The 288358-nt window shown below is 36.9% G+C and overlaps 2 pseudogenes; one reads left to right on the top strand and one right to left on the bottom strand.

The window, feature by feature from the left end:
• Positions 1-45836: 45836 nt before the first annotated feature.
• LOC123862403 (melanoma-associated antigen D1-like) lies at positions 45837-48025 on the bottom strand (annotated as a pseudogene).
• Positions 48026-63419: 15394 nt separating this feature from the next.
• LOC123843093 (elongation factor 1-alpha 1-like) lies at positions 63420-217059 on the top strand (annotated as a pseudogene).
• Positions 217060-288358: the final 71299 nt, after the last annotated feature.

The following is a 288358-nucleotide window of genomic DNA, read 5'->3' as shown; positions in this document are numbered from 1 at the left end:
TACCACCTCACACCAGTCAGAATGGTTAAATTAACAAGTCAGGAAACGACAGATGTTGGCAAGGATGTGGAGAAAGGGGAACCCTCGTACACTCTTGGTAGGAATGCAAGCTGGTGCAGCCACTCTGGAAAACAGTATGGAGGTTCCTCAAACCAAAGGGGCACATGCAGCACAATTTTTATTGCAGCAATGTCCACAACAGCCAAATTGTGGAAGGAGCCAAGATGCCCTTCAACAGATGAATGGATAAAAAAGACGTGGTTTATATATACAATGGAATATTACTCAGCCATCAGAAAGGATGAATGCATACCATTTATATTGACATAGATGGAACTGGAATGTATTATATTAAGTGAAATAAGTCAATCAGAGAAAGACAATTATCATATGGTTTCTCTCATATGTGGGATATAAGAAATAGCCCATAGGATCATAGGGGAAGGGAGGGAAAACCGAATGGGAAGAAATCAGAGAGGAAGACAAACCATGAGAGACCCTTGATTCTGGGAAAAAAACTGAGGGTTACAGAAGGGGGATGGGTTAGGGGGGCATGGGGTAACAGGGTGATGGGCATTAAGGAGGGCACATGATGTGATAAGCACTAGGTTTTATACAGAACTGATGAATCATTGAGCAGTACATCTAAAACTAGTGATTTACTACATGTTGGCTAATTGAATTTAAATTAAAAAAATAAGAATTGGGTAATTTTTTTTCTTTATCTGCTTTGTTTCATTTCTTTGTTGCTTTGATTTTCCTTTATTTTTGCTTTGGTAACTCTTCCTAACAACTGTTAGTACTTCTATCCTGTCAGATAGACTAGAAAGTGGATGTGTAGACACTCAAGCAGGGAGATTGGACCAAAATGTCCAGACCATTGTCTTATTAGAGGAGAGAACAATGGCCCCAGCTACCAGGAAAGTAGGTTCTAATTCTGCCTTTCCACAAGTCTCCTTGTGCTGTTATTTCCTCATCTGCAAAATGGACAAAATAATATTGGCCATATCATTATTGATATTGTGAGGTTTAACTGAGATGAAGGGTGTTGAAATGTTTTGCAACCTATAAAAATGTGTAAACAGTTTTGTCATCTTAGGAAAGAGAGAAGAAGGGGTAAAAGAGCCAAGGGTCTTGGCATTTTCCTTATTCTTATTGAGTTTAACAAAGGATAAAGGGAGTGAATGAAAGCAAGCATATCTATCATAAATAAAATTGTGAAATTTGGTTTAGTAGCAGCAAGTCACACATACACACACATTATTAAGGTACTTTTCCTAGAAATGTTGTCTCTCAGTAATTTGTTAACTAAGGACCTTTTGATTCAACTAGTTTTATAATATAAATAATAAAGGATACCACTCCTGGAGGTGCTTTTATTATGTTTAACCTTACATTTAAAACTTTCTGAATTTTTCTGGTTATAGACTCTGATTACTGATTCTTTTTAAAATACCTATAGTGAATGAACTGTTTCCAGAAGGCTTTTGTTTTTCCTCTAAATCTTTAAAACTTCATGTTTTAAAAAGTTCCACACATATAGATAACCAACCCAATCATCCCCAGACACAGAAAAACCCTCTTCCTAATGTTTCACATTTTGTCTTTGATATTTTATTCTTTTGATATTTCCAATGTAGTTCTCATTGGCATTATTTAAACCATATACTTGTTTTTCTTAAAGTATATACACATGCTTTCGCTCAAAATTCCAGACAACAGCATAAATGATCCTAGAATATAGACTCTGGAGACATACAGATTTAGGTTTCGTATACTAACTTCATCACACATTAACTGTGTGACCTTAGGCTAGTTACTTAACCTCTCTGAACTTCACTTTGGGTCGTAGTAATGCCTGCTTCACAGAGTTAATGAAAATCTTAAAAGATAAATATGTTAAATTTACACTGCAGGGTCTGACAACTAAAAGGTAACAGACAAATATTACTATTAGTATAATAATTATAGGCTGGATTAAACAATGAACATGTTCAATTGTTTGGCAGATATCCTTGGTAAGTCACTACATTTTAGGATTTAAAATCCATAGTTTCTATTGCTTATGTGCTTTCATGTTTATTTCTGTAGGTTCTATGACTACTAGTTTCCCACCCTTACAGTCCAATTCAACAGAATTTTTTTTCATTTAAATTCAATTAATTAATATATAATGTATTATTTATTTCAGGGGTACAGGTCTCTGATTCATCAGTTTAATATAGTACCCAGTGCTCATTACAACACATACCCTCCCCAATGTCCATCACACAGTTACCCCATTCCCCCACCCCGCCGCCCCTCCAGCAACCCTCAGTTTGTTTCCTAAGATTTAGTCTCTTATGATTTGTCTCCCTCTCCCATTTCATCTTCTTTCATTTTTTCCTCTCTTCCCCTATTATTCACTGCACTATTTCTTATATTCCTCATATTAGCGAGATCTTATGGTAATTTTCTTTCTCTGATTGACTTATTAGGCTTAGCATAATACACTCTTGTTCCACCCATGTCATTGCAAATGGCAAGATTTCATATTTTTTGGTGCTGCATAATATTCCATTGTATATATATACCACATCATCTCTATCCATTCATCTGTTGATGGACATCTAGGCTCTTTCTATAGTTTGGCTATTGTGGACATTGCTGCTATAAACATTGGGGTGCACGTGCCCCTTTGGTTCACTATATTTGTATCTACATTTGTATCTTTGGGGTAAATACCCAGTAGTCCAATTGCTGGGTCATAGGGTAGCTCTAGTTTTAACTTTTTTAGGAACCTCCATACTGTTTTCCAGAGTGGCTGCACCAGCTTGCATTCCTACCAAGAGTGTACGAGGGTTCCCCTTTCTCCACATCCTTGCCAACATCTGTTATTTCCTGACTTGTTAATTTTAGCCATTCATTGTATTTCCCTGATGCTGAGTGATATTGAGCAATTTTTCATGTGTCCGTTGGCCAATTGGGTGTCTTCTTTGCAAAAATGTCTGCTCATGTCTTCTGTCCATTTCCTGATTGGATTATGTTCTTTTTGTGTTGAGTTTGCTAAATTCTTTATAGATTTTGTATTCTAGCCCTTTATCTGATATGTCATTTGCAAATATCTTCTCCCATTCTGTCAGTTGCCTTCTAGTTTTTTTGACTGTTTTGCAGTGCAAAAGCTTTTTACCTTGATGAAGTCCCATCATTTTTGCCTTTGTTTCCCTTGCCTTTAGAGATGTGTCTTGCAAGAAGTTGCTGTGGCTGAGTTCAAAGAGATTATTGCCTGTGTTTTTATCTAGGATTTTGATGGACTCCTGTCTCACATTGAGGTCTTTCATCCACTTTCATCCATTTTGAGTTTATCTGTGTGTATGGTGTAAGACAATGGTCCAGTTTCATTCTTCTGCATGTGGCTTTCCATTATCCCAGCACCATTTATTGAAGAGACTGTCTTTTTTCCACTGGATGTTCTTTCCTGCTTGGTCAAAGATTAGTTGACCATAGAGTTCTGGGCTCTCTATTCTGTTCCATTGATCAATGTGTCTGTTTTTGTGCCAGTACCATACTGTCTTGATGATTACAGCTTTGTAATGTAGCTCAAAGTCAGATATTGTGATGCCCCCAGCTTTGGTTTGTTTTTCAACATTCCCCTGGCTATTTGGGGTCTTTTCTGGTTCCAAACAAATTTTAGGATTATTTGTTCCAGTTCTGTGAAAAAAGTTGATGGTATTTTGATAGGGATTGCATTGAACGTGTAAATTACTCTAGGTAGCATAGACATTTTAACAATATTTATTCTTCCAATCCATCACCATGGAACGTTTTTCCATTTCTTTGTATCTTCCTCAATTTCTTTCATGAGTATTCTATAGTTTTCTGACTACAGATACTTTACTTCTTTGGTTAGGTTTGTTTCTAGGTATCTTATTGTTTTGAGTGCAATTGTAAATTGTATTGACTCCTTAAGTTCTCTTTCTTCTGTCTCATTGTTGGTGTATAGAAATGCAACTGATTTCTGTGCATTGATTTTATATCCTACCACTTTACTGAATTGTTTTATGTGCTTTAGCAATTTTGGGGTGGCATCTTTTGGGTTTTCCACATAGAATATCATGTCATCTGCAAAGAGTGAGATGTTGACTTCTTCTTAGCTGAATCAGATGACTTTTATTTCTTTTTGCTTTCGATTACTGAGGTTAAGACATCTAGTACTATATTGAACAGCAGTGGTGATATTAGACATCCCTGCCATATTCCTGACCTTAGGAGAAAAGCTCTCAGTTTTTCCCCATAGAGAATGATATTCACTGTGAGTATTTCATAGATGGTTTTTATGATATTGAGGTATGGACCCTCTATCCTTACACTGTGAAGAGTTTTAATCAATAAAGGATTCTGTACATTGTCAAATGCTTTTTCTGCATCTATTCAGAGGATCATATGGTTCTTGCCCTTTCTTTTATTTATGTAGTGTATCACACTGATTGATTTGCAGATGTTGAACCAACCTTGCAGCCCAGGAATAAATCCTATTTGGTCGTTGTGAATAATCCTTTTAATGTACTGTTGGATCCTATTGGCTAGTATTTTGGTAAGAATTTTTGCCTCCAAGTTCATCAGGGATATAGGTCTGTAATTCTTTTTGGTGGGGTCTTTGTCTGGTTTTGGGATCAAAGTAATGCTGGCCTCATAAAAAGAGTTTGGAAGTTTTCCTTCCATTTCTATTTTTTGGAACATTTTCAGAATAATAGGTATTATTTCTTCTTTAAATGTTTGGTAGAATTCCCTTGGGAAACCATCTGGCCCTGGGCTCTTGTTTGTTGGGAGATTTTTGATTACCATTTCAATTTCCTTGCTGGTTATGGGTCTATTCAGGCTTTCTATTTCTTCCTGGTTCAGTTTTGCTAGTTTATATATCTCTAGGAATGTATCAATTTCTTCCAGATTGTCTAATTTGCTGGCATACAGTTCCTCATAATGTGTTCTTATAATTGTTTGTATTTCTTTGGTGTTGGTTGTAATTCTCCTCATTCATTATTTTATTTATTTGGGTCTTTTCTCTTTTCTTTTTGATAAGTTTGGCCAAGGGTTTATCAATCTTATTAATTTTTTCAGAAAACAGCTCCTAGTTTCTTTGATCTGTTCTATTGGTTTTTTGGTTTCTATTTCATTGATTTCTGTTCTAATTTTTATCATTTTTTTTTCTCCTGCTGAGTTTAGGCTCTATTTATTTTTCTTTCTCCAGCTCCTTTAAGTGTAGGGTTAGGTTGTGTATTTGAGACCTTTCTTGTTTTTTGAGAAAGGCTTGCAGTGCTATATATTTACCTCTTAAGACCACCTTTGCTGCATCCCAAAGATTTTGAACAGTTGTGTTTACATTTTCATTTGTTTCCATGAATTTTTTAAATTCTTCTTTAATTTCCTGGTTGACCCATTCATTGTTTAGTAAGATGCTCTTTAGCCTCCATGTATTTGAGTTCTTTCCAACTTTCCTCTTGTGATTAATTCCAGGTTCAAAGCACTGTCATCTGAAAATATGTAGAGAATGATCCCAATCTTTTGGTACCAGTTGAGACCTGATTTGTGACCCAGGATATGATCTATTCTGGAGAATGTTCCATGTGCACTCAAGAAGAATGTGTATTCTGTTGCTTTGGGATAGAATGCTCGGAATATATCTGTGAAGTCTGTCTGGTCCTGTGTGTCATTCAAAGCCATTTTTCCTTGTTGATCTTTTGCTTAGATGATCTGTCCATTGCAGTGAGCAGGGTGTTAAAGTCCCCTACTATTACTGTGTTATTTTCAATGTGTTTCTTTGATTTTGTTATTAATTGGCTTATATAATTGGCTGCTCCCCTGTTAGGGACATAAATATTTACAATTGTTAGATCTTCTTGTTGGATACACCCCTTAATTAAGATATAGTGTCCTTCCTCATCTCTTATTACAGTCTCTGGTTTAAAATCTAATTTGTCTGATGTAAGGATTGCCACCCCAGATTTCTTTTGATGTCCAGTAGCATGATAAATTGTTTTCCACCCCTTCACTTTAAATCTGGAGGTGTCTTTGGGTCTAAAATGAGTCTTTTGCAGACAGCATATCAATTGGTCTTGCTTATTTTATCCAACCTAATACCCTGTGTCTTTTGATTGGGGCATTTAGCTCATTTACATTCATGGTAACTTTTGAAACGTATGAATTTAGTTCCATTGTATTGCCTGTAAGGTGATTGTTACTGTATATTGTCTGTGTTTCTTCCCAGTCTATGTTATTTTTGGGCTCTCTCTTTGCTTAGAGTACCTCTTTCAATATTTCTCATAGGGTTGGTTTGGTGATTACAAATTCTTTTAGTTTGTTTGTCCCAGAAACTTTTTATCACTCCTTCTATTTTGAATGACATCCTAGCTGGATAAATTATTCTTGGCTCCATATTTTTTTTCTCATTTAGCACCCTGAACATACCATGCCAGTCCTTTCTGGCCTGCCAGGTCTCTGTGGTTAGGTCTGCTGCCAGTCTAATGTTTCTACCCTTGTAGGTTACAGCCCTCTTTTCCCGAGCTGCTGTCATGATTTTCTCTTTGTCTCTGATATTTGTCAGTTTCACTATGATATGTCAGGGTGTTGACCTATTTTTATTGATTTTGAGGAAGGTTCTCTGTACCTCCTGGATTTTGATGCCTATTTCCTTCCCCAGATTAGGGAAGTTATCTGCTGTAATTTGCTCCAATATACCTTCTGCCCCTCTCTCTATTTTGTCTCCTTCTGGGATCTTAATTATTCTAATATTGTTCATCTTTATGGTATCACTTATCTCTCGAATCCTACCCTTGTGATCCAGTAGTTGTTTATTTCTCTTTTTCTCAGCTTCTTTATTCTCCATCATTTGGTCTTCTATATCACTAATTCTCTCTTCTGCCTCATTTATCCTAGCAGTTAGAACCTCCATTTCTGATTGCATCTCATTAATAGCCTTTTTGATTTCGATTTGGTTAGATTTTAGTTCTTTTATTTCTCCAGAAAGTGATTCTTTAGTTTCTTCTGTTTTTTTCCAAGCCTCAACTAGTATGTTTATAATCATTATTCTGGACTTTAGTTCTGACATCTTATGTATATCCATACTGATTAGGTCCCTGACAGTCAGTACTGCCTCTTGTTCTCTTTTTTGTGGTAAGTTTTTCCTTCTTGTCATTCTGTTCAGGGAAGAATAGATGAATGACAGAGCAAAATACTAAAATGGCAACAAAGGCCCCAGAGAAATATACACTAAACAAATCAGAAGACACCTGAAACTGGAAAAAACAAAAAACAAGCAAAAAAAAAAAGAGAGAATATAATCAGATAGGTGAGCAGAATAGAGCAATACACTGAATTCTGTGTGTATTTTGGTCTGCTTTTTAGAAAACTAGGTACCAAATTTGTAATGAAAAAAAAACTTATATACGTACAAAAATAAAATTAAATGCAATGAAAGGATAGAATGTAACTGTAAAAATGGAAATTAGAAGACAAGAAAAAAAAAAAGAGGAAGAAAACAACAACAACAACCAAAAGGAAGGGATATAAACAGGTGAATAGAACAGAGCAATACATTACCTCCTGAATGTGTTTTGGTCAGTTTGTTATAGGAAACTATATCTCAAAATTGTAGAGGAAGAAAAACTTATATATACAAAAATAAAATTAAATACATTGAAAGGATATAAGGTAACTGTAAGATGAAAATTAAAAAAAAAAGACTTTAACAAAACCAAACAAAAAAAAAAAGGAAGAAGAAAAAAAGAGAGAGAGAGAATATGATCAGGGTTGTGAATAGAACAGAGCCATACACTAGATTTTCAGTGTATTTTGGTCTCTTAGAAGAAACTGCATTCTAAAATTTTAAACTAAGAAAGACTTATATATATGCAAAAACAAGATTAAATACAATGAAGGAATGGAATGTGACTGTAAAAATAAAAATTAAAAAAGATTTAAAAAAAATGTTGAAATAAGTTTCTTGAAAAAAGAAAAAAATAAAAATTAAATAAAATAAAGTTGAAAGAGTGAAGGATCATAGGAAAAAAGCCATGGGTTCCCGGTTTTATTCCCTAACCCTGGAGTTTTGCAGTTTTCACTGATTGGTAAACTTGGTCTTGGCTGGATGCTCTTGCTTATCTTCTAGGGTAGAGGCTTGTTGCATCCATTCTCAAATGTCTTTGCCCCAGGTGGAATTGCCCTGCCCTTGCAAGGGGACAGGCTAACTAATCTGCTCTGGTTTGCTCTATGTAGTTTTTGTGCCCTGAAGGCTTTCCTTGCCAATTTAGAGGATAAGAATGGAAATGGTGGCCTCCCAATCTCTGGCCACAGAGCTGAAAGCTCGGAGCCCCACTCCTCAGTAAGCCTTCAGAGAAAAGCAGTCAATCACTCCAGTCTCTCTGGTCTCCTAACCACACTCCATGCTCACCTGGCTTGTGACTGAGAGTTTCTGTCACACAACCCCATTTTGAGTCTCCAAACCTAGCAGATTCCTCCCCCAGGGAAAGTAGGGGGTTCTCCCTGGTTCTGCCTCTTGTTGGTTCCCTGTTCAAAGTGCAGTGGCCTGACTGTGCCTCGATTCACAGTTTACGGCAACCCAGAGCTGAAATCCCAGTCCTGGGCTCACTCTTTCCAGCCAGCTTTGCTGCTCTAATACTTGGGAGCACTGCTGCGCTCAGGGACCCCAGGTCTTCCTGTTACCCTGAGGATCCTGAGACCACACTGACCCAGCAAGAGTCCCCACCCCCCTACTTAGCTACCTGAGTGATGTCTCTCACCAGAGCAATCTTCTAAAAGTTCTGATTTTGTGCTCCACTGCTCTATCACTTGCTGGTAGCTGGCTGACGGAGGCTCCAATCCCCTGTGGTCTATCTTTCCATATATCACCTCAGATTCACTTCTCTGTACCTCCTACCTTGCAGAAACTGGTCACTTTTCTATTTGTAGTGTTGCAGCTATTCTTTTCTTCTATCTTGCATTGAGTTCACAGGTGTTCAGAATGGTTTGATAGTTATCTAGCTGAATTCTTGAGACCAAATGAAATTAAGATCTATTCCTCTGCCATCTTGGACTCCTCAATCTCAACAGAAAATTATTGAACACACACTGAGAGCCAGTCACTGCATTAAATGCTATATATTAAAAGATGAATAAGGCACAAATGTTGCATTTAAGGAGCTTTTTAGGATCTAGAAGTGAAGACACTCATTTTACCTATCTTAGCACTGAGGGAAAGTGAAAAATAGTGATGATTATCACCTAAATTATGTTTACATTTTGATAAATGGCATCTAAGATTCTTCTTTATTTGTTAAAGTATAGAAAAATGAAAAATGCCCATTTTTTGCTTCTCATTAATCTACTTGTGTGTGCAGACAATGAACATCAGAGAAACAAGGCACCCACCAACATTATATTATAAATTCTCTCAGCATTTCTTCTGTGTTTTTATTGTTTTTCTGTGTGTGTTGACATTTTCATGTGAATAAAATATAGCCCCACAGTCAAGTTGTTCTTAAGGTTTACAAAAGGAAAAGTCATTCAGTAGACATTTAAAAAAAAAAAAGGTAAAAGAAGGGCACCTGGGTGGCTCAGTCTATTAAATGTCTACCTTTGGCTCAGGTCATGATCCCAGGGTCCTGGGATCAAGCCTTGAGTCGGGGTCCCTGCTCAGCAGGGAGTCTGCTTCTCCCTCTCCCTCTGCCCCTCCCTCCACCCATGCTCTCTCCCTCCCTCTCAAATAAATAAATAAATAAATAATCTTATAAAAATGTTAAAAAAATGATAGAAACCAATCTACTTCCGATACACATTTGAGTGTTCTTTTCTCACTTTGATTAAAACTGCATGCAATAGTGCATTTGAGGAATATCATCTTCCTGTTATTATTGTCAAAAAAAAAAAAAAAAGGAGGTAGGCCAATTGAGTAACCACACATCATCCATCTGCCTTGGGTTACTAGAAAATTTTCTAAGGGATAAAAATATTGGTCTAAGTATATAGTAGCTGATCAGACCATAAATGTGTTCTGCTAGATTCATATTCTTAATGGAAAGAATCCAAATCCTTAGAGCATAGGATTAGTTGTATAAGCCATTTGGGTATCATCCCAACACCGGAGTTCTGAGCTGAGTGGGGACATTCCCTGGGTTCCTTCTGATACAGATCCTTATGACTTCAACTCCAGATTATGTCCAGTACTGGAAGAATCCCAGTGTAGCATAAAAACTAAGAATTCAGACTTTGAAGATGGACAGTTGGTATGAATTTTGGCCCTTGCCACTTTCTATCTGTATGAACTTGCACAAATTACCTTTCTATGCCTGTTTTTCCACCTTTGATAATAAGAGCACCTACTTCATAGGGTTATTGTGAATTTAAAAATGTTAATACATGTAACAAATTAGATATATGCTTAGCATGTAGGAAGTGTATTGGTCTTACCAGTAGCTTGAGTTGTTTAATTGAAAGTCTTGTCTGGATTTTTGATTTTTTTTTTTTCAAAAATCAAAAATATTTTTTTTTTATTTTTTTAAAACAATGTTTTTACATTTTTTATTAAAATTATTTATTTATTTATTTGAGAAAGAGAGAGCACAAGCAGGGGGAGCAACAGAAGGAGAAGGAGAACCAGACTCTCCCTGAGCAGGAAGCTAAACACAGGGCTTGATCCCAGGACCCTGGGATCACAACCCGAGCCAAAGGCAGATGTTTGACTGAGCCACCCAGGGCCCCTCAAAATAAGTTTTAATTAGTCAGTGATTAGTAACTACTAGGTTCTCACCCTGTGATCAGTACTGTTACCTGCTAAGAAAAAGCACAAAAACTCAAGTGCTGGAATGGTCATGGCAGGTATACGCATATTCTGATTTTGATGTAGGCTACTTTCTGAAAGTGAGGAGCAATGAGATGTTCCACATTTTACGAACTGTTCTAAAAAGGTGGATTTTTTTTCTTGCTTTCCCTCCCTTCTTCCTTCCCTCCCTCCCTTTCTTCCCTCCTTCCTTCCTCTTTCTTTCTTTTCTTTCTTTCTTTCTTTCTTTCTTTCTTTCTTTCTTTCTTTCTTTCTTTCTTTCTTTCTTTCTTTCTCTTTCTTTCTTCTTTCTTTCTCTCTCTTTCTTTCCCTTTCTTTCTTCTTTCTTTTCTTTCTTTCTTTCTTTCTTTCTTTCTTTCTTTCTTTCTTTCTTTCTTTCTTTCTTTCTTCTTTCTCTCTCTCTCTTTCTTTCTTTCCCTTTCTTTCTTTCTTCTTTCTTTTTTTCTTTCTTTCTTTTTTTTCTTTCTTTCTTTCTTCTTTCTTCCTCTATTATTAGTTAACTTTAGGGAAACCACATCACAGCATGGCTTTGCTCCATGTTTGCTCTCTTTCTGTCTCTCTCAATCTCTTTCTCTGTCTTTCCTTCTCCTTCTCCCTCTCCTTTTCTTTCTCCCTCCCATCCTCTTTTCACTCTTGTAAGTAGAGTTTTGTTAGATTTCCAGTCTGTTTAGAAATTCTGTGTCTTCAACAGTCACGCTCATTGAATATCTAAAGTTTGATATTATTTCCAAAGCCTTCAAGCAGCTTTCATTGTAGATATACTTACATTCACATGGATGACTTTCTATAACTCTTTTGACCCTATGTTTGAACGTTCTTCTTTAAAAATGCTGTACAAGCAGGCTAAGTATTAGAAGCTTCTGCACCCCTGTACTATGTTCTATTGCATTTTTTTCCTTAGTTTTGGGAGATACAGTTGTTTTTAATTTCCCTATTTAGGGGATTTTCTCCTATGTTCTCCAGGGTACTTACCACACCAGTGACTTCCATCTCAAAATGCTGACAAGACTTCGATGTGTTCACAATTTTGAGCATAGTCAGCCTCTGAGCTATTTCACATTTTATACCTGTTGTAGCCTGATGAAATTGATTGGCCTCTGAATGTAGATGCTCAGATTCTCCCTTTGATTTTTCAAGCCATATCAAGAATCTTTCTTGTTTTATCTCTGCTTGAATCTATCAACTGCCATGACCTGTCCTTAAATTCTGGCTTCAATTAAGGACTATTTTAGTTAGCATTGAAATTAAAATTTGTTCCAAAGATGAAGTGGGACAATGGGGTTCAATGAGAGCATCCCTCAGTATATTCCCCTACTGCACATAAATGAGAAGCACTTGCCTCACTTGTGACAAAGAAGGATATGACATTGTGAGGTTGTGGAGAGAAATGATTATCTTTTTCTCTGGTCTTCCTGAGCAAAATTATCTCATGATCTATTGAAAAAAAAATAAAATTCTGCCTTTCACTTACAGTCAGAAAGAAATATCTGACCTGAATATATTAAATTCCCATCTAAAACACTAAATATAATAAACTATTTTCTCAATGTCTATGTTATTGTCAGTACCATTTCTAATAAACAACACTTACTTATGGAATATTTGAATACTTATGTATTGAAAATGGGGAAGTATGATGCAGTTCCCTTCCCAGGGAAGCCTGGCAGAGATCCTTTGAGCCGTGACCTGCTTAAACTGCCAGGAAGTAGTATGTTTGTAGAGCCTTTAAAATGGAGATCCAGGGGCACCTGAGTGGCTCAGTCGGTTAAGCGGCTGCCTTTGGTTCAGGTCATGATCCCAGGGTCCTGGGATCGAGTCCCACATCGGGCTCCCTGCTCAGTGGGGAGCCTGCTTCTCCCTCTCCCTCTGCCTGCCTCTCTGCCTACTTATGCTATCTCTCTGTCAAATAAATAAATAAATAAAATCTTTAAAAAAATAAAATAAAATGGAGATCCAGAGTGAAGGACATGCATCAGAATGAGACCCTTCTCCTTTACAGTGAATGAAAAATACCAGGAAAAATATTTTTTTTTGTAGAAAAATATTTCACAACTTTCACCCTTTATCAGATCCTCTTAATAGAGAAAACTTATTTGTGAAATTACCATTTTTTTCCAGTAATTTTTTGGTATGCAAATTGTTCATCTTGAATCTTAGAATTCTGGCTGGCAGCAGCCAGATTTAAAGTCTGTGAACATATCAAGCCAAGTATCAGATCCTTCTGAAGACTATAAAAGTTGATGTAAGCTATTGGGTGAATAAAGTAGTGACTATAGAAGTAGTTTGGGTGCATTTGTACATGGAATTTTTTTAGGGATCCAAAACCATACATTTAAATAGTGGTTTGATGTTAAAAAAAAAAGGGAAGGGGGCAGGGAAAAGAATAACTGTTTTTGTTTGGGATAGTCTTTTAATTGTAAGATTCCTTTGACTTCTGTTATGTGTAAGGACAAAGAACTTCCTAAGCATGCTATCATAAGGAATAAATATGGTTCAGTTGTGATGACAAAAAGAAAAATTTGCATTTTCAAGGCATTCAATTCCTAAATATGTTCTTCCTCTTCTCTGGTGTTTTTCTTTTGTGGGAGCCACAGTGTCCCTCTACATTCCCAATGCCTCCTTACCTAGCTAATTTTTCATCCCTCAAATGTCTCAATGTAAATATTACTTCCTCTAGGAAGCCTTCTATAGCACACCAAATTAAGGTTATGCGACCTTCAGTGGCTTCTCTGGCACCTTTGACTTTTCTAGTTTAGCACATATCACACTGTGCTGTAATTACCTCTTTTCCCATCTTCCTCCCTGACTAATTATGAGTTCCCTCCACTACAAAAAATAATAACTACTATTTATTGTACTTATACTAAAGGTGAGGCACTATTCTAAGAACTTTACATATTTTATATTATATTTTGCTCATAATGATAACTCTTAACAATCCATTTTACAGAAGCAAACTGAGATATATAGAGATTAAATATCTTGCTGAAGGTTACCAACCCAATAAATAGTAGAGATAAAATTTAAATTTGACTCCACACTGTATGCATCCTCTTGGCTTTTTTTATTTTACTTTATTTTATTTATTTTATTTTATTATGTTATGTTAGTCACCATAACATTTGATGTAGTGTTCCATAATTCATTGTTTTCATATTATACTCACTGCTCCATGCAATATGTGCCCTCCTTAATACCTATCATGGGGCTAACCCATCCCCCCATGCCTCTCCCCTCTAAAACCCTCAGTTTGTTTCTCGGAGTCCATAATCTTTCATGGTTCAACTCCACCTCCGATTTCCCCCCTTCATTTTCTCTTCCTTCTCCTAATGTCCTCCATGCTATTCCTTATATTGCACAAATAAGTGAAACCATAGGATAATTGACTTTCTCTGCTTGAATTATTACACTTAGCATAATCTCCTCCAGGCCCATCCATGTTGATGTAAAAGTTGGACATCTTCCTTTCTGATGGCTGAGTAATATTCCATTGCATATATGGACCACATCTTCTTTATCCATTTGTCTGTTGAAGGGCATCTGGGCTCTTTCCACAGTTTGGCTATTGTGGACATTGCTGCTATGAACATTGAGGTGCATATGGCCCTTCTTTTCCCTACATCTGTGTTTTGGGGGTAAATACCCAGTAGAGCAAATCTGGGTCATAGGGTAGCTCTATTTTTAATTTTTTGAGGAACGTCCACACTTTTTTCCAAAGTGGCTGTACCAACTTGCATTCCCACCAACAGTGGAAGAGGGTTCCCCTTTCTCCACAACCTCTCTAACATTTGTTGTTTCTTGCCTTGTCAATTTTTGCCATTCTAACTTGTATAAGGGCTATCTCAATGTGGTTTTGATTTGAATTTCCCTGATGGCTAAAGATGATGAACATTTTTTCATATGTCTGTTAGCCATTTGTATATCTTCTATAGAGAAGTATCTGTTCATGACTTCTGCCCATTTTTTGACTTCATTATTTGTTTTTTGGGTGTTGAGTTTGAGCTCTTTATAGATTTTGGATATCAGCCCTTTGTCTGTAGTGTCATTTGCAAATATCTTCTCTCATTCTGTAGGTTGCCTCTTTGTTTGGTTGACTGTTTCCTTTGCTGTGCAGAAGCTTTTTATCTTGATGAAGTCCCAAAAATTCATTTTCCCTTTTTTTTCACTTACCTTTGGAGATGTATCATGAAAGAAGTTGCTGTGGCTGATGTCAAAAAGGTTATTGCTTGTATTCTCCTCTAGGATTTTGATGGATTCCTGTCTCACATTGAGGTCTTTCATCCATTATGAGTTTATCTTTGTATATGGTGTTAGAGAATGGTCGAGTTTCATTCTTCTGCATGTGGATGTCCAATTTTCCCAGCACCATTTATTGAAGAGACTGTCTTTTTTCCATCGCATATTTTTTACTACTGTGTGAAATATTATTTGACCATAGAGTTGAGGGTCCATATCTGGGCTCCCTATTCTGTTTCATTGGTCTATATGTCTGTTTTTGTGCCAGTACCATGCTGTCTTGTTGATCACGGCTTTGCAATATAGCTTGAAATTCAAAAATGGGATGCCCTCAGCTTTGTTTTTCTTTTTCAACATTTCCTTGGCAATTCGGGGTCTTTTCTGAGTCCATACAAATCTTAGGATTGTTTGTTCCAGCACTTTGAAAAATGTCATTGGAATTTTGACCAGGATGGCATTGAAGGTATAGATTGCTCTGGGTGGCATAGACATTCTAACAATGTTTATTCTTCCAATCCATGAGCATGGGATGCTTTTACATCTTTTTGTGTCTTCTCCAATTTCTTTCATGAGTGTTCTGTAGATCCTAGAGTATAGGTCATTTACCTCTTTGGTTAGGTTTATTCCAAGGTATCTTCTTGTTTTGGTGTTATTGTAAATGGAATCATTTCTCTAATTTCTCTTTCTACAGTTGCGTTGTTAGTGTATAAGAAAACAACTGATTTCTGTGCATTGATTTTGTATCCTGCCACATTACTGAATTGCTATATAAGTTCTAGTAATTTGGGGGTGGAGTCTTTTGGGTTTTCCACATAAAGTATCATGTTGTCTGTGAAGAGAGAGAGTTTGATTTCTTCTTTGCCAATTTGAATACCTTTTATTTCTTTTTGTTGTCTGATTGCTGTTGCTAAGACTTCTAGTACTATGTTGAACAACAGTGGCAAGAGTGGGCATCCTTGATGTGTTCCTGATCTTAAGGGAAAGGCTCTCAGCTTTTCCCCATTGAGGATAATACTCGCTGTGGGTTTTTCATAGATGGATTTTATGAACTTGAGGAATGTTCCCTCTATCCCTATACTCTGAAGAGTTTTAATCAGGAAAGGATGTTGTATTTTGTCAAATGCTTTTTCTGCATCAATTGAGAGGGCCACTTGGTTCTTCTCTCTCCTCTTATTAATGTGTTCTGTCACATTGATTGATTTGCGAATGCTGAACCACCCTTGCATCCTGGTGGTTAATCCCACTTGGTCGTGGTGGATGATCCTTTTAATGTATTGTTGGATCCTATTAGCTAGGATTTTGTTGAGGATTTTGGAATCCATATTCATTAGGGATATCGGTCTGAAATTCTCCTTTTTGATGGGGTCTTTGCCTGGTTTGGGGATTAAGGTAATGCTGGCTTCATAGAATGAGTCTGGAAGCTTTCCTTCTGTTTCTATTTTTTGAAACAGCTTTAGGAGAAGAGGTATAATTTCTTCTTTGAATGCTTGGTAGAATTCCCCAGGGAATCCATAAGGCCATGGACTCTTGTTTTTTGGGAGGTGTTTGATCACTGCTTCAATCTCGTTACTGGTTATTGGCCTATTCAGGTTGTCAATTTCTTCCTGTGTCAGTCTTGGTAACTTATAAGTTTCCAGGAAGGCATCCATTTCATCCAGATTGCTCAGTTTCTTGGCATATAGTTGCTGATAATAATTTCTAATAATTGTTTCTATTTCCTTAGTGTTAATTGTGATCTCTCCCCTTTCATTCATAACTTTATTAATTTGGGTCTTTTTTCTTTTGGATAAGTCTGGGCAGTGGTTTATCGATGTTATTAATTCTTTCAAAGAACCAACTTCTAGTTTTGTTGATATGATCTACTGTGTTTCTGGTTTCTAATTCATTGATCTCTGCTCTAATCTTAATTATTTTTCTTCTAATGCATGGCTTAGGCATCATTTGTTGCTTTTTCTCCAGTTCTTTAAGTTATAACATTAGTTGTTGAATTCGGGATTTTTCCATTTTTTTGAGTGAGGCTTGGATGGCTATGTCTTTCCCCCTTAGGACCGCCTTTGCAGTATCCCATAGGTTTTGGACCGATGTGTTTTCGTTCTCATTGGTTTCCATGAATTGTTTAAGTTCTTCTTTGATTTCTTGGTTGACCCTAATATGCTTGAGCAGAGTGGTCTTTAGCTTCCAAGTGTTTGAATTTCTTCCAAAGTTTTTCTTGTGATTGAGTTCCAGTTTTAAAGCACTGTGGTCTGAGAATATGCAGGAAATAATCTCAGTTTTTTTTATATTGGTTGAGACCTGATTTGTGACCTGGTATGTGGTCTCCTGTGGAGAAATTTCCATGTGCACTCGAGAAGGAGTATAGAAGGAGTATTCTGTCATTTTAGGGTGGAATGTTCTGTATATCTCTATGAGGCCCATCTGGTCCAGTGTGTCATTCAAAGCTCTTATTTTTTTTGTTGGTTTTCTGCTTAGATGATCTGTCCATTGCTGAGAGTGGAGTATTGAGGTCTCCTACAATTAACATATCAATATGACTTTATTTTTGTTAACAGTTGGCTTATGTAGATGGCTGCTCCCATGTTGGGGGTGTAGATATTTAAAATTGTAGATCTTCTTGTTGGATAGACCCTTAAGAATGTTATAGTGTCCTTTTGTTCTCTAACTACAGTCTTTAGTTTAAAATCTAATTTGTCTGATATAAGAATTGCTACCCCAGCTTTCTTTTGAGGTCCATTGGCATGGAAGATGGATCTCCATCCCTTCACTTTCAGGCTGGATGTATCTTAGGTTCAAAATGAGTCTCTTGTAGACAGCATATGGATGGGTCCTGTCTTTTTATCCAAACTGCAACCCTGTGTCGTTTAATGGGAGTAGTTAGGCCATTCATGTTGAGAGTGATTATTGAAACTAAGAATTTATTGTCATCATTTTACCTATGAAGACCTTGTTTTTATAGATTGTCCCTGTAAATTTCTGTTGTAGATCACTCTTGGGGTCTTTCTCCTTTTATAGAACCCCCCTTAATATTTCTTGCAGGGCCAGCTTAGTGGTCACAGAGTCTTTCAGTTTCTGCCAGTCTTGGAAACTGTGCATCTCTCCATCCATTCTAAATGGCAGTCTTGCCAGTAAAAGTATTCCCGGCTGCATGTTTTTCTCATTTAGTGCCCTGAATATGTCTTGCCAGGCCTTTCTGGCTTGCCAGATCTCTGTGGATAGGTCAGACATTATTCTGAAGTTCCTCCCTCTGTATGTGAGGAATCTCTTCCCCCTAAATGCCCTTAAGATTGTTTCCTTGGTTCTAAGATTTGTGAGTTTTACTATTGCATGCTGGGGTGTTGGCCTGTTTTCCTTGATTTTGGGGGGGGGGGTCCTCTCTTCCTCTAGGACATGAATATTTGTTTCATTCCCCAGTTTAGGGAAATTCTGTTATGATTTGCTCAAATATATCTTCTAGTCCTCTCTCTCTCTCCACCCCCTCAGGGATTCCAATAATTCTGACTTTAGAACGTGTCATGGTGTCACATTTCTTTGATTCTATTTTCATGGATTCTTAGTCCTTTTTCCCTGGCCTCCTCTTTTCCCTTCTTGTCTATTAATTGGTCTTCTGGATCACTAATTCTTTTTTCTGCCTCATTTACCCTAGCTGTTAGGTTACCTAGATTAGATTGCATCTCACTGATAGCATTTTTAAGTTCTGCCAATTCAGCTTTCATTTCTGCCCTTAGAGACTCTATGTTGCCATTAATTGGTTTCTCCATTCCAGCTACTGTCTTCACAATTGCTACCCTGAATTCCATCTCTCACATCTTGGTTATATCTGAATACATTTGTAAATCTGTGGCATAAGTCATAGTCTCTGAGTCTCTCCTATTTGGGGGGTTCCCCCTCCTAGTCATTCTGTTGAGGGGTGGTTGAGGGAATGTATAGAGTCCAAATTATTGACCAGAACCCAAGCAAGATGCACCTGTTTTCTTGGGACCTTAGGTTTGCTGGCCTCTTTTTTTCCCAGGCTGTCTTCTGGGGGAGGGACTTGTCCCAGTGTTACTCAGGCAACCCTGTTTGGGCAGAGTTGCCTTGCCCCCTGTGATGGGGGATAGGCTCAGTGAAAACCAGGTTTTTTGGGCTTCTGTTCTCTGTTGGCTTTCTCTGATGGGTTTCCATGTCTCTTCCGTGAGTCAGAGCAGAAGAGATCATTTCCAACCCTCTGCCTCAGAGCAGAGAGATTGCAGCCTGTTTTTCAGTGAGCTCTCCAAGCCACACTATCTCTGTTACTGTCTGTGCTGCTATAAACTGCAGTGTCCTGGGTTGTGTGCCCCCCAGCAGCACTCCCAGTCTTCACCTCCACGTCAGGGCACGTCTCTGTCCTTTGTGCTTTTAATATTGCCAGCCTCCCCCAGTTCACATATGCGGCCCTGCCACTCCAGGTTTCCACTGGGGGGCTGTCCTACAGTCCTTTCCCCGTTGCTACCGGTCTGTGAGTCTGTGCCCTGTCCCCAGCGTGGGAGGCTATTGCTCACCAGTGGTGTAGGATCCCCATGGCTCTGCTCCTCCCCCACCATTTATTCTCTGATATGTGCTCGCAGAATCACGGCTCCCCACTTCCTACCTCAAAACCAACTGCCTGCGATGTTCTGTTTGTAGGCATCCAGATCTATCTTCTTATATCTCAGGCTGATTTTGTGGGTATCCAGAGTGGTCTGGTAGATATCCAGCTCAATTCCAGGGACTGGCTGGAATAGGGTTCCCTACTCCTCCTTCATCTTTTCCCCCTCTAAACTAACATTTTAAATTAATGATAGAAAAACTTCAGTATATACTATAGATATATGCTGATTAATAAATTTCTGAATAAAGAGATATTAGAAGATTAATCAATAAATTAACCTGGCATTGCTTCTATATAAGTCACTTATAAGATATAGAAATCTATTTCACCAATTCAGGCAAGTGTATATTTATTTATAAAGAAATTAAAGCTGTAACATTGTACTTGTATAGCACTTCATTGATCATTAAAGTACAAAAACAAATAAATTAAGGAGACCTTCATGAACCGTAAGGTCTCTTAAACAGGTTTCACCTCCAACTTCCTTTTGAATTGTGAGATCTGAACAGCAAGAAATTTCTTCAGTGTGGCCTATAAGCTATAAGAAACACTATATGTAATGACAATTAAGTCTTGGATAATAAGCATTTTAATCCATAAGCTATGTTTACTAAGTACAGTTCAATTCAAATGTGTCAGTTAATTGTTTAGAGCAAATGGCAACTGGACATAGGAAAAAAAGTAATTGTAGTGAGTTGAAGGGGGGAAATTGAAAGCAGGGTGGATGGAAGCAACACTTAAATCACTCAATGAAATATATCCTTGAGCAATGAGATATAACTGTTCTGGCTGAAACTCCACTATAACTAACAAATCAGTTTTCCTGTAAGCTCTGAGATTTTTTTTTTTTTTTTGAGCAAAGCTCAACTATGCACCCAAGAAGCACAGTTGACACTGTCCTGGTCTTTAGTATAGCTGATAAAGTTGCTAATTAAGCATACTCAGTGTAAATCATGTCAGTTGTGCCAAGCACAAGCCTTAGAATCAATTGAGCCGTGAGAAGTATTTTAAGTCTCTCATTGTCTTTCTATGCACCATACATTTGTGGCAAATCCTGTCAGTTTCTTCTGCAAAGGAAGAAAAAACCCAAGAAAGAAAATGATCTTTTTAGATGACCCTTATGACCTACAATATCACGTGAAACAAAACAAAATTCTTGGTTTATAGATAAAAGAAATATAAACCTTGTGGGGAGGGGTGCAGAGGAGTAGGGGAGTATCATCATTTCTGTATTCAACTAATGATTTATCTGGTATTTGGCTGTTTCTGATAGACTCCCTTGTAATTTCAGCCCAGAACAAGCTCTAGACCAACTTAATGATATCTCTAATCCTTACAACAAGAATAAACCCAGTTTAATTCTTCTTCCAATGTCCTAGAGAGTTTGGAAGCACCGAATTTACTCTGGGCTTAATAGAAAATGAAGTATCTCTTCTCAGGGAAACCCAAACTAATTTATTTTTTTCTAGGTTTCAGCATCAGTTCATGTGTCAGACTAATAGATATGGTTCCTCTCAAATGAAAACTGATTTGACTTATACAAAAAACTAGCTGATAATTTTATCTCCATGCAGACAATAAATGCCTTCACTGTAGGAAAGAGCTTAACAAAAAAATCTTTTTGGTTGCAGACTGAACCCTTAGAAATGTTGAACTAGAAGAACACAGATAACAAATCATAAATTGAATAGAATGATATTAGACTGTGTCCATAATGAAGTGATCATAAAATGATGTCTAAAGAGCTATGTGTGAAGATGGATTAACTTAATTTTGCATTTACATGGTTTTTGTTACTAACACTAGAAATAATGTCAGAATTATAATTGTCATCCCTGTATAAGAATTTTAATAAATTATACTGAATTTAAGATTGTATTCAATTTAAAATTATACTTATATGGATTAGATTTAAAATTAATGTCAAGTTATCAAAAGAACAGATATGATAAATTGTGTATTTAAAGAAAAGAAAGGTCTTATGAATTTATCACCTCATTCTAATTTTGGTGTATTTCTTTCCAGTCTCCCTTTTCTCCCTTAACACATGTTGTTGTTGTTTTTTAACATAGCTGTAATTATACAGTATGTATACATGTGTATTATTTTCCCATTTAATACTATATTATGCATATGTTTTTAAGTCTTCAAAAACATTATTTCCAATGGCTGCACAATATTTCATTTTGTGGATGGCATCATAGATTACCAAACAATTCCTCCATCAGTTGCTTCTGATTTTTCACTATTATAAACTACACTCTGATGACCATCATCATGCATAAAATGTATTGTATTTAAGATGATTTCTAAGGTACTGTGTCTTAAAGGTGAACTTACTGAGTCATAGTAATATCATTTTTAAGAATCCTAATACTTATTTTCAAATTTATTTCCCAAAGTATTTTACCAAATTCACTTCCACTAACAATATATGAGGAAGTCTGTTTCCACACAACTTTGCTAGCATTGAGCATTTTTAGTATTGCAAATGATTGCTAATTTGCTAAAAGAAGATTCACACTTCATTGTTTTAATGTACATATTTTATATTACTTGTGAGCTCACACATTTTCTATAGATTTGTTGACAGACCCTTTGTAAGTTGCATCATGTTCAAATTTTTCTGAAAGTCCCCAAGGGATATCTCATATATGCTCTGGTTCACTAGTTGCTTTTCCTCTTTTGTGACTAAGAAGTAAACTTAACAAATATCTATATTTCTTGCATTTATTAATGCTGATTTGCTCTGAGGAAGGCAGACTTTAAAAAACAGAATAGTTTACTCTTTCTGACCAAAGCACTGATACTAAATGTGTACTTGAAAACCACTGGGGAAATTTGAGTTGAAAATTTCAGTAGGGAAAGACTACCTAGGTAAGAAGAGACCCTTTGGAATAGTTTAGTCTTCATGATTGCTTCCTCAAAAGGAATCTGGAGAATGCATGTGTGCAAGTTACTAGAAAGAGAAGCAAAGGCCAAAAAAAGGAGTGAATAATTTAATTATAGTTTTAACCCCTACCAATATTAAACCAGTGGTTTAGATAAAGCTTGAACTTATTATTTTACCCAATTTTTTTCACAGGTCTGAGTGTTTTTTTATGTGTATTATTGCTTTATATTATTCAAATTCATCACCTGGTATTTATTTATCTTCCACAATCACTGTAATATGCTGTTTAGTTTAGACTCTCTTCCTGTCTGAGTCACCTAGGTGTGAGTGATAACTAGTAGAGAAATAGGGATAGGAAACAGCAGAGTGAGGGACTGTTAAGACACTTAATTGACTATGACATGTATCCTAGACATGTGACAAGTAATAATTAAGACTGCTTAATTAGTTTCTGAATATTAGAATGAGAAGCAGTAGCAAAACTGAATACTACTAATGAAAGATTGAATTACTATAATCAAAACATTTTTTTTCTTTTCTTGAGGTAAAAGACTTTCACATACAATAAGTGTACTGTTTTTCTTTTTGCATAGGAGGAATAAGAGTTGAATCAGCACAGTGATTAAAACCAAAGTTTTGGTCTGATTTTTATAATTAAAAGTATTCTTTCATGTTGGAAAGTAATTTAAGAGATTAAAGCTGGAATCCCAAATAAATGGAAAGGTTGTATTGTGAGGCAAACATAGTACTTCAAGTATATTGTGGTGGATATTTAATAATTATATGTAAAGGGTTAACATCCAGTATATGAGGTAAAACAAGAAAAATATAAGAAATAAATCTTGAAAGCACACTGTTGTGTTTTATTTCTCTTTTCTGAAATTTTGAACAAGTTTCATTAGGACAAAAACCTATCCCCAGTTTAATCATTATCTCTTAAATCAAATTATAACTTAAGCACTTTGAGATCTTATTAAATAGACTATATACACCTCGTGTGGCTGGGTCTATGATTTATTTATCTTTGAATCTCTGGATTCTATTATTTACATAATATGTTTAACAAATATCTGTATAGTGAATTTTAAACAGCTATCTGAATGAACCAGCCCCTCCAAGAAATTTCCCAGTATCTTTTCTTTTTTTTTTTTTTTCCTGTTGCTTTTTTTTTTCTGTTGACTATGTGTGTGTGCAGTTTTCCTCTTTGGAGCCATACAGCTGGGGCTTCTCTCACTATTAAGAGCCATCAACTGCCAAACCCAAGTTTTGAAGATTGCAAAATAGATGGAATTCTCAGGGGTGCTTTGTCCCAGAGCATGTGGAATTTGAAAGCAAAAGCAGATGGAGTCCAGGAAAAAGACAGCTTGATGATGATGATTTTAATGATTAAATGGAAATCCAACCAGGGACCATTGAATGGTGGAGTGAGCTGGAAAGCTTTCAGAGGGTCACATAAAGAGAGGAAAGGAGAGTTTCAGAAATTTTCTGTGAACCAGCCCAGCTTCCTTAAGCAATAAGCCATAAGCATGAACCATAGTGCTCTAAGAGCCCTAAAGCTCAAGGACAATAGATGTGTGTACTGCCCTGATTAGTGATGGCAGGAGACACAGATGGCTGGTTAACAAGTTAGGTAGTTAGGAAGGGGAGCCACCAGGGAATATGTGGCAGCTTCGTGTAGCCAGACCCAAACAGGTGGCAGACAGCTTGAACTAACCCCTTTGTATTTTGTTTTTGACTTTATTTAAAATAACCGTAGTAAAATGCTTATTAGGCCCTAGCTTCACTTTTTTTTTTCTCTTGGCCAAGAGCTGGTGACTGGGAGGATGATGTCAGGAAACTCTGTTTCAATTTTGCTTTGATATTTTTATCTTCCGTATTTCTTGTGACTCTCACAGCTATGGTCTTTCTCTGAAAAATGCAATGGAAAATCTTTGATAGTGACCCAGTTAGTTCTTGCTTTAGGTACATTGACTGCTCAACCTCAAAACTTATCCAAGTCACCCCCATGCTAAACTGCACAGCAGCCTAGCTCTGTAAATGTGTAAAACTCAAAGGCAGCCATGTCGAAAGGAGATGTAACAACAAGTGAATTTTGTAGGCAAGCACACTTATTGTAATGTGTTTATTGTTTGAAATACATAAAAAAACCTTTATGGAAAATTATCTGTGAAAGGCAGAAACAAGAGAAGATGATGCATAAGGTAAGTTTATAATCTATGCATTACTCCAGGCATTCTTTGATTTGTGATTAATCCAATTTTTGTGGCTTGCTCAATTTTGCATTTCCGTGGAAACATTTTTAAATGCTGTAAAATAAAACAAGTTATTTTTGTTGTACCACTGCAAGTTACCAGATTTTCCATCTAAACATGCCTTTTATCAGGTGCCTGTGACACAATACTTAACTTGTTCAGGAGAATGTGGTATAACCTTTGCTCTCCTTATAATAGAAGAAGGGCAAAATGATCTAGAAAAAAATACCTTAAGTAATAGCTGACTAGGGCCAATTTCAGACCAGAAATTCTGTGGGGCTATTCTAAAATGATTATTTTTCCTAGGCCAGAAAGGTACTAAGAGGCAACACAGAAGAAAAGAAGGAAAGGTGGACTTTACCAGCCTTCCATTCAGCTTTTTGCATGTGGGTAAAGTAGGCTTCATTCATAGGAGTTCCTCCCAATAAATAAATTGAGAAAATGTTGGGTTAAACACAGTTGAAAAATTGTCTTTGCTATCAGACTTCTCAAAGTCTTTTATATGCTTAAACGTTTTGTAGAATTTCCAAAGTATATATATGCAAAGTTTCAATGTCTGCTAAACATTATTTGATTACATAAAATCCCTTTGCATCTTTTTTGGTTTGTTTTTGTTTTTTTATTGTTTTTTGTTGTTTTTGTTTTGTTACAGAGCATTTCATGAGATAGTGAGCTGAGACAGAAATGTTTTTCAGAACTGTGAAGCCAAACCATCTCATGTGTCATATGGAAACAGAAACTGCAGGAGTAGCAGTTGAAAGCCAGGTAAGGCACAAATCTAGTGAAGATGAGGGGACTATGATAACTTTACCTTAATAACTTTCAAATCAATGTGTCTTAATGTGTGTGGTGCAGATTTCTTGTTCTGAATGACATTATTAAATGTTGGGTAAAAATATGATTTTATGGTCAAATAAGTTTAGGCAAAGCCTGACTCAACAAAATTAAATAGATTTCTTTTTTTAAAAAAGCACCTCTTAGAATGTTTTTAAAAGCAGACACTTCTCAGAGTGGCTACTTGTTCACAAAAATTTCCCCTTCTCTTGGAACTGCCCCTATTCCTCAGAAATATGTCTTCTATAGTCACTTATGTTCTGATTCCCTGGCCATAGCTGATTGGTCAAGGAATAAAATATTTGAACCTTAAAACCTCAATAAGAATAATTGTCTTCATAGAATTTTGAGCTGAGAGATATAGAAGCTGACCATCATTGGTGTCTGTATCACTTAAGTGGTTTGAGAAGTGGTTTCCAAATCTGACTCTACTTCACAGACATGAAAGTTATGCAAAAACTCTGATTCCTGTGCTCCATCCAATATCTCCAAATCAGAATGTCTTATACCTGATTTAGGCAGAAAATGTTTAATAATGATAGCTAAGAATTTTGAAGACTCACCATGTATTCTCTAAATGCCAAGCACTATAGTTCTTAACAAGATTTCCAAGAGGATTTTATGCATCCTGTCCAGGACTGGTGTAAGGATATACATTTGGGAAGTTCTGTGAACTCTTGCTGCTGAGGTGTTTAGTAGTTACTCTTACTGAGGTTCAGTAGTTCAACTGTTCTTTTGATTTCTGTATATTACCACAGTATCCTTCCAATAAATTCCTTTTTAGGCTTATGCTAGCTAAAGTTGATTTTTGTTACTTGCAACTAAAATAACCTTAACTAATACAGTTTTGTGAATTTCCTAGAAGGGAATTATAGCATGTAATGCTTCACAAACTTCTTTGACCTTTGATTCCTTTTTTTTCCCCAAAGAGCTTCTTGTTATACCAGTGCTTTTGCTGCGCATGCTTTTGCCGCACATGCCACATATGCTTTTGCCACACTAGTTTAAGGTAATTGATTTAACAGTGCTGTGAATTTTCTACACGCTATATACACTGAATTTTGAGTTCTAAGCCCAGTTTCTGGGGGTTACATTAATTGCTTTAGTATATGTTCTAAAAATTAGGGACACTCAGTAGTGATATACACATTTAGATATAAATAAACAAAACCTTGATACTCAGTTTTAGGATCTCTCTGGGAAACAAGAAATCAGGGCTTTCCCTCAGTGATGCGGTGCTACTTACACATGATAAGCCTTTTCTACTTATCTATAGGTTTTACATAGAAGACATCTCATTCTGCAGTGCACCCAGAGACAAGATACAGATGGTTTATTCCATGGTTGGTCATTCTATAGCTGTAAGTAAAGAAAAAAAAATAAGGGTTATTAGTTGAATTGGCAAAAAGCAATAATCTGTCCGTCTAAAACCTAAAAGTTCATGGAAATTCAGAAAAATAGCAAGATGAAATGCAGTGGAATAGCAGCAGTTTCAGTTGAAATCCAAATTCTGTCATTTATTAGCTCTGTCTTTTTGAACAAGGTCCTTTACTTTTCTAAACTTATTTCCTGTTCTGTAAAATGGAGATAATAATTTCTCCTATATTTTCTGGTTAAGGCTAAATGAAACAATGGTCATTATAGTAGTAGTTACCATTTTTTAATACATTTCTTCTTTACAGACACTGTGTTAAGCCCTTTAAATCCATTGCCTCAATTAATTTTTAAAACAATCTTGTGAGATGATTACTACTCATTTACCCATTTTGTAGATGAGGGAACCTAATCTCAAAAATATTAAGAGAATTGCCTAAGGTTGCTCAGTAAACAGAAAAATCAGGATATAATCCTAGACAGTTGTACTTCAATGCCTACGTATTGAAAGCACTCAATATTTAAGTATTGTCTCCAGAAAGCTTTGTCTTTCCCTTTGACTAATCAACAATAAAGAAACATATCTTGGCAATATATTTATTTATATTGTGAAGGAAAAAAATAGAAATCTGTGTGGGTGACACTGTTAAATTCTGACTTCTATTCTTGGTCAAGTTAGGCATCTCTGGATGGATGATTTCAGTGGAGGTGGGGAGAGGCTGGAATCACCAAGAGAATCACAGTGAAATAAGGAAATTTGACTGGAGCACTTGCATTATAGAAAGAGAACTGAAGGAGTGGTAGAACTTGAGTGGGAACAGTGAAGGAATGCCATTTGAGGTAAGGGTTTTAACTAGAGTAGGAGTGTGGATTGGTGAAAAAGAATAACCTATGCCAAGCAGGGATAAAATATTCAGTCTGAGCAGTATAGAAGAGCAAACTGGTTTGTTTGGATGAAGGACAGGATTTTGATTAAAAAGTCTGAGGACAATTAGGTTAGCTAGATTGAGAAATGCCCAGAGATAAAGTGGCCTCCACATTTTCATGTAGAAACTAAGATTTAATGAATGGTTACTCTCTGTGAGGCATTATCATAATCATTTTATTTGCATGAAATCATCTAATGCTCATACCAACCCTGTGAAGTTGGCACAATTTTTAGATCTATTCTACTGTTGAGGAAAATGAGAAACATAGAAGTTTGATAACTTATAGAAAGTTACTAGGAAATGGAAGACCCAGGATTCAAATCCAGGAAACTGAACTTCAGACTCTAGATCTTTGCTAGCATGCTATACCACTATGTAGCCTGGATTGACTTTATTATGTTACTCCCTTTCTTATAAAACTAGTTTCTTATTACTTTTATTAGAAAAGTTATATCCGGGTGCCTGGGTGGCTCAGTTGGTTAAGCGACTGCCTTCAGCTCAGGTCATGATCCTGGAGTCCTGGGATCGAGTCCCACATCCGGCTCCCTGCTCAGCAGGGAGTCTGCTTCTCCCTCTGACCCTCCTCCCTCTCATGCTCTCTCTCATTCTCTCTCTCGCAAATAAATAAAATCTTAAAAAAAAAAAAATTAAAAGAAAAGTTATATCCCTCTGCCTGACCTTTAGGGATCTCTATCAATTTGCAACTTTTGATCACCAACATATTTTTTTATCACTTTCTCCAAATGGACCCTCCTCTCTTACATGTAAATTAATGTTTCCTTACTTGGAATGCCCTCCCTCTGTTGATTCGTTGTCTCTGAACTCCTTAAAATTCAGTTCAAAAAGTTTAGCTACTCCTCCAAGAAGACCTTTCTGACTTTTTTTCCATTGAATATCAATTCTAAATTAGTTTGTCTTCACAAAATGTATTGGCTTAGTAGATATTGATTATTTTGCCCTTAGTAACCTTAATTGATAAGCAATATTGAGTTTATGTGTTTTTGAGCATGTGTCTTTCTGCTAAATTGATTATCAGCTCTTTATGATCAAACAGTGTATCTGTATACAATATCCATTCATTTGATGTTGGCTACATAGAATAGGTGGGAATGGTAGAAAAACAACAGCAGAAATAGTAGGAAAAAAAGGTTTTTCCTTTCTCACATATGTCCAGAGAGAGATTTATTTAAAACCTCTATTTTTTTTTCTGATAGAATCTTAAGTTTGGACTATTAATATTATTTCCCAACCAGAAAGCAATACCTATGTTGTAAAGGTTGGGGCTTATTTTCTTACTTGTGAAAATCAGATCACCGATTTAAAAAACAACAAAATTTAGCTTTGAAATAAGTGTATATAAATTGTGTCTTTTTTTAAAACAAAGGTTTTAATTATACAGGTCCCTGCAGAGCTTATCTTATAATTACTAAAAAATGGCAAGTATCCTACATAATACCCTTTCCTTCTGAATATGAAAATGCACTTGCATAAGTGCAGATATTGGCGATCAGACAATGGAGAAGATTTCCATTTGTGCTTTGTGGAATGAAGTCAGTTGGTGCTCACTAATTCAGCCAAGATTTTCTCTGATAATGGCAAAACATGCATGTACATGTAGCTAAACAAACACTGGATTATTTATCTTCTTTCTGGCAAATACCAGAATGGAAATGCCCAGGATACTTGTTTATCATGTATGACTGTTGGGGGGGTGGGAATCCCATGGTAAAAGTGAAACTGTATAAGCCAAGAAAATAAGGATAAATTTAAATGCTGTAGAGTTCTTTCTGTGTGTGTGTGTGAGAGAGAGAGAGAGAGAGAGAGAGGCAGAGACAATGTGTATCCAAGCCTTTATGTGTGTGTGTTTTGTTTTTACTGAATATCCTTTTTCTGTGGAATCTTTCTTTTGTGGGGCTCCATGCTCATATAAAAAGAAGTAACATAAGTGACCCAGTGTTTGCTCAGTGTCCAGATAGCGTGTGGTTCTTTATTTTAAATCTTGAAAGTTACATAATAAAGACTACCCATGGTTTTTGTCCTCAAAAATCTTGTCCTTAAATAGATATACAGTCATCTAATTATCTGTGTGAAGTAGTAAATAAAAAGAATATGTAAAGTATATAGACAATAACAGGAGAGATTACTGAGATTTTATTTGAAATTACAGAAGTGTTATAACAGATTAAAACACACATAAATCTTTGTTTTCAATTAGCTCAATTGATTAAAGCAAGGTATTAATGAACAAACTGTAATGGAATTAGAAATTAAGAGTCCAAGGACCTGAGTTCTAGTTTCAGTGCTACAATTAACTGGCTGTTTGACATGAGCAAGGGGATCAATCTTGCCACCCTCAAAAACAGTAATATACATTTGTGAAAATGCAGTTCCAACTTTATTAGTAATATTCTTTTTCTAAAAACTTCACTGAAGTATGAGTGACATACAAAAAACAGTTTATATTTAATGTATACAACCTGATGAGTTTGGAGATAAGTATACACCACTGAAACTAACACCATATGCAATGCCATAACCATATCCATTACCTTCAAGAGTTTCCTTCTGCACTCTTTATTTTTTGTGATAAGAACACTTAAGATCTACACTCTTAGAAAAATTCAAGTATACAATACAGCATTGTTAACTATGCCCTAGAGTAAATGTCTAGGATTTGACTTGCATTACTGAAATTCTGTACCCTTTGACCAACACCTCCCTATTTCCCCCCACCCTCAGCCCCTGATAACCAACATTCTGCTCTCTGCTTCTGAGTTTGACTATTTTAGAGTCCTTATACATGTCGGATCATGCAGTATTTGTCCTTCTGTGACTGTCTTATTTCATTTAGTGTAATGTCCTCAAGGTTCATCTATGTTGTCAAAAATGGCAGGATTTTCTTCTTTTTTTTTTTTATGTCTGAATAACATTTCACTGAATGTAAAAACTACTTTTTTTTTTTAATCCACTCATTCACTGATGGGCATTTTGGTTGCTTCCATGTCTTGGCTCTTATGAATAATTCTGCAAAAACATGGGAGTACAGATCTCTCTTTGAGATTCTCATTTCATTTATTTTGTAGATATACCCAGAAATGGGATTGCTAGATCATGTGGTAGTTTTAGTTTTAATTTTTTGAGAACCTCTAATGTTTTCCATAGTGGCTATACCAATTTATATTCCCAGCAATATGCACAAAGGAGGCATTCTACAGAATGGGAAAAAAATAATTGTCAGGGTGCCCAGGTGGCTCAGTCAGTTAAGTGTTTGACAGTTGGTTTCAGCTCAGGACATGATTTCAGGGTCATGAGACCAAGCCCCAGAGGGAGCTCCACATTCAACACAGAGTCAGCTTGAGATTCTTTCCCGTTCCCTCTCCCACCCTCTTTGCTTCGTCCCCCATTCATATTCTCGTTCTCTCTAAAATAAATAAATAGATATAAATAAATAAAATCTTTAAAAAAGAAAATATTTATAAACCACATATCTGTTAAAGGCTTAATATCCAAAATCCATAAAGAAGTCCTACAACTCAATAGTGAAAAAAACAAATAACCCAAATAAAAAATAGACAAAAGTACCTGAATTGACATTTCTCCAAAGGAGACAAACAAATGGCCAACAGGCATATTAAAAAAGTGCTCAATTATCACTAATAATCAGAGAAATGAAAATTAAAACCACAGCAAGATATCACCTCACACTTATTAAATGGTTATTATCAAAAATGCAAACAAGTGTTGGCAAGGATGTGGGGAAAAAGAACCCTTGTTAATATTTTTAACAATGAAAAATATGGTTTCAGAAAAGGGATATCACAGGACCAGAGAATCAAGATGACTCATTACTCCCTTATTTATTTTCCAGAACATTTAAAAAAATTCACAGAAAGCATTTTTTTTAAGATTGTATTTATTTATTTGACAGAGGGAGAGACAGTGAGAGAGCAAACACAAGCAGGGGGAGTGGGAGAGGGAGAAGCAGGTTTCCCACCGAGCAGGGAGCCCAATGTGGGGCTCGATCCCAGGACCCTGAGATCATGACCTGAGCTGAAGGCAGATGCTTAATGACAGCCACCCAGGTGCCCCAGAAAATATTTTTTAAATGAAGAGTCAATTTTATAATTTTATTTATATATTTCATAAAAGATAACCCATTATTACCTGTGTGACTGGGGCAAATTACTTAACCTCTCTAAACTTCAAGTTCCTTCTCTGTAAAAATATGGATGAGGACTAAATGTAATTATGCACATAAAACTTACACAGTGCTTGGTACATAGTAAGTGCTCAAAAAATATACTCTAGAGGCACTAGAGTATTAAGAATAAGGCCACTAGAGTCAGACTGCTTGGGTTCAAATCCTAGATTTCCTATTTATTCACTGTGTGACCTTGAGCAACTTATTTAACCTTGCTAAACTTAAATTTTCTCTTCTGCAAAATAGAGGTGATGGACCTACTTTATGGGATTATTGTGAATATTAAAAACAATGAGATGAGTAAAACAAGCCCTGGCACATAAAGCTCAATTAATGTAATTCATTCATTCAATAAATGTTTATGGAGAATTTACCATATGCCTGTCATTGTTCTATGTTCTGGGATACAATGGTAAACCAAGACAGAAAAAATCCTTGCTGACAGAAAAAATCCTTGCTCTCATATATCACCTATTCTGATTGGGAAGATAAATAATACATAAGCAAACAAATAGTAACAGTGCCATGCAGAAATGAAAGCAGAATAAGGGATTGACTGTAAAGGTAGGAGACATGCTATTTTACTTAGGGTTTTTGAAAAGGCTTTTCTGTAAGGATGTGGCACTTGATTAGAGACCCAGAAGATGCCAAAGCACACAGTCATGTACAGATCTGTAGGAAGAACATTTCATACAGAGAGAGCAGCCAATGTAATAAGAAGAGTAATCTTAGTGTTCTCTAGAAAGAACAAAGACTTTAATGTGGCTGGAAAATAGTGAATGAGGAGGGAAAGAGAAGTAGAAGATGCAATCATATCAGTTAGGTGGCAGGGGACAGATCGCGTTGGGCTGTGTCAAATGTTAGCTATTATCACTGTTATCATTGTTAAGCTCAAGAGGTTTTGATTATTGAATTAATACTTTATCCCTTTATGTAATACCTTATAAGATCCCATGACGGAGAAACTTCTTATAATGATTATAATAGCAATAATGGTTGACTTTATCATTTGACCTTTTACAAAGTGATTTTCACATACATGATCTCATTTACTTTTTACAACAACCCTATAAGTTACATGATTATTAGTATCTTTTTTTTCTTTTTTTTTGATGAGACAGGCTTGCAGAGGATAAAATCCTTGTGTAGTAACACAGGGAATTATGTGGAAGATACAGAACTCAAAGTCTAACTAGATTATTGCTTTATTTATATCATGCCTCTCTATCTTATTGACCAGGTGTTAAAAGTGATCAACAAAAGAAGATCTGATTTAGCAAGGAAATATGGGTCAGTTCCAGAGCTACAAATACAACTCAGAATATTGATTTCTTTCCCTTATTATAATCAACATCTGAATTCAGAGTATTTACTCGCTATTGAAGAAATAATTATTTGTTCTTAGTACTTATCAATTTCATGAATAAAATTTAAGTGTACCTCAGTAACTTCAAAGAGTTGGTACAAATTCATAATAGTTGGACATTACCATTATTATGATAAAATTCTGTAAGAAGTGAGTATTGCTTACTCTCACCCTCTGGTGTTTTCCATTAGTTCAAGGATAAAGTAGACTTATGAGGGACAGCATCTGAATTTGATTGAACAAAAAGATAATCTCATTTAGAAATAATGATTCAAACCCAGAGATGCTGGAGCTTTGCACCAATCCACTCTATATATAACATTAAGATGTATCAAATGTTGTCCAAGGTTATTGTGAAACAGAAGACATAGAATCAGGCTGTTACTTTGGCTTTAGATATTTCTGAGGTGTCTTGTAAGTTAAAAAGTCAAATGATACACAGTGAATTGTAAAAGAGAGCAAAAATTAAAAATAAAAGCAAAGCCATATGTGCTACTCAAGAATCAGTCTTTCTTTTACTCATTTCTTTTGTTTATCTTTTGCTCCCTGACATTAGAGGAGCCAGTTTTGTTATGGTTGCCTTTGTCTGCTTTCTGCCCCCAGGTAAGAAATCTGATGAGAAATCTAAATCATATTAATGCTTTGATGATATTTTCCAAAAAGACCTAGTTTGCTACTGTGAATTATATTGCACTAAGCCAATTAGCCTGTTGACATACCTGTTAGTCTGGTCAATAACATTACTAATATGTATCATGTTAATGTATGTCTTAATCCATACATTAAAATATGTATAAAATTTATACATAGTTTCTATCCTCAAAGTGTATGCAATGCAGTTAGGAAGGCCAAGCATGCTTAAATAAAAGTTGACTAAAATACAAGAGGTTACACAATACATACCTGATTGGATACATAATTTTAAACTTCAGGCTCCTTATGAATTTCTAGAAACCCCTATTGCAAAAAGCCCCTGTCTTCAAAAGTTTTACAAAAAGCTTTTAATAATACAAGTGAATGATGAAAATTCTCTAACATTCTAAACAGGGTGAGTTATCTGCTTTTGGAATCCTAATCAGAGTGCTTGAATAGTAATTGATTTAGGAAGAGGTGATTCTTCTTATATATGAAAATGTACAGAGCTAGTAAGTTACTATTGTTTATTCAATACTATAGAAAGAATATTAGGACACTATTTTTTCTTTGAATAAAATTAGATATGGTGGCTAAGTGTCGCTGAAATATTACTATGTCCATGTATATTTGGAGATAAATAAACTTCTGTAGTCTGGTCTGAGGACCTAACCATCATTTATAGCATTATTTCTCAAAGCATTCTCTGTGGATCACTCTCATCAAAATCATGTGCAGTGTTTGTTAAATTGCAAAACCCTGAGCTCTAGTTAAATCAAAATATCTGGAGGCAAGTTTCAAGAATCTATATTTGTAACAAGCTTCCTGTCTCCATGTTTGGAACCATGTTTAAAGCTTAACCATTATTTTACAGAGCAATAAATAATATTCTTTTAAAAAATCACTGATATCAGATATATAGTTACTAATAATTGAGGGAGGCCCATTTCACCTTCCTGAAATAACTAGTAATGTTTCCATTACAAAGATTCTATTTCCATATGAGTTCACATTCACAGGCACCGGGATTTAGGACTTAGACATATATTTTGCAGCCATTATTCAATCCAGTAGGGCAACTATGGCAGCATTTGGAGATCCTTATCCCCTACAGTCATAGGGAAGACTGCTAAAAATTAAATTTAGGATTTAATTGTAAGAATAGCAGAGATACAAATGAAACCAAATTTGAAGCATGACAGCTCTCCTATGCTCAAATCAGGGTCCTGATAAGGATCAAATAGGACACTGAGACTTGTGATGTGGATGTGGAATTTTCTGTGGTTGCATTTGAGAAAAGGATGGAGCTGAATCAAAAGGACACCAGTCATATTGGATCAGGGCCTACCCTAATGACCTCATTTTAACTGGATTGCCTCTGTAAAGACCTTGTCTCCAAATAAGATCTGGGGATTAAGATTGCAGTGTACAAATTTTGAGGGGACATAATTTAAAATACAGAAATAATTTTACCAGAGTCCCAAGCAGACAAATGTCCTTGTTTTTATCCTGGCTACTTGTAGGATTGTTGGATCATAAGTTATGCAGATGTCTCATGTGTAATTCCTTGCTTTATCACAACCAACAACCACATCTTCCTCTGTGGGAGTGCTAAAACACAGCCATAGCATGAAAAATTACCCCTGTCTTTTATACTCAGGAATGTATTTTATATGTTTGCATGTAATGAAATTACATAAATTATATTTATTCTTCATTTCTATTATGTTTATAGGTAAAAAAGGCATTCTCCATTACCTCAGAACACTATGTTTTTGAAGCCAGCATTTTATTGATTTCATGTTATAAAGACAATATTAAGAGTTTGATGTATACTAGATAATATGCTAAGCATCAGTGACACAAAAGTTAATATTTCAAAGCCCCTCTCTCAATTTGCTCAAATACTAGTATAACAATCAAAACAATAGCTATGTAGTACTTGTTTGATTCTAACTAGTTAGCAACTCACTTGGCTTCATTAGTCTATCATTTGTTGGAAAGAGCCTTGTGTTCTGTCACAACTTCCAAGCACTTCTGTCTGAACTATAAAAATGCTAACAATGTACGATTCTTTTTTTTTTTAAGATTTTATTTATTTATTTGAGAGAGAGAGAGAGAGATAGAGATAGCGACAGAGAGCACAAGTGGGGAGGAGAGGGAGAAGCAGACTCCCCGTTAAGCAGGGAGCCTGATGTGGGGCTCAACCCCAGGACCCCAGGATCACGACCCCAGCCGAAGGCAGACGCTTAACCGACTGAACCACCCAGGCGCTCTAACAATGTACAATTCTTAATCACAAAACTTGTGTATGTTCTTTGGGCCATGGAGTCTGAAATTGCAGCCTTGGCCACACCAGCTAATATCACCAACTTCTATTTTCTAGTTATTTGTCTTTTTTTTTTTTCTCTGTAATTTAAACAACTCTTTTAATGCCACATAGTTATTTGCATTCATGACTGTCTGACTGCTTTAACTCTGGCAATGCTTTAGGTCCAACCATCTGCACAATGGGTCTAAGAAACATTTCAGTGAAGCATTATAATATGGCAAATTCAGAATTAAGGAAGTCAGTTTGGATGTAAATTAGGATCTTGAGTCAACAGACATACTCTAGATTTTCTGGCTTAGTGTCTTAGTATCTATTTTAGTTGAAACAATTCTGATTAAATCAGATGTTTTTTCCCTTTACAAATTTCATTATAGAGTTAAATGCCTTTTATATTGAAGCAGTGTTTCAAAGTATTAAAGGGCACAGATTTCTATTCCAGTTAGGCTCTTCTTAAAAGTTACCCTATTGGGCGCCTGGGTGGCTCAGTCGTTAAGCCTCTGCCTTCGGCTCAGGTCATGATCCCAGGGTCCTGGGATGGAGCCCCACATTGGGCTCCCTGCTCCGTGGGAAGCCTGCTCCTCCCTCTCCCACTCCTCCCGCTTGTGTTCCCTCTCTCGCTGTGTCTCTCTCTGTCAAATAGATAAATAAAATCTTAAAAAAAAAAAGTTACCCTATTAACTCTTAATATCTTCCTGCCTTAGAATATAAGTAAAACTTGTTCCTGTGGGTATAGTATAAAGTAATTTTAATTCATATTGAAACATTATTATTCACATCCTAAAATACACCATAAGACTTTGTTCCAATTCTCACCTTCTTATGAGGAAAAATTAAGAAAATCATTTGGACGACTAACAGACTCTCCTATGTCTAGATAGAACTTCTCCAGGAAAAAAAAAAAAGAATAAAGAAAGAAATTGTATGATGAGAGGAAAAACTATAAATGCTCATCTTAGGTTATATCCAGTTGTAGAGAAATATCATACTTTAGTTTGTATAATTTTTTTTTTAAATACATATATACTTTTTTGAAGTTAAAGATATATGTGAGATTCCTAATCATAGACCCATTTAAGTTGCCAAAGTATTCTTTTAGGAGTTTAGAGGTGCATTTCTCCAACATAGTTATGCTCCAGTTTTGACATTTGAATATTTCAACCAGATATAAAGATGCTATGTTGATCCTAAAACATGTCTGACTAGACCATTTAGACAGATGAATGGATGAAAAGTGGGTTTATTTTAATGATTTTGATAAACACCTTCAGTTAATCACAAAGACTAAATCAATTCAAACAAATTTCAGAGAAATAATCCACATGCCCCATGGCTAGGAATAGCCACAAAATTTAAACCAATGTTAACAAAGATCCTCCAATGAATTCTGAGAAGGCAGCCCAAAATACTATAAGAGCATAATAAGGGTACTAATAAAGTTAATGCAATGTTAGATTGCATTGAAAGAAGAATGGTGTTCTGAGCTAAGTAATTGATTTCAAAGTTTCCAGAACATCCACTTCGGCAAAAGTCAGTTTTGCTAATGATCCAATTATCCAATTGCATTTTGCCTAAAATTGAACTTCTTTTTGAGTGTTTTGGCATCCATTCAGGGATCTTAAATTATATTAAGATCTTAAATATAATTATATTAAAACTTTAAAGAAGGCATTTTGGACAGACTGTCAAAAAATTTCCTTGTAGACACAATAGAAAAAGCACTCATTAAAAAGACAAACCATCCTATCATTCATAATATGCATAATATGCAGCATACTTGAAAACTACAATTTTAGAATATAAAATTGTATCAGAAATACCCTTTTACATATTGGATTTAAAATACCTAAAATACCAAAAAGATAGTAAAAAAGAATACAGCATGATATGAATGCAAAAACACTCAGAAAAACATTGCAGTTTAGATGAAGTAATACATAACCTTAGTCTACATTAGCAAGATTACAGTCAGACCATTGTACTCAGTTCTGAATACCCATTAAGAAAATGCAAAACATTGACAGAGGAGAAAGAAGGATGACTGGAAAACTTGAAACTATATCATTCTAGGAACAGGTGAGGCAACTCCAGATGATTTAAATGGAAAAAAAAAAAAAAGAAGAAGACTCATGTTGGACATGATATCTGACTTTAATATGTGAAAATATTTATTACACTTATTCTGTAGTTCCAGTGACCCAGTCTAGACTTAATAAAACTGATGATACAAAGATTCAAATCAGGGCTGAAGATATGAAAGAAGGTTTGGCTAATTATAACTTAAAAAAATTTGAAATAGGTACCTTGGAATTATTCATTAAGATTGTTCTTGCAGGTTATTTGTTGTTTTAATGTTAAGATTTACATCATTAAGATTATTTATAAAGAAACCACAATTTAGAAAAAATTCTACTGAGGATTGAGACTCTGAATTTCTTTCTTAGGTTTGGCATTAAAATTTTTCTCTCTGAAAATTTTCTATCCATCTATGACTCTGTTTCTTTCATGATTGCTTTTTTTTTTTAATGAAGTACTGTGAACTGTAAGTGAGTTTTTATTTGGAGACTAGACATCTGCAGTTTTCAGGCAACCAGAATATTACCAAGAAGCTGACAAGAAACTGAAATATTTGTTATCAAGCCTGTGATACAATGTTCCATATCTATTGGTGTCAAATTATCACAGGCTTTTTTTTTTTTTTTAAGATATTATTTTTACTTGAGAGAGAGAGAGAGTGGGGTGAGGGGCAGAGAGAGAAGTAGACTGCCCGCCAAGCAGGGGGCCCGATATGGGACTTGATCCTGGGACTCTGGGATCATGACCTGAGCCAAAGGCAGATGCCTAACCGACTGAGCCACCCAGGTGCCCTATCACAGGCTTTGGTACTTCATGCCTTAATGCAAAATACAACAGCAACAGTAAATTAAAATGTGATGAAAAGAGAGGTGTACTATAGGCACATTGTAGACATATTGACCTCCTAAGAGATAGATAACTATAAATTTCAGGCTAAAGCATAAAGAATATGATTTTCCTGACCATTTGGACAAACAAACCTATAGTCTCCATAACATCTGAGAGTATCATTCTTTTTCAACACAAAATGATCATTATTTACAATAATCAAGAGTTATTAAAAATAATCCTATTATCTAATGGATATTTTCCTTAGGGAATTAGAGGAATATCTTAATTCATTTTAGACAATTTTTCTTAAACATAATTTAAATTTTAGGGGCACCTGGTGGCTCAGTCACTTAAGTATCTGCCTTTGGCTCAGGTCATGACCTCAGGGTCTGGGGATCCAGCCTGGTGGGGCTTCTTGCTGAACACTACTACTCCCTCTCCCTCTGCCCACCCCCCCACTCATGCTCTCTCTCTCTCAAATAAATAAAAATCTTTAAAAAAAACACAATTTAAATTTTAAAAATCAGGCCAATAGAAATTTGCATCAGTTATATGAAAAGTCACTTATGTAAAGTGCCCCCATTCCTAAAGATGTCAGATACGTTTTTCTGCACTTGATTCTGAATTTTACTCTTCGACATTGTTTAATTTGGATTTATATAGTTGCAATATTAGTTGAGTCTAGGAAATTGGACTTGTTTAACTTCCTATCCTAAGATTCTATACAATTGCTACTAATTAATATGATGGGGTGGGAGTTGGGAAGGTAAGAGTAACCTCATACTCCAATGTTAGCATTATAATATCACTGGAGATAAGGACATGAGATCTATATACTAAATGAATAAAATGTTTATTTTCCACCTGAACTATTTGAGGGGTGTTTACTTCTCCCCTTAACCATTTTATTAAATGCTCATAGTTTTTTAATTATTGTTGCCTTTCCATATTTAATCATTTAATTAGCAGCAGATCTCACCATATTTGGGCATTACTTGATTTAATTAATAGTCACCACCCAGAAAAAATGCTTGTAGAGCAGATATCTATAAAATAAATGATTTTTCCATTGAATGTAAGGAATGTGTTCCTGAATTATTATTTTTTTTTTCTGCTGTTCCTGCCTCTAGGTGGTTATAGCGCAAGAGGGGTATAGTTACTCCACTAACTCTGAACATCTGCCACCTGCCTGAAGCCATGGCTCAATTCAGGCATGGGATGCAGGAAGCCCTGCTCTTTCTACCTTGTTTTAGTTTCAAATGCTTTCTTCATGTAGGCAACTTCTTCTCCCTTACTGCCACAGCCTAGATTTGATGGCACATCCAAGATTAGGCTGTGGGAGATATGAGTAGCAGCTGGTCATATCATGCTGTTTCTGTGGCAAGGTACAGACAACTGGAGATCTCATTTTGTATATGCTCCTGGAAGTTGTCTGCTGGAAAATTTCTGTTCATGTGAGGTTTCTGGAAACATATATTGAATTTATTCCGTACTTTTCCATTATAGTGAATTTCTCATTGGTGAATCCTCATGTAATGGGGTACACCTGCACTATTGAATCAAGAAGCAGGGAAGCTGCACTGTAAAATTAACAGTTGGCAATTAGTGTTAGGACACATTACTGCATTTGCAAATCCACTAAATAAATCCACAGACTTTTTATATTCTTTGGTGTGTGCATGTGAGTGTGTGTACATTATATTCTCAGCTAAGAAATTATCACATCTCTTTATTGCTTCACACCATGATTCAGTGTTCAAGCAGCACTGATTCAGCAATTGTGAGGACACTGTTATTGGAAGCTTTGTCTTTTAGCTAAGATGTACAATTGAAGTCCTGATCACTTTGTACTCACTAATTATCCAATGCCACTTTTTTTAAGGATATGGACATTAATTAGCTCCAGTGTCCTAAGCCTACTCGAAATTAGGTAATTACATTGTATATCCTGCAGTTTCTGCTGGGAAATACGTTCTTTACTTCCTGTCTCTAACTGGTGGCCAGCTGGTAAATAGCTTCCAAATTTTCCCCAGAGATGGTTACACGTCAGAAATGATTCTTTTATAGGATGTTTTCAAAATGTTCAAGATGAAAGGAGCTATGTAAATGGTATTGTTATTGCTTATCATTATTATTATCAGTGACAATTCTCTTCACAGCATCATTGAGTTAGTAATTTGGATGCAAAGGACAATGTTATAAGATGTATCTCAGGGAAGTTTGTTAGAAAAAAATTGTTATGGACTGAATGCTTGTGTTCCTCCAAAATTCTGTGTTGAAATCCTAACCCACAATGTCATGATATTAGGAGGTGGGGCCTTTGGAAGATAATTAGGTCATGAGGGTGGAGCCCTCATGACTAGGCTTAATAGGATTATAAGAAGGACCCCAGAGAGTTCTCTCACCCTCTTTCTGACATGTGAATTAACAGTCCACAAACCAGACGACAACTTTCACAAGAACCACGCTATGCTGGCACCCCAATCTTGGACTTTCAACCTCTGAAAAATAAATAAAATTTTTGTTATTTATAAGCCATGCAGCTTATGGGATTTTATTATAGTAACCCAAACTGGCTAAGACAAAATTTTTCCTAAAGAAACAATTTATATAAGTCTAGTACTTCCAAATTCTTAAGAATGTGTTAGCAGAAAATAACTTAAAATCATCCTGATTTGAGATTTCACCAAGGGTAGGGGTAGTAAGGGGGAAAGGAGAAAAGTATTCTGAAGCTTATTTTGAAGAACAATGGAAATAATATTCAAAATCTTGAGTAGTCTAATGGATGAAATATTCATTAGTGATGAAAAGCAAAGATAATGTGGGAATTTGCCCCGTGAGCTACCAATGCCTTTTCACTCATGAAAATAAACCCTTTCAACAGATGTCTTCAATTAAATATCCTAAGGAGCTTCCATCTCCCCAAAAGTCCAAGTGTGAAAAGTCACACTTAATTAGAGACCAAATTTTATAACCACAGAACAGCACTGATCTATTATAACAACTTTTTTCTTTTTTTATTTAAATTCAATTAACCAACATATAGTACACCATTAGTTTTTGATATAATGTTCAACGATTCATTAGTTGTGAATAACACCCAGTGCTCATCACATCATGTGCCCTCCTTAATGCCCACCACCCAGTTACCCCATCCCCCCACCCACCTCCCTTTCCACAACCCTCAGTTTGTTTCCCAGAGTCAAGAGTCTCCTATGGTTTGCCTCCTTCTCTGATCTTTTCCCCTTCAGTTTTTCCTCCCATCCCTTATTGTCCTCTGCACTATTCCTTATGTTCCACATACGAGTGAAACCTTATAATAATTGTCTTTCTCTGCTTCACATATTTCACTTAGCCTAATCCCCTCCAGTTCCATCCTTGTCAATGCAAATTGTAGATATTGATCTTTTCTGATGGCTGAGTAATAATCCATTGTATATATGAACCACATCTTTATCCATTCATCTGTTGAAGGACATCTTGGCTCTTTCCACAGTTTGGCTATTGTGGACTTACTGTTATGAATATTGGGATTCAGGTGCCCCTTCTTTTCCCTACATCTGTATCTTTGGGGTAAATACCCAGCATGCAATTGCTGAGTCATAGGGTAGTTCTATTTTTAACTTCTTGAGGAACCTCCATATTGTTTTCCAGAGTGGCTATACCAGCTTGCATTCCCACTAACAGTGTAAGAAGGTTCCCCTTTCTCCACATCCTTGCCAACATGGCTAACAGACACATGAAAAAATGCTCCTCATCACTTGCCATCAGGGAAATACAAATCAAAACCATAATGAGATACCACCTTATACCAGTTAGAATGACCAAAATATAACTTAACTTTTAATGGTCACACACACATCCTAAAAATTAAGAAACTTTATATACAATTGTACATTTTTATATAGATGATCTGAGTCTGTAGAAATATGAGATGTGTGATTCATTTTGTGTATAGAAATCATATTGTTCATATCAGCTATTATGATAGTTATTGAAGTTGGCACAACTCCTAGTAAGCAAGTTGAACATTAATGGAATCTATGTTAACTCTTTTTAAGTTGCATTATCACAGTAAATACATAAGATCCTTAGGGAGGGAAGGCAACTGAAAGGTGATCCAGTCTGATCATCCATGCTCTGAATTTAGTAGTGACACAGCACAGTGGGAATGGTTTTAGACATAGTTTCTGTCTGTGACAAATTATTTTAAGATTAACACCATAATCACAAATATCCCTGGCTTCTAATAACCCTTTGCAGAATGAATCCCCCCCCCATAGAAAGCATACCTTGAATGAGATTAACATGCTCCTATAGGAAAGACACTATGTCTTATTCATCTTTATAGCCTCTGCTCCTAGTGAAGTAGTATACTGCAGGAGCTCAATTAAATACTTGCTGAAAAGGGGCACCTGGGTGGCTCAGTCAGTTAAGCATCTGACTCTTGGTTTCAGCTCAGGTCGTGATCTCGAGGCTGTGGGATCAAGCCCCTCACTGGGCTATGTACTCAGTGCAGAGTCTGCTTCAGATTCTCTCTCTCTCTCAAGCAAATAAATAAAATCTTAAAGAATAAAATAAATACTTGATGAATAAAAAACTCAATGATTTTTTTAGTTTGTATCATTTCTTGAAATATAACAATTTATATTATGAACTTTCTAAGACTTTTTCTTTTATTTCATCTTAAAACTGTCTATTGTTACAGAGGCTATATCCTATCATTCTGGATTTTGTGAGTGAATCTATGGCCACCCTAGGTATTTATTTGTTCAACAACTATTTTGCCCCTCCTATATACAATGAACTGTGAAGGATAAAAACACACAAAAAAATCCAGGTCCCTAAAAGAGCTTCCATTATAGTGGAGGAATATAATACAGCAGAAAGTCATTAAGTGCCCAAATAGAGATACTGAAAAGTGCTCTGTAACCTCAAAGGAGAGAAAGATATCACTGCATGGGAGATGAATTAAATAGGGAATGATCCAGTTTGTACAGGTGTATCTCAGAGATCTTTGCAGATTGGTTCCAGACCACTGCAATAAAGTTTAAATTGCAATAAAGCTAGTCAAATGAATTGTTTTTGTTTCCTAGTGCATGTAAAAGTTATATTTATACTATACCGAAGTCTATAAACTGTGCAATAGCATTATATCTGAAAAAATGTACACACATTGATTAAAAAAAATTATTGCTAAAACATGTTAACCATCGTCTGAGCTTTCAGTGAGTCATAATTTTTTGACTGGTGGAGGGTCTTGCCCCAAGTTGATGGCTACTGACTGATCAGGGTGGTGGTTGCTGATGGTTGGAGTGGCTATGGCAATTTCTTAAAATAACAGTGAAATTTGCCACACTCATTGACTCTTCCTCTCACAAATGATTTCTTGGTAGTGTGTGATGCTATTTGATAGCATTTTACCAATGGTAGAACATCTTTCAAAATTGGAGTCAGTCTTCTCAAACACTGCCACTGCTTTATCAACTAATTTTATATAATACTCTGAATGATTTGTTGTCATTTCAACAATTTTCACAGCATCTTCACCAGGAGTAGATTTCATCTCAAGGAACCACTTTCTTTGCTCATCCATAAAAATTAACTCCTCACCTGTTAAACTTTCATCATGAGATTGTAGCAATTCAGTCACATCTTCAAGCTCCACTTCTAATTCTGGTTGTCTTGCTATTTCTACCACAACTGCAATTATTTCCTCCACTTCAGTCTTGAACCCCTCAAAGTCCTCCATGAGGGTTAGAATCAACACCTTCCAAAATCCTGTTAATGTTGATATTTTGACCTCTTCCCATGAATCAGAAATGTTTTTAATGACATCTAGAATGGTGAATCTTTTCCAGAAGGTTTTTAATTTACTTTGCTTAGATTCATTAGAGGAATCATTATCTATGGCAGCTATAGTCTCATAAAATACTTCTCTTCAATAATAAGACTTGAAAGTCAAAATTACTCCTTGATCCATGGGCTGCAGAATGGATGTTGTGTTAAGAGCATGACAACAACATTAATCTCATTACACATCTCCATCAGAGCTCTTGGGTGATCAGGTGCATTATCAATGAGCAGTGATATTTTGAAAGGAATCTTTGTTTTTGTTTGTTTGTTTGTTTCTAAGAAGTAGGTCTCAACAGTAGGCTTGGAATATTCAGTAAACCATATTGTAAACAGATGTGCTGCCATCCAGGCTGTTTTGTTCCATTTATAGAGCACAGGCAGAACATTTTTTTTTTTTCACTGTGCAGTTTCAAAGTTTATTTCTGATACCAAAACTTGACAGCACACAAGGGGAAAGAAAATCAACAAACAAGGAACAGCAAATAAATTTATCCTGCATGCCACTTTCAATCAACAGAATGTGGCTCTCTAGATAGCTGTGTTTAGTAGGAATTTGAGGCTTCAGCCACACTCAGGGGAAGGACTATTGCAACTGATTAACGACATCAACATCTCACTCAACCCAGAATAAACCAATGGCACCAAAGTTGGCGGCAAGGTTGGCATTGGCTGTACCACCAGGGCCAAAAATGGGGCCAGTGAAGGTCTGACAAAATCTGGAGTGGTCTTCTAGTGGCATCTGGCCTAGAAAGTATATAGGATTCTAGACCAGAGACCACCAAAATCTCCTTCCTCATCTCAGGTCAGCAGTTCAAACTCAATGTCATCTCAGCTCCAGGGCCCAGATACAGACTCATCTCTAATCCTCATGCAAGTTTTCCCTTCAGACTGGTCCTCAGCCTCAGCTGCAGCAGCATCCATTGCATCCAAGGCCTCATCTGCCGTCTCCATGAACTGTGCAGTCCATTCTCAAGGATCTCTTTTCTGAACCTCTATCTTAGTACTTTCATCTCATTAGTTTCATGGTAGGAATGGAGGCCCCAGAGGAACTCATACTCAGGAGGTTTACTGTTGGGCACTCGTCTGTAATTCAGGTACTTTTGCTTTACAAACTCATAAGTGAGAAGTTTCCTTAGATCTCCAAGGAGAGGATTCTCACAGCAGAATACAGTCCCACCTTGTGTAGTGCCTTCCAGAGGACAGTTTCACTGGCATGGTTGCCATTTGTGAAGGTGATGTCCATATCACTAAGATAGTGTTATTGGGCTCGGGTGTGTCTTTGGTTGTCCCCAGTATGCCAACCAGGGACTCGGGGGTACTGATGAGAATATACAGGTGTTCTTCTTTATCAATCTCCTTCAGTTGAATCCCAAATTTCTTCTCCAGGATAAACATCAGTGTATTCATGGATGATATCCCTCAGCATTTCTGAGTGCATGATGGGCACCTTCATGTAATCTTTAAGCATCAGCTTTTTAACCAACTTATTTGCTCTTTCCTGAAGAAAAGCCACATCTTGGGGATGTGAGGCACCCAGGTTCTGTGAGGCACGCAAGGTGGGAGAGGGATACAGGTTCTGCCAGTCGTTTGGGAGTGGCTGTCAGTGGGAAGTGACCAATCAGGTGGCAGAAGTCAGTCTGGTGATAGGGGCCAGTCAGCAGGGCTTTGCCAATCTGGAAGACCATGCCAGCCTGGTGGGTTCTGCCATCCAGATGGATTCTGCCAAGCCAGTGGGTTCAGCCAGACAACTGCACCACGCCAGACAATGGGGTTCTGCCAAGCAACTGAATTTTGCCGGGCTGGTGGAGTATGCCTACTTGGGAGGCTCTGATGTGTTGGTGGGGTCTACCTGATGGGTTCTGCCAGGCCAATGAGGTCTGGCAGAGCACACTGGGGGGGTACACCGTGTGGGTTCTGAGTAGTAACTGGAACTGGTGCAGACCTCCAGGTCCCTGTAACCAGTGGAGCCCAACTCTGATCCTCACCGCTGTTCTCATCCACATTGAAGTTATTAATCTTGTAGGTCCTCTTACCCTGAATTATAGTCTTGGACTCCAGAGTCTGATCCTGGGAAACAACTGCTGATATCTGTGCAGCTGCACCATCAGATTCAGGGACACCTAGGTTGGTCTGTACTTCAGTCTGTAAAGTAGCCATCTTGGCTTAGTTAATATTCTGGGTCTGGGTATCAGCTGTTGGGGCCCTAGTGGTATCATTCCAAGCCTTAAAGGCTGTCTTAGGTTAAGTGTTGACTGTCTCACTGGCCCTGACAGAAAGAAAAATTGTAGGTGGCATTTGGGCCCACCTTAGTAGTGGTGTTCTAGGCCTTAAAGACCATCTCAGACTTGTTAGCAGTTAACTCACAGGTGGTTGCTGCCTGGGAAAAATCATAGGCATCATTTGGGCCCTTTGGGGTGGCATTCTGGGATATATAGGCTGCCTTAGGGGGCACATTATATATCTCCTTGGCATTGAGAGCCTGAGAGAAATCATAGGCACCATTTAGGCCTTTTGTGGTGGTGTTCTGAGCCTTAAACGTTGTTTTGGGCATAGTGAATATCAGCCTGAATATCAGCCATCTCACTGGCTGTTGGGGGCTGTGAACTCTGGGGACTAGCATTAGGCCCAGCTGCTGTGGCCTGGTTGGTAGGTGGCACCTCCAAGATCTAGATTGTCTCCATCAGGATCTGTATAAGCAAGGTGTTGTCTTCTACAGAGGCCTCAGCCTAGAAGGCCCACACCATCACACCATAGTCCATTTTGTGAGCCATGGCTCCTGTTCCTCTGGCAAGAGCAGAGCCTTGCCTCAGACTCCAACCCCAACCCCTTCATTGCCTCCCTTCTTCACCACTCAGGGGATCAGGATTGCTGTGCTTGGCTCTCTGCAGCCGCACCCTCCCTTGTCCAGGAGAAAATGCCAATGTGGCAGCCCAGAATAGACATAACTCTTAAGGGCCCTAGGATTTTTGGAATGAGCATTGACTTCAACTTAAAGTCACCAGCTGCATTAGCCCTTACTAAGAGAGTCAGCCTGTCCTTTGAAGCTTTAAAGCCAGGCATTGACTTCTCCTTTCTAGCTATGAAAGTCCTAGATGGTATCTTCTTCTGATAGGGTTCTTTGGAAGATCTGTTGTTTAGTGTAGTCATCTTCATTAATTATCTAAGCTAGATCTTCTGGAGAACTTGCTGCAGCTTCTACATCAGCACTTGCTGCTTCACCTTGCACTTTTATATTAAGGAGACAGCTTCTTTCCTTAAACCTCATGAACCAACCTCTGCTAGCTTCAAATTTTCTTTTGCACTTTTTTTTGATGTAGTGATCCATGATTCATTATTTTCATATAACACCCAGTGCTTCATGCAGTACGTGCCCTCCTTAATACCCATCACCGGGCTAACCCATCCCTCCACCCCTCCCCTCTAAAACCCTCAGATTGTTTCTCAGAGTCCATAGTCTCTCATGGTTCATCTCTCCCTCCGATTTCCCTCACTTCATTTTTCCCTTCCTTCTCCTAATGTCCTCCATGCTATTCCTTATGTTCCACAAATAAGTGAAACCATATGATAATTGACTTTCTCTGCTTGACTTATTTCACTTAGCATAATCTCCTCCAGTCCCATCCATGTTGATGTAAAAGTTGGGTATTCATCCTTTTTGATGGCTGAGTAATATTCCATTGTATATATGGAGCACATCTTCTTTATCCATTCATCTGTTGAAGGGCATCTCAGCTCTTTCCAGTTTGGCTATTGTGGACATTGCTGCTATGAACATTGGGGTGCGTATGGCCTTTCTTTTCATTACATCTGTGTCTTTGGGGTAATTCCTCACTACTTTGAGGCTTCATAGAATTGAAAAAAAAAAGAGTCAGGGCCTCACTCTGGATTAGGCTTTGGCTTAAGGGAATGTTGTGGCTGGTTGATCTTTTATCCAGACCACTAAAATTTTCCCTATATCAACAATAAAGCTGTTTCTCTTTCTTATCATTGGTGTGTTTACTGGAATAACACTTTTAATTTCCATCAAGAACTTTTCCTTTGAGTTTACAACTTGGCTAACTGACACAAGAGGCCTAGCTTTTAGCCTTTCTTGGTTTTCTTCACTAAGCTTAATAATTTTAAGCTTTTGATTTAAAATGAGAAACATGTGACTCTTCTTATCACTTGAACACTTACAGGCCGTTGTAGGGTTATTAATTGGCCTAATTTCAATATTGTTGTTTCTCGGAGAATTGGAAGAACTGAGAAGAGGGAGTGAGATAGGGGAACAGCCAGTCAGTGGAGCAGTCAGAATATACACACAACATTTATTGATTAAGTTCACCATCTTATATGGGTATGATTTGCGGCACCCTAAAGCAATTATAATATCACCATAACAATATAATAATAATGAAAGAGTTTGAAATATTGTGAGAATTACCAAAATGTGACACAGACATGAGGTTAGTAAATGTTGTTGGAAAAAATGGCAGTGATAGACTTGCTCAAAGTAGAGTTACCACAAACTTTAATTTGTAAAAAATGCAGTATGTTCAAAGTATAATTAAGCAAAGAGCAATAAAACAAGGTATGCTTGTAATTCCAAAGTGGAACCTTGTTTTGTTTAAGAGAGGTCCCTTTTAAAACCTACTGATGGTATGTATTGGCTGGTTATCTTTTAACTCCTTTGCAAAATTATTTCTTGTTGACAAGGTTGCTTATTATCATTTTTTATATAATATCTAGACTGCTAATGGAGATTACCTAATTCACTGGTTAATGTGAAATGTGATGCCAAGTCCTGATATGTTAAGTGCACTTAGGAAAGGCTTGCTTCCCTTAAGGTTTTCATAAGACACCTGGCACCACCCACACAACTTATAAATTTATTTTGTAATTACAAAGTTAATCTAGAAAAGACCTAATGTGTATATTGTGCACAGTTACTAGTCAAACCAGTAGATGAATTTCTAATCAAACTTGCTTCTTCAAAACAAAACTATCTTATCTATCACCTTTATTTTGTTTTAAAAAAATTGTGGAGGGACAGATCAAGCATGTATAAGTCACTGGTCAACCTGCTATTTCTCAACTAATCAAAAATGTCTCCTGCGTTTCCATTTAGTATAAATTATTATGATAAGAAAGGGGCAAGTACCAACAATAATTAGCCACTGTGATAAAAGAAATCAAACCTCAGTAGAACTGAATGAAAAAGCACCATAGTATGTTTTTTCCTGAAATTCATTAACCTTACTCATATGAAACTTACCACAGAATTTATTTTGATCTAAATACACACTTATTTTATTAGGAGTTACTCACCACATACTGTATTAAATGTAGTCTATACACATGGAGAAGTTAGGTAGCTCAGAAATTAAGTAGATATCCTGTCTCGTGATAATATAACTTATCTCTTTGGAAAATAAGAGGTCATTGATGACAGTAATCTGAGATTCAAGAAGATAGTTGTTGAAAGTAATGGATAAAGATTTAGGGTCTCATTCATAAAAGAGAAAGGGTTTCATTTCAAAGATGATTGAAAGGAAATTACCAGGCCTCACATGATAAACATTTAGCTCACTATCTTTTCCCTCCTATGCTCAATTTTTTTTTAAAGATTTTATTTATTTATTTGACAGAGAGAGAGACAGTGAGAGAGGGAACACAAGCAGGGGGAGTGGGAGAGGGAGAAGCAGGCTTCCCGCCGAGCAGGGACCCCGATGCGGGGCTCGATCCCAGGACCCTGAGATCATGACCTGAGCCGAAGGCAGTCGCTTAACCAACTGAGGCACCCAGGCGCCCCCCTATGCTCAATTTTTGCATATTAAATCAATTAGTCCTCTATTACTGTAAGGAAAAAATGCTTGTTGATTGGTTCATGAGAAAATACATTCTTTACAGGTGTCTATTAGTTTCCTTCCATAGTAATTTAAGTGAAAATATATTTTTCACTTCAAATTTCTAAGGCGGAATTCTCAATACCCTAGTCTTAATGCCTGCAACATAACTGTTCTGAAACTATTCTTATTTATGCTTTTCTACGCTACATTGAATATCTTATGGGAAAATACATCTGTGGAATACCACAGCATTCAGTTTTTGCTGGTAATCTATACTAGCATTTCAAGAAGACCATATTCAGAAGTAGTGTTATAGGGACCCTTAAGGGAACACTTGTCCAAAATAGGAGAGAAAGTAATGATAACAGCAACCACAAAAGCGATATAAAAAAGGAAACTTTCACACATTAATTTTGCATGATGCTAAAACAATAGGTTGAAAAATAAGAACTTCAACTAATCAGTTGTTTGCTTATTCTACATGATTATAAATAACCAAGTCAACAATTTCCCCAAACATTGACTTAACTTGCCTTCTTGAATTCCAGAATAGATATATTTTGTTGCAAGTGAGTATATACAGAAAGGATAAGAAACTGTACTTTCAGATTATTTTGGGGTAACATTGGATCAATATCATTCTCCAACCATAAAAACTTAATGATGTATGCTTTGTGTATACTTACTCTGTAATTTATTGCTTTTGGTGCTTCTCCCATTTCCACTTATTCCTGATGTATGACTCCCAATGTGGATAATCAAAGTCCCCTGAAAACAATTGGTCAAAATATTTCCTAATAGACACTAGAAACAAGTTTGTAAAATAAAAAATAGCAATATTTTACTGCTTTTGGTAAGCACTGTTATTTCATTGGGTGGCCAACTAAAAATTCCTTAACTCTATCTGGTCACTCTCTGGACCCATCCAAATACATACAAACCCACATTCCTACACACACACACACACACACACAGAGACATATACAATCTTAATCACATAGTGTAACTGCATCAGAAGTGCCATAGCTCATCTACAGAAACAGTTATAATCATTCTAAGCAGCGTGTAACCAGGACCCCTGCTACACCCCTTTAGGCAGTTAACTGTTCCCATACTTAAAAAAAAAAAAAAATAATGCAGAATTTATCATGTGATAAAAATACCATAGAGAACAATAAATTTCTTAAAAGACTCAAGGAGGAAACATTACAAAAAGTCAGGCAATAGGAGGGCTGGCTTTATTTGCATATGTTTACAGAAAAGACTAATTAGGACCCATTTAGTTCCAAGGGACAAGAATCAACTCAAATTAACTTAAATTAAAACAGAATATAATTGGCTCATATAGCTTAAAAGGATGCTGGAGAAACTAAAAATAGAGTGAGGAACCACAGAAACCAGGACCTCAGGGTCTGGAAATAGAGACAAAGTTACTAATATATATAGCATTAATATATATATATATATATATATATATATATATATATATATATATATATATATATACACACACACACACTAATGTTTGTATGTATGATATACTAATGTTGTGTGTGTATATATATAACACACATATATATAGTATATTTTGATTAGCCAGGAAATTTTCTTTTTCATTTTGAAACACCTAACATTGTCCAATACAAATACACTGTGACATTGCTTTACAGCTGTTTGGAATATTTAAAGTGCTGAGTGGTGATTCTTAGAGTACATTCAGGTTAAATCTGTGAGGGAAAGCAAAAAACAACTGGAGACAGTAGAGATTTCTCATTGAACCAGAGAAACAATTATAGGACCCAGAAAGTATTAAGTTGATTAAAGAACTTAAAATAATATCTAGCCTTTAGTGAGTGTTCAATAAATATTAGTTCTTGTACTGTACTTTTGATAACTCATCTCATTTATTCCTTACAATATCCAAAAAATAGAAAGTTTCGTTTTACAGCTGAGGAAATTGGAGTGCCACGCAAATTTTGCAAGGTCACACAGCTTATAAATAAATGATTCATCTGGGGTTGAAACCCAAGAAGGTTTCTCTCAAATCTATTGTGTTATACTACTTGTCAAAACAGTGCATTATAGTAAAATTTTAAGTTATGCTATTAGTTGTAAGGTAGATTTGCTTATATAAATAGATTTAGAATAGTAGAATGGATATCTTAACATAAAAATATTTTTATCTTCAGTATTGATATTTATTTCAAGTTTAACAACACACAAAAGTAAACCAAAAGTATACGTAACTCTTTCAAACTGAAGAAATACATTTTACACTATGATCAGTAAACACATGGGTTTTCTACTTGTACAACTGAAACCACAATTTTATAAAGCAATATTTACCTTATCACATGTGATGTACTTTGGTATATTAAATCCTATTAGTTAACAATAATGATGGCAATGACCTATGAAATTGATTTCTTAATCTATTAATGGGTTGTGATCCATGCTTTGATAAACATTCATTTAGACAATGATGGTTGAAATAGTCATGCCTACTTCTTTTTAGTTCTTAAATATAATTGGATTTTGCAGTTATTAACTCCAACTGAAAAGAAAAAGAAACCTAAAGCCCCCACTCTAGAAGGTTGTAGTCAGGATTCACTCTTCTTAACAAAGGAGGTAGGCAGTGGCAGCATCTCACAAACATTGTTCCCTCTAACAATTTTTCTCCTTAATCTTCCTTAACCAGCTACAATCCCAGATCTTTATTCTACTTGTCTGGAAGGTAGTAAGTCTTTTGCTACTTACACTTCTCATTAATACCAATCTTAACCAAGTTACCAAATTCTATCCAGTGGAAGTGGAAGTTAGAAAATGGGGGAGGAAGGCAGTGCTTCAACAAAATTAGACAAAAAATATGTCAGAAAAACAAAGAAAAATATGGCAGTAAATATATTGACTCCTATACACAATCTCAGGCCACTGGTGTCAACAGGAGACTCTATAATTATTAAATGGTAATTACTGTAGTAAAGAAATTATAGACCTAAGTAAGTATGGGTCAACCTGGTTTGCTTTTGTTTTCTTAATATTTTGATGGACTTGTTATAAATTTTCTCTTTTAAAATTTCCATGAAGGCAGAATGAAAACTAGTTAATATGAAAGGCTTTTGATTAAACCTTACAGATATCATATGTTGAAAAATAAATGGTGGCTAGCTCAGTATAACACATTTTTCCTACTATTTCAAGCTACATTTTTATATTTCAGGGTTAATTTATTTTATTTTATTAAATATAAACCACAACCATTGTTGGAAGATAAAATGGAGATACTGGATATACTTCCGGTTGGTGGTTTATCCAATAAAGATACTTTTCTTGTTCTCTTTCCCAATCCATATCTTCCTTAAATTGTTCTTCAGTGTGTAAAATAAAATATGCCTAATGATAAATTATTAATATATGATTCATTTTATGAATTTTATTGTTTTTCTTCCAAATCATTATTTTATTCTATTTTTAAAATAGGGTACCATGTTTGAAAACATAAAAATACTAAATTATTTTAAAGAACAAGATTCTGCGGGCGCCTGGGTGGCTCAGTTGGTTAAGCAACTGCCTTCAGCTCAGGTCATGATCCTGGAGTCCCGGGATCGAGTCCCACATCGGGCTCCCTGCTCAGCAGGGGGGTCTGCTTCTCCCTCTGACCCTCTTCCCTCTCTTGCTATCTGTCTCTCATTCTCTCTCTCTCAAATAAATAAATAAAATCTTTAAAAAAAAAAAAGAACAAGATTCTGAACATTTGTTTTCTGAAAAATGGTGTGGAGTAATAAAGCTATATTGGCTTTTAGCATATAACAATATTTAATAAACAGCTGATATAGACCATGACAGCCAAGTAGTTAAACCCTATAAGACAAATGAGAAAACACCAAAGGCTTTCTGGAAGACAATGATTTTATTGCACTGAAAGCTACCTACCTTTATACATGTGAAAAATTACTTTTAATGATATATTAAAGAAGTGAACCTCCATTGCATAAACAGTAAACTTTCCCAAGTGCAATGCAAAAATATTATCAGTCTTAGTCCTTCTCTAAAATTATTTTACTAAGAATAAAAAACAGACAAATTGAGGTTTAACCGTAAGAATTTTCTCAAATCTTTATTTGGCCTTGAACTTTTATCTCTTATACCACATCCTCTTCCTGTAGCAAAGTACACACAGAAGGAAAAAAGAGATTAATTAGCCTCTTAGCCACACAAACCTGACAGAAGTTCCCAAAGAATCCTGCATAAAACAAGAAAATAGTTATATAAATCATTTATATAAATAAATGTCTACTTTCATTTCCAATTCCAGGAAGCCTTGCACTGTTGACTGAGGTTCCAGATAAACACAAGAGGTACTAAAAAATCCCTTCCCACATGGCAGTATCTATTGCTCCTAATGTAAAGAAAATTACTAACTCATTTAATGAAGATGATCTAGTTTTATTTGTTAGGAAATAAGGACTCATTATTTTTACTCATGTGATCTGACACCTTTTGGTGTTGGCAGCTACCAAATTATGTCAGCACCTGCTAATAATAGTAAATTAGAGAAATATTGACAATTTTTTGAATATCTGTGATTGCTATCACTTGTCCTAAGACATGTCCTGAAACCTTCCTCAAAATCCGTGACAAGGGGTGCCTGGGTGGCTCAGTCGTTTATGTGGCTGCCTTTGGCTCAAGTCATGATCCCAGGGTCCTGGGATCTAGCCCCACAGCTGCTCCTGGCTCAGCAGGGAGCCTGCTTCTTCCTCTGCTGCTCTCCCCCCCCCTTCTGCTCTCTCTCTCTCTCTCTCTGTCAAATAAATTTTTAAAACCCCATGACAAACCAATATAAAATGCATTTAGTGACTTGATTGTTGTTATTCTGATTTTCTAAATCTGTTTATATATTCTTAGAGATTCTTTTCTTAGCTCCTGGGGACAGATTTTACTTTATTTTTGGATAATTTTTGACTTACAGAATTATGGCAAAGATAGTACAGAGAATTCCTGTATATCACACACAGAGACTTCCCTATTACTAATATCTTATATTAGAATAGTACATTTGTGGGCGCCTGGGTGGCTCAGTTGGTTAAGTGACTGCCTTTGGCTCAGGTCATGATCCTGGAGTCCCTGGATCGAGTCCCGCATTAGGCTCCCTGCTCGGCAGGGAGCCTGCTTCTGCCTCTGACCCTCCCCCCTCTCATGTGCTCTCTCTTTCTCATTCTCTCTGTCTCAAATAAATAAATAAATAAAATCTTAAAAAAAAAAAAAAAAAGAATAGTACATTTGTTACAATTAATGGACCACTGGGCGCCTGGGTGGCTCAGTTGGTTAAGCGGCTGCCTTCGGCTCAGGTCATGATCCCGGAGTCCTGGGATCGAGTCCCACATCGGGCTCCCGGCTCAGCGGGGAGCTTGCTTCTCCCTCTGACCCTATCCCCTCTCATGCTGTTTCTCTCTCTCTCTCAAATAAATAAATTAATTAATTAAAAAAAAGATTTTAACAATTAATGGACCACTTTTATAAATTAATATCCAACCTTTATTCAGATTCCCTTAGTTTTCATCTGCTGTCTTTTTCTGTTTGAAGATTCCATCCAGGATACCACATTACATTTAGTTTTCGTGACTCCTTAGGCTACTCTTGCTGTGACAGTGTCACAAAATTTCTCTTTTTTTCCCTAAACTTAACAGGTTTGAGAAATACTGGTCAGATATTTTGTGAAATGTCCACCAGTTAGAATTTGTTTGATTTATTATTATTAGACTATTTGTTCTGGGAGAGAAGACCACAAAGGTAAAGTGGCATGATAATCATATCAAGGATTCTTTCTTTCTTGCTTGCTTGCTTTCTTGCTTTTCCTTCCTCCCTCCCTCCCTCCCTCCCTCCCTCCCTCCCTCCCTCCCTTCCTTCCTCCCTCCCTCCCTTCCTTCCTTCCTTCCTTCCTTCCTTCCTTCCTTCCTTCCTTCCTTCCTTCCTTCCTTCCTTTCTTCTTCCTTCCTTCCTCAGTGTTAGGTACTACAAGATACTCCATTATCATCTATATATTTTCTGCCCCAGTCAGCCTTTTCTCCAAAAAGCTTTGTTCCTTTTATTGGGGAATGGTCTTAGAAATCAAAATCTGTGTGTGCTCATTGCTATTGGAGTGCTGGAGTGCTGTTAGTTATAGCTTCTCTTAGCTGACAAAAAGAAAATATATCTGTGTATAATAATTATATTATAGATAATACGCATATCTATACATATTTGTATATGTATCCATCTGTATCTATTAAGCCACTGATGTCTCCATCATCATACTGATGTCTCCAACTCTAATCCATTACCACTTGGGTCATTGCAGATTCCTTCCTTGTTTATCTGTAAACTTCCATTCAAACAGAAACCTGATTCCTACTATCAACAACACATTTACTTGATTGTTAAATTCCAGTATACACGTATTGCAGTATCTGAATTGATAACTCATATCCTGGTGGGAAAACTTTCACCAAGTACAGTGTTTATGTGCAGTTGCTTTTGCCTTTAGTCTTAAAGACTACATTATTTCCAAAGTTACTTAGGTCAGCAATTAATTCTCTCACCCCCTTCAGTGAGATTTTAAAATACATTTGTAATACATTTAGATTCTTTTGACACCTTTCACATTCCATCTTGGAATGTATACATTAAGTATTATTCTTTGTGCTGTAAAAATTGATTGGTTTTGACAAATGTCTTGGATTCACCATTACAATATCATATAAAATAGTTTCACTGCCTTAAAAAATCCCCTGAGCTTTACCTAATCAACATCCCCAAACCCCTGACAACCAGGGACTTGCTTACCATATCTATGGTTTTGTCTTTTCCAGAATGTCATAAAATTGTAATTGTACAGTATGTAGCTTTCTCAGACTGGCTTCTTTTACTTAGCAATGGGTATTTAATTGTCATCCACATTTTTTTCATGTCCTGATAGTTCCTTTGTTTTTATCATTGAAAAATATTATAATGTACACATGTATTAGAGTCTGTTGTCCATTCAAGTAGTGAAGGACTTCTTTATTGCTTCCAGTTTTTGGTAATTATGAACAAGGCTACTATAAGCTTTCATGTGCAGGTTTTCTTTCTGGACATAAGTTTTCATATCAGTTTGATAAATGCCTAGAAGTGCAATTGCTGGATCATATGGTAAAATTAAGTTTAGTTTGGAAAGTAACTGCCAAATTGTCTTCCAAAGTAGCTGTATGATTTTGCGTTCCCATCAGTAATGAATGACAGTTCTTGTTGCTCTGCATCCTACCCAGAAGCTGTTATTGTTAGTTTTTGGATTTTAACCATTCTTGTTAATGGCTTGTAATGGTATCTCATTTTTGCAATTTGCAATTCCTTAATGACAAATGATGTGGAGTATCTTTCCATATGCTTATTTTCCACCTGTACATCTCCTTTTTTTGTAATGTCTTTACCTGGATTTGATCCCATGGAATGAGTTAGGAAATGTTCCATTTGCTTCTATTTTCTGAGGTATATTATAGAGAGTTGGTATCATTTTTTTGTTAAATGTTAGGTAGAATTCACCAGTGAAATCATCTGACCCTGTTGATTATGTTTTTAAAAGTTTATTAATTATTGATTTACTATCTTTACTAGATATAGTTATAGGTACTCAATATATAGCTATAGATACTTGATATATAGTTATAGATACTAGACATAATTACAGATATAGATATATTCAGATTATCTATTTCTCCTTGTGTGAATTGTAGTTTGTGTCTTTTAAGGAATTTGTTCATTTCATCTAAATTATCAAATTTGTGGACATAAATCAAATTTATAATGTTTATTATCTTTCTAATGCCCATCTATGTCTTCTCTCTCTCTCTCTCTTTTTTTTTTTTTCACTTGGTTAGCCTGGCTAGAGGTTTACCCATTTCTTTTTTATATTTTCAAAGAACTTTTGTTTCACTGATTTTCCCTATTGATTTTTTTCTGTTTTCAATTTCATTGATTTCTGCTCTGAATTTTATTACTATTTTTTTCTGTTTATTTTAGGTTTAAGATGTTCTTCTTTCTTCAGATTTCCTAAGGTAGAAAATTATGTAATTAATTTTAGATATTTGTTCTTTTCTAATAGATGCATTTATTGATATAATCTTCCCTCTAAATACTGATTTTTCTGCATCTCTCAAATTTTGACAAGGTGTATTTTCATTTTCATTCAGTTTAAAATGTTTTTTTAATCTCTTGAGATTGCTTTTTTGCCCCATGTGAGAATAGAAGTGTAAGTTCCAAATATTTGGGAATTTTCCAGCTATCTTTCTGTTATTGATTTCTACTTTAATTTCCTTGTGGTCTGATAACATATTTTGTGTTATTTCTATTATTTTAAACCTTGGTAAAGTGTGTTTTATGACCCAAAATATGGTCTATCTTGGTGAATGTTCTATGCAAGTTCAAGAAGAATGTGTATTCCGTTATTGGATGAAATATTTTATAAATGTCAAATAGATTCAATTTATTGATAGTGCTATTCAGGTAAACTGTATCTTTACCAGTTTTCTGCCTTCTTGAACTATCGATTACTGAAAAAGGAATGTTGAATTTAACTATAATAGATTTCTTTCTTTCTCCTTGCAATTCTCTTAAGGTTTTGCCTCATGTGTTCTTAGGCTTAAACACATTAATATTGTTAGATTTAAGCTTGGGAAGCATCACTTCAGAAAATTATATAAAGATATAAAATAGTATAAATGTGAAAAAAGTAATGGAAATAAATAAATTGTATCATTTGATTTAGCTAAATTGGTTGTAAATTACTGAGTTCCTGGCTGTGGGTCATTTATTATTATTTTTTTGAGTTATAAAAGGTTTATGCGACTCCTGGTGATTAATACTCATATTCCTTAGCTGCATAGCTTGCTCTCCCTCCATTTTTGTCTTGTTTTACAAATAGAGTGATTTCTGGCCCTTTGTAAGAATAAGAATGTTCTTCCCCCCATGGTTCTGAAATAACACTCCATTAAAGTTATTTTCCCTGGATGATAGTCCAGAAGAAATGTCACAATGAGTATTCATACCCTCCCACTGTCAAAGCCAAGAGGTAATTTTTCTCATTTCTTTACTGTAAGAACCTGGTAGTATTCCTGGAGGTATCACTCAAAAACATGTATGACTACCACTCCAGAAGTGTATCATTCTCATGACAGTCCACATTCAGCCTCCAGCAATTTAAAAAAATTACTATTTAAGTGATCTTGATGTAGTTTTAGAATATAGATGAGGTCTGGAGACGATGACCAAGAAAGAATTCTTGAGACATCTTTGGTGCAAAAAAGTGATTTTATTAAAGCAAGGGGACAGGACCTGTGGGCAGAAAGAGCTGTTTCACTGGGGTTGTGAGGGACAACTGATTATATACTTTGAGGTTGGGGGAAGTAAAGATAAGGGAAGTTCCAAAAGGATTTTCATATGCTAAGGAGACTCACAGGATATAGGAGGCCTTGCTATTGTCAAACTAAGGTTGTTTTTCTAGCAAGGCATTAACATTAAGACAGGAGCTTTCTTCTGGAAGTTAGGTTATTGATAAGAATGTTTGGTTTTTTTTCCCTTGTAAATCACTAAGATGTTTGTAAACCTAGGGAGACTCACGTTTTACAGACTATAATCTCTTCTATAAATTAACCATTTGTTTGTCCTTCCCTTAGCTTTGGGCAGGCCGGAGTGCCTGAGGAATGTCACACATATCCCACCTGGGAGTGTGGGGGTTGGTTTGTGGGGTGTCAGCTTGTGCTTTGTCCTCAGCTTGCCTTCTTTTCCCTCATTAATCCTACAAGTTTATGTCTCTAGTGGCTTCTGTTACAGGTAATCAGATCTTGGTTCTGACTCTCCAGATTCACCTATCTTTCCAGATTTGTGGGTTGTTGTTTTCCTTGCTACCTCAATTCTATGATATATCCAACAAAAGTTTTTGCCCAGCTTTCTCTTATTTTAAGAACAGGAGTGATGACTTCCAAGTTCTCTACATGTTGGAGCTGAAACTGGAAGTTCTCCTTGGAAAAGAATTTACAAATTGTTTATATTTTGCAAATCTAAATTACAAAACATGTTTAATACATCTAAAAACATGTTCAAATGCAATAGCAAATATCTTCTTACTAGAGAGAATGTTGTTTCTGTTTCAAAAGGCCAGATAAAATATAGGGTATTTTTACATCCATAGCTGTGGAAGTCATAAGAATGAATTCTACTATTTTAGTGTTGTAGAACTGGTAAGCAAAGTAATTCATTTTCTAGGCTTCTATGTAGTGGAACACAATGCCAATTGTAGATAAGTAATGCCTTTACATTCCAACCAGAAAAATATTTAAACTTTACATTTGTCTTTAAAGTTCCATTCCCACATTAAATTTCGTAGAATTAATTACTTTAGGGAATACTATTACTCAGTCTGAGGCATGTATTTTAATCATTAAGGTAAGCTTTTCCCTCATTAAGGTCCCTTGATAAACAAGCTATATATGGTTTTGATGGCAATCACAAGAGGGTATTTTTTTTAACCCATAAACTGTCATAGAAAATAAAATTAATTTAAATTTGGTTTAACAAAAATCCTGTTGCTTATTATTAAAACCTAGGAAAAGAGTCAATACATTTTAGAAAGCCACAATCAGCTCTATTTACCTAAAAAATAAAATAAAATAAAATCAGCAAGAAATACCCTAAGAAGCACTTGTTTTCTTTCTTTTGACAATTGATTAACTATGGCAATGTATGTAACTGGACACCCCTCCCATGATTAAAGAGGTTGGTTTGAAGAATCAATAGGCATTTTTGTTTTTTGTATTCTGTTATTCAAAATCTGGATTACTTAAGCAAAGCTAGTTATTTTATATTGTTTGACATAAATCAAAAACTATTTTCACCATTTTTTTCTTCATTGAATTTGTGGCATAACCTGAGTTATTTAATCTTATGTATTTGTAGCAGGAGTAAAATAGAAAATATAGGAATTTGGAATTTAAAAAGCCTATTTTATACCAATCTCCTCATTTTATACTGGTGGAAACTAAGGTCCAGAGATATCAAATGATTCTTTTTATGAAATATATGAAATGATTCTCTTTATGCAAAGAAACTATTAATCACAAGTTAATTCTAATCAATATCACATAAAAGAGGTTGACTTCAGTGTACTGGTGAAAACTTTTTTTTTTTTTAATCTAACCATTTAAAGCCTCTGGAAATGGTCTTAATGGTGAAAAGAAAATAAAGAAACATCTATTTGAACCAAGACTACTACCTCCCTCTCCCACCTCCCAGCTCAACAAGGCAGAGACTACACTCTAGGCTGCTGCAGTCAGGAACATAGCACCCAGATGGAGGGTTTTCTTCCTAAGAGGAGCAAGATATCAACATTTCTTATACTGCCCCCAGCTACCTGCTGCTGAGGCTGTCATGGGTGAGTGCAATTGAGAGAAGGGCTTCCTTCTACCCATCCCTGACTCATGGAACAGAGGCTCTACCTTGGGTATAGCACATGTGAGAATAGTGAACACCATCACTCTTGCTCCAGCTTGAAGGGTGGTGGTTTTGATGTAGGAAAGACATTAGGGTTCAAAGTTGACAGCCAAGAAAGAATTCTTGAGACATCTTTGGTGCAAAAAGGTGGTTTTATTAAAGCATGGGGACAGGACCTATGGGCAGAAAGAGCTGCACTGGGGTCATGAGGAGTGGCCCATTATATGCTTTCAAATTGGGAGGGGGTTAGGGATAGTGTAAGTCTCTAAGGAATTTTGGAAGCCAGGTTTCAGGACCTTGAGGGGGCTACCTATTGTTGGGAAAAGGTAATTTATTACCATTTATTACCCTCAGGTCTAATAAAACCTGAGTCATGAGACCCTTCAGATACATATCGGTGGGTCATATGTTTGGGGGATGACTGCCAACATATATCTTGGGGGAATAGAGATAAAAGAAGTTTCCAAAGGAATTTTTATATGTTAAAGTAGACTTAGAGGGTCCTGCAGGTTTGGTTAAGATTTCCTTTTGCCCTTGGCAAAGTATCAACATCGAGGTAGTTCAGTCCCTAGAGGAATGTTACTCTACTGACTTGTCAGTGGGCTGTAGGTAGTAAGGAAATTTAATAATTTTTCTTCTGCCTTTTTTTCCCCACATCAGTTTCATGCCAGAAGAGGCAAGCTGAGAGTAGTCTAAGCTATTGCTCACCTCATTGCAGTGGTGAAAGGTAATTGGGAGATTATATGTCAAAAAAACTGCTGAAATGATCACATAAGAATTTTTTAATATTAAGGTGGGCAAATGCAAATCCTCTCAATTATTGTCAGAAAACTTCTGAGTCTCAGCCAAGTGCTTTCTCAGGCATAAGAATGGTAGCAATCATAGCTGTTGCTTTCAGCAAATTTGGCACACTCCCGGTTATATCTGTGACCAAATTCAGTGCAGAGGTGGGGTAGCCTTCCTAAAAGAAGAGATTATAGGTCAGATTCCTAGATTTTCATAGCACATGCTTCCTGCTCAACTTCTCTTCAAAGCTCTTAGGATTAAAACTAATGATATGTAGGTCTTGTCAAAGGCCTAGTGAAGTCATTTGGTAATTAAGGCTATAAGTCTAAAGCAGGATTGGCAAACTTTTTTTGTAAAGGGCCACATTATAAATTTTTTAGGCTTTATGGGCCATATATTCTCTGTGGCAAAAGCTCAGCTATTAAATCATAGTATTAAAATAAGCAATGACAATATGTAAACAAATGAGCATGACTGTATTCCAATCAAATTTTACACTGAAATTCTAATTTCATATAATTTTCATGTCATGAATATTCTTTTGATTTTTTTCAACGATTTAAACATACAAAAATCATTCTTAGCTCATGAGCTACACAAAAACAGGCAACTGGCTGGTTTTGGTCTTTGGCTTGTGGCTTGCTGATCTCTGCCTAAGGAACTTGTTATCCATCTATACTAGCTATTTTACATTTTAACTTGGTGGTTGTTTAATCACCAGAAATTTTTGTACCTTAATATCGTTACCTTAAACTCTAAAAAATGTCTTATTAAATTACATGCATATATTGACCATATAGAAAAACTGAGAAAGAGTCCTTAAAAAAAAGTTTCTGTATGTTCTATAAAATATAAAGATGTCACTCATGTGATGGCCATTGTAAGAATAGAGATATAATAAAATAATTTGAAAATCTAGTATGTAAAAGAGTTTAGTAGTATCATTAAAATATGATGTTTCTTTTTATCAAATAATGAGTATTAGTTATCCACCATGTTTTCAATTTTTGGCCTAGGCTTCCAGATTTGAATTTAATATTCAAATTCACTAATTATATTTATCCAGACTTTGTTAGACTTATTGCTCCATATATCTTTATTTGTATTTTAATGATTTTATTGGATAGCCATCTTTTACTTTGAAGTTTCTCATCTCTGTTTTGGAGGTAATTGAGGTAAATAGCCATGAGAAAAAATTACTGTTACTTTAAAATTTGGTAACAGAATTCTTCAGGGAGAGAATTTTTTTTTTTTAATTTAACAAAATATCTTAATAGATTGTTGGATATTAAACATTTGATTCACAGAACATGGCCTAAGTGGGGATGTAGGGGAGGGGTAAGTAACTAGCTGAATTTCTTTGGACAGAATTTATCAACAGGGGAGAGATGCATGGGGTTAAAAACAATGAGAGGCAGAATAAAGCAGAGAAAGGGGCTGAGTAAATGGTAATAAGGCAGTGAGAACTTTCTAGTGGCAAGAATGGTCAAAGTGGGGCACCTGGGTAGCTCAGTCATTAAGCATCTGCCTTCAGCTCAGGTCATGGTCCTGGAGCCCTGAGATTGAGCTCTGGGATCGAGCCCTGCATCAGGCTCCCTGCTCAGTGGGAAGCCTGCTTCTCCCTCTCCCACTCCCCCTGCTTATGTTCCCTCTCCCACTGTGTCTCTATCAAATAAATAAATAAAATCTTTTAAAAATTTTTTTAAAAATTAAAAAAAAAGAATGGTCAAAGAATGCCTGCTATTTCATTTTAAGTATGCTGTTCTGTTCTGTATATTGCCTTGCCCCCAATGCCTTCAAACCTTCAATAAAAGGCCGCTACAACCAAATTTTGCATCAGTACTACACTGAGGGAGTGCTAGAGTAAATTTAGTGTTTAACATAGAGTTTTTTGGTGACTGATGAGAACAAAGGAAAAAGGAAATGTAGATAAAATTAAATTTCCTTACAACTTGCAGCCCATTAACAAACACTTGAGACAGGAGGAGTATGACATTTCTCCAGGAACTCAGAAGTGTCCTAATGTTAATGCCTTGCTAGAGGCAAAAAGCAACCTTAGCTTGACAATGGCCAGACCTCCAGAATCCTGTAAGTCTTCTTTAATATGTGAAAATCCTTTTTGAAACTTCCTTTATCTCTTCTCCTAACTTAAAAGTATATAATCAATAGCAACTCACAATCTCAGGGCAGCTCTTTCTGTCCATGGGTCCTGTCCCTGTGCTTTAATAAAACCACTTTTTTTTTGCACCAAAAACATCTCAAGAATTCTTTCTTGCCTTTCACTCCCAGACCCCACAACACATCACATCAGAGACTACACATTTCGAATATGTGAGATACATAATGGGGATCAAGAATATGGCAGTATCTAAATGGAGCACTGGGGGTTATATGCAAACAATGAATCATGGAACACTACATCAAAAACTAATGATGTGATGTATGGTGATTAACATAACATAATAATAAAAAAAAAAGAACATGGCAGTATCAAGAAATCAAGGACAGAATTGACTAGAAATGTCCATTAGAGATATTGGGAAAGACCCTGGGCTTCCTACCACATGTGGGAGGGTATTTGAGTCAATTTTATTTAAATATTTTTTCCAAGTGTAATGTAAAGTTACTTACTGTTTTTTCCAGCTTTAAGTATAAATGACAAATAAAATTGTATTTATATATAGAGTGTACAACATGGTAATTTTATATATGTACAGCATTGTGAAATGATTACCACAATCAAGTTGATTAACATATCTAGCACCTCACATTGTTACATTTTTTTTTTTTTGGTACCGTGAGAACACTTAAGATTTACTCTCTTAGCAAATTTCAAATATTATTACAGTATTGTTAACTATAGTCACCATGCTGTACATTAGATTCCCAGAACTTACTCATCTTATACTGAAAGTTTTTACCCTTTGACCAACATCTCCCCATTTTCCTCATCCCTCCACCCAGCCTTTGGTAACCACCACTCTACTGTCTGGTTCTATGATTATATTGTTAATAACAACATATAAGATTGTACAGTATTTCTCTTTCTCTTTCTGGCTTATTTTACTTAGCATGTCCTTCACATTCATTCAGTTGCCACAAACAATGGAATTTCCTTGTTTTTTTATGGCTAAACAATAATATATATATATAAATAATGATTATATATATTATATATATATATATATGCCATCCTAACAGATGTGAAGGACTATCTCACTGTGGTCTTGATTAGCATTTCCCTGATGATTCATAATGTTGAACACCTTTTCATATATGTGTTGGCCATTTGTATGTCTTCTTTGGAAAAAAAATGTCTATTCAGGTCCTTTGCTCATTGTTTAATCAGGTTATTTGGTGTTTGTTTGTTTGTTTTGCTGTTAAGTTGTATGTATAAGATGACCTGCAGAACGTGGGAAAAAAAAACCTGCCAACCATATATCTGATAAGGGGCTAATACCCAAAATGTATAAAAGACAGGTTGACTGTAGTTCATCAGAGGACTTAGGCATTATCTAGATGACCATATTAGATTGTTTGTTTGTCTTTTTTTGTTGTTGTAGTTTTTAATTTTATTACATTATGTTAGTCACAATACATCATTAGTTTTTGATGTAGTGATCCATGATCCATTGTTTTCGTATCACACCCAGTGCTCCATGTTGTACATGCCCTCCTTAATACCCATCACCAGGCTAACCATTACCCCCTCCCCCCTCCCCTCTAAAACCCTGTTTGTTTCTCAGGTCCATAGTCTCTCATGGTTCATCTCTCCCTCCAATTCCCCCCACCCATTTTTCCCTTCCTTCTCCTAATGTCCTCCATGTTATTCCTTACATTCCACAAATAAGTGAAACCATATGATAATTGACTTTCTCTGCTTGACTTATTTCACTTAGCATAATCTCCTCCAGTCCCATCCGTGTTGATGTAAAAGTTGGGTATTCATCTTTTCTGATGGCTGAGTAATACTCCAGTGTATATGTGGACCACATCTTCTTTATCCATTCATCTGTTGAAGGGCATCTCGGCTCTTTCCACAGTTTGGCTATTGTGGACATTGCTGCTATGAACATGGGGGTGCATATGGCCCTTCTTTTCACTACATCTGTGTCTTTGGGGTAAATACCCAGGAGTGCAATTCCTGGGTCATAGGGTAGCTCTATTTTAAAATTTTTGAGGAACCTCCACACTGTTTTCCAAAGTGGCTGTACCAACTTGCATTCCCACCAAGAGTGTAAGAGGGTTCCCCTTCCGCCACAACCTCTCCAACATTTGTTGTTTCTTTCCCTGTCCATTTTTGCCATTCTAACTGGTGTAAGGTGGTATCTCAGTGTGCTTTTGATTAGGATTTCCCTGATGGCTAATGATGATGAACATTTTCTCATGTGTCTGTTAGCCATTTGTATGTCTTCTTCAAAGAAGTGTCTGTTCATCTCTTCTGCCCACTTTTTGACTTGATTATTTGTTTTTTGGGTGTTGAGTTGGAGAAGTTCTTTATAGATCTTGGATACCAGCCCTTTATCTGTAGTGTCATTTGCAAATATCTTCTCCCATTCTGTGGGTTGCCTCTTTGTTTGGTTGATTGTTTCCTCTTCTGTGCAAAAGATTTTTATCTTGATGAAGTCCCAAAAGTTCATTTTTGCTTTTGTTTCACTAGCTTTTGCAGATGTATCTTGAAAGAAGTTGCTGTGACCGAAGTCAAAGAGGTTACTGCCTATGTTCTCCTCTAGGATTCTGATGGATTCGTGTCCCACATTGAGGTCTTTCATCCACTTTGAGTTTATCTTTGTGAGTGGTGTTAGAGAATGGTCGAGTTTCATTCTTCTGCATGTGGCTGTCCAATTTTCCCAGCACCATTTATTGAAGAGACTGTCTTTTCCATTGCATGTTTTTTCCTGCTTTGTCAAAGATTATTTGACCATAGAGTTGAGGGTCCATATCTGGGTTCTCTATTCTGTTCCATTGGTCTGTATGTCTGTTTTTGTGCCACTACCATGCTGTCATGGTGATCACTGCTTTGTAATATAGCTTGAAATTGGGCAATGTGATGCCCCAGCTTTGTTTTTCTTTTTCAACATTTCCTTGGCGATTCTGAGTCTTTTCCGATTCCATATAAATTTTAGGATTGTTTGTTCCAGCACATTGAAAAATGTCATTGGAATTTTGATCGGGATGCCATTGAAGGTGTAGATTGCTCTGGGTAGCATAGACATTTTAACAATGTTTATTCTTCCGATCCATGTACATGGAATATTTTTCCATCTTTTTGTGTCTTCAATTTCTTTCATGAGTGTTTTGTAGTTCCTAGAGTATACATCCTTTACTTCTTTGATTAGGTTTATTCCGAGGTATCTTACAGTTTTTGGTCCTATTGTAAATGGAATCGTTTCTTTAATTTCTCTTTCTACAGTTGCGTTGTTAGTGTATAAGTAAGCAACAGATTTCTGTGCATTGATTTTGTATCCTGCCACATTACTGAATTGCTATATAAGTTCTAGTAATTTGGGGGTGGAGTCTTTTGGGTTTTCCACATAAAGTATCATGTCGCCTGTAAAAAGAGAGAGTTTGACTTCTTCTTTGCCAATTTGAATACCTTTTATTTCTTTTTATTGTCTGATTGCTGTTGCTAGGACTTCTAGTACTATGTTGAACAACAGTGGTGAGAGTGGGCACCCTTGACGTGTTCCTGATCTTAAGGGAAAGGCTCTCAACTTTTCCCCATTGAGGATGATATTCGCTGTGGGTTTTTCATAGATGGATTTTATGAGCTTGAGGAATGTTCCCTCTATCCCTATATTCTGGAGACTTTTAATCAGGAAAGGATGTTGTATTTTGTCAAATGCTTTTTCTGCATCAATTGAGAGGACCATATGGTTCTTCTCTCTCCTCTTATTAATGTCTTCTATCACATTGATTGATTTGCGAATGTTGAACCACCCTTGCATCCTGGTGATTAATCCTACTTGGTCATGGTGGATGATCCTTTTAATGTATTGTTGGATCCTATTAGCTAGGATTTTGTTGAAGATTTTGGAATCCATATTCATCAGGGATATCGGTCTGAAATTCTCCTTTTCGATAGGGTCTTTGCCTGGTTTGGGGATTAAGGTAATGCTGGCCTCATAGAATGAGTTTGGAAGTTTTCCTTCTGTTTCTATTTTTTGAAATAGCTTCAGTAGAATAGATATTATTTCTTCTTTGAATGTTTGATAGAATTCCCCAGGGAATCCATCAGGCCCTGGACTCTTGTTTTTTGGGAGGTTTTTGATCACTGCTTCAATCTCGTTACTGGTTATTGGCCTATTCAGGTTGTCAATTTCTTCCTGTTTCAGTCTTGGTAGCTTATAGGTTTCCAGGAAGGCCTCCATTTCATCCAGATTGCTCAGTTTCTTGGCATATAGATGTTGATAATAATTCCTAATAATTGTTTCTATTCCTTGATGTTAGTTGTGATCTCTCCTCTTTCATTCATAATTTTATTAATTTGGGCCCTTTCTCTCTTCTTTTGGATAAGTCTGGCCAGTGGTTTATCAATCTTATTAATTCTTTCAAAGAACCAACTTCTAGTTTCGTTGATCTGATCTACTGTGTTTCTGGTTTCTAATTCATTGATTTCTGCTCTAATTTTAATTATTTCTCTTCTAATGCGTGGCTTAGGCATCATTTGTTGCTTTTTATCTAGTTCTTTAAGGTGTAGAGTTAGTTGGTGAATTTGGGATTTTTCTATTTTTTTGAGTGAGGCTTGGATGGCTATGTCTTTCCCCCTTAGGACCACCTTTGCAGTATCCCATAGGTTTTGGACCAATGTGTTTTCATTCTCATTGATTTCCATGAATTGTTTAAGTTCTTCTTTGAATTCTTGGTTGACCCAAACATTCTTGAGCAGAGTGGTCTTTAGCTTCCAAGTGTTTGAATTTCTGCCAATTTTTTTCTTGTGATTGAGTTCCAGTTTTAGAGCATTGTGGTCTGAGAATATGCAGGGAATAATCTCAATCTTTTGGTATCGGTTGAAACCTGATTTGTGACCCAGTATATGGTCTATTCTGGAGAAAGTTCCATGTGCGCTCGAGAAGAACGAGTATTCTGTTGTTTTAGGATGGAATGTTCTGTAAATATCTATGAGGTCCATCTGGTCCAATGTATCATTCAAAGCTCTTGTTTCCTTGTTGATTTTCTGCCTAGATGATCTGTCCATTGCTGAGCATGGAGTATTGAGGTCTCCTACAATTAACGTATTGTTATCAATATGACTTTTTTATTTTGGTAAACAGTTGGCTTATGTATATGGCTGCTCCCATGTTCAGGGCATATTTACAATGTTAGATCTTCTTGTTGGATAAACCCTTTAAGAATGATATAGTGTCCTTCTGTGTCTTTTATTACAGACTTTAGTTTAAAATCTAATTTGTCTGATATAAGAATTGCTACTCCAGCTTTCTTTTGAGGTCCGCTGGCATGGAAGATAGATCTCCATCCCTTCACTTTCAGTCTGGATATATCTTTAAGTTCAAAATGAGTCTCTTGTAAACAGCATATGGATGGGTCCTGTCTTTTTATCCAATCTGCAACCCTGTGCTGTTTTATGGGAGCATTTAGGCCATTCACGTTGAGAGTGATTATTGAAAGATATGAATTAATTGTCATCATGTTGCCTGTGAAGTTGTTGTTTTTATAGATTGTCCCTGTAAATTTCTGTTGTAGATCACTCTTGGGGTCTTTCTCCTTTTATAGAACACCCCTTAATATTTCTTGCAGGGCCAGCTTAGTGGTCACATATTCTTTCAACTTCTGCCGGTTATGGAAGCTCTGCATCTCTCCAACCATTCTAAATAAAAGCCTTGCCGGATAAAGTATTCTTGGCTGCATGTTCTTCTCATTTAGTACCCTGAATATGTCTTGCCAGGCCTTTCTGGCTTGCCAGGTCTCTGTGGATAGGCCTAACGTTATTCTGATGCTCCTCCCTCTGTACGTAAGGAATCTCTTCCCCCTAATTGCCCTTAAGATGGTTTCCTTGGTTCTAAGATTTGCAAATTTTACTATTACATGCTGGGGTGTTGGCCTGTTTTCCTTGATCTTAGGAGGTGTCCTCTCTGCCTCTAGGACTCGAATGTTTGTTTCATTCCCCAGATTAGGGAAGTTCTCAGCTACGATTTGCTCAAATACATCTTCTAGCCCTCTCTCTCTCTCCACTCCCTCCAGGATTCCAATTATTCTGACATTGGAACGCCTCTTGGTGTCACTTATTTCTCTGATTCTATTTTCATGGATTCTGAGTTGTTTTTCCCTGGCCTCCTCTTTTCCCTTTTTATCTATCATACTGTCTTCCAGATCGCTTATTCTCTCTTCTGTCTCAGTTACCCTAGCTGTTAGATTATCTAGATTGGATTGGATCTCATTGATAGCATTTTTAAGTTCTGCCAAATCACCTTTTATTTCTGCCCTTAGAGACTCTATGCTGCCATTAATTGATTTATCCATTCTAGCCATTGTCTTCACAATTGCTAGCCTGAATTCCATCTCTGACATCTTGGTTATATCTGCATCCATTTGTAAATCTGCAGCATAAGTCATAATCTCTGAGTCTTTTCTGTTTTGGGGGCTCCTCCTCCTAGTCATTCTGTTGATGGGTGTTTGAGGGAATGTGTAGAGTCGAAATTATTGACCACAACCCAAGCAAGATGCACCTATTTTCTTGGGACCTTAGGTTTACTGGCCTCTTGTTTTCCCAGCCTGTCTTTTGGAGGAGGGGACTGCCACGCTGTTACTCAGGCAACCCTGTTTGGGCGGAGTTGCCCTGCGCCCCTGTGGCAGGGGATGGGCTCAGTGGGAATCAGTCTGGGGCTTTTGTTCTCTGGTGCCTTTCCTGGTGGCTTTCCGCATCTCTTCCGCGAGTCAGAGCAGAAGAGACCGTTTCCAACCCTCTGCCTCAGAGCAGAGAGACCTCAGTCTGTTCTTCAGTGAGCTCTCCAGGCCACACTGTCTCCGTTTCTGTCCATGCTGCTATAAACTAAAGCGTCCTGGGTTGTGCGCCCCTCCGCAGTGCCCCCAGTCCTGGCTCCAGGTCAGGACACGTCTTTGCCCTTTGTGCTTGTAAAATTGCCAGCCGCTCCCAATTCATGGGCGTGCAACTCCACCGCTTGGGGTTTCCACCCCCGGGGGTTGCAGTTCACTGGCGCGACCCCAGCGCACCGGGTTTCCATCTCAGAGGCTGCAGTTCACGTGCAGGCGACCATCACTCCGATTTCTGTCCAGGGGGGTTGCTGTTCACATGTGCGCGACCCTGCCAGTCTGGTTTTCCACCCCGGGGGCTGCCCTAAAGTTCTTTCCTGACGCTACTGGTCTTCAAGACTGTGCCCCGTCTGCAGCACGTGAGGCTGTCACTCACCAGCGGTGTAGGATCCCCAGGTCCAGGCACCCTCCCGCCGCCGTTTATCCTCTGATATCTGCCCACAGAATCACGGCTCTCCGCTTCGTACCTCAAAACCAACTGCCTGCAATATTCTGTTTGTAGAGATCCAGATCTTCTACATCTCAGGCTGGTTTCCTGGGTGCTCAGAGCGGTCTGGTAAATATCCAGCTCAATTCCAGGGACCAGTTGAAATAGGGTCCCCTACTCCTCTGCCATCTTTTTTCCTCTCATTATTTTGTTTTTTAATAGCATATGTTTAATCAATGGCAGAACCAAAATTAGAACCTCAGGCTCCTAATTTCAATCTAATATGCTATTGTTTGTTACATACTTTCAAGGAAGGAGGAAAGAAATCCCATCATTAGTGCATTCTGAGATTTAGAAGTCTAAAAAGTAGAAATCTATAAAAATTTATATGCACAAACTTCTGAATTTTAAAGCATTTTTCATAATAACTTTATCTTTGTGATGGAGAAATTTTCTGAGAAATCTAGTTACAGCCCCTATTTCTTCCTAGTCATTTCTGTGAAATGCAATAAGTGCTCTGTCAAATAGCCGAGAAAAAAGAGCATTCACTATCCTTTGTTCCTCTTCTCTGACTGGAAAGCACTAGCAAAACTGAATGTTGATAAGTTCAGGAGAAGGCTGTGTGGATTTGGTGACTTGACAAGTTTTACTAGTACTGGTATTGTTGACCCTAGAGGAGGTAATGGTTAAGAAAATCTGGATAGTTCACTGTCTGACAAAGGAGCCATCCTAATAAAAAGGAAAGCTAAAAGATTTAGGGGTGCCCTGTGTGGCTCAGTCAGTTAAGTATCTGCCTTTTGCTCAGGTCATGACCCTGGGGTCCTGGGATTGAACACCACATTGGGCTCTCTGCTCAGCAGGGAGCCTGCTTCTCCCTCTCCATCTGCCCTTCCCCCCACTGGTGCTTTCTCTCTCGCTCATGCTCTTTTCTCTCAAATAAATTAAAAAAAAAATCTTTTTTTAATTTTTTAAGCTGAAAGATTAAGAGCTCCTCCTTCTACTCTCCTTTAATAATAAGGACGGGAGGAGGGATTGCCATTTGTTTCAAATGCTACCACTGCTTTTAACACATGATTTTCAAAACTGGTGTTCAGAGGAGCATAGTTAGCATGCCTTACTAAAGTGGGTCCATTTTCAAATAAGTTTGGGAGATGCTGGATTTTTGTGTTTTTTTTTTTTTTTTTATAACTGCAGAACACCTCAGTCCCTTGAATGGTATATTATACATTGCGAATTTCCAATGGGAAAGAGAGGATTCTGCATTTCTCATACTTTATTAGAAAAGTGTTTTAAGTGATGCATCTATCAAATCACAGCTTTGAAATCTAGTCATTTTTCCTCTCACAAATTCTCAATAATCTCTTCCCATTGAAAGCCCACAATATCTATTGGTGTACCACCTCCTTCCATAATAACACTTGTCTAATAATTTACAATTTAGAAAATACCTTTACTTCCCAACCCATTCCAATTGACTTAACACTTATTAATATAATCTGAGTTTATAGACTCATGATTTTGTGTTATCACAGCATTCATATTTTTAAACAGAAAACTCCAAGAGTGTTTTCACCTTTGTTTCAAATTTTCTTTCTATCTACATTTTGAGATATGATATCTGGCTATTAATGATTATTTCTACTTAAATGATTATTTCTACTTAATTTCATATATTTAACTTCAAAATGCATTTCCAATGCAAGTATACCATAACGTTGACATTTCTGAATTCTTGATTTTTATTTCACTCTCAGTTGTCTGTTTCACCTAATACCTGTTAAACTTTTTTAGGTTGGGCACAGGAGTAAAATATTTATAAACCCTTACATATATGAAAATATGTTTATTGTACTATTAGTATTAATATTAGTCTATTTATTAGTTCCTAAAGCTGTTGTCAAAGAATGCTACAAACGTAGTTGTTTAAACAACATAAATTTATTCTGTCACAGTTCTGGAGACCATAAGTCTGAAATCAAGGTGAATGTAGGGCTGTGTTTTAGGGAAGATTCTGTTCCTTGACTCCTCTAGCTTCTGGTGGTTCTAGGTATTTTTTACCTCCATCACTTTAATCTCTGCCTCCATCTTCATATCGCCTTTTCTTCTGTGTCTGTCTCTCATAACTTCCTTACCTCCCTCTGGTAAGGATAAACCCAGGATAAGTCCACCTCTCAATATTCTTAATCACATTTTCTGCCACATAAGGTAGCATTCATAGGTTTCAAGGATTTGGTGTAGATACTTTCGGGGAGTTCGCCTTTCAGTTTAATACAGTCTTCATGTCTGATTTATTTTGGAGGGTCAATTCTAAGTCTTTCTTCCTCCAACATAAGTTTTAATTTTACCATTGCATTTTCTTACATTAGTCTACTCCATATATCTTTTTTTTAATCTGTTGTATATTTTTATATCAAACTATTTTTGTCCTGCAATCATCAGGTTTTATAGCATAGAAAAATTCATTCTTGTATAAATGAGAATCTGAAACAGGTAGTTTCTAAATTTTTCTTCTGTTTCCTTTAGTAATTTTTTTTTTCAGAGATGTACTTTTTATTTGTAGGCTTTTCTTGGGCTACAACATTTTTTTCATAGACCTCATATATGTTTCTTTTTAAAACCTTGTCAAAGTACAGAAATACAGGCCTTGACTTTAGCTCTCCTCATTGTCTATTGAAATGCTATTAAAATCCTGGGGCACCTGGGTGGCTCAGTTGGTTGAGTGTCCAACTCTTGGTTTTGGCTCAGGTCATGATCTCAGGGCCAAGAGACTGAGCCCCACATCAGGCTCCATGTTCAATGTGAAGCCTGCTTGAGATTCTCTCTCTCCCTCTCCTTCTGCCCTCCGCCATTCATGCTCTCTCTCTCTAAAATAAATAAAAACTTAAAAAAAAATAAGAAATGCTATTGAAATTCTTTCACATCTGAAGCTGGGGGGTAATAATGCAAATGTCTTAGTCTCACTTTTAGAACATTGTGTGTGTGTGTGTTTAAAGATTCTATTTATTTATTTGACAGAGAAAGAGTGTACAAGCAGGGGGAGTGACAGGCAGAGGGAGAGGGAGAAGCAGGCTCCCCAAGGAGCAGGGAGCCTGATGTGGGGCTTGATCCCAGGACCCTAGGATCATGACCTGAGCCGAAGGCAGTTGCTTAACCAACTGAGCCACCCAGGTGTCCCAGAAAATTGTGTGTTGTGTTCTCTCTTCCTTTCAACCATTTGTACATATTGCTTCTTTTGGAATATTGACCCTCCTTTTCTTCTCCTGGATTACTACCATTTACTCTTCACATTTAACCTTAAATAGCATTTTCTTCAAGAAGTCTTTCTTGGTCTCCCAATATTAGTAAGATGCCTTGCCTATATGTATGTACCTAGGATAGCTTGTACTTAAATACAGCATTTGTCATACTAAATTATAATTGTCTGTCTCCCCAGTAGACAGTGAGCCATACTTAGCACCAGTAGGCAAATAAGAATTTGTTGAATTGTGACCTTGGAATACGTCATCTACCAAAGTTCCTCTCTAAACCACCAAGGTTTAGTTTGTTACCTCTATTCTGGCTTCACATTCTGGGTTCATCCTGTACTGACCTTTATCATAAAACATATCACAATATGTGATTTTATAATAACAATAATTAGAATTTATTACACATTTACTGCATGCTAGACATTGTGCTAAGCAATTGACCTACACTATCTCCTTTATTTTAGCCCTCAAAATAACCTTGTAAATTAGTATTAATATTATTCCATTTTTAGATGAAGAAATGGGCATAAAGAGGATGAGCATACTGTCCAAAGTCACACAGTTAGCAAATTGAAAAGCTTGATTTTTAACTCATACAATTTAACTCTAAACATCATTCTATTAACCAATATAATATACTTCTCCCATGTTTTCTGCTGTCTCTAACAGCAAACTGTCACAAAATTCTTAGGGGCAAGTATTGCACCTTCTTCCCACTGCCTACCATGGTATATAATGCTTAGTAGCTGCCCAATAAATTTTCTGTATGAATAAATGAATGGCATAAAGTGAAGTTCAGATTACTATTCTATGTGAGTTCAAATATATTATATTTCAGAAAAAGAAAATATAGCCTATAACTTTTACATTTCATACTCACAGAATTAAAAAAAAATAAAATCTATGTCCAGGTAAGAATCATTTAAAAATGTTCAGATATGCAGCTTAGATCCCTAGAGATATTAAATGTTTATTTCCATCCAGTATATAAAGAATATTTACAGGGCACCTGGGTGCTTGGTTAAGTGTCCAACTCTTGATTTTAGCTCATGATCATGATCTCATGTCATGAGATAGAGCCCCAAGTTGGGCTCCATGCTGGACATGGAGCCGACTTAAGATTCTCTCTCCCTCTGCCCTTCTCTCTCTCTCTCTCTCTTAAAAAAATATATATTTACTACTTCTACATATATTTTGATAGAATTTACTAACAATGGGCCGACACTTTTCACAATTTGAATCATCAAAAATTCTATCAGTTAGACCCTGTAACTTTCAGAACTGGATGTTCCTAGTCTTTGGTAGTCTTTTTATCCTTTTCATAAATTTTCAAACATTCTCCTACCAGCTCATCACAGTAAGTGCCTGACAGTCAGATGACCAATAATTTTGCCTTCAAAGGTTTGGTTATTATAATATATTTGATCCATTCACCTCTTTCACAGAACATGAATACAACACTGGCCTTCCTTATATGCCCAAGCAGTTACTATCCCCTAACAAAGGTAATCATTATCTAGATTTCTAATGTCATAAAATAGTTTTGTCACACTGGTTTTCAATTGTATAAAAATGTAATCTTGTAGTAATTACCCCCATCTCTAGCACTTTCAGCCAATGTTGTTTCTGATATTCATCCTTAATGTTAAATGTAATAGTGATTTTGTTTTCATTTTTATTGCTGTGTAGTAATACTAATATGAACACATTTATCCATGCTACCATTTATAAATATTTGGGTTATTTTTAACTTGGGGCTATTTTGTACAATGCTACTATGGACATTCTTCTATATTATACTGGTGGATATATGCACTCATTTCTCTTGGACAAGTACTTAGGAGTAAAAAGTCTTGGGTTACATAATCAGAATACATAATCAAAATATTGCAATTTTTTTCCAGAGTGTTTGTACCTATTTACACTTCAATTAACAGTGTATGAAAGTTTGAATTATTCTATATGCGTTCTAGAATGTAGTATTATTGTCAGGATTTTAAAAGTATTTGTTCTAGCGAATGTGTAGCAGTACCTCATTGTGCTTTTAACTTGTATTGTTTTGATGACTTTCTTTTATATGTGTATTGGCCATATGGATCTATATGGATATAGATCCATATCTATCTATCTATCATCTATCTATCTAGATCGATCTATCTATCTGGATATGGAGATGATAGATAGATGATAGATAGATAGATAGATAGATAGATAGATAATAGATAGATAGATTAAGAGCCTATTCAAGTTTCCCCCCGCCTTTTTTTTCCCTCTTGGGTCATCTTTTATTTTGCTTATTTTTTCTGGATGCATTTCCTTTGTTATACATAATAATTGCAAATATATTTTCTTACTCTATGGTTTTCCTTTTTACTCTTTTTTTTATGTCTTCTGATGAAAATAGATTTCTGATTTTAATGTAGCTCAATTTATTACTTATTATTTTTATGGCTATTACTCCTTGTGTCCTGTTTAGGAGATCTTTGTGAATTCCAAAAATTTCTCCCTTAAGCTATATATTTTACCTTTTATATTTAGGTAATGATACATCTGCAATTGTTTTTTGTTTATACCTAGGAATGAATCTAACGAAAGAGGCAAAGAATCTGTACTCAGAAAACTATAAAATACTCATGAAAGAAATTGAGGAAGACAGAAAGAAATGGAAAAACGTTCCAAGCTCATGGATTGGAAGAACAAATATTGTGAAGATGTCAATACTACCTAGAGCAATCTACACATTTAATACAATCTTTATCAAAATACCATCAACTTTTTTCAAAGAATTTTTTTTTTGTTTTTGACTTTTTTTAAGAGTAGGAGAAAGAAATAAAGATTTAATTTGGATATCCAATTAATCCAACACTATTTATTGAAAGTGTTATTCTTTCTCTTATTGAATTTTAGTGGAGACTTGATCATGTAACTCTATTTCTAAACTCTCTTGTTTCTTTGGTCTATTAGTCTATTCTGGAACAATAAACAGTATCTAATAATACTATAATACTCATCACCCAGTTATCCCATTCCCTGAAACCCCCTCCCTTCTGTAACCCTCAGTTTGCTTCCCAGAGTCCAAAGTCTCCCATGGTTTTTCTCCCTCTCTGCTTTCTTCCCATTCCCCTTTCTCTACATCCTCATCAACACATGAGGTTTCCTGTCCTGTTAATTTTTGCCATTCTAACTGGTGTAAGGTGGTATCTTATTCTGCTTTTGATTTGTATTTCCCTGATGGCTAGTGATGTTGAACATTTTTTCGTGTGTCCATAAGCCATTTGTATGTCTTCTTTGGAGAAGTGTCTGTTCATATCTTCTGCCCATTTCTTGACTGGATTTTTTTGTTTTTTGGGTGTTGAGTTTGAGAAGTAATTTATAGATCTTGGATACCAGCCCTTTATCCATAATGTCATTTGCAAATATCTTCTCCCATTCCGTGGATTGCCTCTTAGTTTTGTTGACTATTTCCTTTACTGTGCAAAACCCTTTTATCTTGATGGAGTCCCAAAAGTTCATTTTTGCTTTTGTTTCCTTTGCCTTTAGAGACATGTTTTGAAAGAAGTCACTGTGGCCAATGTTGAAGAGGTTACTGCCTATATTCTCCTCTAGGATTTTGATGGATTCCTGTCCCACATTGAGGTCTTTCATCCATTTTGAGTTTACATTTGTGTATGGTGTAAGAGATGATCCAGTTTCATTCTTCTGCATGTGGCTGTCCAATTTTCCCAGCAACATTTATTGAAGAGACTGTATTTTTTTCCATTGGATATTCTTTCCTGATTTGTTGAAGATTAGTTGACCAGAGTTGAAGGTCCATTTCTGTGGTCTCTATTCTGTTCCATTGATTTATATGTCTGTTTTTGTGCCCATACCATGCTATCTTGATGATCATAGATTGGTAACATAGCTTGAAGTCAGGCACTGTGATGCCCCTAAGTTTCGTTTTCTTCTTCAACATTCCCCTGGAGATTCGGGGTCTTTTCTGGTTCCATAGAAATTTTAGGATTGTATATTCCAGCTCTGAGAAAAATTCTGATGTTATATTGATAGGGATTGCATTAAAGTGTAGATTACTCTGGGCAGCATAGACATTTTCACAATGCTTACTCTTCCAATCCATGAGCATGGAATTTTTTTTTTTTAATCTCTTTTTGTCTTCCTTGATCTCTTTCATAAGTGTTCTGTAGTTTCTAGAGAACAGATCCTTTACCTCTTTGGTTAGGTTTATTCCTAGGTATCATATCTTTTTGATGTTACTGTAAATGGGACAGATTCCTTAATTTCTCTCTCTTCAGTCATATTGTTAGTGTATAGAAATGCAACTGATTTCTGTGCATTGATTTTGTATCCTGCCACATAGCTGAATTGCTGTATGAGTTCTAGTAATTTGGGGGTGGAGTCTTTGGGGTTTCCCAAATAAAATATCATGTCATCTGTGAAGAGACAGAGTTTGACTTCTTCTTTGCCAAAGTGAATGGCTTTTATTTCTTTTTGTTGTCTGATTACTGAGGCTAGGATTTCTAGTATTATGTTGAATAATAGTGGTGAGAGTGGGCATCCCTGTTGTGTTCCTGACTTAGGGAAAAGCTCTCAGTTTTTCTGAATTGAGAATGATATTCATGTGGGCTTTTCATAGATTGTTTTTATGATATTGAGTTATGTTCCCTCTATCCCTATATTCTGAAGAGTTTTAATCAGGAAAGAATGCTGTATTTTGTCAAATGCTTGTTCTGCATCAATTGAGAGGATCCTATGGTTCTTGTCTCTTCTTCTGTTAATGTGATCTAGCAAATTGATTGATTTGTGAATGTTGAACCACCCTTGCATCCCAGGAATAAATCCCACCTGGTCGTGGTGAATAATCCTTTTAATGTACTGTTGGATCCTACTGGCTAAGATCTTGTTGAGTATTTTGGCATTCATGTTCATCAGGGATATTGGTCTGTAATTCTCCTTTTTGATGGGATCTTTGTCTGGTTTTGGGATCAGGGTAATGCTGGCCTCATAGAATGAGAGTTTGGAAGTTTCCCTTTCATTTCTATTTTTTGGAATAGCTTCAGTAGAAGAGGTACAATTTCTTCTTTAAATGTTTGGTAGAATTTCCCTGGAAAGCCATCTGACCCTCGACTCTTGTTTTGGGGGAGATTTCTGATTATTGTTTCAATTTCCTCACCAGTTATTGGTCTGTTCAGATTGTCTATTTCTTCCTGTTTCAGTCTTGGTAGTTTATAAGTTTCCAGGAATGCATCCATTTCTTCCAGATTGCCTAATTTGTTGGCATATAGTTGCTCTTAATATGTTCTTAAATTTCTCTGTTTTTCCTTGGTGTTGGTCGTGATCTCTCTCCTTTCATTCATGATTTTATTAATTTGAGTCTTTTTTCTTTTGCATAAGTCTAGCCAGAGGTTTATCAATCTTATTAATTCTTTCAAAGAATTCGAGTTTCGTTGATCTGTTCTACTGTTCTTCTAGTTTCTATTTCATTGATTTCTGGTCTAATCTTTATTATTTCTCTTCTGTTTGGTTTAGGTTTTATTTGTTTTGTTTGTTTGTTTGTTTGTTTGTTTTTCTCCAGATCCTTTAGGTGTAAGGTTATCTTGTGAGTTTGGGATTTTTCTAATTTTTTGAGAGAGGCTTGGATGGCTATATACTTCCATTTAAGGACTGCCTTTGCAGTATCCCATAGGTTCTGAACTGATGTGTTTTCATTTTCATTGGTTTGCATGAAATGTTTAAGTTCCTCTTTAATCTCCTGGTTAACCCATTCATTCTTTAGCAGAATGCTTTTTAACCACCAAGTGTTTGTGTCCCTTCTAATTTTTTCCTTGTGGTTGAGTTCCAGTTTCAAAGCACTGTGGTTTGAAAATATGCAGGGAATAATCTCTGTCTTTTGGTATTGGTTGAGACCTGATTTGTGACCCAGTATGGGATCTATTCTGGAGAAAGTTCCATGTGCACTCAAGAAGAATGAGTATTCTGTTGTATTAGAATGGAATGTTCTGTACATATCTACGAACTCCATCTGGTCCAATGTGTCCTTCAAAGCTGTTGTTTCTTTCTTTATCTTCTGCTTAGATGATCTGTCTATTGCTGTGAGTGGAATGTTGAAGTCTCTTACTATTAATGTATTATTAATAATATGATTCTTTATTTTGGTTATTAGTTGGTTTATGTAGTTGGTTGCTCCCATGTTGGGGGCATAGATATTTACAGTTGTTAGATTTTCTTGTTGGATAGACCCTTTAAGTATGATATAGTGTCCCTCTACATCTCTTACTATGTTTGGTGGTTTAAAATCTAATTTGTCTGATATGAGAATTGTTACTCCAGCTTTCTTTTGATGTCCATTGACATGGTAAATCGTTCTGTATCCCTTCACTTTCAATCTGCAGGTGTCTTTAGGTTAAAAATGAGTGATCTGTAGACAGCATATGGATGGGTCCTGCTTTTTTTATCCAATCTGAAACCCTGTGTCTCTTGATGGGAGTATTCAGCCCATTCATGTTATGAGTAACTATTGAAAGATATGAATTTAGTGCCATCATATTGCCCTGTAAAGTCCCTTTTTTTTTATAAATTGTCTCTGTTAATTTCAGGTCTCTATTACTCTTCTGGTCTTTCTTCTTTCATAGAATCCCTTTTAATATTTCTTGCATGGCTGGCTTGGTGGTCACATATTCTTTCAGTTTCTGTTGGTCCTGAAAGCTCTTTATCTCTCCATCCATTCTGAATGACAGCCTTTCTGGATAAAGTATTCTTGGCAGCATGTTCTTCTCATTTAGTACCCTGAATATGTCCTGCCAGCCTTTTGTGACTTACCAGGTCTCTGTGGATAAGTTTGATGTCATTCTGATGTTTCTCCTTCCCTAAGTAAGAAATGTCTTCCCCCTTGCTGCTCTCAGGATAGCTTCCTTGACTCTAATATTTGTAAGCTTCACTGTTATATGTCAGGGTGTTGATCTATTTTTATTGATTTGGGGAAGTGTCCTCTCTGCCTCTTGGACATGAATGCTTGTTTCCTTCTCCATATTAGGGAAATTCTCAGGTATGATTTGCTCAAATATACCTTCTAGTCCTCTCTCTCTCTCCACCCCTTAAGGGATCCCAATAATTCTGACATTGGAATGTTTCATGGTGTCATTGATCTCTCTAAGTCTATTCTCATGGGCTACTAGCTGCTTATCCCTATCTTCCTCAGCTTCCTTCCTTTTTATCAGCTTATCTTCTAGATCACTAATTTGTTCTTTTGCCTCATTTACCCTGACTGTTAGAATATCCAGTTTAGACTACATCTTGTTCATAGCATTTTTAAGTTCGGCCTGATTAAATCTCATTTCTGCCGTTACAGGTTCTATATTGTCACTAATGTTTTTTTCAAGCCTAGCTATTGACTTCATGATTGCTACCCTGAAGTCTATCTCTGACATCTTGCTTCTATCCATATCCATTAGATCTGTGGCAGAGGACGTTGTCTCTGTCTCTTTTTTTGTTGGGAGTTTCTCCTCCTACTTTTTCTGCTGAGGGATGATTGAAGGAATGGACAGAGTCCAAAATATCAACCATGACCCAAGCAAAATGCACCTTAGAAAAAATCTGAAGTGGCCAAAAGCTACCACAGATATGCCACCAAAGCCAAAATGATCCAAAACAATAAAAAAAGAAAGAAAAAGAGAAAAGAAAAAAAGAAAAAATAGAGGGAAGGTAGGGAGAGAGATTATAAACTTTTAGGGTGGACAAAGCAGGGTGATCTGCTTGTTCTTGCTTCTTTTTGGTCTGTGTCTTAGAAGACACTATATCCCAAAATTGCAAAGAAACTATAACTCATATATATATATATATATATAGATAGATAGATAGATAGATAGATAAAATTGAATAGAGTGAAAACAGGCTAGTATAGGGCAAAAATCTATAAAACATATATGTGAAAAAATAAAAGTTAAAAAGCAACTTAAAAACATAGGTTGGGAGATAAGAATCTATTTAGAATAGGAACAAGGTTAAAAAAAAAAGAATGAAAAAGAAATAAGAAAAGAAACTAAAAAAGAAATGTAAAATTTTAACCAGAAGTATAAGCAAGTAGTGAGGGAACACCTAGAGCTCCCTATATTATTTTCCCCTGGTGGTGGAGTTTTACAGTCCTGTGGGAAATAAGCTTATCATTCACCTGTTCTTCTGGTCTGTTTTCTTGTGGAAGGGCCTGCTGCTCAGCTTCTCAAGTGTTTTGCCTGGGTGGAGCTGTCCCACCTCTTGTCAGGGGGATGGGCTTAATGTGAGCTGGTTGTCTGTGTGGCTTTTGTTCCTTAGCATCTTTCTACTTCTCTTTAGAGTGTCAGAGCAAATATGGCTGTACAGGAATCTTTGGCCCAGGGATGAAATGTCGTGGTCCACCCCTTAACCAATCCTGCAGCTCAATCCCTCTCCACCTCTGTGCATACCAAACTCCACAGACTCGCTCAATTCGTGCTGCCACACCTCTCCAGTGGGAGTCAGGGGCACCTGCAAATGTCTCTGTGCCTTGTGACTCTGCAACTGCCAGCAGCTGTGGACTCACACGTGCACCCTCGTCCACACCTCCCAGGTCACGCTGGGTGCTGCCCTGCATCCCTCTCTGGGCTTGCTGACCATAACCAGTCTCCCTGCTCCACTGCTTGGGCACTCTATTGGTTTGGGCTCCCCCATTCTTTCTGAGTCTCCTGGGATCCTGTGACCACAACGATCCACCCAGAATTCTGCCTTATTTGTGCCCTGTGCTCTTTTTGGAAGAGGGTGCCTCTCACTAGAGCAGATGTCCAAGGGTCCCAATTTTTTTGCTCCAGTGTTATATCACTTTCCAGCGTCCTGCTTATGGAGGCCCCTTCCCCCCACTCTGCTTATTTTTGGATATTTCCCTCAAAGATTCAAGATTCTGCACCTCCTACCTTGCAAAAAGTAGTCATTTTTCTGCTTTTGGAGATCTAGATAAATCTTCTTACATCTCAGGTTGAATTTGTGTGTGTTCAGAATGGCTTGATAGATATCCAGTTAAATTCAAGGGACCAGATGAAATGAGGTCCCCTACTCTGCTACCATCTTGCCCCCCTTCAGTTCTTTATGAATTTTATAATAAGCTTGCCAAATTACACACACACACACACACGCACACATAAACTGGCTAATAAATTTATTGGGATTACACTAAATTTACAAATAAATTTGGGTAGAACTGATATAATTACAATATAAAGTCTAATTCATTAGCTGAGTTAATCCCTTCAGTTATTTCATTTTCTTTAATTACTCATAGCAGTGCTTTGCATTTTTCTGTTTATTTATTTTAATTTTTAAAGATTTTATTTATTAATTTATTTATTTGAGAGAAAGAGAGTGAAAACTGGGGAAGGGGCAGAGGGAGAGGGAGAGAGAGAGAGAATCTCAATCAGACTCCATTCTGAGCAAAGAGCCTGTCACGGGTCTGGATCTCATGATACTGAGATCATGACCTGAGCTGAAACTGAGAGTTAGAGGCTTAACCGACTGAACCACCTAGGCACCCCAGCAGTTTTTTGTTCAGTTGCTGCTGTTTTGAAGGTGGTGAGTCTTCTTTAGTAGATATTTTTAAGATATTCTCTTTGACAATGATTTTCTTCAGTTTCACTATAATGTGTGTGTTTGGCTTTCTTTTTATTATTCTACTTGGGGTTTATCACAATTTTTGAATTGTGGCTTAACATCTTCCACTCATTTAGGAAAATTCAAAGCTACTCTCTTGCTATGTATTTTGTTGAAGATGTTAATAATCACAGTAATTTTAAAGTCACAGTTTGACTACTGAATAACTGGACCCCCAGCAGGTCTTTTTCTGTGTTTCATATTCTTCTCTTGAAATTGATTTGTCTTATGTTGGTTAATGCCAGACATTGTCTATGAAAAATTATGGAAGCTCTACATGATTATCTTCCTCCAGAGAAGATTTATTCTATCTCCTAACCAGAATGCAAAGAAGGAGATCACCTGAATCCACTCCTGAATTAAAATAGCCCAAGCCTACTTTGCAGTCTCTATAAATTCCTCCTTTTGTTTTGCCTACATTCCTAGAGTTTAATCCATCATGGATTCTAAGAGTGTTTAGGGTCTTTCAGTGATGTTACCTAATGAGGAATTCTTAACTCCATTTTTTTTTTTTTTTGCCCCCAGGACATAAATCTGTGGAAAACTCCAGTTTGTTTTTTAACTGTTATCTGCTTGGTTTTTTACCATCTTGCCCTGTGCAACTTAGTGAGAAAATGTCCTGAAGAAGAAATTGGTGCTAAGGTTTAGCTTATGTATTTATGCCTTTTCTTTCTCTCTCTTTGGGATCTTAGCCTCTCATGTTATGATTATTTGATTACCAGAAATCCAATATCTGTCCCCCTATTCTGTCAGACTGACTAAAGGTATCCTAGTTTCTCTGCCTCTTTCTTAGCATTGAGAATCAACAAATGGACCCAAAATGAAAAGCTGCAGATGAGGTAAGCATTTGGCTTACCTCAGTGATCTCCCTTTCTTTCTAAAATATGGACCTTTAAATCCTAGTTGTCTTTAAAATTATCCTGTGACCTTCAAATTAAATCCTGAATTTTACCCAGGCTTTTTGTTTGTTCTTGACGGGAGTATTGGTCTGCTGCAAGTTACTCTATCAAAGCTAGTAATACATATATTTTTTTTTAAATTACTTCTAGTATGGGAGTCTATCATAAGGTGAAATTTCCACAAATTTTTTTTATAGATTACTTACAATATTTGTCATGTACTAAGTCACAGAGAAGAACTCAATAAAATACAAAAGCAGAAAACATAACACTTTACTTTTTTCCACCTCAGTGTGCTTAACTAGAAATATATCAAAAAATTAGCCAAAAAACACAAGAAGTCTTTTTTGCAAAAGGTTTGCTGCCAGAACACAGGTGTCCTCAAGGGTGCCTGGGTGGCTCAGTTGGTTAAGTGACTGCCTTCGGCTCAGGTCATGATCCTGGAGTCCCTGGATCGAGTCCCGTATTGGGCTCCCTGCTTAGCAAGGAGCGTGCCTCTCCCTCTGACCCCCCCCCCCTCATGTGTTCTCTCTCTCTCATTCTCTCTGTCTCAAATAAATAAATAAAATCTTAAAAAAAAAAAAGCACCACTCAACCTAAACCAAAATGGGAAAGGAAAAGACACATCAACATCATCGTCATTGACACATAGGTTTAGGCAATTCTACCACTACTGGTCATCTGATCTACAAATGTGGAAGGATTGGAAAAGAACTATCAAAAAATTTGAGAACGAGACTGCTGAGATGGGGAAAGGACTCCTTCAAGTATGCCTGGGTCTTGGATAAACTGAAAGTTGAACATGAACATGGTATCACCATTGATATCTCCCTATGGAAATTTGAGACCAGCAAGTATTATATGATCATTATTGATGCTCCAGGACACAGAGACTTTATTAAAAACATGATTACAGGCACATCTCAGGCTGACTGTGCTGTCCTGATTGTTGCTGCTGGTGTTGGTGAATTTGAAGCAGGTATCTCCACGACTGGGCAGACCCATGAGAATGCCGTTCTGACTTACACACTGGGTGTAAAACAACTAATTGTTGGTGTTAACAAAATAGATTCCACTGAGCCATGCTACAGTCAGAAGAGATATGAGAAAATCATTAAGGAAATCAGCACCTACATTAATAAGATTAGCTATAACCCCAACACAGTAACATCTGTGCCAATTTCTGGTTGGAATGGTAACAACATGCTGGAGCCAAGTGCTAACATGCCTTGGTTGAAGGGATGGAAAGTCAGCTGTAAAGATGGGAATGCCAGTGGAACCACATAGCTTGAAGCTCTGGATTGCATTCTGCCACCAACGCGTCCAACAGACAAGCCCTTGCATCTGCCTCTCCAGGACATCTACAAAATTGGAGGTATTGGTACCATCCTTGTGGGCTGAGTAGAGACTAGTTTTCTTAAACCTGGCGTGGTGGTCACCTTTGCTCCAGCCAATGTTACAATTGAAGTCAAGTCTGTTGAAATGCACCATGAAGTTTTGAGTGAGGTTCTTCCTGGGGACAATGTGGGCTTCAATGTCAAGAATGTGTCCATCAAAGATGTTCATAGTGGCAATGTGGCTGGTGACAGCAAAAATGACCCACCAATGGAAGCAGCTGGCTTCATGGCTCAGGTGATTATCCTAAACCATCCAGGCCAAATCAGTGCTGGATATGCCCCTGTGCTGGATTGTCACACAGCTCACATTGCTTGCAAGTTTGCTGAGCTGAAGGAGAAGATAGATCATGGTTCTGGGAAAAAGCTGGAAGATGGTCCCAGGTTCTTGAAATCTGGTGATGTTGCCATCGTTGCTATGGTTCCTGGCAAGCCTACGTGTGTTGAGAACCTCTCTGACTATCCTCCTCTGGGCCATTTTGCTGTTCATGACTTGAGAAAGATGGTTGCTGTGGATGTCATCAAAGCAGTGGACAAGAAGGCAGCTGGAGAGGGAGGAGGAGCAAGACGGCAGAGGAGTAGGAGACCTAAATTTCATCTGGTCCCAGGAATTCAGCTAGATAGGTATCCAACCATTCTGAACACCTACAAACTCAACAGGAGATCGAAGAAAAGAATAGCAGCAACACTCTGAATAGAAAAGCAACTACTTTCTGAAAGGTAGGATGTGTGGAGAAGTGAATCTGAAGCTATATTTAGGAATATAGACCACAGGAGGAGACAGCCTCCTCAGCCAGCTACCAGCAAGTGATAGAGCAGCAGAGCACAAAATCAAAACTTTTAGAAGTCTGCTCTGCTGAGGGACATCGCTCTAGTGGCTAAGCAGGGGGTGAAACATTTGCTGGGACTGTAGGGTCTCAGGACCCTCAGGGTCACAGAAAGACCAGGGGTGCCTGAGTGCAGCAAAGCTCCCAGTATTGGAGTGGGGAAGCTGGCTGCAGAGATGGAACCGAGGACTGGGATCTCAGCTAAGGGTTGCCATAAACCATGATTCATGGCACAGTTGGACCACTACTCTTCAAGCAGGGACCCAACAAGCAGCAGAGCTGGGGAGACTCCCCTTCCTCCCCTGGGAGGAGTGGCACAGAAGTACACCACAGGAATCTGCTGGGTTTGGAGACTCCAAACTGGGTCATGTTCCAGAGATAGAAATGCTCAGTCACAGGCCGGATGAGCACAGAGTTCAGCCAGAGACCACAGATACAGGAGTGATTGCTTTTCTCTGGAGGTTCACTGAGGAGTGGGGCCCTGAGTTCTTGGTTCCTCCAGGGCAGAGACTAGGAGGCTGCCATTTTCTTTCTTGTCCTCCAAAGCTGTACAGAAAGCCTTCAGGAACAAAAGTTATTCTTCTCTGGGCAAAATGACAAAATGGAAAAACACCTCAAAAAAAGAAAAAGAACAAGTGGCAGTACGACTGCCAGGAACCTAATCCATACAGACATTAGTAAGATGTCCGAAATAGAGTTCAGAATAACGATTATAAACACACCAGCTAGGCTTGAAAAAAAATAGAAGACACTAGAGAATCCCTTTCTGGAGAAATAAAAGAACTAAAATCTAACCAAGTTGAAATCAAAAAGGCTATAAATGAGGTGCAATAAAAAATGGAGGCTCTAACTGCTAGGATAAATGAGGCAGAAGAGAGATTAGTGATATAGAAGACCAAATGATGGAGAATAAAGAAGCTGAGAAAAAGAGAGATAAACAAATACTGGATCATGAGGGCAGAATTCGAGAGATAAGTGATACCATAAGATGAAACAATATAGAATAATTAGGATCCCAGAAGAAAAAGAATGAGAGAGGGGCAGAAGGTATATTGGAACAAATTATATCAGACAACTTCCCTAATTTGGGGAAGGAAACAGGCATTAAAATACAGGAGGCACAGAGAAAACACCTCAAAATCAAGAAAAATAGGTCAACACCCTGACATCAAATAGTAAAACTTAACAAGACTAGGAGACAAAGAGAAAATCCTGAAAGCAGCTTGGGACAAGAGGCTGGTAGCCTACAATGGTAGAAATATTAGAATGGCAGCAGACCTATCCACAGAAACCTGGAAGGCCAGAAAGCACTGGCATGATACAGTCAGAGCATTAAATGAGAAAAATATGCAGCCAAGAATACTATATCCAGCTAGGCTGTCATTGAAAATAGGAGAGATAAAAAGCTTCCAGGACAAACAAAAACTAAAAGAAATTGCAAACACCAAACCAGCCCTACAAGAAATATTGAAAGGGGTCCTCTAAGCAAAGAGAGAGCCTAAAAGTAACATAGACCAGAAAGGAACACAGGCAATATACAGTAACAGTCACCTTACAGGCAATACAATGGCAGTAAATTCATATCTTTCAATAGTTACCCTGAATGTAAATGGGCTAAATGCCCCAATCAAAAGACACAGGTTATCATATTGGATAAAAAAACAAGACCCATTGATATGCTGCCTGAAAGAGACTCATTTTAGACCAAAAAACACCTGAGACTAAAAGTGAGGGGGTGGAAAACGATTTACCATGCTAATGGATATCAAAAGAAAGCTGGGGTGCCAATCCTTATATCAGATAAATTACATTTTAAACCAAAGACTATAATAAGAGATGAGGAAGGACACTATATCTTACTTAAAGGGTCTATCCACCAAGAAGATCTAACAATTTTAAATACCTATGCCCCTAACATGGGAGCAGCCAATTATATAAGAAAATCAATAACAAAATCAAAGAAACACATCAAAAACAATACAATAATAGTAGGAGACTTTAACAATCCCCTCATTGATGATCAACAAGGAAATAAAGGCTTTAAATGACATACTGGACCAAATGGACTTCACAGATACATTCAGAACATTCCATCCCAAAACAACAGAAAATACATTCTTCTCTAATGCACATGGAACATTCTCCAGAATAGATCACATCCTAGGTCAAAAATCAGCTCTCAACCAGGACCAAAAATTTGGGATCATTCCCTGCATATTTTTGGACCAAAATGCTTTGAAACTAGAACTCAATCACAAGAGAAAAGTTGGAAAGAATTCAAATACATGGAGGCTAAAGAACATCCTACTAAAGAATAAATGAGTCAACCAGGAAATTAAAGCAGAATTTAAAAAATTCATGGAAACAAGTGAAAATGAAAACACAACTGTTCAAAATCTTTGGGATGCAGCCAAGGCAGTCCTAAGAGGAAAATATATAGCAATACAAGCCTTTCTCAAGAAACAAGAAAAGTCTCAAATACACAACCTAACCCTATACTTAAAGGAGCTGGAGAAAGAACAGGAAATAAAGCCTAAACTCAGCAGGAGAAGAGAAATAATGAAGATCAGAGCAGAAATCAATGACATAGGACCCAAAAGAACAGTAGAACAGATCAACGAAACTAGGAGCTCTTTCTTTGAAAGAATTAATAAGATTTATAAACTCCTGGCCGGGCTTATCAAAAAGAAAAGAGAAACGACCCAAATAAATAAAACCATGAATGAAAGAGGAGAGATCACAACCAACAACAAAGAAATACAATTATAAGAACATATTATCAGCAATTATATGCCAGCAAATTAGATAATCTGGAAGAAATGGATGCATTCCTAGAGATGTATAAACTACCAACACTGAACCAGGAAGAAATAAAAAACCTGAACAGACCCATAACCCCTAAAGAAATTGAAGCAGTAATCAAAAATCTCCCAACAAACAAAAGCCCAGGGCCAGATGGCTTCCCAGGGGAATTCTACCAAACATTTCAAGAAGAATTAATACCTCTTCTTCTGAAACTGTGCCGAAAAATAGAAATGGAAGGAAAACTACCAAACTCATTTTATGAGGCCAAGCATTACCTTGATCCCAAAACCAGACAAAGACCCCATTAAAAAGGAGAATTGCTGACCAATATCCCTGATGAAAATGGATGCAAAAATTCCCCCCAAAATACTAGCCAATAGGATCCAACAGTACATTAAAAGGATTATTCACCATGACCAAGTGGGATTTATCCCTGGGCTGCAAGGTTGGTTCGACACCTGCAAATCAATCAGTGTGATACAATACATTAACAAAAGAAAGAACAAAAATCATATGATCCTCTCAATAGATGCAGAAAAAGCATTTGACATAGTACAGCATCCTTTCTTGATCAAAACTCTTCAGAGTATAGGGATAGAGGGTACATACCTCAATATCATAAAAGCCATTTATGAAAAACCTACAGCAAATATCATTCTCAATGGGGAAAAACTGAGAGCTTTCCCCCTAAAGTCAGGAATGCGGCAGGGATGTCCACTATCACTACTGCTATTCAACATACTACTAGAAGTCCTAGCCACAGCAATCAGACAACAAAAGGAAATAAAAGGTGTCTGAATCAGCAAAGAAGAAGTTAAACTCTCACTCTTTACAGATGATATGATACTTTATGTGGAAAACCCAAAAGACGCCACCCCAAAACTTCTAGGACTCATACAGGAATTCATTAAAGTGGCAGGATATAAAATTAATGCACAGAAATCAGTTGCATTTCTATACACCAACAACAAGACAGAAGAAAGAGAAACTAATGAGTCAATCCCATTTACAATTGCACCCAAAATCATAAGACACCTAGGAATAAATCTAACCAAAGAGGCAAAGTATCTGTACTCAGAAAACTATAGAATACTCTTGAAGAAATTGAGGAAGACACAAAGAAATGGAAAAACATTCCATGCTCTTGGATTGGAAGAACAAGTATTGTGAAAATGTCAGTGCTACCTAGAGCAACCTACATTCAATGTAATTCCTATAAAAATACCATCAACTTTTTTCAAAGAAATGGAACAAATAATCCTAAAGTTTGTATGGAACCAGAAAAGACCCTGAATAGCTCGAGGAATGTTGAAAAAGAAAAGCAAAGCTGGTGGCAACACAATTCCGGACTTCAAGCTCTAGTACAAGGCTATAATCATCAAAACAGTATGGTACTGGCACAAAAACAGACACAGATCAATGGAACAGAATAGAGAGCCCAGATATGGACCCTCAAGTCTATGGTCAATTAATCTTCAACAATGGAGGAAAAAATATGCAATGGAAAAAGACAGTCTTTACAATAAATGGTGCTAGGAAAATTGGACAGTCAAATGCAAAAGAATGAAACTGGACCATTTCCTTACACCACCCACAAAAAGACTCAAAATGGATGAAAGACCTAAATGTAAGACAGGAATCCATCAAAATCTTAGAAAGAACACAGGCAGCAACCTCTTTGACCTCAGCCACAGCAACTTCTTCCTAGAAACATCGCCAAAGGCAAGGGAAGCAAGGGCAAAAATGAACTATTGGGACTTCATCAAGATAAAAAGCTTTTGCAAAGCAAAGGAAACAGTCAACAAAACCCATAGACATCTGACTGAATGGTAGAAGATATTTGCAAATGACGTATCAGATAAAGAGCTAGTATCCAAAATCTATAAGGAACTTATCAAGCTCAACACCCAAAGGACAAATAATCCAATCAAGAAATGGGCAGAAGACATGAACAGTCATTTTTCCAAAGAAGACACACAAATGGCCAACAGACACATGAAAAAGTGCTTAACATCACTCGGCATCAGGGAAATCCAAATCAAAACCTCAATGAGATCCCACTCACACCAGTCAGAATGGCTAAAATTAACAAGTCAGGAAATGACAGATGTTGGTGAGGATGTTGGGAAAGATGAATCCTCCTACACTGTTGGTGGGAATGCAAGCTGGTGTAGTCTCTCTGGAAAACAGTATGATGTTTCCTCAAAAAGTTGAGAATAGAGCTACACCATGACCCAGCAATTGCACTACTGGGTATTTACCCCAAAGATACAAATATAGTGATCCGAAGGGGTATGTGCACCCCAGCATTTATAGCAGCAATGTCCACAATAGCCAAACTATGGAAAGAGCCAAGATGTCCATCGACAGATGAATGGATAAAGATGAGGTGGTATATATATATATATATATATATATATATATATATATATATATATATATATACAATGAAATATTATGCAGCCATCAAAAACCCCAAAATCTTGCCATTTGCAATGATTTAGATGGAACTAGATGGTATTATGCTAAGCGAAATAAGTCAATCAGAGCGAGACAAGTATCATATGATCTCACTGATATGAGGAATTCTTAGTCTCAGGAAACAGACTGAGGGTTGCTCATGTGGTGGGTGGTGGGAGGGATGGCGTGGCTGGGTAATGGACATCAGGGAGGGTATGTGTTATGGTGAGCACTGTTAATTGTGTAAGACTGATGTATCACAGTCCTGTACCTCTGAAACAAAATACATTATATGTTTAAAAAAAAGAAAAAAGAAGATAGTAGGAAGAGAAAAATGAAGGGGGGGGAAATCAGAAGGGGAGACAAACCATGAGAGACAGTGGACTCTGAGAAACAAACTGAGGGTTTTAGAGGGGAGGGTAGTGGGAGGAAGGATTAGCCCATTGATGGGTATTAAGGAGGGCACTTATTGCATGGAGTACTGGGTGTTATATGCAAACAATGAATCATGGAACACTACATCAAAAACTAATGATGTAATGTATGGTGACTAACATAATAAAATTAATAAAAATAAATAAATAAATATAGATATATATAAAGAAGGCAGCTGGAGGTGTCAAAGTCACCACAAAGAAGGCTAAATGAATATTACCACCAATTCCTGCCACCCCAGTCTTAATCAGTGGTGGAAGAATGGTACCAGAACAGTTTGTGTCAATTGGCCATTTAAGTTTAATAGTAAAAGACTGTTTAATGATAACAATGCATCATCATAAAACCTTCAGAAGGAAAAGAAAATGTTTTTTGGACCATTTTTTGTGTGTGTGCACGCGTGTGTGTGTGTTTGGAAGGTTTAAGTTATTAGTTTTTAAAATCAATACTTTTTAATGGAAACAACTTGACCAAAAATCTGTCACAGAATTTTGATACCCATTAAAACAAAAGTTTAGAGGTACCGGTCTGTGATTCAACAGTCTTACCTCTGAAACAAATAATACATTATATGTTTAAAAAATAAAATGAAATAAAAGGAAGAATATAGCATGAGGGGAAGAATGAAGGGGGTGGAAATCGGAGGGAGAGATGAACCATGAGAGACTATGGACTCTGAGAAACAAACTGAGGGTTCTAGAGGAGAGGGGGTAGGGGGATGGGTTAGCCTGGTGATGGGTATTAAAGAGGGCACGTTCTGCATGTAGCACTGGGTGTTATATGCAAAGAATGAATCATGGAACACTACCTCAAAAACTAAGGATGTAATCTATGGTGATTAACATACCATAATAATAAAAAAAATGGTGTCTTAAAAAATATAAAAATTAAAACAAAAGTTTAAGGAGAAAAAATACAAGAGGTGACAAAAAATTAAAGAAAAGCAAACTATTCTAATTAATTTGCTTTAAGAAGAAATAAAATTGAAATATAGAAAATTTAGAAAGAAAAACCCATGAGATCATTTCATCTCAAAGTTTTAGTCTAGAAACAAAGCAGTTCTGAGAGGAATATATATATAGCCTTAATTGCATTTATGGAAAATAAGAAAATAGAAAATACATATATTTGTATTTTAAGGTTTTATTTTTTTTATTTGAGACAGAGAGAGAGAGCACAAGCAGATGGAGTGGCAGGCAGAGGGAGAAGCAGGCTCCTCGCTGAGCAAGGAGCCCAATGCAGGACTCGATCCCAGGTCCCTGGGATCATGACCTGAGCCGAAGGTAGACACTTAACTGACTGAGCCACCCAGGCACCCCTAGAAAATATATTAATTTCAAATTTATCTTAAGAGATATGAAAACAACAAAATATCCTGAAGTAAATAAATAATATATAAAAACAAAGTAATAAAAATTGAGAAAAATTAAAATACTTGATAAATGTATAAGCCAGTGCTTTAGAAAAAACAATAAAATGGAGAAATATTTGGTAATTTTATGAAGCAAATCTTTAAAAATTAAGGAAAATAAAATATCATATCTACGGATACAAAAGATGAACTGTTTTCAAGATATACAATAAAGCGTGTACCATTAATTTGTAAATTTTAATGAAATAGGCTATTTTCCAGAAAATTATAAATGAACAAAATTGACTTAGACCAGAGGATATTAATAGCAATATTAGTTAATATCAATAATCATAGAAAAGTTTAAAAGATACTCAAATATATACTCCCCAAATGACCCTAAGTGAAATTGTAAAAACTGGAATATACTAAACTTCATGAAAAAAGATAAGAAACTGGGAGCTGAGGAGGCTAAGCACATTGCTCAGGTAGAAACTCATGGGCCTTTCTTTTAGATTTTCTAGTGCACTGAAGCTAGAATAATAGCTATATCAAGTCAATAATGATAAAAAAAAAAAAAACCCTGCAAAATAAACGTAGAGTCCAACCTCACACATGAGCAAAGATGACAAAATCCTATATAAAATATTAACAAAATATTTTTTAAAAATCTTAACATATTACAACCAGGTAGGGACAATCCTAATATTGCAATGTTTGTTTAATTGTAGAAAAATATATAACTGATAGGTTAAAGAAAAAAATCATATGATTATCTAAACTAATGTTGAAAAAACAATGAAATGGAAAAAAATTTCTCTAACAGGAAAATAAAAAATTAAAACTCTTAGTAGCCTAGAAATAGAAGGATATGTTTTCAATTTAATAGTTACCTATCAAAAAAAAAGTGAAACCATCATACTTGGTAGTGAAACACTGAAGAGAAGCCAAGTAAAGTTGAGAACAACCCAAGGATGTCTGGTATCACAAGTATTATTCAACACTGATCAAGAATACCAGAAAATGTAATCATGCAGTACAAATAAGTAAAAGGTATACAAATTAGAAAGAAAAATGATCATGTGTTTTGGCTTATATGATTGTCTACCTGGAATATGTAATGAAAATAATTAAAATCTTTAGAACTAATAAGAAAGTTTACAAAAGACACTATAAACAAAACACACACAGTAGTAGTCTGAGAGATATCATCTGCAACATTTACAGAAGTAAAAGTTTAGGGCGCCTGGGTGGCTCAGTCGTTAAGCGTCTGCCTTCAGCTCAGGTCATGATCCCAGGGTCCTGGGATCGAGTCCCACATTGGGCTCCCTGCTCGAGGGGAAGCCTGCTTCTCCCTCTCCCACTCCCGCTGCTTGTGTTCCTGCTCTCGCTATCTCTGTCTCTGTCAAATAAATAAATAAAATCTTAAAAAAAAAAAGTAAAGGTTTAGAATTCACTTTAAACTTAGCATGTGCTTAGAACTTCACTTTGATATTAAAAAAAATCAAATACCTAATTAAAAATGTGAGTAAATGGGGCGCCTGGGTGGCTCAGATGGTTAAGCATCTGCCTTTGGCTCGGGTCATGATCCCAGGGTCCTGGGATCGAGTCCCACATCAGGCTCCCTGCTCCTTGGGAGCCTGCTTCTCCCTCTGCCTCTCTCTCTCTCTCTCAGTCTCTCATGAATAAATAAATAAAATTTAAAAAAAAATGTAAGTAAAGTATATACATATTGGTCTTTCAAAGAGTAGAAATTAGAACATTCAATAAATATTTTTTTGAAATTTATTCAATTTCACCAATTATCCAAATAAAAATTAAAAAAAAATACAATGCCACTTCCCCTTTGATAGACAAAAAAAAAAAAAAAAAAAAAACCTGAGATTGATAATACTTGACTAATAAGAGCTTTGAAGAATCAACATTCTCATAAATATTGGCAATAATGCAAAATAGTACTGTCCATCATTTACAGGGCAATTTTATAATATTTATCAAAATTGTAAATATGTATACATAGAAGAATGAAACCACCCTTTTTCCTCTTCCTAGACAAAGATTATGAAAGAATGAATAATGTCAAAGTCTTGAACAAGCAAGACTATAAAACTTCAATTTTAAAGTTATGGCCAAGATCTTCATAATGTTAAAAATAAAAACAAAACAGAGTTTAGAGAGTAAGACTGAAAAATTTAGAGTATCCCTGCATGAAAAAAAAAAAGGAAAAATTATGTTTTTCTTGTATCTGAGAAAGAGGTAGAAGGGAAGAGAAATATGGCTAACAAAAAAGATGGGGGCAGGAAAGGAAGAACTTAGCATCACAGAACAATGACCAAAGAACTTTTTTTAAAAATTTTATTATGTTATGTTAGTCACCATACGATACATCATTAGTTTTTGATGTGGTGATCCACAATCCATTGTTTTCATATAACACCCAGTGCTCCATGCAGTACATGCCCTCCTTAATACCCATCACCGGGCTAACCCATCCCCCCTCCCCCTGCCCTCTAAAACTCTGTTTGTTTCTCAGGTCCATAGTCTCTCATGGTTCATCTCTCCCTCTGATTTCCCCCCCTTCATTTTTCCCTTCCTTCTCCTAATGTCCTCCATGCTATTCCTTATGTTCCACAAATAAGTGAAACCATATGATAACTGTCTTTCTCTACTTGACTTATTTCACTTAGCATAATCTCCGCGAGTCCCATCCATGTTGATGTAAAAGGTGGGTATTCATCCTTTCTGATGGTAGAGTAATATTCCAGTGTATATATGGACAGCATCTTCTTTATCCATTCATCTGTTGAAGGGCATCTCAGCACTTTCCACAGTTTGGCTATTGCAGACATTGCTGCTATGAACATTGGGGTGCATATGGCCCTTCTTTTCACTACATCTGTGTCTTTGGGGTAGACACCCAGGAGTGCAATTGATGGGTCATAGGTTAGCTCTATTTTTAATTTTTTGAGGAACCTCCCCACTGCTTTCCAAAGTGGCTGTACCAACTTGCATTCCCACCAAGAGTGTAAGAGGGTTTCCCTTCCTCCACAACCTCTCCAACATTTGTTGTTTCTTTCCCTCTCCATTTTTGCCATTCTAACTGGTGTAAGGTGGTATCTCAGTGTGGTTTTGCTTTGAATTTCCCTGATGGCTAATGATGATGAACATTTTTTCATGTGTCTGGTAGCCATTTGTGTGTCTTCTTCAGAGAAGTGTCTTTTCATATCTTCTGCCCATTTTTTGACTTGATTATTTGTTTTTTTGGTGTTGAGTTTGAGAAGTTCTTTATAGGTCTTGTATACCAGCCCTTTATCTGTAGTGTCATTTGCAAATATCTTCTCCCATTCTGTGGGTTGCCTCTTTGTTTTGTTGACTGTTTCCTTTGCTGGGCAGAAGCTTTATATCTTGATGATGTCCCAAAAGTTCATTTTTGCTTTTGTTTCACTAGCTTTTGGAGATGTATCTTGAAAAAAGTTGCTGTGGCTGATGTCAAAGAGGTTATTGCCTATGTTCTACTCTAGGATTTTGATGGATTCCTGTCTCATATTGAGGTCTTTCATCCATTTTGAGTTTATCTTTGTGTATGGTGTCAGAGAATGGTCGAGTTTCATTCTTCTGCATGTGGATGTCCAATTTTCCCAGCACCATTTATTGAAGAGACTGTCTTTTTTCCATTGCATCTTTTTTCCTGCTTTGTTGAGGATTATTTGACCATAGAGTTGAGGGTCCATATCTGGGTTCTCTATTCTGTTCCATTGCACTATATATTTGTTTTTGTGCCAGTACCATGCTGTCTTGGTGATCAAGCTTTGTAATATACCTTTGTAATATAGCTTGAAATCGGGCCACTTGATGCTCCCAGCTTTGTTTTTCTTTTTCAACATTTCCTTGGCGATTCGGGGTCTTTTCTGATTCCATACAAATTTTAGGATTGTTTGTTCAAGCACTTTGAAAAATGTCATTGGAAGTTTGACTGGGATGGCATTGAAGGTATAGATTGCTCTGGGTAGCATAGACATTTTATTTATTTGAGAGAGAGAGAATGAGAGAGAACACATGAGAGGGGATAGGGTCAGAGGGCAAAGCAGACTCCCTGCCGAGCAGGGAGCCTGATGCGGGACTCGATCCAGGGACTCCAGGATCATGACCTGAGCCGAAGGCAGTCGCTTAACCAACTGAGCCACCCACGCGCCCAGCATAGACATTTTAACAATGTTTATTCTTCCAATCCATGAGTATGGAATATTTTTCCATCTTTTTGTGTCTTCTTCAATTTCTTTCATGAGTGTTCTGTAGTTCCTAGAGTATACATCCTTTACCTCTTTGGTTAGGTTTATTCCAAGGTATCTTATGTTTTTTTTTTTTTTTTTTTTTTTTTGCTATTGTAAATGGAATTGTTACTCTAATTTCTCTTTCTACAGTTGTGTTGTTAGTGTATAAGAAAGCAACAGATTTCTGTGCATTGATTTTGTATCCTGCCACATTACTGAATTGCTAATTCTAGTAATTTGGGGGTAGAGTTTTTTGGGTTTTCACATAAAGTATCATGTCATTTGCGAAAAGAGAGTGTTTGACTTCTTCTTTGCCAATTTGAATACCTTTTATTTTTTTGTTGTTGGTAGGACTTCTAGTACTATGTTGAACAATAGTGGTGAGAGTGGGCATCCTTGACGTGTTCCTGATCTTAAGGGAAAGGCTCTCAGCTTTTCCCCATTGAGGATGATATTGGCTGTGGGTTCTTCATAGATGGATTTTATGAACTTGAGGAATGTTCCCTCTTATCCCTATACTCTGAAGAGTTTTACTCAGGAAAGGATATTGTATTTTGTCAAATGCTTTTTCTGCATCAATTGAGAGGACCATATGGTTCTTCTCCCTATTCTTATTATAAATGTGTCCTATCACACTGATCGATTTGTGAATGTTGAACCACCCTTGCATACCAGGGATAAATCTCACTTGGTCATGGTGGCTGATCCTTTTAATGTATTGTTACATCCTATTAGCTAGGATTTTGGTGAGGATTTTGGAATCCATATTCATCATGGATATCGGTCTGAAATTCTCCTTTTTGATGGGGTCTTTGCCTGGTTTGGGGATTAAGGTAATGCTGGCCTCATAGAATGAGTTTGGAAGTTTTCCTTCTGTTTCTGTTTTTTGAAATCACTAAAGGAGAATAGGTATTATTTCTTCTTTGAATGTTTGGCAAAATCCCCCAGGGAATCCATCAGGCCCTGGACTCTTGTTCTTTGGGAGGTTTTTGATCACTGTTTCAATCTCGTAGCTGGTTATTGGCCTATTCAGGTTGTCAATTTCTTCCTGTTTCAGTCTTGGCAGCTTATAGGTTTCCAGGAAGGCCTCCATTTCATCCAGATTTCTCAGTTTCTTGGCATATAGTTGTTGATAATAATTTCTAATTATTGTTTCTATTTCCTTGGTGTTAGTCGTGATCTCTCCCCTTACATTCATAATTTTATTAATTTGGGTCCTTTCTCTTTTCTTTTGGATGAGTCTGGCCAATGGTTTATCAATCTTATTAATTCTTTCAAAGAACCAACTTCTAGTTTTGTTGATCTGATCTACAGTGTTTCTGGTTTCTAATTCATTGATCTCTGCTCTAATCTTAATTATTTCTCTTCTAATGCGTGGCTTAGGCATTGTTTGTTGCTTTTTTCTAGTTCTTTAAGGTGTAGAGTTAGTTGTTGAATTCGGGATTTTTCTATTTTTTTGAGTGAGGCTTGAATGGATCTGTATTTCCCCCTGAGGACAGCCTTTGCAGTAACCCATAGGTTTTGGACCAATGTGTTTTTGTTCTCATTGATTTACATGAATTGTTTAAGTCCTTCTTTGATTTCCTGGTTGACCCAATCATTCTTGAGCAGAGTGGTCTTTAGCTTCCAAGTGTTTGAATTTCTGCCCAATTTTTTCTTGTGATTAAGTTCCAGTTTTAAAGCATTGTGGTCTGAGAATATGCAGGGAATAATTTCAATCTTTTGGTATCGGTTGAGACCTGATTTGTGACCCAGTATGTGGTCTATTCTGGAGAAAGTTCCATGTGCGCTGAAGATGAATGAGTATTTTGTTGTTTTAGGGTGGAATGTTTTGTGTATATCTATGAAGTCCATCTGGTCCAGTGTATCATTCAAAGCTCTTATTTCTTTGTCAATTTTCTGCTTAGATGATCTGTCTATTGCTGAGAATGGAGTATTGAGGTCTCCTACAATTAACATATTGTTATCAATATGACTCTTTATTTTGGTTAACAGTTGGCTTATGTAGATGGCTGCTCCTATGTTGGGGGCATAGATACTTACAATTGTTAGATCTTCTTGTTGGATAGACCCTTTAAGAATGATATAGTGTCCCTTCTGTGTCTCTAACTACAGACTTCAGTTTAACATCTAATTTGTCTGATATAAGAATTGCTACCCAACTTTCTTTGAGGTCCGCTGGCATGGAAGATGGATCTCCCTCCCTTCACTTTCAGTCTGGATGTATCTTTAGGTTCAAAATGAGTCTCTTGTAGACAGCATATGGATGGGTCCTATCTTTTTATCCAAACTGCAACCCTGTGCCATTTTATGGGAGCACTTAGGCCATTCACGTTGAGAGTGATTATTGAAAGATATGAATTAATTGTCATCATGTTGCCTGTGAAGACCTTGTTTTTATAGACTGTCCCTGTAAATTTCTGTTGTAGATCACTCTTGGGGTCTTTCTCCTTTTATAGAACCCACCTTAATATTTCTTGTAGGGCTGGCTTAGTGGTCACATTTTCTTTCAGTTTCTGCCTGTCTTGGAAGCTCCGCATCTCTCCATCCATTCTAAATGACAGCCTTGCCTGATAAAGTATTCTTGGCTGCATGTTCTTCTCGTTTAGTACCCTGAATATGTCTTGCCAGGCCTTTCTGGCTTGCCAGGTCTCTGTGGATAGGTCTGACGTTATTCTGATGTTCCTCCCTCTATACGTAAGGTATCTCTTCCCCCATCTGCCCTTAAGATGGTTTCCTTGGTTCTAAGATTTGCAAGTTTTACTATTACATGCCGGGGTGTTGGCCTGTTTTCCTTGATCTTGGGAGGGGTCCTCTCTGCCTCTAGGACACGAATGTTTGTTTCATTCCCCAGATTAGGGAAGTTCTCAGCTACAATTTGCTCAAATATATCTCGTAGTCCACTCTCTCTCTCCACTCCCTCTGGGATTCCGATAATTCTGACATTGGAACCCTTCATGGTGTCACTTATTTCTCTGATTCTATTTTCATGGATTCTGAGTTGTTTTTCCCTGGCCTCTTCTTTTCCCTTTTTATCTATTAAATTGTCTTCCAGGTCACTTATTCGTTTTTCTGCCTCTATTACCCTAGCTGTCAGATTAGCTAGATTAGCTTGGATCTCACTGATATCATTTTTAAGTTCTGCCAATTCAGCTTTCATTTCTGCCCTTAGGGTGCCTGGGTGGCTCAGTCATTAAGCTTCTGCCTTTGGCTCAGGTCATGATCCTGGGGTCCCGGGATCGAGTCCCACATCGGGCTCCCTGCTCGGCGGGAAGCCTGCTTCTCCCTCTCCCACTCCCCCTGCTTGTGTTCCTGCTCTCGCTATCTCTCTCTCTGTCAGATAAATAAAATCTTTAAAAAAAAAAAGTAAAGAAAGGACTACCTTGTTTGGGTGTTTTTCTCATAAAAGTGATAGGGAGAGGCAAAATTCTATATTTGACACAATGTGGTACAGATTAAGGGCCACATATGTTAAATAGGAAGATTATCCATAAGTTAAAAGAATTCACAGGTAATAAGAGCTAAGAAGCAGAGATATCCATAAGAACGTGAGGTTTCTATGAATCTCTAATGGATTAGAGGTGGAATCAATCTCATCTGCTTGTCTATATATGAAAAGCAGAATGAACTCACCTGACATTTGATTTATTTTTGCATACTTTTTAGTTCCTGAGGTCTATCCCAAGGGAATACTAGTGTTAATGCCTAAATATTCATGCACAAAGTTGTTCACCACAGCATTTTCTGTTTTCAAAAATTTGGAAATTACCTAAATGTCCATTAATATGAGAATGGTTAAAGATAAGGAAAAATATATAGCAAGTATATGAAAGATATTAATAGTGCATTATTAAATAAATAAAGTTCATGGTAGAAAAATGTGTTGTATAAGCATTTTTTTTGCACAAAACTAAGTCCAAATATATTTCTCTGTGTATGTATAAATGTATTTAAGTATATATGTGTGCATATGTGTATATTTGTATATATATATATGTATATGTATGTACATAGTGTTTGTTTGTGTGTTTATATACAGATCTGAAAGAAAACACATCAATCATTAATATGGTTCCCTCTTGAGGAAAGGATTGAGATGGGGAGAGACAATGTTTTTGGTTAATCCCCTATTTTTCCACATTATTTGAAGTTTTACAATTATGCTTTACTTTTTAGATGTCTTTCTTCCCCACTAGAAAGAAATCTCCTTAAGGCAAGTACTTCATTATACCTTCAGTACCTAGAGAAATGGCACAAATTAAATGGCTCAGTAAATATTTATTGGGTGTATGAATTGACAGAAAAGGTGAGATAGATCAAGGAACTAGTTTCTCAAGTACCAGGAGGAAATAAAGCCTGTCAAGGAGGGGGCAGCAATCAAGTGCTACTAAGAACTTAAGAAAGATAAATACTGTATATGTATATTAGAAATAAATTAAAAAGCATCTTTATAAATAATTCATGGGTGAGAGTCAGGTACATAATTGGGAGTTGTGAAAAATTGGTACAACTTATTGTTATTTATGAAGCAGTCTTTCTTTAGCATGTTTCTCCATTGGTTCTAAAAAGGCTATATAGCATGGAGCCTGGGTGGCTCAGTCAGCTAAGCTTCTGCCTTTGGCTCAGGTCATGATCCCAGGGACCTGGGATTGAGCCCCATGTCGGATTCCAGGCTTGGCGGGGAGCCTACTTCTCCCTCTACCCCCTGCTCATGCTCTCTCTCAATATCTCTCTCTCAAATAAATAGTCTTTAAAAAATGAAAACAAATAAAAAGGCTATACAACATAGTTGTTAAAAGCATGGACTATCAAGCAAACTGACTGGGATCAAATTCATCTCTGCCCCTGGTTGGATGACCTTGAACAAGTTACTTGAACTGTCTGCCTGTTTTATCTCTGTAAAATGTGCACAATAATAGTACTTAAAAGTTTGTTTTGAATATTAAAATATTAAGTATATTTTAAACACTTAAAGCAGTGCCTGTTATATAGTAAAAGTTATAGTAAAAAATGTTAGCTATTATTATTTAAGGAGGGAAAGGAGGGAAGGAGGGAGGGAAGGAAAAGAATGTTTTTCATTGGTAAGAGAATACTCATAGCTTGGATTCCTCTTGTATATGATGGCAAGTACAAGTAGTCACTCACTATTGCTTATAAGATATAAAATTAATCCAATCCTTTTTTTTTTTTTGTCTTTTGTGAGCTCCTTCTTCTGTTTCCCTAAGCAGTAATTCCACAACCTCATTACTCTTCCCAACTGAAGTGAGACAGTTTCATCTACCACATTTCATGCTCGGTTCCATCTCCGAGGCTCCAGTCTCAGTCTCTGAGTCTCATGTCTTCTAGGAGGCATCCACACAGTTCTTATTGGGGATCCATAGCTTCTCCTTAAATACTAAGAATCAATTACATATATGAAAACTCATAATTCACAAGATGTGCTTCTACATGGATTCTTTCTATTTCCATTTCTACATAAGTGATTTGTCAGAATTACATTTCCCAGTATGCCTTGTGGTTTTTGCATTTCTATTCCTACTTTCTACCCAATTGTATTATGGGACTGGCTATCTTAAATAGAGGTAGACAAGCAGAGGGGCAGAGATGCTTTCAAAAAGAGTAGCCAAGACTTTTGCTTCTGACCAACACAGAATAAGAGGGACCAAATATACTCTCTCATGTGCAAACAAACAAACAAACTGGACAAAATACTTGAAATAATGAATTTCAGAACACTAAATACCAGGCAATGAAGGACAATGATACCTGAGAGCCAGGAAACAATGAGGACTATAATTGTCCCACATCACTGCCTTGAGAGTTTTCAGGTCATGGCACAGAGAAGGGTAACCTAGGCAGAGCCTGGAAGAGTGCCTGAATTGAGGATACATTGCTGAGAGATGGAGAAACCAAGGGGATTAGAGGTCATAAGGTAAAATACCAGAAAGGAGGGGTGCCTGGATTGGCTCAGTCATTAAGCATCTGCCTTCGGCTCAGGTCATGATCCCAGGGTCCTGCATCAGGCTCCCTGCTCAGCAGGAAGCCTACTTCTCCCTCTCCCACTCCCCCTGTTTGTGTTCCCTCTCTCGCTGTGTCTCTCTCTGTCAAATAATAAATAAAATCTTAAAAAAAAAAAAGAATACCAGAAAGGAAAGAGCCACACAGAGAGAAAACACCAAGGATCTACAGAAGGGTCCTCTTAAGTATTAAGTAGCAATCAGAAAATGCATGTGAGGAATTACCCAAGGCCTGGGAAAAAACAGAGCCAGAAATAGTGCCTGTTTCTACCAGCCAGACTGAAATACCTCATTATTTGCATTATTTGTCACTGAGTAGAGAGTTTTAACTTATCTGTGGGAAATAATTAACCCCAGATTAAATAATGCTTCAGTTCCACCCAATAAATCTAAATAGTAAGTACAAAAGGGATCAGTCTATTTCCAAACAATTCAATTGCATCCCAGAACAAATCTCAAAAATATTTTTAGGAACAGTAAAATATGCAGCACTCAGCAAGGTGAAATTCACAATATGTGATATTCAATCAAAAGTTAAGAGTCATTGAAGGATGCAGGAAAATACAATCAATAATAAAGGGAAAAAAACAATAAATCATAATGGACTCAGAACTTACACAGATGTTAAAATTAACAGTCAAGGTCCTTAAAGCACTTATTATAACTGTATTACATATGCTTAAAACTTAGGTAGAAACATGAAAGATATAAAATTAATCCAAATCAAATATATAATTATAAGATGAAAAATACACTGTATGACAGAATAGATACTGCAAAAGAAAATACTGGGTAAAATATTTCAAGTAAAAAAATATTTGAAAATATCTCAATAAAAACTAATCAAAGTAAAATATGGAAAGAAACAACGAAGGAAGGAAGGAAGGAAGGAAGAGGGAGAAAAAAAGAGAGAAGAGAAGAACAGGGCATCCGTGAGCTATGAGGCAATTTTAGGTAACCTAATAACTGTGTAATTGGAGTCCCTGAAAAGTGCAGGGGGATAGAACATACACATTACAGTATCAGGAAAAAGAGAGATGAGCTCCCCAGAGACTCTATGAATACGAAAAGTGTAATAAGGGAATAATATAAACAACTTTATGTCAATAAACTACAACACAAATAAAATGGAAAAAGTCCTTGAAAGACATAAATTACCAAAGCTCATTTGGAAAAAATCCTTCTAGTTACTAAGTCTGAAAGCTGGGAGCCATTCTAGATTTGTTATTCTTTTTCATTACCAATATTTCATCTCTAAATCATTTATTTTGATTCCAACTCTAAAACAGATCTTGAAATAGTCTTCTACTTTTCCGTTCCTACTACCACTGCCTTATTCTCAGCACTAAAAATCCTTTACTTGAAGTATTGCAACACCCTCCAATGTTGCTTTCCAGAACAAAACCTTTGGCCCACATTTTCCAATGTGAAATATTGGATAAATTCCAGTTCATTCAAATTAACCACATCATAAAATCTAAGTTCTTATCATTTCATACATGACCCTTGGTGATCTAGCTCATTTTCTGTCCCTCCTCACTTCTCATTCTAAGCCCCAGCCACATGAACCAGATATAATTCCTCAAACACACCAGACTTATTTATGTTTCTATGAATTTGCATAAGCTCCTCCCTTGACATGGACTGTTCTTTCTCTTTTTTGCTGTCTGGTAATAACTAGTCATTGCCTAAAACCCTGCTCCACCAAAACTCAACATGTAATAAGGTCTACAACTTAGTTGTGTTGGGAAATCTGAAACTGTTCTTGAAAACCCACCTCAGTGCTCTGGAGCCGAAATATATAATGTGAACACAGAGTTTGGGTATAGAGAACAATAACTTTATTGCTTTGCCAGGCAAAAGAGGCTGGAGCAGGTTAAGCTTAGCCTTCAAAACTGTAAGCCTGACAGGAAGAAGGGGTTGGGGGTTTTAAGGGAAATACAAGATCCAGCCAGTTTTGACAGGATTTGTGTAAGCACTACCAGCCTCTTAGTCATATCTTCAGGGTGGTACCAGGTTCCTGAAAGAAAAGGCTAAGAAGGGAGGAGAGGAGGTTTGCAAAAGAGAGAAAAAAGTTATTTAGTTTAAAATCAAGCTTTGCTGAAGCATTAGTGCAGCCATTTTGATTTTTGTTCAACTTTATGCTTTTAAGTGGTTTCAATGAACTATCTGTACTCTGTTACACTATAAACTATTGAAATATCTTTTACTTTCTTTTTTTTTTTGAAATATCTTTTACTTTCAATGGGTCTTTTAACCATGCATGACTTTATACCATCAGGTATTGATCATTTAGAAAATATTCAATCACTAAGTTATACAGATCTTCCAAATATTGACATATTTCATTATACAATATCACAAAATCATCCTCATTTATTGGGAAGCTGTCAATCTCTTGGTGGTAATAATAATAACTAGTTTTCCAAAATTCTAACTTCCACTTGAAATCATCCTTGAAGTAACAGATTCACTTCATTTGTTTTTTGAGAAAATATCTGCCAAATATCCAAATCTGAATAACAATAGTTTACCTATCATTCATTCTTTCTATTAAAAATGATGTTCCATGAAAAAAGTGGCCTGTTGAGAACAATTGCTTTTCTTTGAGATAGCCAATGTACTTCACTATGCAGAAATACTGTATGGACACTTCCGTTTTATCAGAGACTATTTAAAAAGACATGTGAACAAATGTCAAGCTTTAATAAAGTGTATAAATTTTACTGCTTTACAGAGGATATTAGTAAGTGATGCTTGCTTTTTTTTTAAACTGTGAATGCATGATGCTAAATATACAATGACTAATCTTACTGTTTGGTCCCACTGCCTTGCTTCTTGGAAAAATTCCTGCATTTTCACCTATCATTGCTTTTGTACCATCAATGTAAATGTCAACACGATAAAAAAAAAGGGGGGGTGCCAACATTTTAAGATCATTACAAAAATAGGGCTAACATTGCAGACCCCATGAAGGGATCTGGCAGACCACACTTTGAGAATCTCTGAGATAGAAAACCATGACAAAGAAATATGGTACCTGCCAGGGCCACAATAATTGGGATTTGGGGAAATTTCCAAAAATTATGGAGCTGAGATTTGTTGAGTGCTCACTATGTTCTAGTTACTATGCTAAGCATTGAGGATGTATTGGTCTACAAAACAGAAATTTCCAAATATGATTTAGTTAAATTTTGTTCCTGTCCTGATGGAATTTACATACTAATGGGGATAAGTCAATTGAGCAAAGAGAGGTATATGTATAATTGAGCCATACAGTAACTTAGAACAAATAGTGCAGTTCTCCCTACTGCTACTCTTATTTGAGATTCAAACAAACAATATATTAGCTAAATCTTTTAATTCATTGTAATTTAATGATACTTGTATTGCATAGTAAGTCACAAGTGAACAACTATAAATCTTTTTGAACTGTTTAGTGTTCATGCCTATATTCACTGTAGCCTTTCAGATCTAGATTTCAGGATGCAATATTGCTTACATTTTCATTTCCTCCTTTTACTTTTCATTTTTTTTTTTTTTGAGACTGGAAGGATGACTTCTAACAGAAGATTAATGGGAGATATAAGGATCTACAGAGACAAGCAAGCCATCATCCTCACCAGGATCTAAAATGGTAAAGGTCCTATGGAACTTGCTGATAACCTGAGGCCATAAATGTTTCCCATTGTCACCTAGGGCAGTTTGTCAGTGTCACTATCCTCTCTACAGTGCCATGGTCTTTTTCAGATTCAGTTAGAGTCATGAACTCAGTGCTCTACTAACTTCTCTCTCCTCTGCTGTCAAAATCTAGGGAAATGACATCCACAAATGGATGTGATTTTAGCAGAGGGTCTGGGAAGACTCATTAGTAAGAAAAAGCTTCAAATAGAAAAGAATGTCACTGAGTTGAAACACATCACCAAATTGATTCCATCTAAATTGATTTGCCTTGTTCAGATGGTATAAGTCATTGAGACTATTTCCAAGAACGAGTTAATGATTTTAAAGGTGATTCAAAGGGGTGTGGTTGACAATGGCAAAGATGCTGAGCTTTGGTCTCGAAGGATAAGAATCTCTGTTCTGGGGCGCCTGGGTGGCTCAGTCGGTTAAGCGACTGCCTTCGGCTCAGGTCATGATCCCAGGGTCCTGGGATCAAGTCCCACATCAGGCTCCCTGCTCTGCAGGGAGCCTGCTTCTCCCTCTCCCACTCCCCTTGCTTGTGTTCCCTCTCTCGCTGTGTCTCTCTGTCAAATAAATAAATAAAATCTTTAAAAAAAAAAAAGAATCTCTGTTCTGAATTACCTTAAATTCTACTATTGAAGTAATTTAATAAAACTTTATGGGCCTCTGTTTTCTCATCTAATAAAATGGGACTATAAACACTTCCAACAAATACCCCAGAGTTTCATAATGGAATAATGTATTGCAAAGCACTTTGTACATATGAAACTTTTGTTTTTCTTTTTTTAAAATTTTTTGTACTTATGAAAATTTTAAATGTTTTAAAATAATAATCACTGGAATAAAGAAGCACTGTAAAGTTGAGTATTTCTCGAAACAGCCATCACTCAGAAGTAAATGGTGATCTTTAAAGAGCTATAAAGTTATCTTTTCATTTTAATTAATTAGTTGTAGAAAAATAAAGAAGTATTTTCAATTTTTCCCTAAATTAAAGAAGCATTCTTATTTTTACCTTTATTCATTCTTCCCCACCAACCCATAACCAGAAAGTAGTAAATACTCTAGCTATGCAGAACTTTCCTCTAGAACACACACACACAAAGATGTTCTTTTGTGCTTCTGTGTTTTTGCACCTTCTCTATAATTTTTTTCTGATTAATTTTTTTCTCACCTATAAAAACCCAGTTGAAAGGCCATTTCTTCTGTGAAGCCTTTCCTAACTCCCCAAGACAGAGCTACTAGAGGCTCCTCTTTTTTCATTACATTGTGTACTAATTTTGTACAAATAATTACAAAATAGACATACTACTACTCATTACATTTTGTTGTAATTTTTTATCTTTCTCCTCCACTAGATTGAGAGATCATTAAAGGCATCGGTCATGTCTTCTTCTCACCCTCTGTACCCAGCACAGTTCCAGCCACATAAGGGTTAAATATAAATAAATCAATCCATGAATATACCCTTCCAGATAAACTTGCTTTTGTGTATAGATATGTGACAGATGGGGACAGCTCTGTGCTGTCTCTGTTCTGATTTATCACTGCCTATGTAAGCTCTATGTGACTTGTGTAGTTGTGTTTCTATCATTCTTGCATCTTTGTTTGCCCTGTGCTCCACAGAATATCTTAAATGTTCCTCAGATACTCTTATCTGTAGCATTATTTAAATAATGTATAATTTAACATTTAAAAATATCATATAAGCAAGCATGAAGTCAGTCATGTAAAAGGAAAGCTAAACTTGCTTATACGGACAAAATCTACATCAAAATCTGAGCATGGAGGAAACAATGAAGATTTTTTTGTTTGTTTTTTTGATTTGGGGGTTTGTTTGCTTGTTTGTTTACTCTTCTCATAGAAGTTCTCCGTTATGGGCATCAGCTCCAAACTTTTAATGAGATAGATATTTGAATCTTTCATACCTTTTTTGCTATTGCTTGGCCGCTTGAGTTTTTTTAAATCTATAGCACATGATTTCTAAAATTTTAGTGAAGCAAAAAGGGAAAACACAAAACAAACAAAAAAATCTCTAGTTATGACTTGCAGACTATAGGATTACTACCAATATTTCTTGATTCTTTTTCTTTTTTCTTAAAGATTTTATTTATTTATTTGACAAAGAGAGAGACAGTGAGAGAGGGAACACAAGCAGGGGAGTGGGAGAGGGAGAAGCAGGCTTCCCGCTGAGCAGGAAGCCCGATGCAGGGCTTGATGCGGGGCTTGATGCGGGGCTTGATCCCAGGACCCTGGGATCATGACCTGAACTGAAGGCAGATGCTTAACGACTGAACCACCCAGGCACCCCACTTGATTCTTTTTCCAAGTAAGTTCCCAATGCTCTACGGCCAGGATTGGCAATTTTATTTTTCTGAAAAGAGGCAGATAATATTTACAGTTTTGTAGGCCAAGAGGCAAAATTAAGGATATTATGAAGGACTTTCATAAAAAAGAGAAAGCTAACTTCCTCACTTTTAGTATTGACAAAATTCAAAATGTAGTAATAATAATAATTCAGAACAAGTTTTTTGTAATACCAGTGTATTAATGAGAAGAATAAAATTATTTTTTGGAAAAGGAGCAATAACATTTCATATAATTTGGGTTTAAATTTAGTATTTCCTATGATTAAAATTGACTACAAATTTTATTTGTTAATGCTTATCTGTAATTGGATTTTAACTATTTCTTTTTGAAAATGTCTTTTCATATATAGGTAATACACGTGGCATTCAAAATGCTGATAACTGCTTTATTGTGATTTATAATAGCAGTGACAAATGATAACAGCACCATATATAGTCTCTGTTGCAACTACTCAACTCTGCTGTTGTAGCACAAAATCATCCACAGCGAATGAATGAACAAGTGTGGCTGTATTTCAATAAATCTTTATTTATAAAACTGATATTTGAACTTCATAGAATTTTCTCATGTCACAAAATATTAAGCTTCTTTTGAATATTTAGCCATTTAAAAATATAAAAACAATTCTCAGTTCATGGACTGAACAAAAGCAGGTGGCAGCCTAGATTTGGACCACTGACTGTGGTTTACTGACCCTCTACTAAGCCCCTGTATTTCAACCATAATTACAAGTGACTTACTTTGGTACTGGTGGCAGAATATTTAGGAAGACAAAAGGCAGAAGATAAAAAAAGGGGGATCTAGGCTTTTCCTTTCTATCAGGCCCTTTCTTAACTGCCTTGTTCCCATATTTCCACTCCCAAATCCCCATTCTCCTTCCCTTTTATCACTATTCCCAGACTGGATATACTTATCACTCTGCAATGTAATGAATATGCTATCACTGTCTGGCAGGCAATTCATTCCTTCATAATGCAGTCTTTCTAATGTTTCAAATCTCACTGTCTCCACACTCTCAGGCAAGCTAAGAGCCTTGCAAAATGACCCCTAGGCTTCTCATAAGGGTCGTGTGTGTGTGTGTGTGTGTGTGTGTGTTGGAAAAGGATGAGAGTGTAGGCAAGTGAGCATGAATATGGACGTGAATAGACTAGTGAGTATAGATAAGAAGAAAACAGGGAACCATAGTTTTAGTGCATGCAAGAAGACAATTGTGATCTTTCATTATGAATAGATGAATATCAATGTGACTAAGATGTAAGATGTTTAAATCTTCCCTGGAATCTGTAGAAACTGTTAGAATTTGTACTTTTTTTTTTTCCTATTGGAAAACTAATGAGAAGAATGAAAGTCTTCTTGGGGGGAAGTGGGTAACATTTCACTTAATTGGTGTTCAAAGTCAATATTCTCTAGAATTCAAATTGATTGCAAATTTTGTTTATTATTGAAATTTACTTATTAATGTTGGTCTGTGTTGAGATTTTATGTATTTCTAAGTTAGAAAAGGAAAACTGAAAAGGTGGTTTATGTGTGTAAAAATTCAATGAATTTTTAGGCATATACATAAACTGCTAAATATTTAGGCCTAATTTTACCATGAAGCACAGTAGAAGAGGCCATAGCCAAGCAAAAAGAGATCTATTTAGTAGTCACATTACCTTGAAAGAGATCTATTTAGTAATCATTACCTTGGCTGTAAACTCCATTTCTGTCCCTTACTAATTAAATGATCTCAAGTAAGTTACTCAATCTTTTTAAGCATCATGTTTTCCAATTTGAATCTTCACAAAGTAGGCATAATTATCTCTAAGTTTATAGATGAGCAAGCTATGTAATACATGTGGTCCCATAACTGCAACTCAAAAAGAACTATTTTAATCTTTATAAATGATATACATCATTAAATGTGTTCTATTAACTTTGCACTGATCACTGTTTGATCATAACAACATATTAATCATATATGATCACATTATTCTCCTCAAATTACCTTTCACCCAACTCCTAATATTCTACACTATCTTGTAAGGACCCATTAAAATGCTGCAAAATGCTGTAAAAACGTCCAGATATTCCTAGACCAAAATAATGTCTCTCTCCACTGAAGTCTCACAGTTTATACCTCTTTTCTTTTGTTATTTATTTCCTATTTTCAATCACACCTACATTTATTCAAGTTATTCATGTGTTTGGAATTGTATAGATGTTGGAAATGGAAAAGACATAAGATACTCTCATCCAATCTCCTCGTGTTACATAGGGGGAAAGAGATGCAAAAGTGAAATTAATTGTTAAGAGCCACACAGAGCTTTACAGACAAGTAGGGTTTCCCAACTCTGAATTTAATGTTTTTCCCACTATCTTATTTGTCTCCCATTTCTGAATTTTTTTCTACCTCCCCTGCCTTCACCAGGACCAGTCAACCAGTCTCCCCATCCTTACTAGTTTTACTTTCAAGTCCTTTTCATAACAATATATCCCATTATAATTATTATATTATAATAATCCCAGAACTGTGCTATTATTTTTAAATCTCCAAGTTTGTCTTCTCATTGCAAGTCTCTTTCTGGTCCAAGTCACACTATGGTCTGCTGCCAGATTAACCTTTAGAAACCATCAATTGTCATTCTACTACTCTAAATTGCACATAATACTTCCTGAAGTTGGAGGTTTTCCACAACCTACACTTGCTTTGTTGCTGAATATAAATACTGGAGAACTAACTTAGGTAAAAGTGAAAAACTCAAATTCCTATCTTTCCATTGTTCTACAGGTGATTCCTCTGTCCCAGAGGTGTGATCTCTTCATCTGTTTTTTTTTTTTTTTCTCATTTGATCTTCTTTGCTTTGAGTACCTTCCTTCATTTTTATTCATTTAATAATCATTCATTCTTCTAATTCTGGCTTTAATTCTAGTTTACTGATGAAGAATTTCCTTACCACCACAGTCCATGGGCATTACATATTCCTTTGTCTTCCTAGATATATTATGCATAGTATGTTTTACTTTGTATTATTGTTCCTCTTTTTTTTTCCTATGTATAATATCTCTAAACAGATTTTAAAAAATTTTAAGAAGAATTATATATAATTTTATCTCAGTATCTGACAATAATGTTTACTGATTATGATAATTATATGTCCTTCTTGGTAAGTAAAAGAAGTCCCCCAAACACAATATGACTCCTGCTTTGATTGATTTAAAAGCATTTCCCATAGACAGATGTAATTTTTTTCTTCTGATGGATTCTTAGAACTTGATTGTGTCAGGTAACTTCCAGCTCTAGTTTATTTATAATTAAGAAATAATTTTGAAAACAAAAAGAAATAATTTTGTTTCCACAGTTTGTTTCCAAAATTATAGTTTTCAAGACTATAATGAAAAGTGTGCTTGAATGACTTCCACATTTCAGCAAGTTGTTGGCATAATGTAGCTCTCATTCTGGTTTTCATAAACTTTGAATATAATATACTGTCTGCTCATAAAAAATGACAGGAACAATCAGTTTGTGTGATATATAAAAAGGATATTATATGGTGAGTAATTATGGCCTAATTCACATTTGACAAGTGGATTTGACTAAAAGAGTTCATGTATAATATCAGACAGATTTAAATAAATAAAATCAGCTCTTAGAAGCTTGGTTAAATAGCCAAAAGTTTACACAAGTGACTTTGTCTCTTCATTGCAAATCACACTGCATAGGAATAATTTGATAAAATAAAATATAGTTTAATGTAAATTGAACTTGTGGATTTTCTAAATGAAATGCATAGTGTGGATTTCAGATGTGTAGTAAAGAAATAAATGTCCCTAATTTTAAAAAATAAAAGGAAAATTTGTTAAATTTTAAATGATGTCTCATGTCTTATTTTCTCTTTGAGAAGTAAATTCTGTGGTATCAACATGTGAGTCAGTAATATTTTTAAATTGCATATTTAAAAATGGAACACAAATATCAGAGGGATTCACTGCCAAAGAGAACACATTTTAATTCCATCCCCAGTGTGGACATGCTTTTTGACTTTGGAAAATGTCATTTTAAAGCAGCACTCATGGGGCCTCAGTTGAACTCAAAGCTTTGCACATTTACATAAACATCTGGGCCAGGATGACAGAATGCCATCTTCCCCTCCCTGCCACTAAACCCAAGATTTATGTCTAGGTTCAAAAGTCATCTGATAGACCAGTTATGCCAAGGTATTTTCAATAAAGTGTTTGGAAACACAAAAGAAGAAAGGTAGAAACTGAAATTATTTTCTGCATAGTATATCCTTGTCATAAATCACAAATAAGAAAACTGTTGTATAAAATGCTATTTTATTAAATGTCACTCAGCATTCATGATTTCATCATTCTGGTGGTATGGAGAGGGTATGAAGTGGCCAATAGTGCAAGAATCAGTATACACACACAGAGCAGAATAGTGTGAAAGTTATGTAGAACCTGAGGAAGGAAGGTAAAAATACAGAAAGAAATGAATCTGCATACAGAAAGCAAGCAGTTCTACCACCTCAATTACTCTAGAAATGTTCTTGCAATTTAAATAATTACATTTTTCACACAGATAGTCTAAAATTACTTGTTTACTTTTCTGTTTAACTTTGTATGTGTGTGTCTCTGTGTGTGTGTCTTTCCCTCTGTGTGTGTGTGTGTGTGTGTGTATAAAACAAGAGAGAGAGAAAGAGAGAGACACAACTAAATTAAACAAATTCTAATATATGTACTTGAAAAAAAAGTGCTTGATTTAAGTCTGTGTTAGTAGACGGTGAAATGAGTCAAGGAAAAAGTATTAATATAGCACTTCCAATTTAGCATGGCACATTTATAAAAAGTTGAATCTGGTGAAAGGTCTTAAGAACTGATTACATTGAACATAAAGAAACCAACACAGATACATACGTTCACAATTCTATGTATGTATTGGAAAAACCAATTTAGCTTTAAGATTCAAGAAACAGGATTTGCTGTAAGATTTTGTTCTGTCCTCAGCAGGAATATAAAGAAATCTATGATTAGAGCTGCAAGGATATGGATAATTCCTTGTTACCTCTATATATGTATGATTTAAAAAATTGCAATTCAACCTAAGATATGAGTCAATATGTGGGTTTGGGTGTTTTTGTTTGTTCGTTTGTTTGTCATGTCAAAATATTCAACTAGAATTACAGCTCCATCTATAATGAAATAAGGACTTGACTTATTTACCCTCTTACCTTAAACAACTAAAAATCAAGCAAAATATTTAAATATCGGTCTTTAGACATTGGACAAAAGGCAGTGCAGAATAGTTATTTCTGAAAGCAAGGGAAAAAAATGAAGTAATTCCCAATATGATTAGCCTAGCTTACTGTCTGGACAGATTCTAGGCTATAGCACAGGGAGGGGGTACACAAACAGAGACTGATAGTTTCCCAAAGTTGAGACAAAATTCAGCATTCAGAGAAAGCACAGAAAGTAGAATCCATAAGAGAGAGTTCCTTAAAGGAGAAAGCTGCCCAGAAAGAGAAGGTTCTGAATATCTAGACAAGGTTTCTCTTGAGTTTTTGGCTATGTACTTATGTGCGCATGTGTGTCAGGAAACTACTGAGATCAAGGGGAATACCGCCGAAAAGGAACAAGCAGAAAAGTCCCTGGAGCTCACATACAGCTGGCATAGTCATGTTTCATTAAGCCAGAGTGGCAACTCCTTCTAAAATTTGGAAAACCAGAGGCACTTGGGTGGCTCAGTTGGTTAAGTGTCTGCCTTCAGCTCAGGTCATGATCTCAGTGTCCTGGGATCAAGCCCCACATTGAGCCCTGCATGGGGGTGGGAGGGGAGGGTCACTGCTCAGTGAGGAGTCTGCTTCTCCCTCTGCCCCTCCCCCCACTCATGCTCTCTCTCTTTCTCTCTCTCAAATAAATAAATAAAATCTTTAAATAAATAAATAAATAAATAAAATCTGGAAAATCAAATGGAGTCCTCAGAAAAGTTCTGCATCAGGAGTGGGGCCAAATTAGCCCTAAACTGAAGGCTATCTGGACCTGCTTGACAAAGCTTAAAAGAAAGATACAAAAGCACTAAATTGTTTCCAAGTAACTTACCTACCTCCCAGAACAAAGTTCTAAATTTATTTAAAGGTATACCAAAAAACCTGGCACCAATGATGTATATTTTACAATGTCTAGCATCCAATCAAAAATTAGCAAGCATGCCAAAAAGCAGGAAAATATGATTCTTAATGCTGAAAATAATCAATGAAAGGAAAAAAAAAAAAGACCACTGAGTCAGATAATATACTTAGTAGGAAAGGACATTAAAATAACTATTATAAATATAGCACATATGTTCAAGAAGATAAAGGAAAGCATATACGTAATAAAGATGGACATGAATGATATAAAAATGACCCAAACTGAACTTCTAGAGATAAAAAAAATATGAGATCTGAATTGAAAAATACACTTCATGGTATTAATAGCAAATTAGACACTGTAAAAGAAGATATTGAAGATATTAGTAGTAGAAAATACCAAAACTGAAAAACAGAGAGGTAAAATGACTGCAAAAATGCCCAGACCCTCAGAGAACTGTGGAACAATATTTAGTATGACAAAGGAAAGATTGCCTAGTCTTACCACTTCTATTTACCATTATACTGGAGGTCCTCACTAGTATAATAATGAAAGAAAAAGAAATAAAAGCATACAGGTTGGAAAGGAAAAAGTTAAACTGTGGTTATCCACATATGCCATGATCATCAATGTAGAACACCATAAGGAATCTACAAAAATGATTAGACTGTGGACATATATTTTGGGGGGCCACCAATCAACATAGTTTGGCCATTTCTTAAAAATTTAAACATACCACTACTAACTGATCCAGTTGTTCTATTCCTAGGTATTTTCTAAGAGACAAAAAATATTTGTAAAAAACCTGTACATGGATGTTCATTTTTAGTATAGGAAAGAAAGAAGGAAGAAAAAAAAAAGAGAAAGAAAGAAAAAAGAAAGAGAGAGAGAGAAAGAAAGAAAGAAAGAAAGAAAGGAAGGAAGGAAGGAAGGAAGGAAGGAAGGAAGGAAGGAAGGAAGGAAGGAAAGAATCAACCCACCCAAATTGCCATCAATATGTGAATGGATAGACCCTTGTGGTATATCCATACAGTGGAATAGTACACAGCAGCTAAAACAACAGCATAGAAGAATCTTAAATAATAACACTGAAAACAAAAGTCACACAAAAAGTGTATATACTGTATAAAGTCATTTATTTGAAATTTCATAAAATTTAAAATAATGTATAATGACCAAAAACAGATCAGTGGTGACCTGTAGTTGGGGGAGTAAGAAGGGAGAGATTGCAAAGAGGCATGAGGAAATTTTGGATGTGATATATTTGTGCATCATCTTGATTTTGGTGATAGTTTATGGGTGTATACATAAGTCAAAACTCATCAAATTGTTGAGGGTATTATGCTAAGTGAAGTAAGTCAGACTGTGAAAGACAAATACCCTATGATTTTACTTATAAATGGACTCTATTTTCTTTTAAAATGAATAAATAAACAAAAAGCAGAAGCAGACCTATAAATACAGAGAACAGACTGATGGTTGCCAGAAGGGAGAGTGTTGGGGATTGGGCAAAATGGGTCAAGGACACTGGGAGATATAGGTTTCCAGTTATGGAATGAATAAGTCATGGGAATAAAAGTCAGAGTGTAAAGAATATTATAGTCAATGATATCATAATAACAGTGTGTCAGGACAGATGGTAGCTACATTTGTGGTGAACATAGCGTAATGTATAAACTTGTTGAATCACTACATTGTATACCTGAAACTAATGTAACATTGTTTGTCAACTGTACTCAAATAAAAAAAGAAATTAAAAATACTCATCAAATTGCACAATTTTAATACTTATAGTTTATTTTACATACTTTAATAAAGCTGTAAAAATAAAAATTAAAAGTTTCAATTATAATTCTATATTGTTGCAATCAAACTGCTCTCCTAAGCTATTAAAGAAAGGGATGGTACACTTTGATTTGGTCTTGTCATTAAAGAAGTCACTTGCATTTCTATACACTAATGATGAAGCAGAAGAAAGAGAAATCAAGGAATCAATCCCATTTTCAATTGCACCTAAAACCATAAGGTATCTAGGAATAAACCAAAGAGGTAAAGGATCTATACTCTGAAAACTATAGAACACTTATGAAAGAAATTGAGGAAGACACAAAGAAATGGCAAAACATTCCTTGGATTGGAAGAATAAATATTGTTAAAATATCTATGTTACCCAAAGCAATCTACACCTTCAATGCAATCTCTATCAAAATACCATCAGCATTTTTCACAGAGCTGGAACAACAATTCTAAAATTTGTATGGAACCAGAAAAGACCCCAAATAACTAAAGAAATGTTGAAAAAGAAAACCAAAGCTGGGGGCATCATAATTTTGGACTTCAAGCTGTATTACAAAGTTGCAATCATCAAGACAGTGAGGTAAAGGCACAAAAACAAACACATAGATCAATGGAACAGAATAGAGAACCTAGAAATGGACCCTCAGCTCTATGATCAACTAATCTTCGACAAAGCAGGAAATAATATCCAATGGAAAAAAGACAGTCTCTTTAACAAATGGTGTTGGGAAAATTGGACAGCCTAATGCAGAATGAAACTGGACCACTTTCTTACACCATACACAAAGATAAACTCAAAATGGATGAAAGACCTAAGTATGAGACAGGAAACCAACAAAATCCTAGAGGAGAACACATGCAGCAACTTCTTTGACCTTGGCCATAGCGACTTCTTTCTATACACATCTCCAAGGGCAAGAGAAACAAAAGCAAAAATGAACTATTGGGACTTCATCAAGATTAAAACCTTTTGCACAGCAAAGGAAACAGTCAACAAAACTAAAAGCCAGCTTATGGAATGGAAGATGATATTTGCAAATGTCTTATCAGATAAAGGTCTAGTATCCAAAATCTATAAAGAACTTATCAAACTCAACACCCAAAAAACAAAAAAATCCAGTCCAGAAATGGGCAGAAGACATGGACAGACATTTCTCTAAAGAAGACATGCAAATGGCCAACAGACACATGAAAAAGTGCTCAACATCACTCAGAATCAGGGAAATACAAATCAAAACTACAATAAAATTCCATCTCACACGAGTCAGCATGGCTAAAATGAACAAATCAGGAAACAACAGATGTTGGCGAGGTTGCAGAGAAAGGGGAACCCTCTTACACTGTTGATAGGAATGTAAGCTGGTGCAGTCACTCTGGGAAACAGTATGGAGGTTCCTCAAAAAGTTAAAAATGGAGCTACCTTATGACCCAGCAATTGCAGTACTAGGCATTTATCCAAAGGATACAAACATAGTGATTCGAAAGGGTACATGAACCCCAGTGTTTATAGCAGCACTATCATCAACAGCCAAAATATGGAAAGAGCCCACAGATGAATGGATAAAGAATATTTAGGGCACATGGGTGGCTCAGCTGTTAAGTGTCTGCCTTCGGCTCAGGTCATGATCTGAGGGTCCTGGGATTGAGCCCTGCATTGGTCTCCCTGCTTGGCAGGAAGACTGCTTCTCCCTCTCCCACTTCCCCTGCTTGTGTTCCTGCTCTCGTTATATCTCTCTCTGTCAAATAAATAAAATCTTTTTTAAAAAAGAATATTTGTTATATAGAGAGAATGGAATATTACTCAGCCATCAAAAAGAATGAAATCTTGCCATTTGCAACAACTTGGATGAAACTAGAGGGTATTATGCTAAGCAAAATCAATCAGTTTGAGAAAGACAAATACCATGATTTCACTCATATGTGGAATTTTAGAAACAAAACAGATGAACATAGGGGAAGGAAAAATAAAATAAGATGAAAATAGAGAGGGAACAAACCATAGGAGATGCTGAACTCTAGGAAACAAAGTGAGGGTTGCTGGATGGAAGGTGGGTGAGGGGAAGGGGTAATTGGGTGATGGTCATTAAGGATGGCACTTAATATAATGAGCACTGGGTGTTATATGCAACTGATGAATCACTAAATTCGATCCCTGAAACTAATAATACAGTATATGTTAACTACCATGGATTTCAATAAAGAATTTAAAAATAAAAAAAAATTAAAAACAGTATCTCCTACATTTCTCTTCTTTTCAGAGTCAGTTAGACCTCAGTCTCAGTGATTAGACCATTGCCCTCACTCAGTTTTTTGAATCCCTCATCCTACTCCTTCTCTGCTGGCTTTTCTTCCAACACTGGATAAAAATTTTATTTCACTCATATCTGTTGTGTCCAAGGCTAACACTCTAAGTAAGTTGAATGGGAAGTTGCCAGGTTTAGTAAGATTTTGGGGCAATGTCATTTTCCCCTACCCACAAATATCTTCCCTTTTGAATTTTGTATTTTCTTCCCTCCTTCTCTGAAATTCTCAGCCTCCTAACACTTGCATTTAGGCAGCACAAGCTGGGGAATTTGCTTAAAAAAAAAAAAACAAAACCTTAAAATTCTTCTGATGTGCCTAATTCTTCCAAATCACATTAGCACATGGAAGTTAATTAGATTATCTAGCTGTCCTCTTGGAAACCACAGAGAATTTCCCTTTGAGAGAATGAGGTACAGTACCCAGAGTTTCAAGGAGGAAAACCACAGATATGACAAGTACAAGGTAGAAGCAATGGTGGGTAGGGGAAGACTGCCTTGGGAATACAGATAGGTCAATGAGAGATCTGGGCCTCAGGGTTGTTTAGATAGAGGGAGGTTCTTGCCAAAGGGAAATTGTGTGCTATTCATAAATTTGTTTAGAGCAGGTCTAAACAAGATGTGTTTTGTTTTTTTTTCTTTTTGAGAGCGCTGAGGAAAATTATAGCAGAAAGTAGAACTAACTTAAAGTGCCAGCAGCAATGGGGATGGCCTAACATCATCTGAAACTAGACCTCTTTTGCTATATACTTTTCATGTGGATTTTGCATACATACATACATTTGAATTTCTGGACTGAAGAGCTCAGAGAATGAATTACATAGATAGAATTCTAAGGAAAAAGCTATAGTCTTCTAATTCCCTACATATACATGTCCCTAAACATTGAAATCTAATAAATATTTGGAGAATAATTTTTGTATACCTTATAAGCTTGATTGCTTTTGTGCTTATATATCCATTAGTATGCTGGCACATGTATTTTTTTCCAGTTTTAGTGAGATAAAACTGACATATGGAACTGTATAAGTTTAAGATATACAGCATAATGATTTGACCTACAAATATTGTGAAAACTTTTGCCACGGTAAGTTTAGTTAAAATCCACCATCTCATATAGATAAAAAAAAGGAAAGATTGTTTTCCTTGTGTTAAAAACTCTTGAGATTTACACTCTTAACTTTCAAATATAGAGCACTGTTAACTATAATCATGTTGTACATTATATTCATAGTACTTAAGTATCTATACTGGAAGTTTATACCTTTGATCACCTTCCTCAAATTTCTCTTACCTCTCCCTCTTGCTGCTGGTAAACACAAATCTGATCTATTTTTCTATGGTTTGTGTTTGTGTGGTTTTTTTTTTTTTAGACTCCACGTATAAGTGAGATCATACAGTATTGGTACTTGTCTTTCTCTGTCTGACATATTTTACTTAGCATAATTCCTCAAGGTACATCCATGTTGTTGCAAATGGCAACATTTTCTTCTTCTTTATGGCTGAATAATATACACACATGGGCACACATGCACACACACTTCTTTATCCATTCATCCCTCAATGAACACTTAAGTTGTTTCCATGTCTTAGCTATTGTAAATAATGTTGCTATGGACATGGGGGTGCAGTTATCTCTTCAATAAAGTGTTTTTGTTTCCTTTAGATAGATTTCAAGAAGCAGAATTCTATTTTTTAATTTTTTGACGAATCTCCATACTGTTTCCACAGTGGTTTAGATACATATATTTGTAACAGAGGTAGGAGAGGCAAAGACAGTCTTGCCAAAAAAACCCACCCCTAACACAGTACCATACGATAGGTGGGATATCATCAGCCTGGCACTTCTCCTAGAGGATTATTGAGTTGATGTCTTACATTAGGCACCCCAACTCCTGAGATCTGCACCTGAGGGGCAAGCCCTTAAAATGCCTGGCTTAGAAAAACCCAATGGAGCTGATGTACAAGGGATTGAAGTGGTATAGGAAACTGAGATTCCTCTTTTTAAAGGGCTTGTGTGCAGTAAGACTGTTCATAAGACCCAACAAAACAAAAAAACAAACAAAAATCTTGCAATTTTTAAAAGCACCTAGACTATACAGGAAGAAGATTCATTTGCTAATCTAAAAGCATTTGCTGGAGGGGCAGCATTCAGTCGAAACTCTCCCTAGAGATGGAGGCACTGGAAGACACCACTTTTGCACTGCCCACCTACACTGCTAGCACAGGTGGGTTTTGACACAGCACCCTCCTGCCACTGTGCTAAGACAGGCAAAGGTGAGTGTTCACCACACTATCCTGCTTACTTGCTGAAGACAGATGTGTGGGCAGTTATACCATTTCCCCACTCCCTGGATGGTGCTGGTAAACAAGAGTGGTGGCAGCATTCTCCTGTGTATTCACAGTCAAGGGACTTCCCTGCTGAATTCATGAAGCATGTGGACATGCACAGTAGAAACATTTTCCACTGCCTTTCTGAAGCTACTGAACATGCCCCATCCCCTACACTCTTCAGCTGCCCAGCTAAAACCAGTAAGCACACACAATCCACACAGGGGTATGCTCCTTGATCATCTGGCCCTGGTGGCCAAAGAGGCTGGCATTCCTGAGCTCCACAGGAATGTAACAAACAGAAAGACATTTCCTGACAGACCACTCCCCCAGGGCACTGCGCATACAGCAAATTGAGCAACGCTTTCCTGTGAAAAATGCCTGTACTTGGCTTGAGCTTCAGCCTGAGGGACAGACTATAGGTTTCCCACACATCTAGAAGTGAAGAAGGTATTTTCAGGGTACATAAGCAGAGAGACACCATCCTTGCATCCCTTTGGCCTCACCACAGCTTGACAAGACCTCCCAGAAAGGAGCTTATACACTCCTCTGAAGACCCAATTTTTGAAACTATCACAAAGGAGATACCTCCAGATCTCCTGGTTTGGAGCCCAGCAGGAATTTTAATTGTGGCCTACAGGACTGTGTATATTTTCATACTTTAAAAGGTGTTACCTAAGTGTGTGGCTTCAAATCAGCCTGAAACTAGGTGCTAAATGAGATTTCTCCCCTTGGGATACTGAGTGGTCTTGGCACACCCTTAACAATAGGAACTTAACAAGAATAAATCAGGCAGTTTAGGTAATTGCAAAGGTTCAGGAGACAACCAAGAGTTAGAACAAGGTTGAATGAGAAGTTTCATCACCTACACAAGGCCAGTCCTTCAAGACTGAGAGCAGTAGGTGTTTCACTCAATAAATAGAATCAAACACAGAGAGTCACGCAAAAAAAGGAAACAGAAATGTTCCAAATTGAAAGAATAAGACAAAACCCCAGGGGGAAAAAAAAAAAAGCTAAGAATTCAAAGTAATAGTCATAAAGATGCTCACCAAACTCAGGAGAAGAATAGACAAATACAGTGAGAACTTCAACAAAGAGATAGAAAATATAAGAAAGTACCAAATAGAAGTCACAGAACTGAAGAATGCAATAACTAAACTGAAATATATACTAGAAGGGTTCAACAGCAGACTGGATGAAATGAAAGAATGGATCAGGAAGCTGGATGACAAAGAAATGAAACATCCAGGCAGAGCTGAAAAAAAAAAAAAAAACTTTAAAAAATGAAGCTAACTTGGGAGGAGTTAAGATGGTGGAGTACCAGGGGGGCCCTGGGATCCCAGGGTCCCCCTAGATTAATATGAAATCATTTGGAACACCTAGGAAATTGATCTGAGGATTAAGAGAACAATCTTCATGGTCAAAGGGAGAGAACATGGCAAGGACAAAGCACATACATGTGAATTGAGGGAGAGAAAAGCCACAGTGCCCAGTGGAGAAGGAGCTCTATCTGTGGAGAGAGAAAAGAGAGACAAAAGGAGAGTAGAGCATTGGGTTCATGCAAGAAAAACACCTCACCATAACCACTGACTGAGGAGTCAAGAGGAACTAAGTATCACAGATTTTCCAAGCAGAGTGTGGAGCTCAAATTCTGAGGTTTTGGAAGTGCATAACTTTTGCTGGAGTTGAGCCATGGTGTGTGCTCTTGGGGAGAAGAATCACACTGGGAGAGAACATTTCCCTTGCTGGAGTACATTTGAAAGAGGGTATATTGTCTCTCCAAGGAAAAAAGACCCTGCAGGTGCCAGTGAGTGGCCGTTCATCAGCAGGGGACAGAGGTGCACACAGAAGGCAGATAACCTGGTTGTTGCTTTTAGCTGTGTTTCATAATAGATTTTGGGCACCCATGTAGGCTTATGACTATTATTTTGGGACAAGATGGTGCTGGGTGCAGCACTGTGAAGCCCTCCTCCGGGGGAGAGGAGAGGGTCCCCACCCTGCCAGGTCCTTTGAGATTTGGAGGTTTGAATCCCAACTGCATGCCATAGGCAAAATGCAATAGACATGTGGTGCCCAGCACACCAAGCGCCCCAGGGAAGAGATGGGGTGAGGGCAAGGATCTGACAGAAGCCTGGGACACAAGAGGAGAGATTGTTTGCTTTCCTGTGAGGGCTTCTTAAACAGTGGAGGGCATGAGATCCCCTGTGCAGGGACAAGAAATTGGGGTGGTGCCATTTTCCCTCTAACCACCAATATGGTCAGATTTCAATGAGAAACACAGGGCCCCCAGGGGAGGCAGAAGCTACCTACATGAAACCCTGCCACCCTGTAATCTGCAAGTGCAGGGTTAAGAGGGCAGGTCTGACTGTAAGTCTACACAGTGGGCCTCTCCCTCATAAGACCAGCACAGTCACCAGGCATGCTTGAAGTCTACTGACTATACAGCACTCCAAAGTGTCAGCTTCAGTTCTGTTAGAAAGAGGACCAGTCTTCTTTTTCTTTTCCTTTTTTTCTTTTTTTTTTCTCTTTGGGAAAAATATGCAGCCAAGAATACTTTATTCAGCAAAGCTATCATTCAGAATAGAAGGAGAAATGGAGTTTCCAAGTCAAGCAAAAACTAAAGAAGTTTGCAAACAATAAAACATCTCTGCAAGAATTGTTAAAGGGTACCATTTAGGTGGGAAAGAGAGACCAAAAGCAACAAAAACTAGAAAAAAGCAGAGATAGTCTACAGGAACAGCAACTTTACAGGTAATACAATGGCAATAAATTAATATCTTTCAATAATTACTCTGAATGTAAATGGATTAAATGCTCCAATCAAAAGACATAGGATATCAGAGCAGATGAAAAACAAGACCCATTGGTATGCTGCTTTAAAAAGACTCATTTTATTTATTTTTAAAAATTTATTTATTTGAGACACAGAGATACAGAGAGAGAGAGAGAGAACATGAGCAGGGGGAGAAGCAGAGGGAGGGTGAGAAGCAGGATCCCCGCTGAGCAGGGAGCCCGATGCAGGGCTCGATCCCAGGACCCTGGGATCATGACCTGAGCTGAAGGCAGACGCTTAACCATCTGAGCCACCCAGGCGCCCCCAAAAAGACTCATTTTAGACCCAAAGACACCTCCAGATTGAAAGTGAGAGGGACCTCCCGATCGAAAGTGAGAGGGTGAAGAACAATTTATCATGCTAATGGACATCAAAAGAATGCTGAAGTACCCATAGTTATACCAAATAAACTAGATTTTAAAAGAAAGACTGTAACAAGAGATGAAGAAGGGCACTACATCAAATAAAGGTCTCTATCCAACAAGAAAATCTAACAATTGTAAATATTTATGCCCCCAACTTAGGAGGAGCCAAATACACAAATCAATTAATAACAAACTTAAAGAAACTCATTGATTAATAATACAATAATATTAGGGACTTTAATAATATCCCACTCACAGTAATGGACAGATCATCTAAGCAGAAGATCAACAAGGAAACAATGGCTTCAAATGACACACTGGAACAGATGGACTTAGCAGAAATATTCAGGGCATCTTTTCCTGAAGCAGCAGAATACACATTCTTTTTCTAGTGCACATGAAACATTCTCCAGAAAAGACCACATACTGGATCACAAATCAGGCCTCAACCAGTGCAAAAACATTGAGATCATACCATGTATATTTTTAGACCACAATTTGATGAAACTTGAAGTCAACCAACAAGAAAAAATTTGGAAATACCACAAAAACATGGAGGTTAAAGAATATCCTACTAAACAATGAATGGGTAAACCAGGAAATTAAAGAAAAATAAAAAGCTACATGGAAGCAAATGAAAATGAAAACACAAGAGTCTAAAACCTTTGGGATGCAGCAAAGGCAGTCATAAGAGGGAAGTATAAAACAATACAGGCCTTCCTCAAGAAACAAGAAAAGTTTCAAATACACAACCTAACCTTACACCTAGAGCTGCTAGAAAAAGAACAGCAAATAAAACCTAAAACCAACATAAAAAGGAAAATAATTAAGATTAATACAGAAATCAATGATATCTGAAATAAAAAAAAAGCACAGTAAAACAAATCAGTGAAACTAGGAGCTGCTTATTTGAAAGAATTAACAAAATTGATAAACTCCTAGCCAGACTTATCAAAAAGAAAAGAGAAAGGATTCAAATTAATAAAATCATGAATGGAAGTGGGGAGATCACAACCAACACCACAGATATACAAACAAGCATAAGATAATATCATGACCAATTATAGGCTACCAAATTGGGCAATCTAGAAGAAATGGATAAATTCCTAGAAACCAAAACTGAAACAGAAAGAAATAGAAAATTTAAACAGACCCATAACCAGCAAAGAAATTGAATGAGTCATCAAAAATCTCCAACAAACAAGAGTCCAGGGCCAGATGGTTTCCCAGGAAAATTCTTCCAAACATTTAAAAAAGAATTAAAACCTATTCTTTTCAAAGAGTTCCAAAAAATAGTAATGTAAGGAAAAGTTCCAAACTCATTCTATGAAGCCATCATTATCTTAATTTCAAAACCAAAGACCCAACTAAAAGGGGGAATTACAGACTAATATCCCTGATGAACATGGATGCAAAATTTCTCAACAAAATACTAGGGTATCAAATCCAACAGTACATTAAAAGAATTATTGACCACAATCAAGTGGGATTTATTCCTGGGCTGAAGAGGTAGTTCAATACCTGCAAATCAATCAATGTGATACACCTCATTAATAAAAGAAAGGATAAAAACCATATGATCTTGTCAATAGATGCAGAAAAAGCATTAGATAAAAATACAGCATCTATTCTTGATAAAAACCCTCAAGAATGTAGGGATAGAGGGAACATACCTCAACACCATAAAGGCCATATATGAAGACCACAGCTAATATCATCCTCAATGGGGGAAACTGGGAGCTTTTTCCCTAAGGTCAGGAACATGACAGGGATGTCCACTATCACCACTGTTGTTCAATATAGTACTAGAAATCCTAGCCTTAGCAATCAGACAACTAAAAAAAAATAAAAGACATCCAAATCAGCAAAGAAGTCAAACTTTCACTCTACAGAGATGACATGATACTCTATGTGGAAAACCTGAAAGACTACACCAAAAATTTCTAGAACTGATAAATGAATTCAGCAAAGTTGCAGGACATAAAATCAACATACAGCAATCTGTTGAATTTCTATACATTGATACTGAAGCTGCAGAAAGAGAAATCAAGGAATCGATCCCAATTTCAATTGCACCTAAAACCATAAGATACCTAGGAATAAACTTACCAAAGAGGTAAAAGATCTATACCTTGAAAACCACAAAACTCTGATGAAAGAAATTGATGATGACACAACAAAATGGAAAAACATTCCACACTCATAGATTAGAAGAAAAATATTGTTAAAATTTCTATACTACCCAAAGCAATCTACACATTGAATGCAATCCCAGTCAAAATAACCCAGCATTTTTCACAGAACCAGAACAAATAATCCTAAAATTTGTATGGAACCACAAAAGACCCTGAACAGCCAAAATAATGTTGAAAAAGAAAACCAAAGCAGGTGACATCACAATCCCATTCTTTAAGCTGTATTACAAACTTGTAATCATCAAGACAGCATGATACTGGCACAAAAACAGATACATAGATCAATGGAGCAGAATAGAGAACCCAGAAATGGACCCAAAACTACATGGTCAACTAATCTTCCACAAAGCAGGAAAGAATATCCAATGGAAAAAAGACAGCCTCTTCAACAAATGGTGTTGGGAAAACTGGACAGAAACATGGACAAGAATGAAACTGGACCACTTTCTTACAGTATACACAAAAATAAATTCAAAATGGATGAAAAAATGTGAGATAGGCAACCATCAAAATACTAGAGGATAACACAGGTACCAGCCTCTTTGACCTTGGCCACAGCAACTTTGTATTAGACACATCTCTGGAGGCAAAGGAAACAAAAGCAAAAATGAACTATTAGGACTTCATCAAAATAAAAAGCTTCTGCACAGTGAAGGAAACAATCAATAAAACTAAAAGTCAGCCTAAGGAATGGGAGAAGGTATTTGCAAATGACATATCAGCTAAAGGGCTAAGATCCAGATTATGTAAAGAATTCATCAAAATCAACACCCAAAAAATAAATAATCCAGTTAAGAAATGGGCAGAAGACAGGAACAGACATTCCTCCAAAGAATACATAAAAATGGCCAACAGACACATGAAAAGATGCTAAATATCAGTCATCATCAGGGAAATATAAATCAAAACCACAGTGAGATACCACCTCACACCTGTCAGAATGGCTAAAATTAACAACACAGGAAACAACAGATGTTGCAATGATGCAGAGAAAGGGGAATCCTCTTGCAGTGTTGGTTGGAATGCCAACTGGTGCAGCCATTGTGGAAAACATTATGGAGATTCCTCAACAAGTTAAAAATTGTAAAAATACCCTAAGACCCAGCAATTGCATTACTAGGTTTTTATCCAAAGGATACAAAAATGCTGATTAGAAGGGGCATATTCACCCCTATGTTTATAGCAGCACTATCAATAATAGCCAAATTATGGAAAGACCTCAAATGTCCATGGACTGATAAATGGATAAAGAAGTGGTACACACACACACACACACACACACTGGAGTATTACTCAGCAATCAAAAAGATTGAAACCTTGCCAGGGTGCCTGGGTGGCTCAGTCGTTAAGCGTCTGCCTTCAGCTCAGGTCATGATCTCAGAGTCCTGGGATAGAGCCCCACATTAGGCTCCCTGCTCAGCAGGAAGCCTGCTTCTCCCTCTCCCACTCCACCTTCTCGTGTTCCCTCTCTCATTGTCTCTCTCTCTATCAAATAAATAAATAAAATCTTTAAAAAAAATTGAAATCTTGCCATTTGCAATGACATGTATGGAACTAGAGTGTATTATGCTAAATGACAGACAGCCTAACAGTAAGAAGCTCCTTGTCAAATTATTCCTGAGGAACATTAACAATTCACCAGTGGGTGAACTTTGTTCATCATAGCAGTTTATTCTGATAAGCAATTTCTAAAATCCAGAATGTTTTAAAAGACAAAATTCACTGCAGTTATGCATCAAGGACTCATTGGTCTCTTAGATCTGCTTGAACTCTAGATTAACTATGGGGAAATACAGTTTACACATAAGCTCAAACTGCACCCATTACTTCAAATAGTTAATTAATGGATTACTCCATGTTTGAATCAAACAATAATGAAAAACAATTAGCATTTTAAGCATATTGAAACATTTTGAAGTTTTTTTTCTCATATAGTTTGAAATAATGTATTTAGATTTCATAGTGAGGCATAGGACTTTAACCATATCTTCATTTTCTATTAATAAGCATTGCATTGCTAAATTACAATACTGAATGTCAGGAAAACTTACCACAATATTCAGCAGGAGTTATAATTAATAACTAATAATTTTTGCACTTAAATATTTTTCTCTAAGAATCACAGAATTCTTCTAATCACTCTGATAATATGGTAGGAATTAAGGAGAATAATACACTTTGTGAATACTCTCACTTGTACGGAATTAGAGCATCACAATTCAAATTCAATTTAACACACTTTCTTAAATGCTTACTTACAAACAAGCATTTGGCTAGGTGCTATGATGGGATTCAAAAATTAACGAAACACATGCCCTCAAAATACATACAATTTAGACAGGGAAATAAAGTATGCTCACAAATAACTTCTTATTACAAATGCATTCATGTATACATATTCTCTAGCAACTGATTAACTTTCTCAAACACAAATCTTTTCTTAATACTTTTCAATTCCTCCCATTTCACCTTCATGGCAAGAATCAATATTTTTACAAGACACTTTATCTGATTCCTCCCTGCACTGCCCCCTCATTGTTTCCTTGAATTCACTCCATTATCTCTGTAATCCAATCATAATAACATTGTTGACATTGTTTTGTTGTGATTGTTACATTTTAGGCTATTTTTTTCCATTTTTAAAATTTTAATCCCTGTGTAGTTAACATAAAGTGTTATATTAATTTTAGGTGTAAAGTATAGTGATTCAACAGTTCTATATATTACTCAGTGCTCCTCAAGATATTCTTAATCCCCATTACCTATTTCACCCATCCCCCCACCCACTTCCCCTCTGGTAATCATCTGTTTGTTCTCTATAGTTAAGAATCTGTTTGACTATTGTAAATAATGCTGCAATAAGCATAGGGGTGCATATATTCCTTTGAATTAGTGTTTTTGTATTCTTTGGATAAATACCCAGTAGTGTGATTACTGGATCACAGGGTAGTTCTATTTTTAACTTTTTGAGGAACATCCACACTGTTTTCCACAGTGGCTGCACCAGTTTGCATTCCCACCAACAGTGTAAGTGTTCCTTTTTCTCCACTTTCTCACCAACACTTGTTTCTTGAGTTTTCAATTTTAGCCATTCTGACAGATGATTTTAACTAATAAGTAATAAATAAATATATTCCCTTGGTAAAATAATTAAAATATTACAAGTAAGACTAAAACACAATGTGAACACTAATCCCAAATGCCATGTTCTGTCTGCCAGCAGCAACTGCTATTATTAAGTATGTGTCCTTCCATACTTTTTTAAAAACACGTTTACATACATAATGTTGCTCTGTTTTGAGTTTTAACCTGAAGAGGAGCACATTTTGTATAGGCTTTGAAATTTCTTTTATTCAACAAATGTCTTGGCAATTTTACCATATCAGTGTTAAAACATTTCCATAGTATGAGTTAATTAACAGTTTTAATTTCCTCTTTATCTATGTTCTCTTTTTACTCCTTAAACTGTTTATTTAAATTTCCCTTTTTTCCTTACTTATATGCAAGAATAGTTTGTGTAACTTTTTGGTCCTTGCAATTAGTTTTTGTTTTATTGATCAAGTTTATATTTTATTTTCTACTATTAATTTTTGTATTTACCTTTATTAATTTCTTTCTATAATTTAATGGGATTTATTCTGTGGTTCTATCAGCTTCTTGAATCAAAATTTTATTTTAGTCTGATTTATTTCACTTAGCATAATACCCTCTAGGTCCACCCATGTTATTGCAAATGGCATGATCTCATCCTTTTTTATGGATGAGTTATATTTCATGATTTATAGATATATATCTACATCTATCTATACATCTATATATCTATATCTATCTATATACCTATAAATCATGGAATATAACTACATATATATCTTCTATATATATCACTTTTTCTATATATATCACTTTTTTCTATATATATCACTTTTTTCTATATCTATAGTTCTATATATCTATAAATCATGGAATATATATATATATATATCACTTCCTCATCTATTCATCATCTATCAATAGACACTTAGGTTGCTTCCCTATTTTGGTTATTATAAATAATGCTGCAAGAAACTGCAATAAACATAAGGATGCACACATTTTTTTGAATTAGTGTTTTCATTTTCTTTGGGTAAATACCCAGTAGTGGAATTATTGGATCATACAGTATTTATATTTTAATTTTTTGAGGAACTTCCATACTGTTTTCCATAGTGACTATACCATTACCACTCATATTACCACTAACAGTATACAAGTGTCCCTTTATCTCCACATCCTCATTAACACTTATTATTTATTGAGTTTTTTATTTTAGCCATTATGACAGGTGTCATATACAGAATCTTAAAAAAAATAAATAAACAAACAAACAAAAAGTAGAATCAGACCTATAAATACAGAGAACAAGCTGGTGGTTATCAGACAGGAAGGAGTTGGGGGAATGGGCAAAATAGGTGAAGGGGAGTGGGAGATACAGGTTTCCAGTTATGGAATGAATAAATGATGGGAATTAAATTCAGTGATATTGTAATAGCATTGTATGATGACAGATGGTAGCTACATTTCTTCTGAGCATAGCATAATGTATAAACTTGTGGAATCACTGTGTTATACACCTGACACTATGTAACATTTTGTGTCAACTATATTCAAATTAAAAAAAAATAAGTCTGTTTCATTTATTTTATGTTTCTTGTTTTTTAATAAATTAATTTAAGAGCTATATATATTCTCCCTAAGTCTCCCTTTGGTCAATTTTACCAGTTTGGTGTGTGGTGTCATTCAGTTTTAAATAAATTATAATTTTCATTTTTATTTTTTTTAACCCAATATATATCCCAAAGTGTGCTTTTGAGTTTGCAAAATAAGAATTTTGTCTTGCTGCATTTTGGAGTACTGTTTTCTAATTTTATTACATGGTGGTCAGTAATTGTAAAGTGGCTTATAAGATTTCAATTTTTTAATTTGTGAGATTTATTTCTCTTGAGGTTTAATGTATGGTCAATTTTTTGTTAATATTTCACATGTGTTTGAAAATAATCCATATTATTTTACAAGTACAAATATGTATGTATGTAGATATGTGTGTGTTTATAATATATGTATATTAAATTGAGTTTACTAATTGTAAAATTCAAATCCTCTATATTCTTTCTACCTTTTTTAGTGTACTTGATCTAGACACTTAGTGAAGTATGTTAAATTCTCCCTATGATTGCAGATTTCTCCTTAAAATTCTATCAGTTTTTGTTGATATATTTTGAACCTACATAATTAGGCAGTAAAAGTTCATGACTGTTACATATTTTGATGGGTCATTCTTTCAATATGAAGCATTCTCTCTGTGCCCTTTTGATACTTTTTGCTTTGAATTATGTTTTTATTGATATTAATAATGTCACACTTGAATTTCTTCATTAGTATTTTTCTAGTATATATTTTTATCTCTTATTCTCACACTTCTTGTATCTCATGTAAATAACACTTAAATTGGATTTTTTAGCCAATCTTGGAGAGTTTAACCTCCTTATATCCATACATATGTGAATATTCATATATTTAGTTCCATTCCCAATATATAATTCTGTCTTTTCTAATATCCATGCATTTAATTTTCTTAATTCATGTTTTCTTCTTTAATTTTTTTGAAATATATGTATGTTTGTATTTGTTTAAGTGTGTCTCTCTCAACATGTGTATTCTACTAGTGGTTATCCTTAAATTTTATGTGCAAACATTAAACCTATAATTTCTAAAATATTCAATGGTATTTATTTTCTGTCCTTCAACTCAAAACAAGAAATGTAGCATATATTTACATCCCTCTTTTCCTTTTGCTTCCCCTCTCCCCCTTCCCCCTTTTTAAAAATTTTTTAAAGATTTTATTTATTTATTTGAGAGAGAGAGCAAGAGCAAGAGCAGGGGTGGGAGGGAAGGGGCACAGGGAGAGGGAGAAGCAAACTCCCCACTGAGCAGGGAACCTGATGCTAGGCTCCATCCCAGGACCCTGGGATTATGACCAGTGGTGAAGGCAGATGCTTAACTGACTGAGCCACCCAGGTGCCCTCCCCTTTCCCTTTTAAAATGTCACATTTCAGTTCAAGGTTTTAATTTAACATTTTTTTAACCATCAACCATGTTCCATTTTAACAATGGAACAAATGGTTCCATTGGTACAAGTGTAACAAATAGTTCCATTTTATTTATTTCTATAGGGAAAGAAAAATATTTTTTCTTCTACCCTTCGGTGTTCTTGGTTGAGACCTCTGTAATAAAAAAAACAGATTAACAAGAGAAAAACAGAAGTTTATTAACATGTATAATTCATGTCTACATGAGAGATACCCAGGGAGAAATGAATACCTAAAGAGGCTTAGAATTCCAGTTTATGTAGCTTCTTCAACAAAGTACAGTAAACTTGTGGAGAAAAGACAAAACAAAGGAAAACAGTTTTAGGCTTCCAAGGGCAGAAATAAAGGAGGGCATGTGCTGTGATGAGCACTGGGTGTTATATGAAACTAGTGAATTGTTGAACACTACATCAAAAACTAATGATGTGCTATATGTTGGCTAACTGAGTATAATTAAAAAAAAAAGAAAAAGAAAGAAAGAAAGAAAGAAAGAAAGAAAGAAAGAAAGAAAGAGAAAGAAAAGAAAGAAGAAAGAAGAAAAAGAAAGAAAAAGAAAAAAGAAAGAAAGAGAAAGAAAGAGAAAGAAAGAAAGAAAGAAGAAAGAAGAAAGCAAAAGAAAGAAAGAAAGAAGGAAAGAGAAAGAAAGAGAAAGAAAGAAAGAAAGAAAGAAAGAAAGAAAGAAAGAAAGAAAGAAAGAAAGAAAGAGAAAGAAAGAAAGAAAGAAAGAAAGAAAGAAAGAAAGAAAGAAAGAAAGAGAAAGAAAAAGAGAAAGAAAGAAAGAAAGAAAGAAAGAAAGAAAGAAAGAAAGAAAGAAAGAAAGAAAGAAAGAAAGAAAGAAAGAAAGAAAGACTGTATTTCAGTTAGTAAAGTTTGCTCTGTAGATTCCTCTAGGGCCTTCTCCAGGCTGTTAAGCATTTAAAGTTTTCTCTGGTGATTAACTTTTATCCTTCCTGGTAGAGAGGGAGGAGGTATACCTTTGTAAATTTATATCCTGGTTTTAGGCAAGTAAGGAGACAACAGAGAGCTTTTCTTATATCTGTTTCTTCTTAATTTCCTTCAGATCAAAATAATCCTTATGCCACAGTGACATATTTTGGGGTGGCATATTCTGCTGCCTTCAGTTTTTTTATTCATCATTGCTTCCTACATTTGATTTTTTCATCTTGAATTCATTTTTTCTTCTTGCAGTAATATATATTCTAGTACAATATTTCCCAAAATACAACCATTTATCACCTTCATAATTTTTATATCTGAATACCACTATAATTTTATTTCATTAATAATTTAAATTAATTCACTTTTAGTATAAATTAACTTAAACTCACCCTAAGTAATTATATCCATTAAATCATAAGTTAATATGTCAGTTGTATATAGCTATTAATAAAAAAAAATGTCAGTGTACTAGAAAAAAGTCATCTCATGTGTCATGGTAAAAATACCACATTTGGAAAATACATCTCTAGTAATTTTTTTCAGAAAGTTTTGTACTCAAGAAGTTATATGAATTTTTACATGTCCTTTTTTTAAAGATTTTATTTATTTATTTGAGAGAGAGAGAAAGCAAGTGGGGAGAGGAGCCGAAGGAAAGGGAGAGGTAGAAGGACAAGCAGATTCCCTGCTGAGTGGGAAGTTTAACACAGGACTTGATCCCAGGACCCTGAGGTCATGACACAGCCAAAGTCAGACACTTCACTGACTGAGCCACCCAGGCACCCCTGAATTTTTACATGTCTTAAAGGACCAAGACACACTGTTTAGTCGGGTTTCAACCTGTTTGGGATGAAAGTTGGGGAGTGTCAGGGTCTGCAACAACATAGGTTACCTCAGGTTCTAATCTCAACATTGATGATTTTGGTCCCTTCCTGGGAATCACAGTCATCTGGGGAAATTCCCCAGCTCCCAAGTTCTTGCCTAAATGTAGACAATTAAGCAGCTACTATTTACCCCAAATGTCAGGTGGAATATAACTTGCAGTGACTAAACTGACCAGTTTCCCATTCTATGGTACTCCAATTGTCCTTGTTGTTGGTTGTCCTTGAGTTTCCTCTTACTCCTGGCATTCTCTTTCTACAAGGATGGATAATTCTCAGTGCCTACTCCATGTTATATAGTAGAATAGTCCCTCATACATATTTTGGGTATATTTTTCTTTCTTCAGGTTGATCATTTATTGAACTTCTCCCTCTTTCAAGTTTTTCTCACATCTTCTAGTGCACCCTTATTGTTTTTTTAGCATAAAAATAGCTTTGCTAGTTGTTTATATCTATTGTATATCACTTCTTGAAATTTGGGGGTTGAAAGGAAAACTGTAAAATAAGCTCAAGTTTCATCTTAAAATAAAAGCACTGGTAGAGTTTTGAGAACTAGCAATGGAACAGAGATGTATTTCAGATAGAAACAATAGTATGACGTTGTCTTTGGAGGTTAGTGAATAATCTAGTCTGATCCACAAAGGAGTGGGGAGGGAGACAATGCAGGAAAGCTGGCCATGAGAAGGAAATCACAGAGCTTTCAGGTAAGCTGTATAAAAGCAAAGGATGTGTCTGAGATTTTCACAACTATCGCACCAGCATCTAACACAGTGGCTGACATACAGTAATTGCTAAATAAGCATGGAGTGAATGAATGAGTGAGATTCTTCATAAACTGAGATTTTTATAACACAAGGGTAGGAATAAAGATAATAGATTTTCATAAACTCCCAGCTTTTAAGGAGATTTAGATTAAGGGAAGTGAATATGAATCTATTTATGGTAAACAACACATAGAGGCCCACCTGTTATAAAATGAATATTTCTTAATGCAAATCTTGACACATGAATAATTGCAAGAGTTTGCAGGTCATACTGCCTGTTGCAACTACTCAACTCTGATATAGTGTGAAAGCAGCAATAGACAATATGTAAACAAATGAGTGTGACTGTGTTCCAATAAAACTTTATTTACAAGAACTGCTGGTAGGGTAGCTTTGGCCTGTAGGCCATACTTTGCTGACCTCTACTTCAGGTGATAATATTACAGTCTAAGAAGATTTTTACTACAATTAACCATTTCACCTTCTTAAAGCAGAAAGATGCCGATTATTATGAGTTCTGAATAGAAAGTAGCTTTCACAACTTTCCCAGTACTTCACAAGCATTACACTTGTTAAAACATTTGAGATGTTACCAGATTTTATAAAGGTATCAACTCACAAAGAAAAAGTAAATGGCCACAGAGCTGCACAAAGAGTTAGTAAAAGGTAAAATAATAAATGCTGTCCATCAAGATGAGACTGAACTTTCTAAATAATACTTTTGTTAGGACAGATAAGCAGTTACCTATACTTGCCTTCCAGGTTCTAAAAAAGCCACTTTTCAGGAGTCCTGGCTTGTACTATTGCTGGGGATGTAAACAGTGCCACTATATGGGAAAACTAAAAAAAAAAAAAAAAAATTAAAAAGAGCTTATTTTTCACAGATATTTTTCCCTAACATGTTTTGGCCATATTTAATTTAATAATTCATTAGTTTTTATTTTGTTTATATTCTTGTATGGGTGTATGGGAGGTAAATTTTTCCCTCCACTCAGAGTTTTTTTAGCTGGATCTGAGAATTAAACTGATATAAGACCAATCAACAAAAGAAAAGTATATAAATTTATATTGTTTTATGTGACATGGAAGCCCTCATAAAGAATGAAGACTCAGAGAATTGTTGAAATCTATATGCTTTTATAGTAGGCTGACAAAAGAGAGGCAATTGTGGAAAAGTAACTAAACTATATCGGGAGGTTAAAGGAAGTTACAAATTATTTTCACAACATCTATTTGTATAGAATTCTTTTGTTCTCAACTTCTCATCCTTGATGAAAGAATGTTACCTTCCTTCTAGCACAGGGAGTACATCTTTCATAGAGTAATGCCATCTCCTGCTTTCAGGAATAAAAAGGTCAGAGTGCCCTTCTTGCATCTGCTGTTTCCTAAGTCTGTTTACCTCAAAATTACCAATATGTCAAAGTGGCAAATTTTGTGGTGACATAATCTGAACTCCTTCATAGGCAAAAATTAAGGAAACATTAATGTAGAGGTCACGTATAGGCAACAGGCTTAGCAATGGAAAACTGAGTAAGGTAAAAGGGCCTACAGTGACCACCAGGCTGAATGCAAACAGGCTCATTAAGTGACACACCTCAAAATAGCCATAGGCCCTAGTTGACCAATGGGCTACTTACAACTGGGCACAGTTACCAAAAAAGAAAATTTGGTACATTCCCATACTTCTTCACTCTACCCTAAAACTATAGCTCTCTCCTTTGCTGCCCTGTCCACTGCTCCCTTGCAGTGTATTCAATAAACTTCTAACTCCTTTGTTCTGCCTTGGGTGAATTTTTTCACTCTCCATCCCACTGGCCTCCACCCAATTGGGTCACCCCACAATTAAGGAAAAGGATTGTAGTAATATTGATAGACTTGTCATCTCTACTAACTTTTTTGTTTCCCTGCAAAGCCCTTAAAACATTCTTAATTTTTCTCTTGAAATACATATGTGTAAAAATAAACTTTTTAAAAGAAGATTCACCAAAAAACAAACAACAAAACAAAACGGATGAGCATATAGGAAGGGGAAAAAGGAGAGGGAAGTAAACCATAAGAAACTCTTAATGATAGAGAACAGAGGGTTGATGGAGGGAAGTGGGTGGGGGATGGGCTAAATGGGTGATGGGTATTAAGGAAGGCACTTATGATGAGCACTGGGTGTTATATGTAAGTGATGAATCATTAAATTCTACTCCTGAAGCCAGTATTACTCTATATGTTAACTAACTAGAATTTAAATTAAAATTTGAAGAAAAAAAATAATTCAATGCACAGAGGTCTACCAAAAACAAACAAACAAACAAACAAGCAAACACGCACTTTCCCAAACTGGTTTTCTTTGGTGTTCTATTTTTTTTAATTTTAAAATATTGTATAAATGTTTTTGTAGTCAAATACGTCAGTCTTCCCTTTGTGATACTGTTATTGCAAAAACAGTTTTCCATTTTAGAAATGAGCTTTCTATAGTTGATCTCAGAGCAGAGAATAAATTCATGTAAAAAAAATTTGATTGCCATTCCAAAACATTTGGCTAGGGAAACTTAAAGGTAAGCATGGCTCCAGAGCTGTAAAATTGAATGGATCCAAGGAACGCTATGCCCTTTGTCATTATAAAGAAAAGGTCAGGCCTATTTGATCAGTTATTTTCAGAAAAATAATTTTATGAAAGTGTTTTTCCTTTTCTTTAATTCTGTTCACAAGATCCAAAGGATTATTCTACTCTTATTCTTGGTTGTGAGTTTGCAAAGGAGCTGTTTATCAGAATACTACTTTGAACAGTATTTGAAAGTTTGAAAGTATATTAATTATAGAGTATTATGGTTGCTTTTAAATTTTCAAGTTAGTAAGTGTTGCGTCACTGTCTGGGGAGGCATCTTTTCCTTCTAGAATACTTTTAAAAATGCAAATGTAGAAACAGAAAACTCTCACTTCAAAGAGAAATAGAACTGCTTTGAAGGACAGCCTTTGAATGCAATCTTATTCAAAAAGAAGCCTATTTAGAGAAAATGGAATCCAAAAATGTCAACACCTGTATTCTGTTTGAGTATATGCCTTCTTTTTGACAATAGTACTAAGCTAAAAGTACTTTTGAAAGCAAACTCAGTTCACTTTATTTGGTTATAGAAAAGACAGTGGGAATGTTATGGTACTCCCATCCTTATATATTCATTAAAAAGCAATACATTTCACAAGTTTGATATGGGCAATTGCCTAAACCCACATAGTGTATATTGTAAGACACAACTTCATTTTGAAAAATAAGTCAGAAGACATGTGTGTGCATGTGTGTGTGTTTCTAAAATATCTACTCAAACTTAAAATATAACTTCTTTGCTATAATTTTGATGAATTCTTCAAGTTGGAATATAATGCAATATGATGGAAAATATGTTCTCACATTACAGAATTTATTCTGTTTGTTTTTATAGATTGCTATAAATACTCTTTGATCTAAAAAAATATTTTTCTCATTGATAGCACAAAATATGTTGAATATGACAAAGATATGTTTTTATAGTACTTAATAAAAACATTATGTATAATGATGCTTGCATTCCTATAGACTAGGAAAAGATAAATGCTACCATCACTGTTAGTTAAAAAAGAGTGATGCAGAAATTGCAAGGAGGATGTTGGTCTCCCAAGGATTTCTGCTGGCCATTTTTAATAATACATGCAGTTTTGCTTCAGGGGTTTGCACTAATACAAAATAATGAGACAAAAATGGTTGTGTAAACCACTGAAGAAAAAAAATGCCTGTATTATTTAAAATATCTTGTGTTTTGTAATTTTGCACACAATTCTCATAAAAAGTTTTATTTTTTATTTTCCAGAAGAATATATTCCCTAGTAAAGATGATGTTCCTAGGTGAAATGTAATGATGTTATTATTTTGATTAACATATCTTTTTATCTATGTAATTCATTTTCATAAAAAATTTTTTATCATACTTTAATCAAAATTTATCCTCACATCAAATAAGCACTATGGATGGTCATATAAAACTAAATGATCACATTAAGTAACTTGCAATATAAACATCATATAGTTCTCTAAGTTGCCTGACAAATTTTTAATTTTATCATTTAAATGTAAACTCTTCATTTTACATCAGACTATGAGAGTAAAATGATTTGCTACAAATTAATTCAGCCTTCTATGCTGTTTCACTTGTAACCTAATCAAGAAAAAAAATCTAACTTAATGATAACTTCATTTTAGTTTTGAAAGTATCTTAAAAATATACACAGAGAAGAAAAATATTTGGTTTTCTGTTTGTTTTTAAAGATTTTATTTATTTATCTGACAGAGAGAGAGGGAAAGAGCACAAGCAGGGGGAACTGCAGAGGGAGAGGGAGAAGCAGGCTCCCTGCTGAACAGGTTGCCCAATGAGGGGCTCAATCCCAGGACCCTGGGATCTTGACCTGAGCTGAAGGCAGATGCTTAACCAACTGAGTCACCCAGACGCCCCTGTTTTGTTTTTTGTTGTTGTTTTTTGTTTTTTAATGTATTGGCATGGTACATTTTTTTCTCTTTTATGTTACTTGATCTTTTTTTGTCTAATGTGATCTACCAAGCATTACAGAAAGTGTTCATAGGTCTCTACAGTTCCAACAACTCAAACAGAATCATTCCTAAAGACTAGATCTTTTAGAATAATGTAATAAAGGAGATAAAGAAGTGTTGACATTAAGAAGGGTGTTTTGTTCTTTTTTGAAAAAGATTTTATTTATTTTGAGAGAGAGAGCATGATCACAGGGGAGTGGCAGAGGGAGAGATAAATTTACGTAGAACCATTTTTCTCCAGAAAGCTGAAGAGCTTTTCAATGGAAAAAAAAGGGGGGGGGGGGCTGGTATTCATGACAACATGATAAGGTATTTTGGTATTCCCGGAGTGTAACTTTAGCTGATATACAGGTGTCAGAACAACACATCTTTATGGCAGTCACTAATGGAAGAAACATGATAAATGCCCTTGAGCAGAGTATAAGGAGGAGAGAAGAAGCAGAGTTTAGGGACACGGTGCTGATTTATTACTTTGAAATGTCAGAGAGTAAGTATTTTCTGCATATTGAGTTAGAGGTAATGCAGAGGTAATATTTGAGATTATTGTGTTGGGCTTGATATTTTGATACTGAATTTGAATCAAAATCATCTCATCTTTTAGGCAGGCTTAATGACAAAAGAGATGGCTGGATTTGAAAAGGCCTGACGTCTTTTGAGATATGTTCAGGTAAACAGTGCACTGGGTCTATGGCTCATGAATACATTTGAAGTGAATACAGGCTTTTTAAAAACTGTTTTTATTTTCTATGGCAATTACAATATGATTCAAAGACATAACCAAAATACTTTGTAACCAAAACATCTACTATATTGTGGCTTGCCAATGAGATTAAATCTAAAAGAAATTATTGTGGATAGAACATCCATAAACGTAGATATTCACTTGGCTGTCATTTTACTGATCAGCTTTGTGGTATGTGGATTTGGTCTCAAAGAAATAAATACAAGAGGATTTATTTCATTACTTTGATATTGTTTAAGATAATAAATGTTTTAAATTGATTAATTGGTTATTCAACCATCTTACGTTTTTGAGACTTCTAAATTAAAATGAGTTCATGTAAATTGCTTGATGATTAAATTTTGTAAATTAACTCTTAATCTTATATAATCTGTACCCTAGTATCTGAGAAAGGTGCAAGATTTTGTAGTGTACCATATATTTGATCACATTTTATGGGTCCAGCATGCTTCCACTGTACTACTCTGCTGTTATTTGATCACGTTTTAAATTAAGCTTTCTCAGGACACCTGGGTGGCTCAGTGAGTTAAGAGGCTGCCTTCGGCTCAGGTCATGATCGAGGTCCTGGGATCAAGTCCCACATCGGGCTCCTTGCTCAGCAGGGAGTCTGCTTCTCCCTCTGCCTGCCTCTCCCCCTGCTTGTGCTCTCTGACAAATAAATAAATAAAATCTTTAAAAAACAAACAATAAATAAATTAATTAAGCTTTCTCACTTAAGAACTCTGAACTGATATGCACACAGTTGGAAAAGATGTGTTTGTCTCAGTGAAGTTACTATTCAGTTATACAAACTATACAGCTGAACATTCTATAACTTATTTCCATTTCATTATTTATTAAGATATTTTCACTGATGTTTACAGTTTTCAAAAATAGGTGAAAAAGGAAGACATGGTCTACTACATAAAAATATCAGATTGAGAAGGAGACTAAAATTGTGTTGTTTCTCTTCTTGCCTTATTTCTCTTACTAAGGCTCCTTATGTATAAAAAATGTAATAATTTACACTTATTGTACATCCATAAATATTGAGTAGAATGTTTACAAAGAACTTAGACCTCAGCATAAAATGTAATTTCTAGAAATAAGCAAGTGGCTAATAGATTTAGATATAAAACATATTTGTATAGCACTTTAAAATCTCGACTTATTAAAAATATTTTATAAATTGTTATGGTAACAATCTTATAAGATCATCAATGTCTGTATCATTGACTCCACTTTTGTATATAAGCTAACTGAGATTCAAAGGAAGTAAATGATTGGTTTATGGTCATTCAGCTGGAAAGTAGAGCAGACTGGATAATAACATGGCTCTTCAAAGGCAAGTGTTCATTATTCTATACCACACTGTTTCATTTTATGCACAATAGATATATGTGTACCATCATATTTCTACCTTACAAGTAATGACACATGTCTAGTCAGCTATTCATAAGAAAGAAAAATAGTGAACAGAATATAAACCATGCAGACAATATACTATTTGTTGAATTAAAACATTTTTTGAATTAAAAAAAATAAATTAAATAGCATAAAGGACATTTTTCTCTCTAGAAGCTTAATCGGGAGACAAATGGGAAAATTTGTTGAACATCTAAGTGTCAGGCCCTGTAAAGAATTTTACGTGTTTGACAATTATTTTATCTGTCTAGCTCCTTTGAAGCAACACTAATTCATTTTAAAGGTTAAAAAAGCTTTAAATGATATGATAGTGTGAGTTAAAAAAAAAAATGGAGGGCGCCTGGGTGGCTCAGTTGGTTAAGCGACTGCCTTCGGCTCAGGTCATGATCCTGGAGTCCCTGGATCGAGTCCCGCGTCGGGCTCCCTGCTCGGCAGGGAGTCTGCTTCTCCCTCTGACCCTCCCCCCTCTCATGTGCTCTCTCTCATTCTCTCTGTCTCAAATAAATAAATAAAATCTTTAAAAAAAAAATGGAATGGTACCATCTGTCTTTTAACAGAGCTCCCCAAAATAAATATATAAATTAGAAACACTCAGGTTTCCATGTCATGCCATAGAAAGATGGGAAAAAAGAAATTACACAAGAGAGCTGACCACTCATCATGTTAACTGACTAGCAGGGGGCAGAAAAACAAAAATCAAAGAAGCTGCCTTAGATTCACATGCTGTTGACTGGCCAACTAATGCAGGAGCCTGCATGGACATGACTAACTGAATTCATATTTACCCTACAGAAATTTGATAAGGACAAATTAGGGTGTTCAACTCCAAAAGATAACTGAAAGAGGGAAAAAGAAGCTCTTTCCCTGGGGATTTCTAAAGATATGGTACTTTTCTGTCTGGCTATATACATGAATCCACAGCAGTGTTTCTAAAATTTTCTACCAGTAACTACCATAGTACTCTTATCACCTTCCTATCAATACACTATGCTGTTCCTCCAAAATTTCCTATATTTCTGTTAATAGGTCTCTTTACCCTTTGATACAAAATTAACAAATCCAGCCAGACTTAGTCTCATTTTTCAAATACACTGTAAATTAAACATTTCTTTTATTAACATTAGTTATTCATATTTAACCACAATTATGAGAAAATATTTGCATGTTTGCTCATTATAGGCATCCTCACCATGGGAAGCACAGGGTGATGACCACAACAAGTTAAAAAAATTAGCAAATGAATTAACTATAATTTCATTTACAGATTTATTCTCAAAGTTAATGATTTGTTTAATTAAAATTATTTCTATTTAATTGAGTGGCTATCTGACATATTCAATAAACCTCACTTTCTAGTAAGAAATACAAGTTTCAAAAGAAAAAAGATTTACAGTTTTATATGATGATAGTTTATATGACAATTGTCCATACTTATTGTAGGAAACTTGGGAAACAATGAAATGTATAAAAAGGCAGTATAACATTATCCATAATTTTACCATTCAGAGATGAGCATTGTTAACATTTTTTGTGTAAATGAAGCAAGCCCTTCTCTGAATGTGCACACACACACACACACACACACCCCGAAGCAATGAATTATGAGTGGCAGCCAGCAATGACTAATGACAGTGATTTCAGACCTTCAAAAAGTTTAGGTATTGGAATTGTAAAAGAGATTATAAAGTAAATTTAATATTGTAAACCAATAAAATAAAACTGAAAGTAGAATAATCATAGTTAAAATGTTCTATGTCCTTGCAGTATTTGGGAGAAGGGTAAATGTATTTATTAATTTTAGATTTTGATAACCTGGGTAAAAAATTCTAGAGCTACCACTATGATTAAGTAACCATATTTTACACAGGTTTTCTCTCTTACTGTTCTAAAATTTAACACATAATACAACAAATAAGCATAGGAGAAAAGATAGAAAGAAGATGAGCTGCTACCTAGGGACTTCAGAACATGAGGGAGGACATGGCACTGAGTTCCCTGAGTTTCCTTATTATCTCTCATATATTCCAGACAGGATGCTACAGAAGACCTCAACCCAGAAATGCCAACAGGCACAGAGGGAAAAAGGCTCTAAGAAAAACCTGTTTCCCCCTCAACAAACGAGCAGGAAATTGTGGCCTAACTACAGAAAAACATTTTGGCTATACCTACCTATAAAAGTTTGCTGCCATAACAAAATACCAGAGTGGGTGGCTTAAACAACTGACATTTATTTTCTCATAGTCTGGAGGTTAGAAGTCCAAGATCACAGATCATGATTTATTTCTGGTGAGATCTCTCTTCTTGGCTTGGAGACAGCTACTTTCTTGTTATGTCCTCACATGGCCTTTCCTCTGTCACACAGAAAAAGAACTCTGGTGTCTCTTCCCTTTCTTATAATTAGATGTTTGCCCTGCCATACAGATGGGCCACTCATATAAAATTTATCTCTGTTAATAACCCTTATTCTGGGAAAGACCAACAAATTAGATTCTTCTGTGTGGTTAAGGGAACGGCAAACTTTCTCTTAAATCCACAGGTCTCAACTGTCTTCAGCTCAAAATAATCTACATGCCGAAATGGCACATTCTGGAGGGACCTGTCCTGAATCCCTTCAAGTTTCATCAATTGTAATAAACATACACTCTAATGGGGGATGTTGATAGTGGAGAATGGCTCTCCCATCTATTGAATTTCCTAAATTGATGACTATATATTATTTTTATCTCTACACTTATAATTATTGGCTTTTTATCATTTCCACAAAGATATTTCCAGATATGCAAGGACTTGAGATTCATATTCTCTAAGTGTTCTTAGATGTTATAGCATCAAATATTTCTAGCATAATACTTGTTTCACTTCTTACTATTTTTAGAGGATGTTCTAAGTAAATTTTATTGGACTAGCTCCCCCACTCAAAAATACCAAATTTAATGGTAGTATGGCGGTCATTCATTGCTACAATTTATTTGTATTCCAAGTCCTTTCCATCTAAGAGTTTTATTTGAAAGGCAAATTATATTATAGAAGGTCACTCCTTAAAAATCAGTTAGCATGTTTATATATATAATGGAGAGTGGGGTGAAACAGGTTCATAAGGGCCATATTAAGATTTTTAGTCTTCACCGTAAGAGCAATAGAAAACAATTACAGTTTTCTAAAAAAAAAAAAAAAAATAGCAGAATCAAAAGGCTTTTTTTTTAAAGATTTTATTTATTTATTTGAGAGAGAGAATGAGAGAGAGAGAGCATGAGATGGGGGAGAGTCAAAGGGAGAAGCAGACTCCCTGCCAAGCAGGGAGCCCAATGCGGGACTCGATCCTGGGACTCCAGGATCATGACCTGAGCCGAAGGCAGTCGCCTAACCAACTGAGCCACCCAGGTGCCCTCAAAAGGCATTTTTAAAAGATCATTCCAATTAGAAAGAGAAAATGACTTAGAAGAGTATTTTTGTAGTTTAGGTAAAGAATTGTGGTAGCTAGGACTAAGGGTGTGACAGTGAGAGTAAGAGAAGCAGACATATTTGAAAGATTTGAGAGATATTTTAGATATAAAAGCAACAAGACTTTTATAATGAACTGGCTGTGTGGTGTGAGGGGAAAGAAAGTAATGTAGGGGCCAAGGACAGGCTGCCCCAAGATGGGCCACTTTGGCATGAACATTACTTTGAGTTAAAAGTAATCAAAAGATGCAGGAAAAGTCCTCATCCTTGTCCTCAACTGTCTAAATTTACATTGGAAAGAAGAGCCTATACCAGGAAGAGAGCTATTAACCAAAACTTCCCTTTAACTAAGAAACTTATCTGCATAATAGGGCAACCTTTGTTTTTCAAAACATGTCCTTGAGCCTTCCTGCTAATGACCTTCCTCCCCTATATATCCTCAGAGGCTACCCCTCTTCTTAGCTCATAGAAGTTTCTTGTTTCCTCACTGTCTTTGGAATTTCCATGTCTGTGTGGATTCCCCATACATACACCTATTAACTTTGATTTTCTCCTGTTAATTTGTCTCATGTCAATTTGATTCTAAGTCCAACTAGAAGGATCTTGTAGGGCAGAGGAAGGTCTTCCTCTCTGACAGGAGTCAAGGATGACTCCCAGGTTTCTTGCTTGCATAATTAGATATATAAACCACTGAAGGAGGACAAAGTTTGAGGAAAGAGATTTGTTCAATTTTGTCCATCCTTAATTTGAATGATTTGTGAATATACAGGTGAAAATGCTGAGATGAGGCATATGTATGAGTCTGAGTTTCACTGTCTATGGTCTATGTTTAAAAGGATTTAATTTCTAATTAAATTGTGCAAGTGAGCAGTTTCGTCCCCATTTTGCAAGTATTATGTCACTGCATGTCTCCAATCAATGTTTTTAATTTTTGTTTACTGGTAACTTTTTATAAGCATATGCTCATGACATTCCAGGTAATCTAACATTTTTTAGTTAATGTTATACATAAGAAACAATCACCTAGAAATTAGCAAGCTAAACATTAAAGAGTTGGAGAAGAAATGTTTTTGTATCTCCTTACGTACAGTTGGCTTGCCTATCATTTTTAATTTCTGGTTTGTCTTTTTCCAGCTGTTTTAGAGAAAATGTTAATATGACCACAAATTCTAAAAATACCTTAACCCAGTCAAATCACTTTAAAATTCATATCCTATGAAGAAAATAAATTAAGGGGGGATGGATATCCCAGGAAGGGATGCATATTTTTTTAAACTAATGAATAGCTAGCCTCATCAAATAGAAATAAAAACCACTCTTAAGCAAAACAGATTTTACAGATGTTCACTAGAATACATAGCTTTTCTATACATTTTTCAAAAGCAAATGTGTTAGTTAGCTTAGTGTTTTTCTTTTAATTGTACTATAGTTAACATAGTTAACTATATATATTTAACCACAATTATGAGAAATTATTTGTATATTTGCTCATTATAGGCATCCTCACCATGGGAAGCACAGGGTGATGACCACAAGTTAAAAAAATTAGCAAATGAATTAACTATAATTTCATTTACATCAACATACAGTAAATTTCCTCTTTAGTAGAGTTTATTCCTAATAGTATCCTGGAACACACTGCTAACAAGCATCTGGAAGGGAGAATGTCATCTTGAGGACTATTACATTTTACACATCATCCTCAGCTAGGGAGACCTCAAAGTAAAAAAGGAAAGCAGTTTTATGATAGTTAAGATGGCATTCTGTTTCATTTTCACTGTCACTGATTCAGCCTTACTGGCCTCTATACTTTTTGTCTAACAGGAAAGCATGGGTGGGGTTTCATGAAGCCAACCCACATGATGGACTGGCACCCAAGGGCACAGGTTGGCCACCAGCTTCTGCCCATAGCTGCAGGAGCCTTGAGCCATGACGAGTTATCCTAGCCTTTGGTGCCGTAATTGTGCTATGCCTTTTCTGGCCTCTAGCCAGCCCTGCTGTTCCCCCATGAATGTCACTGGTCCCCACACCCACCCATCTGTTGGGATGGCTGGGAAGTGCCAAGTGACCCTCATCTAGCACACAGGAACAGGCTGCCCATCACAGCCCCTGTCTCATGGGCTTCCTGACAAACCTTACCCACACTCATCCAGTGATCAGCTCTCCTCCACGGGGCTCAGGCAGCATAGAATGAGGAAGCTGCTGGGCTAGAGAAACACAGGAGCTGGGAGGGTTCCCAAGGCCCTGCCCACCAGGCCCTGACACACATGATGGGCAGGCTTTGGGAACAAGTACACATACAGAGGTGTTGGTATTAGGAACCACCAAAAGGGGGAAGGAGCACCCCTTGGTGGCATGCCTGGCCCTCCACCTGCCCCTTGGAGTTCAGCTCTGCCCTCTAGGGCACCCCTTGGACACTGGGGCTGGACAGCAGAGTGGGGCCAAGCTTTCCTTGGCATGTGAAAAATCATCCCCTTGGGGCGGGGTGGAGACTATACCTCTGAGAGAGGGGCGGGTTCACTTATATGGTGGGAACAGATTTGGTGTTTGGTTCAGTCTCTGTGGGCAGGAGGTGGGTGGGAACGAGAATGGTTGGCAGGCCTGGGGACAGGGTCAGCTAGAGGCTGAGGCCCCTGGGCACAAGGGGCCAGGTCTGGGTGCCAGTCAAGAGTGGGTTGGATTTGGTGTCCTGCAGCCACTTAGTGGTAGGCTTGGCCTTGCTTGGCAAGGCCTGGGTCTTGGGGTTGTGGTTGTGGTTGGGACATGGGGTGGCCAAAAGAGGGAGGATGTGGGCAGGCCAAGAGGAGCTCCAACAAGCTTCTCTTGCTTATTTTGCCTCTTTTCTACTCAAGTGTCAATTTATTAGACAAGCCTTCTCTGGTCTCCCTTAAAGAGATTTAAATAACCTGCAGACTCCTCTCCCTAGTCCCAACTCCCATTCCCTGTTTTACTTCTCTTTGCAACACTTATCACTGCACATCATATTTGTTTGCTTTTATTTTTCTTATGGCACTAGAATACAAGACGCATGAAGGTAAAAATTTTTATCTGTTTTACTCATTGGTATATCCTCAGCACCTAGAAGAGTAGAAACTCAAATATTTATCAAATAAATGAAACTACAAATAAGTGAATCAGAAAATGAATATTGGGCTAAAAGAGCACTAGATATAAACTTCTACTCTAAGTATTATGTTCAAATAAAAGTAATCAAATTGTACCACAAATGACTCACCATCATCTTTAATTTAGTCTCGCTTTGACATACAGGCAACATTGTATATTTTGTGCTGGGCAGTAATTTAAATTATTCATTGACTTACTTGTCAGTGACATTATGAACAGTGAAGAATCTTTCCAATGTGTGCTAGTAGGTTACCTAGGCATTGAAATGTTAACAGATTTGGCAGGCCCTGATCATGGTTATTGGGTTATTTCCTATCACCAGTACACATTAATGGGTTTCCTGTCATTCCTTTTTGGTGCCATTAGATTTTCTGTCTGCCATGTAGATAACAGACAGCTCTAGAGCAGATGTTTCTGAAGTATAATTGATAACAATGTCATAAAGATTGTTTAGAGTCAAAGGCCAACAAGCTTGACTGATAAGGAGGAGGTTTGGGCAGCTGATCTATGCCTCAGTGAGGGAAATTTTATACTTCTTATGACAACAGCTTCTGGAAGCAGCCAGCCATGTCTAAATAGAAGCCACAGCTGTGTAGCAATACCTAGTCTCTTGTTTTTTACCATTTTGACATCATTCATCATTCTCCAATTTAGCTTTTTTTGCATTATCCAGTTCCACGGCTGCTAAATTTGTGTCCTATATTTTCTTTGTTAAAGTTGTTTCTCAGCACCTGTGGTTTATGGTGAAGAAATCTGACATACAGTATCACCTGACTAGGCTTCTTCTGCCATTTTATATGCTGTCAAGTTTGACTACTAGCAGAATTCTTAAATAGAGCACACTTAGCTTATCAGAATAATCAAATCCCTGCCCCTCCACACCAAAACACTCTATTACACTCTTATAAAATACTCAGGGTTGCTGTTTTTTTATCGTTTTAACTATTTTTGAGGAGTATCAACATATTTGGATTTTATTTCTTATTAAGTTTTTATTTTAATTGTACTATAGTTAACATATAGTGTTACATTAATTCCAGGTGTACAATATAGTGATTCAACAATTCTCTACATTACTTAGTGCTCATCATGAAAACTATACTCTTTAATTCCCATCAACTATTTCACCCATCCCTCCACCCACCTCCCCTCTGGTAACCATCAGTTTGTTCTCTATAGTTAAGTGTCTGTTTCTTGGTTTCTCTCTTTTTTTTTTTTCCTTGCTCCTTTGTTTTCTTTCTTAAAATCCATATATGAGTGAAATTATATGTTGTCTTTCTCTGACTGACTTATTTCACTTAGCATTATACTTCTTAGCTCCATCCATTTTGTGGCAAATATTAAGATTTCATTCTTTTTTTTATGGCTGAGTAATATTCATATATATATATATATATATATATATCTCACATCTTCTTTATCCATTTGTCTGTCAATGGACACTTGGGGTGCTTCCATAGTTTGGTTATTATAAATAATGCTGCTATAAACCTAGGGGTACTTGTATCACTTTGAATTAGTGTTTTTGTATTATGGGGGGTAAATACCCAGAAGTGTGATTACTGGATCTTATGATAGTTCTATTTTTAACTTTTTGAAGAACATCCATACTTTTTTTTTTCCACAGCAGCTACAACATTTTGCATTCCTATTAACAGTATGTGAGGGTTCCTATTTCTCCCCATCCTCACCAACATCTGTTGCATCTTGTGGTTTTGATTTTAGCCAACATGACAGGTGTAAGGTGATATCTCATTGTAGTTTTTCTTTCTCGTAATTTTAATTTAAATTTTAGTTAACATACATTGCAATATTGATATCAAAAGTAGAATTCAGTGATTCAACACTTACATACAACAACCAGTGCTCATCAGAACAAGTGCCCTCTTTAATCACCCGTCTAGCCCATCCCCACCCACCTCCCTCCATCAACCTTCAGTTTGTTCTCTATCCATAAAAGTCTCTCATGGTTTGTTTCACTCTCTCCTTTTTTCCCCCTTTCCCTATGTTCATATGTTTTGTTTCTTAAATTCCGCAGATGAGTGAAATCATATGGTATTTGTCTTTCATTGACTGATATTTTGTTTAGCATAATACACTCTAGCTCCATCCACATCATTGCAAATGGCAAGATTTCATTCTTTTTAATGGCTGAGTAATATTCTATTGTGCATATTGTGCAAAAGATCTCACCATACCTTTTTTATCCATTCATCAGTCAAAGTATATTTAGGCTCTCTTCAAGTTTGTTTATTGTTGATAATGCTGTTATAAACATCGAGGTGCATGTACCTCTGTGAATCTGTATTTTTGTATTCTTTGGGTAAATACATAGTAGTGCAATTGCTGGATAGGAGGATAGTTCTATTTTTAACTTTTTGAGGAACCTCCATACTGTTCTCCAGAGTGGCTACACCAGTTTGCATTCCCACCAACAGTGCAAAAGAGTTCCCCTTTCTCTGCATCCTTGCCTACACCTGTTGTTTCTTATGTTGTTAATTTTAGCCATTCTGACAGATATGAAGTGGTATCTCATCATGGTTTTGATTTGTATTTCCCTGATGATGAGTGATGTTGAGCATCTTTTCATGTGTCTATTAGCCATCTGGATGTCTTCTTTAGAAAAGTGTCTATTCATATCTTGTTCCCATTTTTTAACTGGATTATTTGGTTTTTGAGTATTGAGTTTGATAAGTTCTTTATATTTTTGCTAATAACCTTTTATCAGATACGTCATTTGCAAATATCTTCTCCCATTCCATAGGCTGCCTTTTAGTTTTGTTGATTGCTTCCTTCACTGTGCAGAAGGTTTTTATCTTGATGAAGTCCCAATAGTTCAGTTTTGCTTTTATTTGCCTTGCCTTCAGCAACATGTCTAGTAAGAAGTTGCTCTGGCCTAGGTCAAAGAGGTTGCTGCCTGTGTTCCCCTCTAGTGTTTTTGATGGTTTCCCATCTCACATTTAGGTCTTTCATCCATTTTGAATGTGTGTGTGTGTGTGTGTGTGTGTGTGTGTGTGTGTATGGTGTAAGAAAGTGCTCCAGTTTCACTCTTCTACATGTTGCTGTCCAGTTTTTCCAACACCATTTGTTGAAGAGACTGTCTTTTCTCCATTGGATATTCTTTTCTGCTTTGTCAAAGATTAGTTGAGCATATAGTTGTGGGTCCATTTCTGTTTTTTTTTATTCTGTTCCACTGATCTATGTGTCTGTTTTTGTGCCAATACCATAGTCTTGATGACTATAGCTTTGTAATATAGCTTGAAATCTGGAATTGTAATGCCTCCAGTTTTGCTTTTCTTTTTCAGGATTGCATTGGTCATTTGGGGTCTTTTGTGGTTCCATAGAAATTTTGTGATTGTTTGTTCTAGCTCTGTGAAAATGTTGGTTGTATTTTGATAAGGATTGCACTGAATGTGTAGATTGTTTTGGGTAGTATACATTTTAGCAATGTTTGTTCTTATAATACATGACATGGAATGCTTTTTCATTTCTTTGTGTCCTCTTCAATTTATTTCTTAAGTGTTCTATAGTTTTCAGAGTACAGATCTTTTACCTCTTTGGTTAGGTTTATTCCTAGGTATCTTATGATTTTTGTGCATTGTAAATGGGACTGATTCCTCGATTTCTTTCTACCACTTCACTATCGGTGTAGAGAAATGCAACAGATTTCTGTATGTTGATTTTATATCCTGCAACTTTGCTGAATTCATGTTTCAGTTCTAGCAATTTTTTGCTGTAGTCTTTCAGGTTTTCCACATAGAGTATCATGTCATCTGCAAAAAGGGACAGTTTGACTTCTTCTTTGCTAATTTGGATGCTTTTTATTTCTTTTTGTTGTCTGATTCCTGAGGCTATGACTTCCAGTACTATGTTAAATAGTAATAGTGAGAGTGGACATCCTTGTCTTAGTCCTGATTGTAGGGGAAAAGCTCTGTTTTTCCCCACTGAGGATGATACTAGCTGTGGGTCTTTCATATATGGTCTTTATAATGTTGGGGTATGTTCCATTTACTCCTATTTTGTTGAGGGTTTTCAAGAATGGATCCTGTATTTTGTCAAATGCTTTTTCTGTATCTATTGAGAGGATCATGTGGTCCCTATCCTTTCTTTTATTAATGTGGTGTATAACATTGATTGACTCACAAATTTTGAACCATACTTGTAGCCCAGGAATAAATCCCACTTGATTGTAGTGATTCATTCTTTTAATGTACTGTTGGATTTGATTTGTTAACGTTTTGTTGAGAAATTTGCATCCATTTTCATCATGGATATTGGCCTGTAATTCTCCTTTTTAGTGGGCTCTTTGGTTTTGGAATCAAGATGATGCTGGCCTTGTAGAATGAGTTTGGAAGTTTTCCTTCCATTTCTATTTCTTGAAACAGTTTGAGAAGACTAGGTATTAACTCTTCTTTAAATGCCTGGTAGTTTCCCTCAGAAGCCATCTGAATCAGGACTTTTTCTTGTTGGGAGACTTTTGATTACTGATTCAGTTTCTTTGCTGATTATAGGTCTGTTCAAATTTTACATTTCTTCCTGTTTCACTCTTGGTAGTTCATAAGTTTATAGGAATTTACCCATTTCTTCCAGATTGTCCAGTTTGTTGGCATATAATTGTTCATAATATTCTCTTATAATTGTCTGTCCTTTGGTGATATTGGTTGTGATTTCTTCTCTTTCATTCTTGATTTTACTATTGGGGTCCTTTCTCTTTTCTTTTTGATGACTCTGGCTAGCAGTTTATCAATTTTATTAATTCTTTCAAACAACCACTCTCAGTTTTGTTGATCTGTTCTATGTTTTTGTTTTGTTTCTATATAATTTATTTCTGCTGTTATCTTTATTATTTCCCTTCTTCTGCTGGCTTTAGCCTTTTTTTTGCTGTTCCTTTTCTAGCTCCTTTAGTTGTAAGGTTAAGTTGTGTATTTGAGACTTTCTAGCTTCTTGAGGAAGCCTGTGTTATAATATACTTCCCTCTTGGGAGTGCTTTTGCAGCATCCCAAAGGCTCTGGACTGTTGTGTTTTCATTTTCATTTGTGTCTGTGTATTTTTATTATTTCTTCTTTAATTTCCTGCTTAACCCATTCATTCTTCAGTAGGATGTTCTTTAAGCTCCATGTATTTGTGGTCTTTCCAAATTTTTTCTTGTGGTTGACTTCAAATTTCATAGCGTTGTGATCTGAAAATATGTATGGTATGATCTTGATTTTTTTTTTTTTTTTTGTATTTGCTGAGGGCTGATTTGTGACCCAGTATGTGATTTATTCTGGAGAATGTTCCAAATACACTTGAGAAGAATGTGTATTCTGCTGCTTTAGGATGAAGTGTTCTGAATATATCTGTTAAGTCCATCTGGTCCAGTGTGTCATTCAAAGTCATTCTTTCCTTTTTGATTTTCTGCTTAGATGATCTACCCATTGCTATAAGTGGGTTGTTAAATCTCTTACCAATATTGTATTATTATCAATCAGTTTCCTTATGCTTATTATTAATTGATTTATATATTTGGGTGTTCCCAAGCTGGGAGCATAAATATTTATAATTGTTAGACCTTATTGATGGGTAGTCCCCTTAACTATGAGATAATTCCTTTCCTCATCTCTTGTTACAATATCTGGTTTAAAATCTGGTTTGTCTGATATAATATGGCTACTCCAGTTTCTTTTGACATCCATTAGCATGATAGGTGGTCCTCCATCCCCTCACTTTCAATCTGGAGGTGTCTTTGGGTCTAAAATGAGTTTCTTGTAAGCAGCATATGGATGGATCTTGCCTTTTTTTAAAATTTTTTTAAAGATTTTATTTATTTATTTGACAGAGAGAGACACAGCAAGAGAGCAAACACAAGTAGGAGGAGTGGGAGAGATAGAAGCAGGCTCCCCGCCGAGCAGGGATCCCAATGCAGGGCTCGATCCCAGGACCCTGGGATCAGGACCTGAACCGAAGGCAGACGCCCAGCGACTGAGCCACCCAGGCACCCCTTTTCTTTTCTTTTTATTTTTTTTAAAGATTTTATTTATTTATTTGACAGAGAGAGAGAGAGAGAGAGTGAGAGGAGGAACACAAGCAGGGGGAGTGGGAGAGGGAGAAGCAGGCTTCCTGCTGAGCAGAGAGCCTGAAGCGGGGCTGGATCCCAGGACCCTGGGATCATGACCTGAGCCGAAGGCAGACGCTTAACAACTGAGCCACCCAGGTGCCCCTGGATCTTGTCTTTTAATCCATTCTGATACCCTATATCTTCTGATTGGAGCATTTAGTCCATTTACAATCAGAGTGATTACTGAAAGGTCTGAATTTAGTGTTATTGTGTTACCTGTAGAATTGCTGTTTCTGGTGATCTCTGATCCTTTCTAGTCTTTGTTGCTTTTGGCCTTTTCTTCTCCACTCAAAGAGTCCCCCTTAATATTTCTTGCAGGGCTGGTTTAGTGTTCATGGACTCCTTAATTTTTGTTTGTCTGGAAAACTCTTCATCTCACCTGCTACTCTGAATGACAGCCTTGCTGGATAAAATATTCTTTGCTGCATATTTTTTTCTCATTCAGCACATTGAATATATCCTGCCATTCTCTTCCTGCCTACCACAGTTCTGTGTACAGGTCTGCTGTGAACCTGATCTGTCTTCCCTTGTAGGTAAGGACTTTTTTTCCCTTGTTGCTTTCAGGATTCTTTCCATGTATGTATTTTGTGAATTTGACTGTGATATGCCTTGGCAATTGTCAGTTTTTGTTTAATTTAATGGGAGTTCTTTATGCTTCCTGGTTTTTGATATCTGTGTCCTTCCCCAAATTACGAACGTTTTCAGCTATAACTTGCTCAAATAAACCTTCTGCTCCCTTTTCTCTCTCTTCATCTTCTGTGACTCCTATAATACAAATGTTATTATGTTTTAATAAATCACTGAATTCCCTAAGTCTACCTTCTTGATCCATAACCTTTCTTTCTCTCTTCAGCTTCATTATTTTCCATAATTTTATCTTCTATATTACTGATTTGTTCCTCTGTTTCATCCATCCTCATTTTTGTGACATTCATTATGGTTTCCATCTTTGTTATAGTATTTTTAACTTTGCCCTGACTATATTTTAGTTCTTTTATCTCTAAAGTAAGGGATTCTCTAGTATCGTCTATGCTTTTTTTCAAGCCCAGATAGTCTCCTTATAATTGTTGTTTTAAATTGTAGTTCTGATATCTTACTTATATCTGTATTGATCAAATTCCTGGCCATGGGGCGCCTGGGTGGCTCAGTTGGTTAAGCGACTGCCTTCGGCTCAGGTCATGATCCTGGAGTCCCTGGATCAAGTCCTGCATCGGGCTCCCTGCTCAGCAGGGAGCCTGCTTCTCCCTCTGACCCTCCCCCCTCTCATGTGCTCTCTGTCTCTCTCATTCTGTCTGTCTCAAATAAATAAATAAAATCTTTAAAAAAAAAAAAATTCCTGGCCATGAGTTCTGCTTCCTGTTCTTTTTGGGTAAATTTCTCCATCTTGTCATTTAGTCCAGAAAAAAAAAAAAAAAAAAAAGCCTAGATCCTGGGTGTGTTTTGGTCTGCTTATTAAAAAAAAAAAAAAAAAAAAAAAAGGTAGAACCAAAAAAAAATTTAAAAAACAAAATAAAAATATATAAAAATTAAATTTATAAATAATTATAATAAATTAAAAAGGAATTAAAAATAAAAAATGAAAAAAATAGTAATAAAAAAATAAAAGGAAGCCAGATCCCACTTCCCCTAGAGCTGGAGCTTTGCAGCACTCTATGATCTGTAGACTTGGTGTGTGTGAGGTGTTTGTGCTGCTCTTGTGGGGGAATGGGCCTGTTGCAGTGATTCTCAGGCCAACTCGTTTTGGTGGAGATGTGTCAGCAGGGTGCCAGAGGGTGGAGCTTGGTGTAAGTGGCTCTGGCCTCCACTAGGTGGTGCTGTTTTGCTCCCTGAAGACTTTCAGTGCTGATGGGTGGGATGAAAATGGCTGTGCCCTGCTTTCTAGTAGCAGAGCTGAGAGTTCACAGCCCACATTCTTCAGGAAGTCCTCTCAGAAGAGCAATCAATCACCCCTCTTTTGTCCCCAGCTCCTGTCAGTTCCTTGCCTTCACCTTGCCTGTGTCCAAGCAGACAGACAAGTTTTGGGTTTCAAAACTCCAAATTTTAGGACTCCCATGGCTCAGACTGGCACTGATGCTCTGGGGGAAGGTCATGCTGCACTTCTGCTGTCTGCTGGCCAGTGCCCAGAAAGTGGTAGAATGACCATGGAGCGGTTCAGAGTTTATGACCAGGCAAAACAGAGAGCTGGCACCCTGCCCTCAGCCTGAGTTCCCGCCCTTATGTCTGGGAACAATGCAGTATACATTGGCACCACCCATTCTTCTTGTCATCCAGGGGATCCTCAGACCAACCTGTCCACTCCTGCCTTTGCCCCGCTTCCCCTCTAAGCTAGGCATAACCCCAGCAGTGGCAGACTTCTAAAATTTCAGATTTTCACTCCACCGCATATAATACTTTATGGTAGTCTCTGTATGTGTTACTCTCTGTAAGCAGGGCTCCCTTCCCACCACCCTACCCACAGTTATATCTCTCCCAAATCAACTCTCCACACCTCTTATCTTCCAGAAGTTGGTTGCTTTTCTACTTGTAGACTTGCAGTTTTGTTCTCTCTGAACTCAGATTGATTTCTTGGGTGTTCAGAATGATTTGATCATTATCTAGCTGTGTTCAAGGGACAAGGCAAGTTTAGGGTCCCCATACTACTCCACCATCTTAACTCCCTGCCATTCATTGTAGCTTTGATTTGCATTTCCCTGATGATGAGTGATGTTGAACATCTTTTCATGTGTCTGTTGGCCATCTGAATGTCTCTTTGGAGAAATGTCTGTTCATGTCTTCTGCCCATATTTAATTGGATTATTTGTTTTTTGGGTGTTGAGTTGTATGCATTTCTTATATAGTTTGGATATTAACCCTTTCTTGGATATGTCATTTGTAAATATCTTCTCCCATTCAGTAGGTTGGCTTTTAGTTTGGTTGAATTTTTCCTTCACGGTGCAGAAAGTTTTTATTTTGATGTATTCTAGTAGTTTACTTTTGCTTTTATTTCCCTTGCCTCAGGAGACATATCTAGAACTATGTAGTTATGACCAATGTCAGAGAAATTACTGCCAGTGTTCTCTTCTAGGATTTTTATGGTTTCAAGTCCCACAGACATTAATCCATTTTGAGTTTATTTTTGTGTATTGTGTAAGAAAGTGGTCCAGTTTCATTCCTTTGCATGTAGCTGTCCAGTTTCTTAATACCATCTCTTGAAGAGACTGTCTTTTTCACATCACATATTCTTGCCTACTTTGTGGAAGATTAATTAACGATGTTCGTATGATTTTATTTCTGGGCTACCTGTTTTGTTCTACTGATCGATATGTCCATTTTTATTTCAGTACCAAATTGTTTTATTACTACTGCTTTGTAATATAACTCGAAGTCTGAAATTATGATACCTCCAGCTTTGTTTTTCTTTTTTCAAGATTGCTTTGGCTATTCAGGGTCTTTTGTGGCTCCATAGAAACTTCAGGATTGTTTGTTCTTGTTCTGTGAAAAACGCTGTTGGATTTTTTTTAACATTTTTTTTTTTTTAATTTGAGAGAGAGAGCACAAGTCGGGGGGAGGGCAGAGGAAGAGGGATAAGCAGGTTCCCTGCTGAACAGGGATCCCAACCTGGGGCTTGATCCCAGGACCATGGGATCATGACATGTGCCAAAGGCAGACGCTTAACCAACTGAGCCACCCAGGTACCCCACTGGTGAAATTTTAACAGAGATTGTAGTAAATGTGTAGATTGCTTTGGGTACTATAGAGAATTTAACAATACTTGTTCTTTCAATCCAAGAACATGGAATGTCCTTCCATTTCTTTGTGTCATCTTCAATTTCTTTCATCAATGTTTTATAGTTTTCAGAGTACAGATCTTTCACCTCTTTGGTTAAGTTTATACCTAGATATTTTATTATTTTTGGTGCAATTGTAAATGGGATTGTTTTCTTAATTTCTCTTCTGCTGCTTCATTATTAGTATAGGACTACGATGGAATTCTGTATATTGATTTTGTATCTTGTGACTTTACTGAATTCATTTATCAGTTCTAGTAATTTGTAGATGGAGGCTTTAGGATTTTCTATATATAGTATCATTTCATCTACAAATAGTGAAAGTTTTACTTCTTACTTAACAATCTGGATGCCTTTTATTTCTTTTTGTTGTCTAATTGCTGTGTTCTTTACAGATATTTTCTTGTGGTTGATTTCTAGTTTTATGATGCTGCTATGACTTCAATCATTTTGAATTTGTTGAAACTTATTTTGTGGCCTAATGTGTGATCTACTCTGGAGAATGTTCCATAAGCACTTGAAAAGGATGCTTTTTTTTTATTATTATTATTATTATATTATGTTAGTCACCATACAGTACATTATTAGTTTTTGATGTAGTATTCCATGGTTCATTGGTTGCATATAACACCAAGTCCTCCATGCAATACATGCCTTCTTTAATACCCATCACTGGGCTAAACCATCTGCCCACCCCCCATGCTTCTAAAACTAATTTGTTTCTTGGAGTCCATAGTCTCTCATGATTCGACTCCCCCTCCATTTCCCCCCCCCTTCATTTTTCCCTTCCTTCTCTTAATGTCCTCCATGCTATTCCTTATGTTCCACAAATAAGTGAAACCATATGATAATTGACTTTCTCTGCTTGACTTATTTCAATTAGCATAATCTCCTCCAATCCCATCCATGTTGATGTAAAAGTTGGGTATTCATCCTTTCTGATGGCTGAGTAATATTCGATTATATATATGGACCACATCTTCTTTATCCATTCATCTGTGGAAGGGCATCTCGGCTCTTTCCACAGTTTCGCTATTGTGGACATTGCTGCTATGAACATTGGGGAGCATATGGCCCTTCTTTTCACTACATCTGTGTCTTTGGGGTACATACCAAGGAGTATAATTGCTGGGTCATAGGGTAGCTCTATTTTTAATTTTTTGAGGAACCTCCACACTGTTTTCCAAAGTGGTTGTACTAGCTTGGATTCCCACCAACAGTGTAAGAGGTTCCCCTTTCTCCACAACATCTCCAACATTTGTTGTTTCTTTCCCTGTCCATTTTTGCCATTCTAACTGGTGTAAGGTGGTATCTCAATGTGGTTTTGATTTGAATTTCCCTGATGGCTAATGATGATAAACATTTTTTCATATGTCTGTTAGCCATTTGTATGTCTTCTTTTGAAAAGTGTCTGTTCTTCTGCCCAGTTTTTGACTTGATTGTTTTTTCGGTGTTGAGTTTGAGAAGTTCTTTATAGATCTTGGATATCAGCCCTTTGTCTGTAGTGTCATTTGCAAAAATCTTCTCCTATTCTGTGGGTCTTTGCCTTTGGAGATGTGCCTTGAAAGAAATTGCTGTGGCTGATGTTGAAGAGATTACTGCTTATGTTCTCCTCTAGGATTTTGATGGATTCCTGTCTCACATTGAGGTCTTTCATCCATTTTGAGTTTATCTTTGTGTATGGTGTAAGAGAATGGTCGAGTTTCACTGTTTTATATACAGCTGTCCAATTTTCCCAGCACCATTTATTGAAGAGACTGTCTTTTGTCAATTGCATTTTTTTCCTCCTTTGTCAAAGATTATTTGACCATACAGTTGAGGATCCAGGTTATCTATCCTGTTCCATTGGTCTATGTGTCTGTTCTTGTGCCAGTACTGTGCTGTCTTGGTTATCACATCTTTGTAATATAGCTTGAAATCAGGCAACGTGATGCCCCCAGCTTTGCTTTTCTTTTTCAACATTTCCTTGGTGATTCAGGGTCTTTTCTGATTCCATACAGATTTTAGATTTCTTTGTTCCAGCACTTTGAAAAATATCATTGGTATTTGATGTGGATGGCATTGAAGATATAGATTGCTCTGGATAGCCTAGACATTTTAACAATGTTTATTCTTCCAATCCATGTACATGGAATATTTTCCATCTTTTTATGTCTTCTTCAATTTCTTTCATGAGCGTTCTGTAGTTCCTAGAGTATAGATCATTTACCTCTTTGGTTAGGTTTATTCCAAGGTATCTTATGGTTTTTGATGCTATTGTAAATAACCGATTCTCTAATTTCTCTTTCTACAGTTGTGTTGTTAGTGTATAAGAAAGCAACTGATCTGTGCATTACTGAATTGCTGTATGAGTTCTAGTAATTTGGAGGTGGAATCTTTTGGGCTTTCCACATAAAGTATCATGTCATCTGCGAAAAGAGAGAGTTTGACTTCTTCTTTGCCAATTTGAATACCTTTTATTTCTTTTTGTTGTCTGATTGCTGTTGCTAGGACTTCTAGTACTATGTGGAACAATAATGGAGAGAGTGGGCATTCTTCATGTGTTCCTGATCTTAAGGGAAATGCTTTCAGCTTTTCCCCATTGAGCATGATGTTTGCTGTGGGTTTTCATAGATGGATTTTATGATATTGAGGAATGTTCCCTCTATCCCTATACTCTGAAGAGTTTTAATCAGGAAGGGATGCTGTATTTTATCAAATGCTTTTTCTGCATCAATTGAGAGGACCACATGGTTCTTCTCCCTCCTCTTATTAATGTGTTCTATCACATTGATCGATTTGTGAATGTTGAACCACCCTTGCATCCCAGGGATAAATCGCACTTAGTCGTGGTGGATGATCCTCTTAATGTACTGTTGGATCCTATTAGCTAAGATTTTGTTGAGAATTTTGGCGTCCATATTTATCAGGGATATCGATCTGAAATTCTCCTTTTTGATGGGGTCTTTGCCTGGTTTGGGGATCAAGGTAATATTGGCCTTATTGAAGGAGTCTGGAAGCTTTCCTTCTGTTTCTATTTTTTGAAACAGCTTCAGGAGAATATGTATTATTTCTTCTTTGAATGTTGGTAGAAAACCCCAGGGAATCCATCCAGCCCTGGACTCTTGTTCTTTGGGAGGTTTTTGATCACTGCTTCAATCTTGATACTGGTTATTGGCCTATTCAGGTTGTCAATTTCTTCATGTTTCAGTCTTGGCAGTTTATAGGTTTCCAGGAAGGCACCCATTTCTTCCAGGTTGCTTAATTTATTGGCATAGAGTTGTTGATAATAATAATTTCTAATATTTTTTTTCTATTTCCTTGGTGTTAGTCATGATTTCTCCCCTTTCGTTCATAATTTTATTAATTTGGGCTCTTTCTATTTTCTTTTGGATAAGTCTGGCCAGTGGTTTATTGATCTTATCAATTCTTTCAACAAACCAGCTTCTAGTTTCATTGATCTGCTCTACAGTATTTCTGGTTTCTAATTCATTGATCTCTGTTTTAATCTTAATTATTTCTCTTCTAATGGGTGGCTTAGGCATCATTTGTTGTTTTTTCTCCAGTTCTTCAAGGTGTAAAGTTAGTTGGTGAATTTGGGATTTTTCTATTTCTTTGAGTGAGGTTTGGATGGCTATGTATTTCTCCCTTAGAACCACCTTTGCAGTATCTCATAGGTTTTGGACTGATGTGTTTACATTCTCACTGGGTTCCATGAACTGTTTAAGTTCTTTGATTTCCTGGTTGACCAATATTCTTGAGCAGAGTGGTCTTTAGCTTCCAAGTGTTTGAATTTCTTCTAAATTTTTTTCTTGTGATTGAGTTCCAGTTTTAAGGCATTATGATCTGAGAATATGCAGGGAATAATCTCAGTCTTTTGGTATCAGTTGAGACCTGATTTGTGACCCAGTATGTGGTCTATTCTGGAGAAAGTTCCGTGTGCATTCAAGAAGAATGAGTATTTTGTTGTTCTAGGGTGTTATGTTCTATAAATACCTATGAGGTCCATCTGGTCCAGTGTGTCATTCAAAGCTCTTGTTTCTTTGTTGATTTTCTGTTTAGATGATCTGTCTATTGCTGAGACTGGAATGTTGAGGTCTCCTACAATTAACATATTATTATCAATATGTCTCTTTATTTTGGTTAACAGTTTGCTTATGTAGTTGCTGCTCCGATGTTGGGGGCATAGATATTTACAATTGTTAGATCTTCTTGTTGGGTAGACCCTTTAAGAATGATATAGTGTCCTTCTGTGTCTCTAACTACAGTCTTTAGCTTAAAATCTAATTTGTCTTATATGAGAATTGCTACCCCAGCTTTCTTTTGAGGTCTGTTGGTGTGAAAGAGGGTTCTCCATCCCTTCACTTTCAGTCTGGATGTATCTTTAGGTTTAAAATGAGTCTCTTGTAGACAGTATATGGATGGGTCTTGTCTTTTTATCCAATCTGCAACCCTGTCCCATTTTATGGGAGCATTTAGGCTGTTTACATTGAGAGTGATTATTGAAAGATATGAATTAATTGTCATCATGTTGCCTGTGAAGTCCTTGTTTCTATAGATTGTCTCTGTAAATTTCTGTTCTATTTCACTCTTGGGGGTCTTTCTCCTTTTACAGAACCCCTTAATATTTCTTGCAGGCCTGGCTTAGTGGTCACATATTCTTTTAGTTTCTGCTGGTCTTGGAAGCTCTGCATCTCTCCATCTATTCTCAATGACAGCCTTGCCGGATAAAGTATTCTTGGCTGCATGTTCTTCTCATTTAGTACCCTGAATATGTCTTGCCAGGCCTTTCTGGCTTGCCAGGTCTCTGTGGTAGGTCTGAATTTATTCTGATGTTCTTCCCTCTGTATGTAAGGAATCTCTTCACCCTAACTGCCCTTAAGATGGTTTCCTTGGTTCTAAGATTTGCAAGTTTCACTATTACATGCCGGGGTGTTGGCCTGTTTTCTTGATCTTGGGAGGGGTCCTCTCTGCCTCTAGGACATGAATGTTTGTTTCATTCCCCAGATTAAGGAAGTTCTCACCTACGATTTGCTCAAATATATCTTCTAGTCCTCTCTCTCTCTCCACCCACTCAGGGATTCCAATAATTCTGACATTGAAACATTAAAGGTGTCACTTATTTCTCTAATTCTGTTTTCATTGATTTTAAGCTGTTTTTTCCAGGCCTCCTCATCTTCCTTCTTTTCTATCAGTTTGTTTTCTAGATCCCTAATTCCTTCTTCTGCCTCATTTACCCTCGTTGTTAAAGTATCTAGATTAGATTGGATCTCATTGATAGCATTTTTAAGTTCTGCCAGATCACCTCTCATTTCTGCCCTTAGAGACTCTATGTTGCCATTAATTGTTTTCTCCATTCTAGCTATTGTCTTCATAACTGTTACCCTGAAGTCTATTTCTGACATCTTGCTTATATCCATATCCATTTGTAAATCTGTGGCATAAGTCACAGTCTCTGAGTCTTTCTTATTTTGGGAGTTCCTCTTCTCAGTCATTCTGTTGAGGGGTGGTTGAGGGAAAGTATAGAGTCTAAGTTATCTTTAGATGCACCTGTTTTATAGGGATGTTAGTGTTGTTGGCCTCTTGTTCTTCCAGCCTTCTTCTGGGGGAGGGGCCTTCCACACTGTTACTCAGGCAACCCTGTTTGGGCAGTTGCCCTGCCCCTGTGGGGGGTGATGGGCTCAGTCAAAACCGGTTTTTGGGAGCTTTTGTTCTCTGGTAGGTTTCCCTGGTGGCTTTCTGTATCTCTTCTGAGAGTCAGAGCAGAAGTGACCATTTCTCAACCTCTGCCTCAGAACAGAGAGATTGCAGTCTGTTCTTCAGTGAGCTCTCCAGGTCACACTGTCTCCGTTTCTGTCTGTGCTGCTAAAACCACAGTGTCCTGGGTTGTGTGCCCCACAGCAGCACTCCCAGCCCTCACTTCCATGTCCAGGCACATCTCTGCCCTTTGTGCTTCTAAAACTGGCAGCCGCCCCCAGTTTGTAGATATGCCCCCACAGTTCCAGGTTTCAGTCCGAGGGGCTGCCCTAAAGACCTTTTCCTGCTGCTACTGGTCTGCAAGACTGTGCCTGGTCGCTAGAGCAAGAGGTTTTTGGTCTCCTGTGTTATTTCACCTTCCCAGCTCAAGTGCTTATGGCAGTTCCCTCCCCTTTCTGTTTATCTTCTGATATCTGCCCGTTGAATCACATCTCCCCGCTTCATACCTTGAAAACAACCACCTGCATTATTCTGTTTGTAGAGATCCAGATGTATCTTCTTACATCTCAGGCTGATTCCATGGATGTTCGGAGTGGTCTGGTAGATATCCTGCTCAATTCAAGGGACTGGTTGAAATAGTGTCCCCTATTCCTCTGCCATTATTTTTCTCCCCTGTATTTTGCTGTTTCAAGATGGGATGTTCTGAATATATCTGTTAAATCCACTGATCTAATGTGCCATTCAAAGCCACTGTTTCCCTGTCGAATTTCTGTTTAGATTATCTGTCCATCATTGTAAGTGGAGTGTTAAAGTCCCTACTATTATTGTATTACTATCAATTAGTTCCTTATGTTTGTTATTAGCTGTTGTATGTATTTGGGTCCTCTTATGTTGGGTGCATAAATATTTACTATTGTTATATCTTGGCAGATTATCACCTTTGTCATTATGTACTGTCCTTTGTCTTTTGTTACAGTCTTTGTTTTAAAGTCAATTTTGTCTGATATAAGTATTGCTACTTTGGCTTTCCCTTGGCATCCATTTGCATGATAAATGTTTCTTCATCCTCTTTCAATCTGCAGGTGACTGTAGATCTAAAATGAGTATCTTATAGGCAACATATCAATGTTTTTTTTTTTTTAATCTCTGTCACTCTATGTTTTTTGATTAGAGCATTTGGTCCATTTAATTAATTCAAAAGAATTATCAATAGATACATATTTATTGCCATTTTGTTACTTGTTTTCTTGTTTTGTGTTTTTGTTTGTTTTTGTTTTGTTTTTTGTTTTCTTTTCTTCTGATTCCTTCTTGCTTTCATTCATGGTTTATTGGCTCTCTTTAGTGATAGACTTGGATTTCTTTCTCTTTATTCTTTTTGGCATATCTATAGCTGGGTTTTGATTTGTGTTTACCATTTGTTGTATATATAATATCTTCTGCATATAGCAGTCTGTATTAAGCTTATGGTCACTTAATTTTGGGCTTATCCTCCTCATCCCTGCATGTTTCAGATATTTGGTATCATATTTTACATCCTTTTATATTGTGAAACCCTTGAATGATTTCTGTAGATATTCTTATTTTTATTGCTTTTGTGATTCCTACTTTTTATACTGTCACTTATGGTCTTTCTTTTCTACTCAAAGATTCTCTTTTAATATCTCTTCTAATGCTGTTTTAGTTGTCATGAATTGCTTTAGTTTTTGTTTGAGAAACTATCTCTCTTTCTGTTCTGAATGATAGCCATGCTAGGATAGAGTATTTTTGGCTGCAGATTTTTTTCATTTCAGCACTTTGACTATATCATGCCAAGCCCACTGATTTTTAAAATTCCTGACTTTAAGTCCTACTGGTTGTAAGAACTCATGAAATTTGGCCCCTTTTGCTTTCAAAGCCAAATGTTATCAGAATTCTTCTTCCCTATGTGAGACTCCCCAGTGTGATAGTCTGTTTCTTATCCTTCTCCATACCACTGGCTCCCTCCCAACCATAAATAGCTATGGTCCATTTTGCTACCAAAGCATGTCTCCAACCTTCCTACCTTCTTTGATGTGGTCTCTTCTCTAACTTTAATTGTGGAATTTCTTCTGCCAGTCTTTGAGTCATTTTCTGGGTTATTTATGCTAATGTGAGTGTTATCTAGTTGTACCTATGGAATAAGGTGAACATAGTGTCCTCCTACTCCAGCATCTTCCCAGCCTCTCTACATAATCATAGACCACATGGAACATTAGAGATCATCCATTTTAATGATCTTATTTTTTCAGATGAGGAAAGTATCTTAAAAAGATAAATATCTTGTGCAAGATCACCAAGGTTATCTACATGAATGTAGTTCTGTAACAGTCTGTGCAAATCTGGTCTTTTACTCTTGTTATTTATTTTTTTTAAGATTTTATTTATTTATTTGACAGAGAGAGAGATAGCGAGAGCAGGAACACAAGCAGGGGGAGTGGGAGAGGGAGAAGCAGGCTTCCCACCGAGCAGGGAGCCTGATGTGGGACTGGATCCCAGGACTCTGGGATCATGACCTGAGCCGAAGGCAGATGCTTAACGACTGAGCTACCCAGGTGCCCTTTTACTCTTGTTATTTAAAAATTGGATTTGTTAATACCAAAAGATAAGATACAAGTAAAATATATCACTATAATTCTAATTTTCTTTACTTTTCCAAAACATAGTCATAAAAATATTACATTGAGAAAATTCCATTCATTTAGTCAATATATATTATGTATATACCTGGTGCTTGGGACTGCACTGGGATGCTGGGAATATAAGAGTTATCAAGAGTCATAATTCTTATAATCACAGAGCTTATAATTTAGTGGAAAGGCAGGTGAGTAAATAGGTATAACGAAAATATAGTAAATGGTAATATAGGAGAAATACAGCAAACTATGGGAGCATAGAAAAGTAGTGCATAACCTAGACTGTGATGGCAGTGGAGATCAGGAAAATGTCTTTAGAAAAAGTAATTTGAAATTGAGATATGAACAGTGAATAGGAATTAGCTAGGTGAAAAGTAGGTGGAGAACATTACAGACAGAGGGAGAGATTGTGACTGAAAGCCATGAGGTGAGAGAATGTTAGCTGATGGAATGGAAGCTTAGCATGGCTGGAAAATTTAATGCCAATAGGTTAGGGGAAGAGATGCAGCTCAAGAAATAGGAAAGGTCTAAAAAACAAAGAAATAGGAAAGGTCTTATAAATTCTACAAAAGAGCTATGGTTTTATCCTAAGACCAGTAAAGAAAGCTTCCAAACAAGGAAGTACCATGATAAAATGTAAGGTTAAATAAGATGACACTATTAAGAGAGAATGAATCAAAGAGGGTGAAACTGGAGTCAGGAAGAACAGATAGAATGCTTTTTCAGTAATCTGAGCAAGAATGTTGGTGGCCTGAACTAGGGTAGTGATAGTGGAGACAGAGAGAAATGGATAAGGTCAACATAGAATTCAACAGATAGATCCTGCTGGGCTTGGATACTGACTTGATGTACTGGAAGACAAATATGAAGAATTCATATATGACTACCAAGTTTCTAACTCAATAAGCTGGGTGGATGACAATGTCATTCATTGAGATGGAGAACACCAAAGAACAAATTTGAGTATAGAAGGCAAAGAGATCAATTTTAGACATATTTAAGGTGCTTAGAGACAACGATGTAAATTTATATAGTAGGACATTGGATATACAGGTCTGAAGGTCAGGGAAGAAATCTGAGTTGGAGATGTAGATTTGGGAGTTGTCAGAACACATACACTTTAATTGCATCAGTGAGAACAGATTGTATCATCCAGTGAGATAATATAAATTAGTAGTAAAAGGGACAAAAAACAAAAAAGAATCCTGTAGACCATGGATGTGATGTTTAAGTAATGAACAGAGAAAGAGGTGCTAAATAAAGGTCTTGAAAATGAATATATATATAAAATTCCAAGGTATTTATTGTCTTGGAAAACAAAGTGAGAAAATTTTTTAGAAAACACAGGTTAAAAAAAAATTCTCATATGCTGCTGAGAAATGAAGTGAAATAGAATTTTAAAGTACCTATCAGATTTAGGAACACGTTCTTAGCATCTTTAAGATGAGCAGTTGCAGTGATTCAATGGGTGTATAATCCTGATTGGCATCCATTCACCCTTTTAGTCAACAAATATATTTATTGAGTGCCTATTTTTAGCCTGGCACTGTGTTAGCTAGTGCAGATACAATAGTAAACATCATCCTCATTCACATGGAGTCTGCAACCTAGTGAAGGAGAAAGATATTAATAAAACGGTCATGTAAATAAATATTAAGTTGTTGCTCTGACAAGAGAAAGTGTTATGTATGAGTATACATCAAATGGAGAGGCTGTGACCTGAAAGATTTCTCTGTAGAAATGACATGAACTAAAATGTAACAGATGTGAATAAATCAACTAAACATAGGAAAGTGAGGATACTGTGATGAATAAGGTTCTGGGTGGAGGAGAAAGCATTTGCAAAGACCTGGAACAGGAAGAAATATGGCATATCCATGGAATTAAAAGAAGACAAGCATGAGCGAGATATAGAGAATAAGGGGGTATGGTAAAAAAAAATGAGACTAAGAGAGGAGAGGGAAGAAAAGTACATATAAATGAGAGAGAAGAAATAATCAAAGAACATGTTCTCTGAAAATGCAGAAGAAACACTAGACATTAAATATCTAGAACACTTAGGAAAGAAGGAAATAATGAGTGACGAGGCAAATAAGTCATAGAGCTGGTGATGGGATGATGGCACCCCTTTCTGAGTGCTGTTATTTTGTTCACATAGAAAATAGCAGCACTCAGAAAGGGGTGCCGTCAGGGGAAGAATGAAGGGGGCTGAAATCAGAGGGGGAGATGAACCAGGAGAGACTATAGACTCTGAAAAACAAACTGAGGGTTCTAGAGGGGAGGGGGGTGGAGGGATGGGTTAGCCTGGTGAGGAGTATTAAAGAGGGCACATTCTGCATGGAGCACTGGGTGTTATACACAAACAATGAATCATGGAACACTACATCAAAAACTAATGATATAATGTATGGTGATTAACATAAAATAATAAAAAATAATCTGACACTGGAAGCCCTACACCAAGTTCCTAACCATGTACACCAAGTTCCTAACCATGTGCCCTCCCCACCTCAGCTCTGAGTACCCATGCAGAATCCCCCACAGAAGCACTCCTCCTCTCCCTCCCTCATAACCCCTCGCCTGCCACCAGAGCCTCGGAAAGTACATGGTGAGCTCTCACCTGAGTAACTTCTCATTGAAGATGGTTTCCACATCATGGAGGACAGATGGGATGTATTTCAAAGCCACCACCTAGGTGGAAAGTGAAACCAACATGAGAGATGTCCACATCCAACAACTCCACATGGTAAGGAGGATACTTTGCAACATGAGAGGGATCAAGGGAAAATGACCCTGAATCCCGGGCACTCCTGCAGAGGTTCAAGACTCCATATGCACACTGAAACATTAGCATGCACTTCTGTGATGACAAAAGTGAGCCACAACTTCGTCTATCTTCAAGGAGGCAGTAATGTATATGATGATCACAGACTTCAAAGTTAAACACCTGCTGTCAAATTTTGGTTTTACTCCTAGTAACCATGTGGTTTTGGACAAAACACTTAACCTCTCTGATGTTTCAATGTCCTTATCTGTAAAATAGGGAAAATAATACCTGTTTTAATTGGAAAAATTAAAAATCACATACATGAGCTATCCGGAAAAAAAAAAAATGCTTACTATAGGGGACTGGTAAAATAAATTATGATATTTATCTACACTATTCTAGTATGTCGTATTTTAAAATGATGTTGTAGAAGAATATTTTGGATCATAGGGAACTATTTAGTATATGTTTTGCATGAAAATAGCAATTTACAAAAGAATATGCATGGCATACACCCAATTAACAGAAAATAAATATTGAATACATGCAAAGTAGAAAAGACTAGAAAGATATGCACCAAAATATTAATTATATATTATATATATATACATATATACAGATGTAAAGATATATACATATATTGTCTGTGTGTGTGTACATATATATGTGTGTGTATATAATATATGTGTGTGTGTGTATATTCATAGATTGAGAGAGCGAGGTGGACTCAAAGTGATTTTCATCTTTGCCTTTTTCTGGATGTTACTAATTTTCTAAATAAATATGTACAGATGTATGGGCATCTATATATAGTAATTAGAAAAAATATTTTATAAATAAAACTGAGCTATTTCATTCAATAGCAATTCATTACATTATCAAGTTATATATGTTTTGTAATTTATTTGTACTTTTCTAGCTGCAGCCCCAGTGACAGGTTCATTTTAAAGGATCCATAATTATTAAAACATTATAAACTAATGCTTTAAATTTATTTCAAAACAACAGCTTATTGTATGGTATTTATGAAAGTTAAGAGAATAAATCCTAGGAGTTCTCATCACAAGAAAAAAATGGTATTTTATATATATTTTTTAATCAATATGAAATTCTAGCTGCTATGTGGTAATCATTTCACCATATAAGTCAAATCATTATACTGTACACTCTAAACTTATACAGTGTTGCATGTTAATTATATCTCAATAAAACTCAATAAAATAAAAAAATTGCTATGATAAAATAATGCAAATTATTTTGTCCTCCCTTTAATATCTATCTCCTTGGTAATATGGACTATCTTAATAAAGAGAAAATGTTAATAAAAAATAAATTGATGAAAAGGATTAAGAGGTATAAACTCCGAGTTATAAAATAAACAAGTCATGGGAGTGAAAAGTATAGCATAGGGAATATAGTCTATAATATTGTAATAACTTTCTACAGTGACAGTAACTGCACTTATTGTGGTGAGCACTGTATAATATATGTAACTCACGGGTGCCTGGGTGGCTCAGTTGGTTGAGCGACTGCCTTAGGCTCAGGTCATGATCCTGGAGTCCCTGGATCGGGTCCCGCATCAGGCTCCCTGCTCAGCAGGGAGTCTGCTTCTCCCTCTGACCCTCCCCCCTCTCATGTGCTCTCTCTCTCTCATTCTCTCTCTCAAATAAATAAATAAAATCTTTAAAAAATATATATATGTAACTCACTATGTTGTACACCTGAAACTAATATAATACATGTCAACTATACTTCAATTAATGTTTTTAAAAATTATTATACAGCAAAAAAAAGAAAATAACAGCATAACTTATCCTACTGTTCAGTACAGAAAATGCAAAGAAATGGTTGTAGAATTATATTTTCATTGAAAAAGTATGAGGCTGAATCATGTGTTAATCAAAATAGCTACCATGTTTTTAAGCTCTTAGTACATGCCAGATACTGATTAGTTCTTCACCCTTACAGCAGTTTGGTGAGGACAGTTGTCAATATGATTGTCACTTCATGGATGAGAAACTGAGGCCTTGCCTGTCTCACAAACCTATACCTCTGCTGGCAAATATCACCATTTTAACTGAAACAAAACATCAAGTGAACCAATAAAAGAAAAAAAATTCATTTGAATTAATAAGTAAGCACCACTTATTACGTAAAAGATATTTGGACAGTTTTGTTTCTGGTAGGAAAATTAATATAGCCAATGCTACAGAAATAATCACAAGCCATGTCTCATTCCTTAAATAATTAGCAATCATTAAAAAGGTTTTTAAAGGGCAAAAGTAAAATCAAGTGAAAATTGAAAATGACACAAATGGCACTTTTTGGTCAAAAAAGCTTTCATCAGCTGTAGATTTGGTCTAAGGATATTTGTTAATTGTGTTGCTCTTTCAAATATTATCATCACCAGCTTTTATTCACTCTTAGGATCAGGAACAGTAAGCAAGCTTGAAACAATATTCTTTACTACACATAAGCAAAACCCTAAACCCGTTTTACTAATCTATCCCTTCTTTATACTTCCAGCAAATATTTATTGATCACTTAGCCTGTTCTTGGTTTCAGGACTGCCAGATGAGATGTTATTCTGACAAAATTTGATTGAAGCAATGACAACTCCAAGTAGATAGTAAAGATGTAAATTAATCTTTATCATCGAGATATTTGTAAAATAATATAGTTTTAATTAATGTTGTAGATTTTGTTTCAATGTTTTCTACATCCTGTCCCCCACATCAATCAACTAAATAAGTAAGAAGAAAAAAGCAAAATAAATATTTCAGCAGCAAGAGGCAACAGGCATTTCCTCTCTGTTAGATATTCTTAGCTGGTTGTATATGAAAGGGTTTGTTTGTTTTTCTTGAATTCATCAAAAGCATATAAAAATATTTTACATGCTCTTTTCAGCTGAAAAACTCAAAGGATTTACAAAATTGAATTCATCCACACAACCTTTGTAAAAGCAGGGGAAAAAAATGAAAGAAAAATATCTATCATATTAAAACAGAACTCATGCTGTAGCTAAGAAGTAGCTTCATGAATGACAGTTTTTATTCTATTTATTTACAGTTTCTATTTTAATACAGTATATCAAATTATGCTGTACTTAACCCTGATGGCAAATTAATTAATTAGAATTGCTTATTCAATAAGTAGGGGAGTTGAAATGCAGTTGCCTTGGTTAGCCATGCTGGATGTCTGATGTAGGATCCAACACTGATATATCTGGTCTCTGTAAATACAGCATAAGGAGTATACTGTCATCCCTTGTCTTACCTTAGGTTTTCCCTAAAAGCAGAGCCTGAGACAGAGATAAAGGCTAATGGAAGATATTCAATCTCAGAGGGAGCAAGGGACAGAGAGAGGGAAACAGGAAGGAGAGCCCATATAAGGTGATGTGGAAAACTGTAAAATTCTCTGTTCTGAACATCCACTGACTTCTTTGCTTTCTGATACCAAGAGATTCACTCACTCCCTTTAAATCCCTTCTTTTAACATGAACAGACATTTTTCCAAAGAAGACATCCAAATGGCCAACAGACACATGAAAAAGTGCTCAACATCACTCGGCATCAGGGAAATCCAAATCAAAACCTCAATGAGATACCACCTCACACCAGTCAGAATGGCTAAAATTAATAAGTCAGGAAATGACAGATGTTGGTGGGGATGCGGAGAAAGGGGAACCCTCCTACACTGTTGGTGGGAATGCAAGCTGGTGCAGCCACTCTGGAAAACAATATAGAGGTTCCTTAAAAAGTTGAAAATAGAGATACCATACTACCCAGCAATTGCACTACTGGGTGTTTACCCCAATGATACAAATGTAGGGATCTGAAGGGGTACATGCAGCAATGTCCACAATAGCCAAACTATGGAAAGAGCCAAGATGTCCATTGACAGATGAATGGATAAAGAAGCTGTGGGGGGCGCCTGGGTGGCTCAGATGGTTGGGCGTCTGCCTTCGGCTCAGGTCATGATCCCGGAGTCCTGGGATCGAGTCCCGCATCGGGCTCCCTGCTCCTTGGGAGCCTGCTTCTCCCTCTGCTTCTCTCTCTCTCTCTCTGTCTCTCATGAATAAATAAATAAAATCTTAAAAAAAAAAAAAAAAGAAGCTGTGGTATACACACACACACACACACACAATGGAATATTATGCAACCATCAAAAGGAATGAAATCTTGCCATTTGCAACAACGTGGATGGAACTGGAGGGAATTATGCTGAGCGAAATAAGTCAATCAGAGAAAGACATGTATCATATGACCTCACTGATATGAGGAATTCTTAATCTCAGGAAACAAACTGAGAGTTGTTGGAGTTGTGGGGGGTGGGAGGGATGGGGTGGCTGGGTGACAGACATTGGGGAGGGTATGTGCTATGGTGAGCGCTGTGAATTGTGTAAGACTGTTGAATCACAGACCTGTACCTCTGAAACAAATAATACATTATATGTTAAAAAAAAAAAAGAAGAAGAAGAAGAAGAAGATAGCAGGAAGGGAAAAATGAAGGGGGGAAATTGGAGGGGAAGATGAACCATGAGAGACTATGGACTCTGAGAAACAAACTGAGGGTTCTAGAGGGGAGGGGGGTGGGGGGATGGGTTAGCCTGGTGATGGGTATTAAAAAGGGCATGTACTGCATGGAGCACTGGGTGTTATACGCAAACAATAAATCATGGAACACTACATCAAAAAACTAATGATGTAATGTATGGTGATTAACATAACATAATAAAAACAATAATAATAATAAAAAATAAAAAGTAAATAAACCCCTTCTTTTAGTCAAAACTTTCAAAACCAGAGTTTAATGGCCTGAAATGGGCCACATTCACAAAGAAAAACAACTTCTATTGGCAAGATTTAGACACCTGCCTGACCAAATCAGGCCGCTAATCATGCAATTGCACTCTGCTATTTTTGTCTCTTCTTTCCCTGTAAAACCCTCTTTTGGGGTTCCCAGACCCAATTCCATCAGAGGGGGGCTCCTCCACAAAATACCAAGCAATTTTCAGATACCAACAGGATGTCCAAGAATTCAACTCAGTTGTGACACTATCTACCCAGAGATAGCATCAGATACAACAAGTTAAGGGCTCAGTCCTGAAAGACAGTCCTCCACCCCATAATTCAGATGCCAGTTGCAAGCCCCAGGCTATTTCCTGTGCTTTTGACTGACTGGTTATAGATTGGAGGTTCCAACAAGCTCCTTCTTAAGTTCTTTTCATTTCCTAGAGTGGCTCACAGAACTCAGGGAAACAATTACTTACATTTGCCAGTTTATAAAAGGCTATGATAGAAAGTACAAACCAATAGCCAGATGAAGAGATATATATAGGGTGAGTTTTGTTGGAAGGGCACAGAGCTTGCTCTCTCTCAGAGCACACAATTCTCTCTAAATCTCATTGTGTTCACCAAGTCTAAAGCGCTCCAAACCCAGTCCTCTTGGGATTTTATGGAGGCTTCCCTGCATAGCCATGATTGACTAAATCACTGGCCATTGGCTAATTCAATTTCCAACCCAGGTGGTAGGAGGGTGGGACTAAATGTTCCAGCACTCTAATCACATGGTTAGTCTTCCTGGCAACGAGCCCCCACCCTTGGATGTAGACCAAAAGTTACTGTCATTAACATAACAAAAGAAACCTTTATTGCCCTTATGGCAGGGAATTCCAAGGGTTTTAGGAGCTGTGAGCCAATACATAAAAGAAATATATTTTGGTTATCTGAATGATGAAATGTATATTCCTTATAAGTCACAATATCACAACCCATATCATTCCTCATGTTCAGGGAGACATTTCCTTTGTCTCCCTATTGCAACTGCCTGAATAAAATATCAATTACCTTGCAATTTGCCTGTTGGGATTTTTTTTTTTTTTTTTTTTTTTTTACATTCAACAGTTGTTGCCCACGATTACAGGGTGAGTGCCTGATCTTGAAGAGAACTTCTGGGGATAAACATTTTTTCTTCATGAGTCAAGAGTTGGCCTACAGGGCTTTAATTCCCCCCACATAACTGGGTGGTGCAAGTGTGTGTATGAACAGGTTTCAACAAATGCTGAGACAGAGTGGCAACTGGACTCAGGTCCCCTCAGCTCTGAACACAAAATTCAGCATTCTTTGGCTGCCTCCATAAAAAAAAAAAAAAAAAAAAAAAGCTAAAACTCTATGCCTCTTGAGTAGTGTGTCTTGTAGGAATGCAGAAGGAGGATGCTTACTGAAAGGAGAATGCTTACTACAAAGACTAGTGAAGACTGGGCCAAACCAGTCTGCACCAAGCTGAACCATAATGCTGAACTTTCACTGACTTTTATAATACTAAAAATCATGTCCAGGAGTGGAGATTGAACATGCTAATTAGACATGCAAGACATGAAGAAGCATGACCTTTCAGTGCACAGGTGCTAATAAATCCCCACCTCTATATGCTTAGATGTCACCCTCTTCCATGTCCCCGAATTTCCATGTCCCCAAAATTTCAGTTTCAGTTTCCTATTATCCATCCACCACCTCCTATTTTTTTTTTCATTTTATATCTTAAAATACCTTAACCTGAGACTTCCATTCCATTGCTCTTATTTTATTTGTTTGTTTCTCACTCCTTTCAATTTCTCTCTCCCCTTAGCCATTTTAAATCCATGACCAATTAATAATATCATTGACTTGAATATAGCATAGGGTAATACTCCCTGATCTCTCTCACACCCTCTTCCTCTTATGGCAAAGATGTAACTATGTGAGCACTGAGTAATGTATAGAATTGTTGAGTCACTGTATTGTACACCTGAAAGTAATATAACACTGTATATTAACTATGCTAGTATTAAAATAAAAAACTTTTAAAAAATTAAAGAAGTGTAACTACCTATATCCAGCTGCTATAGATTGAATTGTCCCCCCAAAATTCATATGTTGAAGCCCTAACCCCAAAAGTGACTGTATTTGGAGATAGTGTCTTTAGGAGGTAATGAAAGTTAAATGAGGTCATAAGGATGAGGCCTTAAACAATAGGGCTGGCGACCTTTAAAGAAGAGGAAGAAAGATTCTCTTGTGCTAGTGCTTGCTCTTGCTCTTTCTCATGATCAGAGTAAAGACCATGTGAAGATAAAGTGTCTATCCATAAGCCAGGAAGAGAAAAGAGACTCTTTACTAGAAACTGGACCTACTGGACCTTGATCTGGGACTTTCAGGCTTCAGAACTGTGAGAAAATAAATTTGTTGTTTAAGCCACCCAGCCAGCGATATTTTGTTATGGTAGCTTGAGCAGACTAATATACCAATTATTTGCCCACTCTGCATCTGCACCTTTTTAAAAAAGATTTTATTTATTTATTTGAGGGGGGGAGAGAGAGAGAGAGTGCACAAGTGGGATGAGGGGCCAAGGATGAAGCAGACTCCCCACTGAGCAGGGAGCCCGATGTGGGGCTTGATCCCAGGACTCCAGGATGGTGACCTGAGCCAAAGGCAGATGCTCAACTGACAGCCACCCAAGTGCCCTATGTATCTGCACTTTTGCAGCTGAACTTGGCTAAAGAAAAATATCCAATCACACTAACTAGCTCTCTCTAAATTCATGATCATTAATCTGAAGTACACTCTTAGTGATGCATGTCAATCATAATAAACTTCCCAACTTTAATTTGTCCCACTGTTTTAAATGAATTCACACCTTTTCTCTCAAACTCTTAAAACTTTACTATTCATTCTTGTGAGAGCTGATAACTTTGCTTCTTCATTATTGAGAAAATCGAAGCAACCAGAAAAGGATTTCCACAGATCCCACCAAAGCTATATCTACCAGTATTTGCAACCATATTCCTTGCCTTCCCACTTGCTAGCACAGATGAAATATCCATGTTATTATCTACAGCCTCTCCCTCCTCTTGTGTACCAGATCACATACTCTTTCTCCCCTCTCAAGGGGATCTTTCCAACAGTTCTCTTCTACATCATTTATTTTTTCCCCCTCTCTCCTAGATCATTCCATCAGCATACAAGCATGTTTTTATTTCTCCCATCTTAAAAAAAAAAAAAAAAACACCTATGGGGTGCCTAGGTGGCTCAGTTGGTTAAGTGTCTGACTCTTGATTTCAGCTCAGATAATGATCTCATGGTCATGAGATTGAGCCTTGTGTCAGGCTCTGTTCTGGGCATGGAACCTGCTTAAGATTCTCTCTTTCCCACTCCCTCTGTGCCCCCCAACCCACTCGCTCACTCTCAAAAAACTTTTAAAAATAAAGTCTATAAAAAAACGCTTTAGCCCCCATCTCCTCACTAAATAATGGTCCATTGATTTGCTCCCCCTTTCAGTAAAACTCTTTAAAAAGTTGTTTATACATTGCTATTTCCAATTCCTCTCTTTCCATTTTCTCTTAAACCCACTTTATTTCAGCTTTCACCTCCCTGTTACTATACTGAAAGTGCTCAGGTTCATCAATGACCTCCATGTCATTAATTTTAGCAGTCAATTCCCAGTCCTCAGATTACTTGCTCTAACACAGTGATTCTCAAACAGAGGCGGTTTTGCAACCCAGTTGCTAAATGTCTCCAGATGTTTAGCAATGTCTGGAGACAATTTGGTTGTCACAACTTAAGGGAAGCTTCTTTAAGTTTGGAGAGTCTCCTCTCTTCTCATGGATTTAAATGCCATCTATGTGCTGTTAACTTCCAAAGTTGTATTTTTGTCAATCCTTTCTCCAGATTTCTGTATTGGTTTTCTGTTCAGATTTTTGTACAACTGCTTATTCATACCTCCACTTGATATCTAATGGGCATTTCAAAACCTATGGTCAAAATGAAATTCCTTACCTTCCTCTGCAAACCTGCTCCTCCCATAGTTTTCTCTATCTTAAAAAATGGAAATTCTATTCTTCTTAGGCCCAAAATCATAGAGTTATCATTGACATCTCTTTTTCTCTCATACCCAGCATCCAATCTCTCATCTGTGCCTACCTTCACAATATATCAAAATGTGACAACTTACTACTACTTTTGCTTCCCTGTTTCAAGCTATCATCACCTCTCACCTGCATAGCTGAAATATTATCCTAATTGTTGTCTCTCTGTTTCTATTTTTTCTACTAGAGTAGAAGTGATCTTTTCAAAAGTCATGTTATGCTACTTTTCTGTTTAAAACCTAATAGCTCTCCATCTGACCTAGTGTAAAAATCAATGATTTGCATTGCCTACAAGGTCCTATATGAATTCTTTGTTCTTTACTTCTTTGACCTCATCTCCTGCCACTCTCTCCCTCACTCAGTCTGCTCAAGTTGAAATGAGCTCCTGCTGGGCACCTGGGTGGCTCAGTTGGTTAAGTGCTTGCCTTCAGCTCAGGTCATGATCCCAGGGTCCTGGAATCAAGTCCCACATTAGGCCCCTTGCTCCGTGGAGAGCCTACTTCTCCCTCGACCTGCTGATCCCCCTACTTGTGCTCTCTCTCTCTCTCTGACAAATAAATAAATAAACAAACAAACAAACAAACAAATAAATAAATAAATAAATAAATAAAATCTTTAAAAAGAAAAGAAAAATGCGCTCCTGCTGTTCATCACATCCACCAGGAGTATTCTTTCTTTCGGGCCTTTGTGATGTAATACTGTCCCTTAGCTAGCCACATACTTTCTACCTCATTCCCTTCAAGTGTTTGATTAAATATCACTTTTTCAATGAAGCCTACTAAAATCACCCAATTGTAAATATACAATTCCCACCAATATTCACACACCCTATAGCTCTTACTGCACTCTATTTTCCCCCAATGCAATTATCACTTTCTAACATACGGTATAATTTTCATATTACTTATTGCCTATTGTCTTCTCCCCTGAGAGCAGAGATCGTTTGTTTTGTTCACTGCCATATATCAAGTGCCTAGAAGAACGTTTAGCACATAAGATGTACCAAAACAATATTTGTTGAATGAATGAATTTTGACTAGAGGGAGATTTGGTGCCAATTTCTACCACTAACTTTCCAACAAATTAATTTTTGATGGCAGTAGCAAATTTCTTTCTGAGATTTTTTTTCCCCTATTCCTTTCATAGGAATTGTAATTCGTTCAAAAAGTCTGTATTTTAAACCAAAATTCAACTCTCTATATATGATGATTCCATGCATCAATTTTGCTCCTTTTGGGTTTGGGTACTTCATTCTTCTTTGCCTACTCCCAACTGCTTTAAAATTTGAGAAGCATCAAGCTTTTATGTTTCTTTTGCAGTTTATGATACAGAATATACTTATTAAATTCATTTGCATACCTAATTAGTTTTGAAGGTGCACTTTAGCTCTAGTTCTGCTATCTCTGCCCCACCCTCATTCTGACCTTATTTTTTTAGAGAGAAGAAACCAGCTTTCTACACGTAAGGTTTCTTTGCAATATGCTCATCCTTTTCCTTTCTTAATCAGAATATAGAAAAACCTTTGCTTGTTCTCATACATTAAGAATAAAAGAAAATCTTGGAAAGCACATTTCAGGACTCCAGGTACTGAGCAACTCCCAAAGACAGTTTCATTTGGCTCTTGAGAGAGGCAACTGACTACATTCACTGGTCTGAATCCCATCTTTCCAATTAAAGTGTTTTTTTTTTTTGCATCAAATATTAAAGATAATTCATGTAGTTACCTAGCAAACTCCTAACATTTTATTTTTGACCTGACTCATTTCTAGATACTTCTTATAGGTGCCAACTTCCTTGCCTATTTTTTGGCTTTTCTCTTCTAAAGATTTAAATAAAAATTAATGGGACATAGTAAAATTTAAACAAAGATACAGTCATTTCTTCCCAATGGATAAGCCAACTAGGACTGTAAGCCTAAGAATTGAAAAGCTAAATGACTTATTGAGGCCTTATATGGAACTTATAATAGAACCAAACATGAAGTAGGTGTCCTAAATCACAAGGCTTTGGATGGCACCACAGGTCTCTTAGATCGGTACACAAAGAACATTTGCACTTCCTGCCATCCTGTGCTTTGAAGTTTTGTCTTTCCTGACTGTTTGCTTATGTTTATTTTTATGTTTGCTTTCCTTTGTATAAAGATATTATTAAAATCAAATGCATTCTGGTGACATAGGCTTTATATTATGTTAAACTTTAAATTCTTGGGGTTTATGATGTGATATACATTTTCTATGTATTGGCAGAAAACATTGTAGAGTTAGTGTTCTAAATTTGTTCCTGTCTTGATATGAATGGAAGCCATATGAAAACATTATGCACTGGCAGTATCTGTCTAAGATCTACAACTGACCAAACCTGGGCCAGTGTCAGTTTACTGTAGTCACTACTCTTGTGCAATACATTAACTAGTAGTGAGTGATTCTGTTTGCCACTGCCAACTGATATTCCCTCTCTGTTTTCCAACCTGAATCCAGATTGCTTGAGTTTAGAATTGGCAGTCAAAAACAGGCTTATTCATATACATGTGTTTTTTGATGATAGTAATTTAGAATTTCACTCAGCTTTCAATCTCTGAGGTATGTGGGTGGGAAAGGCAACAACAAAATAGTCAAGGGAACTGGAGGATCACTGGAACTTGGTAACACATTGGATGTGGGTGGTAGTCACTTGTAGAAAGCAAAACAGGAAGTGCCTCCTGAGTCACTGGGCTAACTATCAAGATGTATCATGTTTACAAACAAATAGGATAATAGCAAACTTGTAATTTATTTTCCTACTGCAATATAAACAGGATAGAACTAATTTTAATTGTTCCATTTCTGGCCTCCCTCTGGATATTTGATGGTCATTCTTCAGGCATTTTAACATCCCATTTGCAGCTTCATGAGAAACTAGCTTTGATTAAGAGAATTTCTGAATACTTTGAACTGAAATGGAAGTCAGAAATTATTTTGCCCATCCCTCTGATTTATACAGATAAAAGACTGAGTGAGGCACAGGGACTTAAAGGACCGGCCCAATCTATACATCAAATTGGAGACAGAATAGAATCTAGAGGCCCTGACCCGCATTTACTGTGTTTTCTTCTACACTGCATTGCCTGACCTAGAAATTATTAATAATTTTGAAGTCTTTTTTTCAGGCACTGAAAATGTTTATCAGCTAGCCTTATAAGTATATTTGAGTTATGATATTCAGTCACTTGCAAAATCATTTTTAGATATCACTACAATGTGATTGGTAAAAATTATGAGTGATACAACTTCTATTTGTACCAAATAGTAACCATAGAAAATTTTCTCCACTGCTAAAGTTTATGACATATTAACCTAAGAGTTCAAAATGGCTATTAAAATAACAGTGTCTGATTGTAAGTCATTTGTATTTGTTTTTCCTAAGCAGTCTACAAAAAGATTTGTTAGACACTGCTAAAGGAACATCCGTAAGATTTCTCATGGATGAAATCAACTGACCTCACTAGTTTGAAGACTCAATCAGGGATCACACCAAAGTGCAAAGGGCTCTACATTGTTGTACCACATCAATGGTACAACAGGTAGCAGCTTTGCTTGTCGCCAATTAGAACAATAGCCCTGACATTCTTTAATGCACTCTCCATATTCTTGTTCTACATTGCAATTAATACTTGCAAGGAACTGAAGTGAAGACAGGAAAATAAGCCCCAATAAATCGCATTTAATCAGCTTTCAATTTTTGGTTGTCATTTATTACTTTATCCCTCCCATCCCTCACAGCTTCCCAGGACTGCATTTGAAATAATACCTGTGGTTGCTTCTTTCTATGGTTTATGATTGATTGGCAGCCTGTATCGCAGCACATTGTTCTGTTCTACCTTTTTCCCAGTGGGCAGTACTACTCAATAGTGATGGGGAACTGTAATGACACTGCATCAAAAGTCACTAAAATATAAACATGACATGAACTTCTTCATTGCATGAAGTTGGATTCCTTTATGCATTTACCTGCATCTTTTTGTATGTAGCAGTGATGGAAAATGTTAACCCCCCGCTTTCCAAACCTACTCAAATATGATTTGAATCTAAATGCTCTTTGGAGACACACACTTTAATACCAGTGTATTCTAGGACTTAAAGCACAGTCACTCTTTATAAGTATGCAATCTCCCTTCTAAGCACTTCTTATCAGAGGAGATTTAAAGCAGATGGAAATTATTCAATGTAGTTATGAATTGAAAGCTCATAAGCTAGCTGTTCTTCAAAGTATTCAGAACACCTGGGCCACTTCAGAATTGCTGAAGTAGACAATGGCATTTATACTGAGATTACAGCATCATCTTATTCCAAATGGTATTTTTATCTTTAGTGATCATGAGGGATACCAGCACTTTTCAGTGCTTAATTGGTTTTCTCCCCTGAGTTTAATTAAACTCATCCTAAGCTAGCAAAACCCCAAGGCTGCTGCTTAAGGGTGAGAAGCCCCAGTGTTTCCAGCTTTGAATACACTATGATAAGGAATCAATTGTACTGTTTGATTAACTGAATAGGCAACAATTTTACATTTTTAGACAGCAACTTTGTTACATAATCAATAGCATTCTAAAAATTCCTCTATTATAGATGAAAAGGCATCATTTTTATAGATATCCAAGATTTTAGAAAATATTTAATTTTCAGGCTCCAGTGCATGTGTTCACTGCCTAGCAATGCATCATTTATATCATGCCCAATTATAAAGCCTCATTATTTACTATTATGACATTATCTAGGTATCATTTACATAATTTTGAAAGAATCTCAGCTTTGTAATTTGTTTCATTTAGTGGTATGGCAAAGATCAAGTTCTTAAGTATTCCAGACATAACTCAATTCCCATCTGCTTACTCAACCCTTTATTGGAAGGTCAGTTGAATTGACTGAGTCAGTTGCACCTGAACCTAGAAAGAGCCTTGTCTTTTCTGGGATAAGTCAGCCCTCAGTTTTAATATTGTACCTATACCTAGGGAAGGACAATAGAAGCATGAATCGAAGCATATATCTTTACCACAGGTATCAGAGTTATATAGTGCAGGAAGCCATTCCTACCAGCAAACATAAATTAAATACTGAGTCAGAAAAAAGGACAGAATAGAAACTTATCTAATGTGCTCCCACACTACCAACATATAAAAGATTGAAACTCTAGAGTAGCATTTCAAGAATGAAGATGTCCTGGCTGTCTATTTTCTTAATAATAAAGGCTAATATTTCTTTGGGACTTAATATGCATTAGGCACTCTTTTGGGCACTTTACATGTATTAGCTAGTTTAATCTTTACATCAGCTTTATGAAGTAAAGAATATTATTATCCCCACCATTTAGATACAGAAACAAGCATAAAAATGTAAAGTAATACACCTAAGGTCATATGGTTAGGAAGTGATGGGCCCAGAAGGAAAACCCTGGCAATCTGATGTCAACGCTTCTGTTCTTAACTACCATATTATATTGAGACACAGAGTTAGCAGCTGAACAAATCTCAGTATACTGACTTGCAGAGAAAAGTGAAGGATTACAGTTAGGCTCAACGACCCTGAAGATATTCTAAGAACATGATTAATATTGTTTTAATAGCCCAATTAGAATTCAAGTAAATGTCCCCAGAAGCCATATAGTTGAAGACTGAGTTAACTTTCTCATTATGTACAGTTCTCCCAAGAACATGACTGGGAAAAGACACTACTGAATCAAAATTGAAGACCAGGTTAATCTTGTCAAAAATTAATTTCAAATAATTTATACATTCAGCAAATATATAGTTGGGTACTCACTATGTGCTAGGTACTGAGCTAGGCAGTAAGATTTGCACTCTTCTCTTCTGAAAGGAAAACAAAGTCACCCATTAGAAGTGCAAGTTGAAACAGAATAAAAATGCAGCATGGGAAATAAAGCATTAGGTTCTGTCAGAGGTATTAAAAGGAATAAAACCTGGTGGCTGCCTTTAGAAAGCTTTTATTTTAAGTAAGGAGATAAGGCATGGCCATGAAAAACTAACTAGTTTAATTTCATGAAAATGTCAAGTATCTATATAAGCAATAACTACTGTGGAAATCTGAAATAAATATGAAATCATTATGAGCTGGAGAAGAGGTCTTAAGTGTTAATTTACATGCAAAAACCTGGGGATTTTGTGAAAATGCAGATTCCAATTCTGTAGGTCTGGGGAGGGGGAGCCAGGATTCTACATTTCTAACAAACTCCCTAGCAACGTCTTTGTTAATCCACAGATTACATTTGGAGTGAGTGAGAGCCAAAAAGATTAGAAAAATATTTATAGAGAAGGGGAGGCTTGAGCTGAATCTTGAAGGGTGGGTAGGGTATATGTAGAGCAATAGGGAGAGAACAGTGGCAGTAGGACTCAAGAACAGTATCAGATTAGATCAGAGAATTTATGTTGCCAAATACTAGGCCACAGTGGTGGAAAATAAATTAGGACTAGATCTTGGGGAGTGGGGCAGACAAAAGAAATGTATTCCAGGTTCAGAAATTTGAGCCTAGAGAGATAAGGAATGACAAATGATATTGTTTTAGATTTTTTAAAAAAAATCTATAAAATTAACAGCAAAAGTTTCTACCTAATTTGAATATCTGGGCCTCAATTTATTTCCTTTAAAATGTTTTGAATTTATTTGCTACCCTACAGCATTGAGTTCTTACTTTATAGAAATGTACATAACATAAAAACATCTAGATACTAATTTTATAGAAATTAGTAAAATTGATCCATCATTATATTGTTTAAAAAACCATGTGAATTGTCATTGTAGAGATAGTGGCCTAGTGAAATATGATTTGGAGAATTAATCTATTTATAATGCTTCATTGAGGCATTTCCTGAAATTCCTATAAGCAATATTTTCTTTCCTTTTAGTTGTTGTAGCCTTCTGCTTCAAATGAGACCTTACCTAACTATGGTTGAAATGGTTTATTGAGAAGGAATTACACAAATAAAGCTTAAAAGAAAAGAAGAGCACTGATGTAAAGATGATATAAATGATTGACTGTGTCACAGAGCCTGAGAAGCCAGCCTGCTTCTTGTGCAAAATATCAGCAGTGATTAAGTTCTAAGAAAAGTCATTGAATGTTTGGTTTTATTTCTCCTAAAAATAAAATGGATGAGATAGTGTCTATATGATGACAAAATATGTCATCAATTCACTGAAAATGAGTCAATTTGATATTTTTAAAAGAAATTTACTTTTTCTTTTCAACCATGGTTTTGGCCTTGAAGACATAACTGTACAGTATTTTTGAAACATGGAATATTGCCCTGTTCATCCATCATTAAAATGGTAAAATTCTACAGATGGTAGTTATTACTTGACTCTGCAATCTAGAAATAAGTAGCACAGTAGAGTATTGGATTTTCTTTCTTGTATACAATGAATAAATAACCATTCCTCTCATGTAGAGAAGCTCAAGGATCTCAATACATTCTCTTCATCAGAAAAAATGCAGATCTTGTGAAAAGTCAATATAAAACACAAACTCCTGTGGACGTCCTTGGATTCAGAATTCAGATCACATCAGCTATTAAATGAATAAGAACTATCCACTTCAGACACTGGGAACAGCAAGCAAAGACAGAAATAAAACTTTTCAAAATTGTAAACATGGTAAAATCCTAGCTTTAGAACAACTATAACAACCTTAGCAAAAAATGTTTATTTTAAAATTGTATATATATAAACACATTTCTCAGATAATTACTTCAAATGATCAGACTTATAGTACTAAGCAGGTACCAATCAGTCAACCAGCAAGAGAGCAAACTTCATTAAAGATGCAAATTACAATTTAAACTTCAAAACACTAGAATTCTTGTGGTCCATTATAACATTGCAGATTGTTATTCATAATTAAGTGTCAGTCTTGGCTGCTTTGTTCACAGGTCTCAAGTGGAAAAGATGCTCAGAGAAATATCAAGTTAGTTGCTACTATAATTTAAGATGAAATTATTCTTGTATGGCTCTTAAGAGAGCTAGTAGGCTTATCTTGATTCCAGTGGTCATTGTAAGAATTTCCTCTGCATTTAAGGATATTAGGGATTTTAAGGATTTTTAACTTGATTTTATTTTCTGCATATAGTCAGCTGCTGATTTGCCATGAAAATTATATTTCCCAGTGTACCTGGAAAAAATTTGAAAATTTCCAGGGTCAGATCATTAGCAATAATTTTCTTTCCCATTAAAAGTATTTTAATTTGTACTAGTAGAATAGTGTTTGCAACACAAGGTAAGAAGTATGATATTCTAGGCTTAGAGATTAGACAAATATTGACCATCTTTTTGATAAGCTGAATCAGGAATATAAATTCTGTACTATGTTCAAAGTGTAAACAAGAATTTTAACCTCTGGTCAAGTTGGAGTAACAGGGAACAGATTTACTTTCCTGCCTGAAACATCAGAAATCTAGACAAAATATATATGAAAAAACAGTTAAGATCCTTGATATTGGACTGCAAAGGACAGTGATGGCTGACTGAAGGGAAAGAAGCAAAATGAACCATATGACTGTTATAGATTGCTGGTTTAAGAGAGATTCAAGGCCACTGGGAGGGGAAAACTTGACTGAGTTTGGCAGACAACCTGAGTTCAGAAGATGGAATTAGAGAGACCGTGGCAGCTTGAGTTTGTAGGATACAGTACTGGAGAGGAGCTGCACAGAGAGAACCCCAGAGATCTACAGATCTCTCCTGGAGTTTTCAGCAGAGTGTTGATATCTGTGAGGAGACTCAGGAAGAGAACTGCATGAAAAGATTAGCAGGAACAGTATCCAGCATTTTCAAAGGGCCAGGAATAGCGCCTATTTCCACCAGCTAGAGTGGCAAAACTTGTAGTTTATGGATAGAATACTCAGAATATTGCCTCAATGGTGGGGGATAATTGGCCTTAGCCTAAACATGGCTCTGGTTCTGCCTAACAAATCTTAAAAGCCAGACCAGAAAGTATCAAACTATTCCCAGTTAATTGCATCCCAGAACATAGGTCAAAAGTTTGAGTATTGAGCACCCAACATTGAGATGTGCTACTCAGCACCCAGCATTGCTACCCAAAAGCACCCAGCATTGATATGTGCTACTTAGATGTTTTTCAAGAGAAACTGCCATGAAGTGCCTGGTTAACTGACAGCCTCCAGACTATTCACTTGTGAAGGATAATGCCACACATACTCCCTGGCTTTCCCAACAAATGGTGGAGCATGATAGGAGTGCTAGTGAAGACTTATTCTTGCCCAGTAGGGTATTCTTCTATCAGGTCACTATGGTTCAGGGACTCCCAGTTTACTTGGCCAAAGCTTTTCAAAATGGAGTTATAGTCTGAGTCTCTTGCTCCCCAATCCTTCTTTATTCCCCTCTTTTTTCATATGTGTCAGACCTGCACTGCATTCTTTTTTTTTTTTTTAAGATTTTATTTATTTATTTGACAGAGAGAGACACAGAGAGAGAGGGAACACAAGCAGAGGGAGTGGGAGAGGGAGAAGCAGGCCTCCTGCAGAGCAGGGAGCCCGATGTGGGGCTCAATCCCAGGACCCCGGGATCATGACCTGAGCCGAAGGCAGACGCTTAACGACTGAGCCACCCAGGCGCCCCAGACCTGCACTGCATTCTGAGGGCTCTCCCTGACTACTCTATCTCCCTCTACCTTCATCTATCATAGGTGTTTTCTGTAATTAATCTCTTACTTTTCTTTTTTTAAAGATTTACTTATTTATTTGAGAGAGAGAGAGAGAAATAAAGAAAAAGTGAGAACAGTCAGGGGCAGGCAGAGGGAGAGAGAGAGAATCTCAAGCAGACTCCCTGCTGAGTGCAGAGCCCAATGCAGGGCTTGATCTCATGACCCTGAGCCCACGACCTGAGCTGAAACCAAGAATCAGATGCTTAACCAACTGAGCCACCCAAGTGCCCCTCTTGGTGTTTTTCATACATTATCTCTTTTAATTCTCCATAATAATCCTATGACATACAAATTATTAATTACCCCTTTTATCTTGTTTCATCACATGATGAAACAAGCTTAGAGAAATTCAACAACTTTCCCATGTTCATACAAGAAGCAAATGGTCAAACTAGGTTACAAATCCAGGCAGTTTGCCACTAGAGCCCATACTTTTCATTACTATATCATTCAGTCTATATGCCTCAGTTGGTTTCTCCAACTCTATGACACCCACTAGCTTCAGAAATCTCTGCCAGCCTTCACACATAGGTTGCCAGCTCTCCAGGCTGATTTTTTATCTCAGGTATGCTCTAGCCCAGATCCAGGGGCCAGTACAGTAAAATGTGTCTCTGTACTAGCCTTTTGATCTCAAAGCTGAGAGAACATCAGGATCCTACAAGACCAAAGATGTTACTCTCTACCTTTCAAGGGAAGGAAATTAGCACATTGGAAAACATGGGTCCCAGATATAATCACTCCCTTTGGAATGTTGTCTAAAGGAAAGAGTAAGAATTCAAAATACGTCTGTGCACAAAAAGAAAAAAAATGATTAGAATAACTTTTGCTTTACTGCTAAAATTATATATGCTCATAATAGTATGAGTGGGGGGCACCTGGGTGGCTCAGTCAGTTAAGGGTCTGCCTTCGACTCAGGTCATGATCCCAGGGTCCTGGGATTGAGCCCCATGTCAGGCTCCCTGCTTGGCAGGGAGTCTGCTTCTCCCTCTCCTTCTGCCTCTCCCCCTGCTTGTGCTCACATGCTCTCTCTCTCTAAAATAAATAAATAAAATATTATTTAAAAGTATTAATGGAATTTGATGAGTTTAAATTAACTTTTTGATATTCTCCAAAGTTGCAGAATTCTGGCATTCATGTTGATCCAAAAAGTTGGTTTCTAGGAGCCATACATTTACCAACATTGGTCTAAGATAGTAAATATTCACATTGAAATGTTTAGTAAGATGTGGTCACAAGATATTTGCTTTATACATACAATTACCAGTGCTTAGTAGAGGCCAAATGGAAAACACCAGAACAAAGGTAGTCTGATAGTGAATATTCAAATAGTACCTAGGGCTTTGAACTATGCAAATTTTTTTTTAAAGATTTTATTTATTTATTTGAGACAGAGAGAATGAGAGAGAGCACATGGGAGGGGAGAGGGCCAGAGGGAGAAGCAGACTCCCTGCCGAGCAGGGAGCCCGATGCGGGACTCGATCCCGGGACTCCAGGATCATGACCTGAGCCGAAGGCAGTCGCTTAACCAACTGAGCCACCCAGGCACCCTGAACTATGCAAAATTTAAAGCAATGTTAATCTTATGAAATAACTGGAAGAAAGAAATCCTTAAAAAATTCACAGAATTGACTTTTTTTTTAAGATTTTATTTATTTATTTGAGAGAGAGAGAATGAGAGACAGATAGCAAGAGAGGAAAGAGGGTCAGAGGGAGAAGCAGACCCCCGCTGAGCAGGGAGCCTGATGTGGGACTCGATCCCGGGACTCCAGGATCATGACCTGAGCTGAAGGCAGTCGCTTAACCAACTGAGCCACCCAGGCGCCCTCACAGAATTGACTTTTGAGGTCTTTGCAAATTCATATGGAATCACAAATGGGTTGTGAATGCTGGGAAGCTATAAGACATCAGTGTAAATCGATAATAAGGATGGACAATACTGTTCAGATAAAATTAGAATGAGAAGTCTGGAACCTAGAAATCTTTAACCAAATCAGAATCTCATTAAATATGGAAAAGTTCATTAATATTTTCAGATATATAACCTCTCAACATTTTTAAGTTTATTTCAAAACAGGAATAAGAAATAAATAAGTTCATTTTAAATGGGCTAGGTTTATTTTACGTTTGCAAAAGCTTGGTGTTTAAAAAATATTAAATAATAGTAATAGTCTAGGGCAGTCAGGTCTCAAAGCAGTTCTTGATGAACAGAAATCAAGAAAGATTAACCAATCAAGATAAAATCAGAAATCTTTTGAGCTTTTTTTTCACTTACATATAAATGGATGTGATGAATGTTTTTCACTGTTACCATAGTTTATAATAAACTGTACAACTGTGGCAGTAATAAACAAGTTATCTTCAGTTTGATTTTTTTTTTATTATTATGTTATGTTAAACACCATACATTACATCATTAGTTTTGATGTAGTGTTCCGTGATTCATTGTTTGAGTATAAAACACAGTGCTCCATGCAGAACATACCCTCTTTAGTACCCATCACCAGGCTAAACCCATCCTCCCACTCCCCTCCCCTCTAGAACCCTCAGTTTGTTTTTAAGAGTCCATAGTCTCTCACAGTTCATCTCCCCCTCTGATTTCCCCCCCTTCATTCTTCCCTGCCTGCTATCTTCTTCTTCTTTTTTTTTTTTTAACATATAATGTATTATTTGTTTCAGAGGTGATTCAACAGTCTTACACAATTCACACTGCTCACCATAGCACATACCCTCCCCAATTTCTATCACCCAGCCACCCCATCCCTCCCACCCCCCACCACTGCAGAAACCCTCAGTTTGGTTCCCGAAATTAATAATTCCTCATATCAGAGGGGGTGGAGCAAGATGGCAGAGGAGTAGGAGACCTGGATTTTGTCTCCTCTCTGGAATTCAGCTGGATAGGGATCAAACCATTCTGAACACCTACAAACTCAACAGGAGACCGAAGAAAAGAAGAGCAACAACTCTCTCATCAGAAAAGCGACCACTTTCTGGAAGGTAGGACGTGCGGAGAAGTGAATCCGAGGCGATATTTGGGAGGATAGACGGCGGGGGAGGGGCCTCCGTCGGCCGCTTCTGGCAAGTGATAGAACCATGGAGCACAAAATCGGAGCTTTTAAAAGTCTGCTCCGCTGAGGGACGTCACTCGGGTGGCTAAGCAGCGGGTGGAACCCTCCGGGACAGTGTGGTCTCAGGACCCTCGGGGTCACAGAAAGACCGGGGGTGCCTGAGTGTGGCAGAGCTCCCAGGTAACGGAGCAGGGAAGCTGGCTGCAGAGGCGGAGCCCAGGCGCGGGCTCTCAGCTCGGGGTTGCCATTAACTGTGATCCGCGGCACAGTCGGGGCCCTGATCCTCCAGCAGGGACCCAACAAGTGGCAGATCCGGGGAGACTCACATTCCTTCCCCGGGAGGAGCCGCGCGGGAGTGCACCTCAGGGATCTGCTGGGTTTGGAGACTCCACCCGGGGTCGGGTGCCAGAGAGAGAAATGCGCGGTCACAGGCCGGATGAGCACGGAGTGCAGCCGGAGACCGGGGAGACGGGAGTGACTCATGGCTTTTCTCTGGGGGCTCACTGAGAAGTGGGGCCCCGAGTCCTCGGGTCCTCCGGGGCAGAGATTGGGAGACCGCCATTTTCACTCTCTGCCTCCAAGGCTGTACGGAAAGCTCGTAGGGAACAAAAGCCCGGAGAGCAAACCCGAGCAGATTACTTAGCCGGGAGGGGGCAAGGGCGGGGCAATTCCGCCTCCAGCAGAGACATTTAGAAACCACGGCAACAGGCCCCTCCCCAGAAGATCAGCGAGAACAGCCAGCCAAGACCAAGTTTACCGATCAATGAGAACGGCAGAACTCCAGCGCTAGGGGAATACTGCACATACAATTCATGGCTTTTTTACCATGATTCTTTAGTCGTTCAAAGTTAATTTTTTTTAACTGTCTTTTTTCTTTTTTTTTCCTTTTTTTTGAATTTTTCTTTTTCCCATTTTCAACCAACATCTTATCAATCCCTTTAAAACAAAAAAAAAACATTTTTATTTTTCATTTTTAGAGTCATATACTATCCCTTCATAGTAGTTACCCATATTTTTGGCTTATATATATAAGTTGTTCTCTCTTTAAAATTTTGAGATAGTTTCTTCTAACAGATTAAAATATACCCTAAATCTCTAGTATATGGTGTTTTCTATTCCCCTGCCTGATCACATCCTCTCCCTTTCTTTTTCTTTTCTTTTTTCTTTTTTTAAATCCTCTTTTCTTTTTTCAAAAAACTTCTTATCAATTCCTTTTATAAAATTTTTTAAAATTTCAATCTTTACAATCATATTCCATCCCTTCATCATATCAACCCTTATTTTTGTACATATATAAGTATTTTTCTTTAAAATTTTGGGAGGCACTTTCTTCTAAAACACCAAAATACACCCCAAATATAGTGTGTGGCACTGATCTATATACCAGCCGGATCATATTTGATCACATTCTGGGTTTTTTTGTTGTTGTTGCTGTTTTGTTTTGTTTGTTTTTGTTTTTGTTTTTATCTTTATCTTTTTCTCTTTTTTTCTTTTTCTTTTTTCTCTTTTTCCGTTTCTTGTTCCACTGCTTCAGCTCTTTTCTGATTTCTTTAGAGTATATTTTCTGGGGACGTTGTTACTCTGCTAGCATTTTGTTCTCTCATTAATCTGTTCTCCTCTAAACAAAATGACAAGACGGAAAAAATCACCTCAACAAAAAGAACAAGAGGTAGTACCGACTGCCAGGGACCTACTGAATACGGACATTAGTACGATGTCAGATCTAGAGTTCAGAATCATCACTTTAAAGATACTAGCTGGGCTTGAAAAAAATATGGAAGTAATTAGACAAACCCTTTCTGGAGAAGTAAAAGAACTAAAATCCAACCAAGTAGAAATCAAAAAGGCTATTAATGAGGTGCAATAAAAAATGGGGGTGCTAACTGCTAGAATAAATGAGGCAGAAGAGAGAATCAGTGATATAGAAGATGAAATGATGGAAAATAAAGAAGCTGAGAAAAAGAGAGATAAACAACTATTGGATCACGAGGGCAGAATTTGAGAGATAAGCGATACCATAAGATGAAACAACATTAGAATAATTGGGATCCCAGAAGAAGAAGAAAGAGAGAGAGGGGCAGAAGGTATAATGGAGCAAATTATAGCAGAGAACTTCCCTAATTTGGGGAAGGAAACAGGCATGAAAATCCAGGAAGCACAGAAACCCCTCTCAAAATAAATAAAAATAGGTCAACACCCCGACATCTAATAGTAAAACTTATGAGTCTCATAGACAAAGAGAAAATTCTGAAAGCAGCTCGGGACAAGAGATATGTAACCTACAAGGGTAGAAACATTAGATTGGCAACAGACCTATCCACAGAGACCTGGCAGGGCAAAAAGGACTGGCAGGATCTATTCAGAGCCCTAAATGAGAAAAATATGCAGCCAAGAATACTCTATCCAGCTAGGCTGTCATTGAAAATTGAAGGAGAGATAAAAAGCTTCCAGGACAAACAAAAACTAAAGGAATTTGCAAACACAAAACCAGCCCTACAGGAAATCTTGAAAGGGGTCCTCTAAGCAAAGAGAGAGCCTAAAAGCAACATAGACCAGAAAGGAACACAGACAATATACGGTAACAGTCACCTTACAGGCAATACAATGGCATTAAATTCCTATCTTTCAATAGTAACCCTGAATGTAAATGGGCTCAATGCCCCAATCAAAAGACACAGGCTATCAGACTGGATTAAAAAACAAGACCCACGGATATGCTGTCTGCAAGAGACTCATTTTAGGCCCAAAGACACGCCCAGATTGAAAGTGAGGGGGTGGAAAACCATTTACCATGCTAATGGACACCAAAAGAAAGCTGGGGTGGCAATCCTTATATCAGACAAATTAGATTTTCAACCAAGCACTGTAATAAGAGATGAGGAAGGACATTATATCCTACTGAAAGGATCTATCCAACAAGAAGATCTAACAATTGTAAATATCTATGCCCCTAACATGGGAGCAGGCAATTATATAAGGCAATTAATAACAAAAGCAAAGAAAGACATCGACAACAATACAATTATACTGGGGGACTTTAACATCCCCCTCACTGAAATGGACAGATCGTCTAAGCAAAAGATCAACAAGGAAATAAAGACTTGAAATGACACACTGGACCAAATGGACTTCACAGAAATATTCACAACATTCCACCCCAAAGCAACGGAATACACATTCTTCTCTAGTGCCCATGGAACATTCTCCAGAATAGATCACATCCTAGGTCACAAATCAGGTCTCAAAGGTACCAAAAGATTGGGATCATTCCCTGCCTATTTTCAGACCATAATGCTTTAAAACTAGAACTCAATCACAAGAGGAAAGTCGGAAAGAACTCAAATACATGGAGGCTAAAGAGCATCCTACTGAAGAATGAATGGGTCAACCAGGAAATTATAGAAGAATTAAAAAAATACATGGAAACCAATGAAAATGAAAACACAACTGTTCAAAATCTTTGGGATGCAGCAAAGGCACTCCTAAGAGGAAAGTATACAGCAATACAAGCCTTTCTCAAGAAACAAGAAAGGTCTCAAGTACACAACATAACCCTACACCTTAAGGAGCTGGAGAAAGAACAGCAAATAAAGCCTAAACCCAGAAAGAGAAGAGAAATAATAAAGATCAGAGCAGAAAACAATTAAATAGAAACTAAAAGAACAGTAGAACAGATCAACGAAACTAGGAGCTGGTTCTTCGAAAGAATTAACAAGATTGATAAACCCCTGGACAGACTTATCAAAAAGAGAAGAGAAATGACCCAAATCAACAAAATCATGAATGAAAGAGGAGAGATCACAACCAACACCAAAGAAATACAAACAATTATAAGAACACATTATGAGCAACTCTATGCCAGCAAATTAGATAACCTGGAAGAGATGGATGCATTCCTAGAGATGTATCAACTACCAAAACTGAACCAGGATGAAATAGAAAACGTGAACAGACCTATAACCACTAAGGAAATTGAAGCAGTCATCAAAAATCTCCCAAAAAACAAAAGCCCAGGGCCAGATGGCTTCCCAGGGGAATTCTACCAAATATTTAAGGAAGAATTAATACCTATTCTTCTGAAACTGTTCAAAAAAATAGAAATGGAAGGAAAACCTCCAAACTCATTTTATAAGGCCAGCATTACCTTGATCCCAAAACCAGACAAAGACCCCATCAAAAAGGAGAATTACAGACCAATATCCCTGGTGAACATGGATGCAAAAATTCTCACCAAAATACTAGCCAATAGGATCCAACAGTACATTAAAAGGATTATTCACCATGACCAAGTGGGATTTATTCCTGGGCTTCAAGGTTGGTTCAACATCCGCAAATCAATCAATGTGATACAATACATTAACAAAAGAAAGAACAAGAATCATATGATCCTCTCAATAGATGCAGAAAAACCTTTGACAAAGTACAGCATCCTTTCTTAATCAAAACTCTTCAGAGTATAGGGATAGAGGGTACATACCTCAATATCATAAAAGCCATCTATGAAAAACCTACAGCGAATATCATTCTCAATGGGGAAAACCTGAAAGCTTTCCCCCTAAGGTCAGGAACGTGGCAGGGATGTCCACTATCACCACTGCTATTCAACATAGTATTGGAAGTCCTAGCCACAGCAATCAGACAACCAAAAGAAATCAAAGGCATCCAAATTGGCAAAGAAGAAGTCAAACTCTCACTCTTTGCAGATGATATGATACTTTATGTGGAAAACCGCAAAGACTCCACCCCAAAACTGCTAGAACTCATACACGAATTCAGTAAAGTGGCAGGATATAAAATCAATGCACAGAAGTCAGTGGCATTCCTATACACCAACAACAAGACAGAAGAAAGAGAAATTAGGGAGTCAATCCCATTTACAATTGCACCCAAAACCATAAGATACCTAGGAATAAATCTAACCAAAGAGACAAAGGATCTGTACTCAGAAAACTATAAAATACTCATGAAAGAAATTGAGGAAGACAGAAAGAAATGGAAAAACGTTCCATGCTCATGGATTGGAAGAACAAATATGGTGAAGATGTCAATGCTACCTAGAGCAATCTACACATTCAATGCAATCCTCATGAAAATACTATCCACTTTTTTCAAAAAAATGGAAAAATAATCCTAAAATTTGTATGGAACCAGAAAAGACCCCGCATAGCGAGAGGAAGGTTGAAAAAGAAAAGCAAAGCCGGCGGCATCACAATTCCGGACTTCCAGCTCTATTACAAAGCTGTCATCATCAAGACAGCATGGTACTGGCACAAAAACAGACACATAGAACAATGGAACAGAATAGAGAGCCCAGAAATGGACCCTCAACTCTATGGTCAACACATCTTTGACAAAGCAGGAAAGAATGTCCAATGGAACAAAGACAGTCTCTTCAACAAATGGTGTTGGGAAAATTGGACAGCCATATGCAGAAGAATGAAACTGGACCATTTCCTTACACCACACACAAAAATAGACTCCAAATGGTTGAAAGAACTCAATGTGCGACAGGAGTCCATCAAAATCCTAAAGGAGAACACAGGCAGCAACCTCTTTGACCTCAGCCGCAGCAACTTCCTCCTAGAAACATCGCCAAAGGCAAGGGAAGCAAGGGCAAAAATGAACTATTGGGACTTCATCAAGATAAAAAGCTTTTGCAAAGCAAAGGAAACAGTCAACAAAACCAAAAGACAACCGACAGAATGGGAGAAAATATTTGCAAATGACATATCAGATAAAGGGCTAGTATCCAAAATCTATAAAGAACTCATCAAACTCAACACCCAAAGAACAAAGAATCCAATCAAGAAATGGGCAGAAGACATGAACAGACATTTTTCCAAAGAAGACCTCCAAATGGCCAACGGACACATGAAAAAGCGCTCAATATCGCTCGGCATCAGGGAAATCCAAATCAAAACCTCAATGAGATACCACCTCACACCAGTCAGAATGGCTAAAATTAACAAGTCAGGAAACGACAGATGTTGGCGGGGTTGCGGAGAAAGGGGAACCCTCCTACACTGTTGGTGGGAATGCAAGCTGGTGCAGCCACTCTGGAAAACTGTATGGAGGTTCCTCAAAAAGTTGAAAATAGAGCTACCATATGATCCAGCAATTGCACTACTGGGTATTTACCCCAAAGATACAAAAGTAGGGATCCGAAAGGGTACGTGCACCCCGATGTTTATAGCAGCAATGTCCACAATAGCCAAACTGTGGAAAGAGCCAAGATGTCCATCAACAGATGAATGGATAAAGAAGAGGTGGTATATATATACAATGGGATATTATGCAGCCATCAAAAGGAATGAGATCTTGCCATTTGCAAAGATGTGGATGGAACTGGAGGGTATTATGTTGAGTGAAATAAGTCAAACAGAGAAAGACATGTATCATATGATCTCACTGATATGAGGAATTCTTAATTGCAGGACACAAACTGAGGGTTGCCGAGTGGGTGGTGGGGTGGGATGGATGGGGTGACTGGGTGATAGACACTGGGGAGGGTATGTGCTCTGGTAAGTGCTGTGAATTGTGCAAGACTGTTGAATCTCAGATCTGTACCTCTGAAACAAATAATGCAATATATGTTAAGAAAAAAAAAAAGAAGAAGGTAGCGGGAGGGGAAGAATGAAGCGGGGGAAATCGGAGCACTAGACGAACCATGAGAGATGATGGACTCTGAAAAACAAACTGAGGGTTCTAGAGGGGAGGGGGGTGAGAGGATGGGTTAGCCTGGTGGTGGGTATTGAGCAGGGCACATTCTGCTTGGAGCACTGGGTGTTATGCACAAACAATTAATCATGGAACACTTCATCTAAAACTAATGATATAATGTATGTGGATTAACATAAGAATAAAAAAATTAAAAAAAAATGAATTCCTCATATCAGTGAGGTCATATGATACATGTCTTTCTCTGATTGACTTATTTCGCTCAGCATAATATCCTCCAGTTCCACCCACGTCGTTGCAAATGGCAAGATTTCATTCCTTTTGATGGCTGCATAATATTTCCATTGTATATATACCTCAACTTCTTTATCCATTCATCTGTTGATGGACATCTTGGCTCTTTCTGCAGTTTGGCTATTGTGGACATACCTGCTATAAAAATCGAGGTGCACGTACCCCTTTGGATCCATACATTTGTCTCTGGGGTAAATACACAGTAGTCCAATTGCTGGATCGTATGGTAGCTCTATTTTCAACTTTTTGAGGAACCTATATACTGTTTTCCAGAGTGGCTGCACCAGCTTGCATTCCCACCAAAAGTATAGGAGGGTTCCCCTTTCTCCACATCCCCGCCAACAACTGTCATTTCCTGACTTGTTAATTTTAGCCATTCTGACTGGTGTGAGGTGATATCTCATTGAGGTTTTGATTTGGATTTCCCTGATGCTGAGTGATGTTGAGCATTTTTTCATATGTCTGTTGGCCATTTGGAAGTCTTCTTTCGAAAACTGTCAGTTCATGTCTTCTGCCCATTTCTTGATTGGATCATTTGTTCTTTGGGTGTTGAGTTTAAGAAGTTCTTTATAGATTTTGGATACTAGCCCTTTATCTGATACGTCATTTGCAAATATCTTCTCCCATTCTGTCGGTTGTCCTTTGGTTTTGTTGACTGTTACTTTTGCTATACAAAAGCTTTTTATTTTGATGAAGTCCCAATAATTCATTTTTGCCCTTGCTTCCCTTGCCTTTGGCAATGTTTCTAGGAAGAAGTGGCTGTGGCTGAGGTCAAAGAGGTTGCTGCCTGTGTTCTCCTTCAGGATTTAGATGGACTCCTGTCTCACATTGAGGTGTTTCAAACATTTGGAGTCTATTTTTGTGTGTGGTGTAAGGAAATGGTCCAGTTTCATTCTTCTGCATGTGGCTGTCCAATTTTCCCAACACCATTTTTTGAACATACTGTCTTTTTGCCATTGGACATTCTTTCCTACTTTGTCAAGGATTAGTTGACCATAGAGTTGAGGGTCCATTTCTGAGGTCTCTATTCTGTTCCAACTACCTATGTGTCTGTTTTTATGCCAGTACCATACTGTCTTGATGATGACAGCTTTGTAATAGAGCTTGAAGTCTTGAATTGTGATGCCACCAGCATTGCTTTTCTTTTTTAACATTCCTCTGGCTATTTGGGGTCTTTTCTGGTTCCATTTCTTTGAAAAAAGTGGATGGTATTTTGATAGGGATTGCATTGAATGTGTAGATTGCTCTAGGTAGCATTCACATCTTCACCATATTTGTTCTTCCAATCCATGAACATAAAACATTTTTTCCATTTCTTTGTGTCTTCCTCAATTTCTTTCATGAGTATTTTATAGTTTTCTGAGTACACATTCTTTGCCTCCTTGGTTAGATTCATTCCTAGGTATCTTATGGTTTGGGGTGCAATTTTAAATGGGATCGACTGCTTAATTTCTCTTTCTTTTGTCTTATTGTTGGTGTATAGGAATGCAACGGATTTCTGTGTATTGATCTTATATCCTGCCACTTTACTGAATTCGTGTATGAGTTCTAGCAGTTTTGGGGTGGAGTCTTTGGGGTTTTCCACATAAAGTATCATACCATATGCAAAGAGTGAGAGTTTGATTTCTCCTTTGCCAATTTGGATGCCTTTGATTTCTTTTCGTTGTCTGATTGCTGTGGCTAGGACTTCCAATACTATGTTGAATAGCAGTGGTGATAGTGGACATCCCTGCCGCATTCCTGACCTTAGGGGGAAAGCTCTCAGTTTTTCCCCACTGAGAATGATATTCACTGTAGGTTTTTCATAGATGGCTTTTATGATATTGAGGTATGTACCCCTATCCCTATACTCTGAAGAGTTTTGAATAAGAAGGGATGCTGTACTTTGTCAAATGCTTTTTCTGCATCTATTGAGAGGATCATATGGTTCTTGTTCTCTTTTTTTTTTAAAGATTTTATTTATTTGACAGAGAGAGACAGAGTGAGAGAGGGAACACAAGCAGGGGGAGTGGGAGAAGGAGAAGCAGGCCACCCGCAGAGCAGGGAGCCTGATGCGGGGCTCGATCCCGGGACCATAGGATCATGACCTGAGCCAAAGGCAGACGCTTAATGACTGAGCCACCCAGGCACCCGTCTTGTTCTCTCTTTTATTAATGTATTGTATCACATTGACTGATTTGCACATGTTGAACCAACCTTGCAGCCCAAAGATAAATCCCACTTGGTCGTGGTGAATAATTCTTTTAATGTACTGTTGGATCCAATTGCCTAGTATTTTGGTGAGAATTTTTGCATCCATGTTCATCAAGAATATTGGTCTGTAATTCTTTTTCATTGGGTCTTCCTCTGGTTTGGGTATCAAAGTAATGGTGGCCTCATAAAATGAGTTTGGAAGTTTTCCTTTATTTCTATTTTTTGGAACATTTTCAGAAGAATAAGTATTAATTCTTTAAATGTTTGGTAGAATTCCCCTGGGAAGGCATCTGGCCCTGGGCTTTTGTTTGTTGGGAGATTTTTGATGACTGCTTCAATTTCCTTAGTGGTTATAGGTCTGTTCAGGTTTTCTATTTCATCCTGGTTCAGTTTGGGTATTTGATACATCTCTAGGAATGCATCCATCTCTTCCAGGTTATCTAATTTGCTGGCATAGAGTTGCTCATAATATGTTCTTATAATTGTCTGTATTTCTTTGGTGTTGGTTGTGATCTCTCCTCTTTCATTCATGATTTTGTTGATATGGGTCCTTTCTCTTTTCTTTTTGATAAGTCTGGCAAGGGGTTTATCAATATTATTAATTCTTTCAGAGAACCAGCTCCTAGTTTTGTTGATCTGTTCTACTATTCCTTTGGTTTCTATTTCATTGATTTCAGCTCTGATCTTTATTCTCTTCTTCTGCTGGGTTTAGGCTTTATTTTCTGTTTTTTTTTTTTTTTTTTTTTCCTACAGCTTCTTCAGGTGTAGGGTTAGATTGTGTATTTGAGACCTTTCTTTTTTTTTGAGAAAGGCTTGTATTGCTATGTACTTTCCTCTTAGGACTGCCTTTGCTGTATCCCAAAGATTTTGAACAGCTGTGTTTTCATTTTCATTTGTTTCTATGAATTTTTTTAAATTTTTCTTTATTTCGTGGTTGACCCATTCATTCTTTAGAAGGATTCTCTTTAGCCTTCATGTATTTGAGTTCTTTCCAACTTTCCTCTTGTGATTGAGTTCTAGTTTCAAAGCATTGTGGTCTGAAAATATGCAGGAATGATCCCAAACTTTTGGTACTGGTTGAGACCTGATTTGTGACCTAGGATGTGATCGATTCTAGAGAATATTCCATGGGCACTAGAGAAGAATGTATATTCTGCTGCTTTGGGATGGAATGTTCTGAATATATCTGTGAAGTGCATTTGGTCCAGTGTGTCATTTAAAGTCTTTATTTCCTTGTTGATCTTTTGCTTAGATGATCTGTCCATTTCAGTGAGGGGGGTGTTAAAGTCCCCCACTATTCTAGTATTGTAGTCAATGTGTTTCTTTCCTTTTCTAATTAATTGGCTTATATAATTGGCTTCTCCCATGTTAGGGGCATAGATTCTTGCAATTGTTAGATCTTCTTGTTGGATAGACCCTTTCAGTAGGATATAGTGTCCTTCCTCATCTCTTGTTGCAGTCTTTGGTTGAAAATCTAATTTGTCTGATATAAGGATTGCCACCCCAGCTTTTTTTGGTGTCCATTAGCACGGTAAATGGTTTTCCACCCCTTCACTTTCAATCTGGGTGTGTCTTTGGGTCTAAAATGAGTCTCTTGCAGACAGCATATTGATGGATCTTGTTTTTTTATCCAATCTGATAGCCTGTGTCTTTTGATTGGGGCATTTAGCCCATTTACATTCAGGGTAACTATTGAAAGACATGAATTTAGTGACATTCTATTTCCTGTAAGGTGACTGTTATTGTATATTGTCTGTGTTTCTTTCTGGTATATGTTGCTCTCAGGCTCTCTCTTTGCTTAGAGGACCCCTTTCGATATTTCTTTTTTTTTTTTTTTTTGGTGTATTTTTTTTTTATTTTATTATGTTATGTTCATCACCATACATTATATCATTACTTTTTGATGTAGTATTCCATGATTCATTGTTTGTGTATAACACCCAGTGCTCCATGCAGTACGTGCCCTCTGTAATACCCATAACCAGGCTAACCCATCCCCCCCACCCCTCTGCCCTCTTTTTTTTTATTCTTATGTAATCCCCATACATTACATCATTAGTTTTAGATGAAGTGTTCCATGATTCACTGTTTGTGTATAACACCCAGTGCTCCATGCAGAATGTGCCCTGCTCAATACCCACCACCAGGCTAACCCATCCTCCCATGCCCCTCCCCTCTAGAACCCTCAGTTTGTTTTTCAGAGTCCATCGTCTCTCATAGTTCGTCTACCCCTCCGATTTCCCCCGCTTCATTCTTCCCCTCCCACTACCTTCTTCTTCTTCTTTTTTATTTTCTTAACATATATTGCATTATTTGTTTCAGAGGTACAGATCTGAGATTCAACAGTCTTGCACAATTCACAGCACTTACCAGACACATACCCTCCCGAGTGTCTATCACTCAGTCACCCCATCCCTCCCACCCCACCCCCCACTCCAACAACACTCAGTTTGTTTCCTGCAATTAAGAATTCCTCATATCAGTGAGATCATATGATACATGTCTTTCTCTGTTTGACTTATTTCACTCAACATAATACCCTCCAGTTCCATCCACATCGTTGCAAATGGCAAGATCTCATTCCCTTTGATGGCTGCATAATATTCCATTGTATATATATATATATACACAACATCTTCTTTATCCATTCATCTGTTGATGGACATCTTGGCTCTTTCCACAGTTTGGCTATTGTGGACATTGCTGCTATAAACATCAGGGCACACGTACCCCTTCGGATCCCTACTTTTGTATCTTTGGGGTAAATACCCAGTAGTGCAATTGCTGGATCATATGGTAGCTCTATTTTCAACTTTTTGAGGAACCTCCATACAGTTTTCCAGAGTGGCTGCACCAGCTTGCATTCCCACCAACAGTGTAGGAGGGTTCCCCTTTCTCCGCATCCCCGCCAACATCTGTCGTTTCCTGACTTGTTAATTTTAGCCATTCTGACTGGTGGGAGGTGGTATCTCATTGAGGTTTTGATTTGGATTTCCCTGATGCCGAGCGATATTGAGCGCTTTTTCATGTGTCCGTAGGCCATTTGGATGTCTTCTTTGGAAAAATGTCTGTTCATGTCTTCTGCCCATTTCTTGATTGGATTCTTTGTTCTTTGGGTGTTGAATTTGATGAGTTCTTTATAGATTTTGGATACTAGCCCTTTATCTGATATGTCATTTGCAAATATTTTCTCCCATTCTGTCGGTTGTCTTTTGGTTTTGTTGACTGTTTCCTTTGCTTTGCAAAAGCTTTTTATCTTGATGAAGTCCCAATAGTTCATTTTTGCCCTTGCTTCCCTTGCCTTTGGCGATGTTTCTAGGAAGAAGTTGCTGCGGCTGAGGTCAAAGAGGTTGCTGCCTGTGTTCTCCTTTAGGATTTTGATGGACTCCTGTCGCACATTGAGTTCTTTCAACCATTTGGAGTCTATTTTTGTGTGTGGTGTAAGGAAATGGTCCAGTTTCATTCTTCTGCATGTGGCTGTACAATTTTCCCAACACCATTTGTTGAAGAGACTGTCTTTGTTCCATTGGACATTCTTTCCTGCTTTGTCAAAGATGAGTTGACCATATAGTTGAGGGTCCATTTCTGGGCTCTCTATTCTGTTCCATTGATCTATGTGTCTGTTTTTGTGCCAGTACCATGCTGTCTTGATGATGACAGCTTTGTAATAGAGCTGGAAGTCTGGAATTGTGATGCCGCCGGCTTTGCTTTTCTTTTTCAACCTTCCTCTGTCTATGTGGGGTCTTTTCTGGTTCCATACAAATTTTAGGATTATTTCTTCTATTTCTTTGAAAAAAGTGGATGGTACTTAGATGAGGATTGCATTGAATGTGTAGATTGCTCTAGGTAGCATTCACATCTTCACCATATTTGTTCTTCCAATCCATGACCATGGAACGTTTTTCCATTCTTTGTGGCTTCCTCAATTTCTTTCATGAGTATTTTATAGTTTTCTGAGTACAGATCCTTTGTCTCTTTGGTTTGATTTATTCCTAGGTATCTTATGGTTTTGGGTGCAATTGTAAATGGGATCGACTCCTTAATTTCTCTTTCTTCTGGCTTGTTGTTGGTGTATAGGAATGCCACTGACTTCTGTGCATTGATTTTATATTCTGCCACTTTACTGAATTCGTGTATGAGTTCTAGCAGTTTTGGGGTGGAGTCTTTGCGGTTTTCCACATAAAGTATCATATCATCTGCAAAGAGTGAGAGTTTGACTTCTTCTTTGCTGATTTGGATGCCTTTGATTTATTTGGTTGTCTGATTGCTGTGGCTAGGACTTCCAATACTATGTTGAATAGCAGTGGTGATAGTGGACATCCCTGCCGCATTCCTGACCTTAGGGGGAAAGCTCTCAGTTTTCCCCACTGAGAATGATATTTGCTGTAGGTTTTTCATAGATGGCTTTTATGATATTGAGGTATGTACCCTCGATCCCTATACTCTGAAGAGTTTTGATCAAGAAAGGATGCTGTACTTTGTCAAAAGCTTTTTCTGCATCTATTGAGAAGATCATATGATTCTTGTTCTTTCTTTTGTTAATGTATTGTATCACATTGATTGATTTGCAGATGTTGAACCAACCTTGAAGTCCAGGGATAAATCCCACTTGATCGTGGTGAATTATCCTTTTAATGTACTGTTGGATCCTATTGGCTAGTATTTTGGTGAGAATTTTTGCATCCATGTTCACCAGGTCTGTAATTCTCCTTTTTGATGGGGTCTTTGTCTGGTTTAGGGATCAAGGTAATGCTGGCCTCATAAAATGAGTTTGGAAGTTTTCCTTCCGTTTCTATTTTTTGGAACACTTTCAGAAGAATAGGTATTAATTCTTCTTGAAATGTTTGTTAGAATTCTCTTGGGAAGCCATCTGGCCCTGGGCTTTTGTTTTTTGGGAGATTTTTGATGACTGCTTCAATTTCCTTAGTGGTTATAGGTCTGTTCAGGTTTTCTATTTCATCCTGGTTCAGTTTGGGTAGTTGATACATCTCTAGGAATGCATCCATCTCTTCTAGGTTACCTAATTTGCTGGCATAGAGTTGCTCATAATATGTTCTTATAATTGTTTGTATTTCTTTGGTATTGTTTGTGATCTCTCCTCTCTCATTCATGATTTTGTTGATTTGGGTCCTTTCTCTTCTCTTTTTGATAAGTCTGTCCAGGGGTTTATCAATCTTGTTAATTCTTTCGAAGAACCAGCTCCTAGTTTCGTTGATCTGTTCTACTGTTTTTTAGTTTCTATTTCATTGATTTCTGCTCTGATCTTTATGATTTCTCTTCTCCTGCTGGGTTTAGGCTTTATTTGCTGTTCTTTCTCCAGCTCCTTTAGGTGTAGGGTTAGGTTCTGTACTTGAGACCTTTCTTGCTTCTTGAGAAAGGCTTGTATTGCTATATACTTTCCTTTTAGGACTGCCTTTGCTGCTTTCCAAAGATTTTGAATAGTTGTGTTTTCATTTTCATTAGTTTCCATGTATTTTTTTAATTCTTCTTTAATTTCCTGGTTGACCCATTCATTCTTCAGTAGGATGCTCTTTAGCCTCCATGTATTTGAGTTCTTTCCGACTTTCCTCTTGTGATTGAGTTCTAGTTTCAAAGCATTGTGGTCTGAAAATAGGCAGGGAATGATTCCAATCTTTTGGTACTTGTTGAGACCTGATTTGTGACCTAGGATGTGATCTATTTTGGAGAATGTTCCATGGGCACTAGAGAAGAATGTGTATTCCATTGCTTTGGGGTGGAATGTTCTGAATATGTCTGTAAAGTCCATTTGGTCCAGTGTGTCATTTAAAGTCTTTATTTCCTTGTTGATCTTTTGCTTAGACGATCTGTCCATTTCAGTGAGGGGGGTGGTAAAGTCCCCCACTATTATTGTATTGTTGTCAATGTGTTTCTTTGCTTTTGTTATTAATTGCCTTATATAATTGCCTGCTCCCATGTTAGGGGCATAGATATTTACAATTGTTAGATCTTCTTGTTGGATTGATCCTTTAAGTATGATATAGTGTCCTTCCACATCTCTTATTACAGTCTTTGGTGTAAAATCTAATTTGTCTGATATAAGGATTGTCACCCCAGCTTTCTTTTGGTGTCCATTAGCATGGTAAATGGTTTTCCTCCCCCTCACTTTCAATCTGGTGGTGTCTTTGGTTCTAAAATGAGTCTCTTGCAGACAGCATATCGATGGATCTTGTTTTTTAATCCAGTCTGATAGCCTGTGTCTTTTGATTGGGGCATTGAGCCCATTTACATTCAGGGTTACTATTGAAAGATAGGAATTTAGTGCCATTGTATTGCTTGTAAGGTGACTGTTACCATATATTGTCTGTGTTCCTTTCTGGTCTATGTTGCTTTTAGGCTCTCTCTTTGCTTAGAGGACCCCTTTCAAGATTTCCTGTAGGACTGGTTTTGTGTTTGCAAATTCCTTTAATTTTTGTTTGTCCTGGAATCTTTTTATCTGTCCTACAATTTTCAATGACAGCCTAGCTGGATAGAATATTCTTGGCTGCATATTTTTCTCATTTAGTGCTCTGAATATATCCTGCCAGTCCTTTCTGGCCTGCCAGGTCTCTGTGGATAGGTCTGTTGCCAATCTAATGTTTCTACCCTTGTAGGTTACATATTTCTTGTCCCGAGCTGCTTTCAGGATTTTCTCTTTGTCTATGAGACTCGTAAGTTTTACTATTAGATGTCGGGGTGTTGACCTATTTGTATTGATTTTGAGAGGGGTTCTCTGTGCTTCCTGGATTTTCATGCCTGCTTCCTTCCCCAAATTAGGGAAGTTCTCTGCTATAATTTGCTCCATTATACCTTCTGCCCCCCTCTCTCTTTCTTCTTCTGGGATCCCAATTATTCTAATGTTGTTTTGTCTTATGGTATCGCTTATCTCTCGAATTCTGCCCTCGTGATCCAGTAGTTGTTTATCTCTCTTTTTCTCAGCTTCTTTATTTTCCATCATTTCATCTTCTATATTACTGAATCTCTCTTCTGCCTCATTTATTCTAGCAGTTAGCACCCCCATTTTTGATTGCACCTCATTAATAGCCTTTTTGATTTCTACTTGGTTGGATTTTAGTTCTTTTACTTCTCCAGAAAGGGTTTGTCTAATAACTTCCATATTTTTTTCAAGCCCAGCTAGTATCTTTAAAGTGATGATTCTGAACTCTAGATCTGACATCGTACTAATGTCCGTATTCAGTAGGTCCCTGGCAGTCGGTACTACCTCTTGTTCTTTTTGTTGAGGTGATTTTTTCCATCTTGTCATTTTGTGTAGAGGAGAACAGATTAATGAGAGAACAAAATGCTAGCAGAGTAACAACGTCCCCAGAAAATATACTCTAAACAAATCAGTAAAGACCTGAAGCAGTGGGAAAAGAAGGGGAAAGAGAGAAAAAAGAAAAAGAAAAATAAGAAAAAGATAAAGATAAAAACAAAAACAAACAAAACAAAACAACAAAAACAAAAACCCAGAATGTGATCAAATATGATCAGGCTGGTATATAGATCAGTGCCACACACTAGATTTGGGGTGTATTTTGGTCTTTTAGAAGAAAGTGCCTCCCAAAATTTTAAAGAAAGAAAAACTTATATATGTACAAAAATAGGGGTTGATATGATGAAGGGATGGAATATGATTGTAAAGATTGAAATTTTAAAAAATTTTATAAAAGGAATTCATAAGAAGTTTTTTGAAAAAAGAAAAGAGGATTTAAAAAAAGAAAAAAGAAAAAGAAAATAAAAGGGAGAGGATGTGATCAGGCAGGGGAATCGAAAACACCATATACTAGAGATTTAGGGTATATTTTAATCTGTTAGAAGAAACTATCTCAAAATTTTAAAGAGAGAACAACTTATATATATATGCCAAAAATATGGGTAACTACTATGAAGGGATAGAATATGACTCTAAAAATGAAAAATAACAATGTTTTTTTTTTTTAAAAAAGGGATTGATAAGATGTTGGTTGAAAAAGGGAAAAAGAAAAATTCAAAAAGAAAAAAAAGAAAAAAAAGACAGTTAAAAAAAATTTAACTTTGAAAGACTACAGAATCATGCTAAAAAAGCCATGAATTCTATGTGCAGTAGTCCCTTAGCCCTGGCGTTCTGCCGTTCTCATTGATCGGTAAACTTGGTCTTGGCGGGCTGTTCTCGCTGATCTTCTGGGGAGGGGCCTGTTGCCGTGGTTTCCAAACGTCTTTGCCGGAGGCAGAATTGCCCCGCCCTTGCCCCCTCCGGGATAAGTAATCTGCTCGGGTTTGCTCTCCAGGGCTTTTGTTCCCTGCGAGCTTCCCGTACAGGTTTGGTTGCTGAGAGTGAAAATGGCGGCCTCACAATCTCCGCCCCGGAGGAGCCGAGACCTTGGGGCCCTGCTCCTCAGTGAGCCCCCAGAGAAAAGCTGTCAGTCACTCCCGTCTCCCGGTTTCCGGCTGCACTCCGTGCTCACCCGGCCTGTGACTGCACGTTTCTATCTCTGGCACCCAACCCCGGGTGGAGTCTCCAAACCCAGCAGATTCCTGCGGTGCACTCCCGCGCGGCTCTTCCCGGGGAAGGAAGGTGAGTCTCCCCAGATCTGCCACTTGTTGGGTCCCTGCTGGAGGAGCAGTGCCCCGACTGTGCCGCGGATCACAGTTAATGGCAACCCCGAGCTGAGAGCCCGCGCCTGGGCTCCGCCTCTGCAGCCGGCTTCCCTGCTCCGTTACCTGGGAGCTCTGCCACACTTAGGCACCCCCGGTCTTTCTGTGACCCCGAGGGTCCTGAGACCACACTGTCCCGGAGGGTTCCACCCCCTGCTTAGCCACCAGAGTGACGTCCCTCGGCGGAGCAGACTTTTAAAAGTTCGGATTTTGTGCTCCGCGGCTTTATCACTTGCCAGAAGTGGCCGACGGAGGCCCCTCCCCCGCCATCTATCCTCCCAAGTATCGCCACGGATTCACTTCTCCGCACGTCCTACCTTCCAGAAAGTGGTCGCTTTTCTGATGAGAGAGTTGTTGCTCTTCTTTTCTTCGATCTCCTGTTGAGTTTGTAGGTGTTCAAAATGGTTTGATCCCTATCCAGCTGAATTCCTGAGAGGAGACGAAATCCAGGTCTCCTACTCCTCTGCCATCTTGCTCCGCCCCTCTCGATATTTCTTGTAGGGCTGGTTTTGTGTTTGCAAATTCCTTTAGTTTTTGTTTGTCCTAGAAGCTTTTTATCTCTCCTTCAATTTTCAATGACAGCCTAGCTGGATATAGTGTTCTTGGCTGCATATTTTTCTCATTTAGTGCTCTAAATATATCATGCCAGTCCTTTCTGGCCTGCCAGGTCTCTGTGGATAGGTCTGTTGCCAATCTAATGTTTCTACCCTTGTAGGTTACATATCTCTTGTCCCGAGCTGCTTTCAGGATTTTCTCTTTGTCTTTGAGAGTTGTGAGTTTTACTCTTAGATGTCAGGGTGTTGACCTATTTGTATTGATTTTGAGAGGGATTCTCTGTTCCTCCTGGATTTTGATGCCTGTTTCCTTCCCCAAATTAGGGAAGTTCTCTGCTATAATTTGCTCCATTATACCTTCTGCCCCTCTCTCTCTTCCTTCTTCTTCTGGGATCCCAAATATTCTAATGTTGTTTCGTCTTATGGTATTGCTTATCTCTCGAATTCTGCCCTCGTGATCCAGTAGTTGTTTATCTCTTTTTCTCAGCTTCTTTATTTTCCATCATTTGGTCTTCTATATCACTAATTCTCTCTTCTGCCCCATTTATCCTAGCCTGATCACATTCTCTCCCCCCCTTTTTTTTAATCCTCTTTCTTTTTTCAACCAACTTCTTATCTTATCAATTCCTTTTATAAAATCTCTTATAATTTTCATAGAGCCTCCATTTTGGATTGCACCTCATTAATAGCCTTTTTGATTTCGACTTGGTTAGATTTTAGTTCTTTTATTCCTCCAGAAAGGTTTTTTTTAATATCTTCCATGCTTTTTTCAAGCCCAGCTAGTATCTTTAAAATCATGATTCTGGACTCTAGTTCTGACATCTTACTAATGTCTATATTGATGAGGTCCCTGGCAGTCAGTACTGCCTCTTTTTCTTTTTGTTGAGGTGATTTTTTCCTTCTTGTCATTTTGTCCAGGTGAGAACAGATGAATGAGAGAACAAAATGCTAACAGGGTAACAACGTCCCCAGAAAATATATACTAAACGAATCAGAAAAGACCTGAAACCAAGGGAAAAAAAGGGGAAGAAAGAAAAAAGAAAAAAGAAAAAGAAAAAAAAAAAAAAAAAACGATGAAAACAAACCAATCCAAAACAAAACAAAGCAAAACAAAAAGCATAATATGATGAAATTATCAGGCTGGTGCATTGATCAGTGCCACACACTAGATTTTGGGCATATATTGGTCTGTTAGGAGAAAGTGCCTCCCAAAATTTTAAAGAAAGAAAAACTTATATGTGTACAATAATAAGGGTTAATACGATGAAGGGATGGAATATGAATGTAAAGATGAAAATTATAAGAGATTTTATAAAAGGAATTGATAAGAAAAGTAGTTGGTTGAAAAAAGAAAGAAGAGGATTAAAAAAAAAGGGAGAGAATGTGATTAGGCAGAGACTAGAACAAAGTCATACACTAGAGATTTATGGTATATTTTGATCTGTCAGAAGAAACTGTATCCCAAAATTTTAAAGAGAGAACAACTTATATATATATATATATATATATATATATATACCAAAAATAAAGGTAATTACTATGAAGGGATAGAATATGACTCTAAAAATGAAAATTTAAAAAATATATTTTTTAAAAAAGGGATTAATAAGATGTTGGTTGAAAAAGGGAAAAAGAAAAATTAAAAAAAAAATAAGACAGTTAAAAAAATTAACTTTGGAAGACTAAAGAATCATGTGAAAAAAGCCATGAATTCTATGTGCAGTATTCCCTTTTCACTGGAGTTCTGCTGTTCTCATTGATTGGTAAACTTGGTCTTGGTTGGCTCTTCTTGCTGATCTTCTGGGGGAGGGGCCTGTTGCCATGGTTCCCAAATGTCTTTGCTGGAGGTGGAATTGCCCTGCCCTTGCGGGGTCCGCACTAAGTAATCTGCTCAGGTTTGCTCTCGGGAGCTTTTGTTCCCTGCAAGCTTTCCCTACATCTTTGGAGGACGAGAGTGAAAATGGAGGCCTCCCAATCTCCGCCCTGGGGAGCCAAAAACTCGGGGGCCCCACTCCTCTGTAAGCCCCCAGAGAAAAGCAGTCAATCACTCCCCTCTCCCCAGGTTCTGGCTGCACTCCATGCTCTCCCTGCCTGTGACTGAGCATTTCTATCTCTGGCACCCAACCCCATGTGGAGTGTCCAAACCCAGCAGATCCCTGCAGTGCACTCCCGTGCCACTTGTCCTGGGGGGAGGAAGGGGAGTCTCCCCAGATCTGCTGCTTCTTGGGTCCCTGCTGGAGGAGCAGTGGCCCAACTGTGCTGCTGATCATGGTTTAAAGCAACCCCGAGCTGAAAGCCCACTCCTAGGCTCCATCTCTGCAGCTGGCTTCCCTGCTATGATACCTGGGAGCTCTGCCGCACTCAGGCACCCCCGTTCTTTCTGTGACCCCGAGGGTCCTGAGACCACACTCTCCCAGTGAGGGTTCTACCCCCCGCTTAGCCACTGGAGCGATGCCCCTCAGAGGAGCAGACTTCTAAGAGTTCTGATTTTGTGCTCTGCTGCTCTATCACTTGCCAGAAGTTGCCAACAGAGGCACCCTCTCCCACCATCTATCTTCCCAAATATCACCTCAGATTCACTTCTCTGCACGTCGTACCTTCCAGAAAGTGGTTGCTTTTCTTTTCAGAGAGTTGTTGCTATTCTTTTCTTCATCTCCTGTTGAGTTCATAGGTGTTCAGAATGGTTTGATCCCTATCCAGCTGAATTCCTGGGACCAGATGAGATCCAGGTCTCCTACTCCTCCACCATCTTGTTCCTCCCTCTTCAGTTTGATTTTTAATTACTCTGTTCCTACATTGAAAATAATTTGAGGGGCGCCTGGGTGGCTCAGTTCATTAAGCGACTGCCTTCGGCTCAGGTCATGATCCTGGAGTCCCGGGATCGAGTCCCGCATCGGGCTCCCTGCTCAGCGGGGGGTTTGCTTCTTCCTCTGACCCTCCCCCCTCTCATGCTCTCTCTATCTCAGTCTCTCTCTCAAATAAATAAATAAAATCTTAAAAAAAATGAAAATAATTTGAAAACTGAAAACTTGGAAGAACTGAATACAGAAATGCAAGGGTATAGCAGTGTTATCCTGCTTTTTGGATTTGCTAATCCTGAGCTCACCTGCATTAACTAGTTTGCATTAAAATTTATTTACTGCACCACTTTACATGGTGTCAATCATGGAACAAATTTGTATGTATAGAATATTTTCATATCTGATTGTAGTTTCTGTACCATTCATGGAATCATCTTCAAGTGTACATGAATTTCTGTGGGCAGCTAAAGTTGTTTATTTTCTCTCACAGCTAAGACCCATTACTGTGTTAAAAATGCACTAGAGAAATTTTGCATAAGAGGTTTTCATATATTTGTCAACAATTTTCTTTGGCAATACCAAATTTTACTAACATTAATTTCTTTGATGACCAAATGTCAATGGTGTCTTCAATTTGTAAGATGATTCACAAAGCCCTTTAATGCATACTAAATTGATTTTCTAATTAATAGGTAAGCAGAATAGATACCCTGTTTTACTGATGAAAAAAATTGAGATTTTTAACTATCTGACATAATGTTCTCAATGCAAATGTTGTTCCAACAAATGTCTTAAATAGCTCAGGATCAGCAAATAGGAGGTAAATAATAGTGCATGAAAGCACAACTGACAAATAGGAGAAAACACAGACAAAAACAAAGTGCAAGTAAAGAATGAGTCCTTTTTCATAAGCAACGGTGTTATGTGGCTTGTCAAACATCTAAATATCTACTAGAGTACCATGAATATAGAAAGTGCTCAGTAGACAGGGAGATAAAGGAAGTGTTATAAAATAAATAGACTATAGGCCTTATAAATAATCATTTGTGGGTCCAAATCCAGCCTGTGTCATTTACTAGCTATTTGATATCACCTGGCCACATCACCTCTCTAATCCTGATTCCTCATCAGCAAAATGGGGATGATGATGATGATGATGATGATGATGATGATTATCTTTGAAAGGGTGATTTGAAAATAAAATAAAATTTAATTAAAAGGTTAAGTGGCTGGCTTTTAATAAGTGATCAAAAATGTTAAGTCTTCTTTCCATTTGGTGAATTTAAGTAAGGAATATGCACAAAACAGAAGAATTTGTAAAGAGTAGACAGCTGTAATCAACAAAAAGGGGCTCTTGTATAAGAAGAATGGATGAATTAGTTTTCTAGGTATCCTCTAGAATTTTCATCCAAACATGATGCATTATAATGTTGTCAGAAATATTTTCCTTTATTTTTTTAGAAGCATTTCTTTTAATACTGAGAAAGTAGCAGTAATATTTGAAGAAAAGATATTTCTGTTAACAAATCTTCACATATTTTCTAATTAAGCTATTCAGTTACCTTTGTAATTTTGTGTGGCTTCATTTTACCATTCATATGATGCCTTAAACAAAAGTCATTCAAATTTCTTCTTAATATGCAAACATAGCTAATTTTCCCTTATGAAACATCATGGTTTATTATAAAAAATTATTAGAACTTGTGTAATTTCAGAAAGTAATATACTTCCTCATCATGTTTAAATTCTTATCTATAAAATGTAGAATATAGTTTCTATGTTACTCTTTCTCCATGGTTTTCCCAGTCATACAGTGCTGAATGGTAAAAAGAGGTCAGGATGAGAAAGTACCAGAGATTGTAACATAAAAATCTTCTCTCTGGCCCAACATACCCTTCCATTTGTTTTAATTTGATTAATGGCCTAATTCAGTTAAATATGTTTACATTGCAGAGTCATTTGGTTAATCTTAGAAGATCAAAACTAAAATGGTGACAATAGTCAATAAAATTTGAAAGTGTGATGGTTTGAACTCCATATAAATCTGGTGATTTATGTCAAAAACTATATGGACTATAGATATATCCTATTAAATACCAATATGTCTAAAAAGCAATTTACTTACCCCCTTGTATAAAAAAATAATGAACAGTCTAGCAAACAGCTTTCTTTTGTAAACAGCCTGAAGTTGATTTAGGTAAGTTGATGTGACATAGCACTTTTGTATATTATTTGGTTTTTAAAGCACCACATGATATAACTAAGATACTACTCTTCACACTCAAAAAGATTCTGACATTAGATGTATAACTTTTGAGTGCTTTTAAGGCTTTATCTGTATTAAAAAAAAAAGTAAAGTTTAAAAAAAGTTAGCTTCGACAATCTAAGCCATTTTAGTACCTGGATTGATTGATCGATTTATATCTATCTATCTATCTATCTATCTATCTATCTATCTATCATCTATCTATCTATCTATCATCTATCTATCTAAAATTTTAAAGAACCACTTCATATATGCCTTGACCAGGCTTTGAGTTTTAACACAGTTGTCAGGCTGAGTAAGGAGGATCCCCCATGAACACTTGTTCTTGTTCTTCCTAACCATGAAGAAGAGAGTCCCTAATTTAATTGACCTTGACTTTCACAAGCAGCAATCTGTGCCTGTTAGACCTCAAGGTTAGATGGTCTAACATAGCTACATTGGTCTTACCATGCCAAACCTAGCCTGAAAACTGATGCATTTAGTGGAAAAACTTTATTTCTTTATACTTTATTTTCTAAAAGCTCCAATCATTTTCCTCAGTTACCTCAGGTGGGCAGCACTTTATAGTGATTAAATAAATCACTATATCTTGCTATTCACTTCTAACTTCAAATATGTTACAATCAGAAATAAGATAAAGTAAGGGGAGCTAAAATGGAACCTTGAGCTGATAAGTAGTAACCACTTGACAATGAGTTGTGATTTATCATTTTTTTGGATACTGGCTCTTCTTACTTCCTAGACAAGTGTTAGCTTTGAAGGTAAGTGCTTTTATTCTATTTCCTTCTAACTTTATGACTGTCTATCTTTCAAGGCATCCTCTCTCTATAATGAAAAGATAAAGTTATGTTTTCTCAACTATTAAATTTTCATTGGGTCTGAAAACTGAAAAATAATCAAATCTGGGAATAGGAACTCCTGAGATTTATTTCCAGTTTCACTTCTGGTTATGAGACTTAAGACAGCTCATTTACATTCTTTTATACTCTCATTTACAATGTGCTCATGTACTGCAGTCTCTGTCACCAAAGTACAGGCAACAAGAGATTTCCAGCTAAAGAAGATAAAAATTGGAAATGAATTATGTCACCAGAGACAAATATGAGTATCTCAAAGCAAAGACTAAGCTAGGTTTTTGGATCTCCACAAAATACTTCATACAGTTTATAACAATGCTTTAACTCTCTCAACCACCAAGTTGTGTCTCCACTCTTGAGTTCATAGTAGAGATCAAGAACAAGGTAGTAACCACTAGCAATGAATATTTTCTTTCCTAAAACCATCAATGAACATACTGACTCAAATATTAAAATAATAAACTATAATCTTTCCATCTGTAGTGCACTTATTTGAGTGGCATTCAAAGATGCAGAATATTTTGCACCTTGTTTCAAGTGTCCTTTTTTTGTCATAGTGTATACATACCTTATTCTTGTATAAAGATAAGAAATCAGCCAGCCAGATAGATGCAGTGGAGGTAATAAAGAAATCCACAAATGAAAAGCAATAAATAGAGGTTATACTTTGCTGCCCACCAGGCAATCTTATTTTTTTGAAGCTTAATTATAGTTCATAAAGTTATGCCCATGAACTACATATTTGGATAAAGGAATAAAATAACTCCTAATTCAATAAGGAGGCAAGGAAACACCCTAAGTCCTTCCTACCAAATGTACAATGCTCTGTTCACCTGTCAACATATTTAGCACCTATCATTTGATAAATGTGCTGTTGAGATTATCCCACTTGATCCTCATAAAAACCCTATTGAGCAGGCAATATTATCATTCCCATTTTACAGCTAAGGAAACTAAATCTAAGCTACATTAACTAACTTGCTCAGCATAGACCAGCTGAACTAGGGTTATTTGACTCTACACCCTGTCTTCTTAACCACACTATTACCTCCTATCCCTTCTTGGCTTTCTGACCCCATTGCCATAGCTAAGGGATTGGCAAACCTTTTTTCTGTGAAATGCTAGATAGTAAATACTTCAGGCTTAACTACATAGTTTCTTTTGAAAGTATTCAAATCTGTTGTTATAAAGTGAAATCAGCCATAGACAATACTGAAACAAATGGGCATTCCTGTGTTCCAGTAGACTTTATTTATGGACACTGACATTCGAATTTTATACAATTTTCTATATAAAAAACATTATTTTTATTTTGACTTTTTTCAACAATTTAAAAATATAAAAACCATATTTAGCTTATCGGTCCTATAAAACCAGGCAGGGGGCTGATGTGACCCAAAAACTGTAGTTTGTTGACCTCTGACTTAGTCGATGCATAAATGGGTTCCACAATGTACACTTATAACTCTGTGTATGCCCTATCTGTTTTGAGACTTACTTTCTTAACCCTTTGCCAAGGATGCCATTTGGGTTGTCTTCCAAAGACATTTATTTCCCAAAGCTCCTTCTCTAACCAACCTCACCTTCTCTTTGACACAAAAGCCTTCAGTTTCTTAAATTAATACCCTCCCTCTCATCAAAAACATCAGGAAATAGCTAAAACTTTTGATAATGAACTTTTCAAAGGATTTTGCATGACTTTCTGTGGCAGAGTGGATAGTAACTCTATTAATTGGGTGATCAAAAGGAGAAAATCAGACCCAGTATTCCAACTTTGTGTTTCAATGTCAACATCACCATAGGCAACCTACCATCACTCTGCCATCAGTGCTCTTTGAAACCCTTCAATATCATTAGAATCACAATATATTGAGCATAAAGAACTTTATTTTCAGTTTCAAGAATGCTATATATATATCCTACGAGTTGTAACTTTAGTTTTATAAATGATGATTTAAGCCCAGGCAATTTTCATGATAAAGGCTATAAATAAGGGACATGCATGCAACTTGGAAAGAACTGGCTGGTACTACTGTTCTCATTCCTCACTATCATGAAGATCAATGTATTTTGCCTGCTATATTTTGTTCCTTTTCTTTTTCTCTTTCTTTACATCACTATTTTCTAATTTTGCCTCTATTGTTACCTGCTAGACTCAGCATGGGGTAGTGGAAGGAGTCCTAAACTCTCACTGAGAACAATGGATGTGTCAGTCAGAACATTTTCATTTCTAAGAGACAAAAACCAAATTAAAACTAGCTGAATAAAAGTGGGGGTGGGAGGGGTGGAGAGAGAGAGAGTCAGAGACAGAGAGGGGAGAAATTAGAATTAATTGATTTATATAATTAATAAGTCCAGGAGTGGAAATGTTTTATGCACAGTTAAATCCAGTTTAAATAATAGAATTAAGACTGTTTCTTTTTCCTACTCTTGACTACAGCTCTGCTTGTTTCTACTTGCTTTCTTTCCCAGAAGGCTTTCTTTATGTGGCAACAAGATAGTTGCCAGTAGCCCCAAACCCATGTCATCAGTACAGCTCCAAACTCCAGAAAAATGATAGTGTATTTCCTAATAGCTCTTGAAAAGTTTCAGGGTAGGTTTTTATTGGGCTGTTTTGGGTCGCATGGCTATCACTGAACTAATCACTCTGGTCAGAGTCATGAAGTACAATTTTTGGCTAGGCCTGGGGACTGTTCCCACCCCAAGGCCATGTGGGAGACCAATGTGAATGGAACCACATAAATATAGAAAAATTAGAATGAAGAAGAGTAGTTCTTCAAAGGAAGATATATTGAGAAGACTAATACATGTTCATGAATGACTTCTGCTAAAATAGCTGTATGAGATCAAATTACTCAAGGTCCACTATAAAATGGGGAAAACTCTGTATATGCAGTGGCCATGAAATATTTATATATATGAAATATACAAGAGATTACTGCATCTTAGGCTTGCCATTGAATTCTAGGGTTACCTTAAGCATTCTTTTGTTCCTAGTGAGAATAAGGCTCTAACTTTTATTGATTGCTTTCTTAGACTATCTAAGAGGTATACTATCACCATCCACAAAATTCTATCTAGATATTAACCCTCTCTTATGTTATCCTGTAAGATTATTATTACATTAGTATCTCAATTTTATAGATAAAGAAATGAGACTCAGAGAGCTAAGTGGGTAGTAACACCAGGATTCAAACTTATTTTTGTTGTTGTTTTCCCTAGGTCTGTTTGATTCCAAAATCTATGTTCTTTCTTGCTACCATGCTGTCCTGTAACCCTTAGAACTAAGAGAGGATTGGTTCCTATAGATGAATTTTTTTAATTAATTAATTTATTTTAATTTTTAAAAGATTTTATTTATTTATTAGAGAAAGAGCATGAGTGGGGGGGCAGAAGCAGATGTGGGGCTCTATCCCGGGATCCTGAGATTATGACCTGAGGCAAAGACAGATGCTTAACTGACTAAGCCACCCAGGTGCCCCCTATACATGAATTCTTATAGTATTTACAGACACATAATATGGTGTGTTGTATAGAGAAACTCCCCAAATATGTTCATATGGTTAATTTGGACAATATTGTAGACACTTCAGTAGGACAGTGATTTGTGGTTTAAAAGCTGGAGAAATTTCAGGGTGTAGGTTTTTGTAGTCTACCAAGAGTCTTCCCTTTATCCTATGTAGGGAAAATTTTTTAGAAAGTATAAATGATCAAAAAATCTCATGCAGCAACAATATTTTGCCAGATGCTTATTCTAATCAGATGAGATGTGTGTGGTAATACTCTATTTATATTATATAATAATTCTAACCTGATTTCCAGTTAACTTCAACTCAGTACTCAGAATTTTTTCTCATGGATTATCAGAGAAAACATTCCACATAAATTAGGTTGTTGACAAAGCAGAATATCCTGAAAAGATCTTCCTTGGCTTCAGAAACTAGTAGCACTTTTAAAGGGTGCTTTTTTAGTTTAGACTCCTATAATTGGTATTCTTAAACGAACAGAAAGTTATTTTTAAGGCTTCCTCTTGCAGCCTGTTAAGAACATAATCATACTCTATTTTCAGAAAAGATGATCTGGGTGGAAAATTATAAAGAATCCTCTAAAAAACAGAGCTAATAAATTCAGCAAGGTTGTAGTATACAAGATCAATATACAAAAAAAAAAAGTTGTATTTCTGTACACTAGCAAAGTCTGTAAATGAAATTAAGAAAGCAATTCTAATTCTAATAACATCAAAAATAACACAGTACTCCTTTTTAAAAAAAAATAACAGTACTTAGGAGTAAATTGCACAAAACCTACAAGATTTTATACTGAAAACTATAAAACATAATTGAAAGAAATAAAAGACCAGAATAAATTGAAACACACCACATGTTCATGGATTGGAAGACCATATTTTAAGATAGCAATACTGCCCCTAATTGACCTACAGAGTCAACACAATCTCTATCAAAATCCCAATTGACTTTTTTTTTTTGCAGAAATTGATAAGGTTAGCCTAAAATTCATATAGAAATACAAAGAACACAGAAGAGCCAAAATAATCTTGATAAAGAAAAACAAAATTGGAGAACTCACACATCCTTATTTCAAAATTTACTACAAAGCTAAAGTAATGAAGACTGTGTGGTACTGGCATAAAGGTAGACATATAAATTGATGGAATAGAATTAACAGTCCAGATATAAGCTCTCATATTTAGGATTAATTGATTTTTTTTAAAAAAAGTGCCAAGACAATTCAACAGGGAAAGAATAGTTAATAAATTGTGCTGGAACAGCTGGATAACCACATGCCAAAGAATGAAGGTGGACCCTTATATCATATATAAAACTTAACTCAAAATGAATCAAAGACATAAACCTATGAAATAAAAGAAATAAAAGAAATAAAAACCTAAAACCTTTAGAAGAAAACATAGCTGTAAATCACTGAGACCTTGAATTAAGCAATTTTTTAAAGATATAATACCCAAAATACAAGCAATAACAACAAAAAAATTGGGCTTCATTAAAATTTTTTTAAAAATATGCATTAAGAAGTGAGATTACCAAAAAATTTGAGAAAATATTCATAAATCATGTATCTGATAAGGGAATTGTACCCAAATTGTAACAAGTCTTGCGACTCAATAACATAAAGATGAATAACCCAATTTTAAAATGGACAAAGAAGTTGAATAGATATTTCTTCCAAAGAAATGAAAATAAAAACCATAATGAGTATTATACTATCTGGTTTAACAAATTCCAAATTTCCAAAATTTCAGTGGCTTCACACATGTATTTCTGCTCATATATAATCTAATACAATTGTTGGCCTTCCATATGATGATTCAGGCACTCTGAATCTCTTTCTTTTTGTAGCTTTAGCATCCTCTAGGGCCCCAGAATTATCTGTATCTAGCTGACAAAATGGAAGCAAGAGCAAGCAGAGAAGGAACACCTACTTCCTAACTTCCTTGGCCCTGCTTAATTTCTTCCATTAGCAATAACTGATCCCAAGGCCCCACCTAGATGCCAGAGTAGCTTGGAATTACAGTCTCCAGCTGGGCATCCACTCCCAAGTGATAACTGTATGCAATGAAAAGGTTTAATCCTGCTGAAGATAAAAAGAGAATTTACTGGCTTATATAACTAAAATTTATGAGAAAAAGTCTTGCTTCAGGCATGGATGAATCCCTGCTGCTCCAGCAATGAAATCAATATTCAGTGTCTGTCTTTTTCATCTCTGATTAACTCTGCATTAGATTCACTTTGAGATAGTATTCACAATATGGCAAAAATGTCCTCTTGCAGCTCCTGATCTACATAGTTTTTAGTACTCACTATCTTGGAAAGCTAGAGATCCATTTTAGACACAATTTTCTATCAAAATCCATACCAATCCCTATAAAGAACTCTGATTGTTCTGGCTTATATCACATGACCAACCATGAATTGATCAATTTTTCTGTGGTGTTGAAGTGCTCTGATTGACTAGCTCTTGACTCATGTGTCCAACCTCAAGCCAGGAGAGGAAAAGACCCCTGGACTGACAGTTCTACCAAGTAAATTTTTAAAATAAATTTCTGTTCATAAAAGTAAAAGGGTTTCTTTACCAGGAAAAGGGAGGAAAGGATGGGGGGGGAAATAAATTATATCCACTTTACATAGATATTCTAAAACTATATGTGAGGCCCTTGACAAGATTAACTCAATTGAAATCTCTAAAACCCAAGTAAAATACAAAGGTATGATTTGCAAGATGTAGAGACTTACAAAGTAGACTGTGTAAAGGTTTTGAGGTTTGCAAGAGACAGATACTATCTAGACTTATTCTAAGTATATTACTAAGGTCTCTTGCTCAGAGAGAACAATCATTGGCTTTTCTATGTAACAGTGGTCTCCAAAGTGAAGTGTGAGAAGAAAAATAATTTGTTTATAATTTGCAACATGTCACTGACATAGTTAGTCTTACAAAAAATAAACCATTAAATAGTGGAATCTCTTCAACACAGATAAGATGGGTGACCCAGAAACTATTTTGTATCATTTAGAGGTTCTTTGATTATCTTGTGACAAAGTACTTAATGAGTTGTAAAAGTTAGATACATTAGACATTTTTCTTTTACTAAAAGATAAGAGTTCCAAGTGTTCCAACCTTGCTCTGATGACAAAAGGCTCTCAGGAATATGTTACCAAGAATGTGCTTAAAAAAATAAACACTCCTTGAACACTACATCAACAACTAATGTTGTACTATATGTTGGCTAATTGAACATAATAATAAAAAAATTAAAAAAAGAAAAAAAACACTCCATCAACAACTTCAAAGTAAAAGTGGTATTTTAACAATAATGGAAAAAAATTTCTAGCTCCATTAATGTCAGTGCAAATGGCAAGATTTCATTCTTACTTATGGCTGAATAATATTCTACTGCATATATATACTACAACTTCTCTATCCATTCATCATTCAATGGACAATGGCTGCTTTCATACCTTGACTATTGTAAATAATGCTGTTACAAACATAGAGGTGCATGTATCTCTTTTAATTAGTGTTTTTGTATCTTATGGGTAAATACCCAGTATTTTGATTGCTGGACCATACAGTAGATCTATTTTTAACTTATTGAGGAACCTCCATACTGTTTTCCACAATGGCTGCACCAGGCTGCATTCCCACCAACAGTGCATGAGGGTTCCTTTTTCTCTATATCCTCACAAACATCTGTTGTTTTTGATTTTAGCCATCCTGACAGGTGTGAGGTGATATCTTACTGTAGTTTTGATTTGCATTTCCCTGGTGATGAATGATGTTGAGCATCTTTTCATGCATCTATTGGCCATCTGTATGTCTTCTTTGGAGAAATGTCTATTCATGTCTTCTGCCCATTTTAATTAGATTGTATGATTTTGGGGTGTTGAGTTAGTATAATGCTAAGGGAAATAAGTCAGCCAGAGAAAGATAAATAACATATGATTTTACTCATATACGGAATTTAATAAACAAAACAAATGAACAAAGGAAAAAGAGAGAGAGAGAAATTAAGAAACAGACTCTTAATTATAGAGAACAAACCGATGGTTACCAGAGGGCAGGTGGTTGGGTGGATGGGATGAATAGGTGATGAGGACTGAGGAATGCACATGTGGTGGTGAGCAGTGGGTGATGTATGGAATTGTTGAATCACTATATTATGTACCTGAAACTAAGATAACACTGTGTGTTAACTAACTGCAATAAAAATTTAAAAAAGAAAAGAAAGAAAAAAACATCCCGTTTTCAAAAGAAATTCACACAAGAGATCACATCTTAAAAAGGAATATTTGGAAATATCTCCAACAGTGTGTGACTTTATGACTGAAATTGTATGTCATGTATAAAAACAAATAAAATGTTTATTTGTACCCTTAAAACATTGGGTTTTGTTGTTTTTTATTATTTTTCTTTTTATGTTTTTATTTTAATTCCATTAGTTAATATATACTGTTATATTAGTCTCAGGTGTACAATATAGTAATTTAACAGTTCCATACATAATGCTATGCTCATCACAAGTGCACTCCTTAATTGCCATCACCTATCTAACTCATGCCCCCACCTATGTCCACTCTGGTAACCATCAGATTGTTCCCTATGATTTCATTCTTATTTATGGCTGAATAATATTTTACTGCATATATATACTACAACTTCTCTATCCATTCATCATTCAATGGACAATGGCTGCTTCCATACCTTGACTGTTGTAAATAATGCTGTTACAAACATAGGGGTGCATATATCTCTTTCTGTTTCCTGCTTTGACTTCCTCTCTCATTTTTCCCCTTTAATTATTTGTTTTATTTCTTAGATTCTACATATGAGTGAAAACATATGGTGTTTGTCTTTCTCTGACTGACTTATTTTGCTTAGCATTCTACTCTCTAGCTCCATCCATGACTTTGCAAATGGCAAGATTTCATTTTTTATGGCTGAATAATATTCCATTTTATATATATGCCACATCATCTTTATCTAGTCATCAATTGATGGACACTTGGGCTGCTTCCGTATCTTGGCTATTGTAAACAATGCTGCTATAAACATAGGCATGCATGTATCCCTTTGAAATAGTGTTTCTGTATTCTTTGGGTAAATACCCAGTAGTGTGATTCCTGGATCATAGGGTAGTTCTATTTTTAACTCTTTGAGGAACCTCCATACTACTTTCCACAGTGGCTGCACCAGTTTGCATTTTTGAGGTGTTAAGTTTTATAAGTTTGTTATATGTATTGGATATTAGCCCTTTATTGGATATGCCATTTTCAAATATCTTCTCCCATTCTGTGGGCTACCTTTTAGTTTTGTTGATTGTTTCTGAGGCTATGCAGAAGCTTTTTTATTTTGATGTAATCTCAATAGTTTATTTTTGCTTTTATTTCTCTTACTTCAGGCTAATGTCAAAGAAGTTACTGCCTGTGTTCTTCTCTAGGATTTTTATGGTTTCAGGTCTCACAATGAGGTTTAAACCATTTTCAATTTATTTTTGTTTATGGTCTAAAAGTGGTCCAGTTTCATTATTTTGCATGTGGCAGTCAGTTTCCCAGCACCATTTGTTGAACAGACTGTCTTTTTCTTATTGGATATTATTTCTTGTTTTGTCAAAGATTAACTGACCATATAATTCTAGGTTCATTTCTGGATTTTCTATTCTGTTATCTTGGTCTATGTGTCTATTTTTGTGCCAGGACCATACTGTTTTGATTACTACAATTTGTTTTTTTTTTCAAGTTTTCATTTAAGTTCCACTTAGTTAACAACGTCTAATATTAGTTTCAGATGCAGAATTTAGTGTTCAAGACTTACATACAACAGCAGGTGATCATTGAAACAAGTACACTCCTTAATCCCCATCACCTTTTTATCCCATCCAGCTACCCACCTCCCCTCTGGTAGCCATCAGTTTGTTCTCTATAGTTGAGTCTGTTTCTTGATGTTCCTCTCTTTTTGCCTTATGTTTGTCTGTTTTGTTTCTTAAATTCCACATATGAGTGAAATCATATGGTATCTGATTTTCTCTGACTTATTTCACTTAGCATCATACCCTTTACCTCAATCCATATCATTGTAAATGGCAAGATTTCATTTATTTTTATGGCTCAGTAATATATATAATGGAATAATGATACCCTCCAGTTCCATCCACCTCGATGTAAATAATAGGTATTCATCCTTTATGATGGCTGAGAAATAGTCCATTGTATATATGAACCACATCTTCTTTATCCATTCATCTGTTGATGGACATCTCAGCTCTGTCCACAGTTTGGCTATTGTGGACATTGCTGCTATGAACAGTGGGGTGCAGGTGCCCTTCTTTTCACTACATCTGTATCTTTGGGTTAAATACCTAGTAGTGCAATTACTGGGTCATAAGATAGCTCTATTTTTAACTTTTTGAGGAACCTCCATACTGTTTTCCAAATTGGCTGTAGCAGCTTGCATTCCCACCAACAGTGTAAGAGGGTTCCCCTTTCTCCACATTCTCACCAACATTTGTTGTTTCCTGTCTTGTTAATGTTTGCATTTTAACTAGTGTGAGGTGGTATGTCATTGTGGTTTTTATTTGTATTTCCCTGATGACAAGTGATGTGGAACATTTTTTTTATGTCTGTTGGCCATTTGTATGTCTTCTTTGGAGAAATGCCAGTTCATGTATTCTGCCCATTTCTTGACTGGATGGATTATTTGTTTTTTGGGTGTTGAGCTTGATAAGTTCCTTATCAAAGTTTCTTGGATAATAGCCCTTTATCTGATATGTCATTTACAAATATCTTCTCTAATTCTGTAGGTTGCCTTTTAGTTTTGTTGACTGTTTCCTTTGCTGTGTAGAAGAGTTTTGTTTGTTTGTTTGTTTGTTTATCTTGATGAATTCCCAAAGGTTCATTTTTGCTTTTGTTTCCCTTGCCTTTAGAGATGTGTCTTGCAAGAAGTTGCTGCAGCCAAGGTCGAAGAGATTACTGCCTATGTTCTTCTCTAGGATTTTGATGGATTCCTGTATCACATTTAGGTCTTTCATCCATTTTGAGTTTATCTTTGTGTATGGTGTAAGAGTATGGTACAGTTTCATTCTACTGCATGTGGTTATCCAATTTTCCCAGCACCATTTTTTGAAGAGACTGTCTATTTTTTCCATGGGGTATTCTTTCCTGCTCTGTCGAAGATTAGTTGACCATAGAGTTGAGGGTACATTTCTGGGCTCTCTATTCCATTCCATTGATCTATATGTCTGTTTTTGTGCCAATACCATGCTGTCTTGATGATCACAGCTTTGTAAATATAGCTTGAAGTGAGGCATTGTGATGCTCCCAGCTTTGGATTTCTTTTTCAACATTCCCCTGGCTATTTGCAGTCTTTCTGGTTCCATACAAATTTTAGGATTGTTTGTTCCAGCTCTGTGAAAAATGTCGATGGTATTTTGATAGAGATTGCATTGAATGTGTAGATTGCTCTGGGCAACATAGGCATTTTCACAAAGGTTACTCTTCCAATCCATAAGCATGGGATGTTTTTTCCATTTCTTCGTGTCTTCCTCAATTTCTTTCATAAGTGTCCTATAATTTTCAGAGTACAGATCTTTTACCCATTTGGTTAGGTTTATTCCTGGGTATCTTATGGGTTTTGGTGTTATTGTAAATGGGATTAATTTCTTAATTTCTTGTTCCTCAGTCACATTGTTAGTGTTTAGAAATGCAACTGATTTCAGTGCACTGATTTTGTATCCTGCCATGTTGCTGAATTGCTGTATGAGTTCTAGCAATTTAGTGGTGGAGCTTTTTGGGTTTTCCACATAAAGTATCATGTCATCTGTGAAGAGTGAGAGTTTGTCTTTATCTTTGCCAATTTGAATGCCTTTTATTCCTTTTTGCTGTTTGATTGCTGAGGCTAAGACTTCTAGTACTATGTTGAATAGTAGTGGTGAGAGTGGGCATCCCTGTCATGTTCCTGACCTTAAGGGAAAAGCTCTGCTTTTCCTCATTGAAAATGATATTCATAATTAGGGGGCAAGATGGTGGCAGACAAGGGGACCTTGCCTCATCTGGTCCCTCGAATTTAGCTGGCTATCAAGCCATTCTGACACACACAAATTCAACCTGAGATTAAGAAGATTTATCCGGATTTCTGCAAGCAGAAAATGACTACTTTTTGCAAGGTAGGAGGTGATGAACCTTGAATCTTTGGGGGAAATATCCAAAGATAAGTGGAGGGGGGAGGGAGCCTCCATAAGCCAGACACCAGAAAGTGATGTAACACCAGAGCAAAAAAATTGGGGCCCTTGGAAATCTGTTATGTGAGAGGCACCCCCTTCTGGAAAGGAAACAGGGGGTGAATAAGCCATAATTCTAAGTGATCACTGTGGCCTCGGGATCCCAAGAGACTCAGAAATAACAGGGAACCTGAACCAATAGAGTGCCTAAGCAGTGGAGCAGGGAGACTGGTTATGGTCAGCAAGCCCAAAGGGGACTTTCAGCTCTGGTCACCATAGACCATAAGCTGAGCTGGTAGGGAGACTGCCCTCTACCTGACCATCCTGAAAATGACTAGAAGATGTGGGGTGTCTAACATCCTAGGGAAAATATAGAATGGCTTCTGCCCATGAGAGGGACGGCTCTGGCCACTGGCAGTTGTGGAGTCACAAGGCACAGAGACACTCTCGGGTCCCTGTAACTCCCTGGGGAGAAGTGCTGCCTAACTCCCCTGGGAGAGGTGCAGCTGGGGGGAGCCGCAGGATTCGACAGTTTGACACACAAAAAGCCTGTGTCCATGACAGGGCAACAACTCTCAGGGTGTTGTGACCCTCAAAAGGACACTGGGGCAGCACCCAGAGTCACCTGGGTACTATGGAAGAGGGTTCATGGTTGACCCAAAGGCCACTGGCAGTTTCAGAGTCACAAAGTGCAGAGACACATGTGGGTCCCTGTGACTTCCCCAGGAGAGGTGCAGTGGGCATGAATTGTGTGAGTCTGTGGAGACTGGTAAGTGCAGAAGTGGAAATGGATTAACCCAGAGGATTTGTTGAGGAGGGGGTGTCCAAAACATTGTGTCTCTGGGCCAGAGATTCCTGAACGGTCATATTTGCTCACCCTCTAAAGAGAAGCAGAAAGACACCAGGAAACAAAAGCCAAGCAGCCAACCTGCTCACATTAAGCCAATCCCCCTGACAAGGGGTGGGGCAACTAAACACAGGCAAAGATGCCCAAGAAGATGAGAAGTAGGCCCTTCCCCCAGAATACAGACTAGAAGAATAGGTAAATGGTAAGCTTATTTCCTACAGGACTGTGAAACTCCAACACCAGGGGAAAATAATATAGGGAGCTCCAGGTATTCCCTTACAATTTGCTTATACTTCTGACTAAAATTTTACATCTCTTTTTTAGTTTCTTTTCATATTCTTTCTTTTTTTTTTCTCTTTTTTTCTAACCTTACTCCAACTTCAAATTGATTATTATTTCCCAACCTATGCTTTTAAGTTGCTCATAACTTTTATTTTTTCACATATATGTTTTATAGATTTTTGCCCCATACTAGCCCATTTTTCACTTTATTAAATTTTATCTATCTATCTATCTATCTATCTATCTATCTATCTATCTATATATATATCTTCATATAGTGTGTGTGTATATATATATATTCTGATTTCTTTGCAATTTTGGAATATAGTGTCTTCTAAGACACAGACCAAAAATCAAGCAAGAACAAGCAGATAACCCTGCTTTGTCCACCCTGAGAGATTATAATCTCTCTCCCTGTCTCCCCTCTTCTTTTACTTTTTTTTCTTTGTTATTGGTTTGGATAGTCTTGGCTTTGGTGGCATATCTGTGGTATCTTTGACCACTTTGGATTTTTTCTAAACAGCATTTTGCTTGGGTTGTGGTTGATATTTTAGACTGTCCATTCCCTCAACCATCCCTCAACAGAATGACTATGAGGAGGAACTCCCCACAAAGAAAAGGACCAGAGACAATGTCTTGTGCTACACAACTAATGGATATGGATAGAGGCAAGAAGTCAGAGATAGACTTCAGGGTAGCAATCATGAAGTCAATAGCTAGGCTTGAAAAAAGCATTAGTGACAACATAGAATCTCTAAGGGCAGAAATGAAATCTAATCAGGCTGAACATGTTATGAACGAGATGCTGTCTAAACTGGATACTCTAATAACTAGGGTAAATGAGGCAGAATAACAAATTCATGATCTAGAAGATAAGCAGATAGAAATTAAGGAAGCTGAGGAAGATAGGGATAGGCAGATAGTAGACCATAATAATAGACTTAGATCAATGAGGCCTTGAAACATTACAATGTCAGAATTATTGGGATCCCCATGGGGGTGGAGAGAAAGAGAGGACTAGCAGGTATATTTGAGCAAATCATAGCTGAGAAGTTCCCTAATCTAGGGAAGGAAACATGCATTTGTGTCCAAGAGGCAGGGGGGACCCACACCAAAATCAATAAAAATAGATCAACACACCAACATATAATAGTGAAGCTTGCAAGTCTTAGAGCCAAGGAAGCTATCCTGAGAGCAGCAAGGGGGAAGACATTTCTTATATACAAAGGGAGAATCACATCAGACCTATCCATAGAGACCTGGCAAGCCAGAAAGGGCTGGCAAGACATATTTAGGGTAGTAAATGAGAAGAACATGCAACCAAGAATACTTTATCCAACAAGGCTGTCATTCAGAATGGATGGAGAGATAAAGAGCTTCCAGGACTGGCAGAAAATGAACAAATATGTGACCACCAAGCCAGCCATGCAAGAAATATTAAGGGGGATTCTATAAAAGAAAAAAAACCCCAAGAGTAATACAGAGCAGAAATTAACAGAGAAAATCTATGGAAATAGGGACCTCACAGGCAATATGATGGCACTAAATTCATATCTTTCAATAGTTACTCAACATGAATGGGCTGAATACATCCATGAAAAGACACAGGGTTTCAGATTGAATTTAAAAACAGGACCCATCCATACACTGTCTACAAGACACTCATTTTGAACCTAAAATCACCTCCAGATTGAAAGTGAAGGGATGGAGAATCATTTACCATGTCAGTGGATCTCAAAAGAAAGCTGGAGTAGCAATTCTCATATCAGACAAATTAGATTTTAAACCAAAGACAGCAGTAAGAGATGTAGAGGGACACTATATCATACTTAAAGGGTCTATCCAACAAGAAAATCTAATAATTGTAAATACTCCCCCAACATGGAAGCAGCCAACTACATAAACAAATAACCAAAATAAAGAATCATATTAATAATAATACATTAATAGTAGGAGACTTCAACACTCCACTCACAGCAATAAACAGATCATCTAAGTAGAAGATCAATAAAGAAACAAGAGCTTTGAAGGATACATTGGACCAGATGGACTTCGTAGATATATAGAGAGCATTCTACCCTAAAACAACAGAATACTCATTCTTCTCGAGGGCACCCAGAACTTTCTCCAGAATAGATCCCATACTGAGTCACAAAGCAGGTATCAACTGATACCAAATGATTGAGATTATTCCCTGCATATTTTCAGACCACAATGCTTTGAAACTGGAACTCAACCACAAGGAAAAATTTGGAAGGAACACAAACACTTGGAGCTTAAAAAGCATCCTGCTAAAGAATGAATGGGTCAACCAGGAAATTAAAGAGGAACTTAAACTGTTCATGCAAACCAATGAAAATGAAAACGCATCAGTTCAGAACCTATGGGATACTGTAAAGGTGATCCTTAGAGGGAAGTACATAGACATCCAAGTGTCTCAAAAAATTAGAAAAATCACAAATTCACAAGATAACCTTACACCTAAAGGATCTTGAGAAAGAACAGCAAATAAAACCTAAACCAAGGAGAAAGAGAGAAATAATAAAGATTAGAGCAGAAATCAATGAAATAGAAACTAGAAGAACAGTAGAAAAGAATAATGAAACTAGAAGCTGTTTCTTTGAAAGAATTAAGAAGATTGATAAACTTCTGCCCAGACTTACCCAAAAGAAAAGAGAAAGGATCCAAATTAATAAAATCATGAATGAAAGGGGAGAAATCACGATGATAACTATGGAAATAGAGACAATTATTAGAACTTATTACCAGCAGTTATATGCCAGAAAACTAGGCAATCTGAAAGAAATGGATGCATTTCTGGACACTTATAAACTACCAAGACTGAAACAGGAAGAAGTAGATAATCGAACAGACCAATAACAATCAAGGAAATTGAAACAGTAATCCAAAACCTCCCAAAAAACAAGAGTCCAGGGTCAGATGGCTTCCAGGAGAACTCTACAAAGCATTTAAAGAAGAAATCAACCCTTTTTTAATGAAGCTATTCCAAAAGAAGAAGAAGAAGAAAGGAAGAAGAAGAAGAAGAAGAAGAAGAAGAAGAAGAAGAAGAAGAAGAAGAAGAAGAAGAAGAAGAAGAAGAAGAAGAAGAAGAAGAAGAAGAAGAAGAAGAAGAAGAAGAAGAAGAAGAAGAAGAAGAAGAAGAAGAAGAAGAAGAAGAAGGGAAAAGAAAAAAGAAAAGAAAAGGAAAGGAAAAGAAAAGAAAAGAAAAAAGAGAGAAAAGAAAAGAAAGAAAATAAATGGAAGGAAAACTTCCAAACTTGTTTTATGAGGCCAGCATTACCCTGATCCCAAAACCAGACAAAACTCCATTAAAAAGGAGAATTACAGACCAATAACTCTGATGAACATAGATGTTAAAATACTCAACATGATCCTAGCCAATAGGATCCAACAATACATTAAAAGGATTATTCACCACCACCAGGTGGGTTTTATTGCTGGGATGCAAGGATGGTTCAGCATTTGTGAATCAATCAGTGTGATAGATTGCATTAACAAAAGAAGAGAGAAGAACCATAGGATCCTCTCAATTGATGCAGAAAAAGCATGTGATAAAATGCAGGATGCTTTCCTGATTAAAATTCTTCAAAGTGTAGGGATAGAGGGAATATATCACAAAAGGCTTCTATGAAAAGCCCACAGCGAATATCATTTTCAATGGGGAAAAACTGAGAGCTTTTCCCTTAAGGTCAGGAACATGACAGGGATGCCCACTCTCACCACTATTGTTCAACATAGTAATAGAAATTGTTGCCTCAGCAATCAGACAGCAAAAAGAAATAAAAAGGCATTTAAATTGGCAAAGATAAAGACAAACTCTCACTCTTCACAGATGACATGATACTTTATGTGGAAAACCCAAAAAACTCCACCCCAAAATTGCTAGAACTCTTACAGCAATTCAGCTATGTGGCAGGATACAAAATTAATGCACAGAAATCACTTGCATCTCTATACACAGTGTGACTGAAGAAAGAGAAACTAAGGAATTGATTCCATTTACAATAGCACTAAAAACCATAAGATACCTAGGAATAAACCTAACCAATGAGGTAAAGGACCTGTACTCTAGAAACTACAGAACACTTATGAAAGAAATTGAGGAAGACACAAAAAGATGGAAAAACATTCCATGCTCATGGATTGGAAGAATACACATTGTGAAAATGTCTATACTGCCCAGAGCAATCTATACAATCAATGCAATCTCTATCAAAATACCATCAATATTTTTCACAGAGCTGGAACAAGCAATCCTAAAATTTGTGTGGAACCAGAAAGACTGCAAATAGCCAGGGGTATGTTGAAAAAGAAATCCAAAGCTGGGGGCATTACAATGCCTGAATTTAAGCAATATTACAAAGCTGTAATCATCAAGACAGCATGGTATTGGCACAAAAACAGACACAGAGATCAATGGAACTGAATAGAGAGCCCAGGAATGGACCTTCAACTCTATGGTCAACTAATTTTTGACAAAGCAGGAAAGAATATTCAATGGAGAAAAGACAGTCTCTTCAATAAATGGTGTTGGGAAAATTGGACAGCCACATGCAGAAGAATGAAACTGTACCATACTCTTACACCATATACAAAGATAAATTCTAAATTCTAAAGGGCTGGTATTCAAGATCTATAAAGAACTTCTCACACTCAACACTCAAAAACCAAATAATCCAGTCAATAAATGAGCAGAAGATATGCACAGACACTGCTCCAAAGTAGACATACAAATGGTTTAGAGACACATGAAGAAATGTTCCACATCACTAGCCATCAGGGAAATACAAATCAAAACCACAGTGAGATACTACTTTACAATAGTTAGAATGGCAAAAATTAACAAGACTGGGGAAAAAAATGTTGGTAAGAATGTAGAGAAAGTGCAACCCTCTTACACTTTTGGTGGGAATGCAAGCTAGTAGAGCCACTCTGGAAAACAGTATGGAGGTTTCTCAAGACATTAAAAATACTGCTACCCTATGACAGACCAAATGCAGTACTAGGTATTTACCCCAAAGACACAGATGTAGTCAAATGAAGGGCACATGCACCCCAATGTTTATAGCCACAATGTCCACACTAGCCAAACTGGAAGTAGCTGCAATGCCCTTCAACAGACAAATGGATAAAGAAGATGTGGTCCATATATGCAATGGAATATTATTCAACCATCAGAAAAAATGACTACCCACCATTTGCATCAACATGGATGGAACTGGAGAGGATTATGCTAAGTGAAATAAATGAAGCAGAGAAAGACAATCATCATATGGTTTCACTCATATGTGGAACATAAGGAATAAACCGGAGGACCACAGGGGAAAGGAAGGAAAACTGAATGAGAAGAAATCAGAGTGGGAGATAAACCATGAGAGATTATGGACTCCTGGAACCAAACTGAGGGTTACAGAAGGGAGGGTGGAGGGTGATGGGGTAACCGGGTGATGTGTATTAAGGAGGGCATGTGTGGTGATGAACACTGGGTGTTATATGCAACTAATGAATTGAACACTACATTAAAAACTAATGATGTATTATATGTTGGCTAATTGAACATAATAAAAATATATATTAAAAAATAGAATGATATTCACTGTGGGCTTTTTGTAGATGACTTTTATGATATTGAGGTATGTTCCATCTATCCCTACATTTTGAAGAGTTTTAATCTAGAAAGCTTTCTGTATTTTGTCAAATGCTTTTTCTGCATCAGTTGAGAAGATCATATGATTCTTGTCTTTTCTTTTATTAATGAGATCTATCACTTGATTGACTTGCGAATGTTGAACCACCCTTATATCCCAAGAATAAATCCCACTTTTTTTGTGGTGAATAATCCTTTTAATCTACTGTTGGATCCTATTGACTAGTATCTTGGTGAGTATTTTGGCATCCATATTCTTCAGGGATACTGGTCTGTAATTCTCATTTTTTATGGGGTCTTTGGTTTTGAGATCAAGGTAAGTGTGGCCTCATAGAATGAGTTTGGGAGTTTTCCTTCTGCTCTATTTTTTTGAAACATCTTCAGTAGAATAGGTATTCTTTCTTCTTTAAATGTTTTGTATATGCTGTTATGTTTTTATTGATTTTGGAATGGGTCCTCTGCCTCTTGGACCTGAATGTTTGTTTCATTCCCCAGATTAGGGAAGTTCTCAGCTATGATTTGCTCAAATATACCTTCTGGCCCTCTCTCTCTCTCTCTCTCTCTCTCTTCCCCCTCAGGCACCCCAAATATTCTGACATTGGTTCATTTCAGGGCATCATTAATTTCTCAACCTTTTCTTCATGGGCTCTGAGTTGTTTTTATCTCTTTTCCTCAACTTCCTTCCTTTCCACCAGCCTGTCTTCTAGATCACTTACTCAGATCTCATTCCTATATTTAGAGATTTTCTTTTCTCTGTTATGCTTTTTTTCAATCCCAGCTATTAACTTTATAATTGCTATCCTGAATTCCATCTCTGACATCTTATTTGCATCCATATCAGTTAGATCTGTGGTAGAGAACATTACCTCTGGTTCTTTATTTTGTTGTGAATTCCTCCTTCTAGTCATTTTGCCCAGAGAAGAATGGGTGAGTGAGCAGAATCCAAAATATCAACCATGACCCAAGAAAATACACACTAGGCAAATCCAAAGCAGTCAGAAAAGAAAATAGGAAAGCAAACAAGAACAAAGCAAAACAAAACAAAAAAGATAAAGAAAAGGGGGAGGGAAGAGAGACTTTAATCTCACATAGTGGACAAAGCAGGGTGATCCACTTGATCCTGAGTGTATTTTGGTCTGTGTGTTAGAAGACATTAAATTCCAAAATTGCAAAGAAAGCAAAATTTATATATATGCCAAAATAAAATTGAATAGAGTATAAAAAGGACAAAAATGAAGCATATGTCTATAAAATATAGATGTAAAAAATAAGAGTTAAAAAGTGACTTAAAAATAGTTGGTAAAATAAGAGACTAGTTGAAAAGGGAAAAAGAAAAAAAAATGGAAAATTTTAGACTGAAAGACAAATGAATCATGAGACAAAACCTCAAGCTCAATATACTATTTTCCCTTGGCACTGGAGTGTTACAGTCTTGTGGGATCCATAAGCTGGTTGTCTACTTGTTCTTCCAATTGGTCTTCTGGGGGAAGGTCCTGCTGAGCTCCTTCTCAGGTGTCTTTGCCTGGGCAGAGTTGCACCGCCCCTTGCCAGGGGGCTGGGATCAGTGTAAGCTGGTTGTCTGTGTGGCTTTTTTTCCCTGGAGGCTTTCTATGCCTCTTTTGTGGATCACAATAAAAATGGTCGTACCCGAAAGATTGTAGCCCCCCCTCTTCAGTAAACTCTCTGGGACAAACAGTCTTCACTTTTGTGTGTACCAGACTCCACAGACTCCTGTGGTGCATGCTGTCTTCAATCTTCCCAGGGGGGAAGTCTGAGGCTCTGCTATCTGTCCTTTGTATGAACTGGAGCTGAGAGTGGTCTTGGGCTCCTGAAGGTACCTGCTCTGCCACTCCTGGGGGATTGCTGAGTGCCACCTTATTTCTTTCCAGGGCTGCTGCCCTGAGAGCTGTTGCCCAGGGTGGGTGCACCCATTTCGCCCCTCCTGGGGGCTGGCAGACAACCTCAGCATTCCAGTCCTTTTCAGGGTGGTCAGGCAGAGAGTAGTCACCTGACAGGCTGGCTCACAGTTTATGGCAACCCAAGCTGAGAGTCCCCTCCTGGGCTCACTGACCATAAGTAGTTCTGCTCCACTGCTTGGTTACTCTACTGGCTCAGGCAACCCCATTCCTTCTGTGACTCCTGAGATCCTGAGACCACACTGACCCACCTAGAATTCTGCCCTTTAAATCCCCTCAGCTCCTTTTAGACAGGGATGTCTCTCACTGGGGCAGTTTCTAAGAGTTCTGATTTTGCCCTCCTGGGCCATATCACTTTCCTATAGCCGGCTTATGGAGGCTCCCTTCCCCCTCCCCTTATCTTCTGATATCTCCCCTCAGATTCACATCTCTGCACATCCTACCTTGCAAAAAGCAGTCACTTTTGTACTTGTAGAGTTCCAGATATATTTTCTTACACCTTAGGCTAAATCCATGGATATTCAGAATGATTTGATATCCAGCTAAATTCAAGGGACCAGATGAAATGAGGTTGCCTACTCTTCTGCCATCTTCTCTTCCTCTATACCACAACTTCTTTATCCATTCACCAGTCAAGGGATATTTGGGCTCTTTCCATAATTTAGTGATTGTTGATAATGCTGCTATAAACATGGGGGTGCATGTATCCCTTTGAATTAGTATTTTTACATCATTTGGGTAAATACCTAGTAGTGCAATTGCTTGATCATAGGGTAGTTTTATTTTTAACTTTTTGAGGAACTTCTATACTGTTTTCCAGTGTAGCTGCACCAGTTTGCATTCCCACCAACAGTGTATAAGGGTTCTCCTTTCTCCACATCCTCACCCACATCTCTTGTTTCCTGTGTTGTTTACCTCAGCCATCTGACAAGTGTGAGGTGATATCTCATTGTAGTTTTTTTTTTCTTGTAATTTTTTAAAAATTTTAGTTAACATATAGTGTAATATTGATATCAGAACTCAATTTCAGTGATTCATCTCTTACATACAACACCCAGTGCTCATAATAACAAGTGCCCTCCTTAATACCCATCTCCCATCTAGCCCATCTCCCACTCACCTCCCTCCATCAACCCTCATTTTGTTCTCTATCATTGAGAGTTTCTTATGTTTTTTTTCCACCATCCCCTATGTTCATCTGTTTTATTTTCTTAAGTTCCACATGAATGAAATCATATGGTATTTGTCTTTCTCTGACTGACTTATTCTGCTTACCATAATACATTCTAGCCCCATACACATTGTGGCAAATGGCAAGATTTCATTCTTTTTGATAGCTGAGCAATATTCCATTGTATATATATGCCACCTCTTCTTTATCTATTCATCATTCAATGGACATTTGGGCTCTTTCCATAGTTTGTCTATTGTTGATAATGCTGTCATAAACTTCAGGTGCACATGCCCCTTCAAATCTGTATTTTTGTATCCTTTGGGTAAATACCTGGTAGTTTAATTCTCAGATTGTAAGGTAGTTCTACTTGTAACTTTTTGAGGAAAATCCACACTGTTTTTCAAAATGGCTGCACCAGTTTGCATTCCCACCAACAATGCAAGAGGGTTCCCCTTTCTCCACATCCTTGCTAACACCTGTTGTTTCTTGTGTTGTTAATTTTAGCCATTCTGACAGATATGAGGTAGTATCTCAGCATAGTTTTAATTTGTATTTCCCTGATGATGAGTCATGTTGAGCATCTTTCCATGTTTGTTAGCCGTCTGGTTGTCTGGATTGTCTATTTATATCTTCTGCTCATTTCTTAACTGGATTATTTGGTTTGGGGGTGTTGAGTTTGATAAGTTCTTCATAAATTTTTGATACTAACCCTTTATCAGATATGTCATTTGCAAATATCTTCTCCCATTCCATAGGCTGCCTTTTAGTTATGTTGATTGTTTCCTTCACTGTGCAGAAGCTTTTTATCTTGATGAAGTCCCAATAGTTTAGTTTTGCTTTCATTTCCCTTGCCTCCAGGGACATGTTTAGTAAGAAGTTGTTCTGCCAAGGTCAAAGAGGTAGCTGCCTGTGTTCTCCTCTAGTATTTTGTTGGTTTCCTGTCTCACATTTAGGTCTTTCATCCAATTTGAATTTATTTTGTGTATGGTATAAGAAAGTGGTCTAGTTTCATTCTTGTCCATGTTGCTGTCCAGTTTTCCCAACACTATTTGTTGGAGAAACTGTCTTTTTCCCATTGGATATTATTTTCTGCTTTGTTGAAGATTAGTTGACAATAGAGTTGTGGGTCCATTTCTGGTTTTTCTATTCTGTTCCTTTGATCTATGTGTCTGTTTTTGTGTCAGTAACATCTTGTCTTGTTCACTATAGCTTTGTCATATAACTTGAAATGCCGAGTTGTGTTGCCCCAAACTTTGCCTTTCTTTTTCAAGATTGCTTTGGCTATTTGGGGTCTTTTGTGGTTCCATTCAAATTTTAAGATTGTTTATTGTAGCTTTGTGAAAAATATTGGTGGTATTTTGATGGGGATTGAATTAAATGTGTAGATTGCTTGGGTAATATAGACATTTCAACAATATTTGTTCTTCTAATCCATGTTCATGTGGTATTTTCCCATTTCTTTGTATCCTCTTCAATTTCCTTCATCAGTGTTTTATGGTTTTTCTCATACAGATCTTTAGCCTCTTTGGTTAGGTTTATTCCTAGGTATCTTATGGGCTTTGGTGCAACTGTAATTGGGATCGATTCCTTGATTTCTCTTTCTGCTGCTTCACGATTGGTGTACAGAAGTTCAACAGATTTCTGTACATTGATTTTGTAACCTGCGACTTTAATGAATTAGTTTATCAGTTCTCATAGTTTATTGGTAGAGTCTTCTGAGTTTTCTATACAGTATCATGTCATCTGCATATAGTGAAAGACTTTTTCCTTACCCATTTTGATTCCTTTTGTTTCTTTTTGTAGTCAGAATACTGAGGCTAGGACTTCCAGTACTATATTGAATAAAAGTGGTGAATGGAAATCCTTTTATTGTTCCTGACCTTAGGGGAAAATTCAGTTTTTCCCATTAAGGATGATGTTAGTTGTTTTTATTTTAGTTTTTTTTTTTTAATCTTAGATTAATCCCCATACATTACATCATTAGTTTTAGATGAATTGTTCCATGATTCATTGTTTGTGCATAACAACCAGTGATCCATGCAGAATGTGCCCTACTCAATACCCACCACCAGGCTAACCCATCCTCCCACCCCCCTCCCCTCTAGAACCCTCAGTTTGTTTTTCAGAGTCCATCGTCTCTCATGGTTCGTCTACCCCTCCGATTTCCCCCGCTTCATTCTTCCCCTCCCGCTACCTTCTTCTTCTTTTTTTTTTCTTAACATATATTGCATTATTTGTTTCAGAGGTACAGATCTGAGATTCAACAGTCTTGCACAATTCACAGTGCTTACCAGAGCACATACCCACCCCAGTGTCTATCACCCAGTCACCCCATCCTTCCCACACCACCCCCCACTCCAGCAACCCTCAGTTTGTTTCCTGCAATTAAGAATTCCTCATATCAGTGAGATCATATAATACATGTCTTTCTCTGTTTGACTTATTTCACTCAACATAATACCATCCAGTTCCATCCACGTTGTTGCAAAAGGCAAGATCTCATTCCTTTTGATGGCTGCATAATATTCCATTGTATATATATACCACTTCTTCTTTTTTTTTTTTTTGAAGTGTTCCATGATTCATTGTTTGTGCATAACACTCAGTGCTCCATGCAGAATGTGCCCTCCTCAATACCCACTACCAGGCTAACCCATCCTCCCACCCCCCTCCCCTCTAGAACCCTGTTTGTTTTTCAGAGTCCATTGTCTCTCATGGTTCGTCTACCCCTCCGATTTCCCCCGCTTCATTCTTCCCCTCCCGCTACCTTCTTCGTTTTTTTTTTTCTTAACATATATTGCATTATTTGTTTCAGAGGTACAGATCTGAGATTCAACAATCTTGCACAATTCACAGCGCTTACCAGAGCACATACCCTCCCCAGTGTCTATCACCCAGTCACCCCATCCCTCCCACCCCACCACCCACTCCAACAACACTCAGTTTGTTTCCTGCAATTAAGAATTCCTCATATCAGTGAGATCATATGATACATGTCTTTCTCTGTTTGACTTATTTCACTCAACATAATACCCTCCAGTTCCATCCACGTCGTTGCAAATGGCAAGATCTCATTCCTTTTGATGGCTGCATAATATTCCATTGTGATATATACCACATCTTCTTTATCCATTCATCTGTCGATGGACATCTTGGCTCTTTCCACAGTTTGGCTATTGTGGACATTGCTGCTATAAACATCGGGGTGCACGTACCCCTTCGGATCCCTACTTTTGTATCTTTGGGGTAAATACCCAGTAGTGCAATTGCTGGATCATATGGTAGCTCTATTTTCAACTTTTTGAGGAACCTCCATACAGTTTTCCAGAGTGGCTGCACCAGCTTGCATTCCCACCAACAGTGTAGGAGGGTTCCCCTTTCTCCGCATCCCCGCCAATATCTGTCGTTTCCTGATTTGTTAATTTTAGCCATTCTGACTGGTGTGAGGTGGTATCTCATTGAGGTTTTGATTTGGATTTCCCTGATGCTGAGCAATATTGAGCACTTTTTCATGTGTCTGTTGGCCATTTGGATGTCTTCTTTGGAAAAATGTCTGTTCATGTCTTCTGCCCATTTCTTGATTGGATTCTTTACTCTTTGGGTGTTGAGTTTGATGAGTTCTATATAGATTTTGGATACTAGCCCTTTATCTGATATGTCATTTGCAAATATCTTCTCCCATTCTGTCGGTTGTCTTTTGGTTTTGTAGACTGTTTCCTTTGCTTTGCAAAAGCTTTTTATCTTGATGAAGTCCCAATAGTTCATTTTTGCCCTTGCTTCCCTTGCCTTTGGCGAAGTTTCTAGGAAGAAGTTGCTTTGGCTGAGGTCAAAGAGGTTGCTGCCTGTGTTCTCCTTTAGGATTTTGATGGACTCCTGTCTCACATTGAGGTCTTTCAACCATTTGGAGTCTATATTTGTGTGTGGTGTAAGGAAATGGTCCAGTTTCATTCTTCTGCATGTGGCTATCCAATTTTCCAAACACCATTTGTTGAAGAGACTTTCTTTGTTCCATTGGACATTCTTTCCTGCTTTGTCGAAGATTAGTTGACCATAGAGTTGAGGGTCCATTTCTGGGCTCTCTATTCTGTTCCATTGATCTATGTGTCTGTTTTTGTGCCAGTACCATGCTGTCTTGATGATGACAGCTTTGTAATAGAGCTGGAAGTCCGGAATTGTGATGCCGCCGGCTTTGCTTTTCTTTTTCAACATTCCTCTGGCTATGCGGGGTCTTTTCTGGTTCCATACAAATTTTAGGATGATTTGTTCCATTTCTTTGAAAAAAGTGGATGGTATTTTGATGGGGATTGCATTGAATGTGTAGATTGCTCTAGGTAGCATTGACATCTTCACCATATTTGTTCTTCCAAACCATGAGCATGGAACGTTTTTCCATTTCTTTCTGTCTTCCTCAATTTCTTTCATGAGTATTTTATAGTTTTCTGAGTACAGATCCTTTGTCTCTTTGGTTAGATTTATTCCTAGGTATCTTATGGTTTTGGGTGCAATTGTAAATGGGATCAACTCCCTAATTTCTCTTTCTTCTGTCTTGTTGTTGGTGTATAGGAATGCCACTGACTTCTCTGCATTGATTTTATATCCTGCCACTTTACTGAATTCGTGTATGAGTTCTAGCAGTTTTGGGGTGGAGTCTTTGGGGTTTTCCACATAAAGTATCATATCATCTGCAAAGAGTGAGAGTTTGACTTCTTTGCCAATTTGGATGCTTTGATTTCTTTTTGTTGTCTGATTGCTGTGGCTAGGACTTCCAATACTATGTTGAATAGCAGTGGTGATAGTGGACATCCCTGCCGCGTTCCTGACCTTAGGGGGAAAGCTCTCAGTTTTTCCACATTGAGAATAATATTTGCTGTAGGTTTTTCATAGATGGCTTTTATGATATTGAGGTATGTACCCTCGATCCCTATACTCTGAAGAGTTTTGATCAAGAAAGGATGCTGTATTTTGTCAAAAACTTTTTCTGCATCTATTGAGAGGATCATATGATTCTTGTTCTTTCTTTTGTTAATGTATTGTATCACGTTGATTGATTTGTGGATGTTGAACCAAACTTGCAGCCCAGGATTAAATCCCACTTGGTCGTGGTGAATAATCCTTTTAATGTACTGTTGGATCCAATTGCCTAGTATTTTGGTGAGAATTTTTGCATCCATGTTCATCAGGGATATTGGTCTGTAATTCTCCTTTTCGATGGGGTCTTTGTCTGGTTTTGGGATCAAGGTAATGCTGGCCTCATAAAATGAGTTTCTAAGTTTTCCTTCCATTTCTATTTTTTGGAACACTTTCAGAAGAATAGGTATTAATTCTTCTTGAAATGTTTGGTAGAATTCCCCTGGGAAGCCATCTGGCCCTGGGCTTTTGTTTGTTGGGAGATTTTTGATGACTGCTTCAATTTCCTTAGTGGTTATAGGTCTGTTCAGGTTTTCTATTTCATCCTGGTTCAGTTTGGGTAGTTGATACATCTCTAGGAATGCATCCATTTCTTCCAGGTTATCTAATTTGCTGGCATAGAGTTGCTCATAATATGTTTTTATAATTGTTTGTATTTCTTTGGTGTTGGTTGTGATCTCTCCTCTTTCATTCATGATTTTGTTGATTTGGGTCCTTTCTCTTTTCTTTTTGATAAGTCTGGCCAGAGGTTTATCAATCTTGTTAATTCTTTCAAAGAACCAGCTCCTAGTTTCGTTGATCTGTTCTACTGTTCTTTTAATTTCTATTTCATTGATTTCTGCTCTGATCTTTATTATTTCTCTTCTCCTGCTGGGTTTAGGCTTTATTTGCTGTTCTTTCTCCAGCTCCTTTAGGTGTAGGGTTAGGTTGTGTACTTGAGACCTTTCTTGTTTCTTGAGAAAGGCTTGTATTGCTATATACTTTCCTCTTAGGACTGCCTTTGCTGCTTCCCAAAGATTTTGAATAGTTGTGTTTTCATTTTCATTGGTTTCCAAGTATTTTTTAAATTCTTCTTTAATTTCCTGGTGGACCTATTCATTCTTCAGTAGGATGCTCTTTAGCCTCCATGTATTTGAGTTCTTTCCGACTTTCCTCTTGTGATTGAGTTCTAGTTTCAAAGCATTGTGGTGTGAAAATAGGCAGGGAATGATTCCAATCTTTTGGTACCGGTTGAGACCTGATTTGTGACCTAGGATGTGATCTATTCTGGAGAATGTTCCATGGGCACTAGAGAAGAATGTGTGTTCTGTTGCTTTGGGATGGAATGTTCTGAATATGTCTGTGAAGTGCATTTGGTCCAGTGTGTCATTTAAAGTCTTTATTTCCTTGTTGATCTTTTGCGTAGATGATCTGTCCATTTCCGTGAGGGGGGTTTTAAAGTCCCCCACTATTATTGTATTGTTGTTGATGTGTTTCTTTGCTTCTGTTATTAATTGCCTTATATAATTGGCTGCTCCCATGTTAGGGGCACAGATGTTTACAATTGTTAGATCTTCTTGTTGGATAGATCCTTTCAGTAGGATATAATGTCCTTCCTCATCTCTTATTACAGTCTTTGGTTGAAAATCTAATTTGTCTGATATAAGGATTGCCACCCCAGCTTTCTTTTGGTGTCCATTAGCATGGTAAATGGCTTTCCACCCCCTCACTTTCAATCTGGGGGTGTCTTTGGGTCTAAAATGAGTCTCTTGCAGACAGCATATCGATGGGTCTTGTTTTTTAATCCAGTCTGATAGCCTGTGTCTTTTGATTGGGGCATTGAGCCCATTTACATTCAGGGTAACTATTGAAAGATAGGAATTTAGTGCCATTGTATTGCCTGTAAGGTGACTGTTACTGTATATTGTCTGTGTTCCTTTCTGGTCTATGTTGCTTTTAGGCTCTCTCTTTGCTTAGAGGACCCCTTTCAAGATTTCCTGTAGGGCTGGTTTTGTGTTTGCAAATTCCTTTAGTTTTTGTTTGTCCTGGAAGCTTTTTTTCTCTCCTTCAATTTTCAATGACAGCCTAGCTGGATATAGTGTTCTTGGCTGCATATTTTTCTCATTTAATGCTCTGAATATATCCTGCCAGTCCTTTCTGGCCTGCCAGGTCTCTGTGGATAGGTCTGTTGCCAATCTAATGTTTCTACCCTTGTAGGTTACATATCTCTTGTCCCGAGCTGCTTCCAGGATTTTCTCTTTGTCTATGAGACTCATAAGTTTTACTCTTAGATGTCAGGGTGTTGACGTATTTTTATTTATTTTGAGAGGGTTTCTCTGTGCTTCCTGGATTTTGATGCCTGTTTCCTTCCCCAAAGTAGGGAAGTTCTCTGCTATAATTTGTTCCATTATACCTTCTGCCCCTTTCTCTCTTCCTTCTTCTTCTGGGATCCCAATTATTCTAATGTTGTTTCATCTTATGGTATTGCTTATCTCTGGAATTCTGCCCTTGTGATCCAGTAGTTGTTTATCTCTCTTTTTCTCAGCTTCTTTATTTTCCTTCATTTGGTCTTCTATATTACTGATTCTCTCTTCTGCCTCATTTATCTTAGCAGTTAGTGCCCCCATTTTTTATTGCACCTCATTAATAGCCTTTTTGATTTCTACTTGGTTGGATTTTAGTTCTTTTACTTCTCCAGAAAGGGTTTTTCTAATAACTTCCATATTTTTTTCAAGCCCAGCTAGTATCTTTAAAGTGATGATTCTGAACTCTAGATCTGACATCGTACTAATGTCCGTATTCAGTAGGTTCCTGGCAGTCGGTACTACCTCTTGTTCTTTTTGTTGAGGTGATTTTTTCCGTCTTGTCATTTTGTGCAGAGGAGAATAGATTAATGAGAGAACAAAATGCTAGCAGATTAACAATGTCCCCAGAAAATATACTCCAAACAAATCAGAAAAGACCTGAAGCAGTGGAAAAAGAAATGGAGGGAAAAAAGAAAAAGAAGAAAAAGATAAAGATAAAAACAAACAAAAACAAACAAAACAACAACAACAACAACAAAAAAAAAACCGGAATGTGATCAAATATGATCAGGCTGGTATATAGATCAGTGCCACACACTAGATTTGGGGTGTATTTTGGTCTTTTAGAAGCAAGTAACTCCCAAAATTTTAAAGAAAGAAAAACTTATATATGTACAAAAATAAGGGTTGATATGATGAAGGGATGGAATATGACTGTAAAGATGGTAATTATAAAAAATTTTATAAAAGGAATTGATAAGAAGTTGTTTGAAAAAAGAAAGAAGAGGATTTAAAAAAGAAAAAAAGAAAAAAAAAGGGAGAGAATGTGATCAGGCAGGGGAATAGAAAACACCATATACTAGAGATTTAGGGTATATTTTAATCTGTTAGAAGAAACTATCTCAAAATTTTAAAGAGAGAACAACTTATATATATATGCCAAAAATATGGGTAACTACTATGAAGGGACAGAATATGACTCTAAAAATGAAAAATAAATATGTTTTTTAAAAAAGGGATTGATAAGATGTTGTTTGAAAAAGGGAAAAAGAAAAATTAAAAAAAAAAAGGACAGTTAAAAAAAATTAACTTTGAAAGACTAAAGATTCATGGGGAAAAGCCATGGATTCTATGTGCATTATTCCCCTAGCACTGGAGTTCTGCCGTTCTCATTGATCAGTAAACTTGTTCTTGGCTGGCTGTTCTCACTGATCTTCTGGGGAGGGGCCTGTTGCCATGGTTTCCAAAGTTCTTTGCCAGAGGCGGAATTGCCCCGCCCTTGTCCCCTCCCTGCTAAGTAATCTGCTCGGGTTTGCTCTCCGGGGCTTTTGTTTCCTGGGAGCTTTCCGTACAGCTTTGGAGGCGGAGAGTGAAAATGGCGGCCTCCCAATCTTTGCCCCAGAGGAGCCGAGAATTCAGGCCCCGCTCCTCAATGAGCCCCCAGAGAAAAGCCATCAGTCACTCTCGTCTCCCCAGTCTCCGGCCACACTCCATGCTCACCCGGCCTGTCACCGCGCGTTTCTATCTCTGGCACCCGAGCTCGGGTGGAGTCTCCAAACCCAGCAGATCCCTGCGGTGCACTCCCGTGTGGCTCCTCCCTGGGGAGGAAGGTGAGTCTCTCCGGATCTGTCACTTGTTGGGTCCCTGCTGGAGGAGCAGGGGCCCGACTGTGCCGCGGATCACGGTTTATGACAACCCCGTGCTGAGAGCCCGTGCCTGGGCTCCGCCTCTGCAGCCGGCTTCCCTGCTCTGTTACCTGGGAGCTCTGCCGCACTCAGGCACCCCTGGTCTTTCTCTGACCCCGAGGGTCCTGAGACCACACTGTCCCGGAGGGTTCCACCCCCCGCTTAGCCACCAGAGTGATGTCCCTCAGCAGAGCAGATTTTTAAAAGTTCCGATTTAGTGCTCCGCGGCTCTATCACTTGCCAGAAGTGGCCGACGGAGGCCCCTCCCCCGCCGTCTATCCTCCCAAATATCACCTCGGATTCACTTCTCCGCACGTCCTACCTTCCAGAAAGTGGTCGCTTTTCTGATGAGAGAGTTGTTGCTATTCTTTTCTTCGATCTCCTGTTGAGTTTGTAGGTGTTCAGAATGGTTTGATCCCTATCCAGCTAAATTCCTGAGAGGAGACGGAATCCAGGTCTCCTACTCCTCTGCCATCTTGCCCTGTCCCCCTGTTTTGTTTTGTTTTGTTTTTTCATAGATGGCCTTTATTCTGAGGTAAATTCCCCTTAAACATATTTTGTTGAGGGTTTTTATTATGAATGAATGTTGTACTTTGTGAGATGCTTTTTCTGCATCTATTGAAATGATCATACGTTTGCTATCCTTTCTCCTATTGATGTGATGTATCACATTGATTGATTTGGGAATATAGAATCACATTTGCAACCCAGCAATAAATCATACTTTGTCATGGTGAGTGATTTTTTAACGTATTGTTGAATTTGGTTTCCTAGTATTTTATTGAGGGTTTTGCCTCTATGTTTATCAGGGATATTTTCCTATAGTTCTCTTTTTCAGTATTGTCTTTCTCTAGTTTTACTCTCAGGGTAAAGCAGGCCTCATAGAATGAATTTGTAAGTTTTCCTTCCTTTTCTATTTTTTTGGAGTAGTTTGAGAAGAATAGATTTTAACTGTTCTTTAAATATTTTGTAGAAAATCTCCTGTCAAGCCCTCTGGTCCTGGGATTTTGTTTGTTGGGAGTTTTTTGATTACTGACTTCATTTCTTCGCTGGTTATCAGTCTGTTCATATTTTCTATTTCTTCCTGTTTTGGTTTTGGTAGTTTATATGTTTCTAAGAATTTATCCATTTGTCAGTATATAATTTTTCATAATATTCTCTTATGTTTGTTTGTATTTCTGTGGTGTTGGTTATTTCTCCTCTCTCATCTATGTTTTCATTTATTTGGATCTTTTTTTCTTTTTTTCTTGATAAGTCTGGGTAGAGGTTTATCAACTGTATTGATTTTTTCAAAGAAATTTCTCCTGGATTCATTAACCTGTTCTCTCTCTCTGTTTCTGTATCATTTATTTTTGCTCTAATCTTAATTATTTCCTTCCTTCTTCCTTCTGCTTGTTTTAGGTTGCTGTTGTTGTTGTTGTTGTTCTTTTTCTAGATCACTTAGTTAATTTGAGATTTTTCTTGCTTCTTGAGGTAGGCCTGTGTTGCTATAAACCTCCCTCTTCAGAACTGCTTTTGCTGCATCCCAGAGGTTTTGGACCATTGTGTTTCCATTTTCATTTGTTTCCACATATTTTTTTAAAGATTTTATTTATTTATTTGAGAGAGGGATAGAGAGAGATAGGGAGAGAGTGAATAAGAGGGAAGGAGAGGGAGAAGCAGGCTTCCCACAATGTGGGGGGGATGTGGGGTTTGATCCCAGAACCCTGGGATCATGACCTGAGCTGAAAGCAGAAGCTTAACTGACTGAGCCACTCAGGTGACCCATTTCCACATACTTTCAATATTTTCCTTGATTTCCTGGTTGACCCATTCATTGTTTAGTAGCATGTTATTTATCCTCCTTGTATTTGTGGTCTTTCCAGATTTTCTCTTGTGGTTGACTTCTAGTTTCATAGTTTTGGTCACAAAATATGTATGGCATGATTCCAATCTTCTGGAATTTGTTGAAGTTTGTTTTGTGAGTTAATATATGATCTCTTCAGAATGTCCTATGTAAACTTAAAAATATTTTGTTTTCTGTTGTTTTAGGATGTAAAGTTCTGAATATATTTGTTAAATCCATATGGTCCAGTGTGTCACTCAAAACCATAGTTTCCTTTTTGATATTCTGTTTAAATGATCTGTCCACTGATGTAAATAGGATATTAACATCCCCTACTATTATTGTGTTATTATCAGCTAGTTCCTCTATGTTTGTTATTAATTTTTTAATATATTTAAGTGCTCTTATGATGGGCGCATAAATATTTACAATTGTTAGATCTTCTTGTTGTATCTTTTATTATTATATAGTGTCCTTCTATGTCTCTTGTTACAGTATTTGTTTGAACATCTGTTTTGTCTGATATAAGTATTGCTACTCTGGTTTTCTTTTGAAATCTATTCATGTAATAGATGTTTCTCCATTCTCTCACTTTTAATCTGCTAGTGTGTTTAGGTCTAAAATGGGTCTTTTGTAGGTAGCATATAGATAGGTCTTATTTTTTGTATCCATTCTGTCACCTTATGTATTTTGATTAGAGCATTTAGTCCATTTTCCTTCAACATAATTATTGTTAGATATGGATTTATTGCCATTTTATTACTTGTTTTGTAGTTGTTTTTAAAGATTTTCTCTGATCTTTTCTTTCTTTCGTGGTTTGCTGATTTTCTTTAGTGATATATTTTGATTTCTTTCTCTTTATTCTTTGCATACTTTTAGTGTTTCTTTTTAAATGATTACCATTAGGTTTTTATAAAACCTCTTCTGCACATAGCAGTCTATATTAAGTTGGTGGTGATTTAAGTTTGAACACATTATTTGCTCTTCTCTCCATATTTTAGGTATATGTTATATTTTATATGCATTTTTGTGTGTTCCTTGACTGATTTTTATGGAAATATTCATTTTTTACTGTTTTTGTTTTTCTTGTCTCTATGCTGTCACTTTTGGTTTCTCTTTTCCACTCAAAGTGTCCCTTTTAATATTTCTTGGAGAGTTAATTTGGTGGTCATGAACTCCTTTAGTTTTTGTTTGTCTGGGAAACTCTTTATCTATCCTTGTATTCTGAATGATAGCCTTGTTTGTTAGAGTGTTCTTGGCTACTGATTTTTCCCATACATCACTTTTAATATATCATGCTACTCCCTTCTGGCTTGCAAAGTTTCCATTGAAAAATCTCATGTCAGCCTTGTAAGTTTTCCCTTCTAAGTTAATGACTTCTTTTTTCTTGCTGCTTTTATGATATTTTTCTTGATCAGTATATTTTGTAAATTTAATTATAATATGTCTTGGTGTCAGTCTGCTTTTGTTGATTCTGTTAAGGGTTCTCTGTGCCTCCTGGATCTGGATGGATCTGGATATCTGTTTCCTTCCCCAAGTTAGGAAAGTTACAGCTATTTTTGTTTTTTTCAAATAAATTTCTGTCCCCTTTTCTATCTCTTCTCCTTCTGGGACTCCTATAATATGAATGTTATTACATTTGATGGAGTCATTTAGTTCTCTAAGTTTATTCTCATTTCACATAATTCTTGTCTCTTTCTTTTTTGTTCAGCTTGATTATTTTCCATTACTATAATAGAGTTGATCACTAATTCATTCTGCTTCTTCCAACCTGCCATTCATTCCATCAGGTGTGTTTCTAATTCCATTTTCTGCGCCTTTTATCCCTACCATGTTATTCCTTATTTCTGTGTTAATGTTCTCAGACATGTCTTCCACTCCTTTCTCAAGTTCAGTGAGTATCCTTATGGTTATTCCTTCAAATTCTTTGTTGGGCATGTTACTTATATCTCTTTTGTTTAGATCTCTGGCTGTGGCTTTGTCCTGTTCTTTCATTTGTGATAAATTTCTGTCTCCTCTTTTTATCTACCTCTCTGTGTCTTTTTCTGTGTTAAGAATGTCTTCTATGTCTTCTGCCCTTGAAAGTAGTGACTTTATGAAGAAAAAGTCCTGGAGAGCCCAGCAGTGCTGTCTCCCACATTTACCAGAATCTGAACCTTCAGGAGAGTATACTATGTATGTTGCTTACACCCTGTTGTTGTGTCTGAGTCGCCTTTCCTTTTGGTGCAGTCATCCGCCTGACTCTCTGCCTGTTGTGGGCTGTGCTTGTTCTCTGTGATGTTAGTGGGACACAGGCAGGCCTACTCTGGGGTGGTTTGCCTTCCAGGGAACTTGGGAGTAGGGCAGCAGTGTTAGCAAAATTTATACTGGGCCACTAGCCTTATGCCAGATCCCCTGAAGTATTGCAGTGGCTGGGAGCTGTATGCCCCAGGTGGCCAGGGGTGTGAGGCTGGGCATGGTCTGCAATGGTGTCTGGGGGCATGTAACTGGGCATGGTTCAGTGGTTGGGCCCCATGTGGCCACAGCTGTGAACCTGGTGGCTGGGAAAGGCACATGACAGGCTGGGGGCAGGTGGCCTGGAGCAACATGCAAGGGTGGCTGGGGTAACAAGGCTGGGCATGATGCAGCAGATTTGTGCTGTGCGTGGTGGCAACTGTGTGCCTGCCAACTGGGCTGGGTGCCCACAAGTCTTTAACAAAATCTGTTCTGAGCCCAAGGTTGAGACCAGCAGGCTTGGAATAGGCAAATCCGCCAGATAACTTGTGGGTGTGATGCACTGTTACAGGGTTAGGTAACAAGTGTCTGTGTATAGCCTCCTCCTGCAGGTGTCTCTGCTTATGATGGGGGGCTGGGAAGGAAAACAGCACCTTCCAGCTCTCTCATTTTTGGAGAAGTCCCCCAACATGCTTAGACATCATCATGAACAGATCTACTTCCTGTTTGCTCCCAGTGTTGTGTGAACTGCTGCTTTTATGTTCCCTCTCTGCAAAGGCTGCTGTGTCTTTAAGGGTGGTATCCTGGCTATCCCTTGTCCTCCAACTCACCCAGTGCTGAGTCAGCTGACCTCCAAACCTCCAGGTTCCAAGTCCTCCTGGTTTTACAAGCTCATGGAATTCAACCCATCTGGTTTTTAAATCTAAATGTTATGGGGATGAGTCTTCCTTGTGTGAGCTCCCTGTGTGTGAGGTCCCTCTCCTCAGTGAAGCTCCCTCCTTCCTACAGGCAGCTTCCCTCTGCCTTTCTAACCTTCCTAAGCTTTCAGATGCAGCTTCTTTGTATTTAGTTGTGGAGTTTGTTCTGCCAGTCTTTGGATTGCTCTCCAGTTTGTTGACTTAGATATGGATGATATCTAGTTGAAAACATGGGATGGGGTGATGCCAGGGTCCTCCTACTCCACCATCTTCCCAAGCCCTGTCCCTGTACCCTTAAAACTTTGAAAACAGAAAAAAATGACAAAAGACATAAACTGTTCACAGAAAAAAAAAGTCCTCAAGCATGAAAAAATGCTCACTCACCCATTTAATAAAGTATTAAAAATTAAAACTACAGTGTGATAGCATTTCTCATATACAGGTATGCCTTGTTTTATTACATTTTGCTTTATTGCACTTCACAGATATTGCATTTTTTACATATTAAAGGTTTGTGGCAACTGTTTCAAGGAAGTCTATCAGCACCACTTTTTCCAACAGCATTTGGTTACTTCATATCTCTGTATCACATTTTGATAATTCCTGCAATAGTTCAAGATTTTTCATTATTATATTTGTTATGGTGAGCTGGAATCAGTGATTACAACTTGCTGATAACTCAGATGATGGTTAGAAATTTTTAGCAATAAATTATTTTTTAATTAAAGTATAGACTACTGTATGGAGTAAACATAACTTTATATGCACTGGGAAAGCAAAAAATTCATTTGGCTCATTTTATTGTGATATTTGCTTTACTGCAGTGGTCTGAAATTAAACTTACAAGGTCTCTGAGGTATGCCTGTATGCTGACAACTAAATCTGTTAGCTTAGTGTGGAGAAATAGGGACTCTCTTAAATTTCTAGTGGCTGTGCAAAATATCACAACCATGATGAAGGATTATTTGGCAATATCCAACAACATTACATGTTTTTACTTTATAACCCAACAATTCAACTTCTAGGAATCCACATAGTACTCTGTACATCCTTAATTGGATATTTTCCAAAGACAAAAGGAACTGCAAAAAAAAAAAGTAGTAGATTTCTTGTTGTTAGTAATATTGATCATAATTTTGAAATGAATTTAGGTATATTGTAGGATAAAGTAAATAAGTATACATGTATGATATATATGTGGTTAGACATCAATACTTTCAGAGTAAGTAAAAGAGATGCAAAAGAAAGCTCTATATCTTAAAAAAAATGAATTAAAAGTTCCTATGGAAAACAGTATGGAAGTTTCTCAAAAAACTAAAACTAAAATAATCATATGATCAAGCAATTGCTTTTCTGGTTGTATATCCAAAAGAATTGAAAGCAAGATCTCAAAGAGATGTTGCACACTCATGTTAATTGAAACATTATTCACAGTAGCCAAGAGGTGGCAGTAACCCAAATGTCCATTAACAAGTGAATGGGTAAAGAAATATGGTATATCCATACAGTGGAATGTTATGTAATCTTAAAATGAAGAAAATCCTGTCACATGCTACAATATGAATAAACCTTGAAGACCATGCTGAGTAAAATAAGCCAGACACAAAAGGAAAAATACTGTATGATTCCACTTTATGAGATATCTAAGGTAGTCAAAATCATAGAAATAAAAAGTAGAATGGTGGTTGTCAGGGGCTATGGAGAGGGGAAAATGGGAGATGCTCTTCAATAGGTATAGAATTTCAGTTTTGCAAGATGAAAAAGGTCAAAAGATCTGTTATGTAACAATGTGAATACAGTTAATACAACTGAACTGTTCACTTAAAAATGGTTAAGAGGGTAATTATTTTTTTAAATTTTATTTCTTTATTTGAGAGAGAGAGTGCATGAGAGAGAAAGCACAAGTTGAGGGTAGGGGCAGAAGGAGAGGAAGAAGCAAGTTCCCCCTGAGCAGGGAGCCCGAAGTGGGGCTTGATACCAGAACCCGGCAATCATGACCTGAGCTGAAGGCAGATGCTTAACCGACTGAGCCATCCAGGCATCCCTAAAGGTAAATTTCATATCATGTTTTTTTTTTATCACAAATAAATATTTTTAAAAAGTAACTGAAAATATCAGTATGAACTCATAATTTTAAAAAGCATTTTTCATAGCTCTGACTATAGATAGTCACAGAAGCAGTGACACCCAGAAGAATTAACACACCTAGTACACTTCTAAATTTAATTCCCAAATTAAAGAAACCAGGACTTCTTTGGGAATTAGTGATTCCACATCTGAGGCAGGGAAAGTGCAAGGTGAGACTGAGACATCTTGTGCCACAGAGAGCAAGGAGGTACTCAAAGACTAAAAGGGATATGTTGCCTCACAAAGATACAGGATCCAGCATAAAGAAGCTCCCACAAGGCAAATTTGAAATAATTTCAGCATTCAAAAGAGTAATAGCTCTAATTCTAACACACTGAATAAATTAAAATCCATTAGTCCATAAGTGATACTTACTTTCCCAAAAAAGAAAAAAAAGGGAAAAAATGAAAAAGGTGGATAAAAAAAAGAGCTTTCTTTAAAAAATAGAATTCCACTTAATAAATTAAATATAAAATAAAGGATAGGGGCACCTGGGTGGCTCAGACGGTTAAGCATCTGCCTTCAGCTCGGGTCATGATCCCAGAGTCCTGGGATTGAGCCCCACTTCAGGCTCCCTGCTGAACAGGGAGCCTGATTCTCCCTCTCCCTCTGCCTCTGCCTGCCACTCTCCCTGCTGTCTCTGTCAAATAAAAAAATAATAAATAATAAAAATAAAATAAATGATAGATTTAGAAACCACTGTTTTACAACCTCCAAAGTTATAATTGACCAAGGCAAGGTTCATTGATGAATGCTAGAGTAATTAGGTGAAAAGTCCATTGTAGAAAGGAATATCTGCCCTGTGGAAGCGCACCCAGGGGAAAGTACCTTTACGATGGAGGGATCTGGAGGTCACTACTTTAAGCAAGTGATCAAGCTTAGTACCACTAGTATAGGTGCAACCAAACCTAATGTGCCTTCCAATATGATGCAATATCACCTTTGAAATATTCTGTTGAAACATTTATATTAATCTAATCAAGCCTCTAGACACCTTAATTTATAAGGAATTTATAAGGAATACATGAGATTTTTACAGTTAAACAATACCAGGAAGAAACCATCAGACAAAACCAGAATCCAAGATATTCTACAGGACAGTAGTCCTGGACTCTTAAGAAAGTGAATATCGGGTGCCTGGGTGGCTCAGTCGTTAAGCGTCTGCCTTCGGCTCAGGTCATGATCCCAGGGTCCTGGGATCGAGTCCCACATCGGGCTCTCTGCTCGGCAGGAAGCCTGCTTCTCCCTCTCCCACTCCCCCTGCTTGTGTTCCTGCTCTCGCTATCTCTCTCTCTGTCAAATAAATAAATAAAATCTTAAAAAAAAAAAAAAAGAAAGTGAATATCATGAAAAATATACAAAGTGAAGGAGAGATAATTTTTCCAAAAAAGGCTAAAGAAACACAAAAATTCCACTATATGAACCTATATTGCACTGTTTAAAAAAAGCCATATGGGGTGCCTGGGTGGCTCAGTGGTTAAGCGTCTGCCTTCGGCTCAGGTCATGATCCTGGGGTCCTGGGATTGAGCCCCGCATCAGGCTCCCAGCTCTGCGGGAAGCCTGCTTCTCCCTCTCCCACTCCCCCTGCTTCTGTTCCCTCTCTCGCTGTGCCTCTCTCTGTCAAATAAATAAATAAAATCTTTAAAAAAATAATAATAAATTAAATAAATAAAAAAAGCCATAAAAGACATTCTTGGGACAATTGAGGAAATTTTAATATAGACTACATATTAAATGATATTAGGAAAATATTGCCACTTAGGTGTGATTTGTACAGTGATTATATAAGAAAAATGTCTTTATACTTAGTAGATACAAGCTGAATATATAAGAGCAAAATACTATGATGCCTACGATTTACTTCCAAATGATTGACAACAAAAAAAAATGTATCAACCTAGTGAACCAAAAACTTGTACAAAATTGGTGGTTGGATCTCAGTATTGAGCAACAGTATTTAATAAATGTAGCTGACAATACATTCCTTTCATTTGGCTCTATATATTTTTGTGCAGTACCTTTTTAACTATGACAATCATTAAAACCAGACTTGAAAATATACTGAATTTAGAACCAGACCATTAAATTACATATCATAAACTATTAAACCAAGAATTTAAAGTAATGAACTACATTCAGTGACAGCATTCTCACTAAAATATAATTAAGTATAACATTTATAACATATGAGTGAGAACAAAAAGGCTTTTTGTGTCATTAAAAATAAAATATAAAAATATAGAACATTTTCAAGTATTTTTATTTCAACTTAATCTCCTTTTTCATTTTTATTTGGAGTATGCATTAGAATGTGCATAAACTGATATTATACTAGTACATGTACATTCTTGAGAATCATTCCAATAGATTTTTAATTTTTATTGAAATGATTTTTCTAATCTAATCTATCCATGATTTTTATTTTTATTAAAGGTTTTGACTAGTTTGAGTTGTGCAGTATGAGTCAGTGTAAGGAAGGCTTAGTCCTTTGTGTAAACAAATATGAAACATATGAAGTTCTGAGAAAGAACTTGTATTAGTTTCCTAGGGCTGAGGTAACATAATTCCACAAATTGGGTGGCTTAATACAAGAGACATTTATTCTCTCAAAGTTCTGTATAGGCCAGAAGTCCAAAATCGAGGTGTCAGCAGAAATGGTTTCTTTTGAGGGCTCTGAGGGAAAAATCTTTTCCATGCCTCTCTTAACTTCTGGGGCTGGTGGACAATCTTTAGCATTTCTTGGCTTGCAGATATATCATTCCAATCTCTGCCTCTGTCTCCACATGGCTTCTCCTTATGTGTCTGTGTCTTTTCTCCTCTTCTTATAAGGACACCAATCATATTGGATTTAAGGCCCTAAACCAGTGTGATCTGAACTTAAATAATTATATCTGGAATAAATCTATTTCCAAATACAGCCATGATCTAAAGTACTAAAGGTTAAGACTTCAATATATCTGTTTAGGGGACATAATTCAACCTGTAACAAAATCAAATTGATGGTTTCTCCATTTTGTTCTTTGTGGGATTCTGTATCTTAGTCTCTTCGATGATTTCTGCATTCACACATTTGGTAAAGAGAGATCAGAGGAGAAAGGGAGGGAAAAAAAAATCCCAGTATATCTGAAGACATATTTTGTGTTGCGATTCCTTTTTCAGTGTTTGAACTAGAAATGATTGATTATTTGAGACTGCTAGAATTACTATAATTTCTTATCATAAAATAGATTTTTTTCTTTTTTCCAAATACCAGAAATAAGGACTATAATTTCTATCTTTACAGTTTCCTAATCCATGTTATAAAACATGAATTTTTAATTAAATTTTTGTAGTATTTAAATTCTCAGCTCTACTCTTTGGCACTATTATAATTCTTGTTCTCTTCAAGTTATCCAATCTAACATGTGCTGTGTCTCCTTAAAATGACTTTTCTGAAGATTATTACCTTCAAGGTCTGATTTATCTTTCCTTTAAACTATGGATCCTACTTAGTTTAACATGATATGTTCCTACATTTCACTCTAACCAATAGATCTTAAGGCATATCAGTGTGTGACCTGTTTAGTTGATTGGATACATTTAGGCTCAAGCTAAAAGGAGGAAATGTTTAGTTTGTTGTTCTCAGTTTTTTCTAAATAAAGAAATGTGAACATTGTTTCCTATACACCAGTCTGCTTCAAGTTGTTCTGTATTGTTTATTATGGTTTCAGTTTGATGGGCAGCAGGAAAATGGTATTTAGCACACAAATGTAAAGAAGAAAAACCTCTTCTGTAAAAATCAAGCCACTATGTTGGCTTCTTAATAAATACTAAGTAATAATAGCAGTACTCATGGGGGAAATTGCACAAAACAGTCTTTTATTATTATACAAAAAGAAAAAGCAATCAGTTTTTAAAGGACAAATGACTTGGAAATGCTATATAATAAGCCGTTAAATAAGTATTTATCCCATTTATTGAAATTCCCCTTTTAAGATATAAAGAATATTATATTTAGAAAGCTGTATTTTCTATTCTCAAGGTGAGTGTGCTGTGCTGATTCCACAACTACACGTTGAATTTCAAAGATTTCACTTCACTAGTTCAGGATGTCAGAAAATGTATGAAGTGTAGTTTGTCTTAGGGCTATTATCCTCTTTTTCTTTCCTCCTTTCCTTCTTTCATGTTCTCCTGATATCTCTTTAGCCCTCAAAATCTGCCCTCAGGAAAATAATATTTATACTAAGCCAGTGGTTCTCAAAAGAAGTGTGATCCCCAGACCAACAACATCAGCAATAGCTGGGAACTTGTAAGGAATGCAGATTCTCAGACCCTACCCCAGACCAAATGAATCATAAACTCTAGGGGTAGAGCCCAACAGTATGTTGTAACATGAACTCCAGGGGATTTTCATGCACCCTGATGTTTACTACACTTATCCATAATGGCTGATAGGTTTTTATGTACTAGACACATTAGGAATACTTCTTTTTCATTTTTTTAAAATTTTGTTTAGATTAAATTAATTAACATATAGTATATTATTAGTTTCAGAGGTAGAGTTCAGTGATACATCAGTTGTATGCAACACCTAATGCTCATTACATCACATGCCCTCCTTAATGCCCATCACCCAGTTACTCCATTCCCCCACCCCACCCCCTCCAGCAACCCTCAGTTTATTTCCTATGGTTAAGAATCTCTTTTGGTTTGTCTTCCTCTCTGATTTTGTCTTGTTTTATTCCCCCCCTTCCTCTATGATCCTCTGTTTTGTTTCTTAAATTCCACATTAGTGAGATCATATGATAATTGTCTTTCTCTGATTGACTTATTTCGCTTAGCATAATACTCTCTAGTTCCATCCATGTCATTGCAAATGGCAAGATTCCATTCTTTTTGATGGCTGAGTAATATTCCATTGTATATAAATACACATCTTCTTTATCCATTCATCTGGCGATGGACATCTTGCTCTTTCCATAGTTTGGCTATTGTGGACATTGCTGCTATAAACATTGGGGTTCAAGTGCCCCTTTGGATGACTTCATTTGTATCTTTGGGGTAAATACCTAGTAGTGAAATTGCTGGGTCGTAGGGTAGCTCTATTTTCAACTTTTTGAGGAACGTCCATACTGTTTTTCCAGAGTGGCTGCACCAGCTTGCATTCCCACCAGCTGTGTGAGTTACACTTTCTCCACATCCTTGCCAACATTTGTGGTTTCCTGACTTGTTAATGTTAGCCATTCTGACTGGTGTGAGGTGGTATCTCATTGTGGTTTTGATTTGTATTTCCCTGATGCCTGGTGATGTTGAGCATTTTTTCATGTGTCTGTTGGCCATTTGTATGTCTTTGGAGAAATGTCAGTTCATGTCGTCTGTCCAATTCTGGACTGGATTTTTGTTTTTTGGGTGTTGAGTTTGATAAACTCTTTATAGATGTTGGATAATAGCCCTTTATCTGGTATGTCATTTGCAAATATCTTCTCCCATTCTGTTGGTTGTCTTTGGGTTTTGCCAACTGTTTCCTTTCCTGCACAAAAGCTTTTTATCTCAATGAAGTCCCAATAGCTCATTTTTGCCTTTGTTTCCCTTGCCAGAAGTTGCAGCAACCGAGGTCACAGAGGTTGCTGCTTGTGTTCCCCTCTAGGATTTTGGTGGATTCCTGTCTCACATTTAGGTCTTTCATCCATTTTGAGTTTATCTTTGTGAATGGTGTAAGAGAATGGTCCAGTTTCATTCTTCTGCTTGTGGCTGTCCAATTTTCCCAACACCATTTGCTGAAAAGACTGTGCTTCTTCCATGGAATATTCTTTTCTGCTTTGTCAAAGATTAGTTGACCATAGAGTTGAGAGTCCATTTCTGGGCTCTATTCTGTTCCATTGATTTATGTGTCTGTTTTCATGCCAGTACCATACTGTCTTGATGATTATAGCTTTGTAATATAGCTTGAAGTCCAGAATTGTGATGACACTAGCTTTGGTTTCCTTTTTCAACATTCCTCTGGCTATTCGGGGTCTTTTCTGGTTCCATACAAACTTTAGGATTATTTGTTACAGTTCTGTGAAAAATGTCGATGCTATTTTGATAGGGATTTCATTGAATGTGTAGATTGCTCTGGGTAGCATTGACATTTTAACAATATTTGTTCTTCCAATTCATGAGAGTGGAATGTTTTTCCATTTCTCCCTCAATTTCTTTCCTGAGTGTTCTATCGTTTTCAGAGTACAGATCCCTTAACTTCGTTGGTTAGGTTTATTCTTAGGTATCTTCTGGTATTTGTTGCAATTGTAAATAGGATCAATTCCTTAATTTCTCTTTCTTCTGTCTCATTGTTAGTGTATAGAAATGCAACTGATATCTGTGTCTTGATTTTATATCCTGCCATGTTGCTGAATTCCTGTATGAGTTCTAGCAATTTGGGGGTAGAGTCTTTTGAGTCTTTCACATAAGTTTCACGTCATCTGCAAAGAGTGAATTTTATTTCTTTGCTTATTCATATGCCTTTTATTTCTTTTTGTTGTCTGATTGCTGAGGCTAGGACTTCTTCTACTATGTTGAACAATAATGGTGATAGTGGACATCCCTGTCATGTTCAAGAACTTAGGGGAAAATCTCTCAGTTTTTCCCAATTGAGAATATATTTGCTGTGGGCTTTTCATATATGGCTCTTATGATATTGAGGTATGTTTCTTCTAGTCCTACATTGTGGAGAGTTTTAATCAGGAAAGGTTGCTGTACTTTGTCAAATGCTTCTTCTTCTTCTTCTTCTTCTTTTTTTTTTTTTTCATCTATTGACAGGATCATATGGTTCTTGTCCTTTCTTTTATTAATGTAGTGTATCACCTTGTTTGATTTGTTGATGTTGAACCACTCCTGCAGTTCAGGAATAAATCCCACTTCCTGTGGTGAATAATTATTTTAATATACTGTTGGATCCTATTGGCTAGGATCTTGCTGAGTGTTTTGGCATCCATGTTCATCAGGGGTATTGGTCTGTAATTCTCCTTTTTGGTGGGATCTTTGTCTTGTTTTGGGTTCAGGTAATGCTGGCCTCATAGAAACAGTTTGGAAGTTTAACTTGCATCTCTATTTTTTGAAACAGCATCACTGTTTCTGTATATTGTCTCTGTTCCTTTCTGGTCTATGTTACTTTTGAGCTCTCTCTTCACTTAAAAGATCCCCTTTAACATTTCTTGCAGGGCTGGGTTAGTGATCACAAATTCTTTTAGTTTCTATTTGTCCTGGAAGGTCTTTATGTCTCCTATTTTGAATGACAACCTTGCTGGTTAGTTATTCTTGGCTGCATATTTTTTTTCTCATTTAGCACCCTGAATATATCATGCTAGTCCCTTCTGGCCTGCCAGGTCTCTGTGGATAGGTCTGCTGGCAGCCAGGTTTCTGCCTCTGTAGTTAAGGACCTTTTTTCTTGAGCTGCTTTCAGGATTTTCTCTTTGTCTCTGAGATTTCAAGCTTCACTATAATGTGTCAAGGTGTTGATCTATTTTTATTGATTTTGATGGGGGTTCTCTGTGCATCCTGGACTTGAATGCCTATTTCCATCCCCAGATTAGGGAAGTTCTCTGCTATAATTTGTTCCAGTATTACTTCTGCCCCCCTCTTCCTCTTCTTCTGGGATCCCAATTTTTCAAATCTTGTTTTGCTTTATAGTATCACTGATCTCTGGAATCCTCCCCTTGTGATCCAGTGGTTATTCATCTCTCTTTTTCTCATTTTTTATTCTCTATCATTTTATCTTCAATATCACTGATTCTCTCTTCTATCTCATTTATCCTAGCAGTTAGAGCTTCCATTTTTTTTTAAGATTTTATTTATTTATTTGAGAACGAGAATGAGAGAGAGAGAGAGAGCACATGAGAGGGGGAGGGTCAGAGGGAGAAGCAGACTCCCTGCCGAGCAGGGAGCCCGATGCGGGACTCGATCCCGGGACTCCAGGATCATGACCTGAGCCAAAGGCAGTCGCTTAACCAACTGAGCCACCCAGGCGCCCCTAGAGCTTCCATTTTTTAATGCATCTCAGTAATACCCTTTTTTGTTTCAACCTGATTATAGTTCTTTTATTTCTCCAGATTAGATTTTAGTTCTTTTATTTCTCCAGAAAAGGATTTTCTAGTGTCTTCTATGCTTTTTTTAAGCCCAGCTAGTGTCTTTATAATCATTATTCTGAATTCTAGCTCCGAAATCTTAATTATATCCCTCTGGCAGTAAGTACTGCCTCTTGCTTTGTTTTTATTCTGGGGTGAGTTTTTCCATCTTCTCATTTTGTCCAGAGAAGAATAGATGAATGAGAAAACAAAATACAGAAATATCAACCATGACTCCAACTAAATACACCCTAAACAAATCAGAAAAGATCAGAAACCAAAAAAGGGAAAAATGGGGGGGGGGGGAAGGAGAGAGAATGTAATTAAAAGGTGGACAGAACAGAATAATACACTAGGTTTTGTGTGTATCTTGGTCTGTTAGAAAAAACAGATACCAAAATTGTAAAGAAAGAAAAACTTATATATGTACAAAAATAAAAATTGAATACAATGAAAGGAAGCCAAAAATGAAGAATATATATATATATTTATATATAAATATATAAAATATATTTGTGGTCACCAGACCATGCTGCAGTTCGTAGTTTATGGAAATACCAAGCTGAAAACCCACTCCTGGGCTTGCTGTTTGCAGCCAGCTTCCCTGCTACAGTGCTTGGGAACTCTGCAACATTCAGACACACCCATTCTTACTGTGACCCCAGGGATTCTGAGACCACAGTGTTCCACCCCATTTTCTGCCCTGCTTAGTAACTTGAGTGCCTTTCAGGCAGGGACATCACCCACTGGAGCAGATTTCTAAATGTTCAGATTTTACACTCCACTGCTGTATCACTTTCCAACAGCCAATTTACAGAGGCTCCCTCCACCCCCCCACGATTTATCTTCTGATGTATCCCCTCAGGTTCACTTTTTTGCAACTCCTACCTAGCAAAAAGTGGTCCCTTTTCTATTTGTAGAATCTCAGCTATTATTTTCTTAGATATCCCATTGAGTTCACAGGTGTTCAGAATGATGTGAAAGCTATCTAGCTGAATTCCAGGGACCAGAAGAAACTAGGATCCCCTACTCCTCTGCCATCTTCCTCCTCCTTCTCCTACTTCCGTTTTTCTTTAAGAGTAATAACTGAATTCCTAATTAACAAAATTTAGTTACTAACTGTCTTTGTTTGGGCTGATATAACAAACTACAATAGACTAAGTGACTTGTAAACAATAAAAATTTATTTCTCACAGATCTGGAGGCTGGAAGCTTGAGATCAGGGTACCAACATGGTAGGGTTTTGGTAAGGACCCTCTGAAGGCTGTAAGCAGCCAATTTTTCATTGTATCCTCCATTACAGAGAGCAGAGAGGAAAGCAAGCTTTATTACTCTTAAAAGGGCACTAATCTTATTCATGAGAGCTTCACCCTCATGACCACATATAATCCAAATTTCCTGCCAAAGGCCCCACCTTCTAATACACATTGTGGCATAAGTTTCAGCATATGAATTGAGGGGGAGGAGCAACACAAACATTTACCTCATTAACACCATCCAATCATTGAGAAGGGTAAAGTACTTACATCAGCAGTAATCAAGGCTAAGATGCATTGAAGCTCTATGGCAATAATACTTTGGTAACAGCTCTGCTGCTTATATGGTTACATGAGAATTACTTAACCCTAGGATTCTTGACTGGGTTTACCAGGTTCCCTGAGTCTAATGATACTGAAATAAAGGGAGATTTTATGATGCTTTTTATGGTTCATTCTGATGGGGTGGTGGGGATTATCTCAGGTAACCTAGAACAATTCTCAAACTGATCAAAATTTTTTAGTATCAGTGACAGAAGTTGTCTTAAAAATACTATCTTTTTTTTTAGTTCGTTGCCTATGTGTTGTTTTTATCATTTGTACGTATTATGCTAGAGCTACACTAATTTCTAACAGAGATAGATTTATCTTTTGTGCTATTAGAATTAATGTTTAATGTCAAGAGTAAACTTCCTGGGCTCATATACCTTTTTACCATAATAGTAAAATCAATCAGGAGCATTATCTGCTATGTATGGCTGATTTAATCATGAGACCATGATTTTATAACATTCAAATTCTGGAGGCAACATTTGTCCTGAATGCATAATTTTTCTCCCATTTATAGACTTTTACACAAAGAGGTTTATAAGTAATATTTTAAATGTTTTAAAGTATCTGTAATTATAAGGAAGGAAATAATAAAGAATAGAGCAGAAATAAATGATAAAGAAACTAAAAAAACAAAAACAAAAACAATAGAACAGACCAACAAAACCAGGAGCTGGTTCTTTGAAAAGATCAATAAGATTGATAAACCTCTAGCAAAACTCATTAAAAAAAAAAGATAGGGGACATAAATAAACAAAATTACTAATGAAAGAGGAGAAATAACAACCAACACCACAGAAATACATACAATTGTAACAGAATATTATGAAAACCTATATGACAACAAATTGGACTACTTAAAGAAATGGATATACTCCCAGAAACATATAACCTACCAAAGCTAAAGCAGGAAGAAATAGAAACTTGAACAGACCAATCACAAGCAATGAAATTGAATCAGTAATAAAAAACTCCCAACAAACCAAAGTCCAGGACCAGACAGTTTCACAGGTGAATTCTACTAAACATTTAAAGAATCGTTAATACCTATTCTTCTTAAAATATTCCAAAAAATTCAAGAGAAGGGAAAACTTCCAAATTGATTCTATGAAACCAGTATTACCCTGATACCAAAACCAGATAAAAATATCACAAAAAAGATCTATAGGATAATATCTCTTATGAATATACATGCAAAAATCTTCATCAAAATATTAGCAAACCAAATCCAACAATATATTAAAGAAATCATATACCACGATCAAGTGGCATTTATTCCTGGGATATAAGGGTGGTTCAATGTTGACAAACCAATCAACATGATACACCCCATCACTAAGAGAAAGGATATAAACCGGATGATCATTTCAGTAGATAAAGAAAAAGCACTTGACAAAGTACTACATCCATTCATGATAAAAAATGCAGTAAACCCGCAGCAAACATCATACTCAATGATGAAAAGCTGAGAACTTTTCCCCCTAAGGTCAGGAACAAGACAAGGATGTCCAATTTCACCACTTTTATTCAACATAATACTGAAAGTCCCAGCTGCAGCAATTAGAAAACATGAAGAAATAAAATGCATCAAAATTAGCAAAGGAGAAGTAAAACTCTCACAATTTGCAGATGACATGATTCTCTATATAGAAAATCCTAAAGACTCCACCAAAAAACTGGAACTGATAAATGAATTCAGTAAAATCACAGGATACAAAATCAGTGTACAGAAATCTGTTCCATTCCTATACACTAATAATGAAGCAGCAAAAGTAAAATTAAGAAAACAATCCTATTTATAATTGCACCAAAAATACTTAAATATCTAAGAATAAACCTAACCTGAGGTGAAAGACCTATACTTTAAAAAACTGATGAAATAAGTTCAAGATGACACAAAAAAGGGAAAGATAATTCCATGCCCCTGGATCAGAAGAACAAATATTGTTAAAATGTCTATACTACACAAAGCAATCTACACATTTAATGCAATCCTTATCAAAATACAAATCGTGGGTTGGAGTCCAAGATGGCAGAGGAATAGGAGACCTTAGTTTTGTCTGGTCCCTGGAATTCAGTTAGGTATCATTCTGAACACATGTGAACTCAACTAGTGATCTAAGAAAAGAATTGCTGCAATTTTACGAATAGAAAAGTGACCACTTTCTACAAGGTAGGAGGTGCAGAGAAGTGAATCTGAGGTGATATATCAGAAGATAAACTGTGGTAAGGAGGAAACCTCTGTAAGCTGGCCACCAGAAAGTGTTTATAGCAGCAGAGTGCAAAATCAGAACCTTTAGAAGCCTGCTCTGGTAAGGGATGTCCCTGCCTGAAAGGTGCTCAGGTGGCAAAGCAGGACAGAATCCTAGGTGGGACAGTGTTGTTCAAGAATCCTGGGGTCACAGAAAGAACAAGGGTACCTGAGTGCTGCAGAGTTCCCAGGAATCGGAGTGAGGAAGCCAGGAGCAATCAGTGAGCCCAGGAGTGGGCTTTCAGCTTGGTGTTGCCATAAACTGAGAACCACAGCATGGTAGGGTGATCACTTTCTAAGCAGAGGCCCAGCAAGTGACAGAACCACAATGAGACCCCCTGCCCTCCCCTGAGAGGAGCAATGTGGGTGTGGGTCACAAGAGTCTGCAGGGTTTGGAGACTCAAAGCAGGGTTGTGTGCCTGAGATAGAAATGTTTGGCCACAAGCTAGGTGAGCAGGAATGCAGTTGGAGATCAGGGAGACAGGAATATTGACTTGTTTTACCTGAGGGCACACTGAGAAGGGGGTGGTGCAAATTTGGCTCCAGGGCTGGAGAGTGGGAGGTCATCATTTTCATTCTCATCCTCTAAAGTGGCAAGGAAAGCCTTCAGGGAACAAAAGCCACATAGATCAATCCAGAGCTCCTTACTTAGCCTGGCCCCCTGGCAAAGGCAGTGCAATTCCAGCCCGGGCAAAGACACCTGAGAATCGGCACAACAGGCCTCTCCCCAAGAAGATCAGCAAGAACATCAGGCTAAGACCAAGTCTACTGATCACACAGAACTGAAAAACTCCAGCACTAGGAGAAAATATTATATAGAATTCATGGGATTTTTTCCTCACGATTCTCTAGTCTTTCAATTTTAATCTTTTTTGTTCCTTTTCAACCAATTTCTTATTTTATCAACTCTTTTATTAAGTCTTTTAATTTTCATTTTTACAGTTACATTCTATCCTTTCAATGTATTTAATTTGATTTTGTATATATATAACTTTATTGTTCTTTACAATTTTGGAACGTAGTTTCTTCTATCAAACCAACAAAAATACACCAAGATATAGTGTATTGCTCTGTTCTGTACACCTGTTTATATTTTATTTTTTTTGTCTTGTAATTCTCATTTTTAAAGATACATTCTATCTTTTCATTGTATTTAATTTCACCTTTGTAATACATAAGTTTTTCATTATTTAAAATTTTGGGATCTAGTTGTCTAACATAGAGACCAAAATACACACAGGTTCTAGTGTATTGCTCTGTTCAGTTCACCTATCTGATTATATTCTTTCTCCCTCTTTTTTTTTTTTTTTCCAGTTTCAGGTCTCTTCTGATTTGTTTTGTCTATATTTTTCTAGGGTCATTGTTGCCATTTTAGTATTTATTCTCTTGTTCATTTATTCTTCTCTGGACACAATGACAAGATGGAAAAAGTCACCACAAAAAAGAGAACAAGAGGCTCTACTGACTGCCAGGGACCTAATAAGTATGGATGTCAGAACTAGAGTTCAGAATAACAATTATAAAGATACTAGCTGGGATTGAAAAAAGCATAGAACACACTAGAGAAGCCTTTTCTGGAGAAATAAAGGAACTAAAATCTAATCAAGTCAAAATCAAAAGGTTATTAATTGGAGGGAGGCAAGATGGCGGGGGAGTAGGGGACTCCGTTTCAACTAGTCCCCTGAATTTTAGCTGGATAGCCATCAAACCATTTTAAACATGCATGATATCAGCCAAAGATGTAAGAATATATATTTGGCTCTCTATAAGCAGAAAAGTGACTGCTTTTTGCAAGTAGGACATGGGGCATCATGAATCTAGGGGGAGATATCAGAAGATAAACAGAAGGGGGATGGAGCCTCTCTAAACCGGCTCCTGGAACATGATATAACATCAGAGCACAAAATTGGAACCTTTAGACATCTGCTCTAGTGAGAGACATCTCTCCCTGAAAGGGACTCTGGAAATGAAAAGGCAGAATTCTAGGTAGGGCATTTTGGTCTTAGGATATGAGAAGCCACAGAGCAAAGGGAGTACTTGGATCAGTACAGTGCCCAAGCAGGGGGGCCAGGAAGCAAGTTATGGTCAGAGAGCCCAGGAAAAGACTTAGCTAGGATCGGCATAAACCATGAGCCAGGCTGGTCAATAATCACTCTTTTCCTGAGCAGCCTGAAAAAGTCTGGAACCTACGACCAACCTGGCAAAAACATGCAGGGTGGTAGCAGCCCAGAGAGGACATTAGAGCTGCATCCAGATATGATCCAGGAGCTTTGGGTACATGTGAGAGGCTGTAGCCACTGGCGGTTTTAGAATCACAAAGGGCAGTGGCACTCCTGGGCCCCTAGGACTACCTCTGAGAGAGTTGCAGTAGGCGTGCACTGCAGGAGGCTGTGGTTTTCAGGGGCACATACAGAAGTGGAGATTGTTTGTCCTGAAGGGTTTATTAAAGAGGGCAGACTGCCATTTTCCTGTTCTGGGCCAGAGGTTTGGGTGCGGTTATTTTTGCTCTGATCCTCTGAAGAGGCATGGAAAGCCTACAGGGAACAAAAGCTACACAGAGGACTGATTTCCACTGAGCCCATCCCCCTGACAGGGGGCAGGAAAATTCAGCAGAAGAAGGGTTACCTGAGAAACAGCATGGCAGTCCCCTCACCTAGAAGACAGTCTGGAAGAACAAGTGAATGACAACCCTATGGATCCCACAAGATTGTAAAATACCAATGCTGGGGAAAATAGTATATTGAGCTCCAGGTGTTGCCTCATAATTTGTTTATTTTTCAGATAAAATTCTCCTTTTCTTTTTTTTTCTTTTTCTTATGCTTTTTCTCTGTTTTTACTTTTTACCTTTTTTCTCATTTCAACTAGATATATATTATACCAACTTATATTTCATAGCGGCTTTTTAACTTGTACTTTTTCACACCTATATTTTTTAATAGATCTATGCTTCATTTTAGTCCTTTTTTTCAATCTATTCATATATATATATATATATATATATATATAACTTATACATATAGTTTTACTTTCCTTGCAATTTTGGGATGTAGTTTCTTCTAACACAGAGACCAAAATTCATCCGGGGAAAACTAGAACATCCTGCTTTGTCAACACTGAGAGATTATAATTCCCCTTCCACTCCCCCCCCCTTTTTTCTATTTTTAATTTTTTTTACTTTTATTCTTGTGTTTCATTTTGGCTTTGTTTTTCAGTGGTGGCATCCAAGCACTCCGGATTTTGCTAGTGTGCATCTTACTTGGTCGTGGTTGATATTTTGGACTCTGAACATTTGCTCAACAATCCTTGACAGAATGACTAGGAAGAGGAATTCTCAACAAAGAAAAAAAAAAAAAAACAGAGACAATGTCTTTTGCCACAGAACTAATGGATATGGATATAAACAAGATGTCAGAGATAGACTTCAGGATAGCAATCATGATTAGTCAATACCTAGGCTTAAAAAAAGCATTAGTGACAACATAGAATCTCTAAGGGCAGAAATGAGATCAAATCAGGCCAAACTTAAAAATGCTATGAATGAGATGCCATCTAAACTGGATATCAAACAGCCAGCATAAATGAGGCAGAAGAGAGAATAAATGACCTAGAAGATAAGCTGATGGAAAGGAAAGTTGAGGAAACCAGAGATATGCAGTTAATATCACATGAAAAAAGGATTGGAGAGATTAATGATGCTATTAAATGTACCAATGATAGAATTATTGGGATCCCTGAGGGGGTGGAGAGAGAGAGAGAAGGCTAGAAGGTATATCTGAGCAAATCATAGCTGAGAACTTCCTTAACCTGGGGAAAGAAACAAGCATTTGTGTCCAAGAGGAAGAGAAGACCCCTCCCCAAATCAATAAAAGTACATCAAAACCCTGACATATAATAGTGAAGCTTGCAAATTTTACAGCTAACAAAACTATCCTGAGAGTAGCTAGGGAGAGGAGGTTCCTTACATATGGAGGGAGGAATATCAAAAGAACATCAGATCTATCCACAGAGACCTGGCAAGCCAGAAAGGACTGGAAAGACATATTCAGGGTACTAAATGAGAAGAACATGCAGCCAAAGATACTTTTATCTAACAAGGTTTTCATCCAGAAGGGATGGAAAAATAAAGACTTTCCAGGGCAAACAGAAACTGAAAGAATATGTGACCACCAAGCCAGCCCTGCAAGAAATATTAAGGGGTATTCTGTAAGTGAAGACAAACCCAAGAGTCATATAGAGCAGAAAAAAAGAAAATCTACCAAAAAAGGGGACTTTGCAGGCAATACAATGGCACTAAATTCATATCTTTCAATAGTTACTATGAATGAAAATGGGCTGAATGCTCCCATGAAAAGACACAGGGTTTCAGATTGGATAGAAAAGCAGGATCCATCTATATGCTGTCTACATGACACTCATTTTGAACCTAAAAACACCTCCAAATTGAAAGTGAGGGGATGGAGAACCATTTATCATGCCAGTGGACCTCAAAAGAAAGCTGGGGTAGCAATTCTCATATCAGACAAATTAGATTTTAAACCAAAGACCACAGTAAGAGATGTAGAGAGACACTATATTATACTTAAAAGGTCTATCCAACAGGAAGATCTAACAGTTGTAAATATGTATGCCCCCAACATGGGAGCAGATAATTATATAAACCAATTTATAAACAAAATAAAGAAACTTATTGATAATAATACATTAAGAGTAGGAGACTTCAACACTCCACTCACAGCAATAGACAGATCATCTAAGCAGAAGATCAACAAAGAAACAAGAGCTTTGAAGGACACAATGGGCCAGATGGACTTTGTAGATATATACAGAACATTCCATCCTAAAACAACAGAATATTCATTCTTCTCGAGTGCACATGAAACTTTCTCCAGAATAGATCCCATACTGGGTCACAAATCAGGTCTCAGCAAGTACCAAAAGATAGAGATTATTCCCTGCATATTTTCAGACCACAATGCTTTGAAACTAGAACTCAACCACATGAAGAAATTTTGAAGGAACTCAAACATTTGGAAGCTAAATAGCATCCTACTAAAGAATGAATGGGTCAACCAGGAAATTAAGATCAACTTGAAGAGTTCATTGAAACTAATGAGAATGAAAACACATCAGTCTAAAACCTATGCAATACTGCAAAGGCAATCCTTAGAGGGAAGTACATAGCCATCCAAGCCTCTCTCAAAAAATTAGAAAAATCACAAATGCACAAGTTAACCTTACACCTAAAGGAGCTGGAGAAAGAATAGGAAATAAAGCCTAAACTAAGCAGGAGAAGAGAAATAATGAAGATTGGAGCAGATATAAATGAAATAGAAACCAGAAAAACAGTAGAACAGATCAATGAAACTAGAAGCGGATTCTTTGAAAGAATTGATAAGATAGATAAACCCTTAGCCAGATTTATCCAAAAGAAAAGGGAAAGGACCCAAATTAATAAAATCATGAATAAAAGGGGAGAGATCATGACTAATACCAAGGAAATAGAAACAAAGGTTAGAAATTAATACCAGCAACAATATGCCAACAAATTAAGCAATCTGGAAGAAATGGATGTATTCCTGGAAACTGATAAACTACCAAGACTGAAACAGGAAGAAATAGACAATCTGAACAGACAAATAACCAGTAAGGAAATTTAAACAGTAATCTGAACCCCCCCAAAAAACAAGAATCCAGGGTCAGATGGCTTCTAGGGGAACTCTACCAAACATATAAAGAAAAAATCATACCTATTCTACTGAAGCTGTTTCAAAAAATAGAAATGTAAGGAAAACTTCCACCTCGCTCTATGAAGCCAGCAATACATGATCCCCAAAACAGAAAGACCCCATCAAAAAGGAGAATTACAGACCAATATCTCTGATGAACATGGATGCAAAAATACTCAACAAGTTCTTAGCCAATAGGATCCACAGTATATTAAAAGGATTATTCACCATGGAAAGGTGGTTTTGATTCCTGGGATGCAAGAGTGGTTCAACATTTGGAAATCAGTGTGATAGAGCTCATTAATAAAAGAAAAGAGAAGAACCATATGATCCTCTCAATTGATGCAGAAAAGGCATTTGACAAAATACAGCATCTTTTCCTGATTAAAACTCTTCAAAGTATAGGGATAGAGGGAACATAACTCAATATCATAAAAGCCATCTATGAAAAGCCCACAGTGAGTATAATTGTCAATGGGGAAAAGCTGCTATTCCCTTAGGGTCAGGAACACAACAACGATGCACACTCTCATCACTATTGTCCAACATATTACTAGAAGTCCTAGCAACAACAATCAGACAACAAAAAGAAATAAAAGATATTCAAATTGGCAAAGAAGTCAAACTCTCTTTCTTCATAGATGACATGATACGTTATGTAGAAAACCCAAAAGACTCCACCCCCAAATTACTAGAAATTATACAGCAATTCAGTAATGTGGCAGGATACAAAATCAATGCACAAAAATCAGTTGCTTTTCTTTACACTAAAAATATAACTGTAGAAAGAGAAATTAGAGAAATGATTCCATTTACAGTAGCACCAAAAAACATAAGATACCTAGGAATAAACCTAACCAAAGAGGTAAAGGATCTATATTCTAGGAACTACAGAACATTTATGAAAGAAATTGAGGAAGACATAAAGAGATGGAAAAACATCCCATGCTCATGGATTGGAAGATTGTGAAATATCCATACTGCCCAGAGCAATCTACACTTTCAATGCAACCCTACCAAAATACCATTGACATTTTTCACAGAGCTGGAACAAACAATCCTAAAATTTGTATGGAACCAGAAAAGACCCTGAATCACCAAGGGAATGTTGAGAAAGAAATCCAAACCTGAGGGCATCACAATGCCTGACTTCAAGCAATACTACAAAGTTGTGATCATCAAGATAGCATGGTATGGCCACAAAAACAGACACATAGACCAATGAAACAGAATAGAGACTCTAGAAATGGACCCTCACCTCTATGGTCAGCTAATTTTTGACAAAGAAGGAAAGAATATCCAATGGAAAAAATAAAAACAGTCAAAATTGGACAGCCACATGCAGAAGAATGAAACTGTACCATACTCTTACACCATACACAAAGATAAATTCAAAATGATGAAAGATCTCAATGTGAGACAGGAATCCATCAAAATCCTTGCAGAGAATATAGGCAGTAACCTCTTCAACATCGGCCACAGCAACTTCTTTCAAGACATGTCTCTAAAGGTAAGGGAAACAAAAACAAAAATGAACTTTTTGGACTTCATCAAGATAAAAAGCTTTTGAACAGCAGAGGAAACAGTCAACAAAACTAAGAGACAACCCACGGAATGGGAGAAGATATTTGCAAATGACATTACTGATAAAGGGCTGGTATTCAAGATCTATAAGGAACTTATCAAACTCAATACCCAAAAAACAAATAATCAAGTCAAGAAATGGGCAGAAGACATGAACCAACATTTCTCCAAAGAAGACATACAAATGGCCAACAGACACATGAAAAAATGCTCAACATCACCAGGCATCAGGGAAATACAAATCAAAACCACAATGACATGCCACCTTACACCAGTTATAAAGGCAAAAATTAACAAAACAAGAAACAGCAAATGTTGGAGAGGATGTGGAGAAAGGGGAACCCTCTTACACTGTTGGTGGGAATGCAAACTTGTACAGCCACTCTAGAAAACAGTATAGAGGTTCCTCAAGATGTTAAAAATAGAGCTATTCTATGACCCAGCCTTTGCACTACTGGGTATTTACCCCAAGATACAGATGTCGTGAAAAGAAGGGGCACATGCATCCTAAAGTTCATAGCAGCAAGATCCACACTAGTCAAACTGTGGAAAGACCTGAGATTCATGAAAGGATAAAGATATGGTTCGTATATACAATGGAATATTACTCAGCCATCAGAAAGAATGAATACCCACCATTTGAATTGACATGGATTGAACTGGAGGGGATTATGCTAAGTGAAATAAATCAATCTGAGAAAGACAATTATCATATGGCTTCACTCATATGTGGAACATAAGGAATAACATGGAGGACCATGGGACATGAAGGAAAACTGAATGGGAAGAAATCAGAGTGTGAGATAAACCATGAGAGACTCTGGACTCTGGGAAACAAACTTAAGGTTACAGAAGGGAGAGGGGTGGTTGGATGGTGCAACCACGTGATGGGTATTAAGGAGGGTATGTACTGTGATGAGCACTTTGTGTTATATGCAACTAATTAATCATTGAACATTACATCAAAAACTAATGATGTACTATATATAGGCTAATTGAACATAATAATAAAAATAAGGTTATTAATCAATCAAAATGGAGGCTCTAACTGCTAGTATATATGAGGCAGAACAGAAAATTAGTGATATGGAAGACAAAATGATGAAGAATAAACAAGTTGAGAAAACGAGAGATGTACAACTAATGGATCATGGGGTGAGATTTTGAGACATAAATGATACCATAAAGTAAAACAAGATTAGGATAACTGGGATCCCAGAGGAAGAGGAATGAGAAAGAGAAGGGCAGAAAGTATATTGGAACAAATTATGGCTTAGAATTTCCCTAATCTGGGGATGGAAATAGGCATTCAAGTCCAGGAGTCACAGAGAACTCCCCTCAAAATCAAGAAAAATAGTTCAACACCTAGACAGATTATAGTGAAACTTGCAAATCTCAGAAACATGAGAAAATCCTGAAAGCGGTTCAATAAAAGAGGTCCTCAACCTACAGTGGTAGAAATCCTGAAAGCAGCTCGAGACAAAAGGTCCTCGATCTACAAAGAGAAACATTAGTCTGGCAGGAGACCTAACCGGCTATATCTGGCTGGGCAGAAAGGACTGACATGACATATTCAGTGTGCAAATTGAAAAAAATTATGCAGCCAAGAATACTTCATCCAGCAAGGCTGTCATTCAAAATAGAAGGAAAGAGGGCGCCTGGGTGGCTCAGTTGGTTAAGCGACTGCCTTTGGCTCAGGTCATGATCCTGGAGTCCCTGGATCAAATCCCGCATCGGGCTCCCTGCTCAGCAAGGAACCTGCTTCTCCCTCTGACCCTCCCCCCTCTCATATGCTCTCTCTCTCGTTCTCTGTCTCAAATAAATAAAAATTCTAAAAAAAATCTAAAAAATAAATAGAAGGAAAGATAACAAGATTCCAGGACAAACAGAAACTAAAAGAATATATGATCACTAAATCAACCTTGCAAGAAACATTAAAGAGGATCCTTTAAGCGAATAGAGAGCTCAAAAGTAACATACACCATAAAGGAACATGGACAATATACAGAAAGAGTGACTTTGCAGGTAATGCAGTGGCATTAAATTCATATCTTTTAATAGTTACTCTGATGTCAATGGGCTAAATGCCCCAATCAAAAGACACAGGATATCACAATGGATTGAAAAAAGTAAGACACATCCATATGCTGTCCTCTAGAGATTCATTTTAGACCCAAAGACGCCTCCAGATTGAAAGTGAGGGAGTGAAAAATTATTTATCATGCTAATGGATATCAAAAGAAAGCTGGGATAGCAATCCTTATATCAGACAAATTAGATTTTAAACCAAAGACTGTACTAAGAGATGAAAAAGGACACTACATCATAATTAAATTGTCTATCCAACAAGATCTAACAATTGTAAATATTTCCCCTTAATATGAGAGCAGCCAATTTTATAAAATAATTAATAGCAAAATTAATGAAACACAATGATAACAGTACAATAATAGTAGGGGACTTTAACACACCACTCAAAGCAGTGGACAGATCATCTAAGCAGATGATCAACAAGGAAACAAGGACTTTGAATGACACACTGGACCAGATGGCCTTCACAGATATATTCAGAGTATTCCATCCTAAACCAACAGAATACACATTCTTCTCGAGTGCACATGGGACATTCTCCAGAACAGATCACATACTGGGTCACAAATCAGGTCTCAACCAGTACCAAAAGATCTGTAACATTCCCTGCATATTTTCAGATCACAATGCTTTGAAACATGAACTCAATCACAATAGGAATTTTGGAAAGGACTCAAATACGTGGAGGTTAAAGAGCATCTCACCAAACAATGCATGGGTAAATCAGGAAATTAAAGAAGAACTATAAACATTCATGGAAACAAATGAAAATGACAACACAACTGTTCAAAACATTTGGGATTCAAGAAAGACAGTCCTAAGAGGGAAGTATATAGCAATATCTGCCTTTCTCAAGAAACAAGAATGGTTCCAAATTCACAGCCTAAGATTATACCTAAAAGAGTTGGAGAAACAAGAGCCAGTAAAACCTAAACCTAGCAGTAGAAGAGAAATAATAAAGAGCAGAAATCAGTGAAATAGGGCATCTGGTTGGCTCAGTAGTTTAAGCGTATACCTTCTGCTCAGGTCATGATCTCAGGGTCCTGGGATTGATCCCCACATTGGAATCCCTACTCAGTGGGCAGTCGGCTTCTCCCTTCCCCTCTGCTCTTCCCCTCCTGCTCCTGCTCTCCCTCTCCCACTCTCTCTCTCTCAAATTAATAAATACAAGCTTTTTAAAAAAGAGAAATCAATGAAATAGAAACCAAAAGAATAGAACACATCAACAAAACTAAGAGCTGGTTCTTTGAAAGAATTAGTGAGATTGATAACCCTTGGCCAGACTTATCAAAAAGAAAAGAGAAGGGCGCCTGGGTGGCTCAGTTGGTTAAGTGACTGCTTTCAGCTCAGGTCATGATCCTGGAGTCCCGGGATAGAGTCCCGCATCGGGCTCCCTGCTCAGTGGGGAGTCTGCTTCTCCCTCTGACCCTCCTACCTCTCGTGCTCTCTGTCTCTCATTCTCTCTCTCGCAAATAAATAAATAAAATCTTAAAAAAAAAAAAAAAGAAAAGAGAAAGGACCCAAATAAGTAAAATCATGAAGGAAGGAGGGGAGGTCACAACCAACACCAAAGAAATACAAACAATTACAAGAACATATGATGAGCAACTATATGCCAACAAATTAAGCAATCTGGAATAAATGGATGCATTCCTAGAGACTTATATACTACCAAAACTGAAACAGGAAGAAATAGAAAATCTGAACAGACCCATAACAAGCAAGGAAATTGAAGCAATAATCAAAAATTTCCCAAAAACAAGATTCTAGGGCCAGATGACTTCCCAAGGGAATTCTACCAAACATTTTAAGAATTATTACCTATTCTTCTGAAGCTGTTTCAAAAAATATAAATGGAAGGAACTTTTCCAAACTCCTTCTATGAGGCCAGCATTACCTTGATCCCAAAGCCAGACAAAGGCCCCACCAAAAAGTAGAATTGCAGACCAATATCTCTGATGAACATGGATGCCAAAATAATTCACAAGATCCTAGGCAATAGGATCCAACAGTACATTAAAAGGATTGCTCATGACAATGAAGTGGGATTTATTCGTAGACTGCAAGTGTGGTTCAACATTGACAAATCAATCAAGTTATAGACTACATTAGTGAAAGAAAAGACAAGAGCCATATGATCATCTTAAAAGATTCAGAAAAAACATTTGAAAAAGTACAGCATCCTTTCTTGAATAAAACTCTTCACAGTGTAGTGATTGGGGGAATATACCTCAATATCATAAAAGCCATATAATAAAAGGTCACAGCCAGTATCATTCTCAACAGGGAAAAATTGAGAGCTTTTCTTCCAAGGTCAGGAATGTCCATTCTTACCACTGTTGTTCAATACCGTATTGGAAGTCTTAGCCTCAGCAATCAGACAACAACAAAAAGGCATCCAAATTGGCAAAGAATTCAAACTCTCACTCTTCACAGATGACATGATACTCTATGTGGAAAACCCAAAAGACTCCACCCCAAAATTGCTAGTACTCATACAGGAATTCAGCAACGTGCCAGGACATAAAATTAGTGCACACAAATCAGTTGCATTTCTATACACTAACAATGAGGCAGAACAAAGATAAATTAAGGAATCAATCTCATTTACAACTGAACCAAAAACTCATAGGATACCTAGGGATAAACCTAACTAAAGAGGTAAAAGATCTGTACTCTGAAAACTATAGAATTCTTATTAAAAAATTGAGGAAGACACAAAGAGATGGAAAAACATTCCATGCTCATGTATTGGAAGAAAAAATACTCTTAAAATGTCGGTGCTACCCAAAGCAATCTACATATTCAGTGCAATCCTAATCAAAATACCATCAACATTTTTCACAGAGCTAGAACAAACAATCCTAAAATTTGTATGGAAGCAGAAAAGACCCCAAATACCCAGGGGAATGTTGAAAAAGAAAACTAAAGCTTGAGTTATCACATGTCTGGACCTCAAGCTCTATTACAAAGCTGCAATCATCAAGGCAGCATGGTATTAGCACAAAAACAGACACATAGATCAATGGAACAGAATAAAGAACCCAGAAATGGACCCTCAACTCTATGGTCAACTAATCTTTGACAAATCAGTAAAGAATATCCCATGGAAAATACACAGTCTTTTCAGCAAATGGTGTTGGGAAAATTGGACAGCCCTCCTGAAAAATGAAACTGGACCATTTCCTTACACCACACACAAAAATAGACTCAAAATGGATGAAAGACCTATATGTGAGGCAGAAATCCATCAAAATCCTAGAGATGAACACAAGCAGCAACCTCTGTGACCTCTGTTACAGCAACTTCTTGCTGTACATGTCTCCAAAGTTGAGAGATATAAAGGCAAAAAGAACTATTGGGACTTCATCAAGATAAAGAGCTTTTGCCTGGCAAAGGTAGCAATTGACAAACCCAAGAGGCAACCAACAGAATGGGAGAAGATATTTGCAAATATCTTATCAGATAAAGGGCTATTATCCAAAATCTATAAGAACTTATCAAGCTCAACACTGAAAAACAAATAATCCAGTCAAGAAATGGGCAGAAATCATGAAGAGACATTTCTTCAAAGAAGGCATCCATATGGCTAGCAGACACATGAAAAAATGTTCAACATCACCAGGCATCAGTGAAATACAAATAGAAACCTCAGTGAGCTACCACCTTATTCTTGTCAGAATGGCTAAAATTAACAAGTCAGGAAATGACAGATGTTGGCGAGGATGCAGAGATTACACTGTTGGTGGGAATGCAAGCTGGTGTAGCCACTCTGGAAAACAGCATGGAGGTTCCTCAAAAAGTTGAAAATAGAGCTACCTGCAACCCAGCAATTGCACTACTAAGTATTTAGCCCAAAGGTACAAATGTAGTGACCTGAAGAGGGACCTGCACCCCAATGTTTACAGCAGCAATATCCACAATAACCAAACTATGAAAAGAGCCAGATATCCATTGACAGGTGAATGGATAAAGAAGATGTGTGTGTGTGTGTGTGTAATGGAATATTACTCACCCATCAGAAAGAATTAAACCTTGCCATTTGCAATGATGTGGATGGAACTAGAATGTATTATGCTAAGTGAAATATGTCAATCAGAGAAAGACAATTATCATATGATCTCACTCATGTGGAATTTAAGTAACAAAACAGAGGCTCATAGAGGAAGGGAGGGAAAAATAAAACAAGATGAAATCAGAGAGGGAGAGAAACCATAAGAGACTCTCAATCATTGGAAACAAATTGTGTGTTACTGGAGGGGAGGGTCATGAGGTGATGGGCAACTGGGTGATGGACATTAAGGAGAGTATGTGATGTAATGAGCACTGGGTGGTATATAAGACTGATGAATCACTAAACTCTACCTCTGAAACTAATAATACACTATATGTTAATAAATTGAATTTAAATAAAAAAATAAACATATCAATAGCATTTTTCACAGAAGGAGAACAAAAAATATTAACATTTGTATGGAACCACAGAAGATCCTGAAGAGCCAAATCAATCTTGAAAAAGAAAAACAAAACTGGAAGCATCACAAGTCCAGACTTCAAGTTATATTACAAAGTGGTAGTAATAAAACAGAGGGTAATGGCATAAAAATAGACACATAGATCAATGAAATAGAACAGAAAATCCAAAAATAAGCCCTCAATTATATCGTCAATCTTCTACAAGAAGGAATGAATAGACAATGGGAAAAAGACAGTCTCCACAACAAATGGTGTTGGGAAAACTCGACAGTCACATGCAAAAGAATGAAAGTGGGCCACTTTCTTTCAACATACACTAAAATAAAGTCAAAATGGATTAAAGACTTAAATGTGCATCCTGAAACCATAAAAATCCTTGAAGAGAATACACAGGCAGTAATTCCTTTAAAATTGACCATAGCAACATTTTTCTAGATATATCTCCTGAGGCAAGGGAAATAAAAGCAAAAATAAACTCTTGGGACTACATCAAAATAAAAAATTTCTGCACAGTTAAGGAAACAATCAACAAAACTAGAAGGCAAACTTCAGAAAAGGAGAAGATATTTGCAAATGACATATCCAATACAGGGTTAGTATCCCAAATATATAAAGAACTGATACAGCTCAATACCCAAAAAACAAAGAATTCAATTAAACCTGGGCAGAAAACGTGAACAGATATTTCTCCAAAGAAAACATCCACATGGTCAACAGACACATGACAAGATGCTAACATCACTCATCATGAGGGAAATGCAAATCAAAACTTCAATGAGATATCACCTCACACCTGTAAGGACAGCTAAAATAAAAAAGACAAAATCAAGTGTCGGTGAGGATATGGAGAAAAAGGAACTGTATTGCACTGTTGGTAAGAATGCAAGCTCATGCAGCCACTCTAGAAAACAGTATGGTGGTTCCTCTAAATATATATATATGTATACATATATATATATATATATATAACTACCCTAGTATCCAGGAATACATATACATATATATATATATATATAACTACCCTAGTATCCAGGAATCACACTACTAGGTATTTGCCCAAAGAATACAAAAACACCAAATCAAGGTGATGCATGCATTCCAATGTTTATTGCAGCATTATTTACAATATCCAAGATACAGAAACAGCCCAGTGTCCATCAGTGCATGACTGAATAAAGAAGTCATATATATGCACAATGGAGTATGATTCAGCCTTAAAAAAAGAATGAAATCTTGCCATCTGCAACAACATGAGAGTATAATGTTAAGCCAAATAAGTCAGTCAGAGAAAGGCAAATACCATAAGATTTCACTCATGTGGAATTTAAAAAAACAAAACAAATTAACAAAGGAAAAAAAAAAAAAAGAGTGAGAGAGACAAACCGAGAAATAGATTCCTAACTATAGAGAACAAACTGATGGTTACCAGAGCAGAGATGGGTGGGGGGATGGGGGAAACTGGATGGAGATTAAAGAGTACACTTATCATGATGAAATAAAAAAATAAAATGATTTTAAAAAGTAAGTTATTATCACTTTTTTGTATATATATATATTTTTTTAATTTTATTATGTTATGTTAGTCACCATAAAATACCTCATTAGTTTTTGATGTAGTGATACACGATCCATTGTTTTTGTATAACACCCAGTGCTCCATGCAGTACGTGCCCTCCTTAATACCCATCACTGGGCTAACCAATCCCCCCAACCCCCTCCCCTCTAAAACCCTGTTTGTTTCTCAGAGTCCATAGTCTCTCATCGTTCATCTGTCCCTCCGATTCCCTCGCCCGTTATTTTTCCCTTCCTTCTCCTAATGTCCTCCATGCTATTCCTTAAGTTCCACAAATAAGTGAAACCATATGATAATTGACTTAATTCACTTAGCATAATCTCCTCCAGTCCCATCCATGTTGATGTAAAAGTTGGGTATTTATCCATTCTGATGGCTGAGTAATATTCCATTGTATATATGGACCACATCTTCTTTATCCATTCATCTGTTGAAGGGCATCTTGGCTCTTTCCACAGTTTGGCTATTGAAGACATTGCTGCTATGAACATTTGGGTACGTATGGCCCTTCTTATCACTACATCTGTGTCTTTGGGGTAAATACCCAGGAGTGCAATTGCTGGGTCATAGGGTAGCTCTAATTTTAATTTTTTTAGGAACCTCCACACTGTTTTCCAAAGTGGCTGTACCAACTTGCATTCCCACCAACAGTGCAAGAGAATTCCCCTTTCTCCACAACCTCTCCAACATTTGTTGTTTCTTTCCCTGTCCATTTTTGCCATTCTAACTGGTGTAAGGGGGTATCTCAGTGTGGTTTTGATTAGAATTTCCCTGATGGCTAATGATGATGAACATTTTTTCATGTGTCTGTTAGCCATTTGTATGTCTTCTTCAGAGACGTGTCTGTTCATCTCTTCTGCCCACTTCTTGACTTGAATATTTGTTTTTTCGGTGTTGAGTTTGAGAAGTTCTTTATAGATCTTGGATACCAGCCCTTTATCTGTAGTGTCATTTGCAAATATCTTCTCCCATTCTGTGGGTTGCCTCTTTGTTTGGTTGACTGTTTCCTTTGCTGTGCAAAAGATTTTTATCTTGATGAAGTCCCAATAGTTCATTTTTGCTTTTGTTTCACTAGCTTTTGGAGATGTATCTTGAATGAAGTTGCTGTGGGTGATGTCAGAGAGGTTACTGCCTATGTTCTCCTCTAGGATTTTGATGGATTCCTGTCTCACATTGAGGTCTTTCATCCATTTTGAGTTTATCTATGTGTATGGTGTTAGAGAATGGTCAAGTTTCATTCTTCTGCATGTGGATGTCCAATTTTCCCAGCACCATTTATTGAAGAGACTGTCTTTTCCATTGCATGTTTTTTCCTGCTTTGTCAAAGATTATTTGACCATAGAGTTGAGGGTCCATATCTGGGTTCTCTATTCTGTTTCATTGGTCTATATGTCTGTTTTTGTGCCAGTACCATGCTGTCTTGGTGATCACAGCTTTGTAATATAGCTTGAAATCGGGCAACGTGATGCCCCCAGGTTTGTTTTTCTTTTTCAACATTTCCTTGGCGATTCGGGGTCTTTTCTGATTCCATACAAATTTTAGGATTGTTTCTTCCAGCACATTGAAAAATGTCATTGGAATTTTGATCAGGATGGCATTGAAGGTATAGATTGCTCTGGGTAGCATAGACATTTTAACAATGTTTATTCTTCCGATCCATGAGCATGGAATATTTTTCCATCTTTTTGTGTCTTCTTCAAATTCTTTCATAAGTGTTCTGTAGTTCCTAGAGTATAGATTCTTTCCCTCTTTGGTTAGGTTTATTCCGAGGTATCTTATGGTTTTTGGTGCTATTGTAAATGGAATCGTTTCTCTAATTTCTCTTTCTACAGTTGCGTTGTTAGTGTATAAGAAAGCAACTGATTTCTGTGCATTGATTTTGTATCCTGCCACATTACTGAATTGCTGGATGAGTTCTAGTAATTTGGGGGTGGAGTTTTTTGGGTTTTCCACATAAAGTATCATGTCATCTGCGAAAAGAGAGAATTTGACTTCTTCCTTGCCAATTTGAATACCTTCCATTTCTTTTTGTTGTCTGATTGCTGTTGCTAGGACTTCTAGTACTATGTTGAACAATAGTGGCGAGAGTGGGCATCCTTGATGTGTTCCTGATCTTAAGGGAAAGGCTCTCAGCTTTTCCCCATTGAGGATGATATTCGCTGTGGGTTTTTCATAGATGGATTATATGAACTTGAGGAATGTTTCCTCTATCCCTATACTCTGAAGAGTTGTAATCAGGAAAGGATGTTGTATTTTATCAAATGTTTTTTCTGCATCAATTGAGAGGACCATATGGTTCTCACCCTCTTCTTATTAATGTGTTCTATCATATTGATTGATTTGCGAATGTTGAACCACCTTGCATGCCAGGGATAAATCCCACTTGGTCGTGGTGGATGATCCTTTTAATGTATTGTTGGATCCTATTAGCTAGGATTTTGTTGAGGATTTTGGAATCCATATTCATCAGGGATATCGGTCTGAAATTCTCCTTTTTGATAGGGTCTTTGCATGGTTTGGGGATCAAGGTACTTCTGGCCTCATAGAATGAGTTTGGAAGTTTTCCTTCTGTTTCTATTTTTTGAAACAGCTTCAGTAGAATAGGTATTATTTCTTCTTTGAATGTTTGGTAGAATTCCCAGGGAATCCATAAGGCCATGGACTCTTTTTTGGGGGGAGGTTTTGGATCATTGCTTCAATCTCCTTACTGGTTATTGCCACATTCACATTGTCAATGTCTTCCTGTTTCAGTCTTGGCAGCTTATAGGTTTCGAGGAAGGCCTCCATTTCATCCAGATTGCTCAGTTTATTGGCATATATTTGTTGATAACAATTTCTAATAATTGTTTCTATTTCCTTGGTGTTAGTCGTGATCTCTCCCCTTTCACTCATCATTTTATTAATTTGGATCCTTACTCTTTTCTTTCAGATAAATATAGCCAGTGGTTTATCGATCTTATTAATTCTTCAAAGAACCAGCTTCTAGTTTCGTTGATCTGATCTACTGTGTTTCTGGTTTCTAATTCATTGATCTCTGCTCTAATTTTAATTATTTCTCTTCTAATGTGTGTCTTAGGCATCATTTGTTTCTTTTTCTCTAGTTCCTTAAGGTGTAGAGTTAGTTGGTGAATCCGGGATTTTTCTACTTTTTTGAGTGAGGCTTGGATGGCTATGTATTTCCGCTTAGGACAGTCTTTGCAGTATCTGATAGGTTTTGGACCAATGTGTTTTCATTCTCATTGATTTCCATGAATTTTTTAAGTTCTTCTTTGATTTCCTGGTTGACCCAAACATTCTTGAGCAGAGTTGTCTTTAGCTTCCAAGTGTTTGAATTTCTGCCAAATTTTGTCTTGTGATTGAGTTCAAGTTTTAAAGCATTGTGGTCTGAGAATATGCAGAGAATAATCTCAATCTTTTGGTATCGGTTGAGACCTGATTTGTGATGTAGTATGTGGTCTATTCTGGATAAAGTCCCATGTGTGCTCGAGAAGAAGGAGTATTCTATTGTTTTAGTGTGGAATGTTCTGTATATATCTATGAGGTCCATCTGGTCCAGTGTATCATTCAAAGCTCTTGTTTCCTTGTTGATTTTCTGCTTAGATGATCTGTCCATTGCTGAGAGTGGAGTATTGAGGTCTCCTACAGTTCACGTATTGTTATCTATATGACTCTTTATTTTGGTTAACAGTTGGCTTATGTAACTGTCTGCTCCCATGTTAGGGGCATAGATATTTACAATTGTTAGATCTTCTTGTTGGATAGACCCTTTAAGAATGATATAGTGTCCTTCTGTGTCTCTTATTACAGACTTTAGTTTAAAATCTAATTTGTTTGATATAAGAATTGCTACCCCAGCTTTCTTTTGAGGTCCGCTGGCATGGAAGATGGATCTCCATCCCTTCACTTTCAGTCTGGATGTATCTTTAGGTTCAAAATGAGTCTCTTGTAGGCAGCATATGGATGGGTCCTGTCTTTTTATCCAATCTGCAACCCTGTGCCTTTTTATGGGAGCATTTAGGCCATTCACGTTGAGAGTGATTATTGAAAGATATGAATTAATTATCATCATGTTGCCTGTGAAGATGTTGTTTTTATAGATTGTCCCTGTAAATTTCTGTTGTAGATCACTCTTGGGGTCTTTCTCCTTTTATAGAACCCCCCTTAATATTTCTTGCAG

Source organism: Mirounga angustirostris, unplaced genomic scaffold (genome assembly GCF_029215605.1).
Source record: "Mirounga angustirostris isolate CCGP_5_RB_7025 unplaced genomic scaffold, mMirAng1.0.hap1 SCAF_11, whole genome shotgun sequence".
In the NCBI taxonomy this organism is placed as follows: Eukaryota; Metazoa; Chordata; class Mammalia; order Carnivora; family Phocidae; genus Mirounga; species Mirounga angustirostris.
This window is presented reverse-complemented; position numbering and strand designations above follow the sequence as displayed.